At 42.6% G+C, this 237,508-nt stretch overlaps 14 protein-coding genes and 3 long non-coding RNA genes across 28 annotated transcripts; 9 read left to right on the top strand and 8 right to left on the bottom strand.

Annotated features, from left to right (window-relative positions):
- Positions 1-12,351: 12,351 nt before the first annotated feature.
- On the bottom strand, positions 12,352-18,227 carry ubac2 (UBA domain containing 2). Of its 2 annotated transcripts, none has more exons than XM_077613221.1 (10): positions 17,958-18,227; positions 16,113-16,237; positions 15,859-15,978; positions 15,645-15,751; positions 15,437-15,560; positions 15,301-15,348; positions 15,024-15,132; positions 14,797-14,939; positions 14,325-14,456; positions 12,352-13,905 (listed from the first exon to the last, which is right to left on the bottom strand). In XM_077613221.1, the coding sequence occupies exons 2-10, from the start codon at positions 16,182-16,184 to the stop codon at positions 13,798-13,800; spliced, it is 963 nt and encodes a 320-aa protein (XP_077469347.1). In that variant the 5' UTR covers positions 16,185-16,237; positions 17,958-18,227; the 3' UTR covers positions 12,352-13,797. The 2 variants fall into 2 exon arrangements, with proteins under 2 accessions (XP_077469347.1, XP_077469346.1); XM_077613220.1 differs by lacking the exon at positions 17,958-18,227 and adding an exon at positions 16,999-17,223.
- An 809-nt stretch (positions 18,228-19,036) lies between these two features.
- Positions 19,037-56,580, bottom strand: dachc (dachshund c). The gene is made up of 14 exons (XM_077613592.1): positions 56,545-56,580; positions 56,346-56,384; positions 45,513-46,419; positions 35,109-35,218; positions 31,795-31,902; positions 27,932-28,116; positions 27,064-27,175; positions 26,870-26,980; positions 25,610-25,810; positions 22,993-23,168; positions 21,630-21,780; positions 21,057-21,188; positions 20,720-20,791; positions 19,037-19,426 (listed from the first exon to the last, which is right to left on the bottom strand). The coding sequence occupies exons 3-14, from the start codon at positions 46,130-46,132 to the stop codon at positions 19,389-19,391; spliced, it is 2,016 nt and encodes a 671-aa protein (XP_077469718.1). The 5' UTR covers positions 46,133-46,419; positions 56,346-56,384; positions 56,545-56,580; the 3' UTR covers positions 19,037-19,388.
- Positions 56,581-57,368: 788 nt separating this feature from the next.
- Positions 57,369-59,030, bottom strand: mzt1 (mitotic spindle organizing protein 1). The gene is made up of 3 exons (XM_077613447.1): positions 58,671-59,030; positions 58,434-58,579; positions 57,369-58,287 (listed from the first exon to the last, which is right to left on the bottom strand). Exons 1-3 carry the CDS (start codon positions 58,720-58,722, stop codon positions 58,264-58,266), a joined length of 222 nt encoding a protein of 73 aa, XP_077469573.1. The 5' UTR covers positions 58,723-59,030; the 3' UTR covers positions 57,369-58,263.
- A 23-nt stretch (positions 59,031-59,053) lies between these two features.
- bora (bora aurora kinase A activator) lies at positions 59,054-63,068 on the top strand. 4 transcript variants are annotated; one of them, XM_077613445.1, is made up of 12 exons: positions 59,054-59,246; positions 59,413-59,556; positions 59,638-59,744; positions 59,818-59,863; positions 60,048-60,126; positions 60,206-60,256; positions 60,325-60,381; positions 60,451-60,710; positions 60,863-61,016; positions 61,091-61,548; positions 61,748-61,870; positions 62,167-63,068. In XM_077613445.1, the coding sequence occupies exons 2-12, from the start codon at positions 59,413-59,415 to the stop codon at positions 62,185-62,187; spliced, it is 1,500 nt and encodes a 499-aa protein (XP_077469571.1). In that variant the 5' UTR covers positions 59,054-59,246; the 3' UTR covers positions 62,188-63,068. The 4 variants fall into 4 exon arrangements, with proteins under 4 accessions (XP_077469571.1, XP_077469570.1, XP_077469572.1 ...); XM_077613444.1 differs by having other exon boundaries at positions 59,062-59,246; positions 61,085-61,548; positions 61,748-61,864; XM_077613446.1 differs by having other exon boundaries at positions 59,063-59,246; positions 60,215-60,256; positions 61,085-61,548.
- Positions 63,069-63,179: 111 nt separating this feature from the next.
- dis3 (DIS3 exosome endoribonuclease and 3'-5' exoribonuclease) lies at positions 63,180-69,216 on the bottom strand. The gene is made up of 21 exons (XM_077613442.1): positions 68,410-69,216; positions 67,961-68,118; positions 67,697-67,881; positions 67,551-67,624; positions 67,295-67,462; positions 66,945-67,121; positions 66,748-66,861; positions 66,540-66,677; positions 66,320-66,466; positions 66,103-66,219; positions 65,941-66,042; positions 65,692-65,756; positions 65,526-65,610; positions 65,234-65,361; positions 65,059-65,145; positions 64,830-64,986; positions 64,515-64,729; positions 64,284-64,452; positions 63,678-63,836; positions 63,490-63,612; positions 63,180-63,321 (listed from the first exon to the last, which is right to left on the bottom strand). The coding sequence occupies exons 1-21, from the start codon at positions 68,626-68,628 to the stop codon at positions 63,253-63,255; spliced, it is 2,856 nt and encodes a 951-aa protein (XP_077469568.1). The 5' UTR covers positions 68,629-69,216; the 3' UTR covers positions 63,180-63,252.
- Positions 69,217-69,414: 198 nt separating this feature from the next.
- pibf1 (progesterone immunomodulatory binding factor 1) lies at positions 69,415-88,733 on the top strand. 4 transcript variants are annotated; one of them, XM_077613095.1, is made up of 18 exons: positions 69,416-69,890; positions 70,249-70,349; positions 70,438-70,636; positions 70,707-70,826; positions 71,777-71,910; positions 72,021-72,129; positions 72,250-72,369; positions 72,448-72,509; positions 72,579-72,704; positions 72,792-72,890; positions 78,012-78,177; positions 79,146-79,296; positions 79,506-79,596; positions 81,268-81,370; positions 83,904-84,034; positions 85,648-85,732; positions 87,564-87,653; positions 88,324-88,733. In XM_077613095.1, exons 1-18 carry the CDS (start codon positions 69,672-69,674, stop codon positions 88,375-88,377), a joined length of 2,160 nt encoding a protein of 719 aa, XP_077469221.1. In that variant the 5' UTR covers positions 69,416-69,671; the 3' UTR covers positions 88,378-88,733. The 4 variants fall into 4 exon arrangements, with proteins under 4 accessions (XP_077469219.1, XP_077469221.1, XP_077469222.1 ...); XM_077613094.1 differs by having other exon boundaries at positions 69,417-69,890; positions 87,492-87,653; XM_077613093.1 differs by having other exon boundaries at positions 69,415-69,890; positions 72,579-72,890; positions 87,492-87,653.
- A 1,910-nt stretch (positions 88,734-90,643) lies between these two features.
- klf5a (Kruppel like factor 5a) lies at positions 90,644-100,802 on the top strand. Of its 2 annotated transcripts, XM_077613099.1 has the most exons (5): positions 90,644-91,079; positions 91,676-92,200; positions 92,291-92,603; positions 94,487-94,546; positions 97,577-100,802. In XM_077613099.1, the coding sequence occupies exons 1-5, from the start codon at positions 90,912-90,914 to the stop codon at positions 97,753-97,755; spliced, it is 1,245 nt and encodes a 414-aa protein (XP_077469225.1). In that variant the 5' UTR covers positions 90,644-90,911; the 3' UTR covers positions 97,756-100,802. The 2 variants fall into 2 exon arrangements, with proteins under 2 accessions (XP_077469225.1, XP_077469224.1); XM_077613098.1 differs by having other exon boundaries at positions 91,676-92,603.
- An 8,471-nt stretch (positions 100,803-109,273) lies between these two features.
- LOC144084380 (uncharacterized) lies at positions 109,274-110,029 on the top strand. Its single transcript, XR_013303787.1, has 3 exons — positions 109,274-109,406; positions 109,546-109,573; positions 109,898-110,029. It is a non-coding gene; the product is annotated as an uncharacterized LOC144084380 (long non-coding RNA).
- A 1,157-nt stretch (positions 110,030-111,186) lies between these two features.
- pgbd5 (piggyBac transposable element derived 5) lies at positions 111,187-119,816 on the bottom strand. The gene is made up of 7 exons (XM_077612884.1): positions 119,323-119,816; positions 117,085-117,515; positions 115,186-115,320; positions 114,504-114,684; positions 113,909-114,106; positions 113,644-113,749; positions 111,187-113,447 (listed from the first exon to the last, which is right to left on the bottom strand). The coding sequence occupies exons 1-7, from the start codon at positions 119,759-119,761 to the stop codon at positions 113,249-113,251; spliced, it is 1,689 nt and encodes a 562-aa protein (XP_077469010.1). The 5' UTR covers positions 119,762-119,816; the 3' UTR covers positions 111,187-113,248.
- On the top strand, positions 115,712-118,733 carry LOC144084450 (uncharacterized). Its single transcript, XR_013303815.1, has 2 exons — positions 115,712-115,812; positions 117,099-118,733. It is a non-coding gene; the product is annotated as an uncharacterized LOC144084450 (long non-coding RNA).
- A 343-nt stretch (positions 119,817-120,159) lies between the features above and the next one.
- cog2 (component of oligomeric golgi complex 2) lies at positions 120,160-125,396 on the top strand. 2 transcript variants are annotated; one of them, XM_077612883.1, is made up of 19 exons: positions 120,160-120,313; positions 120,493-120,654; positions 120,883-120,948; positions 121,017-121,097; positions 121,161-121,264; positions 121,422-121,530; positions 121,605-121,784; positions 121,985-122,109; positions 122,196-122,322; positions 122,391-122,530; positions 122,874-122,935; positions 123,007-123,158; positions 123,249-123,434; positions 123,738-123,810; positions 123,891-124,033; positions 124,111-124,250; positions 124,487-124,673; positions 124,751-124,889; positions 125,133-125,396. In XM_077612883.1, exons 1-18 carry the CDS (start codon positions 120,257-120,259, stop codon positions 124,850-124,852), a joined length of 2,196 nt encoding a protein of 731 aa, XP_077469009.1. In that variant the 5' UTR covers positions 120,160-120,256; the 3' UTR covers positions 124,853-124,889; positions 125,133-125,396. The 2 variants fall into 2 exon arrangements, with proteins under 2 accessions (XP_077469009.1, XP_077469008.1); XM_077612882.1 differs by having other exon boundaries at positions 123,246-123,434.
- On the bottom strand, positions 124,935-129,710 carry agt (angiotensinogen). Its single transcript, XM_077612885.1, has 7 exons — positions 129,556-129,710; positions 128,262-128,706; positions 127,590-127,944; positions 127,379-127,503; positions 127,114-127,262; positions 126,866-127,022; positions 124,935-125,306 (listed from the first exon to the last, which is right to left on the bottom strand). Exons 2-7 carry the CDS (start codon positions 128,676-128,678, stop codon positions 125,127-125,129), a joined length of 1,383 nt encoding a protein of 460 aa, XP_077469011.1. The 5' UTR covers positions 128,679-128,706; positions 129,556-129,710; the 3' UTR covers positions 124,935-125,126.
- Positions 129,711-131,931: 2,221 nt separating this feature from the next.
- Positions 131,932-137,871, bottom strand: ikzf5 (IKAROS family zinc finger 5). Of its 2 annotated transcripts, none has more exons than XM_077613264.1 (4): positions 137,689-137,871; positions 134,188-134,349; positions 133,940-134,113; positions 131,932-133,425 (listed from the first exon to the last, which is right to left on the bottom strand). In XM_077613264.1, the coding sequence occupies exons 2-4, from the start codon at positions 134,318-134,320 to the stop codon at positions 132,608-132,610; spliced, it is 1,125 nt and encodes a 374-aa protein (XP_077469390.1). In that variant the 5' UTR covers positions 134,321-134,349; positions 137,689-137,871; the 3' UTR covers positions 131,932-132,607. The 2 variants fall into 2 exon arrangements, with proteins under 2 accessions (XP_077469390.1, XP_077469389.1); XM_077613263.1 differs by lacking the exon at positions 137,689-137,871 and adding an exon at positions 134,640-134,961.
- An 11,208-nt stretch (positions 137,872-149,079) lies between these two features.
- On the top strand, positions 149,080-151,680 carry hmx3a (H6 family homeobox 3a). Its single transcript, XM_077613309.1, has 2 exons — positions 149,080-149,690; positions 150,417-151,680. Exons 1-2 carry the CDS (start codon positions 149,321-149,323, stop codon positions 151,103-151,105), a joined length of 1,059 nt encoding a protein of 352 aa, XP_077469435.1. The 5' UTR covers positions 149,080-149,320; the 3' UTR covers positions 151,106-151,680.
- A 4,563-nt stretch (positions 151,681-156,243) lies between these two features.
- Positions 156,244-160,633, top strand: hmx2 (H6 family homeobox 2). Its single transcript, XM_077613470.1, has 2 exons — positions 156,244-156,824; positions 158,927-160,633. Exons 1-2 carry the CDS (start codon positions 156,485-156,487, stop codon positions 159,466-159,468), a joined length of 882 nt encoding a protein of 293 aa, XP_077469596.1. The 5' UTR covers positions 156,244-156,484; the 3' UTR covers positions 159,469-160,633.
- Positions 160,634-174,504: 13,871 nt separating this feature from the next.
- Positions 174,505-233,217, bottom strand: LOC144084619 (uncharacterized). The gene is made up of 8 exons (XR_013303859.1): positions 232,977-233,217; positions 232,829-232,895; positions 226,890-227,025; positions 222,341-222,505; positions 196,505-196,637; positions 187,338-187,475; positions 176,942-177,056; positions 174,505-174,646 (listed from the first exon to the last, which is right to left on the bottom strand). It is a non-coding gene; the product is annotated as an uncharacterized LOC144084619 (long non-coding RNA).
- On the top strand, positions 231,020-236,058 carry LOC144084618 (G-protein coupled receptor 26-like). Of its 2 annotated transcripts, XM_077613216.1 has the most exons (4): positions 231,020-231,380; positions 231,471-231,982; positions 233,678-233,791; positions 234,971-236,058. In XM_077613216.1, the coding sequence occupies exons 1-4, from the start codon at positions 231,306-231,308 to the stop codon at positions 235,260-235,262; spliced, it is 993 nt and encodes a 330-aa protein (XP_077469342.1). In that variant the 5' UTR covers positions 231,020-231,305; the 3' UTR covers positions 235,263-236,058. The 2 variants fall into 2 exon arrangements, with proteins under 2 accessions (XP_077469342.1, XP_077469340.1); XM_077613214.1 differs by having other exon boundaries at positions 231,020-231,982.
- The last annotated feature ends 1,450 nt before the right edge of the window (positions 236,059-237,508 follow it).

Below are 237,508 nucleotides of genomic sequence, written 5' to 3'. Positions count from 1 at the left end.
CGTCTTTTGGTCGCCCGGACCACAACAATGGGTGACCAAAAGACCGGAGACAAAACAAGGTAAAACAACATGGTCTACGCATCAATAAAAGCCAACAATGGCCATAAGCAGTTTCACTGAGCGGACGTGTGAATGTATAAGAGTTTGTATGTACATGAGTTGTCCCCTTAGGAAGGTTTGTCAGTCAGGGTCTTAACAAGTTCTCTAACAAAAAAACAAGAAGAGTCCGGGAAATTTGGAGCTTTTCTTTAGTCTAATAATTAATAGGGCATTAAGTATGACTAAATAGTAATTCGCAGTTTGTATTTAGGGAATTTGAGCAACAATTTAAATGGTAATTATCAATAACCTTCCGGGCGACCAAAAGACCGGCGACCAATCGACCGTGTACCAAGTACCCCCCGTCGCACCTCTCATCCACTTCTCACTCTGACGTTCTACCAGGCCGAGTTCTCACGACATTTTTCCCTCTAGAATCCATCAAGCAAGGGCAGGAATAACCCACCCACGCGCGTATGCGTTTGTTTAGAGAGTCTCTTCGATGAGGGGGAAGCCCACACGTGCCCACCTCCAAGCATCCCATTTACAGCATTACGTAAGTCATCCCATGGATGTTTATTCTGACACCATCCAGACCCAATGATGACTCTTTGGCCGCCATTAACGTGCAACCGAGTCCATCAGAGCGTCTGCTTCATGAAAAATGTAATATTTCTCTTCTGACCAACAAGTTCAAGCAACCCACATTTCCCTTCCTCACCGTGCTCTTTTAAAAACAGCCCTCCGCCCCCCTCGGTTGGTTCACCCTCGACATCTTTCGCTCCAAAGAAAACCTAGTTGCCATAGTTACAATCGTGAACACATCTGGCGTAGTTATGATGTGGCGTACGCGCGTGCGCACACGCTGACCTGACGACAAACAGAAGCAAACTGGTGGGATAAAAGGAATCATCAATATGCATGATTTTCAGAGCCGTTCCGCGCTTTGTGGCGGCAGAGTGGCGCCTGCGTGGAGGAGATAACGGACCACGCCGCTGCTGAGGAACAAGATACGTCTATGGGGAACTTTGATTCCTGTTGCCGCGCTAAAACTATCTACGGAGAGATGAAGCCGATGCCGGAAAATAAGGCGCTCAATTATTTGAAGAAAAAGGCTTTTTTTCGCCCTCAGATTGAATTGGATGGAAAAATTGCCAGCGCCAGCATTTTGGTTGAATGTAATAAATCTATTTCAATTATTTATAACGATCTAGGGCAAGGGTGTCAGACTCGGGTTGGTTCGCGGGCCACGTTAACGTCAACTCGATTTCATGTGGGCTGGACCATTTTAGAAATAATATTTAGATTTTTTTTTTAATAAATGGATTAAAAGAACTGGATTAAAAGCCCTGAATATTCAGTTTTTTATAGATCTAAAACAATGTTTGTTTTAGCTTTTTTTAAAATATATTTTTAGATTTTACAAAATGATTTTTGAACTAAAAACACAGAAAAAAATGATTAAAAAATGACAATTATTGATTTAAAAGTGGGAAAATCAGGAAATGTAATATCCATCTATACTCTTCATTTTAATTTGATCCTAAAACAGAAAGTCGGCACTCATGATTTACTTTCCCGGGCCACACAAAATGATGCGGCGAGCCATATTTGGTCCCCGGGCCGCCACTTTGACACATGTGATCTAGGGTATATTACAGTTGGCGAAATATATCACATGTGGGCATTTGAAGGACGATGTCAATGTCAGCGTCAATACGGCTGCACTTTGATTTACGAGTGACCCGACAGACGATATTTTTTAGATATGAGGCGATCTTTGTTTTTCTTTGACTTGTGAAAAAGTCGCCCTGAAGTAGAAGCCGCATTTTTGGGAGATTAATTTTGTATTTTATCAGAAACCTAGAACGAACAAGAATAAAATGGAGAACGGCAGCCTATATAAGCACTGCACAGTTTTTCAGATGACCCTAGCCTAAAAAAAACATAACAGGCTGTCCGTGGTCAGAGAGAACAAAAAACATAAGTCTCACATGAGCATCAGTCAAATCCCACCCCACAAATTACGTAAAAAGTGCAAATTATAGTCCACAAAATACAGTAATAACATTTCCCTTCATTTCAATGGGGAATGTTGATCCGAGAAGTTATTCTAATGAGGGCGATCATTAAAGAAATTAGTCTCATATCTCAACGAGCACTCTATATCTTGTGTATTTAACCTTAAGAAAAGGCGTTGCCATTCACAAGGTTTATTCTCATGTGAGAGGTGACACATACGTGCGCCTACAAATGTAATTGAAGCCCAAAGAAAAGAATGTTCCGCTTCTCAACAACACAGCCATTTCCACCTTGTTAACATGTATGGCGTCAATCTTGTATAATAGCACGCTCCGTTCTGGTCTTGCCTTCTTGTCTAATAAATCCCACATCTCAAGGGCCAACCCCAAATAAAGCTTTAAGCCGCCCGTGTCCCTTCTCGGACGGAAAAGCAGCCCTGGCGTGTTTTTACGGCCACAAGAAAGGAGACACAAGTGTTCCTTTTGCTTTTGTATATACTGAGAGAAGACACCTTGGGTTTGTTTTCATTAAAAAAACAAAAAGGGTTAGAAATACGAGTGCAGGCTGCCTTCGACATTCCATTTCATGAGTCAAAACTAGTTTTTAAACGCCTTGATGACAAGTCAGGACCCAAACAAAACATTACATAAGCACATACACAGCTGTGGAGGAGTTTGACAGTACAACAGATGCCTGTTTACTAGTCACCACACCCCCCCATAGTGCCCCCCCCCTCTACTTTGCATAGCTCCGCTCCTGTAACCAATCACCCGGGGCGATCCGAAAAGCAGACCGACCAGTTACAGTTTACAGATTAGCGACATCACCTGCCTGCCTGGTGCTTGAAAACCTTGCATTCATTGATTTGTTTTCACTTGGGATTTAAAGCAAAACAAACTCACCTTTTTGCCTTTCTTTTTGCGATGACTCCCTTTCGCTGCTCCTCCTCCGGCCACTGCCTTTTCCTTGGTCTCCTCACTCATGTTGAGAGTCACTTCTTGTTCTTCTTCTCCCTTCCTTTTGGTTTGGTTCCTCCTTTAATCCAGCATGTGGGAGCTCATCGGCGGAGCGCCACGACCAAAGTGATGGCGAAGCGGCTGTTCCATAAAGCCGATGCTCTCCTCCTCCTCTTTCTCCACAGAGGTCCACTCCCACAATTAGTGGCGCTGTCTCGCAAAAGGGTGGGGTAGACACCAAGTGAGTGAGACAGCTTTGATTAAAAGGAAGGGTGTCTATACCTGGGGTACCTGAGGGTCTCCAAATGGCTGGAGGATCCAAAAGTTGCAAAGAGAAAGTGGCGGGGAGAAAGAAAAAAAAAACACAGATCCACTCCTCGCCGCCTTTTGAGCGTGCGCTTCCCTCGCAGGCGTGACTCAAAATGAGGCTTTCCACATCTCTGACAGGCGACTGTGTGCTCAAGGTGGGGGGGGGGGGTCCTTCTAGAAAAGGAACTCCTCTTTGCCGACGCGCAGATCAGCTTACTGGGAAGTGAGGGAGTGAGAGAGAAGGATTGAGACACAGACAGGGGGCAAAGGTTGGAAGGGTGAAAGACAACATCTACTCGGGACACGACACCTTGCAAGCTACACCATCAGTGAAGCTAATACTCTTGGTACGGAGTACCTCTATTTAAGAACGTTTCTACATACAAAATATTCAGGTTATGAAATGGCTATGTGGTCAAATTTAGTCTCAAGATAAGAAAGAAATTGAACAACAATAAAAAAAATGAAACTCATTTCAAATGAATAGCAATAGCATCAAATGAGTTCATAGCAGGCCTGAGAAGAATATAGATGAATAGAATATTAACAAAATTGTGCATTTTTTAAATTGTCAGCTGCAAATAATAAAATTAAAATTTAAAACATTTTTTTTTCCCCCAAAGGCTTGCATTTTTTTAAATTGTCAGCTGGAAATAATAAAATTAAAATTTAAAACTGATTTTTTTCCCCCAAGGCCAAACCTTGCCGCCCTGAGTTTGTTATCAAAAGTGTGGTTATATGCTGGAATTAAGACGTTACCATATGTTAAACCATTTACAAATATCATATCCAATTTATCAAAAATAAGTGAATCGGTAAGGTACTTTAAGTGCAAGATGTAACTGATTGATAACTCTATCATACTGAATTGCCATTTAAATCAACGACGCTATGTATCACAGGTACGGAATCACCTTTCACATCAGATAGAAACTGCTTTAAAAGGTGATTGATGTGCAATAATGATTGGCCAACCTTGAGAGGGTTCATCCCAGTGAAAGGCTAACTGGCCAGATGTAGCCACACAAGTCACATGACACCCCGGTCAATGTTGTCATCTCCTTCCATCATCGCCTTCACGCCACACCCTTGTCCATCAATTCATGTTCAGTTCATGGGCACGCTCGCCAGAGATGTGGGAGGTGCAGTTGCTGATGTCCGGCACCACAAGTTATTGATCAGGGACCTGGTGGCAGCTCCATCAGCAAACTGTATAATACACAATAAGCGGGACGTCACAAAATTATGTCGTAAAGGAGAATTATTTAAGACTCAGCTCTATATTCAAGGTAGTCGTAAACAGACCAACTATAAAGGCAGTATTAGAAATACAACAGCAACTGTGCATTCCGAATTCTTCGTTTGCGTCTACATGACAGTGCGAGACTGCCCCCAGTGGTGGCAGCAGAGCGCACACTGGAAGGAGCAGTGCGATGAATTGAAAGGAAGCATTAGTTTATGACATGCATGCCATTTTTGTGTTTTTTATACATTGTTTCACTTCTAAAAATGACTCCATGTATTGCTTTTGTTCACAATTATGGAATGCACTTTTTTAGTAGTTTAAAAATACATCGATATGATCAATATATTGATTGTCTCAGCAATGTTCTATTCGAATCAACGGAAACACAAACTGCCACTTGTTTTAAGAGAATAGTTTTCAGTCAAATGTGTGAAACGTTTCGGTGACAAAATTGCTTTATGTTTGCTATTAATTCAGGTGATTCTGAACTGGTAGTGTTCAACGTAATATATTGATTTGTTCCGTCATCTTCCACACGGCTTACGTGTCCTTCGCACGGAGACCAGACAAGACCACGAGCTCAGACGAGGCTCTCGCCTGAGCTTCCAATTAACGTGACTTTGATCATGCAGACACGGGCGTGGTATCGTGGACGGAAACCTAATTTTGTTCTTGAGGCTTTCTCCAAATTCAACATATAAAAAGATGAAGGAGGATGAATGATGGTTATACTGCGTGGCCTTGAAAAGACCTGAATCTTAAACTACAATCTCTGATATTTAATTTGTCATGGAAATAGTATTATATTCCATAAAACTACCAAACAGCTGGGTAACTCCATTTTGTCATTTGCAAATTGAAGTGCACAAATCATAAGAGAATGTGACAATTTTCCAGATTGATGTTGGCAAGGTTGGGTGTCAGTTTTGAAGGGTGCATTTTTTTTTTATTACTCTTGGCACTTTTTCCAATTGAAGGGTGGAACACTGGACTACCTCCCATTTCAAAATAAAGTTTAATCTAGTAATCTAATCTAAAATTGGCCATGTCAATGACACCCAGCTTCCCATCCCACCAAAACAAAAGTGCGGTTCCAATATTAAGTGAGTCGATCTTTATATTAAGTGCTAGTGCATCTCACATGACAGTTATTGTATTTATAGTTTGTTATTTCTGTATCTATATTCCAACCTAATATCAAGAGATTTGACCTAATTTCACTGTCATGGACGGCGATAAACGCCAAATCCAATTTTGGTAAAAATACATGACAAAAACTCTGTGGGTGAAAATATGACATGACGGATCGAAGGTAAAATCACACCGGGAAAAAAGATGATTTAGAAAGACGTTGCTCCAAATTCAGATAGCAACCGACAGGAATCCTTTTTTTTTTTTTAAATAAATAATCAAGATCCTAGTTTGGGCTCTGTCGTCATATTTGATCAATTTCAACGAGGCTATGACGAAAGCCACCAGCCTCCAAGTGTCTTCTCACATCCATCACGGGGTGGATCGAACCACCGCGGTCAATACTGCGTGCCGAGGCCCGAGAGCGCTGAACGGAAAACTCGCCAAGTGTCGGTTGTTGTCTGCCTTCTCTTCCGAGTTGGTACGAATCAAGTCAATCATCACACACGATGAACATTGCACCTCCACGTGAATCATAGTCGACAACACATCCCACAAAGTATAAAAAATAAAAAACAGCTCAGATCCTTCTATTGACTAATGTTTGCGAGGAATCAATAGCAAGTGAGGTTATCATTGCCACAATAAACTTTTGTGTGAGCAATTTGCAAAGTTCTACAAGGCAAAATCTAAGCCAGGGGATCAAATGACTTCAGGAAAATACATTAAAATAAAATAGTAAAGGATATATTTACCATTATTGTGAAGAGGTGCGTGGATAGTTCAAGTTTTGCCACCGAAAGGATGGAAGACGACAAACAAAGCAGCCAACTAGTCTTCCCCTCCTTCTTTTTCCTCCATTCAGACATGCGGTGCATTTCAAGACAGCCTGAAAAACACAAAATCGCAACATGAAGCATACACGCAGTATAACTCGTTACATTACTGTCCTTATATTTGTGTTACATGAACGGGAAGTTGTTCGACTTTGACTGTCGGCGACGTAAGGTTTGCGTGCTCACAAAACTGCTCTTTTGCACACTTGGATCTGAACGCTGCATATCTTTTTACCTAATGTGAGTCGCTATTTTTTCTCCTTTCTCTGTACTTTTTACGTTTACTTGTTAAGCTTCGTTTCCATGGTAATTTCTGTTGAAGAAGCTTTCTTCTTTAGGGTTGTATCATGGAAAAAGGAAAGTGGAAAACAGCAAAGATACTTCCAAGAGACAAGTACTCTACACGAGACGATGGTCCCCGGGGATTTAATGTCAGACGAGGAACGGGCCTCATAAAGTCGAAACATCGTAGGTGGAGGACATCGTAACCCGAAAACTATGTGAAAATATGGTGCTAGTAGATCAAACTTTATAGACTCTGCATTTCAGTCTGTTTCTTCTTAAGGCTAGGAACAAGGTGTTCTCTGTAGATTGCCGAAAAGCCCTCCAGCAAGGTGCCTAGACAACTCCAAACCGCCTAGGGCTCTTTTTTTTAACCCCTTCTATAGTAATCCAAGTATTTGAAGTGAATGTCACAGTGGGGATGTGTTAGTGCATGCACGCGGGGTGTGGGAACTGAATTCAAACTGTGTTTGTCAAGTATGTAGTGGAAGGAAGGAACAGTGTCAAAGGAATTGCCACATGCACAATGAACACGTACTCCAAAAATACTTACTGAATTTGTGTTTCAAATCTACATGCATTTGGACTTTTGTTATTCCAGAAGAAATGGTACTCGGATGATACGCCGACGGACGTTTCGCCGACGGACGTTTCGCCGACGGACGTTTGACAGACGGACAGGTCGCCGAATGGACGTTTCCGCCGAACGTTCATTCGGCCGAATGGCCGAATGAACGTTCGGCGGAAACGTACATTCGGCGACCTGTCCGTCTGTCAAACGTCCGTCGGCGAAACGTCTTTAAGCGAATCATCCGGTCACGAGAAGGAATATATAATAGGATGTGGACAGTAGGATGAAATGATAATCATAATTTCATGCTCTTCCATTTTTTTCTGGCTAAATGATTGAACAATAATAGAATGGAGTGGATGATTGCATAAAACTCCTACACTGCATCTACACTCCAGTCACCTTATAGAGACCTAACGCCCATGCCGTAAACTATTTCTTGTCAAATGGGGACTAAAGACCCTTTCGTCTTGAACACAACTGTGCTGGTCATGCTCTATGGGTTGCCATGTCCTTTTAATTTCAAGACTTTGAGTGGCTTTCACTCAGGCACTTCTACTTTGTGCTCCAACCAGGTCAATCCCGACAGGTACCCCCTAACTGATAAAGAGCTACGGGGACCAAGTGCCTTCCATTTTTACCTCAGCCCTGATATCCAAGGGCCTTTTTACATTACTAGCACACCCATGTGCCCTATTTTCAACAGGCGAGCCCTATACTCCAACTATGTACTGTAAAACTAATTCAGGAGCATTTTAGAGCCTTAGTCCATGAGTGTAAATAATGCGTAATGACTTTAATTTCCCCAAATCGCTATTTTACAGTGAGGGGAAACTCCCTAAACAAATTAATAAAAGTGGTAAAGCAAGCAGAAACGCCCATTTGATGTCAACAAGCTCCAACGTGAGTTCAAGATTTAACAATGCGATGATCTTAAGTCAAAAATAATCTGGACAAGCGTTACCACGGACAACCGAATGACGGCCATCTTCCTCTCTCTTTTCTCTTTGTTACGTGGCATCGGACACACGTGCGCGCACGGATGACACACGGGACCGAGCGCTTTTCTCCCAGCAACATCATCACTGGCTTTTCCCACCCTCGTCTCCATGGAGACGGGCTTCCAGAACTAGCAGGTTCCTGACCGTTGTGAATCAGCATACACTCCAGAGTAGGAAAAAAAAGGCTGTCTTATCATTTTCTTCACCTTCGAAGCCAGAAGCAAAATAAGCTATGATGCATGTTTATTTTCAACATTAATAGCCAGCAATGTACTTTGTGTCTGAGAACTAAACATTTGGCAGGCAAGAATGTTTGATTTAACCTCCCTTAAGTTCAATTAAGTACAGCTAAAGTGATTGACTATTTGAAGAAGTCATTTAGGGTGCATTAAAGTCACAGTTGCTTTATCAAGTACGTTTTTTAGGCGAGTGGTTCTAACACTTAAGATTAAGCATTATGCGCTCATGACTTGAGTAAAATTCGCAATATAAATGATGTCAAATAAAATGTATTGTATATTTCAAGAGTCCAAGCAATTCTTGAATGTAAAACTGATCGAGAACCAGTGAAATACTTTTAAAGACATATACTGCATCATTTAGATTATATGCCACACCCACCAGATTTGACAAGAAAACGCCATGTTCATATACCACATTGTATTATTCGATACTTAAACTAAAATACATGCAGCTCATTGTCCTATAAGAATCCACAAATAGGCCAGACTGTTTGTGTTTGGAAAATTACATTGAAAATTACAATTACTCTTTTTGTCCTACCAGTGCTAGTGTGAAATGATGACTTAATGTCACACTTTTTCACCATAAAAGCTATCATCTGGCCAATTTTCTTCTCTCGAGATAAAGGTTTGGATACAAATGTGTCAGAATGGAAATTTCGCAGCCTTCAGCCACTGACAATTAGCATTGATTTCCTTGTAGGAGAACAACAATCTCCGTCCTGGTGCTGTTTTGGGAACAGGCTGCCAAAGATTAATTGCATTTCCATTGACATCAATGTAGAATATGATTTGATATATGCAAAGTCTTGCAACTGGATGTACCAATCTACATTTAATCTGAGTTTCGTATCTAGGATATGGAATTAAATGCTCAAATGGCTTAGCCTCGACTATAAAGGGATGTAATGGATCTGTGCGTAAAAAACTCATCGGTTACTCATCTGTTACCTAAATTCATCAGATGAATACACGGAGCGTGTGCGTATAAATAACCACGTCCGGCGCACGTAAAGTTATGGGGCTCGACGTGTGTACAGTTACAACGGAAACGGACCTCCGCAAAAAGGTCAGACGTCACTGGGAGATTCTTGAGAGGGTGCTACAAGGGTTCGTGCGGAGGTTGAATGGAAGAAAGAGGATTGTGGCTTGGGAAGGAGATTGCTGCGTCTGCTTCCGTTCTTCAGCTCTTTTTGATTTTGAACTAAAGCGTCAGTATGCAAAAGACATTGATTTCATGCACATCCTTTTGTGGGTGGGTCATTATTAAGAAGTGCAAAAATTTGCAAAATACTTCTTACACTTTTGGGTTCCACTGTAGTACAAAAGTGGCCTATTTTCAAGGCTAAAAAGTTGCTATTTTGTACTCAAGTCATAACTTTGCAAAGCGTCTAATTGTTTGCTTGATGGTTACTATCACTATTTGCCTTGTACCTGAACCACAGATGTGAGCTTTTTAATAATTGTTTTTCAGCTTCTCTGCGGTTTTGGTTGCCGTAACATGTCAGGACATAGACTCAGGACATAGACCTGCTAACAGTTCTCAAAAAAAAGAAAAAACAATTAGCACATCAAGATTTCACGGAGGACGGAAAAACAAGTTGAGCATGAAATAAAGCCGCAATTCCTCAAGCGAACCCATTACACAAAACCGCCAGCATTTGCCTGCCATGAAGGCATGCGGCACGCTAAAACATTAATGGCCACATTCCTATATGTTCTTAGGAACGTGTAGCCACCAGTTATGAACATTAGCATACCAGTGGGAGGCATTTAACATTCTCGCCTGACATAACTTCAGCTAACAGACGTGACATTGTTCCCCGTTCCTCTCATATTTTGACAAATCCAGTCACCCAGGGTGGGGATCACTGGGCTATTGCTCCGAGACATACGAAACCATCTCGCAAAACCGGCGCCGAGAACCCAAACGGGAGGCTCTTGCATGCAGAGTTGCCATGGCGCACGCTCACCATGGCAACAGAGCTGGCGGCGAGGGAATAGAGTGGCGGTGTTGTCGTCTGGGTCTCTTTGGCTTCTCAGACCGTGACGTAGGTACAGAAATTTGCCTCGCTGGTCACGTGGCGTCATGCATGTGTGTTAAAAATGCCACGCCGTAGTGACAAATAAGGCATATAGTAGCAAACTGAGACTTACTTTCAAAATAGTGCAAGAATTGATTAAAAATGTCTGCCTGCGCTTCCTAAAAATACATACTGGCTTTTGTTTACATTGACGTTCACGTATGAAAAACAAAAATTCGGAAATTCTATTTTTTTACTTGGATTTTAGCATGCTGCATGTTTTGTGTTATGAGACAATTTTAACTAAACACGAAAAAAAAAGTGCGACAAAATGTAGCCTAGATTTTAGCTTCTTGTGCGGGCCATATTGAATAATATTTCCTAATTCGCTGTGAGCCACTAAAAACAGGCCACAGTTGGCTCTTAATTTTTAATAAAATGAGAGTATATTATAGTGGATGACTTTTATTAAACTGTAAAACGATAGACGTGCAGTAGTGGTGGGCTATATGGGCATATAAAGAGAGCTTGAAAACACTCAAGCATGTTTGTGTTACCAGTCATTTCCAACTACTAAGTGCATTGTAATTACTCCCAAATAGCCTATCAAGTTAGCCTAATTAGACTTGAAAAGTAGGAGCATATTTGTCCATTTCTCCTATTTTAAAAGTGTTCAAAATCTCCAAGTAAAAAGATGCAAGAGGCTTAAAAAAATGGGTTGAGTAATCATGAATCAGCATGATTTTTTGCTTTGGTTATCATTGAAAATTCCGATGAAACAGTGCATCATTACGCATTTCATTTTAGAGAAAAGGTTGGCCTTCAGTGGATTTGTTTTCTTTCATCATCCTTTAATTAAAAACCGGCTAAGGCGCAAAGACGGCGATTATTATCGCTAAGCTTCTTTTTTTTTAATTAGAATTAAAAGTGACACTAATTTAACTGGCTTTGGAAGCGGGTGTTCTCAAAGGAAGCTCGCACAGACTGATTGTCGGCCGTCTACAAGTTTGAATCAAACTAACCAACATGGCAGGGGCTTTTAGAGTCAATACCAGCTTAGTTTTTACATGGATCATATATATATATTGTTATTTTTTATGTCAATGGAGCCATTAAGTGATGTTCCATTTCAAAATGGCTGCAGTGAAAAGGTTCACTGATGGGGAAAAAAAAGAAGGAAAGTACATTTCACATGTATAACAATGGTATTTTCCAACAATATATTATATTGTCGAACCTCCATGCAGTCATTGAGCAGATAGACAAGTCTGCTTATTATCTTTCTAGAAGGTGGGCGTGGCACATGGTAACCTGGCAACGATAACTGACTCAATGGCTCTATCTATTGGCCAAGCACCAAAAGGACAGAGACGTTATGAGATCAAAAATGTTAATTTACCAAAATTATTGAGGGATTGGTATAAGGCATTTCCCTTTATTGTAGCTGTCAATCACTCATTTACTTGATGTGGGCTGAATCTTGACTTCATACAATTTGTACATATGTAATTAATTTAATGAAAGCATAATGGGATTGCTTTTTGTTTGAATGGAGCCTTGCAAACATGCTTCACTTGAAGTCTTTAGTAGGAGTTATGTCATATTTTAATAACGTAGCTAACCTGTTTTAGGAATTGGCCAGCTGGGTAAATACAGAATTGGTGGGTGAATGTCTTCAGCGAATGTTCAGTATTTCAGTCAGAAAGTTGATTTATTCATAAATAAATCTAGAATTTGTTACATTATTATTCCATGCAACAACTCCACAGCAATTTGTCACTCTGACAACAAATCACGAAGCTCAGTGTGGTCACACATGAACAATAAAATGTATATTTTTTGCACTGAAGTACATAGCTGCTTCCCTTAACTGACAAGAAACATGTAACTGATGTCTTGAACTTTTATACAGTATAAACACTGTGAAGTATTTGTTATAGCCTCAGTTGTATATACTGCGTAATAAATAAACATTCGGGATTTTTTTTTCAGATTAGGATACGAACACAAAAATAAATACATCAAGTGCATTTTCACTCAGGACAGAAATTTAGGTACACCTGCAAGTTTATTCAGGACAAAAGCCACTCTATTAAGAGAAACTTTATAAAACACTAACTTAAAAAAAATTTAATATATAGATTGTAGCTAGGATTTTTTTAATAGCAGAGCATCATGAGTTATTATTGTTATTTGATGAATTATAAGATGATGCTTTTCTCCAAACACTTTCAACCCATAACAAAACCACTATACAGGTGTACCTAATGTTGTGTCCTTGAGACATTTTTAGAAACATTTTGTGATTAAACACGTGGTCTCACCTGAGTTAACATGTAAGACGGAATGAACACGTGTCCTCGCAAAGATGTGCTGCCTTCAGTCACTTTCTGACTTGTCAAAAGAAGAGAAACCTTTTAGACAAAACATATAGATAAGTGGCTACGAAAATAAAACGCTCAATTTTTCAACTGTAAAATGAAATGCGTTAGTGTTAAGAGTAAGACTGTGTGACCTTGCTGAGTTAATAATAATTCTTTTTTTTATCCAGTGTGAAATGAAAACTGTATAAAAAAAATATATATATATATCTGCCTCAAGGATATGTTCAAGGATATTTTGCATACGATCACCACAGTTTACGAGGGTCACTGGTTACATCAGAGTACACGCGGGTCCTTGGTTTGTGACTGACTTCCGACAGTGGAGATGTCAAATGTGAATTTGTCCTCGGGCGTCATCCATTGCAATTTATGGAGGGCGTCAATAACTTGCATATTTGTTTTAATCGCACCAGAGTTCTGTAGTTCTCTAAAAAGGAGTCAACTGTCATAAACCGATGACTTTTCGTACAATCCAGGCTAGTTGATTCTTTTTTTTAAGGTTTAACGTGAGCCATTTGTACAACTGTCCTGTGCAATGTCCCACTTTGTGCGTCAAACCTCCTCGGTCGGTTCAAAAATATTCCGTAAGCGGCGATACCGGCCTTACGCAGCCTTGGCGGAGCCTTCAAATTACCTGCACTAGCAAAATATTTGCCTTCCGTAATCTTTTTTCCCTCCCATCTGTTCTCCACTTTCTTTTCTTCAGCTGCGCCGCCTCGGTTTGTTTCTCATCCCAATCTGGTGATCGGAGATCTCAGTGCTGAAGGAGGAAGTTAGTTGCCATGTTGATGTCATTGTTGGAAGCTCGGAGGGCTTCCAGAGCGTCTAGGCGGGAAAAACCCATTTCCACCAACCTGGCAACCTTCAAGCGAAGTAAGAAAAAATAAATGAAGTAGCTTGTAAGCACACAAACATTCAAATTTGACTATCGACATACAGTGCAGAAGCCCCAAGCAGTTTTATGATCGTGATCGAAGAGATAATTTCCTGCTAATTGATCAAACGAGGTGAAAATATACCCCAACTCTAATTTGGTAGGTCGCAAATTGTCCCCAAAATAGCAAAGAGTGTGTAAAACTCTAAACAGAAAATGACCCAATTGACGGGCAAACGAAAATTAGCATTGCAAAACAACATTCACTCAGAATTGTACAGAACTTCATGTTTCATGCACTTTTGCACCACCTTGTGCCCTAGCAGGGTAAAGGAAAACGGCTTTGCTATTGATTGTTTCTATTAAGAAGCATTACAATTACAAAGCACATGTAAACACGGTTGTACCTGGTCCTCGGCGACAGAGTTGTCCAAAGGTGGCGGGGGTGCCGAAGGCTGTGCCTGAGCCTGCGGCTGGGGCTGGGCTGCTCTCCTGCGCCTCAGTGATGGGAACAACCTGCTCCACTGTAGCAACCCAGCCTGTTAAGAAAAAAAAAGAAAAAAGACTTATTTAGACTACCGTGTTTTCATCCCTGGTTTAGAGAAAGAAAACTTGCATGATTTGGACACAGTCAGAGGAGATCATAAATATTTGGAAAAGAGGGTGTTGAGGATGGAGGAGCTACCATGCAAGAAGAAGTTTAGGAAAAGAAGGTGGGTGGATGCGGTAATGGAAGACACGAGGGCAGTCGGCGTTAGAGAGGAGGATGCAGGAAATAGCCTGGCACGAATGGCACGCTACGGCGACCCTTTTACGGGCCAAACAAAAGTAAAAGAAGATTCAGCATATAAAAAAAGAGGAGAGGGGGGCAGCAATTACTTGTGCTTGATGTCTGGCGTTTGTGCGGGCCTCATTGAACTGGGCCAACAGTATCTGCTGATCCAGTTGGTCCATCCGCTGTTGTCTCTGGATGTCCAGCGTCGCTCCCATTCCCAGCGGCGCCTCATTGGTTGGCTGGGAACCTTTTGCGGGTAAAACAAACACGCGTGACTCGGTTTGTACGGTGCCGCTGTGTAAACTGTGATGCTCCTGTGTGAACCACCCACTGGAGAAGAGGGGCTCCAGGAGGTAGCGTGCCACGCTACACAGCCAGGCGGGCACAAAGACCAGCTTTTGGAGACAGAACACATTGGAGTGGTACAAAGCGCCCGAAATCTGGAAGACATCAATATATTGTTTTGATAAGAGATACCGGCAGCACATTTGCACTTTGTCTATCTTTCCAAAATGGTTTGCTGTTACATTGTGTCTCGATACCGGTGACAAAGAGCACTGAATTTATCCGGGCCGTCTGATAGGCTATTGCACAAACATGTGACTCACCAGTCCGCTGAGCGCCAAGAGCCACATAAAGGGACTAGATGTCAAGAGCTATGGAGACCCAGGAAAAAGCAGAAAGATTTGCAATTAATCACACAGGAAAAAAATGGGTAAAAGTAGAGAAGTCAAGAAATCCTACCTGCAACCCGACGATGTAGACCAAAGTCTTGTTGGTGATGTTGATGCGGCCGAGCACGCGGGTAACCGACACCCTGGGGATGGACGAGTAGAAAGGCACAAATAGGGCGAAGATTGGAGCCAGCCTGTCAAAGTTAAGAGTCGACAATCAAAACTTTTGCCATGAGCTTACAATGCCAAGTCTGAGGACATTATGTCATGTGACTCACAGCCCCGCAGGCAACTCTTCCACCTCGAATTTGAAGAAAAAGGAAAAAGCTTGAGCCAACAGGAAGTCCACCAGTGCGGAGAAACACCAGGTAGCCAACATAAAGGACTTAACAAGGAGACAGACAGACAGACAGAATGCATTTTAACAAGAGGGAAAACATACTCATGTACTATACATTGGTAAACAAGTTACGCTTGAACGTGCATACTCACAGCATACTTCCTGGAGCCGAACCTTCTCTCAAAAATTCGGAAATTGTAAATAAGCAGCCCGCTGCAAAAGGAGTCTTTCACATCCAAGCACACCAACCGGCCACACAGAAACCGCCATACCTAAGACATCACATTAAATCAGTTTCTCTAAAATCACCAAGCAACAAATTTGCAGGATAACCACATCCAAGCTACTTTTTTTTTTTTTTAATTATAAATAATTCCAATGATAAACTGGTAAATCTGTCTCTCACCTGTTGCTGCTGGCTGGCAGCCTGCAGGTTGTACTCAAACATGTGCTGGTACTGTGGCAAGAGGCTGAGCATCACCGTCAGCCCACTCAGCACAAGCAAGAGCCCTTTGGACAGAGGGGCCTTGTCTGAAAATCAGAAACCACATCATGTTTCTCAAAATAAGGTTTGTCAGAATCAGGTTACTCGATTCGTACACCAAAATATGCAATCGGGACACCTCTACTATACAGTCTTGTTTATAAACTGTCAACAAGGCAGACCCACCACTGCTATGTCAAATCCACTGTGCTTAGGTTAGGTCACTTGTTTGTCATTTCAATGATGGGAACTTTTCATACTGATGACAGATTACAGGATTTTTTATTATTTGTTATTGGTAGGTAGACTATGAAAATGCTCTGATGATAATGCATGCGTTACCGTGTAAGAAAACAAACATTTGTCAAAAAGATGACTTCAGAATGTTCTGTCCAAGTGCTTTACTTAGTTTCAAATGTCAATCAAATCATTGGGGATCAGTTAAAATATACACAAGTTGATGGTGTTGTTTTAAGTGTTCTGAAGTTAATAATTCTTAAAATAGAAAATGCATCCTCGTGTTCTTGATTTACTCTGCATTACAATTAAAAGCAATTGAAACACGTGTGAATTGTTTGACTGGTTTGTACACTCACAAATGAACCTAAAATGCAACAGATAACCCCGATTGATTTGAGTTACAATGATTTCTTTGCTTTCGGGTGATTACTTTCAAATATGTGTCTCATCGGGACAGTTAGTTTAACCGATCCAACTAAAAACCAGCAAAATGAATGACAGCTGGATGGTAACCATATTAGCACAGCTAGCATTGAAGCCATCTAATGTCAAATGCGAAAATACTCACACAGCCCCCTAGAACCAGTAGATGTAAACATGGCGTCCGGGATAGCACAGGATAAAACACGATGGGCTATTAAATTAAAAACGATGGGCAAAACAACTAGCAGGAGTTTAAAAAGCGATCCATGCTTGGTGGGATGAGAAGTGGAGGTGAGGAAGAGGAAGCTGAGCTCATCGCCAGCAAGCCTACAGAAAGCCCAATAGACCAAAAATACTATCGCATCCTCGCCCAATTTGTTCTAGCCTGGGACGCTAGAGGGCGGTGTTGGTTATTTTATTATACCATGCAATCTGCCACTGACTGATTCAGGGCCCACAAATTGGCTGCGATAGGCTCCAACACCCCCGTGAGGGCCGTGACCCTTGTCAGGATAAGCGACACAGAAAATGAATGAATTAATATTAAATTGAGCTATGTTATTGGAAGTTTTCTTCTTTTTTTTTGCGAGATCTGTCGTCAAAAAATAGTTTTAAGCGTTATTATAGAGTATATTTAAATTATTTCATTTCTGAACCGCTTTTCATCCTCACTACGGTAGCGGATATTTAAATTATATTAATTATAATTACTTATTATTCATTACAAGATATATATTTTTGATTTCTTGTCGTTAACGCATCCACAGCCATTGACAGTTATAGACATAAAAAAACAGATCAACTAGGAAGGCTCGTATTGTGTGATCATCTTTCACAGCCATTGACGTCAATGGCAGCCAAAGAATCAACATTTAAAAATGTATTTGAAAAACCGATTAACCTCTGTTCAACAAGTGAAAGTGGAAATACGGTAAACGTGTGGTTAGATTGAGAAATATCAGCATACGTGGGAATAAAAGTTCAACTCCAATGACTGACTATGTCAACAAATTTGTCAGCCAGGTGATTTCCCCAAATACAACTCAGTCGTCTCACCGAGCATTCCAAATAAAGTATCATCATCCACGTCTCATATTGTTGCACCTGTACGCAAGATGACGAACAGCCATCTGCTTGCTTTGGTCTCCAAGCACCCACAGGCTGTCACACTTTGTCACCGTTCAGATTCCTCGTGATCTCTCCCCGCTGCTTTGCGTCAGCCCGCATCCAACATGGCGGACGAGGCCTCCGTCTTACGTCCAAGTACAACAGCTGTCTAATAGTATCGCGTGCACGTTACCCATTGCTTAGTTCCTGTCCATTAGCTGTATTTGCTTGCCGGTGGTCAGACGTTGAGTGCGAGGAACAGCTTGCTAATTGCGTTTCAGACCTTCTCTGTCACCGGCGTAGGAGCCCCGTCTAAAAAGGTTGCCTTGCCCCTGTTCTCAATCAAAGATAATCAGATTAAACGGCGCAAAGATGGGGACGTGTGAGCGTTGTTTCAACGAGTGTGTGTGCGTGCAAGTGTGTGTGTGCCCATAAAGAGAAAGCAGATTTGGAGACAGTCTTGACTCCTGCTGTTTGCTTTGTTCATTAAGAGATGAGCAGATGGTTTGCTGCTCTGTTGTGCACTGCACACACACACATACACACACACACACACACACGAACACACACACACACACACACACACAGCAGAACACTCACATTCAGGCCTGTCACCTTTGCTTCATCCTCCATTTATCTTTTCCATTACACATCTCTCGGCAGGACAATGTTATAGTGTGTGTGTGTGTGTGTGTGTGTGTGTGTGTGTGTGTGTGTGTGTGTAAGTGAATGACAAGGGAGTGTGAAACAGTAGAACTGTAGCCAACGAAGACACAAAAGCTTTTCCTTACCCGGCACGACTCTGGGGTGGTCATCCAGAAAAGGGGATGACTCATTCGTTAAATGCGTTTGTGAGTCCCATTGCGTATTTTAAAGAGGACAAAAAAGTACAGTAGAACGATGACGCGTCTTCCAAGAAATGACACCAAGTATAGATGAGGAGATACAGTGTAGTGGGAAGTAAGCAAGTGCAAATACTTTGGTAGGTTTTCATTTATTATCCTGTTCCAACCTATATCAATTTCTAGAGTGTGTCAGAGTCACAAAAAAATGGACAATTAAAAAAAAAACGAAGCAGAGATAACTTATCATATTAAAAAGTATTTTTATTGCCATGTCAAACTGACCTACTGCATAACATCCACCATACATGTACTGACTATACAACATGCTTTTCTTCTGGAGTATAATAACGGAAAAAGCAATGACTATTTTATGTACAAAGCTGGCTTCCAAGTTCTAGTGATCACTTGCGCCCGGACAAAAGACAACTATGCTCCTCGTTAATTGGGACCTCGGTCGAAAGAAATGCGAACACGCCATAAAACAAAGGAGTTGTGGCTACGATTGCCAGGAATTGGGTGATAAATGCAATAAATTAAAAGGTAGAGAAGAGTGGAAAAGTTCAAAAATATTAGCCTGCTTTCTTCAATACATCCCAGCCGTCTGCAGGAATACTCGGCCTTCTGAAAAACACACAAACAAGATTAATTTTAGCGTTATTATGGTCAATATTTACATTTTTTTGTCAAATGTGATGCCCTATTCCACCTATAACAGAAGACTTTAGTGGGCGTAACTGTCTGTTTGTTTCGTAATAGACAAAACCACCTAATTTTGTATAGAATTTTTTTTTAATTTATTTATCACTTAATGCACCAATAAAAAGAGTGAATAAGTTTCCCTCATAGTTGAAGCTTTTATGTTCCTTTTAGCCATTTACTACCCGTTTCTGCGCGATTACGCTCCTTGGCACAAAGGAAGCACATCCTGCCCCTGCAGTCTGACAGACAATTCCCCTTTAAATGATTTATTACAGTGTGTTAATTATGCAAATGATGTCCAAACAAACTCATCACGAGAACAATTAAGACAGCCGTTAATTAGTGGCCAGTTCTCTTCTTGCTTCACTGGCATTCAATTAAAAAAAGCGCCTTGGAACAAGCTCACTGTCTGCTGTGGTGGACCTGGGGTCCGCTCCATTGGGTGGTCAGGATGGCTGTGTGTGTGTGTGTGTGTGTGTGTGTGTGTGTGTGTCTGTGTGTGTGTATGTGGGTGGCGGGTAACAAGAGCTGGGCTACAGCCATAAAAATCAGGATTTTTTTTCTCCACTTTCTGTGTCTGTGTCTATCTCTGTGTTTAATCCAATGGCCGTTGAGACAATAACGTGGGCCAAATAATAAATATATTAAATGTCGGGGTGCATTAAAAGACAAGGCGCAGCCAAGCGTGCCGTTCTCAGTGGTGTTTCTCAGAAGTGCTCCGTCTCCCCGCGAGGGAAACATCTCCTAACAGTTCTTTCGGCAGTCTGATCAGTGAGGCGTAGAGTGAGTAAAAATGAGCAATTACTACCTCTGGTCGCTGAACTGGGCTTGTTTACAAGTTTTCGTCATTTGGTCAGGAGTTTCCAGTCTGCCCCTGATCCTAAATTTTATTTTTCTTAGTCTATTGTGGTTTTAGAAAGAAACTATGTGGAACTTTCCCCCTAATAAAGATGACCGAATTGCGATTTTCTGACTTTAAGGATGTTCTTCTGAATCCGAATCTCTGAATTCTGACATTAAAATCAAATCGACTGACCTAATTTGCGATGAATTTCACTCTGAGAATAAATCTTTCCCGCGACCGTTCAATGCTGACCGACCTCTCCTTTTCGTGTCAAATGTTATTTTGCGTACGTGTCGTACCACAATTGAATTGGAGCTCGCTAACAAGGACGCAAGCTGTTGCGAGTCACAAGATGGCTTTTTGATGGCTACCTTGCACCGTTGTCTGCGCGTCCGGCCTGTCGTCCTCCAGCTTGACGACGTCCGCGTCCTGGGTCACAGCCTCTGTCGGGAGAGAGGCGGCCGATGATTGATGTGTTGCGCTTTCTTCATTAACGAATAAAGGAAGTCAATTAAAAGGCTAATGAACAGCCCAGGCTTTCGCCAGGAAACGCTTGTTGACATTTAGGTTTAAAATAAATAAATAAATAAATGAAGCTTTGCCTGCGATTGGCTAGCCACCAATTCAAGGTGTCCCGCGCTTGGTGCCTGTAGGTAGCTGGGATAGGCTCCAGCACCCCCCCCTGAATGGCGCTTTGCATTTTAGTACCCGACAGTGGGCCAGCGGTGTGCTGCAGGAAACCGTGTTCGGCCTGATCCCGAAGTTTGACCTCCTCCTCCAAGGCTTCCTGAAGTCTCCTCTTACTCCTCTTTTCCTTCTTCAATCGCTTCTGGATGAGAACTGAAAAAAAAGGAGGTGAAGAACGTGATGCCGTCTATTAGTTTTGGCTTTTCTGCACACCGACATCATATTTGAAGAGTCAGCTGAGCTCAGTTTTTGTTGCAATCGAACTTCCAAACAGGAACTCAGCTTCAAAAATTAACTAGTGTAAAAATAAAGGTTACAAATTAGTGATGCCAAAAAGTGGCAGGAATAATAACTGCATGCTTGCGCATATTTAAATAAACTGTTTGGACTTTCAGATGTAGTCTAAATTCCCAAACTCCCATCAATAGAGGTTTACTGTAACTGTAAATAAATGGATAATAACGTGCCAAAGAACCAAATGATCCTGTTAAAGAGCCATGAAGTTTGTTAATGCGTACGTCACAGAAAAGTACAAAGCCCAAAATAGCAGGAGATAGATATGAGGAGGCTTTGGCATGCTTGGTGGTGCTCTACCTCTGTTTTTTTGCTCCACGCACAGTTGCCTCTCCAGCGTCTCTCGCAGCTCTCGCTCCCGCACCAGCTCCATCTTCAGCTCGGTCCTCTCCAGGTGGTCCTGCTTCTCCTGCGCTCGGGCATTCTCGATGGCAACCCTCAGCAGACCCTGCTTGGAGACACACACACGGGCGCACATCAACAACAGGTTACACGCTGAAGACCACCAGTCAGAAGCCGCGGCAAACAATTGACAGACGACACTCACGGGATGATTAAAAAAAATTGCATCTGGACTGAGTTGAAAAGAATACTTCAAACCAATCTACATTACGTTGAGTTCATTAGTAATATTTTTTTTTGTTTTATGAAAAAGCTCTTCCCACATTCATTAAAAAATGTACACAAAAAATCATTTAAAAAATGGATGCCATTGACAGTGATAGGACGGAGAGCTAGCAGCGATCATCCCATTGCATTTTTTTTATTTATTTAGTTTTCTCTAGCTATCACAGTATTTTACAAGATTTTTACAAATGTATTCAGTCACTTCTGTTATTTAGGTTTTTTTTCTACATATTTTAAATGTACCAGCTGTATCGTATTCCACTATCTATAGCAGGGGTGTCAGACTTGGGTTGGTTCGCGGGCCGCTTTAACGTCAACTTGATTTCACGTGGGCCGGACCATCTATGATATATTTAGATTTTTTTGTAATAAATGGATTAAAAGAACTGGATTAAAAGCCCTGAATATTCATTTTTTATAGATCTAAAACAATGTTTATTCTAGCTTTTTAAATATATTTTTAGATTTTACAAAATGATTTTTGAACTAAAAACAGAAAAAAATGATTAAAATATTACAATTATTGATTTAAAAGGGGGAAAAAAATCAGGAAATTTAATATACATCCATAATCTTCATTTTAATTTGATCCTAAAACAGAAAGTCGGCACGCATGATTTACTTTCCCAGGCCACACAAAATGATGCGGCGGGCCAGATTTGGCCCCCAGGCCGCCACTTTGACACAAATGATCTATATTGGCATTACATTTACTTTTATTTTACACACGTAAATATGTGGCTTTGCTGAGCTAGGATCAGATCGGATAAAAAAAAATGTTTCTCTTTTGAAAAGCAAACTAATAGGTGACTCTTCCCTAACAAAGAAATGCAACATGTGAGAAGCAGGTCGCTGCACGCCCATGGCAGGTTAAGCGTATCCTAAATGTCTGCCTACTATGTTATCTAGCATTTAGGAAACCTCTGAAAAGAGCATCTCGTCATCGCCCTTCTATTCATCTTTTGGAGTATAATAGCGAGCGACGACGACGAAGACGACGACGATAATGGCAAGAAAGCCCCCGGCAGAGCCTCACCTGGATGTTGGTGAGCAGGGTCTCTATGGAGGACAGGCCTTCCGGGAAGATGAAGGGAGCGTGGTGAAGACCCGCTGAGAGCTTCTGTCCCGCGGGGTACGCCGCCTTCTCGCAGCCGTCCCGGCTCGGCAGGGGGTGCTGGTACACTTGTCTATCACCGGCCAGCGGGTTGGAATCTGCCACACAATTAGGCGTACATTTCTCAACACCAAATATGGAGACTTTTACCTCCAGAACAAATCAACAAACGGGAAAAAAAAGACCTGATCTCCCCACATGGAGCCAAAAACTACAAAAGTGCGGGTTGCTTCTCCTTTGTTGAAGCCAAAATTATGCCCGAAATTAAATTCAATAAACGCTCGCCGACCTGAACGGCAAAAAGAGAGAAAGGCCCTCCGACATAAATCACGATGACATTTTCTCATGCTGGCCATAAAGCAATTTTAGTGCGACATAGCGCGTTTTGGCAGCTACCGCGTAAAGTACTTTTGAATTAAAGTCTTGTTCTTGTGACCAAAGAGCAGACGGCGCTCGCCACACTGTTGAACAAATTCATCCAGATGCTATTTTGGTTCTCTGCGACACATTTGAATAATTTACAGCTTTGTAATTTGTTGAGTGAATTTCTTGTAAACACGGAAGGCCGTATATCAAATGCGTGTTCACACTCATGTTTGCCCCCCCGTTCGAGATTTCGTTTTTTTATGACGTGGCACTGCGCCGATTGATAATGCATCACGACCTGACGTGGCCAATAAAAAAGCAGTACAAAAAATAAAAAGAAGCTGCATTATGGATGACCATCTGTGTGTACACATGATATGCACACGCGTGTGCAAGGCTGTGATTGGAAGTAACAAAGTACAAATCCTTTCACTCATTCGCTGCCATGTTTTAGGGCATTTTGAATCATCGTTCCAGACCCGTAGAATATGGTTTTATGCGACTGTAAACCAACTTTTTCCATTGGATCGTACGCCCTCTGCCAAAATCCTAACCTTTGATGACGCCATAAGTTTCACCTATGCAGAGGCGAACCATTACAAAAAAGATTTGTATTCTCATAGTCCTGTGCGAGTTTTGATCATTTGTATTTTAAAACTCTTTGTCAAGATTCTATCATTTAGATAGTGTTTAAAACTTGTGATCGTGGTACTTTAAATATTTTAAGGACCTGCTTGTGCGAAAGCATCCAAGTTTTTACCCTGGATTGGTCACTGGCCATTGCAGGGAACACAAATACAAGATAGAAATAAAGATGTGCCACTTTGAAATCCCCGTCGTACTTTTTTTTTTACTCAAGGGGAGTCCGTGGAGGGTTAGTGTAGCTTAAATGTGCACTTTGATACAGTATCCCTGACACTTTTTCCTCTCTCTTTTCCATCTATGACAAATGATAGTGTTTTCTCCACTTAGCTGACCGCAGCATTTCAACCCCCCTCCAAAAAAATACCTCCGCCTCGGCCTCACATCTTGGCAACTGTCACATTCAAGGTGTTTCACAGATGAGAGGCAATGCCCCCCCCCCCCCCCCCCAACACCCCCCCACCACACACACACGGCCGCTTTCGTCTATTACTTTCTAGCTAAGAGCATTGCTCTGCAGAGAAAGGTAATTAGCAGGTGCTGGCGAGCTCAGCGGAGGGCATCCAACGACACTCTTGTGGCTCACGTACCCCCCCCCCCCCCCACACACACACACACAACCACACACCCATATACTTCTATACACACACACACACACACGCTGATAGCCCGCTGAAGTGCGCAGTCAGCAACGTGGGCTCCCCAGGCTCCTTGGATGTGACTGATCCTTTATTGAGTTACTGTTTTACGCCTACTTTACCTCACGCTTTCACGCATGAACACACACACACACACACACACACACACACACACACACACACACACACACACACACACACGTCAGTCATAAACACACGCACACACATCAGCTGGCCCGTTTGATCATTTACCCATCTTCCTAACCAAGGTCACTGTCTGCCCCCCCCTTCCCTTAAACTTCCTCGCTCTTTTTCCTCCGCTCTTATTTCTCTCCCGGCCGTCCCCGGGGGGCATCGAGCATCGCCACGTGAAGACTGCCAGTCAGCGGAAGAGAGAGGGAGGGATGCAGGAGTGGTGTGTGGAAGGGGGGGGCAAGGGAGGGGGGGACAGAAACAGAATAAAATTCTGCTGATGTTTGGTTAATGGGAGTGAGGTGTCAGGGATGGCCTCTGATCTTTTGCTGCATGGATACGTTGTTCAAAGCGTGCGCGAAACAGCACACACAGCCAAATTTGATTCTCACACGCGGGCGTACACAAACGTACGCAGATTTAAGCACGGCGGATTGACAGGATGACAGGGCCGATGCGCCCTTTGAAAACTTTACCCCCCCCACTACACCCCACCACGATCCGCGGTGGAAGCATGTAATCCGGCAAATGTACGCCGGCTTCATTTGCATGGAGGAAAATCAATTCAAAGTCAATTGCATAAATGCGGCGTGCACCCGAAAGAGGCCCTCGCGCGCCCGACGTCGTCGCCTTTGTCAATACGTTCGCGGCGACCTGACAGCCGCCCCCGCTGGGCCCCGCTTTTCAAAAAAAAAACTTACCTGAGGACGCCTTTGCGTTTTGGGAGATTTGATTTATGGAATAATGCGATTGGGCATTAGAATACATTTGCACGGGCGCTCCCCTCTTTATTTTTCTGCTGACTGTTTGTCCTTGAGCAGTCCTCATTAAGCTAATGCAAAGCTCCCGGACAGAGAGAAGCAAACAAACTGACGTTGCAGCGCGGCGCCGACGCCGAGGCCCTAACGACAGGGAGGCGGCTCGTTATGTAGATGAGGAGCGGGAGCGCCGCCCGGCTCGTTAGGACACCCCTGGAAAATGGCTGGCTAATGCCACGCCGTTGGACGAAATTACTGGCCGGGTTGGGGGGCGAACAACAGATATCTTTCATTTCTTTGTGGGAAAACAAACTGAAAGCGAATGCGTACTGGTGTTGTTGGTGTCAAATTTTAAAATTCTCAAAAGAATGATTCAAGGGTTGAAATTATCATTTTGAATTTTAAAAAAGAGAGCAATTCTTTGAAATTTGGGTCGGTTGGAACTTGAAGGAATTTTCCCCTTTTTTTAAGCATGAATTCCAGTGCAGGGAATTATAAAATATCCCAATAAATAACCTATTTTTTTGGATATTTTTTTTAGGTTGTCCATTTTGAGTGTAATTGATATTTAGCAACAAATGCTGATTTGAAAAAAAAATATCATTGTACTCCATTGGGGCAAAACAATGACTTTTTATTGATTCATTGTCTGCCAATGATGGCCATAGACGACCAATGTATTTGAAATTCGGTTAAAGTTGTCAAGGGATCATTGCCTATATTCCTTTGTGCAACATCATTTTGTGTTGAAATATCTGAAAATCAAACTAAATCTAAAAATGAAACTAAAAGTCAAATGCAAGCATGCTTTAAATCCAATTAGTTTTTGAACATCTTGCAAAGGACACTGTATTTATTTGCATGGATATGCAAACATCCTATTGGCAGGCTTTGTTGTCCGCCTATCGATTTGTCTGTGGAATAATCCTTACTGATTAACAATCTCCCAATGATTAATCGCTGTGACAAGAAGATCTTAGAAAAAAAAAGTCTTTGACCCAAAGTGAATGTCCTAAAACATCTAGAAAGTTTTTTTTTTCTTAGGTTGAGAGATCTGTTATCTTGCATCTTGACATTCTTTATGATTCTTATTTGACTTTTGGAGCATATTGTATTCATCTACTATAATTGGATGCTACAAGCAAGCGAGCTAACCTAGAAACTTTATTTGTATGAAATGTATGGACACTGACTAAATCTTACCTTTTTCAACACGCCCCCTTTTGCTTTCTTTGACGTATTCCAGCGAGTCCAACTCCCTGATCTCCGACTGCGCCGCGCAGTGATTTAAGGTGACGCCATCGTGGTGCTGATCTGAAATCAAAACATTGAAGTCAGTTCAGGCGCGTGTCAGTCGCGATCGTATCTGGTGAAGAAAACACATCTAAAGGACATACGTGTGTTTTCCGTGTGAGACGGCGAACTGGACACGCTGCTGCTGTGATTGGACGATATCTGGGCTTCCTCCAGCGAGGGGGAAGGGGAGGGGCTGTCGTCGTGCATGCGTTCCTATTGGGAAACGGCGGAAAGGTTATTCCAGAAATTGAGCACGCTAACATGAGTCGAAGGTATATCGGATGAATCGGCCGTTGAAGGCCGGTCACCCAAATAAAGGCGTATAAACTTTTGCCCTCATTTTTTTCCAGTACAGAAATATTGAGATTATTGCTGTTAGTTTTGGAAACTGCGAACCGTTCATAAAAACAAAAGTTGCTTTTTTTATTTTTAAAGAGATCCTAGTTTTAGCAAACATAAGATGCCATACAGTTTAACTGTGACATTTCAGGGACAATCTGGCCAATAAGGTCTGTTCTCACAATACTTTTGTATAAAAAGGAAACATGACTGAGTTTAGCTTACTTTAAAAAGTCTGGTTTTATGAATCTTCAGGGAAGGGATTGTTTTCACATGAAACAGCAGAGAAATACATATTTCTCTCATGGAAAAATATAACCTTTTGAGAACACTATGTCAGATCCTGTATCTATTTGGAGCCTCACAAAAATAGGGCGGTTCAAATACAGTGGAGTTTTTTTCTTCTTCCTTATACACTGAGGGAATAAAACTATAATGGCGGCCTATTACCTTGTTAAAAACACAATAGTACATTTCTACGAATAGTTCTCATGTTGTTGTTTGGAGAAAATACATTTGAGGGGAACAGATTGATATGATGGCAGTCAATTTTTGGACTAAAATGTCAGTTTCCATAAGCAATATGAGCGTGACATGATTTTAGGTGGACAAGCTGGCGTGCGCATTCACCTTAATGACGGAGGCGGGGGGCCGGGGGGCAGGGTTGGCGTGGTGGTGGAGCTGCGCCATGTTGGCGATGCTGGCCAGCGTGCTCAGGCGGTTCATCTGGCCCATCGCCATGGAAACGGAGGCCGGTGCCAGACTGGCCGGGATCAGGGGATGTGACATCATCATGAAGGGCAACTGCTCCAAAACTTGAGGGGGAGAGAAAAAGATGAGCAGGGTCATTATTTTTTGCACATTGCTTCTCTTTTTTTGGACTTCTTAGGGTCAGGAAGTATGGGGAGGACCAGGAAAGTCCACTCTAGACCACCAGCCAGATTGCCTTTTTTATCGTTTAAAATGAAATTGTTTAGGAAGATGGGTAAAATAAAAAATGAAGTCATACTTAATCATTTAAAACATTGTTTTTTGCACATTGGCTTTCTTTTTTTGACTTCTTAGGGTCCGAAAGTCTGGAGCGGACCAGGAAAGTCCACTCTAGACCACCAGCCAGATTTCGTTTTTTATCATTTAAAATGAAATTGCTTAGAAAGATGGGTAAAATTGAAAATGAAGTCATATTTAATCATTTAAAACATTATTTTTTGCACATTGGCTTTCTTTTTCGGACTTCTCAGGATCAAGAAGTCTGGAGAGGACCAGGAAAGTCCACTCAAGACCACCAGCCAGATTTCCTTTTTTATCATTTAAAATGAAATTGCTTAGGAAGATGAGTAAAATCATATTTAATCATTTTAAACACTCTTAGCTAGGTGCTTTTGTGAACACTTTAAGAACCTCTTGAGCCTCAAATGTCATTATTCCTTCTTCCCACTTTTCCTAAATTGCGTTTAGGCGGCCTATTTGAAGACACAAATGATGTTCCCAACACTCACTAGCGACAAACCTCCTCCCTTTTGATATTCTGATGCTCTTTCACCTCTTCCAAACTCACTTTTCATCTCATCTCGCCCAATCCATTGTTCAAAAATCTCTCTTTAAGTCATGAATGGACTTCACTTTTAAGGGAAATCCCTTCTCCCGATCGTACCCCTGTGGCTTATTGACGTCCCTTTGGTCAGGACACAAACAATTCCATTTGGAGGGGGAGGGTGTGGGCTTTGACATAAATATTTATCATTTAATAAAGGCACAAGCAAAAACAAAAGACACACACGGGGAGGAAGTGGAACAAAAGAAGCTGATGGCAGTGCTGGTGCTTGGCCAGCAGTGCATGATGGGTAGTTATGCACACAAAGGCAGGGAGAGGGGAAAAAAAACAATGTTGTGCACAATTGTCATAAATAATATGAAAGGGAGTTAGGGAGGCTTGAAATGTTGGAATGAAGGAAGGATAGCTAAGGAGAGAAAAGAATAAAAAGAGGCAAGGGAGGAAGCGGTGGATAACCTAAAGAAAAGGATAAAGGATGAAAGATGAAGGTAAATGAACTGTCGAAACAAAGGCAAAAAGGGCAGAGAAGATGGGAAGGATGAAGGACAAAAAATCAAAAGATTCAAAGAAAGGACAGGCAGAAAATGGAGAAAAGAAACCAAGAAATGATGTAAATGAGGACAAAAGCTGGAAAAAAGGGAGGAAATTAATGCTACAAGCCACTTTAATCCTTGATATTCCGTTTAATGAAATTCCAATGTGTTTATATCCCTGTTTTATAGTTTTTTCTGCGTTATTTTGAAGAGGCCTGAATGCAAAAATGGCCTTTCAAGTCATAAGGAACGGAGTGAAAAAAAAGAAAGAATGGATGAGTTTTCGCATTTCACTATGATGTCAAGTGCCTCTTTACTCGTCTCAACTTCAAACTATCCACGACCAAACGCTGCAGCGGATGAAAAAAGGAAATTAGAACAGCAGAAAAAGGAAGATGAAAGTGAGTGAGTGAGCCAACATATGTTTCGTTTTGGGCGCACTGGATGCTCTCAAACAAAAGAACCGGAGAATGATGTCAACAATACAGCCAGCGAGCCGCTGCCACAATCAAGAAGCCGCCTCTGCCCGCATTTTACTTCTGCTCCGTCACCCCCGCCACCCTGCTATCATTTCATTCTCACCCCACCTTCCGCACCCCCCCCCCCCCCCCACTGCTCTCTCTTATGTTTCATTAAAAAACATCAAAAGTCAAAGTGGTTCTCTCATGTTTATCCAAACAAACCATTACTGTAAACAAACAGTCGCTGTAAATTTCCCAGAAGATCTTGTTAAACGCACAAATGGCTGCTCGCTCGCACTCGGAAAGGTGTCACGCTCAGCGTTTGCATTCATGTGTGTGGATGTGTGTGTGTGTGTGTGTGTGTGAGGTGCCTCTTTGTGGCGGTTCGACTTCTAGTAGGGGCTGTCCGCTTCCCGTAAGGCAGTGGGGGGCGCTATGGAAAAAAAAAAACCTGTGCTGTGTGCCTGTGTATTTGTTTCCACTTGACTCTACCATCAAGAGTGATTAAGCTTTACAATTTCCAATCCGCCATCACATTCGTTCAAAGTAGCGCCTTCGATGGCAACCTTGAAATGCCCCAAAACCAACAGCAAGTAACCCGTAAAAACCCAAAAATCAGTAGGAATCGGCAAACGAACATGAATTCTCCCGCAAAACCCTTCAAAATCAATAGGAAATGATCCAAAATTGACCTTTAAAGAGGAAAAAACAAAGGAGTGCTGCAAAATGAACTCAAATGTCCAATTCACTTAAATTGGCTGCAGATGCTCACCTTTCAGAGCCATTGACGGCGCTAGGCGTCCAATCCACTTTGCCTGGGAGGGGTGAATGCATTCATTTTGCATTACTTTTTTATACTTCCATTTAAGGGTGCTTACAGGTCACTTATGGTAAATTTTTGATCATTTTGTTTAATTTCTGACCCCCTACCGAGCCACTCCCAACCCGCGAGCTTCATGTTTGACACTAACGCATGTGTATGTGTTTCCACTTGACTCTACCATCAAAGCGATTTTACAGGATTCTAACAGGCGGCGGTTACCATGCGACCGAAATCCACACAGACGCTATCGGTGGTGGTCAACAAAGCTTACGAGCGGACGTACAATCGAAACTAAAAATAGCACATAGAAGAAGACACAATTTAAACTATGCGTGTGTGCGTGCCTCAGATTGATAGTGTATTCCGAACGGTCTTCCGCGTAAGCCCTGTCGTCTGTCTAAACACACTGATGTCGCTTTAACCTGTCGATAACGGCTGGAGGACGGTTGTGTGTGTGTGTGTGCGCCATCGATTGTCCGCCTGTTTGTCGTTTGCATTCAAGGTAGTGAATTAGAGAGAAGGCTATTGATTGGCCTATGCCCTCTCATTTTAGTCAGCGCACTATTTAGCTATTTCTCCATCGAATAAATACTAGGAATGTCTCGATCGCATATTTTTTCGCTGATTTTATGGATTTGCCAATACCGAATCACGAGGCGATATTTCGGAACTGTACTTTTTCCAATTTGAAAAAAAAAAAAAATCAACATTAAAGCCATTAAACCCATTTCAATTGTAAAAACTAGGATTGAATGATCATGTTTGACTGCGATTGGCAGCGATAGCCGCCCAAACTAGTTTGTGTGCCCTCTCAGTCCAAATGGATTGGACATTAGAATTTTTCCTCTTTGTAAATTTGAAAATGTTCTCTTCTGATTGATGAACTGTAGCTACAAACCCGGTGGTGATATGAAATAAATGAGTTTTCTCTGGTGGTCGTGGCTTTTGTGTCTGAGATGGGAGCAAGCTGGCTACCGGGCTGATGCCACATCCTGCGTTCAATCAGCCACGCGTAAACACAGCTGCACGATTCGTATTGACAGATGCGAAAGGACGTCACAATTGTGCGGCGCGGCGTGGCAAATTGTGTGCGTTTGCGGATCAAAACAGACAATACGCACCCAATCCCGGACTGTGGTCGCCGTTCTCTCCGTTGTGGCAGCCGTGTTGCTGGTTGCTGTGGTAACCACTCATCTCCAGTTTGATCTTCTTGGCCAGAGCAGACAGATCTATAAGAACAAATAAAGCTAAACAAATGAAAATGACCCCGCCGGTGAAGAAAACTTTGCTTTGGAGCCGTGCCTTACCACTTCTAGCAATTCTGAAAAGAGTTTATTAACTACGTTTGTTTTAGTAAGTCTTTCATACTCAATCAAAAGTCGATTTTGTGAAATGGTTCTGCTTTGCTGTGTTCCTGACTTTGTACTCCTCGCCCGGCTTTGTTTAATACAGAATTAAGGCTCTTGGTCTATGCTCAAACCGTTGAAAAATACTTTTAAGCCTCTTGGAAGAAATGTGTGCACGTGTGCAAAAAGTAAATTCATTGAATTCTGTATTGTTATTTTAGATTTGCGTGTTGTGTTCCTTTAACAAAGTGTGTGAGCTGAAAGACTTAGCATTTATTGACTAATATTAATCAAAATTAATCCAAACATGGGCTCATTTGATCATGTCTTAATACCTTTTATACTCATATATGGTGACAGCCCCAATGTGCAGTTACAAACCCACATTATTGTTGGAAACCTTTCTTTTTTTGATCGAAACTCAATTAAATGATGTATTCAAATGAATACTGTGTTGACAATGATGTAAAAGGCTTTCAAATGCGGGTCTGCCTCTACTTCGACCCTAGAAAGGATGAATGACACAGAAAATGGTACATTGATTCTTGTTTTTTGTTTTTTTTGCTGGTAAGTATACATTTTATATCCAATGCAGATTTTTTTTAAATGTCGGAAAGGGAGTTAATACCTTTTATACTCATATATGGTGACAGCCCCAATGGGTACGGTTACAAAACCACATTATTGTTAGAAACCTTTCTTTTTTTGATTGAAACTCAATTAAATGATGTATTCAATTGAGTACTGTGTTGACAACGACATAAAAGGCTTTTAAATACAGGTCTGCCTCTACTTCGACCCTAGAAAGGATGAATGACACGGAAAATGGTACATTGATTCTTGTTTTTTTTTTGCTGGTAAGTATACATTTTATATCCAATGCAGATTTTTTTTTTAAATGTCAGAAAGGGAGTTGCCCACCACACACAATGGAAGCCACACTGATGTAACTAAACATAAGCTCCTTAAGCAGGGGGTTGAGACAGAGCAAAAGGAAAGAGGATCAATAGCAGTTAGATCAATGGCCCCGCTGGAAGATTAAGCTGTGCGGATGTGCAGGAGGTTGTCACTGGAAGACATTTATTCCAGCCGCGCCACTGCACCGGTCATTTAGTTTGGCAGGGAATCAAGACAGACATTCATCTCTCCCCCGTGGAGCGCTCGGGTCAACACGCACCAGTTTAACCACGTCCTATTTAGTGGGAAAAGATCATTTTTTTAATCGAGGTCGTGCGCCAGAATGAGGCAAATGGCGGCCCGCGCTTGCATTTCTCCGGTGAACCTCTGACCGGCGAGGGCGACCATTCAAATTCCTCCTAGTAGAAACGTCTCGCCCTAATGCGGACAAACACGGCGAATTATTAAATCGGCGCAACTGTGCAAACAGCAGTGAGGAAATACAAACAAGGCCGTAAGTCTTAATTTCCTGATCTGGGCTACATCCCAACGTTAGCTGTGTTGTCTTTTCTCTCCTTCTTTCGAGAGAGAGACATTCTGTCCTCGGCCAAAGCGTGGACCACCGCGACAAATGGTCCTTTTTTTTCTTCTCATCTTCTTCGCTGCCCTTTTTCCTCGCCTTACTTTTACCTTTACAAAATGTCAGCGTCTCAGCGGGACGTGGTGTGTTGGCGTGCGCGCCAGAGTAGACACTAAGGAGGAATGGCATCAAAAGATTGCTGCCGCCTTTTTTACGCTCAAATGTCCTCGCCGGTGTGCCCGGCTCAGTCTCTTTTTCCTCTTCCCTCTCATGTAGGCCTGCCTCTAATCAGGAGCGTTGACATTGCTGCCGTGCCCTCTCCTTGAGGTGGAAAAGAGAACTCTCTATTTTTTTTTCCTCCACAGAGAGATGCTCTCGCGCAACAACAACACACACACACACACACCATAATGCAGCTTTGGAAGCAGTGGTTAATAGAAAATCTTTTGAGGAGCCGAATGAAAAGATGGGCTCGCACAGACAAAAAGACAAGGGCAACTTTGAGATCGGTCAGGTGTCAACAATGGCTTTTCTGCCTCTCTTTTGACACACACATTCGGATACACACACACACACAGAAAAAATAACATGGCTCAGAAACAAGCTCAATAATACAGTGTTGCGCTATGACCTTTTACAGGCATTTGACTAATTATGGAGCAATTTTTCATCCGCACACGCGCTTTATATTGGGTTCTTGGTTGAGTTGGAGGTTTTGCTAGATGACTTTTGGGAGGAGGCAGAGGAGCCTCATCATACAATAGTATTAAATATAAAATAAAAGGCTCAGGAGAATGCTTGTCTCACAATATGGCGATACATTTGTTCGGAAATCCTTCTAAAATATTCGATAAGTACTAAGAACGACCAACTAATAACCAGAAAAAAGCACTTTTTAACCTTCTGCTGTAAATTGAAATGAGTTTACAAGTAGCAGATGTCCAATCCATTTGAAGCATTTTTAATATTAGCTTTTCACGTCCAGTTTTTATGATTTCACCGTTCATGCCCTTAAACGTATTCCCTGCCGGTAACATAAATATGACTTTACATGAAGTCTCAAAAAAATCAAATTATGCTTAAACTCTGGAGGAGATAATGAATAGCTCTGGAAAGGAGGTTTAAAGATTACAAAGGAATTTTTTGAACTTTGTAGTTTCACTACAAAAAAAAAATGTCAAGCAATTCTTTATCTGAGGTGTCAGCACTGGGTGTTCAGCTTGTTAATCAGTCACCTTGTTTAGGTCCGCTTTTCCCTCCTACCACTACAAACTTTTCCAGGTTACTTCCTGTTAGTTTTGGGGCATTTCAAGGTTCTACCAACTTATCGACTGCCATTGAAGGCGCGGTTTTGACGAAAGCATCTAATTATGTACGTACAGTATGAATTAGCTACGCGGGCCGGATCGGTCCCCACCTAGCGGTCCACTTCCGGCCCGCGGGCCTTACCTTTAACACCACCGACTAGAGCCGATCTCGGCTGACAAACAAAACTCAAAAGCTCTTAAACGTGAGACACAATGTCTCCGTGCCGCGTGGGGAAGTGACATTTTATAGTCTGTGTCTGCAAGTGAAGGCATATTTTGTGTACATGGTGGTGCTGGGTGGTCACCTGCGGGGGGCATGATCCCGGCGTGCATCAGACCGCCGTGGGACAGCATGTGGTGAGCGGCGCCCTCAGTCACCGTCTGCAGCCTCTTGGGCGGTCGGCCTGGCCGTGAACTGCGAAGTACAACATCGGTTATGAGCCACTTTACTGCTTTTTGCTCTCTTTTCAGTCACGCTGAGACGTCAGATGGGTGGCCCACCTGCACAAAAACTGCCCTTTTACCGCCATAAAACCCCAAAAAAGGATGCAGGGAGTGAAAATCAAGTGGAGTGTTTTCCTGGAAGGCTGAAGCACGGCAAATCTTCCCTCACACCCCCGTAAATACAAGCAAAGTAAACAAAAAATGGAGCTTCCCCCGATGGCCTCGATAAAGCGCCTCATTCCAGTTCAGCTTACTCGTTCATATTATTAAATGTATACGCCTTCTAGTCTGGCTTTGGCTATTTGTTGCTTTTTCACCCTGCCGGTTTTGCCGTACCTCAAGCAGACTCGCACTGGGCCAATTGTCTTGTAGACCAGTGAAGCACGGTCTTCCCAGTACATCCATTGTCCCCCACTGACCCGCAATCAAGCGTTCTCAAAGCACGTTTACGCTTGTCATCACTTTGTGATGAAGGTGATGACGGCGTGACTATTTTCCCGACGGTGTTTCTTATAAATTGTTCTGCCGTGTATCGAGAAGTGCGTTAGCTGGAAAAGGGCAAATAAACTTTTTGGGGAGAAATCTCATGTAGACCTTCAATGGACTACAAGGTTAGCGTAATAGACTTTCTCGGAACTTTCAATTGTTTGACGGCACAACAGGTGATGGATCCGGGATCATCCACTTCTGCGCTCTTCTGGAAATTGTAATATGCTACTGTCGCTCAATGTAGGTCATGCATATGGAACTTGGAGTGCAAAGTCTATTTTTAGCTGGTCCTGGTTAGTAGAGGACGATACGATAATATTAAGGACTTTCTCATAAAGCCCAAGTTATCGTATATAGCAGGGAATGTACGGCTCACAAGCCATATCTGGTTGTTTTGATGAGCGCATCTGCTCTCGGCCAACTTTGATTTGGTGTTTAGTTTCAATGTAACAAAATGATCACGCATTGCTGTTGATTGGCTTTTTATGGATGGCACATTTTGATCAAAATGGTTGTATTTAAATTAAAACGGTTCCAAAAGTGGGATTCATTTATTTTCTTTCAGAATTTTCCCCATTTTAAACATTAGGAAAATGGTCAGTAATTCGCAAATGCGCCTACAAGAAAATCAATTTAAAAAAAACAGAATCATGATTGCGATTTAATCCATCATTTCGCCATATCGCCCACCCCTAGCCTTGTCTTATAAAAAGCGACCGGACACACGTTACAAAGCGTCCACGCCGTTCCGACAATGCCGACATGTCATATGCCACGCATTGTTGAGTACGGTCTGGCTCGCCCGTTAGTGGAGCGCACTCTTCTGTGCTCTGATTGGGCCGGACATGCTCAATCAATCCTATTTGTGGGTTTGGGGGTGCGCACGAAGGGGTGTCGAGTCGCTGAAAAGCTGTCAGACATCACTTGGGCTCTGACTAAACGGTGTGAATGTCCTGACAGGGGGAATGACACGGGCCACATCAGGCTTAATGACAAGCAGCGCCGCTCATCTCCTCCCATGCTACACACTTCATAACGTCAGCCTGTGGGCGCATGTATGCCCGCCAGGAGGAATATTAACAGACGGAAAGGAAGGAGGAGAAAGAAAGTGTGCAGAGGAGGACGAAAGGTGGAGGGACGGACGGATGGATGGAGGGATGGATGGAGGGATATGTTAAAGGAGGGTCCGAGAGATTAAAAAAAAGAAGAGGGCGATAGACGAGCGGCTTCCTAGCGTGGGGTGTCTTTGAGCAGATTTTAATTAGAATCTAATCCAGCCGTCATTAAGGCCCCATAAACGAAGCTGTCAGTCAGGAGATTAATGGCGCCTCATTTGCATATTGCATATAATTCATCAATTACCCAGCAGAAAGGACCAATCCCCTGTTGACACACCCACTGGCTGCGAGTGGGGGGAGTGTGCATATGTGTGTGTATGTGTGGAAAATCCAAAGATTATGTAGCCACAGAGAGAAAAACAGGTAACTGCAATAGGTGTGTGCGCGCGTTGGCGTGCGCCGGCGTGCGTGTGCGTGCGTGCGTACGTGGGTTTGAGTGAGTGAGCTCAAAGCAATATGTGTGTATATGAAGTGTTCAAAGGTTAATTTGATGAGCCGATGAGCTCCACAGTTCCTGCCCTCGGTTTTAATGAGTTGTTATTATTGTCTCTTATTATGGGCCCAGACCGACTGGGATGTGACAGCTGACATCAGATATCACACACGCACTCCTACACACACATGCACACACACACACACACACACATAGGCACAGACACACGTTTAGGTTTCCACACAGGAGCATTAGGGATTTGGAGAATGTGAGTATTAAGTCTTTTTAGGGGGCAGATGCGTACCGACATGCCGGTTAACTTCCAAGTTGTTCTAGTTTTGAAAAAGTTATTCTGAGAGAAATGATCTGAATTGATTTTTATCTGTCACAGGCTCCCACTCTAACTAGTTGGTGTTGAGATCAATTTACTTGCTTCATATGAAAACGTAAGGAGAACTAAGATATTGCTCAATAATATGTAGCAACCTCTTAATTTGTTAAAACCAGGCATTTCTCACAAACAAAGGGTGGGACTCTGTATTAGTCCCAGATGTCAACTAGTACACAGTTCAGCATGGTTGGTACTCGTACACAAAAATGTCACCCAGAGGCCGAAAAAAAAGGTTATTTGTGAGAGAATATCAATCTTAGCAATGAGTTCAAATGGTGTCCTCTTCCATGGACCTTAAGTCAAACATCAAGGCTATTAAATGAACTTCCGACGGCTTTCCGTGATCTAAACGCATTTGAGCCGAAGCTTCATCAGATCAGGTGACACGACAAAACTTTGAACTTTGAAATCCGAGGCGCGTTTCCCTACGAATGAAAACGTCCAATCATTGTGGCATTCGGCAATTTTTTTCAATCAAGTGACATACTGTGCAGCACAAAAGCAGGATACATATTTTTAGGGGGCTACTTGGAAGCTAAAGCACCTTCAATTGATAACACACACTTCAAATGAAAGGCCAAAAACACCAATGGAGGGAAATAAGAACTCAGCAGTGTGTTTTTTTCTTTTTTACTGCAGCCGCTTCCCTTTCCCTCACAACTGTTTATTTGCACACACTAATTAATGGCCTGCGCACGCCGACGGCTCGGCGCACCTTTACGCCTTCACAAGTGGGACCGAATGGACGAGACGACCCCCTCAGAAAAAAGAAAAAAAAGAAAAGAATCGGAACCTAATTTCGTGTTTAGTCTTCGAGTGTGTTGATACATCAAAGTGACCCGCAGAGGGAGGTCTACGTGTGTGCCGTCGCTGGTGCGAATGTGTGCGATGTGTACGTGTGCGAGGTTGAAGAGCGCCGGGTTCCCTGAGGTAGGATTAATGAAAAAGCCTTTCATGGAAAAGTCATCAAGCTGAGGGGATGGAATGAGAGGGGGGAGGAGGGGGGGCCGAGGGGAGGAGAAAACAGTGCATTGTGTGTATATGCGTGTGTGTTTAAGGTGTGCACAGAGGAGGGGTGTATGGCTTATGACCTCTTTGTCTCAAACTTTAATTAAAATCTCACCCAGACGTCCTCCCTCATGCCAGCGCCGGCCACATGCACACACACACGTGCGCACATTTTTGTTGGGAAAGGCATTACAGTACATTGAGTTTTGCCTTCGAGTGTGTTTGTGTGTGTGTTATACCTGCGTGTTACGTGAAACGCCAAAAATGGCAGCTGGGGCTAAACGCAGGTGGAAGCGAAACGAAACATAACAAAGATGACAGATCAGGCCAAAAACACAGAGGGAGAAATGTCATGAAAGAAAAGGAAGTGTGAGAGTCAAAACAGTGAAACGGCTACAGGCTGACGGGAGGTGCTGATAGCCAACAGCTGCATGTCCAAATACGTGTGTGTGTGTGTGTGTGTGTGTGTGTGTGTGTGTGTGTGTGTTTACACCATTTCCTCTTATAGTGGCCGGAAGGGCTTCTTTAATCAAGTGCAGAAGGGCCAGGTAACGCCTTCCTTTCACATAGAAACTTGGAATCTGGTCGAAAAGACGGAACTAGCACCAACGAGATTTTGTTTAGAATACATTAGCCGAACGTTTACGGCTCCCGTGACCCCCATCTTTTCAATCTGTGTTCATCACGCCGCGTTTGTATTCGCCATCACGGCCGGCTTTGATAAATCATAACTATCGCCATCATCGTAGCCGCCGCCGTGTGACGGGGGAGCGAGTGAGATTCATCGTCGTGGTCGGGCTCTTAAAACAAAGACGGATCGAGAACTGCAAAAAAAATGGTAGATGCACGCTTGTTATTAGGGAGGCCTGAAGAATGATGTCATGAGAAGAGCAGGAAGGACAACACACACACACACACACACACACAGAGACGCAGGACGTTTGATCAGGGCAAAGAATCCGATTTCTGAGACTGATACCGACCGCCTTGCATTCCTCTCCTGCATTCCAGGGTCAAGTCGATGTCAAAGCTTTGTGTGCGAGTGCGAGGGTAGCGCGGATGTCACACTCGGTTTGCTTTGCGGACCACATTAATGTCAACTCCTGTTTATTTTTGTCCCAAAAGTTAACTTACTTGCGGCCATTGACAGCGCTAGATGTCCAATCTATTGTGACTAGGAGGGACGAATGAATGTCACTGAAAGATGAGCCAGCTTAAATCAATAGCACATCATTTTCAATAGCAGGCAATGAGTTTTGCCTCACTTCGTATTTTCATTTTAGGGTACTTGACCACACAACTCACAAACATCTGGATTGCGGTGAAAAAAATGATTTCCAATTTAAACACTCACACAGAGTATGAATGAGCTACAAAGTGCCCGTCAGGCAGAACAACCCCGCGGGCTGGATCAGAACCCGTTGCGGGCCATTTCCGGCCCGCGGGCCGCACATTTACCACCAATTCCATACATACTCATTCCATTACGGCCTGTCGGAGAAGAAGACGTGCAGGTCCCTCATGTCACCCTTTTCATCTCGATACAACATCAAAAGCACACGAGGGTTAAAGTTGAACTAAACACAGCACCCAAAAACACACACACAGACGCAAAGTTCCCAAAGCCCATCCCCACACCCCTTTCCGAGACCCCTCACTCTAATGGAGCACATTTTGACAGTGAGTTATGATATAGCAATGGGGCTCGGCTTTGAAGAGTCCACCTTCAGACATTCGCGTGCACACACACACACACAGACTCACACACAGATACACACAAGTCTAATGGGGTGAAAGGAGCTCATCCTAGCATTTTTCCCCATTTGGATCAGCCAAAATGTCCCCCACAAAGACAAATGTCCCCACAATAAAAGGCTGGATGTCAAGGGTTGAGTCAAACAAAGCCCGAACGACAAGTGTACACACTCACATGGAAACACACGCACATCGGCTTGGCTGGCTTCCCGCACACAGGCACACAAAGAGCGTTTTTTGTTGCACTCTGCAGGCCGCCTCATCTCATTTATCATTTATCATCATAACAGATTCTTCGGTCTCATGTTTATTCTCCACCTGCTTCACATTTGGCTCTCTTATAAATGACCCGCTTCAAAGACACACACACACACACACACGCACACACTGGAAACATGGTTACAAAGTGCTGATTCTGTTTCAGCACCAGTCCATCTGCGGTCAGCCGCTTAAAGGGCCAGTTGCCTAAAAAATTGACAAACTTTCTCACACCACGTCCGTGAACTTACTGAAAGTTGAGCCAGTTCGAATCTACTCAGTAACACCCTCACTTTTTACACCATCTACTTCAGGAAAGAAAGTCTCCAAGTACCGCCATGGTGAGCAACATAAAACCAATAGATTTTATTCCTGGAAAGAATCTTAACTATTTTTGGAAGTATGAATAGTAACCGTGTGGACCGTGAGTAGAATAGTAACTGTGTGCTTATTGAGTAAGAAATAAAAACGACTGTTCTCCACAAACCCTCTATTTTTGGAATAAACAACACAAGTTTAAACTCTCACACTAAAATCCCATGTGGCACATTAACCCATACGACATGATAATGATTTTTCAATATTGGCGACTTAACGGGACTACCAACGACATGTGGTTTGGATGTTTAAATGTCTTGTAGAAATTGAAGATTAAAACTGTATCCGCATGAAAAGACACTCATGCTCATCATTTTCGATGTCTAAGCAACTAAGCAGGACAGTTTTTTAAGGAAAGAATTCAACATTTCCGACTCTTCTATAAGCTGAAATTGGCTGTAAACAACTATGATAGCCTCGACTTAACCGACTACCCCAAAGAGAACAACTCAATATTAACACACCAATGGATATTTGGGCCAAAAACAACACCACAACACAAGGCTATTTTTCATAGGGGTGTGTTCACTTTCCACCGACCGTCTCCATGGGACAGAGGTGACATGAAGGAGAAGAAAAGTTGTGCAATTTGCCCCAACTGGTCCTCCGCTTTAAGTTTCAAGTCATTGTGCGTCTAAAAGTCGAAACCGTGCGTTGTCTATGACACACATGCTCTTTTTTTAATAGTAACAAGAGCTCCAGTTTGTCACATTACACTTCTTTTATGTCCCAGCGTACATAGACAACACACACACACACATACACACACACACAGCTTGACCTAATGTGTGCTTCTAATAGAGAATGAAACTGTTCCTTTGTGCCGGAGAAAGAAAAGGACAGAGGATCGGGTTGCCTCCTACACCGCCATGTTCCCTCGGTGGAACTAATGTCATTTAGCGAGCGAGGCCAAGCAAACACGCATCCGTGACTGTGTGTGTGCGTGCGTGTGTGTTTGTGTCTGTTGTTTCACCTTTACATGAATTATAACTAGGCTTCGGCAGTGTTAAAAGTTGGGTCTTTTTCATGGTTGAGCTACTATTTGTGCTTGTGTGCGCGCGTGTGTGTGTGTATGTGTGTGTACATGCACAGCAGGGGTGAAAGCGAGGGACAAAGATGGATAAACAGGACACTTCCGTGACCGCTCCTTTAAATGCTTTCATTTGAAAGTCTAAAATCAATGTTTACTTGCTCTGTCATTAGTGCTTAAAGAAAGCAGAGCAAGCTGTTGTTTGTCCCAGCATTTTCTGCAAGCACGCCGATTGGACACATAATAAGTGACAGCGTGTCTTAATCAGTAACCCGTAGTGAATGAGAGCTTCTTGGAATGCTTTTTTTTTCTTCTTTTTTTTGGGGCCTTGTTGTTTTTCCTCGCAGATTCACACCACCGCAGCAGGAAGTTGACACAAGAGCACAAATAAGGCTTCACAAAGTCGTTTGAAGACTCGGAACAAGTGATCTCCTCAGATCTCATTAACTTAAGACTGTTAGGGTGTTGTGTGGATAATTGAGACGCGGTGGAGGCTGTGCACTTTTCTGCCGTGCGTAGAACAGCGTTCCCATTAACACCTGACATGGAAGAAATCCCCCAAAGACGCTCTAAGACTGATCTGGATTTTGTCTTGTCTTTTTTTTCTTTTTTTATTTTAGCTGCAGGGTCTCAAGTGTGGGTGGCGAAACCTGAAATGGGAGTTTAAAGTAATTGCTTTGCCTTTAATGCGTATTCCAGTTTGTACTCAACTTACCGAGTCACATTAAATAATGAAATGGGCCGTAACATTAGGTACACTTGCAGACTAATGCGGTTAAAAAGGTTAAAAATTCTCACTGCGTCAAAAGTTCATAAAAGTGCTGATTTCAATATTGATTTAACTACAAGAGGGTCATTGTCTCTGGTAATATGATGTAATGCAGTAAAAAACATTGTAGACTACTTTGTGAAAAACAATCTTAGCACTAATAGATGATCACAATTTGGATTTTGTTACTGTCACGTGAGCAAATAAAAACATTTTCAGCCATTGGTGTAAAAGCCCTCAAATGTAAATACCTTCAAAGACACCCAAGTTCATCTCATCAAACTGTCTCAAAGACCCGATGTCAATCACTAAGCCACACCCCTTATCGAGTTGAGGTGTCTTTGTGGTTATGCCTTAATAAGTTTTCTTCTTTTTTCTGTTTATCCTTTATATTTTCGATTTCTAATCTATATATCATTTATATAATATACATTACATTTAATACAATAATAGAAAATCTTTCCCAGTCACATTGAAAGTGTTAACGACATCAATAATGGACGCAGGTTGGTTACAACTATTCCATGGGACAGAATGTGACATGACGATATTGATATTTTGCCCCGCCCTTAATCAGTAAACGCTTACATCTAATATTTCTGATTGCATTTCAATTAGTTATAAACTAATTGACTGTTGATTTACAGTTGGGCTGATAAAGGTTTTGCAATCCCCCTCCGTGTTGACACGTCCTCATCTGCATTTAGCGGCAGGTGTCAATTGGATCATTCACGTGCTGGGAAGCGAGGATTAACTGCCAAACAATACCAATTCCCCAAACCGGGGGGTTTAATCCACAAACTTCTGCTGGCAAATTTGCGCCGTTATGAGCATGCGGTCGGCGCCGGGAAGCCACAAATCCCGACCAATTTAGCCCCCTTGATCCCGACATCTCTGCGGAATATTGGATGGAGGACCCACAAGTGTTGGTCACCGCTAGAGCGGCGCATAAAAACGCCGCTCATTTGCATAATCTGGTCATTAATACGTAGAATTCATTTAATCATCTTCTCTGTTCCGAGGCTCTGGGCTAAAGAGTGTTGATGTGATAAGACAGTGAGTTATTAAGGGAGGAAGAGACGGAGAGTGAAGGGATCACAGAGTGAGCTTGTCCTGATTTGAGCTGCCGCTTGGGGCCAAATGAAAATTAATTAATTTCTGTGAAGAATCAATTTCTAAGAATGACAGTGTCAGATTTGGCGAGCGTACGCCCGCTTGTGTATATACGTCAAACGCTGCGTGTGTGTCAGAGAGAGCGACAGATCAGAGCCTATGATAGTGCCACAAAGTTTGCTTATGTTTTTTTTTTCTCGGTGAGGATTACTCGAGTCCATTATCTCCGCCATCAGCGCTCTTATCATGCGTTAAAATTATGATTAGCAACAGAGCAAGAAATTAAAAGTGGCAAGTCAAAAAAGCAAAAGTTAACTGGTTCCCCCCGCTTGCAGATGACATATGCTGGGCTATTAGGAGATCAATTTGGCATCAGAAGTAACACTCAATTTGGAATGGACTGTGCTGGGGAAGACGGTGATGATTATGGCACCTATGATTTCATAACCACAGACTAGACTTGACTGACATCCAGGAATCGACATGAGGTTTTCTCTAATGAAATCAGTGATTATTCAAGTGAGACATCATCAGGTTCGCTGCGGCAAATCTTTGAATTAAAATGTTTCCTATCGATGACAACGGCGTACCACAATGGAAGAGAAACCGTCAAATTGCTCTTCCACTAGATGGTGTACAACTAACCTGTTGCTATGAATACCACAGAATAATAGCTTGTGTTCGTCTAGATTGGCCCAGATTTGGCACTCAGGAAATAAATTGCCAGGGGATTGAGAGGAGGATGCGAGAGTACTATATGTCAGTTTACTCTATAGCTCTATGAAAAATGAGCAGAAATGTTGAGATGATCTGGTTTTGCTGTTTAAAAGGCATATTTAAGAAAAATCTATTTTTCCCCGATACTGCAAGTGCAGAATTACTGTATGGGCTTTGCTTCACCACCAATTCACACACCCATAAAAGTGTTGATATGGATATTAGTCTTGGAAACCATAAATACACTAGAAAGTGTTACCTCCAAACATTTGGAAAGACCCAAGTTGTCGCAGTACAAGTATATTTCAAATGCTGAGAAGTTCCCTAAACAAATGTGAATCGGTGAATTTGCAAATGCCAAACTGTGAACATGCAGGGACACATGGTTGTATCATTTACAACATTCATTTGCATAAAATGAAAAATGGTCAATCTGCCCAATTGGTCAACATTGTTATTCTTGGTGTCTTGATTTGTTGGAGGATTGCACAGTATACACTATGTGTTTTGTTTCTATTCGGTGATGTGGTAGTTTAGCAATGGAAACTGAGATCATTGTAAAAAGAAAATAAATTTTCAGAAAATAAGGTTGTTTATCAACATTGCGAATGGGCGGGGGAATGCTGTATTGCAGTAAAGTATGGTGAAAACAGTGATGCATTTACGGTACCTAGGATTTTCCGTAACTGTCTTGACCTGCGGTCATCAGGACAAACAAACAAATATTTATTTCATCCTAAATCCCCCTTCATGGGGTCTCAATAAGGATCACGCCCGCCCCGAACCCCCCCTCGCACCCGGCTTACCTCGCGTTGGTACAGTCGCTGTAGAGCGTTTCGAAGTCCTGCCTGGAGATGAGCTTGCATCGGTTGACGCCGGGCTGAATGGCCCCGAGTCCCCGGAGCACGCGGACCTGCTCCACGTTACACACCACCGGCGTGATGTCCAGTCGCTTCAGTTTGGTGTAGACGGTGTGGAGTCCACCGACCAGGTGCTTGAGGAACACGTCAAAGGCCTGCGGAAGGCAAATCAGCTCCGTGTCTTTGACGGTGAACGACGCCAGCTTGGCTCCCTTCACCTCGACCAGTCGGCACTCGTTGTTCTGCGGGGTGCTCTCCACCGGGGACGGGGTGGCGTACACCGGCTTGTTGGCTCCGCCGGACACGGGGATCAAACCCACTGCGCTCTTCAACTGCGTGCCCCCGTTCGCGAGCAAGAGATCCGCCCGGAAATGGTGGAGGAGCGCCGGCCGCGCCGCCGGAGGAGCAGGGGAGGAGGAGGAAGTCGCCGAAGTGGCCGCAGGTGGCGGCGAGTGAGCTGCCGGGGACGCGGAACTCGCCGCCGGGTGCTGATGATGATGGAGGTGGTGGTGATGGTGGCCGAGCGGAGCCACGGGGAGAAGAGCCGGAGCGACGGGTGTTGCCATGCTGGTGGCTCGGGCGACTTAGAGAACCGGTGGAAGCCAAAGCAAAGCAAAGTGCAAAAGAAAAAAAAGTAAACTTTGAAGTCAACCAAAGTAACTTTGGACGCTTGAATCATTCACGGGAGGCGATGGAGCGAATGTTGAGAGGAAGGGATCGTAAAAAGAGAGCCGATTGGAGGGTGAAAAGAGATCACATACTTGATTGGGAATGGAGGCAGGCTTGTCTCACAAGGAGATGCTCCTGTCACATTATCATAAAGAGGAGGAGTCTGGACATATTCTCTCACACACTGAGGGAGAGAGAGAGGAGGGGAGGAGATGGGGGAGAGAGGGGACAAGGGGGGAGAGTTGGGAGATTAGCCTACAGAAACTTCACATAAGCCTATTTATGAAAGCCTAATACAAATAATTCGGGATGACGAGTCGAACTGTAGCAAGCAAAGCCTTTCTTATTACTGCACAGATTAATACCTTTGAGGCAGCGTCACTCTCATCTCCCTCTAACATTTGGCAAACTTTGCTTTATACTTTAAAAATAGAAGCAAATAGTTATTTTTGAACGCCCACATTCCTTAGGAGACCTTATCTTTAGTGAAAAATACACACAACTTCTTTGTTACAGACGATTAGGAACGCCTGCACGCTGCCCCCAAAAAATTAATTCAATTTCATTTAATTAGATTCAGTTCCCACACTGGGAAATCACAATGTCCAATCACTGGTGAACATCTTTTATGTTACAAAACATCTTGCTCTACCATAACAAATAAAAATGGACCTTCTGGCATTTTGTTGTTCTGCCTGTTACTATGTAGTATGACTGCCATAAATAAAAGAACAGAAAATTCCTTATTTGTAGTCGCTTATTGTTTTTTGTCCCCCACTGAAAATCTCTCACAATACACACCCATGTTGAAATGTGGTTATGGTTTGCATGTACAGCGCTTGTTATACTCACTTTTTCTTATTTTGCACACAAAATGTATACTTTCTATACCAGGGGTGTCAGACTCGGGTTGGTTCGCGGACCGCGTTAACGTCAACCTGATTTCATGTGGGCCGGACCATTTTAGATATAATATTTAGATATTTTTTTTATAAATGGATTAAAAGAACTGGATTAAAATCCCTGAATATTCAGTTTTTTATAGATTTAAAACAATGTTTATTTTAGTTTTTTTTATATATTTTTTTAGATTTTACTAAATGATTTTTGAACTAAAAACACAGAAAAATGGATTAAAAATTACAATTATCGATTTAAAAGGGGGAAAATCAGGAAATTTAATATACATCTATACTCTTCATTTTAATTTGATCTTAAAACAGAAAGTCGGCACTCATGATTTACTTTCCCGGGCCACACAAAATGATGCGGCAGGCTAGATTTGGCCCCCGGGCCGCCACTTTGACACATCTGTTCTATACTAACCCTTTCTTCTCTAAATTGCAAATAGTAATTTACCAACTTCTCAATACTATTTTAGCCACCAAAGTTTGGGATACATCCAACTTTACCAATGAGACAAGTTGCTTTTCCTGTTGAAACATTAAAAATAAAAAAAACATACAACTGAATTCAACTATTCATTAATTATTGCTAAAAACCCACCCTAAAAACCAAAAATGGACTCCCAATGCCCATGTTGAGCAACTCAAAATCCCACTATGGCAGACATGAATGAATTTCAACCCTATTTCCCATTTGAGCTCAAAAGCAATAAAAAGGTGGCAAATAAAGGGGAGTTCAAAGACATCCAAAGCTCGTAATCAGTCAGCAATAACCTTGTCATGACAAATTGACCCTTTTACCTGTTCCTCCGCTCACGCACGCACTTGCACGCACACACATTGGCTGTCATTTACATACGGCGCTGGCAGTCCTTTCAAAGTGGCTTTCACGGAACATTGTGCTGATAATGATCTCGCACATCTCCAGAGACCATCCCGCCATACGACAACTGGGGGGGAGAAGAGGATAAAACTCCTACTGTACTCCCAACGCAAAAGGACTCCAACGTTCTTATTTTTTTTACCTCCCCCCAGCCCTCCCTCCGACGACCCCCTCGCCCCACCCCTCTCCAATAAGCCTTCTTGTGTTTTTTAATTGGCAGAAATTAATCTTTAGGATGTAGATGGTAGATTTACATTCATTAAAAGTCAAGAGAGGAAGCCAGGCTTGATGCTAATCAAATCTGCTTAATTATGCTTAACATGAGTATCTCCAGGGGGAAGTGGGGTGCGTGCGCAGATAGCGAACTCCCAACTTTTTACTTTTTGCCTTTGATAACTCCTGCTGAGTCTGGCCTTTTCTTTGCCAAATAGAAATGTCACGACTCTCGCTCTCCATCTGTAGGAGATGCGCGCCCAGCCATCAGCGCTGATTAGTACATTCCCACCTTAAACGTGACGTTTAACCTCCCGTCGCACCAGCCGACGATCTCATCTATAGGTCAATTGTCGATCGCGCCCGTCGAGCTATCGCGGGTTCACCTTTTATTGCGATTTTTTTTTCCCGTGCCAGCCGTCGGGACGCCCCCGGTGGGGAAATGGCTGCGTCTCACAACAGGAAGGTCACGGGTTTAATTTGCGCAGCAGCTATTGTCGTTAAGATCCCCTCGAATCAAACAATGCGCTGATTAGCGCGCAAATATCGTACGATTTTGAGATTAGCTCGTGTTTTGCTCATTCCCAAATCGCGCAGTGCAGCGTAGTGCTTGTCAAACTGTTCACACAAACTATTTTTTTATTTTTTTAGATTAGATTAGAACTTTATTTAATCCCGTATTCGGGATTTTTTTTGGTTGCAGTAGCAAGACAGACATAAGACACATAAGACATTGTAGACCTAGGTAAAAAAAACTGGAGCCACACACAGGAAGTCCACAAGGTGGGGACCTTCTGCAGACAAATTATGGCTCTCCTGACTGTGGTATGACCAACATCAATCAAAAACATGAGCTGTTATTCCCAAAAAGTATGTTTATAACTGTTAGATTTGAAGTCGGGTTTATTAGATTTAAAAAAGAATGCCCAGGAGGTCCATGGAGTTGGAGAATTGAGAATAAAGTCAGAATTTGGTGGAAAAAATCCAAATGAATAAATATAGACATCAAAAACATATAATAATATAAAGTCAGAATCAGTCAGTAGTTTGTCTTGTGAGACCATATTTGACTCAGTTGTGAATTACAAATCGTATGTTTACATTTTCACCTTCAGTTTATGTCGGCGCAAGTTTTATTTCCAGTTCCACTTAATGACAAAAGTGAACCAAGAGTAAATTGTAATGCCCATTAAAAGAGTTGTTATTCCATATGAGCTTTGTGTTTGACTAGCAACAAGTAGCGGCTTCATTCCAAAAGGTCCCCAAAGACACCTGTGATCGACTCCAGTGCACGCATGACCCTTAATGAGAAGGTGCATTCAAGAAATTGCATGCTGTAATCAGTATTTCGCAAACAGCGTGCTGAAAAGGTCGCATTGTCTTGGAGTGAACTCTACATTACTCCTTCTCATTTTCTAACTATTTATCACTCCTGGGCTAAAAGTTGCCTTGCCAAAATCACATACCCAAATGAAAGAAAATAATAAAAAAAGGTCAAAAGCATAAAACATACACATTTCAAGACAGTAAATTTTCTGTTATTGTGTCCAAAATTACAAAGGTTTTTTAACGTATCACTGAATTCCATTATTGTGCCCCTCCCACTGCCAGTCACCATGGATTGGACGCCTAGTATCGTCAATGGCACACAGCAAGTGAACTTATATGAAGAATAAACTCAACCGGCGGTCGAGTTGTTAGTGCTTGGGCCTCGCAGTTCTGGGGTCGTGGGTTCAATCCCAGGTCAGTCCTTAATGTGAGCATTTTGCATGTTCAGGCTTGTGTGGCTTTTCTCAGGAAAATCCCCAAAACATGAACAGTTGAACACTCTAAATTGCCCCAGGTATGAATGAGAACGCTTGTTCTTTGTCTCTTTGTGCCTCGCGATTGGCCGCCTAGTGCCCGTAGTTAGCGGGAATAGGCTCTAGCACCCCCACGACCCTTTTGGTAATAACCCTTTGAGAAAATGAATGAACAAATAAACTGGTCAGGCTCCCATGAGAAGTAATTTTCAGGAACGCAAAGCGAATTGCCTCGCGCCGCTATTTCAAGCAAACTCCCGTTCCTCTCCAAATTTCTCTTTTGAGCAGAAACGCGAGGATGAAGAACGTGTAGGTGGCTAGAACAGCCCATGAAGTGTAAATACCACTCAATCTGTTCTCATTAGATGGGTAAAACCATACGAACTGCTTCGCCTCTATTAAAAAAGCCCCAGGGTCTTGAATAAGTGCATGTCTGTGTGTGTGTGTGTGCGTTAGTGTGTGTGTGTGTGTGTATGGTATTATCCAAGAGTGAAGGAGGGATAGACAGAATGATGCTTTGGCATTTGTGTCTGCAGAGGGGATGTGAAATGCCAGCACCATCAACGCCGTCTAATTCTCCGATACACACTTTTAATCCTTCCCGGCAGCCACTGTTATGATTCAAATCAACTTGGAGGGAAGGCCGCGTCAGTGCGTGAGTGCGTGCGTGCGCGTTGGCGTTGGCGTGTGCACGCTCTTGAATGAGAGACCATGTCATTGTGTTTTGATATGTGATTAGATGCCTCCATGCTCGTGCGTGTGCGACTTAGGTATGGCGCACACCCATTGCACGCCACCCTATGATAATGCGGATTGATTATGGATATGATAATGAGAGGCCGGCACAGCGTCGCGACCTTCACAAGGTCTAATTGAAACAAGCGTCGGTCCTCCGAAGCACTTATCAAGTCACACGGCACATCATTAATCACCAAGAATACAAGCTGTCACTGTAACACTGACACTCACACACGGCGCGGCGAGCGTTTCCTCTCTTTTTCTCTTTGGCGAACACGCACCTTCTTCGCCTCTCGTCAACACGCGCAAACGAACGCACAATATGAGCTGTCACGGCAATGTGGCTGCTCTCGTCTTCTTGAAAGTGGAGTGGACAGCTCGTCCACCCCCCTGTCTTTATTTCATGGCGGAAAACTTGATGAAAAGCAGTTTGCGCTGGCATTTTAAAAACAAAATGTAGGTTTGGTCAACTATTTGAACAATGAAAGATTTGTTTTCCTCCTTTTTGATTTGGCGTGCCACAGATGTGTCCGTGGGACGCAAAAAAGAAGAGACTTGGACGGATAAAAGAGCTACAGGTATCCATAGATATTTGGATTGATCAGGGGTGTCAGACTCGGGTTGGTTCGCGGGCCGCTTTAATGTCAACTTGATTTCACGTGGGCCGGATTTTAGATATAATATTTAGATTTTTTATATAAATGGATTAGAAGAACTCGATTAAAAACCCTGAATATTCAGTTTTTTTATAGATCTAAAACAATGTTTATTTTAGCTTTTTTATATATTTTTAGATTTTACAAAATGATTTTTGAACTAAAAGCAGAAAAAAATGATTAAAAATTACAATTACTGATTTAAAAGGGGGAAAATCAGGAAATTTAATATACAACTATACTCTTCATTTCAATTTGATCCTAAAACAGAAAGTCAGCACTCATGATTTACTTTCCCGGGCCACACAAAAGGATGCAGCGGGCCAGATTTGGCCCCTGGGCCGCCACTTTGACATAGGTGAGCTAAATGCTTTGATTGGTTATGACACGTCACTTTTTTCCCCGAGCAGCCAAGAGTCAAATCACAAAAAGCTGACCAGCGGCAGCCTGTCATCAGCTCTGGGGTCCTGGGTTCGAATCCAGGTCGGTCCACCTGTGTGGAGTTTGCATGTTCTCCCAGGGCCTATGTGGGTTTTCTCCGGGTACTCCGGTTTCCTCCCACATTCCAAAAACATGCATGCTGGGCTGATTGGACACTCTAAATTGCCCTTAGCTATGATTGGTCATCCGTTTCCTCGTGCCCTGCGATCGGCTGGCCACTGATTCAGGGTGTTCCCCACCTCTGGCACGGAGTCAGCTGGGATAGGCTCCAGCACCCTCCGCAACCTTAATGAGGATAAAGCCATCAATGCCATAATACCAACTATTCCTGCACTTTCTCACCAGCAGTTCCCATAGGTTAGCAGAGAGCCATATGCACCCATCCAAAGAGCCATATGTGGCTCCCGAGCCGTAGATTCCCCACCCCTGGTCTACGCCGTCATTCGCTTTGACGGTCAGATTAAAAAAATCCGACCTACTCGTGAATGGCAGTCAAAGCGTTAAAACTTTGTCATTGTCCATCGGCGGCGCCTTTGCGAGAATGTTCAACAATCCAACAAACGGGCAGCTGTTCACTTTAAACCCAAAGTGAAATTGAATTAGGCCGTGTTGTTTTACTAGGCGCTTTTATAGGAAGACAATTTTACTAGCAAATGTGATTCCGGCAGCTGATTACGGCGGCATATGGTGCCTACCTGTTTAACACAATGCGCTCGCTCAATGCCATCTGAACGCCTCAGTGATCCCCTCCTCAATCAACTAACAAGCCCAATATCATACTCGTCATTACATAGTCCAACACTCCAAATCGTAATCAGATATAAAAAAGAAAAAAAGAAAAGAAAAGCTGCTTTCATTAGCATTGCTGAGGAAACACAAAGCGGGGGTTGCACAGCCAAGGTTGCTAATTGTTATTCAATTAAGTGATTGTGTTAATGAAACCAATTAATAGTTTATAACAAGCAAGCAAATCTATGATTACTCCGCGTCGGAGCCCGAGAAAGCTAATTACAACTGTAAATCAATCAATCTGAGCTTAATCAGCTTGGAAAAGATCCAAAAACAACAAAGTCACGAAAAGACTTTGGAAGTTGTTTTATTTTATTTATTTTTTTGCAGCAGATTTTGATTGCCACGCCATTATCCCATCTAATGGCCGCTAACGATGCCTAAAAGAGTTTATGATCCAATTTCCTCACCGTGAATTTAATTGGGAGCTAAATAGTTTAATATTAAACGTTTAGAACTGTGTCCCGTATTTAATCAAGGGTGGTATATCAGCGCGAGTGGGAACAAGGTCACCCAACTCCTCTGAGGGCAAACACCAGGCACGGAGATTAAGCGGAGCGGGTTTCACACACCGTATGCGAATAAATCCATTACTCACGCCCGTTCGGACTCCGGGGTGTGTTGCGATAGTCTTCTGCTACGTGGAGATATACAGTACACTACACAATTAGAATAAACTAAATAAACATGATATGTTAATTGTATTTTTTGGTATGAGTTATTTTTTTCAATCACATTGTGTACTTTAGGTTGAATGAATAAGCAGAAGTTGAAGTTCAGGAGGTCACGTGTGTAAAAGGTAAGTAATAGGGATATTCCTGATGGGATTATGTGATGGTAAATTGGGCCTAATGATGTCATTTTTCGACGATCGGAATTGGGTAAAAAAAAAAATCGGGTTTTTAAACATTGTTTAAGATGCCATTGATAGTGAAAGACATTAAATCCATTTTGACTGGGAGGTTGGCAGCGATGAGACACCCAGAAAAAATGATTTGAATATACTTTTTCCAGCTCTAAAATGCATTTCCAAAGTGGCGAGATTCTCAGACTCAGGTGACTCTGACTCACATGCGAAAATATGTCATCAGAACACCCCTAGGAAGTAAGTCTTAGCTAGTCTACAGTACTTAGTCAGGTTGAATACTAAATTTCAATTCAAGGCACTTAAGCACACCAGAACAGTGTCCCGTAAATTCCCATTGTTTTTTGTTTTTTTGTTTCCTGTGAGAGATGCATATTGGTCAAGCTATCTGTGTGTATGTAAAAGCCAAGGGCAAAATTTATGAGCTGGCTGACAGGCTGGACCTTTTAGCCTAATATTACCATTTAACGATTATATGATTGACCTTCACATAAAAACATGATGCAGTTAGCAAGCTTGACTGCGCGCTGTTGAACGACATATTTCAAGATCTTACTATCGGTTATAATTTCATTATGACAGCGGACGTTTTACACTCAGCAACATTCAACACAAATAATGTGGGGAGGGGGGTCCATTTTTCAAATATTGCACAAGAAATGCATGGGAAGGCAAATAGTTGCTTTATAAATCTAATCCAAAGCCCCCCAAAAAATCTATTTTAAGAGATTGCCATTGTTCAGTTGCATTTTCTCCTAATTTTGGGGTGAAGGATCCTTCCAAAAAGAGTTCATTTTTGTATTGCCAATTTAAAAGTGAAAGCCAAAAAAAATAACACCTAATTTAGCCTGTATTTCCACATTCTCACATTAAAGAGTACAAATGCAAATCCGCAAAGGTGCATCAAACATGAAGCGAGAGTTGCTCTTTAATTAACATCTAATCAAGACTCCAACTGGACTCAAGTCTCATCAAAACAACATCATACAAGGGCTACATTATTAGTATTATTACGGTATAAATTGGTCAGCCGACTGCTTTCTTCTTCTATTTCTCACTCAGAAGTTGCACGTAAACAGCAGTTGTTTTTTTCCCCACCTTGACGCAACTGTCCATAATTTGCCTTTTCGCATATGAGGAGCCACTAATCAGTCTAATTATTTCTTGTTCCATCCATTTCCCACGTCAGGACCATTACAGCACCGCGAGGGTCCTGCGCTTTTTAAATGAGAATGCCCTCGTTTATTACCAAAAAAAAATAACACAAACAGGCTTCAGGTAATTATCAGACATGCAAACATAAACACCTTTAGAAGTTTTGGCTGACTTGAAGTTGCTGCAGTCATGTGACCTGACCGCTGCCCTAGTTGAAAAAGCTCCCCCTTCAGATATTTATGCATATATGGCCGCTAATCTAGCCAGGCAGGACTGTGGGATTTGGGAATATTTTTGTTTTACGGCTGATCAAAGTGTCAGGCGGGGATCAGGAGGAACACATCAAACACGCACGCACGAACGCACGCATACACGCAAGACTCCCACGCCCACACTCGCCAATCAGGCAACTCGTTTGCTTTGTGCAAAGCAAGAACATGGATTTGCACTGTGGACCTTTTTTTCCAGTTTAAAGCAACCAGCCCACATTTCTTAGGTGAAGGTCAACTTCAGGTTCATCACATCTGTATCTTCTATACTCAATTGATTTAGTGGAATAGGTAGACAGAGAAGTAAACTGCAACAAGTTACGTATGTTGTTACAGAAATTGGTCAGCGGTACCTTGATTTAAAAGCACCACAATTTACGAAAAGAAAAAAAAATCCAGTTTCTTACTTTTACAAAATGGAAAGCCAGCAAATATACTCTAAGAAATATATTTATTTTATTTACGTTCATGTTTTTCTACATTTAAAAAGACTTATTTCATACCTGTCAACCTCTGCCGATAACTGCCCTTATAAATGATTATGATTCCCCTTACAAACCCCCCAAAAACCTTACAAACACCGTACGACTCGTACGGTGTTTGTAAGGTTTTTGGGGGGTTTGTAAGGGGAATCATAATCATTTATAAGGACAGTTATCGGCAGAGGTTGACAGGTATGTTATTTATTCACTTTTTTACATTTACTGCTTTTTTAAACTAAAAAAACTATTTTTTTTTCATTAAAAATGTGTATTTATTTATTTTAATGAGGAAAAAGACTAAATATTCTCTATTTCTCTTTTCCCATCTATAATCTTCATTTGAACTATATCATAAAACATGCAATCAACACCAGAAGAAATTAAACTACGTTATCATGAGCTAAAATCATTTATCTTCCCGATCACTCATCCTCACAAGGATCGCAGGGGGTGCTGGAGCCTAAGTCTGGCAGCTAGCTAAAATCATTGACCCCTTTTTACTTTTGTGCCTAAGTACATGTCACTTTCTGTGTTTTTCCCCTTATTTTTGCCAGGTAAATGCATGTCCCTCATATGAATAAAACTTGACGACCCAATTGAAGAAACACAGAAGTTAACAGGAAAAAAAAGGACCAGCCCAGTAAGTTCGAACTGCCGGCCTGTCAGTCAGGGCAAAAAAAAAACGCTGACGCCGACACCCTTGCGCTCACGCTGACTTCCTCTGAGGGGTGTTATTGTCAGATGGCTTAAGGGTGGGAAAGTCGGGGAGAGGCTGAGGGGGCTCCTTCATTTGGAGACATCTTAAAGCAGCAGTAGCAAATAACCCTGCCTGCGTGGAAGTGGACCCCTACCCCCACCACACACACACACACGCACACACACTCACAAACCAAATGAGGTAGTAATACAAGCCTTTTCAGATGAGCACTTGCATGAAGCCTGGATATTGGCCTGTAGAGGAAAGTTGCATGATTTCAGCACTTTTTTTTGTTATTTTGCAGAGAGTAAAGAAAAGAAGACAATGAATGCACTGTGATGTTGCTGATAGGTTGATCACTCTCACTATATAAAGATTAATTTAGTTGTTTGTACACAAACAATGCACACGTACCGTGATGGCGTAGAATGGGTTCAGCTGCATGGGGCAATAGTTCAGCCACTTTCACAACTGCAGTAAAAAAAGGCAAGAAAGGCCCAATTATCAAAAAAATCCTGATTATTTCAAAGGATTATCTTTTGGTTTGTGTTGTGACTTTTCCAGTCCAGATGTGGTATGTTAGATTCATGAGGGGGGAAACATTGTTTTATATTATGCTTATCATTCGTGGAGTGCTCTATTCTTCACTACACATAGGTATCTACATAAAAAAATAATATTGAAAAAACAACTTACGACAGCGCACACTTAAGAATAATCACTCAAGAGATCTCCCTAATCAGGTTTTTGCTGACTTTGATTAGAAAGGGTGAAAGTCCTCAAATTAAACACAGTTATCAGTAGTATAAATAAATACCTGACGAGTCCTTTTTTTCATTTTAGACAGCGTACACCATGGGAACCTAATTCAGCCATTTTGTTGTTAATAATATGTAGTAATATGTTTTTTCCGCTATGCATTTTAGTATGGAATTCCTAATAAAAATTCAACAGGCCCCTTGGGTAAACAAGGATACTTAAAGCTACAAATAAGTCGTCAAAGGGGGAGTGTGTATATTTTAAGCTAGAAGAAATTCCCTGTTTTGACCACCGATTATACATTAAAAACAACAAAAAAGTACAAATCACATTTTACTGCTGTTTGTAAGAATGCTAGTCTTTGATAATATGATAGAAATGTTTCCAATGTAATGGTAAATCTATTAGTCAATTGTAGTTATGATGTAGAATTAATCACATTTCTTAGTCAGATGGAAAATACCACAAGACTATTTCCATTGCATCCATGTTTTCATTTTATTTCTTTTTTAATACTTTTGGCATGTGAGGCTGCAAACTCAAGACAAGACCTTCTTCCATATGTAATCCAGGAAATATTTCTAAACAACTGTCTTAATTTTCATAATTTAAAAATTAGGACGTCTTTCCCCAAAATCAGATTAAACTCTTCACGTAAAGGTCGTATGGGCGGCCCGGCGGCTGAGTGGTTAGTGGGTCGGCCTCACCGTCAGAGACCTGGGTTCATATCATACCTGTGTCGAGTTTGCATGTTCTCCTGCGTGGGTTTTCTCCGGATACTCCGGTTTGCTCCCATATTCCAAAGACATGCATGGTAGGCTGATTGGACACTTTAAATTGCCCCTGTTTGTCTCCTTGTGCCCTGGGATTGGCTGGCAACCAGTTCAGGGTGTCCCCCGCCTCTGGCCCGAAGTCAGCTGGGATAGGCTCCAGCACCCCCTGCGACCCTAGTAAGGATAAAGCTGTTCAGAAAATGAGATGAGAGACGTAAAGGTCGTTTTACATGTTGAACCTGAACTGGAACTCATGAAGGTTGGAAGACGCGTGTTACAGCACCACCTAGTGGTCATTGATTGTGCCGATATGAAAAATTCATTCATGTTATGAACATTTACATTTTATACGTATAAAAATAAATGACAAATTTAACAGTCAGGATTATACACCATGAAAACAGTATTATTCTAGATGACAAGGTTTTTGTATACAGCTATAGTACTGTTTTTAAGGGAAAACATTCAAATTGATTGACATGTGCATTCAAGGACAAGTCAAAAATGGGACAACAGAACGTTTGGAGCTTCCAACAGGTAGAGGAAACAGGAGCATTCACTGATGATGCCTTCACTTCCCTGGGAAGTGAAGGCAACATCTTTAATTTGTGCAGTTTTCAGGAGCCTGAAATATAAAAAGACAACGTTGGAGTGACGCGTTCTCCTATTGACATTCAATGCGATCACACATTAGCACGTAGGGTGCCCTCTTCTCACTTTACATAACATAAATATTTTAACAGAGCACTTTAACATATCAAGTGTGTCTACCTTGAGGGTTTCGGAGGCTTTTCTCAGCTCTTTAATGACTGAAGAAAGAGCTTCTGGGTTGATGCCCTGCTCACATAGTCTCACACAGATGGACAGAGATTCCATGTCTAAACCAGTGTTGAGCAGCCTGGAGATCTCCAGCAGAACTGGTGGAATGATAGCAAGGAAACGGGTGTGTTAGTACTGGTAAACACGTGCGCGTCGATTACTGTAAATTTAATAAAATTGCACTATTACCGTCCATGGTCTCTCGAACTGCATTCAGGTTAGCACTGGTTGCACTTGCCATGATTCACAAATGGATAGTTAGCCTCCTTGCTAGCAGTAGAAAGATGCAAAGAAAGATGCAGGTCCAACGCTCGAATTTCAATAATTGAACCACATCTGTATAAATCTTCTAAGATTTGATGTGAACTTTATAAACAGAATTATAAGTATTAAATAGCGAAAACCACGATAGATCGTTGCGTATGCGGCTATATAAACGACGAACGTTGACGACGAGGACTTCTGACGCAAGATGGCCACTGGTTCTTACACCCCCTACCCCCTTTACATCTCGCCTCATGCAATACTTAGATGTGATACCTAGGTTTCAAACTCAGACCATTGCGTCAGTTTGAAGGAGGAAACAGAAGTGACGTAAAAAAAATCACAGATTGGTTGAAACGAACTTCCTGGAACGATTCAATTGGACAGCGGTTAGCGAGGGCAAAATTCAAATAAGCCTGCAAAAGCTTCATTGAAAACGCTGTCTTCATTCTGCCGTGACTGTTATTTCCCCCTCCTGATCTTACAGGGTTATTTAATATTGTAAGTATCACATAAATTGCATCTATCATATCATTTTGGATCTAATTAAAACGAAGGGAAACTTCTCGAATGAACCAGAAAAATAAATGCAGTGTTTGGGGATCGCCTTTCTGAGGCTCTTTAATGCAATATTTCGTTTTGATTGTTTGTATTAACTATGTGAAAGATGGGGGACCACCCGGAGCCGCACATTACTCCAGAAACACCAGGAAAACCTTCTATCAGGAACCCGTTCGAGAGTCCCAACGACTACCGTCACCTCCGCGAGCCACTGGTTCCCAGTCCATTCGTGTACAGGTTATCACAAACCGTAAGTAGTCGCCCACATTTCATATAAAATGCTACAGCATCATCATATAGTTTATATAAGTGTCGATCCGTTTCTGCACAGTCCCCCTCCGAATTCAACTGGTCAATTGACGACATGGCCATTATTCATCCAGTGCACATAGACCAAGAAGAGATCCAGCGACAGTCATTTTACCTCAGCCAGACAAGGTATATTTTAAAAATATACTGCGATAAAAGTGTAGAAAATAGTGGTCTTGAAGCATTTTTTTCCAATCGCTAGGATGGACCTCGACGTTGAAGAAAAGTGTCAGAATGCTATCGAACAGGTATGTTTAAAATGATATTGGCTCACAGAGCACGTCAATAATATACGAATAGAAGTGAAGGCTCATTCATCAAGAATTTCCTCCAATTCTGCAATGATGCACAATTATAGGCACTAATGTGCTACTACAGGCTGAAAGCTGTGACCTGCATGCCCTTTAATGTGGTTTCTATGTCCTTATCCAGTTTTTTACCAAAGGGGCAATTGTGCCCTCTCCATGGGCTTTGTCAGATAACCACAAGAATACGCACAAGTCTAAGACATGTAAGTTTCTTCTCTATATTCCTTTTTCCCCCCCATCTGCATTTAAAAGTTTTAGCCTGTCTCATCACTTATTGTTCAGCATTCTTAGGGTCTCTATCACCGATGATGGAGGAGACGGAAAATAAATCAGGTGATTTTATTTTTATTTTCCAAACTTGTCTTTTCCTTTTGTCGTTAATTAACCTGTTTGCATTCCAGTTGCTTGTCAGACGATCCTCTCGTTACCGCTGGGTTTGGATTTGAGGAAACTTCTCGGTAAGCCGCGAGAAATGGGGGTTGGTTTCACAGTTGATCTGTCATCGTCACGTTGCTGTTGTCTCCAAGGGGAGTATTACCAGAATGAAGAATCTGCGAGCGATTCTTCTCAGGAGAGCTTGAGCTCTTCCCACTTGAGGCGCAAGCTCTTTCTGGACGGCCAAGGCAGCTTCAGCAGCTCGGATAGCTCCTGTCCAGCGAGCCCAGAGAAGTGTCATTCCCAAAGAAAAGACAGCCCGCCATCGACTCAAGGAAAGGTTTTGGTGGGACTGACTTCCAACTTTTCATCTCCATTGTCCTGCGGTGTATCTGCTTCAACTCCCTCAACGGTGAGTTAAAAAAAAGTCTAACTGGTGGTGTCCAAACGATGGCATGTAGGGAATTTGGAGAATATTATTCGATACCGCCCGCAGAAATACGTTATACAAAATTTAATGGAAATCAATGAAAATGTTCCCCTTTTTTTTGCGCTGCTCTTTAGGGTCAGTTCTCATCCAGTCCCATCCTGACCGGCTGCTTCCGGGACTGCAGCAGCGTCAGCCCTCTCTTCCCCGATCGGTCATCCCACGCTGGTGCGGCCTCGCCCACCTTTTCACCCATCATTGCGGATACAGCGTGCACACCAACCGACTCAGGTATTGAACATTCTTTGCCCGTTCAAAGTGTGCTATCTTAAAAAGTCTTAAATATTACTTGATGAAAGCGGCAGGAGGAACCCTGCCCCTCAGCGTCCCCTTGGAGATGGATGTCCCCACCTTTACCTTGAGCCCGGACGTGGACGGCTGCTCCCCTATCCGTAGCTGTTCCCCACAACGGCAGCGTCCCAGAGCCAAACCCAGGCTTCGATTCCGTTCTTGCGTGACCCCGCCCCCCATCTGCCCCTTCCTCGACCCCAGGGTCTCTTACACAGAAGAGGCCGAGGATCCGCCCTCTCCCCTCCCATCCGGGGACACTAACTCCCCCGACGCCGAGAGACTGTGCTTGGTGGACTCTGTGAAGATGGAAAAGAACCAGGAAACCAGGAAGGAAGAGGAGGAAGGCAGCAAAGGCCTTTCTGGACGGATGACCAGTTCGCGAATGGGCAACATTTCCGCTATGGAGAGCTCGCAAATGTTTGCCTCTCTTCTCGCGGAGCGCAGCAGTATTCGCTACGATTCTAGCATGCAGGTTTGTATTTTTTTTCTTTCTTTTAACCTTTCAGGTCTTTGTGAGGGTGCACTATTTTTGACTGCTATTGCATAATACCTAAATGTTTTGAGACCTAAAAAATCATTTGAAACGATACACTGGCTGTTTTGGATTATTGAGCGCTCCTCAAAATAAATGAGGCTTCCGAGGTTGGCCTAACCGAATCCGTTTTGCGCAGGTGGACAGCGGATACCAAACGACCTCAACGATCGACGGGCTGGCCTCGGAGTCCCACGTCAAAGAGTCCTTCGGCACCCACTTGGTGGAGGACGTCCCTCACCAAAAGCCCCCAAAAGTAAAGGTACCACCAGAACTCGGGGTTGTTACTGTATAGCAGTGGTCTCCAAACTATTACATAAAGGGCCACAGTGGGTACTGCGTGTGTTAGTTTCATTTACTTTAGGGATGATAATAAAGGAACTTTTGTTAGGTCTATGTTGAATTTTTTTTTTTAATGGCAGTTTTACAACCAAAGTTAATGTACAAAAATAAGACTTTCTACTGTACAATTGTCTCTTAATGCATCACATGCCCACTCATGGCAAGTGAGTCTGAAACTTTAAAACTCTAACAATCCTTTTTTTTGTCCTCTTCCAGGTGTGGTATCCTCATCACTGACCAGTTTCACACTTTGTTGGAAAGCTACTTCTTAAAGCCTGGATTTTTTTCTTTTAGTTTGAGGCATAAAGAGTCCTTACAAGTGTTTAACGCACATCTAAGGACACCAACACGCGAGTGTTTATCTGTTTTTAAAGGTTAATTTTATCAAAATAGTTTCTATATTTATATTTCCTTTTTTTCCTAAACTTGAAAATGACTTGAAAATTCTGTTCAGTATGCCACGAATGAGAAATGGATTATAGAATCTGCACGATGACTATCTTACGTGACCGGACATTTCGCCGACGGACAATTCGTCGCGGGCTAGGGGATAGTGGTTAGAATTAGGGTTAGGGGATAGTGGTTAAGGTTAGGGTGATTATAATTTTGAGAGAGAGAGATTACCTGGTTGATCGCTTTCAAAAAATTATTCATGCAACAAAACAATCGTTAGCGAGGAAGCAACCGTTTGACAAAAACGCTCTTCAACTAAATATCCATTCGACATATCGTCCGGCGACATTACTGTTTTCGACGAAGTGTCTGGCAACGAAATGTCCAGCTACCCTATCTTAGTGTCTTTAACGTTTTGTGATTCTAAATTGTTATTGCTTCATGTCTTAGTTTAAAAACAAAAAAATCATGGCTAAAGAACAATTTGTCACTTTAAGGCCAACATGACAATCGTCTGGATGGTGGTGCTTCGCAGTTCATCCCACGAATGTGAGCGACATTATTTTTACAAGGAATTAATTATTCACTCAAGACGTATAAGACATGTTGGTTGTTGATTTGCTGTTTTATATGATGCGGCCATTGTGTGGTGCTGTTTTTCTAGGTAATTCCAAATAAAATCAGTGTTCACCAAATCGTGTATTTGGCAACACGGATCAATTGAAGTGGTTTTTGCTTGATTGAAAAATGCTGTTATTTACTCATGTCAGATGATCTGGTGTTTAACCTTTTGATGCACAACATAGTTGCACTCAATGAATGTTTTTCCAAACGGATCATTTTTACACGGCAGCTTTATTCCATAGTCCAAAAATACCTCTAGTCCAGTTCTTGATGAAAAGTGATGACTCAGCGATCCAGTTTGGCCTTCTTATTTTGGGTTTCCAATTCTGGGGCTGAAACGCTCACACCTGGGATCTGAAGGGAAAACGGTGAATGTCATCTTGGGATTTTTGAAATGATTTCATCGCCGCTAACCCAGCAGGATCCAATCTATTAACATTCTTCAGTCTTTTACTACAGCCTAATTGCAAATTGACCCGGCCATCTGGCGTGCGCTAACGGGCGGAACACGTCTATTCTTACCACTGGCTCCATCAAGGCCATGCGTATCTTCTGGTGCTGAATATTGGAGTCGTCCAAACTGATGGTAACCTTCACCCGGTCAAATATATGGAAGGTGTGTTGCCCCACGGTCAGAAACGGACCCTGAATACAGAACGCCGTGGTGCTTTAATAGCAGAAGCTCATAACATGGAAGTTGCGTTTATTACCTCCTCATCAAATACGAGTTGAGGACCCCCCTTGTCCTTGTCGTCGAAGAAGACTGCTCCCTCCAGGCCGAACTTGGTAATGAGGACGATGATGGCATTCTTCCTCACATAAAGGACGAATCCTTCCTCGCTCAGGATGCCACGAGTCTTGAAAAACAACTAGGAAAGAAAGGGGTGAAGAGCCATAAAGTATAGTTCAGTTTTATGATATGAACCTGAAATACACTTATTATTACTTGACCAACTTAAGTTGACGTACTGTATTTTCCGCACTATAAGTCGCACCGATTTATACAAAACCTTCAATCAATGGCATATATTAAAATTAGCTTCATATATAAAACACATCACATTATAAAATGAGTAGTAGTAATATTGTGTTGTGTTATACATCCTCTTGATGAAGCTATAGTAGTAGTAGTGGTTAGGCGAAGTGTTATGCATAAACTATTGATCCATATATACAGTGCATCGAATGCACTGCCAGATTTTGAGAAAATTTAACATAATTTAGCACCTTATAATGGGAAAAATACGGTATATATACACATTAATGTTCGAGAACAGGACCTCTAACCCAGTGGAAGCTGGTTTCTTTTCACTGACCTGTGTATGGAAAGCCACAGATGCCCTTTGCGCATACTGGGACATTTTGTGTCTGTAGTTGAGATTGTTGCATAGCGCCGACTGCTTTTGTTTGTCCGTCAAATCCGGGTAGGTGCTGTCCGCTCCGATGGCCACGGCCAGAAGTCGATGCACGATGATGTCGGCGTACCTGTGCGGCGGGGGGACACGCCTCGTGACATTTTCTCGGACAGCAAAAGGCAGGAGTCGTACCTTCGTATGGGAGACGTGAAATGCGTGTAAATGGGTGAGGCCAGGCCGTAGTGGTGGAAATCGCTGTCCATTCCCGAGCAGAAATAGACGGCCTGCATCATGCAGCGAGTGGCCAGGATACGCAGGAGCGTGTTGAAGTAAGCGAAGCCTTCCACTTTGGCCCCTTCCAAAGAGTCGGCTAGCCCCTTGGCCGAATCGGTGCGGAGAATCACGTCCTAAATTCATAAAATCTTGTTACAATTGACCCAGACATTTAAGAAAAAACACCTATTAAATTCAGTTTAACGTGCATCTCATTAACAGGGTGCCACCCACTTTGGACTTTGCCGCCTTCAGAAGGATGTCGTAGTTGGAAGGAGGTGGCGCCGGATGTTTCCTCAGGAGGGCGCATTCGGAAAACTCGTCGTAGATCTTCTGGGCGACTGAAATGTTGGCCAGCAACATGAACTCCTCCACCATGGAGTTGGACTCCCTGACAACCCAAAGATGACATTGGATCACGCCACAAAATAGATTCAATTAATCCTAAATCTGGACTACTCACATGAGCTCTTTGGTCTGAAGCTCAATGGGGTCGTGGGTTTCACTGTCCATGTGGAAGCGGACCTCCAAAGAAGACAGCGTCAATGCCCTGAAGGTATAAAGATATTGTAAATATGAATTGGAACATGTATTCAATGCCAAAAAGACAGGTCATCCTCGCTTTAGCCAGACCGCACCCTTTATTGATCCTTCCTCTTTTGAGGATCTTGGCCAGCCTGTTGAGGATACGCAGGCTTTTGGTAATGTTGTCGCTTTTGCCGGTGTCATCGATTCTCAACTGGGCCTCCGCGTAGGTAAGAGATGCCTGGATTGAAACAGGAGACAATCCGAGTAAATTAAAGTTTAGTTCTTCAAAACCATAACCACTTTTCTGTCCTCAGTGTTATTGTTTTTTTATGAATTACAGAAATCATTATGGATATACATATCAGCTGGCATGCTCTAGTGAAGGTTATCGTAACTGCATACCTTGGAGTTGATGACACTTTTCGTAAAACGTGTTTTTAGAACTTCGGCCTCTTGATTCATCTCCCAGATGGTCGAGAAGGCCAATCTTCAAACAACAAATCAAAGAAAAAAAAGTTAGTAATAAACATTTGTAGTTACAGTGGTACTGTATGTCAACGCTTCTCACCTATCCACGCCGGAGCGTAGCGAGCAAAGATTGGAGCTGAGTAGTTCGGGAACCATGTCGATCCTCTGTGAGACAAAACAGCCACATGTAAAAAGTCCAATCAGTGGGCCCCGAGTATTGGATTAGGACTTCAGTACTTCAAGTACGTGTGCTGTATATTGACATGAACTCAAACGTCCTTAATTCAAACCCAATTGTGTAAGCATTTTTTAACATTTTTTTTAATCCTTCCACAGTGACTATCCTCACCTTCCCACAGAGGTAAACCGTTGTGCCGCGGTTGGCGGCCTCATTGTCCAGAGCGTTGCCGGGTCTGATGAAGTGACTGACATCTGCGATGTGGACTCCCACCTTCGACATACAAACACATTTTAGTGTACAGAAAACGCATTTTGGGTACTCGTCTACTACCTCCAAGTTCCCGTTGCCGAGCTCTCTGCAGTGGAGCGCATCGTCAATGTCTGTACATCCGGGAGGATCCACACTGCACACTGTCAGATCCCTGAGGTCTTCCCTGCCCGCCATGTCCTGCATTGCAAAAACAGACACAGGTGGACAAAGTTCGGTAAAATATGGAAAATAACAAAAGTATGTTTTGCAGCATACTCATAATTGAGTCATGAATTACCTCAAGTTTGATGCTCCATGGCATTTTGGGAAGAAAACTGAGCACAGCCTGAGAGAAGGTATGATGGGGAACGTCATGCTCTAAAAGGAGGACTTCCTCTTCGGTTGCCTTCTCGCCTGCTGCACCCAAACTGCGGACAAAGTGACCCTAGTGAAGAGAAAATGGCAGAGTAAGTTGTTGTGTGAGTTAAGTGAAGTAAATCACCCTGGCTCGTACTCACATTTGGATATCTGGAGTCTTTGGGCCAGCCATCAATGGCCACCATAATCTTCTGTCCCACTAAGGTGGATGCCTGGCGGGTTTCCACACGGACTCGTGGGATGCAGCGGTCCGCTGGTGTGAAAAGGTGGCGCGTTGACTGTCGCCAGAGAAAGAAAAAAATAATTTACATTTGGCCTTCCCCATATTTGAGTGTTTTCTGTCATTACCTCTTTGATTTGTGACATATTGAGCATCCCACAGAAGGGCCTCCAGTTCCTTTTAATGATGCCCACAATTTTGCCTGTAGGTTTCCTGTTCACTTCCCCTCCAGAACTTCTCAGCTATTCACAAAGAAAAAAAGCGCACTGCATAATCAAGCATGGGCGGAGCCTCCGATCCAGAACGCTGCGTGAGGCCGACTCACTGCGTCCTCTATCTTCTCCTCCTCATCTTCTTCTTCGTTGGTGTCATCTTTGGCCGAGCCCACGTCCTGCAGGATGATGGAAGAGGGCGCCGCCCACTCACCGCGTGGCAACAGCTGCACGGCAACCACATCTTGATGGACGGCTCGGTTGAGGTTATGAAGACCCTGGATGAGGACCTGGCCAGATAGAGAAGGTGAGTTTTTAAGAGCGGTCCCAGATCCAAATCACGTGATCGGACTCGGGTAAAAAAAATATTGGGTGTTTAAAATGTATTCAATTATTTTTAAATAGTAACTCATTGGCTGCCATTGACGGCGATAGACATCTAAGTTCTTATCTGGCATATTACCTCTGTGGCTTCATCCTCATTTTTTTGGATAAACACTTTGGCCTCCAAGTAGTTGTCTCTGCTGGCCTTAAAAGATCCCTGGAGGAAGGCACCACTTTTGATCCCTGCCTGGATTCTGGATAGTGGAAGGTGCTCTGGGAATAACACTTTACTGCTGCTGACGTCGTTCTAATGGGATTCAGAGGCCAAATACAAGACATTAAGCAGCCCCTGCGACTATTCACCCGAATTCCACCCAAGCATTCAATTAGCTTACCTTATCATCATTTGACAACGCCAGGCGATCTACAAGCTCCGGGTTTGCGATCAGACCCTTGATGTACTCCTCGACTAGCACGCGGACAAATGAGGCTTTAGCGGGAAGTTGTTAGTCCGCAAAATGAGTTTGATCAAAAAACTTACATTTGTACACCAGGAGACCGCTCTCTTCTGATTTTTGCTTGTTACCGATGTCATTGGTCAGAAGCACCACCTTAGGGTTGTCGGGGTTTGCCAGATGCTCGCTGTACCACTTGGCGGCCACGCGGATGGCTCGGTCGTTCCTGTCGTTGGCGCTCTCTCCTGGTTCCCGTTCGATGAATGTTTCTCTGTGGGGAAATCAAGTGAAATTACCATCCAATCCAAATGGCAAAGCCAAAAGAGAGAAGTGAAAATGCATCTCCATACCTGTGGTGCTCATTGGTAAAGCTGTAAAAATGTTTTTCACTCGCATGGAGGAGGTCTTTGAGGCGTTTATAGAGCGGTGCACTGCGGTGGCGCACTTCCTGGAGAACCGTCTGGAGGATCACCACGTTACAAATAACAGGGTCCTCCAAAACGTCGATCTGCGGACACAAAAACAGGAGTTGAAGAAGCACCTTTTGAGTAGAAGCACATCCTGAAGATTACATTAATTCCAAAATTTGGACTTTTATTGTCATTGAAGATGTGCACTGCAGCTATTTATTACTAAGTTATAACCAGTCAATGATATTAAACCCACTTTCAGGAATAAAAATATTTTGTTTTGGTCATGATGGTGAGGGTTTTTACCATGTTGCATCCCGTTTGGTTTATATTCTCTATTCAAAGCGTATAGCAAGATGGAAATGGGTTCCAATTTGTTGTTTTCTTACCTGATGTAGCACCACATTGGTGTCGGGGATCAGGTAATGTGAAAATGGACACAGACTGCTCTCTATACAGGCGTCTTTCAGTAAAACGGTGGACTCCTGCTTGCATTGGTCGCATGCCTCACTTCCACACCAAATGTCGTCTCGCAAATAATGCTCGCGCACTATTTTCATCACCCGACCGGAACGAGTCTTTTTAACGAAGGTTTTCGATTTCAACATGATGACTACAAATGTATAAATATTTTTTTAAAGTACAAAACGTTTTCAACTACCATTTGTTAATGGTTAAAATGCGAACATCCCATGTGAGGAGGAAGTTTACCTTGTAGGCCAACTAAAACATTCCCAGTGTTTTCAGTTTTTTTCCTCTGACTGGATAATTGCATTTACAGTGGCGTTGTTCGGGTCAATAAGTAGAGTTTTTAAATGATGATTTAAAAAATAATCTAATTTTGATTTAATAATAGAGCAAAATATTGCCCGTCGTGAGAACGAATTAATATAGATAGGAATTTGTTTTGGTCGGCCATCTACATTTCGATGAGTTCTAGCAACAAAGAAGAAGAAGAAGAAGAAGAAGAAGAAGAGAAAATAAGGCTGGTACGTAGCGCTATTAGCGTTTGGACGTAGTACTGCATTTGTCGTACCTATACATACAAGTATACATTTTTTTGTATTCCTTATGGGTAACACTGATTGGTTCGAAATGGTGCTGCGTTTTGATATTTAATAGGCTGGTGATAATAGTACACACATGAAACAACAGGGAGCGTTTTAAAATATATTTTAGGTCTGGTTCGACATGGCGAGTACTACGGAAGCCTATGGCATTCACCTTTAAAATTAAAAAAAACGCCCTGACAGTCTCTTAAAATAATTTATTTTTTCATGAATTATTTTTGAAAATTCATTCTTTCAAATTAATTCACATCTCATTTTTTTATTTAAAAAAATGCAACGGCCTCGAATTTCGCCTTGATGTTTTTACGTCTGGCGCACATAGAGGGCGCTGACATTAACAAACAAGACGTAACTAGCCTATGTCTGTTGTGTTTGGAAGCGGGACCCTTGAATAGAACCAAGTGTGTTTCTGACAGCCGTCTTTATGTCGTCTCGTTTGATGCTTGCAAATTCCACGGAACGTATGTAAATTCATTTAACATGGACCTCCTTCCGAAATTGTTCAAGCGAGTGAGATAACGCATTACTCGTTGAAGTTGATCTATTTAGCATTGGCTAACCGGGGTGGAACAACAACAACAATGCTCCCCAAGAAGCCAAAGTCGACCGCCGTCAACATCTCCAGCTCCTTGGACTTGGAATCGGAGGATGTCAGCCTGGAGACCACCGCACACTCGTCGGACGAGATGCGACAGCTAATCGAGAGGAAAGAGTTGCTGCAGACTATCCAACTGCAGAAAATTGAACTTTCCCAAAAGGATCTCACCATTGAGAACATGAAGGCCGACTACATGTCCAAGGTGAGCCAATCAGGTGGGTGGGGGTGGGGGGCGTGGTCTTTCCATCTGCCACTGTTTATCTAAAAACTCTGCACACCCATTCGCATACCTGTCAACCTCTGCCGATAACTGCCCTTATAAATGATTATGATTTCCCCTTACAAACCCCCCAAAAAACTTACGAACACCGTACGACTCGTACGAGTCGTACGGTGTTTGTAAGGTTTTTGGGGGGTTTGTAAGGGGAAATCATAATCATTTATAAGGGCAGTTATCAGCAGAGGTTGACAGGTATGCATTCGTGCACTATGGCCTGAACTAAAACGAGCCGATGATCCCCAAAATGATGGTACACATGTTAATACTTCATGTACATTAGGTGGAGGAGCTTGAAGACAGGCTGAATGATGCTCTCCATCAGAAGCAAGTGTTGTCGTTAAGGTTGGACAACGAGCTAAAGCTCGCTCAGGAGGACAACAGGTGATATACGAGTCCCCTGACCATGACAATCTGCCGATACCGACTCAGGATCTGATATGCGTTCTGTTACGAACCACGTTTTTTTTAGGAAGCAGCAGGCTCTGCGCAAGAAAGAAGTGGACAACATCCTCCTCCGGCAACAGCAGCTGGAGGAGACCAACATGCAGATGCGAGAGAAGGCCGGAGAGCTCCGGCGGTCACTTCGGAACTTGGACCTGTCGCACGAGCGCTACCAGGAGCTTCGCGATCTTCCCGAGGAGAGCATGTCCATCCAGGAATTTGTTTCTGTGAGTTGCTCACTGCTGCTTTTGTGAAATTTGACGCATGAGTTGTGAACCTTTTCCACCATGTTTGCAGGTGCGCTTTTACGAAGCCGTGACTCCGTTGAGGGCTCAGGTGTCCGAAATGAGTGTTAAGAAAGATGCTTTAAGCGAAGACATGGAGATGCAGAGGACACAAGTGAAAACTATGATGGAGGTACTTAGCATTGTCTACATTATATAGTTGAAAAAAAAAACAGGCAGGGTTCAAATAACTTATTTCAGTAATTTATTTTTCTAAATTGACTACGACTCATTAATGTTTAATTTGTTGTTGTCGAAATAGCATTCACATGTAAAATACTATAATTTTTATGTCACACTGTCTTAATGATAGAGAAGCACAAAAACATCGTATAAAAATTCTCCTTTAAGTGAGCGGTGCATTATTGTTAAGGAATGTGGCCCAATATGCGGCTTTCTTTAACGTGAGTGTCAAAAGTAGAAAGACGACATGCCACCCGTTTCTATTCTAGACAGCTTTAGCTCTGATGAGTCTCCCCTGACCTGCTGGTTTCACAGAAAACTTCCTGATTCATAGAATCATAAACCCAATTGTTTTTTGGCACTTTGACAGAAACTCTGAAACTGATGCAACATGCCGGCAGGGCTGTAGAAACGAGACTGTAACACCCTCTCATTAGCGATGTAAATTTTTGTGTGTCATGTCATTTGGAAGCTTTTGCTCTACATCTATATGTTTGAAAATAATAAATTCATAAGATCGTTAAAAGTGACGGGCCTTTTTCCATGTATAGATTTAAAAGAATGCTTTAATTGACCTTTAGTGAGTATTTCAGTAAATTCAATACTTTTAACCTTTATTTACCTATGGGTCGGTAGTACAATAAAGATGGAAACTTTATTTTTCAAGTAAGAACTGGCCACCATTTAAAAGGATTTTAGTTTTTTTTAGATTTGTATTGAGTATTTTGTATGAATATGACTTTAAGGAGCATATTGGACCTCATGCAATTTTATTCTTATAGTGGCACTTTGAAGGAAACATGTTTTTTTTCAGCAGGCAGTATTAAAAAACCGCATCAATTTATTAGCCTATTATTTGTTTTTACTGGTAGATTTCAATGTCATTGTACGTTTGTGTAGCGCTATGAGGAAGAACGCCGTGTTCGTACCGAGATGGAGCTGAGGAGCCAAAGATTGACGATAGAGTTGGCTGACACCAAACAACATATTCAAGATGGCGACTACCGTCGGGAAAACTACCCCAACATCAAACGGTAACAGCTTTTAAATATACACTGAATCCAAATATTCTGCTTTCTGGAGCTTATCCACCAAGAAGAACGGATGGTCAACATACAATAAAATGATGATAACTGTTTGATAGTGAGCGAGACGTCTTGGAAACCGAGTTGAAGGAGATGAAGCGAAAATTGGACACGCTCACCTTGGCTCACGAGGCTCTTGGCAGAGAACGAGAAAAGCTTGGCAAAGAGGTGCTTCACGTAAACTGAACAATACACCTACTTTTATCCATCAGTTCTCAAATTGAGGGGTCCATTGACCCAAAAGCTGTTAGAACTCCTGTTTTAAGCTGTAATGTTGTCGCCCTACAGATGGCGATGTTGCAGCAGTCAACAACGCTGCTACAGAAAGATAAGGAGTACCTGCACAGACAGAACATGGAACTGAGTATTCGCTGTGCACACGAGGAAGACCGCCTGGAGCGCTTACAGGTTTTTACAGTGTCTCACGATAGTAGGTATGTTACGTAATCGCACATCCACATCTAACTGCTGGAACACCTGCTCCAGGTGCAACTCGAGGACACCAAAAAGGCCAGGGAAGAGGTTTACGAGAAATACGTGGCATCCAGGTTTGCTTATTCTAGCCAAAATTCAACCAAGAAAATCTAGCAAGTTCCGCTTTTTGCTTTCTATTGCAGCGATCATCATAAGTCCGAGTATGAGAGAAAGTTGAGAGATGAACTGGAGAACATCCGACTGAAGACCGGTCAGGAAATCGATACCCTGCAGAGAACATCCAGGGAGATGTATGAGAGAGAGAATAGGTGCTTTTTCATTAACATATTTTCTTCGTTCTCGGTGTGCGTATTAAGTCCAAGTGTCATAATTCATACTGTATTGTTGTCGGGTAGAAATCTACGTGAGGCCAGAGACAACGCGGTTCTGGAAAAGGACCGGGCTTGTGTGAGTGAGAGGGACTCCCAGTCGCGATATGACCAGCTTCTGGAACAGTATGTGTGACAACCTTATATCCTCTAATGGTTTCTTCGATTAATGCTTATGGACTTGTCATGCCACACAAGAAGGCATGTTCACTCACCGCTGTTTTCATTTAGCAGATGTGCCAAAACCGGTCCTCGTTGGCCGCAGTGGGTGCAAGTTTTCATTCCAACCAATCAAGCGAACACATTTTCATTAATCTGTTTTTTTAACGTATAATTAGTAGTTGATTACGGTCAGGTGCTGTTTGTTTCCGCAAAAAAAAAGCTATTTGGTAAAATGCCCGTTCTGGTTCAGTTGGAAGCACAAACATGCACCCCCTATGGCTCTTTTGTTAGTTTTTTTTTTGGGACACCAGTTTGGTAAACACTGCTATGTCAAGATTTAATATTATAGGTTCTATTTACAATTTTGCAAAAAGTTTCTTGAGTACATAATAATAATAATAATAATAATAATAATAATAATAATAATAATGCATTGGATTTAAATAGCGCTTTTCAGCATACTCAAAGCTGCTGTACATTGGATTATTTTTTCAATATATACTTGGTGGTAAGCTACTATTATAACTGGGGCAGTCTGACAGAAGTGAAGCAGCTAATTTGTGCGTCAGCCCTCTGACCACAATTGATCACTCGTTAAAGCATCTACCTCAAGGATACAAAAATAAAGGAGTCAAGGGTCAGCTGGTTTCACACAAACTTAACTCCCTCAACTACCCTAAAGGTCCATGTCCCAATTTATACCACACAGCTTCGTGTGAATTGATAAAGCAATCATTTTTGTTCAGTTAAAAAAAAGTGTGAAGGTGTTCAAGTAATTAGAAAGTCCTTCCCCATTTTTAAGGTGCCAAATTTAATTGGCCTGGCCAGGTGTTTGCGTGTGAATGCTGATTGAACTGGTTCCTTCATATTTACTTGCGATGCGAATGCTGTCAAAAGCAGGAAGATGACTTTCAATTTAGCTTTATTTGTATTGCACATTTTTATAGACAAAAACTCAATGTGTTTTACAGAAAATGAAAAACAACACTAAAACCAATCTATAATTCAAGAAGGCTACACACATGAACTGCAGGTCAAATGCATTGCATACCATGAAAAGCATGAGAAAAAAACGCACCATTCTGAAAAATAGTTTTCAAAAATGTAATAATTTTCCACCAATCTCAGGTCTATTGGCATTTTTTTCAACAGAACAGCAACATAGTGGCTAAACCCACCTTCACTTTATTTGTATTTTGCGTTTTTTTTACACATTTAAAAGGCCCCTGTCAGGAGATCCAAATAATCCGATTGGGTGGTATTATTATCTGAAAATTTCAGAAATATAGCAGGATTCCATACATTCAGTGATTTATAGACAAGAATCACTTTAAAATCTCTGTGTTAGATGGGAAAGGAGTGATTTGTAATATTATTTAACGTGATTTATAGACAAGAATCACTTTAAAATCTCTGTGTTAGATGGGAAAGGAGCGATTTGTAATATTATTTAAAATAAATATTAAAAATGAAGATCTATTAGTGCCACATAAGCAATAATCATTTCAGGCAAGACTTGTCTCTAAAACTATGAGTTTGACACCTGCACGTATTATATTGCGACTCGTGCGTGGATTTTGCAAACTTCATCAAGCTAACGATGTTAAAATACCAGATTGAAGCTATCAGGTTTTAGCTCAAATATCAGAAAGCTTTGCGACTATTTGCCCGAGGAGGATGTTTAAACTGTCAACAACAAAATCACTCAAAGCCAACCAGTGGAATTTTGTTATCACAAGCTGCACTCTATCTATACTGCTTTTTAAGAACGATTATTATCTTCGGTAATTAGCAGCATTCTTCAATTCCTAAATGCAAATGAGCAGCAAAATACCAGCAAATCCTGTGATGAAGAAAGCGATCTTTAGTGGGTGTTGGCGCTTTGATTTTCAGTGTTTTGAAAAACACGTATCTCAATTTGGTCGGGGCGTGGGTCTTTTTGACGGCAAGCCAGTTGCCCTTAGTCCCTCTTCCAGTTAATGCACTCAATGCAAATAAAGTGGATGGAACGACTGGCAGTGAATGGTCACGTTTCCGCGCCAGTGACGGCGAAAAGTGGCCAATTCACTCAACTAATCCGCCTACTAGTGTACCCCCAAACGGTTTAGTTTATTTTGAGAATTTTCTTGGGAACATTTCATCATCCGCTTCCCTTCAATCTTCACCCCATTGTGTCAGTCAGTCAACATCTCTGGGTTTGAATCCCAGTTCGGTCCTTTCATTGTCAAACGAGGATGTTTTCCTCACGCTTCTATGGTACTCTGCACTCTGCAAGAAAAACAAATGTGACCCAGATTTAATTTAACACTAAATTTGACGTATGCCCAATTTTTTTTTCCATACTTGTAGTCAAAGAAGCTATAAATGACACACACAGCGGCAACGGTAGTGTCCCCGTCCGTCTCCGAGGTACTACTGCATGCTTGTCATTTCTCCAGATCCAAAGCACCAGCTGTTGGTCTTACTTTTCCACACACACAAACACAAAAGCCACATCCACATCCACACACTCCCTCTCGCAAGCACTCTCGCTTTGGCACGATCGCATTCCCGCCACGCATCGCAAGCCAGCAACGACAGATGCTAGCCACAAGCCCTTAACCCCTAACCCCACGCATGCCCCTATTTTTGGGGCAAAGAATGAGGCGGACGAGCTTGAAATGGCGTCAGACGACGGTAGCGTGGGCGGGACCTCCAGCCGGTTACAGTCGCCGGCTGGTTCGGATTCAAAAATGCCGTTTTGAAGCGGGCATGCCGATGGAAAAATCTGACCCGGGCTGCCAAAATCCTATTCAAAGGGATGAAGAAATAACCTGACACAGGCAAGATGGTTGACATGAAGTCATTCCTCGCATCTCGAGTGCAGGCCGCCATCAATAAAGGAGGACATAAATCGTCCACCATGTGCACTTGTCCGTCACGTCGTGAGCGCTGCATGGATGATGAAATCCTATCAGGCCAGCTGTAATCGAGAGTTATTAATATTGTCCAAAGCAACCTCTGTGGCCCCAGGAAACCAATACATATCTCCAGTCTGCCTTCCACACTAAAAACGGCTTTGTTTCTGTTGGCCATCGCCATCGATGACCATAGACCAGGGGTGTCAGACTCGGGTTGGTTCGGGGGCCGCTTTAACGTCAACTTTATTTCACATGGGCCGGACCATTTTAGATATAATATTTAGATTTTTTAAAAATATAAATTGATTAAAAAAACTGGATTAAAATCCCTGAATATTCAGTTTTTATAGATCTAAAACAATGTTTATTTTAGCTTTTTAAAAAAAATATTTTTAGATTTAAAAAAAAGATTTTTGAACTAAAAACACAGAAAAAAATGATTAAAAATGACAATTATTGATTTAAAAGTGGGAAAATCAGGAAATTTAATATTCATCTATACTCTTTATTTTAATTTGATCCTAAAACAGAAAGTCGGCACTCATGATTTACTTTCCTGGGCCACACAAAATGATGCGGCAGGCCAAATTTGGCCCCCGGGCCGCCACTTTGACACATGTGCCATAGAAGGACAATCCGTTCATTATTATTCGAATATATCGAATGAAAAGCTTTTCAGTAGAAATTTATTTGAAACTTTTGTACAAGTTGCTGTTCTTTGAACCTGAATGGGAAAATTAATTGCCAAATGCTATTTGAGCTTGACATTTTCTGGTTCGGTTCAATTAAAATTGGTATTTAAGACAGGATTGTACTAAGCGTGGGAATCGACAATTTCACGAGAAATAGTTACCATATTAATTTTTTGGGGGATAATAATGTGCTAATTTCCACTATTACAAAATCTTCCAGGATGTTATGTACGTAAAAAAGTATACACCGTTTTACTGCTCATAACATGACATGACTTGAACTGTATTTTCATCATTTTTTAATATATTTCCTCTCCTCAAATTTTAGTCTTTCAATGGGTTAAAAAATAACATTTGACATATTTATTGAGCTGAAGCTGTCAAGAAATTTAATATTCTCAAGCCAATGCACAATTTTCAGGGTTTTGCGTGCAAACTCGCAGGTTCACTGGCTGTAAATTATGCGACACTGAATTGTATGTTTTCATTCTCATTAAGTTTCTCGTGCCTACTGCCAAAGCCAATCGCAGAACTTCAAACGGCACCTAGCTTGGCCGCAGGCGCTTCTCTTCATTTTGACATTTTAAGACTCGGCTGTCCTGTTGGGCAACACTATACTTGCCAAGTCTTGAGTTTAGAAGAGCATCCCAGACGTTTTTCATGGTAAAAATGTTATCTTGTGAATCACTGTGTCTTATTATGTCTGTGAGATCACTAGATAAATGGTACCTGAAGTATTGGACTGTTTCAGCCACTAGTGTAAAATGTACTGTATATCGAATATAGAAGAAATAATGCAATGTGTTAAATTGAGTCCTTTTAATTTTCATTTTATTTTTTTTATTTTACATTGGCACTGGGTATTTTCTCTTTGTTCTGCAAAGTTTGTTTCACTAGTGTGAATATGAAAATATAATAGAGTAGTACTGTATGTATTTTTTGCAATATATATACCTCATGATTATTGTTGTTGTTTGTAGCCTTTAACTCTTTCAATGCTGTTGACAGTCTACAAATCAATGTCAATTGCATACCTGTCAACCTCTGCCGATAACTGCCCTTATAAATGATTATGATTCCCCTTACAAACCCCCAAAAAACCTTACAAACACCGTACGACTCGTACGAGTCGTACGGTGTTTGTAAGGTTTTTGGGGGGTTTGTAAGGGGAATCATAATCATTTATAAGGGCAGTTATCGGCAGAGGTTGACAGGTATGCAATTGTAAAGGCTGGCATGGAGTGATCATGTTTCACAGCCATAGATGGCGATATACCGCCAATCCAGTTTGACTGGGAGGGTTGGCATACGATCGTATATCGCCGCCAATGGCGGAGAGTGAGTTAATACTTAAAAAAAACGATTCGTATCCTGCAAAAATGTCGTGATGGGATCTGAAACATCTGCAAAGCGTACATGAAAGTGCAGCCGTGCTTGAAAGCGGATGGCCAAAAGCCATTCCAGTTCCATCATCGTCTCCTTCCACTCGGCAGGTTTCGCCAGCTGCAGCTCGGCACCGACAGCCGGGTCGCGGAATTGTCCAACCAGGCCAAGCTGCACTCCTTCGAAGCCGAGCGCGCTCAGATGATGAAGGAGGAGACGGACAAGGCTCTGGCTCAGTGCCAGGTGGAGTGTGAGAAACAGCGCAAGAAACTGGAGGTACGCCGCTAAAAGTTGAAGCGGACCCCCAGGGCCCAGAATCATTTGCTCCAATTCAGAAATCCAGTACGTGGTGGCCATCATTTAACATTACACAGATGAGCAAGCTTCATATTTTGCTCTGAAATGGATTCTTTCTCATACACGTTTGCTGTGTTTTTCTGCCAGCCTGTCAGCAGTTCTTCGTCATCAGGCCAAATTCTTTCAACACGAAAAATAATTTTGCCTGTGTAGTCAGGAGACGGCTCTCCCGATAACCTCATTTGTTCTATTGACTCACGCAGGTGCCTCCGCGGAGTTAGCACAAAATGCTAATTGAAAGGAAAGAAAAAAAAAAATCTCAAAATGAAATCCAAGGTTCAGGTTTTATATTCAATTGCCGTATTTGCCGGACTATAAATCGCACTTTTTTTCGTAATTTGGCTTGGCATACGACTTGTACTCAAGTGTAACATTTTTGTCTTTGACCACCAACAGTTTGTTGCGTGGTGTGAAAATGTTCAACTGTTAATATGTTACAATAACAGCAGGAAACCTATTTTCTGTTGTTTCCTTTTTTAACATTATTTTAACGTATAAAGTTTGTTCTTCTGTATTCTCCAGAGCTGATTTCTACATATTTTTTTCCCTTTCACTGCAACTTATAGTCCGAAAAATACGCTACTGCTTTTTGGCAATAGTGGATTTATTTATTTCTAAATAAAAATGTAGTAAATTAATAGTTTATAGTTTCATAAAAATACGTAGATTTCCATGGTTACTTGAAAGCTTTTAATTGCACTGTGAGCAACTTAGAACAAATCAGCATTACAAATAATAACTATTTGTGTCAAGCATTCGTGCAACTTCCCGCTTTGTTGTGTTTTTTCCCCTTTACAACCTACATCCATACTTGTAAAAACTCAATTAATATATATAATGGCGATATCTTGTTTTTTTTCCCCACCTTTCTTTCACTTCTGTGATAGGTCCTCACCCAAGAGTTTTACAGGCTACAGACGTCCTCGGAGAAACGGACCGCAGAGCTTCACGCTCAGAATGCCGAGCAGGCGTCCCGACTGGAGACTTACGAAAAACTGGAGAAGGAGCTGGACCAGGTCACCATGCAGGCTGCCGAAAGTGAGACCCCTTATGATTACAAATGGCATTTATGTACAGATGATTGACAAATATTAAGAGGCTGGCATAGGAAAATGAATGTTTTTATTATTTTTTTTGCATCCCAAGAACCTGGCATTGGATTGTAGTTATTTAAACTTTTTCAAAAGTTCGCCACACGCTAAAGAAACCTCACTGACTCGCTCATATTTGCTTTGGTGTCTGTCCAGTCGAGAACGAGGAGGAAGCAGAGAGGGTCCTCTTCTCGTACGGTTACGGAGCCAACGTTCCCACCACGGCTCGGAGGAGACTTCAGCAGAGGTAGTGACCCTGAGGCGAGCCACACACTGCTGGGAATGTCTACAAAGAAAACGTTAATGCGCACAGTAACACATTGTGCATTGTTATTTCAGTCAAACTTCTCCTCCTCCTTGTTGAGACTTGTTTTTTTTTTACTGCGGGATAAAATGAGCATGTATTTTCAGTCTGATAGGACTTTCTAAGTAAGGCCTTCGCATGACTTTAGAAATTTGTAGCTTTAAAGTCATTTCCCAATATTTGACACAGCTTTGTGTAAGAAAAGGGGCCAAACAACAAAATTCATTCATTCATTTTCTGAACCGCTTTATCCTCATTAGGGCCGCGGGGGGTGCTGGAGGCAATCCCAGCTGACTTCAAGCCAGAGGCGGGGGACACCCTGAATCGGTGGCCAGCCAATCGCAGGGCACAAGGAGACAAACCACCATTCACGCTCACACTCCTAGGGGCAATTTAGAGTGTCCAATCAGCCTACCATGCATGTTTTTTGGAATATGGGTGGAAACTGGAGTACCCGGAGAAAACCCACACAGAGAACATGCAAACGCCACACAGGTGGACCGGCCTGGATTTGAACCCAGGACCCCATAGCTGTGAGGCCGCCGTGCTAACCACTTGCTCCACCGTGCCGCCAACTACAAAATTATTGGACAATTTTGTTCGGGTTTTTTCGGGAGTGCGGCTTCTAAAGGCTTCCCCTTCGGCGACAATGCCATACATTTGCGGTAGGTTATATAAGGTGAAATAAGATATTATTGGGCCTTTAAATAAGTGTAAGCAATTCACTGCGGATATATTATTTATAATTCTAGAGTTTAGATCTCAAAGCACCCTCTTTATTTTCCTTGTGAAAAAAGATGTTACATTCTTTTTGTTCTTGGGCAAGGTTGCAACGTTTCAATTCATTTTGGGAAAAGATGATTTGAGATACTCCTTGAGGTAATGCAGATAGCTTAAAAGCAGCAGAGGTTCATCCATAAAACATGGGAATCCAAGTCTGCAAAGATTATTCAAAATCCCTCGAGTTGCAAGGCTTCCCTTTTGTTATGCAAAACTCAATAACATTGCAGTCAGTTCAAATCAAATCTGCTGCCTTGTGTCATCGAAACAACCCGTGCCAGCTTGCGTCACCCTGCAAAACGGCTACACACATACTGTATCCACGTGTGTATTATTTGACCGCCATTTCTCACTGACTAGCTCACTTTAATAAAGAGAGTGAGTTGCTTCTTTGTGTGCGAGGTGACAAAGTGCTTCCTCCACTAGCTGTGTTTGCAGTGGCATTAAACCTGCCCTAGTGGATGACAGCGTTCATACCAGCACAAATTCCTCCTGCTTTTTCTCTTCTCATTGCCAAATGTCGACATTTCCCCCGTGATATACTGCCATCATCTGCACACCGACCCTCCCACCAGTCAACTGCAACTCGCTGTGTTGTGAATTGTACTGCATGTGTGTGTGTGTGTGTGTGTGTATGTGTACCCTGTGTGTGTTATCACAGTCCCCGTTCACCTTTTTGATCGTCGACTCAAGCGGCTAAAAAGCTCATATTGATCTCATCTGTCACGGTTGCGTAACCTGTGAGGAAAATATTGAAGTAGCACTAGTGGTAACTTGCCGTGTTTTGGAATTTTCTCCTCACTCTTTTGTGCTGGTGTGTATGTGTGTATGCAGCGTTCACCTGGCCCGGAGGGTGCTGCAGTTGGAGAGGGAGAACACATCAGTGAGGAGAGACTTGGAGAAGCACCAATCACAAACGGGCCAGATATCCGAGGAGGTAAACACGAGGCCGGGGGGCCACCGCGTTCACCCTTAAGGGATGCACGTTTACAACTTTTGGGCCTTCGTGCCCGCACCTGCCAGACGCAATATTATTTTACGATTGTTGCGATTGTTTCGATGGCATAACAGTTATCCCTCATCGTTTTGTGGCGTAATCCGCTCGATGGGCCGTGGTGCAAATGCCAAGTTCTCGTTGGGGAAAACCGTGTGCGGTCTTTTGGTCGCCGGTCTTTTGGTCACGGTCTTTTGGTCGCCCCGACCGCGGCAACGGGCGACCAAAAGACCGGCGACCAGAGTTTGTATGTACATGCGTTGTCCCTTTAAGGGTCCGTCAGGGTCTTAACAAGTTCTCCAACAAAACACAATAAAAGTCCGGGAAATTTGGAGCTTTTCTTTATCTCAATAATTAATAGGGCATTAAGTATGACTAAATAATAATTCCCAGTTTGTATTTAGGGAATTTGAGCAATGATTTAAATGGTAATTATCAATAACCTTCCAGGGCGACTAAAAGACCGGCGACCAAACGAGTACCGTTCACTCTTAACTTAAGGGATGCGCGTTTGCAACTTTTGAGCCTTCGTGCCCACACCTGCCAGACGCAATATTATTTTACGATTGTTGTGATTGTTTCGGTGGCATAACAGTTATCCCTCATCGTTTTGTGGCGTAATCCGCTCGATGGGCCGTGGTGCAAATGCCAAGTTCTCGTTGGGGAAAACAGCAGCTCAGGCGACAAAGTGTGAGAAGCCCAAGTCGTCGTGTCTGTTGTCTGTGACACTTGTTGACTCAGTGGGAAAGCAGTGTCACACACCGTGACGGCCGTGGTCTTATCCTCTCTCAGCACCTCGACGCACCAATCACAGAGGCTTATGTTGCGTTGTGTGTAAACACGCAGAGTTCAATTCGGGGTGTGTGCGAGATCACACGTTTACCTCCCATGCGCCAATTTCAAAGTCATCGTAAGGCTGAAAAAATGTCCGATTGGACTGCGCAGGTGTTCGATTGGCTTCGCTTTTTTCGCTTTATTCTTTTTTTTTTTTCTCCGCCTTTTTATTTTCTTGAAAGCTTCTCGAGTCGCACGAGAGTTATGGTCAGAACGTAGAGGCGGTGCCCCACTTGAGGCTAAATAAACCAGCCATTCACCTGTCAGTAAAGACTGACTGGCATTCATCAGAAATACCTTATGATTCACTGAGTATGAAAGGAGTGAAAAATGAGTTTCTTTTCGCAGAAAAGCCGAGGGTGTTAAACACTTCACCACCCACGTAGACGCCTTGACTGACTTGACTATTGTCCTCAACCTCCCACTCACTTCAACTTGCCTTCTTACCCGCTTTAGCTTGCCCTCTCGTGGGCTGTAAAAGTGGTTTAATGTGTAACAATATATCGGTTCCCCCTCAGATTTTTACACCAGATAGCAACTGAACATAAGCAAGAGCACCGTAGCAATGCTTTAGCCAGAACCTCGACACTTTACCTTCACGAAAATATATTTATGGATAAAGATTGATAAAAACACCCTTTTTTTTCACCTAAATATTCCTGTTTAGTTGCTTGGACAAAGAGAATGGGATTCTGAGTGTCCTTGTAAACTAAACAGTTTTTAACGTGCCACATGGGAGTTTGATCGTGATTGTGGTGGTTCACAGGGGTGGGTTTAGAAAATAAATTTATGGAGTGGCGATAGGACATTGTGAGGCTGGGAAATAGTTCATGAAATGGTAGGCTATAATACATTATTGAATCTTTGTAACAATAGACGATGATTCAAGTGCCATTTATTGATTTAATGCAAAATTATGAAGACAATCAGCTCAGTTTACGCTAAAGCGATAAAAGAAATACAAATTCATTTTGATATTTTTGGCACTTTTGGTCATGAAACATAAAGTTTTTAAAAAAATAGCATATCGAAATTTTGATTAATTTGCATTTTGATCGGTTTTGACCAAAAAAAATCAATATATTGATCCACTTTGATCGATGATTACAACCCTGATATCAACATTTGGCAGATGTCAGATATTGGAATGGAGAAAAAAGACAGACAATAGAAAACAAAAACAAAATAAACAGAAAAATACATATTTAGACACACGATGAAGGTAGAAGTACTATCGTCCTATATTTAAGAGTGGACTAAAAGTAATTTCCCCAAAATAACACATCACGGAGTAATTCAGCCCAGAGCTTTTTACTCACCGGCTCCATTCAGTTAATTCCCCTCAAAATAATCTGTCCCACGGGCAATTTAGGTAGTGAGGGGGGATTCCTAACCGCTAGGCCGTAACCTAAAATTATACAGAATTTGGCAGACGGTGAAGCAAAACACGGACATCCACGCCAGAATCTTCACCTTATCAATCACTTTAAAGAGCCTCGTGTAATAATTGAGAGCTCTTGAATCATAGCGGCGTCCACACTTGACGCTTTATTTCCACATCCACGGGGCGAGTTCACCGAGGCAGAGGTTGCGAGAGAAACCTTTTTTGATTGTTGATACTCTATTTCTGTGCACCGTACAGTTGTCAGCTGCCAACCAGTTGCTGGAGCAGACGCAGCAGCCCTACCGTTACCTGGTCGAGACGGTGAGACACAAGGACGGACAGATCAGCGGCCTGAAGCAGCGCGTCGCATCACTCGAGGACGATGTCACGTATGCACGCCTTATCGAACGCCAACGCTCGCAAACCGGTACACGGTCGATTGGTCGCCGGTCTTTTGGTTGCCGGTCTTTTGGTTGCCGGTCTTTTGGTTGCCGGTCTTTTGGTCACCCGGAAGGTTATTGATAATTACCATTTAAATCGTTGCTCAAATTCCCTAAATACAAACTGCGAATTACTATTTAGTCATACTTAATGCCCTAGTAATTATTAGGCTAAAGAAATGCTCCAAATTTCCCGGATTTTTATTGTTTTTTGTTGGAGAACTTGTTAAGACCCTGACTGACGTACCTTCCTAAGGGGACAACTCATGTACATACAAACTCTTATACACTCACACGTCAGCTCAGTGAAACTGGTCATGGCCATTGTTGGCTTTTATTGATGCGTAGACCGTGTTGTTTTACCTTGTTTTGCCGCCGGTCTTTTGGTCGTCGGTCGTTTGGTCGCCGGTTGTTGCGGTCCTGGCGACCAAAAGACCGCGACCAAAAGACCGGGGACCAAAAGACGGCGACCAATTGACCGTACACGCGCAAACCGGCACTCCCTCCGACTAATATTGAGACAACACCTTTCATTTAAGGCCATTAGCCTAATTGAATTGGTTCTAATGAAAATGACTGTGATTGGCAGTCATCCATATCTCAATTATTTTCATGTGGCTTTTGTTTCTCTTGGGGATTTGGCACCTTTAGCAATTCGGCGTTTTTACGTGGGCGGTTAAAACGGTGAGAATCGGAACAATATATAATTACAACGTTTAAAAAAAAAGTTTGAACACACGCAATGGATGTTTTTGATTCATCAATCTCACGTAGGGCAGAACAATGGCTTGGCGGTTGCCATGTCTTCCTCCGTCCTTTTAAAAAACATGAACTCTAAATTGCCCTTACGTGTGAATGGAAGTGTTAATTGTTGTTTGTGTCCCCTGCAATTGCCCAGCAACCAATTCAGGCCCATTTCTTGCCTAATCAACACACAACAAGGATGTTAACATATAACATACCAGTTTTAACACACTAAGTGAGAAAGTATGAAGTGGTCAATGGCTTACAAGTCATGAGATGAGGCCAGTAGAAAGTCACTATTATAGCACACGGGGTGGCTATTCATTGGGCGCCGTGGAATGTCACGTAGCTCTGTTACCTCGCCATCATTTGTTTTTAATGCTCTACTTTTATTTAGCCTTCGCTTTTGGCCGCTCGCAGCAACGCCGGTTTACCAACTCTCAGTTACTCCGTTTCATCCTGAGATTAACACACATGCTCAACAGTTGTCGGCGAGGCCCGCCAGCGACGATTGTCATCTTTGATATTTATGACGGGTCATAGTCCATCCAGGTTTTGCCTTTCTTAAATGGTAGCTACCCATGTAGGATTATGATGGTGACGCATCCTGCTAAGTTCATTACTACACTTTTTGTCTACTTATCATGATGTCTCCACCCTGACATAAAAGAAACGCAATCCAATCAAATAAGTGTCGCGCCAATGTAGTAGTTTGCGTTGAGTCATCTCTTCTTAGTCATCCGTCCAACCCGTTTCCGGATTTGAGATATTGTAATCTTTTCTTTTGACGTTCCATTTCTTGAACTTTTTGTCTGCAGTTCTCTGAGGAAAGAGCGGACAGCTTTGCAGCAAGTGAAGAACAACATGGCCGCCGACCTAGAGCGCCTCTTAAGCCATCGTGAGGTACAAGAGATGTGAATTATAGTAACTAGCAAAGATTGACAGGAATAGCAGCATTCTGTAAATGTTAGACTAAATGTCATTAGTGAAAAAATATATAATCTTTGAAAAAAAATCAAAAATCATCATCCAACTTATATTAATATTTACAACCCAAATACAGTACAACCTTATTAAATTTTTACTCTTTGTCAGGTTAACCATTAGACATTCCCAAATTCACTTCATTTCCGGTAAATGTATAACAACATAAAAACCAGGAAACCCCTAAAATCAACGTCTTGAAAATTATTGGCTTTATCCTATTTAATTAATTTCTTTAATTTCCCTTGACAGCATACCTGAAATTTGGGGAAAAACAGTTTAACACTGTTGCTTAGTTTATCACGAATTACCGGTTTTATTCCCACGGAGGAAAAAAAACGAGATTTGTTACATAATGCAACATTTCGTTCCTCAATACATTTGTCTGCGAGACGTCTCGGGATCTACTCACGCAGCCAAAAAACCTTTACATATCCCCCCACCCCCCCAACCCCACCACAAAACCAACACCGCACTGATTAATCCAGTCGTGCCTGTTTGCTTCTATTCAATCTGCAGGAGTCGCTTTTAAAACAAAGGCTCACGCTTTTCACGCCACACGACTTTTCTCACTGTGTTGTTACAAACCCTTTAAGATTATGTGCTCGCGCACGTGAAAACAAGTCCCCCCGCCGCCCGTCATTTCTTGCCGTTTGCTGTATGAAGTATGTGCCCTGTCACAGACAGCTGTTGCTTCGCCCGCCTGTTTCAGATGCCACCGTTGCGCTGGTGTGTGTGCATGTGCACGCGCCGCTGCGTGTGTATGACATGCCAGGGCTCATGTCCTCAAGGGTGATAAATAGAACAGCGAAATGGCTCAGAGTCCTCCGCGCTGACCCTCTAGCCTGAAACCCCCCCTCCCACCTACCCCGGAAAAACCTTGAGTTCATTGAGCCTTGGGGTCGCCGTGAAAGTCCCACTCTCATGTCAGGAGGCACTTTAGTGAATTTCAGAAAATGAATTTCACTGAGCTACCACCTGTAGTCTTTTTCTTAAAAAAAAAACAATCAAATCCAAAAAACAAAGATTAAAAGACAGTTATAATTTCATTTCATTTACCGGAAGTGACGTAAGTGAAGGCAGGATTTTTCATCTGGTGTTTTTAATTTTTTTTATAGGAAATTCAATCCAATCATAAAAATGGTTAAAGCGCGTTGTGTAGGAAATTGCTCCAAAACAAACAAACCCAAGTTTTTTTTCCCCCCTCCGACCAAATTGAGTGGATTGAGTACAAAGAAGGAAGTTAAGTTTTCTGTTGTTTGGATCATGGAAAACATTTTTACTGAAGATTGCTTTGATCAACTGACAAATGACGTCTGACCAATGAAAAGTCTGTTACAAAAGTTATTTTATTGTGCAATTTTTGTAGTTTTTGGATCTGCGAGTGGATAATTTTTTTGTTAAATACGCCTTGGCACAAATCGATCATTCAATTAGTGTGTCAAGCCGCCTACTGTGTGTCAATACTGTTTAGTGACAGACAGATCAATGACCTGATTTTGCAAAAGGTACAATTAATGGGCGTGTTGGCAATAACACGACAGGAAAATAGCTTTGTCTTCAACTAAACGGGACCGAATTGTACACTTTTTTTTAGTCTTTCCAGTCTGGTTTAATCAAGACATTTATGATGCGGAAATAAATCAAGTCATGACTCCTCCCCCATGTGATCCAACAGGAACTCGCTATGATGAAGCAGATCCTGATCAGCATGCGATCCCAACACGAAAACGCTTTGAACCCCTTAGAGGTTAAAAAAGACGACACAAAGACGACCTCCAAATGGGACAGCGCCCCCGCCGGGGACGAGTCGCCCAGCAAACCCAAACCCACCGTCTTCGTAAGTGTCAGACGGGGCCAACGCCCATGACTTGAAACACACCCCTTTAACAGAAAAAAAAAAGTAAACTTGGCAGTGAAAAAAAACGTTTTTTTTCGTCAGTTGAGTAACAATGGAAAAAAGTATTGAATAAAATAAAATACCACTTATCTTACTGTATTCGTGATGTGTAAGACATGTACAAAGGTGCAGCTCAATAAATTGTTCTATCGATAAATTCATATATATTATGTTGGATTATATTTTTTTAGTTTTACTTTTCTTTTAGAAGACGGAAATAAATTAAATGTCATGCACTACTCTTACACACCTGTCTATGACTCTCAAATGAAGGAAGTAATTACATAATTTGAACATTCACTCTTTTAGCCTTTTCTGTCCCTGTCAGGTCATAATAGAGAATGTTAAGAAAGGGTTTTATCAAATCCAATGAAAGAAAATTTGCATAAAGTATAATAAACAGAGGTAAGACCAGCTGAATATAATCTAATCTAATTTAAATGATATATTTTAAAAATATTTCAAATTTTAAAAGTCGTTCTGACAATGTAACAGGAGTGTTTGAGTTTGCCGGTAATACTTCAATTCATCTTCCTAGAAAAAGAAAATTACTTCATCATATATACGTCGTCACATTGTTAATCAAATGTTCCCTTTGTTTTATTTACAGACCAAAAAAGAAGCTCCTGATTGGTACCAACGACTCAAGCAGAAGCCCAAATGACTGGTGCCTTTTTGTTTGTCATTGTTTGAAATCACTGTATAAAGGTTATACCTCATTTTTATCAGGTTTTTTAACCTCCCAATCACAATTGAAATAGCTGTGACTCATTCGATTCGTCAGGTAACAACAAATGCCTCACAAAGGTTCCCATGTATTCCTTTTTGCTGGCACGCGTGGGTGGTGTTGTGCCCATCTATCATCTTGTCGTGCCATGGTGCTCTACTCTTCTTGAATGGGAGACATATTTTACAAGATGTTGCAATGTACAAAGGAAATCCACCTGCTACAGTAGTTACTGAGTTCTGTGAGCAATAATTACATTGTACAAAATACATTGGAATTCCATTTTTAGATTACCAGTGGGTACCGTCATTTTTTTTTAAAAAACATTTTGGGATTAGGTTCTATTCACAGATTTCGCATGAATGCTGACAGCATGTGTTCTAGAGTAGAGAAATGTTTTAAGAGTGTGTCATCACCACTCCATTTCAAAACGCAAATTGTGCTCAAACCAGTACACAAAAAGTGGCGCTCATCAGGTAACGTCTGAATTCTCTTTTGTCACAGTATGATCATCTGCAAGAGATTAAAAACACTTAATTTACTCTACAAAACAAGATATTTAATGTTCAAACTTTGTTTTTTAACAAATATTTTCCTTTTGAATCTTAATGCCTGCAACATATTTAAAAAAATGGCAGGGAAAAAAAACGGGGCAAGTTGATGACCCCCAAAAAAACTTTGAAAGAGGGTAACCAGATTAATTGGAAACATGATTAGGTATAAAAAGAGCATCCCCAAAATGCTCACCACTTTTTAAAAGAAGGAATAGGACAAAGTTAAGCAGTTTGAACATTCAATTAAAGTGTATTTGGGGTGTCTTCAGTTGAAAATACATTAAGAAACCATTACCTTGTATGTACGTAATAGGTATTGATCAATGTCTGAAATTTAGAAAAAATATTGTAAATATTAATGTGTGATCTTAATGAGCTCAACAGTGCCAACAAGTCAGTGTACGACTACAACTTCACGTATTACAAAGTGTCCCACTCAATTACTGAAGAGGCTCCCATGAGGCTCCTCTTTAGTGAAGACACAAAGAATAGAAACACTTGAAAATGGACACCTGGCCAATACACTTTCTCATGATTAGCTTCACCTCTGAATGTAAGTCAAAGGTCACCAAGCTTACCAAATTTCCGTTCCAATAGCTACTACTTGAAGTATTCCAATCATTAAACAGGGCTGCCCAAAATTATGCACCTCATTCCGCAATTAATATATTTTTTTCCACATGACGCTATGTCTGCTATATTATAAACCCGACTAAAACTGCTGATCCATACAACCTAGGAAATTGATGAAAATTGTCAGGGGTGCCCCAATTTTTTCATACAGCAGAATATATTCAATCATATTATTGGATCAATGTTAATCTAGTAGTCATTCATTCCTGTTCCATACTTTTTATCCTCACAATGGTCACTGAGGGTGCTGGAGCTTATCCCAGCCAACTGTGGACAGTGGGCGGGGACACCCTGAATTGGTGGCCAGCCAATCTCAGGTTCACATTCTCTGAATAAACACCACAATATAAACAACTGCAATGGAAGTATAGCAAACTCCCACATGGCACATTAAAACTGTCTCAGCCTATAAAGGCAAGACCATTATCCTTGTCAAATGAGCCTCAAAAGCTAAAAGAAATACCCAAAGTTGCCCTTTTTTAACACGCTTTTGCCATATGACACAGATCACTCCCTGAATGCAAAAATGCCATACACATATTATTCAAATAAGAGTCAAATGTCCATTTATTTGACTAAAAAAATGTTTGCCAAGCACATTTGTCAGTGTTCAGCGTCCCTTTTGTTGAATTTCCTTAAATTCTAAGGACAAAAAGTTTGATCCATGATAGGATTTTATAGGTGGTTCGACAGAGATCCACCAAAATTCGAGACGGTGCTGAAAACTATCCGATCTGGTGGCCAAATCCGATACTACACCATCCTCCCTCTCTCTTCTTTCCATTCTTATGCCTTCAATTCTTTTTGAGAGAGATCATTTCTGCTTCTATTCTAATGGTTTCACTTCAAATGAACTGTCAAGATTCGTTCAACCTTGACTTACCCTTGTGGTAGTCGCTTATGTATTTCGATGGAGAGAGTTCAGGGCGGTGGCCGCGCTTGAATGAATGATGGGGAGCCTTTTAAAGCTTTAGTGGGCGGTGCGTGTGTTTGCGCGTGTACGTGTCGATCTGTGTGTGTGTGTGCTCTTTTTTTTTTACACCCCCAGGCCGCCCGCTCCGCCCTGCACGCTCAACATAGAAAACTGATGGTGGGCCGCCGGAGGAGGCGAGACAAGTGCAAACGGAGATGTAAGCAAGATCGTCCTCCCCCGGCTCGACTGTAGCATCCTCGGCGCTTTCCCTCCTCATTTCGGCGTGACTAAAAAAACGGGGCTCGGTGAAAGTCTCTCTCTCTCAACCCCCGTCCTGCTCCCCCCTCCTCCTCCTCCTTTTTGGGTGCTCCATGGCTGCGACACTGGCGATGAGCGGAGGCGGCGGCGGCGGCGGGCACGAGGAGCCCTTCTACCCGCTGCACAAGGCGTCCTTGTCCGTCGGATTCCACTTGGAAGACTTCGGCTTGGAGTGTAAGATGAGCGACGCGGACCGAAGCGGACACGGCGTCTTCTCGCAGGTACCACAAAAAAAGAAGCCCCCCTCCTACCCCCTACCAAAAAGCTCGGATCGTGATCGATTGTGTTCGGGATTCAATGGGCGTGGCGGCTGTTTTTCCCTAACCGGGCCGGCGCACCGCATGCGCTCCTCTTTGTTGTTGTTTTTGAAAAATACATCGAGCAACATAGGCTCTTTTTTTCCCGTGTTGCGCGAGCCGCCAGTTGGCGAGCAGTTGTCGTTTGGCAACAACTGACCCCGCTCCGAAAGGTCTAGCCAACTCTTCCCCCGCAAGAGGGGACCGTAGACCACCCGGCCCATCACCGCACGGAAGGAGCCACTTACCCCACCCTCCCCCCTTCCTTATCCCCATCATGCAAAAATAAAGCCTTCTGCAATTTTGACAGCAAATGTGCAAAGTCATAGGATTGAAGAGCGCAGGTTTCCGAGTTCAGTTTTGCAGGCGCAGTGGGAATGTAGCAGCCGCCTATTGATGCCCACTTGATAAATGTCTGAGCGCTGACTCGCCAATCAAATGGGGTCGCACCTTGTCAGGAGTGCAGTCAAATGCTTATGTTTGTTTATTGATTTATTTGCTTTCCGCCTTCCTCTCGGCAGGCCAAGTGCGAGATGGACCGCTACCTCTCCCCGCAGCCGCTTCAGGGCGCGCACAAGTCCCAAAGAGATGGCGCCGTGGGGATAGATCCCTTCTTCGAGGAGGAGCACGGCGGGGCGCCGTACACCCTAAACATGAATGTCTTCCTCCCCGACGTGGCCTACGCCCGGTCCGGCCTGGCCCATCCGCAGCGGGCCAACGGGGACCTGATCCAGGTCAAGACGGAATCGGCGGCGCCGTGCTTCTCGCAGAACCCCCACGTGTCGGCGGGCGGCTGCGGCGCCATGGAAACCTCGGCCGTCAACATGGCGGGGTTACCCGACTTCACCAGCGCCTTCAACCAAGCCGGCGGCCAGGCCCTGCCGGAGGTGTTCATCAAACAGGAGATGGCCTCGCCTTTCGACGAGCAGCTCCACCCGCACGACGGTGGCGGCGGCGGCGCCTCGCTCTTCCAGCTCTTGATCTCGGGCTTGGAGCATCACCACGGCGACGGCGTGGCGGCTCAGCAGCAGAACGTCGGCGTCCAGGCGCCCTTCCGCGGCCCCCAACAAAATCAGACTGATAAGTCTTCCTTCTGCGGCAGGGCCGCTTACCCGCACGCCCACTTCTTCCCGCAGCAGCAGCAGCGGCAGGCGCCCTACCTGCCGCCCTCGCCGCCAAACTCCGAGCCGGGCAGCCCCGACCGGCAGAAGGAGCTCCTCCACACCATGTCGCCGCCGCCCTCGTACGCCGCCACCATCGCCTCCAAGTTGGCGTGCGGCCCGCCCGGGCTGATGCCCGAGGCGCTGGCGTCGGGCGTCGCCATCCCGGGTCAAGCGGCAGCGCCGCCCCACACGCCCGCGGCCACGCAGGCCCTGACCACCGCCCGCTACAACCGCAGGAACAACCCGGACTTGGAGAAGCGACGGATCCACCACTGTGATTATCCAGGTTGGAACAAATTCACACACTTTTTTCTTCTTTTTTTTTGCTTCGACGGCGATAGACGTCCAATCTGTTTTAACTGGGAGGGCAGGCTAGCACTAAATAGCCACCAGATAAAATGTCTATCACCATCAAAGGTCATGAAAAAGCCAAGTATGTACCAATATATTGGCTGTCATCACTCATAGGACAGTTACATGTTATTAGTCAGTCCAAGTTAGGCACTAGTTGACATATTGTGTATCCTACTATTAGTAACTAGATTGGAAAATTCCACTAGTTAGAACAGTTTTACCTCACTATACAAGTTTTCTTGCACTACCAAACCACTTTGTAAGGGGTGTGGCACGGCCCCATTACACTTTGACATTTCAGTTCTTTTAGTAACAATTCATAAGTTATTTATTTTTGGGAAAAAATACTAATGGTCATTCCAGACTTAATAATTAATTTTTGTATTCCCAGATGACTGCACAAACACGAAAATGTTTTTTGAAGATTGTAAAAGATAATTCTTAGTCCTAAAACTCATGTTCCGTGAACAATATGCAGGAATATCTATGTACTCTGTTAAAGTCTAGTTGTTTTTAATTGAGGTGAACTCATGCTGTTATTTCATGTTTCTCAAAGATTAACCAAAGCAATTATCGTTTAGTGTAGAGTGTGTTAAGAGTAAACTGAATTTAGCATTCAAATCATAAATGCGAAATCTGTAAAGACACAGAATGTTAGCCAATTAAATCAGCCATATGAGTCATTCTGTAAAAAAATCAGCAATGGTAAACTTGGAGTTTCTGCAATTCCTTGGGTTGTAATCAGCAGGGTGGAGGTGTGCCATTTGGTTGCTTGGCGCCGTCACTTTGTCGTCAACTTTCGGGCCGTTGAACGTTTACGACCAGTCGCGGCGCTTTCTATTGTTTCTTTTTGAAAACCCGACTTTCTTCTCATTGTGTTCCGTCGCACGATTTATGCCCAGGCATCCCTCAGCAGTGAGTTCTCACACATGCTTGCGGCAGCTTTAAAGACATTGCTGGTATGACGATGGAATGAACCTGTGGGCGTATTTGCGTTAATTAAGCAGGCCTGTTGTGTCAACGCCAAGGCCCGCGTGGGATAAGTGGCCACCTTTATTCACCGGGATCTTTTTTGATTCCGTCAAAATCATGGCGCTCTCTCATGGGAACTCCTTACATGTGCAGCGACTGGCGGGCCGAGCGGCGCGTCAAAAGGGAGGCTTGAAAGCGGAGCTTTCCCTTCGGCGTGTTCGCGCACGTCCAACCGAGGACTTCGAATTCAAATGACGCCGAGCGCTCTCACGCGTCAAGGAGAGATTCTCTCCGAGCGAGCGAGACTGACGCGGAGAGACACGTTTCAAAGTGACCCGACTCGCTGAGAGACCTCATTAGGAATGTGGACGTGAATGTTAATTGTCTGCGTTTAGACGCCGTACTAGCAAGTGGAGTTTAACCTGTTCATCTGCCGTTTTGAAAATGTGGCGTGTTCACTTTTTTTTTTTTTTTTGCATCTCCTTTTTTAGACACTTTTAATTACTTTCAGGATGTTCATCTGCCATGAGAGATTTTTGGGTGTGCCGTGGGACGTTTGGCATAGCTGTCAATGGCACGGAAAGATTTAATTGGGCGTCTATGGTCGTCAATGGCAGGCCATGAGTTCATTTTGCGTCACTTCCGTGTTATTTGAAGGTACTTCCAGGTCAAATCCTGTAAAGTTTGTTCATTGGTCGCTTTCAACTTCACCGTACATACATATGACATCCCAATCATTTTCAGAAGAGTGACTACTTTCTGATCCGGCTCAATTATTGGCTCACATTGCAGTTTTTTCCAGCGACATGTCCCGTTAAACCACTTTGCTTTGTGTCCCAACAGGCTGCAAGAAGGTCTACACCAAATCGTCCCATCTGAAAGCCCACCTCAGGACCCACACGGGTAAGAAAAGATTCTTCTTCTCTTCCCGGCAATGAGAAAATGGGCCCGAATGAGCCCCTGGTCCTGAGTTGCCAGGCAGGCTTTTGCCTTCCTGGCATGCGTTTGTGTATGTGTAAATGTAGCCCGCCCGGCGCACCATTCCACAACGTCTGCCCAATATACGATTCCATCAAAACAGGTGGAAGCAACACACTTCTAGCATGTGACGGGGTACAATGTCAGATCACGTACCGCCAAACAAACTCAAATATATTTGCTCACCAAGCACTCATTCGTCGAATACTTTTATGGCGGTATTATGCAAATATTTCTCTTTTCTTCCAATCAAACTTGCGTTATTGTTCCCTTATGGTACAAGCAAGGTTAATAACATTTGAATTTTTTTTCACATATTAAACCACATGTCAAAGTGGCGGCCCGGGGGCCAAATCTGGCCCGCCGCATCAGTTTGTGTGGCCCGGGAAAGTAAATCATGAGTGCCAACTTTTTGTTTTAGGATCAAATTAAAATGAAAAGTATAGATGTGTATTAAATTTCCTGATTTTCTCCCTTTTAAATCAATAATTGTAATTTTTGTATCATTTCTTTCTGTGTTTTTAGTTCAAATATCGTTTTGTAAATCTAAAAATATATTTAAAAAAGCTAAAATAAACATTGTTTTAGATCTATAAAAAAACTGAATATTCAGGGCTTTTAATCCAGTTCTTTTAATCCATTTATTAAAAAAAAAAATCTAAATATTGTATCTAAAATGGTCCGGCCCACGTGAAATCAAGTTGACGTCAAAGCACCCTTGTATTAAACAATTTAGGATAAAAATACAGCAAGGTTGAGAATTCCACAAGATCCCAGTTTCCATCCATTTGTTTAGGATGTCACTTCACCAATCCATTAATCATTCCAGATCGACATATGTTACACTCCTAAGAGTGTTTCCCCTTTTTTTCCTTGGCATGACAATGCTATGGCCAGCTTTCAAGTCAAAATCAACATTTTTTTTCCTCCCAACCTTGGCACAAAAGTCACGACGTTACTCGGAGCATCTCAATGACCAAATGAGGCATAAATGTCCAAACGGGATGTTCTGCTGATCCCAATTGAGATTGACTTGGCCCCGCCAGCGGTCTTTCTCTCATCGGAGCGCTCTCCCGGCTCCTCTCTGCTCCGAGATGTTAGTTTGGACGAGCAGAAGCAACAAACAAGGCCCGGGAGGTTGTTTCTTGAGCCCCACCTCGGTGCAGCTAACTAAACAAAGCTTCTGTTGATATCTACACATTCCACGTCTTACGCACACACGTTCTCGCCGGGCAACAACGCACACCTTGAGCGAGTCGGGGGTCTTGCTTGTGGGAAGGGGCTTCTCCAATACCACAATTAAACATGACTTGGACACACAAAGACACACACACACAAGTCATTTCCTTATTGTCTGGTCCGTTGTAGCTTTCCTCTCCATCTCGCCCTCTTTTTTTCTTCTACCTTCAAACCCCCCCAGGACCCCCGCGGCCAACCCTCCCCCCTCCCTGGACGCCTTTCCTTTTGTTACGCGGCGCACAGACGCTCGACTGCACACCAACACGCACGCACATACATACACCTGTCACTAATCTGTATGAGATGATTCCTAATGCGTTTGGGTGCCCACGGGAGTTCCTCCTCTAATCTCCATCAACATCCATTATCCTGATTGTTTGTCTGCGCGTGTGTTGTGTGTGCGTGTGTGTGGATGTGTGTGTTTTTGAGAGTGTTGTTGCGAGATATGAACTCCCCGCTGGCTTCACTTCTTTCCTCTACATTTTGGAAAGTAGAAATACGGAGCGCACGGCGCATTTTTATCGGGATGGAGATAAGGATGGAGAACGGGGGTGGGGGTTAAATTGTGGACCCTTTGCTGGTTAAGGAAGCCTATTGGGTACGTGAACTGAAGTGGAAATGGATGAGTCACGGTGAGGCAGCTGGAACGTGAGATTTCTCACAGCCACTTAGTGATAAAAGGTCAGAATAATTCGGAAAACTATCAAAAAATCATCACAATTTCATTAGCTTAGCCCGTTAGCTTTCGTTGATTGCTTGCATCACTTCCGGTAAGTGAGCGGCTTCCCTGACAATTCCGAAACGGGAATAAAATTGTGTTTTGCCCAATTTCTGCTGCATTTTACAAAGAAATGGACTCAGTTTTTGGGCTCAGTGAAGTCTAATCAATGTAATTCAGTAAAGTACCTTCTCAGATGGTGATGGTAGAACTTTAAGGAGGACGACAGGGGCAAAAGAAAATCAAATTCTTTAGCGTTTGCTTTGAGAGTCGACAAATGAGCTATTATTGAGGTTGACAGAGTGTCACAAAGGTGGTTACGCAAGAAGATGGACGCCGGACGCCGTAGGCCGTCTTGCCCACGGGGTTAAAGGCACACGGTGACCGACCTGTTTTTCCGGTTCCTCTTATCCAACGGCGTGAATCACTACGACTCGACGTTAGTTAGTCATCTGTTTGTTATTCGAAAGTACAATGGATTTGTTATTTTATTATTTTTTATAGATATATGCCTTTTAATCGAGTATCGAGTATCATTTCATCAGGTTTTCAAGACAATTGGTTTTGAAAATGAGCGTAATCTCCTTTGTTGACTTATCTGAGTTGAGCTTTTTTCCTCAGCTTCTCAAAAAAATCGACCTGAGGGGGTTCAAACAACTACCCGTGGGCCAAATGTGGTCCACTACTCAATATTTATCGGCCAGCAGCGAATTAGGAACATATCTTATCAAAATGGCCTGCACAAAAATAGAAGAATATGTATATGGCATTACCTCTACTTACAAATGCTATTACTACATACGAAATATTCACGTTACAAAAAGCCAATATTTAAAAAACACATTTTGAATACATAATACTTTGAATTTTTCTAAAAGCGACACTGATTGGCATCTGATGAAAGTGTCTGTTCATGGACGTTGACATTTTTTATATTGCACGCCATCTGAAATATATCCGATTTAACTGACGTTGAATCTCCCTGTCGCCCCCTACAGGTGAGAAGCCTTACAGGTGCACGTGGGACGGCTGCGATTGGCGTTTTGCCCGCTCCGATGAGCTGACCCGCCATTACCGCAAACACACGGGCGCCAAACCCTTCCAGTGCGCCGTGTGCTCTCGTTCCTTCTCCCGTTCGGACCACCTGGCCCTGCACATGAAGAGGCACCAGAACTAACGACCAGAACTCCACCACGCGTAATGCACACGCCATTACGGTTTGTTCGTTTTTTTGAAAAAGAAAAAAAAATCCCAGGGAGGGAAGTGTTGCTTCTCTTACTGACGGAGCAACAACAACTGGACTCAATACAGACTGGGAATAAGGTTTGCAGTTCTTTTAAGACTGGAACGATAGCACTTAATTCGGTGCGTGGAGCTAGTTGGCACGTTTCCGATGTACGGCCTGCGAATCTGTGTTCTCCCCATGCCGTTTTTTTCCCCCTCTGGATTTGTCCCACATTCCAAAAACATGCACACTATATGTACATCGAAGACTAAATTACCCGCGTTTTGTCGCCAAATGTGCTTGCGTTCAGACCGACCTTCACATAGCCAAAAAGTTGAAGTCTGTTCTTTTTGTAAGATTACAATTTGAATAACATAACGATGCGACTTATCTTTCGTAGAAACACAAGGGATGACTTCATTCTCGTAATTTTGCGACTAATATTTTGGCTAGGCTATTTTCGTATTAGTTCTATGTTTTTTTCTTTTTCTTTTGGGTTCTTTTTGTTGTTGCGACAATGGAAGTCACGTGAATGAGAAAACATATTTGATTGGCCGCTTCCTATCTGTCGCGGAAAGATCAACAAAAGTCCGCAATCCAAAATGTAACGCACGACATTGCTTAAACTGGCACCCCCCAAAAAACGAAAAAAACGGGCGGTCTGAACGCAGCACAATACTATATAATAGAATGGCTGTTTTTTCTTCACGACTCACAACGGGTGAAATTTCTGGCCACGTTTACACGACAACCACCTTAGGCCAAAATGCAAAACCATCGTTGGTTCTTCCAGGTCTTGTCCACACTTGTCTTTCTCCCAGCTGCGTCTTCGGCGCACTAAAATTTTCACGGATACGCCAAATTTTTCTCCTCCGCTTTAACTCTCTGTCAATAACCAACTCGAATCATGTGTAGCGTCGACCGTAGTTAGGCCATGTTGACGTTTCTACGTGAAATCGTCCTCCAAGAACACTGACCTCGTCCGTATCTTCGCTGGCAAATGTATACTGTAGCATCATCGCCACCTACTGTTCCGGAGTGCGGACGTCAGACGTCAACCGAAACTGTCTCTTGCCGTTTAGATGACGTTGTCCAGATTGCCTTTTCTGGAAGGACTTTTCACGTTTTTACACCCCCCAAAAAATGCTCAGGCTCTCTGGAAACGTCATGTTTTCACCCCCGTTCTCGTTGCCGCGGAAACGCCTCTCAAATGCACTATCGTCTCGTAGCGTATGTATAATAAATTGGCCCCGCTTCTCTGAGAAAGTCAGTCAGGATTGGCTGCAGCTCAACTGTAACAAATATCAACGGATAAATATGCGAAACCAGCCGGGCAAAAATGTATTTCATGACTTCCTGAAACCAGAATATCCAGATCGCCTTTTTTGTTCCCTTGTTGTTTTAACCAAATCTTTCGGTTTGCACTATGAATCGGTAACATAGAAAAAGGAGTGAGCCAAAAACAAATTATAATAATAAAAACGACATTGTCGGGCGATCAATGCGTGCGAGGAAGGGGATAAATGGAAGGATTTATTTTTGTTTTTTTTATATATATATATATATATATATATTTCAGCTAGTAGGATGTTGCTAAAGAGCAGCAATTAGCTGATCAATTATTCATTTTGTCTTTTAGCGAAGCAGACACAAACACGAGCAGCTTGAAAAATACTCTCATCTTGTCCTTGTTGCCGCGTCTTTTCTCGGCTCATTTGGTAGCTTTTCAACCAAAGCTTGTCTTCATCTCCGCCTTTATTAAAAGTGCCTCTATATCAGGGGTGTCCAAACTACGGCCCGCTGCCCACTTTGAAAAGTCTCATTGGAAATGGCCCGCACAAGAGGCTCCAATTCAGCCTACATTCTGTGGCACTTGTCAGTCTCATTTTGTTTAGTAATTTTAACAGTGCCTCACCGTTAGCTCAGGGAAACCTGCGACATGTTGAAATCAATGTAGAAAATGTCATTATTTTTCTTATACATTAGTACATTTATATATAATAGCTTTCAGGCGGCACGGTGTCCAAGTGGATAGCACGTCTGCCTCACAGTTTCCTGCATGGTAGGCTGATTGATCACTCTAAATGGAATTAATCAATGAATAAATAATCCTAATAATAATAATCCAATGTGATAAATGGAGCTATATTATTGGTGATTTTCTTGACTTTTTTGGCTGGACATTTTCTGTTTTAAAAACGTGTTTCATACCAAGATATATTTTGTAGCTTTTCGCTGTTTACTCACTCATAATCATCAAAACCATTTCAACTGGAAAGCCTAATATTTCGTGATCATGTTTCACTCCCATTGACGCCAATAGAATGAAATGTCAATGGCAGCCAAAAAGTCAATATTTCAAAAATACATCTTAAAATAACCCTTTTGATTTTTTAACAATCAAAAATGGAAGGATTTGGTGTTTTACTTTGCATCCTTTGATTTTTCTGAAGCGGCCCCTCCTACAAAAAAAAGTTTGGTCACCCCTGTTCTATATAGTCTGGTGTGTGTTGAATAAATGGTAGCAGAGATGTGATGCACTGAGACTTTAAACCAATCACGGTGCTGTATTTCTGTTTGTTTGTTTTTTTAAATCACAATTCCAAAAAAAAAACAATCCCAAATGTTGTTCATCATGTGTACATTGACCCACAGCAGGTAGCATCCAGAGAATAGCACTGGAACGGTAAATATCACGCTAGATCTGACTATTTATTTGTGTACAAGTGGGCTTAGTGTCACGTCGCCGTCTTCTTAGGCCCCAGCAAATATGCCTTAATGTAAATATATTTGATGCACTGTATATACATTTTTTTAGCTTTGTTTTTTTGTAAACAAAAGGGCGGAAAAAAGACAGCCCAGCGTTCAGAAATTGTCAATTTTTGTCATGTTTTTTTTCTTCTGGCCTTTCCTCTCTTGTTCGTTTAACGTTCCAAAGACAAAAGTTGTTTTTACTTCAACTGAGTGAACCTAATAAAAAAAAGAAGAAAAAAACGGAAGATTTTACACATGCTTTGCAATCTTTTGTCACGATATTTGACCTAAAACCGCATTCTTGCTGAAATCTCCAAGCTATGATAAGTGGTCAATTATTGTCAGCTGTCTCATTAATCACACAAATCTTGATGAGGACAAAATATTTGAGGCGATTAGTCATTTTCACTCTTTTTGTCAATAAGTTCCACTCAAGGACATTTTATTCCACAGACAGTTCATCCAGACATTAAAGTTTTTCAGTGTTATACAAGCGATTAAAATAATAAAAATAGCATTGCTCATTTTTCCCTGTTATTATTGAACCATTTCAGGGATTGGTCATTACAGTAGACATCTATTTAAAAGTTATCATTAGCTTAACTTGATAAAGGTCATTAGCAAAAGAAGGAAATTCATAGTGAAACCCCCCAGTGACGGCAATAGACGTCCAATCCAGACAAAGCAAGATAGATAAATAAAAATTCCAGAACAAAATACAAAAATGTATAAAAATGGATGTCTTTATTCTTTTTTCTTTTCAATCTGTTAGTTTGTTTTAATTTTTTGGGTAGTTATCAATTCAAAACACCAATGTGCTCTTAATTCTTGATCTTTTTTCATGTATAGATTGTCATATCTCGATCATGATAACCCACAAATGTTAAACCCGTTTGTTATACATCTCGAAAAAGATTCATTAAATGACTCTTAAAGAATACTAAAATCAACTGATCCATTTTTGCGGTTCAACTCGGTGAGGCACACAAGAACCAAAATAATAGTTGTGCAATTCTTTGACATAAAAACATCCAAGAAAGTCCGTTTCCAATTATTTTTGCTACATTTACGCCACAAAAGCGGCAGGGAACTTGAACTGACCTTTGAACAATAAACACTCTCCTTTGAAAAACACTGCGAGGAGACAGTAAAAAAGTGACTATCAAATCCATCTCATGTGTAATCAACAGGATTCCTTCACTCAAGTGCAAACACCCGCATCTGCTTTACTTCCGAAAAGTGTTTTATCGTCTAAAAAACAATGGAGAGCTTTCGTCAACAATTGGTGGGAAATTGAGACGTACGCTGCACTCCTGACGATAAAAAAAAAAAAAATAAAAAATAAAAAAAAAAGAATGATTATGCATTTTTAATCATTTCAAAAAGAACAAAATAGCATTTCGTTGCAAATTGAAACAAATTAACTTAACAGAGGAACCATGCTAATCCAAATAGCATCAATGCTAGCAAATTGTGCCGGGATGGACACACCCACACCATCCCAGCACGAACAGGCCAAGCCCTTTTACTTCTTTTCCACGTCCTCGTGCCATCGACAGTGATAGCCGTCCACTCCATTGATTGCCTTCAATTGCACTAAAATGTGGTCATTCACCGCCAGGCCTTTTTTTTTTAATTTAAATAAACCAGAGCAGTTCAAATCTAAATTCGGGAGTCAAAAGGGGAGGAGGGGGAGGATCAATGGTGTCGCTCGGGACCGAGCAGTAACCTGCAGGAGCACCCTGGCTGCTCTGCAAACAATAAGCCTTTTATATCACAGCATGAGACAATGGACAAGAAAATAAAAGTCCAGCAGCACTCTGGGAACAGCGCGGGGGGAATCCCACCGCATCCCGTTCAACGTGCACACACACACACACACTTTCACAGAGAGAGAGCGCATATGTTCTTGGTTTAAGTCCTAGATGTGACTCAGGGCTCTCTGCTGTAATGTGCCTCAGATGTCTTCAAAAAAAAAGAGCAAAAGCGATTGAGCGAGGAACAATCTAAACAAAAGGATCTCAAGGGGGAGCCAATCAACCTCTTCCGTCTTTTACCTCCTCCGCTCTTCTGATTTCATTTTTCTCCACCTCCTCACTGGCTCTGTCTTTGTCTTTCATCCACATGGTCCTCCCCCCCTTCCTCCAGGGGTGATGGGCTGGCTGTAGGTCAGAGTGGACGCTTTTCCCACATCTTCTCACCTTCTCCTTCACGTGCTTGGTGCGTAGAAACTTCACAGGTGGACCTCCTCTGTGACTAAAGTAGTCACTCTGTTCTGACACTCCAGTCGAGTTTTATTTCATTGACTTTCAAATGATAACAGACCATATTTTGGACACAAATGTGAGCCAAAAATGACAGAAATGGCTGAGTCATAAAATTAGATCTAAATTATTTTAACTTTAAAGACCTGCAGATTTTTACACTCTGGTGGCCACGTGACCGTTCTGTCATTCTCTCAACTAGCTAGCATAGCATCAGAAAGCTAGGCATACGGGATGAATAAAGTTATCCAATCCAATCCAATGATCATCAATTCTGGTTGTGACATCACAACCAGAATAGCTGGGAAAACAGTGGGCATTCCCTTAAAGCCTAGATGTGGATGAAATAACTAAATACATAACTAGATTTCTAATAGATTTTGTAACAGACATTCCCTCTCCTTTAAGGAATAAGGATGTTTTTTTTTTAGTCACAAAAGTTGTCATAGCATCTTTAAATTTGCTTATATATATTCAAAAACAACATTCAAGTATTTATACAGTAACTGAAGAATGAAGTGCAGTAACAAGCTTCAACAAAACTTTTTTAAACTTTATTACATCTAAACAGTTCTTCACTTTGTTACTCTCTGTTGCACAAACACACACACACACACACATACACACACACACACACACACACACACACACACACACACACACACACACACACACTATTTAGTGATGAGTGAGTGGGAGCTACCGGTTCATGTTTTTGCATGGAGCAAATTAACGTCACACATCTGGAAGATGGCTCCCGCCTGCTTCGCCTGCTGTTCTCTTGCGTTGGTGTGATTCCCAGTTTGATAGTGTGTGTCTGTGTGTGTATGTGTGTGTGTACAGTGATCCCGTTGGTTCCTGCTGATATTAACACGGTCCCCAGATGTCCTAGACTGGTTTTTAAGTGTGTCTGCTCAAATTGAATTGAATTGAATGCCTTTATTGGCATTAAAAAGCTATAAGGAAATTTAAAGCTTCATAACAACAATGGGAAGAATAAATAATCAATCAATACTAACAATAAATAAATAAGTTGTCAACAACCAAAATAAATAGGGAAGTGCACAAACAAAAATTACAAACTAACAAACAGATAAATCATCAATAAATAGTAAAATAAACATTTGGGGTTTTTTTTGGAATTTGGTTTCTGGTGTTGCAATTAGCTGAGATTGAAGATGAAATCCCCTAAACCAATCCGCCTGCCTTATTTGAACATATTAATTGTTAAATGTCGTAATAGCGCACAAATAGAAGTCTGAATGTTGTCACGCAATAATTCATCCCATGACCTTTTTGAATCAACCTGACAAACAAGACTTTGGTGTCCCGACGATAATTACTTTCAAGCAACTGGGGAAAGTTAAAATCCTGTCAACAGAAACCAATTAACTCCAGAACAATACGCCGCGACACTAATTACAATTATTTTGACGCACTTGAAAATAGCAAGGACAAAATGTACACTAAGAAAGAAAAGGAAATAAAAGACTTGGAGTTGACCCACTAACCGCAGCCAATCAGAATGAAACAATCAAGTAAAAATAGCTGCACAAGGAAAATTCAGATTCAAAAATGAGTCAGAAAGATGCGAGTCCTGCTTTTGTAGTCAAAAGACTTCACCAAAACAATAAAAACAATGGGATTTAATGTTATAAAACTAATTTCGTAAGCCCAAACTGCCTCTTTGTGTATTCTCTTTTTAATGTAAGGTGCATTTCTCAGCATTCAGTTAATTAAAAAAAATAACGTGCCTTTCAAGGAACTCAAATGACGCTTAACGGTATTTAATGTTGTTTTACACAGTGGTGGGCCGTCAGGGCCTTCAAGGCCTTCTCTGCTGGCCTAAGAAATATATGAATCATATATTATATTTTGTCCATCAATACTTATTAAATAATTCCAAATTGTCTGTTAGCTTCCTTTCATTGCTTTTCCTCCTGGTTGCACTGTTTCCAGATGTGTGTTTTCATATTGAAGCATTTAACCAATCACATTTCAGCCATTATTTGTTGCCAGGGTCAGAAATCTGCCTCAAAGCCTTCACAATCAGTTCTGCGGGCTCTGCCGATATAAACAAGGGGAAATGATAATCCGGGCCCGGTTCTGATGTCTAAAAAGCTCCAGTATTTGTATTTAATCAATAAATGCTGTTTTCGGCTGGATTTTACCCCATTTTCGGGCAATGTTTGCCCGTACGCCATTGACGTTCATCGCTGTCTTTTCACCACCCGGCCCGGTAGTAATGTCTGAAAATCTCCAGTATTTGTATTTAATCATTAAATGCTGCTAGGAAGTGGATTTTACCCGTTGAAGGCGCCACGAGAAAATCCACGGACCGCCACTGGTTTTACATATGAAAATCCAACTATTTTTGTTTTGGAAAAAAATACTGTTACGCACAATACAGTAACTCCTTCATGCCATTAATGATGTGAACTGGTTTTCAGCCCTCCCAGTTCAAACGGATTGGACTTCTACCTCCGTCAACAATAACCAATGCGTTAAATGTTTTTTATTTTTTATGAGACAGCTTTATATTTCCAAAAGGTCACCTGTTGACAAAGTTGGGTGGATACTCACCTCCCAGTTCAAAAGGACAAAAGCATTAACGCTCATTAAGTAACGCACATTCAGAAATGACTACCACAAAAGAAGCTTTTCACCCAGGGCACGTTTTTACCGTGACGTCTTATCGTCGCACATGGTTAAAAAAAATGCTAATCATATATTTCATACATACAGAAAGAGTCACAGAGTACAAACACTTCATCGCTGGCTGTTGACTTCCACACGTTTTCGTGGACGTCCTCCCTAGGCAAACAGTTGTGATTAAATATTGTTTATGGTTTTGCAGATCGGAAAAAGATAAGGCTAATGGGCTTGTAATTCATTCCATGGCGGTGGTTCTTAAATCGCAACATCTTTCTTTTTCCGTTAATATTGCGAGAAGCGCCAATGGTTTGTTCTCTTTAAAGCTTTTAATGCGTTTTGTTGCAGAAAATGTTATGAAATTTCACATTCCTTGACTTTCTGCGTTGGAGCGGTCCTGTAGCTGTTTGTCATTCGGATAGCCGTGTTTAAGGAATCAATTAGTTTAATAGGAGATCTCTCACAGGAGCAACTTTAGGTCTTGCAATAACAAAAGCCCACAGATAAGGAACAATCATGTCATTGTTGTGTTTCTCTGGTCCTCGTTCACTGCTCTTTTTTGGAAGACAAACCAGATTCCGAGTTTTAGGGTCCCTTCGAGACGCGGCGGTGTCGAAACCATCCGACGTGTATAATTTGATTCCGCGCTGTTAAAAGTATCTGGTTCCAGCTGGACTCTTTTCCTTTTTTATTATTATCGTTATCAGGAATTATTCGCCATCGTTCACTACCGAGACACTGCTGGGAAAAGCGAGGAAGCGGTTATGGGAGAATTGAAAGGCGGGGAAAAACGACGACCACGACGACTTGCCGTATTTCATCCGCAAGAATGTCAACAGCGCTTATCAAAGAAAAGCACTTCGACTTCAACCTGCGTCGCCGCGCTTTTTTACGATCGACCTGAAGCGCATCTGGTCGCCAGCCAGGTGCGGAGACGCCATAGACGTGTCGGGCCTCTCCACTCCCTGCGAGCGCGGGTCAAAACATGAAATTTGTACGGATTAGACATTTAATTGCGCTCGGGCGTGCGTGCGTGCGTACGTGGATGCGGAGTTCCGAAGTAAAATAGTTGTGCTCTTGATAGGCGGTCGAACGGAGGGCCGGCGGCCAAACCAAACGGCTGCGCGCAACAATGTCCGTGGCCTCGTACCAAAGGATTGACTTTATTTATTGGGAACGTGGCGGCTGGCGGAGGAGGGAGACAGAAAAATGAAGTGGAATCATGCCTCATATGTTTACTTTCAAGACAAGAAATTGTAATTGCAATGTCAAAAGAAACCTTGTATTTTGGGCCGGGCCAAATAAAGCCAAATATGGACTTTCCTGTTGAGACGACGTCTGAAGTCATTCGGATTCGGTCCAAAGACCGCCAGCATCGCCAGCGAGGACAAGTTTCCACACTTGCATTTACGCCAATTTAGGGTCAAAGGTCAACCTGGTCTGGACATGGCTGAACTGGGAAATATTACCAAAATAAAAGCAAAGTACAGTGTTCCCTCGATTATCGTGACTTCACTTATCGCGAATTCACTTTGCGATTTTTTCTGCTATTATTTTTTTAAAATCATTTATTATTTTTTTTTAATTCATAAAAATTTGGAAATCCACGCAGAAACTTGTCAGCGGAAGCCACTCTTGCTATTCGGACTGAATGAAAAAAAATTGTAATAGGGGGGTTTTCAATTATCGTGGCCGTGTTTGGTCTACATTAACTGCAATATTCGAGGGATTACTGCTGCCAAAAATAAACAATTTGGCAAGAGAAAGAGTGAAAGTGCAGTGTGTGTGGGCGCACAGATGGAATATCTTCTCTCCCACTCACATCCCATCCCGACCAACTTGAGGACCGAGGGTCCGAAGCGTAGCCATTAGCCTATTAGCATGATGATGTTAGAGGGACTCGGGGGTGGAACAAGCAGCATACGTCCAATTGCATGCAGCTGCCAAGGAAGGAGAGAGGAGGTGGGGGTCATCGTAAACCCCCGCGTCCCTTCACGTACATGTGTGCGTACGTGTGTAGTATGTTAGCCATATGTGGAGCGAGTGTGTAGGTGTGAAAAGATCAGGCGTCCTGGGGATTCAGCCATGACATCGTCGTATAATAGAATAATGTTTTTGGTCATCGGAAGGAAGAGGGCGGATTTTGTGGGGGATGATTATTTTCATAAAACACACACACACATGCATGACGGAAAAATGTTGAGTGTTTGTTTGAAATATGACAATAAGCGAGTTTTAAATGATAGCAGACGCAAACCCACAAAAAAGTAACAGAAAAAGTTTAATCATGAAATTAGACTCAAGTTAGTCATCCTTGGCCCCGCCCTTAAAAAAAATCTCCAAAAAGAAGATCATGTCACCCACAGAATGAGTTGCAGATATTTTTTTGTGTCCATAGGTGTGCTAGTATTCTCGATGCCTTTTGCCAAATTGTCAACATTTACTAGCTAGCGTGGCGCTAGTTCCGTTGGTGATGTCACAACCAGAATTGCCCTATCTGTGGGCAATACTACTGTTTAAATTGTGAGAGCAAAGCGCATAAAATTACATTGATCTTGATGGGACATCTGGATCACGGAGTCAATGCCCAAGTGGCCATTTTTGCCCCGCACATATGATGTGCATCAAACGTGTGGAAACAGATGAGGACGAGCAGGAAGGGAATTACACGCTTCTCCATTACCCCGACAAGAGCGTGCATGTCCGGCCGCGTACGTGTGCGTGCTTGCCGCGCCATCATCATATTCTCGATGCCTCCTCCAATCGGCGGGGAATCGTCAGCACATTTTCACCATACCTACGGCATACCTGTCAACCTCTGCCGATAACTGCCCTTATAAATGATTATGATTCCCCTTACAAACCCCCCAAAAAACCTTACAAACACCGTACGACTCGTACGAGTCGTACGGTGTTTGTAAGGTTTTTGGGGGGTTTGTAAGGGGAATCATAATCATTTATAAGGGCAGTTATCGGCAGAGGTTGACAGGTATGCTACGGCCAATTTAGGGTGTCCAATCAGCCTACCATTTATTTTTATTAAATCACATTTTTTGGGGGTGGCTTGGTGTCCAATCAGAAAAGTCACACACCCACATGCCTTAAAACGTGCAGTTGAAAGAGTTTCTATTTGAGGCCTAATGAGCCTCTTTGTCGGTGTCAAAGGTCCAAACGAGTCTTATCGCCAAAGTAAAAAAAACAAAAAGAATAAAAAAAATCTTATCGCGTGTCATATTTCATGTCAAAACAGGGGTCCGGCATTTTTAAAAGCGGCCACGTGCGGCCGTGTTGCAAGAGGGAGGGTAAACACCGAGACGTCCGTCAGGGTTAATCATTGAGCATCATCAACAATCGACGGCTTTCTTGGACCAACGATATCTGATTTCATATTTGCCCTCTGGCTTTTTTTTACAAGCAAGTTGGGGGGGAAAGCGTATCTCCTACAGCAAGGGTGGCCAACTCTAGACCTCTATAGTGCTTATTCAGTTTGTTTTCCACATCTCCCTCCTCTACCACACCTGAATCGAATGATCAACTCATCAGCAAGCTGTCCAGAAGCTTGGTACCGATCTAGATGATTTGATTCAGCTGTGTTGGTGGAGGAAGATAGGGTAAACAGACCGGAGTTGGCCACCCCTGTTAATCTTGTTGAGCAGAAACACATAATGAAAAAAAAAACAATAACAAAATACGTATAATTTGATAGCTGTCCAAATTAGCAACAACAGCATATGTCAAAAAATGCCTGTTTTGATCTGGAATGCCACAAATTCTTGACCATAGGGATCAATTTGTGGCATTCCAGATCAAAACAGGCATTTTTTAATTTGGACAGCTATCAAATTATATGTATTTTGTTATTGTTTTTTTTCATTATGTGTTATTGATCAACTTGAGTGGATTTAGAAAAAAAACTGGGTGAAAGATTAAGGGGTAAGAAAATCATTATGAATGTCCATTTCTGCAAACAAGCTGTTTAACAGATGCTGTTGTTGCTAATTTGGACAGCTTTCAATTTAGATGTTTTTTTTTTCATTTTGTGTTTTTGATCAACTTTCTTGAGTGGATTTAGAGAAAAAAACTGGGTGAAAGATTAAGGGGTAAGAAAATCATTATGAATGTCCATTTCTGCAAACAAGCTGTTAATACTTACAAAATGTAAATGGCCCACATTGTAGTTTGCAAGCCTCTGTGGTTAGCGAACAGAAAACAGGCGAGAGTATTTACATTTTCTTTGCGTTATTGTTGTCTTCAAGTGATTTGTGAAAGAATGAATGGCTAAATAGAGTTGTATGTATTGATTTCTTGCAATATACCTGCATTCCATCTTTTAGAATTGTATGCTTAAAACATGACATTGGCTGATAAAATACGCATCGAAATGACGTAAGTCACCAAGTAACCCCCATACTTAACCCTTTCAGTGGTCCCTGGAGGAGAGGAGTACCTGGAGTAAACCCACGCCAGTACGGGGAGAACATGCAAACTCCACATAGGACGCTCAGAACCCACCGGGATTGAACCCTCGATCTCAAAACTGCGAGGCACCATAGAGTGAGTAAACATTTTATTTTGTATAAAGTCACCACAGTGTCCCCAAACGTTGCCTATCAGCAAATATCGAATGAATTGACCAATGAAGTAAGCGTGAGGCCTCCGGTCGTAACCTTGTCCTAACCTTGCACATCGCGTTGGGTGGAGAACGCCAGACTTTGTGGAGACGACGGTTGGTTGTAAAGTTGGGAAAGTCGTGAAAACACCAGGGCCCTTTTCATTCAACTTCATGACTAATCTTTTATGACATCCTTTGAAAAAAAAAAAGTACCGAAATCAAAGGAGGGCAACGCCCGATTTTTTTTGTGCGAGCAGCTATTTTAGGTGATTTGGCAGGTGGGCTTCTCCAATGTCTAATGTCTTTCCCGTCGCTTTTTTGGTGGTCAGCAGATAGTAGCACCTAACACTAGTTCATTTCATTTGACTTTTCTAACACAAAAAACGCCTCTGGTGAATACCATGCTTTCTAATTAGCTGCCATTGACGGTTATAGACGTCAAATCTATTTGAACCGGGTCAGGGTGGTCGCAAGCAGACCCCCCAGTACAAACAAATTCCACGTCTTACACTGTTAGTTGGAGTGAAATGTTTTTTAAGAATCATTTCAGGACCCAGATGGTTACTTCTTAGCTGTCTAATGTCACATTTTTAGAAACAACATCAATAGCATATAAAACATTTAATGCACATTTAAATATATAAACTAGTGAGCTTAATGGTTATCTTCACCAAAGCAATGTGCTTTGCTCTAAACAGGTATTGTGCTGTCAACTGCTGGTCATATTATGTATTACATATCCTGTGATTGAGTCATTTTCATACATTGTTTTTCTGAAAATTGGGTATGGAAAAAAAACCACCCAATATTTAATACTAAATATTTAGGAACTGACCCGAGTGATTTTTTTTCATGTGATTGTTCTTTTTCTTGAACTACCCCAAAATTTGATAATTGATTGATCAGCCTTCTCAAAATCCTTATGTTTGCTGCAAACAGCAAATATCTATAAATATCTGTCTATCCTTGCATTTTTCATCTTATATGAAATTTGCAAACATCTGCTTTTCAAAACAAAGATCAATGTTTCTATGTAATGTACTTTTAAGTATTTCCTAAACAGAAGTCACTCAAGAACGTCATACAAGTCATCATCACACACATTTCTGAAATTTATTTGGTCCAGTTATTGTACACATTTCAATCCAGAGTTCACAATACATGCACGCACACACACACTCTCGCACACACACACACTCACACGTACATCTTTCTGACTCATAAATGGCATGAAGAGAAAACATTTTTTTCCCCCCAAAACCATCTTTTACCAGTTTTTCACCTTCTCTTCGATATTAGAACATTTAAGTCTATTTTCTATTAATAGCACCCAGTTATGAGATAAGTCCAATGCATATACGTGTGTTAGTCAACTATCAACTCATTCACTGCCATTAACGGGAATAGACGTCCAAGCCCTTTTTGCAAGACAAATAATTACTATTTGAATGCTGGCAACTCTTCCATGATGGGATCAACACATTATCAATTCTTTGAACAATTACATGATATTCCATGAATGGGTTATTTCACACAATCACCTTTTGCGCGTCTATGACCATTTTGGTCATGAAACATCAGATTTTCATTTCAGATCTTTAGAAATGACAATCCTTTAGCCTTTTGATCCACTTCAATTATGCTTAAAGAATATCGATGAATTGTTACAAGCATACGAGCCCTCAAAGTTCAACCGGATTGGACGTCTACGGCCCTCAACGTCAGGCAACGAATTCCCAGCGTGATTTAGGAGTGCGGTTAGTTAGCCGTGGCGCCCTGAGCTCCTTCTTATTCATCCATCATCAGAGCTGATTATTACACAATGAACATTGAGGATAGATGAAGCACAGCACAGAAAACCTTACAATACAAAATGACCCCCACACACACACACATTTCAGATACTGTACGACGAGGGAAAGTTATTTGTTATTGGTTTGGTGACTCCTTAAGGAGATCCACTGGAAGTGTTAGCACATTTCCTCTAAAACATTCATTTTGTTTGCACGGGGAGTGAGTGAATTAATTAGGAGGCACTAATGGGGAAATGTGTGGGATTGTGGGACGGAAAACGTTCTCTGGGAATGATTACAGAATGTTTAGTAATTCACTCACACGTCACACACACACACAATTTGTGACATCGCTTTGGATTAATGATAAAAAAATGACAATCTTGAGTCTGTGTGAACGTACGTACACGCTGATTTGTAAATAAAATAGAAAGACTAAAACTATGACAACTGGATTACACCTAAGTGACTGGCTTCATTAAATACATCTTGTCTATGTACAGATACTCACATTATCATTTATATTATCGCTCTTTTAGTTTACTGTTAGTTAAGTCGCAAACCATATTTAAAAGGGGAAAATATGATATATATTTGATTAGATGCAATTGATTTTGTCCTGGCAATTCTATTTCACCCATTAAATGTCAAATTAAAAAATTAAATCAAGTCATCTTGATGACAAATCATATATTGGAGGGGTCGTTATTTATCAAATTTTTCAAAATGATAACATTTTGTGTGAAACTATTCATATGTCAGGGAATTGTTTGAAGTTTGGTTTGAATTGTTTAAGAAATTTGGGCAAAAAAGCCAAATCTGTAAAATATCTTTAACAATTTTACTGTGAGGAAAAGGTAAATTTTACTTAAAAGGTGTGGGAAAAAAATATAATGCCCCAGATGAGTTATTAAAGAAATGTAGGTGCAATGTGAATTATTGGCAAATTAAATAACTCCAAATTGGTTTGAATTAGCAATGGAAAAATTTATAACTTTTAAATGTGTTATTGTGAGTGAAGTCCCGAAAAAATGTCTTGTTTTCTTTAAATTTTGCAACTTTTTTTTTCATCATCTTATAAATAAATTAGGCAAAGTATTGCGTTCAGTAGCCAAGCTTATGTTGAGGGCCCTGAATACACACACACAATCTAAATTTTGGACAAATCTTCACTGTACTCATTCCTATTCATCATGATGTTACATATTATCTACAGTAAACCCGATAACAAGTTGGCACTGCTTCAGCACGGTGACGCACAGTCTGTACAGCCAAAAGGAAGTGTGTGAATGCGAACGAGGGCGTGAGGCATGGAGAAGAGGCCGGGGGTCCAGGGTCCGGGGGCCGGGCCCGAGGGTTCCCTCGCCTCCTCACGCCGTGGGCGAGCAGTCGTCCTCCACGTCCAGCAGCTCCTTCACCAGTCTCTCTCCGAACTGCGCCCGACTGTAGCGCTTGGAGGCGTAGGCATCGGACATCTTGTAGAGGACGTAAGCGTTGTTGATAGCAATGCTGATACTCAGCCAGAACACCTGCTGCCACGTCTTGTTGGGCTTGTGGAAGATAAAGTACCTAAGGACACAAAAACTAAGTTAGGGCGCCATTCCCAGCAAAGTACAAAACTTTCAAAACAAACTTTCAACGTCACTCTTATTTGCAAAGTAACCGAAAAGGCTTTTTTTCTAATTGGATTACTTGATTGAATCATTGCGGCACTAATCCTATTTAACCCGCGTTAAAAGTAAATGTTGCGTTCAGGGAGACGTACTTGCTGAATTTGTCATCGTATTTGCAAATATAGCTGAGGTGCGCCGCGAAAGCCTCCACCGCCAGAGGACACGGAACCTCGCCACTTTTTCTCTTGATGATCAAACCTGGCAACAAAGGGATCAAAAAATGCATCATTTTCAGAGCCGGAAAATGAAGCGGAATGAAACAGGTATATATTTTTTGTTTAACGGGCATGGATGAATGACGTTCAGAAGAAAATGAATGGAGACCGACAAATTTACGGTCAGAAAAGTTAATTGTACCCTGTTTGTTGGGCGAATACGCGTTGGTGAGAAACCTGAAGTGTCCCTTGTTGTACCAGCTGATGAGCGACATGCTGCCTTGCATCATCACCCGCCACTGGCCACGTTGCGCCGGCGTGGAGCTGCACACCAGCATACTTTGAGGCAAACCTGTACAGTCGCTCTTTCTAGTACTCAGGAGACCGCAGCAGTAGATGTCTGCAGGGGGGAACCAAAACAATGACATTTTCTTTGCTTGATTTTTGCATTCTCATCTGATTTAGAGGGCTTTGTCTGCTCTCATTAGGTTGACAAAATATTGATCCCGTCTCCAGACTTGAGCCAAATTGTATTTAAAATGATGATTTTCCTGCCTGATGACTTGATTCCAATCCTGTTTGAGCAGGTCTGGTGTCGCATACCAAAATACAATTTCCGATGGTTAATGTCACTCTTTAATGGGGTCAAATATACAGTATGTTAAAAGCAATCTGGTAATTTTACGGAAGGTTATTTTCATTTATAGGGTCATCATTTGGCAAATAATCCATAATATTTCCATCAGATACATTATTTGACACTGTAATGAAATCAGAGCGCGCTTGGAAGAGCTCACCTTGCTTGCTGAACTCTTTGAAAAGGCCGAGGCTGGTGATGGACGGCCCCGTGAAGACAATGGCGTTCTTGCCGGAGATGTTCTGGCACAACTGCTTGGCCACCAGACTGTGCAGCTGAGGTTTGTTCTTCAAGGCGGCCAGGCCGTCCACACCTTGGCCCTCCTTCAAATGCACCCAGACCTGCGCAGACAAAGAGCAGAGGCGCTCATCCGATTCCCTTCTTTCCAGAACGGAGGACGGATTAGTCCCATTGGCCAATGTGGAGCTTGCCAGTAGTACTATAGTGGCTATTCCGCTAAGTGGCCTGTGTGCTGGTTAATGGAACCTCATTGATTCGCTCCATTAACTCGACCTTACTTCTCTTCGTCTCGACGTCAACACAAGTCAGAGCGGACGTGGGTTGATTGCTAATCGACGGGGAGAATTTTGATGCCTTTGCTGGGATTTTTTGGCAGGAATGAAGATTTTTGTTTGAGTCATGCAATGCTGTGCTTGAGAATTACAAAAATCAAAATCCTAGTTAACGGTCAAAGTTGAAATAAGCTAAAAATCATCATCTGTTCATCAAAACTGTCATAGATAAACGTTCCTGACATATGTGATTGATGCTTGATTTTTTTTTTTTTAAATCTTCTATCCCAACTCAATCTCTTATTGTTAGGCTCTTCAAACGGTCTGTACCTGACAGATGAATCCAGTGGAGGTGCACTGTCGAACCCAAAGACTGAACTTCCTCTTCTTCCTTTTCCTCTGCTCGCGTTCCGTGCAGGTGCTGATGAAAACCGGGTCTTCGTCTATCAAGGGTTCGTGAAGGACCTGCAAACATGTTGGATTTGAAGTCAGGCTTATTTACCCTTAACTTGGCTAGAATCAACATGGAGGATATGGATATAGCTTATATAAATAAATTAAAAAACACCAAAATCCTGCTCCCGCTATTTGAACAACCTAATATTTACTGTGAATATTATAAATGTGCACATTATCAAATGCCAAGAGTATTAAAAACCAAAAAAATTGTATTCATCCCAAAAGCTTGGCTTCACAACACAGGTTTGTAGACATTTCAAATTCACTGTTTATGTTCTTTTCATTTTAGCCGATGCTAAACTGTCCTCTAATTCCTTCATTATTCATTTGGAAGCCCTCTGCAATTTTTAATGTTGTTGAAATTATATAATTCCTCTCCTGTGTGTCCAATTTCTTTGGAGAACGTTCCCTGTTTGTTTTTGTCTTCCAGAGTGATCAACGTTTTGGACTGCCAGTGAGTTGGAGTAAAAAAAAGATGGATTTTAAAGCCAAAACCTGGTACGTTATGTAATTCCTCCTTGCCCCATGTTTGTCTTGACAATGTACTGGAATGACTGTCACCATGGCAACCTGGCAGGTCGCTGGCCTCGTTTGGTCCGGACGAAAATGACTGCTTTGCTTAACATGCATGTGGTCAGTCCTTCTGGTGGTTTTTATGCTACCTTCTTTTCCTCCCGCATTATTATTTCCCGTCAAATATTGAACTAAGGCGTCCCCCGTTAAGCCGGGCCAGTTAAGAATAACACTTAGTCCTGCGCAATGACACTCGCCAGACACAAGATTAGGTGGAGCAAACTATAATGAGATTTCTCTCAGTGCGATGCAGTGCCGTGCTCTAATTAAACACTGCACAAATGAACATATCGTTAAGTCCATACCTTTCTGGCAGTCAATCAAATCCGAGCATTATTTAATTGTCAACTTAATGGGCGACTTCAGCTTTCTGGGTCAAATTGAGTGAAATCAAGAAACGTTATTGGACGGCCGTGACACCTGGGTGTCTGATAGATTAAAAAAATCGGCCTAGATACACAAATCCTTTCTCGTGACACATGGGCAAATTTAGGAATGCAAAGTGCAGACTGTGCTCGGATTGGCGTTCCTTCCGGGACTCGCGGTTCTTATCACGGCTAACATTCGCTGCTATTTAATTTACTCGGCCATGGTGCGTTCAATGGGAAACGTGGGGTAAGTAAATGTAGCTCAAAATTAATCTCGGCTTCAATGAAGTTGCCTTTACTTTGGTGTTGCGCATGCCGTTTGCTTCTCAGTGTTTAATTACACTTGCAACTGTATATTTCTGTCGTGTTGGGGAAAAAACCGACAGCTTTTAGAATGAGAGGATTTGCTATCAAAATCCCATGTGGTCTCAATCGATACTTTACTGAATTTGATCGATTCACTGAGCCACAACTTATAATCCTTTTGTAAAATAAACCAAAAGCACTATGCCTTTGATGAGGACATCAGTTTCAACTATGCAGAGGCAAACCATCACAAAAATTATTTATATGGCACAAATTTTAATAGATATGGAGCTGTCTGAGTTATGATCATTGATTTTTGAAAACTCTTTGACAAGAGTCAATCATTTAATGAGTGCAAAAAATTGGGACAGTCAACTTAACACTTCAAATTTGAAATTGTAAACTCAAATTTGTTCACTAGAAAGTTTGGTCAACTCTATAATTGCCAGTATTTTTTTGTTTAGTGCAGATTTTGGCCCAATGCATACAATGATTTGCTGGAATGATACTCTTGTGCGCCCACCTGTGTCTGCGAAGGCCTGAACGTGTAGCTGAAAGCCTGCTGCAGCGAGTCCAGGAAGGGCTGGATCTTGTAGAGACCCTGGTTGCTCCCCTGCGACGGCCTGAAGGCCACGATGTGAAAGTACTTGAGGATCTTCTCGAAGCGCGCTTGGCTCATCTTGAGCGCGATGCTGCGGTTGCTGAAGAAGCCCGAGCTCCAGATGCTGAGCACCGACTCGCAGTGATGCACGCTGGTGGACGTGACGAAGCCCAGGAAGGCCTTCATCTCCTGGGCCGTCACCGGACGCCAGCCCTCGTCCGAGCCGAAGCGCTCCTGGAACTTCTTGGCGTACATGTTGGTCTGCGTCACCATGTTTTGGATGCAGTTGTCCGGGACGAAGAGCTGGAAGAAGTCCAAAGCGCTGGCGGTGGCCGGCATCTTCTGGGCGGGGCCTGGAAACAAACGATGTGCTTTCAGACGGCCCCTCTCATCCATGACAAGTACCATTTGCAAAGATGGGATATGCATTTTTAATACTATGCATTTCCATCATATTGCATGAGACAACCGTCAAAACCTATAATAAGGAGGCCAGCCGTAATCTCTTAAATCACCATTTTAAATCCCCTCCAACAGCACCGATGAAGCATCACTTTATAATCTTACTCCTTCTCCATCCCCCTCGCAGCAGATATAAAAAGACAAAAAATGACCCGGAGTTATTCTCAAACCAAAAAATAGGAAGACCAAAAAACTTGGACTGCTTTCAAGCTGCTTTTTCTGAGCCAAACGAGAACCAGATGGAATCTCAAAGCGAGGCCCGCTGGATTTGCGGCTTTTTGACAGCAGCCGGTGATTTATGTACATGGCGCACGGCCTCCTGTGGCGAGCGCTGTCACTTAAACGTCCGTCAGCCGACAAAAGGCAACGCCGGATGCACTTCCGTAACAGTGAAGACTTCATTCCGTCTCGGTACGACTGCAGAAAAAATACTCGGCATTAACCCCTAAAAGCTAAAACCACACACCCTGTCCATTTGAGATTTGATGAACAAGTCCAACTAACCACTGTGCAAATACGCAAAAAGCGCCGCACAAACACGACACACCTGCTGCGTCTTTACTTTATCAGGCAAACAGGATGCAAAACATTCTGGAAAATGTGGAATCCTCAACCATTTATTTTCCATAACAATCTAGGCTGAAGCAATTTTGAAAATGAAAATTGATTAGTTATCGATCAACGTCAATGTCAACTAAGGCTAATACATTTTGAAAAAAAGCTGCCATTTTGATAGAAATGAAAGCATGTCACGCTGCTAGATTGTCTAAAAGGAATAAGTGGGGGAGGTGGTTTAGTCAATTTTTTCAAACACTAGAATTGCAGATATAAAGTAGTGCTGTCACATAAAACGTAGAAATCCATTTATGACCCGTGTTCCGCTACCAAAAAGGATCAGCGCGCCATTGTCTCTCAGGAAGACACAATTGCTGGGTTTTTATTTCTCTCAAGTGCTCCACACTGAGAACAATGGCGTACACAATATGTCAACAAGTAGTCATTGCTACCAACGGGAACGTCTTGAACTGCAGTGTGCCGCACTGAACTTCACTCCCAGAATCCGTGTCATCCACTGCACTATGACTAATAAAATCATGAGGCACAACACATTTTCTATTGGGCTTCATCCCTGGACCGGTCAAATCGAGGAACCCAACACTTGACAGAACAACATAACTCACACAAGGCCAGAGCTTGGGGATTCAAACCCGAACCTCAGATGCGTGAAGCCCAATGTGCTGACGTGCATCGTTTATGAAAGAAATAAAACCCATTCATTTTCCATCCCACTATAGGCCAAACCTTATTCCATCTGACGTTAAACAAAATGCCAACAAAAACACACCGGGGATTGGTCGCCAGTCAATCACGGGGCCAACAGAGACACGCAACCCATCGGAATTTGAATTGCCACCATCACCGTCAGCGATTCCTTTATATTTACTATGGAATATTGGAATATTCATACTATATGCCACAATAACCGTGCGTGTGTGCATGCGGGATGAAAAACGAGTATATTACGGCGTCAAAGATACAGCAGTTAATGATGCAGCGTCATCCCGCCCCACACACACACACACACATTCCCAACAAGTCAAATGAACTACAGTTGCCATCGTGTTAGTGATAAAACGTGTATGTGTGCGTGTGTGTGTGTGTGTGAGTGTGTGAGTGACCTTCTTCCTCCTGCCTTACCGTAAGAGCCTTTATACGGCGGTACGGTGACATCTTGCAGTGTCTCCGTCCATCCCTCCTCCTCGGCTTGGCTCCGGGACAGAGCACCGGGAGGACCGGGGCTGCCTCCCCTGACCCCCCCGCCATGCGAGCTATCTCGGTCGGCCCGTCTCTGGTGATGGTGGAGGTGGTGGTGGTGGTGGTAGTGGTGAGGATGAGGATGATGATGATGATGGAGGTGCTGCTGCTGCCGCTGCTGCTGATGCTGCTGGCGGGGCTCCTCCTCGCCCACCTCGGCGATGTAGTTGTCTGAGTCCGAGTCTCCGGAGGTGCTGTAGAACGGGTTGTCGCTGCTGTCGTCGCCCGACTCGCCGAACACGTCGTCGGATATCTGCAGGCTCTCGTAGCGGGAGCGGGCCGCCTCCAGGAGGGACAGCGCCTTCCGGCCGCACTCCGCCATCTCTCTCCCTCTGCGGTCGGTGGTGGTACTGATCGGATAGCTTCTACTGCCTCCTCCCTTCCATCACTAACCTCCCTCCCTCCCTACCTCACTCAGTCCCTCCCTCCCTGTCTCGCTCGCCCCTACGCGGAAGTGGTCGCGATCACGACCTCTCCTCCTATCTTTTGGGAATGACTACATCCATTTTGCACATGTAAACCTATATTTTTTTCAACAAAAAAAAACATGAATCCTGGGTAATGCTTGCGGAAAAATACACATAAAGGTTACACGGTTGTCTTTTGACATTTAAATATTCCTTTCTCGTAACACAGGCATATATCCTTGAGAATCTAGCAATGCCGATGCAGTGCACGCTGCAGTTACACCTAGCGTCCGCCAGGTAGCAATGTGGTCCAACAAACCCGGATATTTCTTCTTCTATTTAAAGCGGAAGTAATTGCCGACACGTAGCAGCTGTCTCGTTTGCACCGTGGCTGCGTTTTGAACTTCACGATGAATCTACCAAAAGGTCCCGACTCGCTATGCTTCGACAAGGACGTTTTTATGAAGGTAAATTGTTTTGTCTTTACGAAGAAAATTCATCGCAGTTGACCGAGCGTTTACCACCATTGCAATTAGACCGTCACCTGCTGTAGAGGTGGACGGTCTGATAAATGAACATGGCGATCGCTTCATCTCCAGCAACTGCTTCACGCCGAGAGACTAGTGGTCGGTTTTGTTTTCCCCAGGATGACTTCGACGTGGACCAGTTCGTGGCCGACTGTCGAAAACAGGTGCAGCTGGAGGAGATGCGGCAGGACCTGGAACTTTACTACAAACTGCTCAAAACGGCCATGGTGGAGTTGATCAACAAGGATTACGCTGATTTTGTCAACCTCTCCACCAATTTGGTCAGTGCCTTTTTCGTATGACACAAAATTCCCTAAAATGTCCCCGTTGCTCTCAAATTAGCTTAAAGCAGAGATGTCCAAGTTGTCCTTGATTTCGCGTCTGACACCAGGCTGTCTCGTTCGCTCGTATCTCATTTGTCTCGTATCTCAAGGCAAATATTTGCTCGGATTTGTACTCATTGCTTGTATGTCAAGGTATTAATGGATTCTACTTTTATCTTGTTTTAGGTGGGGATGGACAAAGCTCTCAATCAGCTAACTGTGCCACTTGGACAGCTAAGGGAGGAGGTCTTGGTATGCATTTTGATTTCAAAGCGCAGTCAAGAGTGTCTTTTAATGGCTCCTCTTAATTGGCCATGCAGAGCCTTCGGTCGTGCGTGAGTGTGGTGATACAAGCCATTGATTCCCAGCTGTCCAAACAGGAAGACCTGCAGAAGAAAAAGGTGAAGCTTGTCCATGTAAGACCAATCATTAAAGTTATGGACTTGAAACATTCTATTTGTCAGGTTTGCGTCATGAGGCTGATCCAGGTGGTGCGCTCGGTGGAGAAGATTGAGAAAATTCTTCATTCGCAAAACCCCAAAGAGTCCAGCTCGTTGGAAAACAGCAGGTATCCATTTTTTTTCTAGAGGGCTATCAGCCCTCCCATTTAAAATGGATTGGATGTCTCACCCAGTCAATGGCAGCAAATGCAAACTTAAAAAAAATAAAAAATCCATATTCCCTAGTTTGGAATCTCCAGTCTTTATCTTAGCGTCTGTTTTTAGGCCCTTGTTAGCTGGTCAAATCTTGGAGAGGATCGGCACCGAGTTCAACCAGCTTCAGTTTCACGCTATGCAGAGCAAAGGAATGCCCCTGCTGGACAAAGTCCGACCGGTGAGGGTCGCCGTGCCTCCGTCGCCGCTTTGACCTTCGAGACGCTCTGTAAAAATTAACGTCCCCGCCCCCAGCGCATCGCGGGCATCACTTCCATGCTGCAGCAGTCCCTGGAGGGTCTGCTCATCGAGGGCCTGCAGACGTCCAACGTGGAGATGGTGCGTCACTGCCTGAGAACGTACGCCACCATCGACAAGACGCGCGACGCCGAGGCGTTGGTGGGACAAGTGCTGGTCAAACCGTTCTTAGATCAGGTGAATGCATCCACGCATCCGATCACGTGAACGCAACTTCAGGGGGTATCGGATCCCCACCCGCTATTGGTAGACTCACAGAATGAGTTGCTTCGATTTGCATGCAAAAAGAAATGTCTAGTCTCGTCTCTCCTTGCTTAATTTGTTCCGTGAACATTTTTTTTCTCCAAAACTCATCTCTTCTCTCTGTTCGCTTAAAGGTGATTGTGGAGGAGGCAATCAAGTCGAGTCCAAATGGTCTACAGTCGATGTATTCCAGGCTGCTGGAGTTTGTTCCCCATCACTGCAGACTCTTGAGAGAAGTGACCGGAGGAGCCATGTCCAGGTATAGACGGGATGGCGTGTGGAACCTATCAAATGTCCCGTCCCATAAATATTCTTGGCCAATAAGCCTTTTCCCTTTGTCCCCAGCGACAAAGCCGAGGTGGTTCCCGGCTACGACTTCCCGGTCAACTCGGTGTGGCCCGAGATGGCCAAGGGCATCGAGGAGAGGCTGCCTTACCTCTTCAACCCGGGGAACCCAGACATCTTCTACGAGGTGCTGAGCAATGACGACTGCTAGGTTTGGCCTCCTCTCACCTCTGGCCGGTGCTTTTGTTTTTGTAGCGTTACAGCGCCACCATGGACTTTGTGCGGCGGTTCGAGCGGCAGTGCAGCTCGCAGGCCAGTGTCAAGCGGCTCCGAGCGCATCCGGCCTATGTCGGCTTCCACAATAAATGGAACCTTCCTGTGTATTTTCAACTCAGGTAAATGACACATTCTGGTGTTGCAGAGAAGTATAGGTCAGAGTTGTTCAGGACATGTATGACAGATGTGGAGTAAATATTTCATCATCTGGGTCGAGGTTATTGGCCCATCGTGAGCGCGTCACCCCAAAGACAGTATCTTGTGATGGTTAACACTGACCTACTTAGCGCACAAAGTACACTTTTGGAGTACTGTACACATTCACCGCTGCACGTCCCGCGGCAGCCGTTGCGCAACGACACGCTGTAAACAGCATTGGGGAAAAAGTCCGTTCTTTCCAATAAGTGGTGGCGTGTTTACGCCACATCGATGGCGCTCAATTTTTTTTCTTTTTTCCCCCAGGTACAAGGAAATAGCCGGAAGCCTGGAAAACGCCATCGCAGATGGTTTGGATGCAACGCCAGGTGCGTTTCTCTGATTTAAAATTGTTTTTTTGCTAGAAAGAAAGCAATTTGAAAAGCTTTCTGGTATGTAGCGGGCAGCGCATACCATCTTCAGGCGTCGCTTTCGCTGCATTCCTGTGTGGAGCGCTGCTGGTCTGACAAAGTCTACCTGCCGCCGCTCGCGCATCGCTTCTGGAAGCTTGCCCTGCAGCTCTACTCGCGATATGGAACTTTCCTGAAGGAGGTGCACTTTATTTTTCACTCAAGTTTTACAGCTTTGGGCGCAACGGGACTGATTTATTTTCTATTTTTTTTCCACTTGCTGGGCCAGCAGGCGCTGAGCAAGACGGCTTGGGCAGAGGCGAGCAAGGAGCCCGCCAGGCCCCTCCCCAGCTCGGCGTCATCCACGTCCAGCAGGACATCGGTGGAGGAGACGGGCAGTGAGAGCGGCGTTCCGGTCTCACTCTCCACCAAAAAGCTCATACACATCGCCGCTGATGTCCAAAAACTGCAACATCAAGTGAGTGATCCTATCATAATTTACACGCTAAAATACACTAGAATTAAAAAAACAAGTAATTCTAAAAACCATGCCAAAAATTAATTTGTAAAACAAGGAAGAAAACTAATTAATTAAACAGGTTTCAAAAAACGACCCCCCAAAAAATTAATTTAAAAACAGACAAGGCCTTTTTTTTTAAAAAGTGATTGTAATAAGTTTCCTTAAAAATAATTGGTTAGGTTATAATTAAGATTTATGATGAACTTTTTTGGCAATTCTACCACTTTTTCCTCACCTTTACAAATACTCTTTGTCTTCTAGTTACCAGAGGTTTACCAAATGGTCAGACAGCACATGGAAGCCATCGGCTTCACAAACTTTACCATCGTGGAAGGTAAGGATGAATAATTTTAATTGAACTTATTTTTATTTTTTTGATTGAGGGATTAAAACACATTTTGCGTTGTCGCCCAGAGGCATTAGCCGAGTCCAAAGCTGGCTTGTCCAGCAGCATTCCCGCTCTGGATGCACGCATGACCCAAGACCTGAGCGAACGCAGTTGCCGCTTCCTGAAAAGCGCCTCGGAGGTGCCGCGCCTCTACCGCAGGACCAATAAGGTGAGTCGACGGGCAGTGGGGGCCTGGAAGGTAGCCCGTGCCGGCCAGCCTAACTTTTCTTTGTCTTTGGCATACAGGAAGCACCTGCGCGGGCATCGGCGTACATGGACAACGCCTTGCGGCCGCTGCATCAGCTGCAGAGCGATTCGGCGGGCCTGCTGGACGAGGAGACGGTGCGCAATTGGCTGAAGGCCACGCTTTCGGAATGCACGCAGAGGTGAGGGCGATGTAGCAACTTCCCGTATCATTGAGAAATTCATTCCCAATGAGCTACAAAATAAGTAAAGATACTACAATTTTGTTCTTTGGTGACATAAGTTAAGCAAAATACGTTTTTATTCGTCAATGAAATGAAAGGTCTATCGTTGGAGCATCTGGTTAAAAAGGGGAATTTTATTAATCAGTGGTGTGATTTAAGACATTTTATCATGAAACTTTGTGTGTGCATGCCAGGTACTATGAGACTATTTCAGAGGTCCTGAGTTCTGTGAGGAAAATGGAGGAGAGTCTGAAGCGACTGAAGCAAGCCAGGAAAGGAGCCGGGACCAGTGCCGTCGCGGCTGGGACCAATGCTGCCCCGTCGGACGATGCTAAGATCCGACTCCAGCTAGCTCTGGATGTGGAGTGCCTGGGGGAACAGGTGGGTGGCCAGCTTGTATTATATGAAACATTTTAGAAAATGCACTACATTTTATGCGTGCATGTGCTGTCCCTCAGATTGAGAAAATGGGCCTGAATCCGGAAGACATCCCTAAGTTTTCTGATCTTCTAGAGCTGGTGAAAGAGGCCCGAGAGCTTGCGGAGCACAACAACCCGTGAAAATCCTTTTCTGAATGGTGGGATCCAAATGTGCAAAGTAAGTAAACTCATCTCGTTGCGTATCGTAGAATTAAGGACTAAATTTGAGGAACAAATGTTTAATTGTGATGGACAAAAATAAACTCTTTACTTAGAATATACAAAACTCATCCAGTAAGGTAAGTCAACAGGAAAATACTATACAAAAATTTCTTATCAAACAGAAAAAATGTTCAAATTAAAAGTGATACACAGTAACCTATTCTCATAAATACTGACAAGCACTTTATTTTTTTTACAGCGTTGGGTTAGTAATTTTTCCTAACATAAGGATGGCGTTGGACTCATTCTCCACCACGAAGAACAAGAAGGGTCGGTTGATGGAGAGCTTGAGGGGAACTCCTGTGGGCTCCATCTTATCCTGCTCAGAGGTCGTGCTGTCTTCCGACATTTCCAAAGACACCTTATTGATGGCCTGCCGACACAAATGGAATGCTTTTGGACAGTGTAATAGAGGTCACCTGTGTCTTAAGGTTGCATTAAAGTGAAGTGTTTGAACTTGCAATTTTGTTGATACATGACTATCAAGTGAAGTACATGATCGGAGCAATGGGTAGGTTTTACATACATACATACATACATACATACATACATACATACATACATACATACATACATACATACATACATACATACATACATACATACATACATACATACATACATACATACATACATACATACATACATACATACATACATACATACATACATACATACATACATACATACATACATACATACATACATACATACATACATACATACATACATACATACATACATACATACATACATACATACATACATACATACATACATACATACATACATACATACATACATACATACATACATACATACATACATACATACATACATACATACATACATACATACATACATACATACATACATACATACATACATACATACATACATACATACATACATACATACATACATACATACATACATACATACATACATACATACATACATACATACATACATACATACATACATACATACATACATACATACATACATACATACATACATACATACATACATACATACATACATACATACATACATACATACATACATACATACATACATACATACATACATACATACATACATACATACATACATACATACATACATACATACATACATACATACATACATACATACATACATACATACATACATACATACATACATACATACATACATACATACATACATACATACATACATACATACATACATACATACATACATACATACATACATACATACATACATACATACATACATACATACATACATACATACTACCGTGCCTATCCAATGCAAGCATTTACCTACGAGATAAAAATATATAATCTAAGTATGTACATAAACGAGATAAAAATATATAATCTAAGTATACGAGATAAAAATATATAATCTAAGTATGTACATAAACGAGATAAAAATATATAATCTAAGTATGTACATAAACGAGATAAAAATATATAATCTAAGTATGTACATAAACGAGATAAAAATATATAATCTAAGTATGTACATAAACGAGATAAAAATATATAATCTAAGTATGTACATAAACGAGATAAAAATATATAATCTAAGTATGTACATAAACGAGATAAAAATATATAATCTAAGTATGTACATAAACGAGATAAAAATATATAATCTATGTACATAGATTATATATTTTTATCTCGTTTATGTATGTACATAAATTATATATTTGTGCTAGATATACACGCACGAAAACAAGACAAAAATATATAATCTAAATATGCATATACACTATGTACATAGTGTATATTTAGATTATATCTTGCTTTCGTGTAAATGCTTGCATTGGAAAGGCACTATAAAATAGATCCTTTCATAATATTACTCACCGGCAGCAACGAGGTGGGAGTTAATAAAAAGGACTTCTTGGCTTACCTTAGCGATGGTAAACTGGTCGGCGTTTCCAAGTCGGCTGAATTGTGCCTCCGCACCCAACAGTTTGGCCTCCACTTCTGCGTCCATGTTGCTCAGAAGCTCTCTCAGGTCGTTGGCGGAAGACAAGGAGAACTTTGGGAGCGAGAGCTCCAGCAACCTGCCGAGGGAGAAATAACGTTTTAAAAATAAAAACATTTTGCACGGAAAATGGCTCCTATATTGACGTAGGGAGAACTCGATAAACTGACCCCTCCTGAAGGCTGTGGGCCCACGAGTTAACGACGTCCGTGCGTAGTTTAACTTCGATGTCGTGCACGTTGGCGCCCTCGTGTGGCAGCACCACCAACATGTAGGAGCGCTTGCTTAACGCCAGTTTTATCACCGTGCACCTCCTCACCTACAAGCAACAATAATGGGGATCATGGTTTGGTTCCACCCAAAAAACAAGAACAAACTGGCTTTCAGGGTGATAAATATTTGCCCAAGAGAAAAGCTTTTGACGCATTTACATACCTTATCGTTAAAATGTTGGTAGATCGCCGTGTGGGTCATTAGAGGAGCCATCACAGTGGTGCTTTCATCCACATGAAACTCTTGCAAGGACGTCTTGTCTGGTTGGAAGGCCGTCTTCCAGTTGCCTAGATGGGCCAATCCATTCAGCAGTTAAACCCGTGTTTTTTTTCTCTACATGATTTGCAATATTTATTACAAGAAAGTGACCAACCTTGGAAGTTGAATAAAGTAACAAAGAGAAGGTTGGAGTCCACATCCAGATCTTTGAAGGCGTCCTTAACTTTCCCATTGGACGTCTTTTCCACGAAATCGTTGACCAGCTCGGATTGCGAAAAGTCCACGCCGCGGATGAAGGACGAGTCGGAGAAGTCGCGGGTGCCCTGCACCACGTCGGCCGACAGGTGAACGTGCGGGGGGGTGAACAACCACACTTGAGTGCTGATCTCGTTTTTGGGGCCGTCGTCCACCAGGGAATTGATATTGTGAAGGGTCTTCAGGACCTTGTGTCCGTCCACTAGCGACACGCAGTCTTCTCGATCGGTGCCGCTGCTCAGACCAAGGAGGGGCTGTGAGGAAGCAATACAAAAGATGGCAAATACACAATAAATTCATGAGCCCCGATAAAAATAAAAAAAAACGGGATCCAAGGATCAATAGACGCCGACCTGAGCTACATAACCACCGATTTTCAAGATGATCGCTTGACAACTAACGGTAAAGTACGACCGCAAAGTTAGTTAGCACAAGAAGAATAACAATGCTAAGTAACTCTTGGGACCCCCTCACAAAAGGGAGGACTTGCTCGACTTTTTTAACATGTGATAAAGACTAGCCAAGACTGCATTTGGTCGTACCGTTACGCAAAAGACCACCCTGAACATACCTGAAAATAGCTAGCCGTCTTCTTGGAGGCCCCCAGGTAGAAGGTGACCAGGGATCCGTAGGTGTTGACGGGCGACAGGAGCGCGTTGGCCCCCGGCCGCTTGGCGCCCAGCGCCTGGAAAATCCTCAAACCCAGCGAGTTCATCAGCTCGGCCAGCACGGCCGTCCTCTGCGTGACGTTCTGCCTGGGAGCGTCCAGCTCGGGGGGATCCCTGGCGTCCGGGCTCAGGACCGTCACGTCCAAGGGCGCCACGGGAACCGTCTGCGGGGGCTTGGCCGCCTGGCTCTGCAGGGTCTCGCAGCTGACGTTGTCGGCGGCGAAGAGGTGGAAGGGGTGCACGTAGACGCGGTTGGCTCGCCCTCCTGGGAGGCAGCAGCAGAGAAGCAGGACCACCAGGGTTGAGTACCGACTTTGCATTTTGTCTCTGCTCGGGGGATCAATTCTCCTAGAGGGACACACAAAGAAAAATGAATTTAGTATCGTCGAAGAAAGGAGAAGACCATCCCTATACTATTTCGCTGATTTATGATGTATAGCTCGAATGTGTTCAGATACATATGACTTCAACGTAGTTCCAAATAAGGGCTTTTTAAGATTCAAAAGAGATATTTGCACTTTCTTTCAACTACGAGACATCTGGTTGGATCTGGTTTTTGGCACCACAAACTGGCAGGAAGTGGTGAGACAAAGCGACTTGGCAGTGACGGATGGATGTTTCTTTGTGCCATTGCTGAGTGAATGAACACATTTTTTTTTGGCCCATGGAAACAAGGGTCACTTTGACAATGGTTTGTTTTTGGACGAATCTTTTACAGGGAAATTCTTGTCATTGACGTTTTAACGAAATAAACGGCTGATCGTCAAATCGTTTTCCTTTAAAATGATAAATGTCATCGGAATTATTTTGCATTATTTTCTCAAACTGTCCATCATTGAGATTGTGGTATATTGTATGCCACGGGAAACTTGTCCAATTTTAAATGCTGTTTCAAAGAAAGTAAATGCAGGCAAACGTTTAGTACGTGCGCGAGAAGGACTTTACCCTTCCAAGTGTGTGAGATGAGCAAACTGTGTTTATGTGGACGGAGCCAGTGCAGGACATGGACTTGGTCTCCAATCAATCCACTTTGACGCCCACTCTTCAAGCCCATGACTTCATGACATCACATTTTACACTTTGAAACGGCACCAGGATAAGTCTCCACAAAAACCGTTATCTACTTCTATCAAACCCCCCCAAACCTCCAAATAGGGTCCCATTGCAAAAGTGTAGAGAAAGCAAAATGACTCTTACCGTGTAGCAGGCTTCTGGCGAATGTGTCTCCAGCTGCTCCGGCCCCCCAGACTTTAAAGCGGACCACCGTGCTGGTTACTCATTAACACCCGTGACGGAGTCCAGAAAGTGATCAATAACAGTTCTGACAGAGGCCGCCCCCCTAACGTCCCCCTGCCCCCAGACTTGTTGACTTTAGGAGGATGATGTAAGCGCATCCTGAAAAGGCCCCTGAAAGCAACGTCCACAATAGAGAGGCTAATTCCGGCGGTGTCAAAAGTGCGGCCCACAAGCTTATCCTGCCTCACTCAGCGTACGTGCAGAATCAAGCGCTTTCATTTTTTTCCCACCGCAAAAGTTGGGCGATCAGGCGCGTGCACTTTGCTCAATTTCCTAGCCGGAATCCCATTTGTCCGTTTGCCCCCTGCCGTCTAAACGGCGGCTTCAATGGCAGCTAATGAGTGTATAAGGGGGCGTGACATGCCTAAAAATCAACCCAAAGTAACCTGGAAAATGCCCAAAGGAACTATCAAAAACATCCGGAAAATCAGTGAGTTTGACACCCCTTCAGCCAAATGTGACGTAGCCTCGCGTTCCCAAACACACGCGACCTGAAAACAAACACGAAACGCTGAGGTGGAAAGAAATGGAAAACTACTGCCACCCCCGCCCAAAAAAAAAAACACTCGTTCGCTGTTCTTTTGAGTGTCGATAGAAGAGAACGTAAAAGGGCACGTAGTAATGCTAAAGAAGACTAAAAATGGTTTAAAATGAAGTGGGAATGATTGCAAATAAATGTGGCCTCTCATCCGTTGTCCTGGGAAAAGAGCAAACAGTTGTTAGCAAATGGTACAAGGTTTTAGAGCAAAGTATAAAAAGGCCGACATCTGAGGACGGCGGGTCAAATCCTCGACACACCCGCACATTATATTTTCTCATCATAAACGGAATATGAATTTGATTGTGCACGGAGATAGTGGGAAAACACAGCTTGATTAGATTTTAGCTACAAAGGTGCAATAAAAAAAATATATTTTCTCTTTGTAAAAGCTGCCAAAACTCGTTTTGTATGTTTTATTGTAAAATTAGGACAAATGTTAAATGTTTATAAATATTTTTTAAAGAAATAGCGGATATAAAACGTCAAAGATAAATGCTTAAAACTTGTTCCACCATTAACGTGACCTATGACCTACCTATAACTCGCTTAAAAAACACGTTTGGAGATTGACATTAAGCAACTAAAATATTGTGCTTGTACAAGTGCAAACAGTTCAGGATGAACTTCTCACGTTCAACAGTATTTGACAAATGACTCATCTGCCAACTCTTAAAGGGCCATTCCTTAAATCCCAAACATGCATTTCAGTGAATAAGTGCAAAACCATACCCGACTCTGATTAAATGAGACAGGAAAAAAAGTGTTTTTTCTCCAACTTTTATCTCAGTTTAAAATATAACAATTTGACTAATATTTTAGCTCAACAAATGAGCAAATGAAAGCGCTTTTGACATACATTTGACCCCTGAAGGAACAATTCAGTGACGACATAAAACATCATTCATTAGTTTTGGTGCTTGGCACACTGGCAAGTGACAATTGGACACGCGTTGCTTGGCAACAGACAACAATACCTAAGGCTTGGACAAACTAATGTGCGAGACTTCAGTGAAGTGCCCACACACACACACACAAAACAAAAATGAGGTCAAAACCCAACAATTACTGAACTATTGAATGTCTCTTAAATTAAAACAACAACAAAACCAGTGTGTAACCCACCTGAATCACTAAATTCATTTTTTTACATTTAACAGCAAATCAACTACTTAACATTAATGCAATATGTAATAAATATTTAAGACAAAAAGCACCCAGATCAGAGGGATACACTTGGGGAATCTATTATCACCACGCTTTTATATAAGGCTACGAAGATACCATTCTTAAAGTGACTTGAGACAACAGTAAAAAATACAGTGTGTTTGGTTACTAAAGGCAAGATTAGTCCTAGTGGCCCCTGTTCACTATGTAAAAAGTTTAAATAAATAAATCCATATCAGACCTCAGACTGGACATTAAAAATACTACCGCTGTCTTGAATATTTACTGGTACGGGAGGAATTTATTACAACTGGTCATAGCAGCATTAACGCAAGAGAATTTTTGGCAAAATAAATGTGATACTTTACAATGTTGGCTATTTCACTCAAAAGTTTTTAAAAAATTAGGCACTGCAAAGAAATAGTGGCATTATGGTAATATATATATATATATATATATATATATATATATATATATATATATATATATATATATATATATATATATATATATATATATATATATATATATATATATATATATATATTAACCAAATGTGTTAGTGAGGCAGACGTGTGTGTGTATGTTTTCATTTTTCGGATAGTACGGGACATACCGTATTTTCTCGCATATTAGCCGCCTCTACGTATAAGCTGCCCATTAAAATCGTTGAATTTTACAATTTCTCTCGGATAAGACGCTCCCTGATTCACAATTTTCACCTCCATATTCGTTTTAATAGGTTAATAGGGAGGACAAATGTGTTATTTTGAAGGGGGAAATCTTTAAAATGATTGCACGTGGTATTTCTGAGATACTGTCTGTATAAATCGTTTGTTGGATTGCACATTCCGAAAGGGTGTTGCCTGCACGTAGACAAATTCAAAAAGGAAGTCACATGAGCAGTACAACCAGGAAGTGTGTCCGTAGTGGTCTAGTTTTTTCACATTTTATGCAAGATACGGTTTATTTTTTTCTTCTTGAATTTCATTCAGACGTCGAAATAAATTTGTCTTGCGTGATGGCATTTCGTCCTTGTCACCTTGTAGTTTCGTGCATGTCAAGTCTAATTTGTGCGCATATAAGCCGTAGCCTTTTCTGAGAGACAAATACGGCATTTTTGCGAGAAAATACGGTATTTAAAAAAAAAACTATAGATCCTGGACCAGGGAATGCTGATATTTTCCTAAATGCTACATCAAAGGCCAGGGGAGAAAAAGATAAGTCCAATAAAATTGGGAAAACCTGTCATTTGTGCTGGCCGCGAGCAAAATGGCAGGCAAAGTCGTACTTGTTCCTGCATTTGTGGCCGCAGATGTTGCACTGGAAGGGGTTTTGGTAGCCGTGGCAACCCATGTGGATGGTGTACAGGATGTTGTCGGTGAAATAGACGTCGCAGTGCTGGCAGCGATGCGGCGGCCGCTCGGCGTCCTGCAGGAGCGCCAGCTGGCCTTGAGCCGGCGTGCCAGGCTGGCTGTTGGACGCGCTCGGGGTGCTGCTGCGCCCGCCGCAAGCCTCTCCCGCCGGGCTGCAGTTCCCCAGTTGAGGGGGTTCTGGAGTTAGTGGGGAGGAGGAGGCGAGCGGACGCCGGATCGGGAAGGGCTTCTCGTCCGCCCCCGATTCGTCACCCGGAGAAGGGACGCTGGCACGCTGGCCCGCCAGCGCCGAGAGTCGTCCGAGGGGGTCGTCCGCCGTCGGACCGAGGGATTGAGGCTCCGCCCGGTCGTCGTGATAGACCTCCCGCGGCAGATCGTCCTCGCCGTGGCCGGGCGTTGCCGTGGAAGATGGGTGGGGGGTGATGAGATTGGCGCCGTAGCTGAGCGAGGCGGCTTTTCTTTGCAGCGCGCTCAGCATCTTCTTGTGGGACAGCGAGCGAGCGTCCTTCTTGGGGACCACCTTGTGGCGTCGGCGCCGGTGGTGCGATAGGTTGCTGCGGTCGCTGCAGCGGAAAGGGCACAGCTCGCACTTGTAGGGCTTTTCGCCCGTGTGGGAACGCATGTGGGCCTCCAGGTGGCGTTCGTAGGCCGAGGCGAAAGGGCACAGGTGGCAGCGGTGGGGTTTCTCTCCTATTGGCAATATAAAGCGGTGGGTGGAAACGCCTCACACTTCTTCCGCTGCATTGACAAAATCTACTTTTTGTAAGCCTAAGTGCACACCTTAGCTAACATTCCATTGTTGGCAACCCAAATTCTTAGCAAAGTCGAAAGAACTCTTCTTGGGTTAGGGACCAAGTCCAAAAATGCCTGCACTAATGTAATTTTACAAGTAGAAAACCAATTTGTTTTTACCATTTATATACATTGCTTTGGTTGTGACATCACAACCAGAATAGTGCTCCTAAGGCTAGCATGCTAGCATATTGCAAAGCTCTGCAGCAAATTCTGGTTGTGACATCATTTTTCGTTTGGAGATTTTTTAGGGGGCGGGGCCAAGGCCTCTTAGAAAGAGAGACAAATTTATCTCATTTTATGGATGGCGTTTATTCCGAAATGTAGTCCGCTATTATTTTAAAGTCACTTGCTGTATTATTCCATCGCACTTTAAAGTTTCGTAAATAAGGAAAGAACTCGGGATGCGTACCTGTGTGCATTCGAATGTGCTCGACGAGTCTGGCCGTTCCTCGGGTGGCGTAGTTGCAGTACAGGCACTTGAGTTTGCCGTCAAAAGTTCTCTCGAAGCCGTCCGCCAACATGCCCGAGTTGTCCTCCAAGGACACATCTGCGGCGGGGTGATCCAGCCCGTTCTGACCGCAGTCTGTGGATGGAGGCATGCGTTATCAGCCAATGGGCAAATCATCCCGCTGGGAATCAAAGAAACGTCAAGGTTACCGTCCGGTAGATCATCGGCTTCCTTAACGCCGCTGACGGAGCCTGAGATCATGTTGACATGCTGGGTCTGCTGGCTCAGATACTCCTGGAAATCCTTCACGAAGTCCAGCGTGTCTTGTTTTTCCTCGCCCATTGAAAGCAAGGAGCGGCAAACAGCCAGCACTGTAACAACAATGCGGATTTTATTTTGAAAGAGCAGAAACATCATTTAACTGTTTCCCCAATGACCCTCTCAGTCAAATCACATAAGTATCTATTTATCCCATCTTTTATAAATGTTTTCTAAATTACTATATCAATCAAATGACATCCATCTATCTATCTGATCGTTTTAAAATGAAAATAAGTCACATCAAGCATTGATGGAATCATCTGAATGACTTTACCTGCATCTGCAGGAGAAATTCAATCAATTAAACTATGCAAAATCTTAAATGCGTTTGCACACTTACAGCCGTTTTATTTGCTTGTTTGAAAAAGCCAAGCCAGGATTTAAAAGTCCAATCGGTGTGGGCTTAAACATCCTTTTTGATCGCCATCGCCATGTCGACAACGCAGGTGATTACACGACGCCGATGGTTAACGTGAACATCTTGCAAAAACTAGCATATTTTTGTCCGTTTCTTCTTGATGGCAACATTTTCACCCTTTTCTCCCGGACCCGGATTCATTCTCCTAAAAATCCCCGCACGTCCAGACGGATTTACGCCGGGATCGTCGCACAATTTCCCGCATTGGGCGTGCAAACAATTCGAGTGGTTGGACAGGGTGAAAGTTCAGCAAATTGTGCATCACTGAAAATTGCCCGACTGCCACACAAATGGTTTACAAAGAAAGGTTCCTACCATAAAACGTTAACATTGACAAATGACGACGTAAAGTTGCTATACATAAAATAAGAAAAATAAAATAAAATGAATTAATAATTTAATTTATTTAATTCCCTAAAGTCACCACTATATTTTTCTATGTATAATAAAACACACAATTCCAAGTAATTTCAAAGCTTCAATTATATATATATATATATATATATATATATATATATATATATATATATATATGTATATATAATTTTAGGTTTAAAATAATATATTTTACATAGGCACTATTTTTGGGGGGAAGAAATGACACCCAAGTTGGCTGAAAATGCCATAAAGTGTGGCCACACCTATTTAATATCAAAAACGGGGTACAAATGTACTAATGGTAATGATTGACATTGATTTGACATCCACCTTGACACAAGACACTTTCCGCCTGTACCGTATGTAATTGGCCGCAAGTGGCAAACGAGGCACAGCACTTTCAAGAAGCTATCGACTCATTCATGTTTTATTTCCGTCAATTATTTAAGGCTAGGGAGGACGAACCAAAAGAAGATCGCATTGCTCTATGAATGTCAAAGGTGAAGGACAAGCCATTGAGGAGAACATGACAAGTGGGCACAAGTGGAGTTGGAACACTGGATCCCTTTACTGCATTAAAACAGGCCAAGTGTATTGCAGCAGTACATTACAGTCATGTAAACGTGGATAATCCAATAATCCAATATACTATAGAATATTAAGATATTTGTGTAAAGACTTCTTAAGGTGCGGTTACAACAAGTGGGCACAAGATGGTGCACCTGTCTTCCCCAGAAAACATCACTTTCAATGCCACCTGACTCCAAATGACATAATCAATATTGATCAATGATAAGACACCCATCCCCAGCATGCACCTTCACATTCTTTGAAGCCAATTAAGATCCGCTCCCAACAGCCCGTCCGCACTTTTCTTATTTTATTGCAATTTAATTATGCACAGGTTTCCAGCAGGCGCGAAATCCTGTTGAATAATTCACACGCGGACCAAATGATTTGTTCGCGAGAAGAGACGGAACTTGCTTTAATAGTAAATTACAGGACTTGTTCATAGGGTCGGTACGCAGTACAGTTAGAACCTCCCTCCACAGTACCGCTAAGCAGACAGAAACAACTCATGGTAACTTGTCTCTTTAAAGACAGGAGACATTCAATCTATTGCCCGGAGAAATGGACTGGACGTCTACCAACGTCAATGGCTGCCGATCACTATCACATCTAACCCTCCCTCAAATTGGATTGGATTGGATAACTTTATTCATCCCGTATTCGGGAAATTTCATTGTGGCAGTAGCAAGAGGGTGATTAGCCAGAACAACAAAGCATTGAGAATCACCAAATCAAATCATTAAGACTGCTAAAAGTATCCTCTTTCTTGTACTTATATTTTTATAAGATTTTTTTTATTACTCTATCTTTTTGTGTCTGAGGATTAGATGTTCGGAAAATGAATGAATGAATTATATCTTTTTTTGCACAAGTCCGAGCCACCTGAATCCGCCAATGTGAGAAAATGTATAACAATTGGGGGAAAAGAAAGTCTGAATGTATTTTATCTATTTTTTTAAAAACAATCATTTTTTTTTACCCGATATGAAACGACGCCATCGGGCCCGATTTCCCATCACACAATTGAATCGGAGAGTAGTACAAAGTTTGTTATTTGTGGCGTCGACTGTCGAACGAGTTCCATTGAGATGTACTAAATCAAACACGCTCTTCTTGGCAAGTGGCCGTGACCACGTTGGACAATTACTCCTAAACTTGACATTTTACAAAGGCCCGCCTCTAAATCAAGCCGAGGGCTCGCCGGCGACACCTGTCTTCAAGGAGGCTGCGCTGTTATCCGCCGTCCTCAAATCCCCTTTACATGAGCGCAAAGAAAAGGTTCCAAGGCCTCTCTCTTAACCCGCTGGATTCCCCGGCCGTCGGCGTGGGTCGGGCCCCTCATTTGCGTCGCAAATTGGAATTAGATTTGAAGAAGAGGCCTCCTCGTCATCTTTGTGGGCCTTATCGGAAGATGATCTGCGTCTAAAAGCTTTTTAATCCCACCCGAGTGGGAAGGACGGACAGAAAAGGTGAAGGGGGATTAAACGGGGGACTGTTTCTTTCTCGGGAGTGACCATGTGGAGCGTTTGAAAAAGAGCCGAGAGCGAGCGTAGCCCTAGCTTTTATTTCCTGGCACCACTTAATTTCCTCGCGGGCTCGCCTCGCCGCTTTGTCCTGAATGTAATTGCCGCCTGGGATGAGCATACTATTATCTGGATCACACTTTACATGGGCAAACAAGACTGCCCCCTTCGTCCACCTCCCATTTAAGTCCGCAAAGACGGCCCCTCCTTTCTTTCCAGCCCTCGTCTTTTACAATTATGCAGGGAACAAGTGGCTTTTCATGAAGCCAGCGTGTCTCCCTTGATTGGCGGGGCTCACAGCCTGCCACACGTGAACAAAGGGACAGATTAGATGTGATATAGACGCGGCAAAAAAACCCAATTTCCTTGATTAATTTCCTGAGTGTCTGGCAGAAGAGGGTCCTCTTGCGGAGAGGGAAACTTTTATCTTGGGTGGACGTGGCGACTCAATGGACGGAGGGACGTTTTATTGACCGCGGGTTGACCTGATCGGAACGTACCTTAAAGCCACCAAGAGAGAATTGTTCCACTTGAGTGAGATGGGCCTGTTTATGAGCGGTATTTGTCCTCACGCTGTCACTCATCTGATCTGGTTGGTGATGTTTGCATTTCCTAAAAAACATAAAAATGTTTACATTATTTTTACAATAAACACAAACTTCACGTAACGGTCTGCGTCCTAAAGAAAAGATAAATATTGGGGGAAAAAATTCAAATGGTTGAAGTTGCCTGCTTAGTTGAGAAGCTTTTAAAAAAAAATATTTTACATAATTTTTTTTTTACAATAAACACAAACTTCACATTATGGTCTGCGTCCTAAAGAAAATATAAATATTGGGAAAAAAATTCAAATGATTGAAGTAGCCTGCTTAGTTGAGAAGCTTTAAAAAAAATCATTTTACATAAAAAAAATTACATTATTTTTACAATAAACACAAACTTCACGTAATGGTCTGCGTCCTGAAGAAAAGATAAATATTGGGAAAAAAATTCAAATGGTTGAAGTTGCCTGCTTAGTTGAGAAGCTTTTAAAAAAAATATTTTACATAATTTTTTTTACATTATTTTTACAATAAACACAAACTTCACGTAATGGTCTGCGTCCTAAAGAAAAGATAAATTTTGGGAAAAAAATTCAAATGGTTGAAGTTGCCTGCTTAGTTGAAGAAGCTTTTTTAAAAATCATTTTACAGATTTAAAAATGTATGCAGTTGGGCAAATTTGGTCAAAGGCACAACAAGGACGATCAAAAATGGATTTTTTTTATGTGCTGATCCGAATGTCTGGTGTCAGCTCGCATTTTCCAGAGAAAAAGGATGAGCGTCGTCCTTTTGGAAATGACGCTGACTGACTGCCTAACACACAGACATAAAAGTGCTAAACAGCCTTTTGATAATGGCTGCAATGAATAGATATGATGGGACTTTATGAGGCGTTGCACGATAAAGCCGCTGTCACCCAGGAACTGTTCCTCTGACTGCCTTATTGCACTTTTCAAGCACCACTTGACAAATAAACACACACAAGCAGGAGCCATTACTTCCTATACTGGATCAAAAATACCGGCAACAGTCGCAAATTATACTATTAGTCGTCATAAATGCTCAAAAATAGATTTACAGAAATTTCTTAGCACTTTTTTTGTGGTTCAAACATACTTAGTTTAACTAGTAAATACGGTTTCCGAGTTTCTAGGTCAAAGCCAATGTTTATTCTTTTTTTAAATTGCATTTTAAAGTCCTGCTTTCGCAAGTTTCTGACATTAAGGATAGAATCCTGTATTCAAAATTAACTCATATGGATCCATAACAATTAAAATTGCGCAATAAAAATAATTGATGTAACGGTTTGCCTCTGCATAGATGAAACCGATGACAAAATGGAAGGTGACCATGGAATTTTTGGGTTTATTTCACAAAGAAAAAGATCAATCTCATACCCAATTCAGTACGGTACCAACGATATGGTACAAATTTGAATGAAAATAGTGTGAAGAGATTTAATACCAATCAAGCTAATCAAAATGTAACTGTGTGTACCAGCTTTCTTATTTTAACTCCCCGGGAATAGCTTCCTCACCAGCCATAAACATTCTAGAGAGTAGATGGATGGATATATTCAACTTATAATCACACCAGACTAGATGAATGCCCCTGGCCCCCACCCGTGAAAGCTTTACGCCCCCACAAACAAGTTGCCATCCAGGGCCGGTCACTGCACGGCAAAAAAAGGTAAATTAAAACATGGCCAATATTTTTTAGCCAGGTGGCATTTTGGGAGTATTTATTTGCCGCGCCGGCAACCGAAAGCGGCGGCCACAAATAAAGAAGATGGCATCGTCGCTATTGACCGCTCGGCGGCTGGAAATGAAGTGTCCGGCGGTGAGTTATCGCGGTCACACGTCATTTGTACGGCCGCAAAAGTGCCGTGGTTTCTGGCCAAAGCGGCCCCGCCCCCACCTAGCGCTTGTCACGCCGTGACCGTAGCTCATTGTCCTGACGGATGCGTCTGAACGCACGCTTGCTCTGATACTAGCGTTTAACACGCACCTCAACGCGACCGTAATGGATGAATCCATCGACCTGATGATATTAAAGGGCGTTGGTCTCAAATGTAAAGTCCTCGGGCCAGAAGCGGCCGGCTATGGCGTCCGGTTCGGCCCGTGGGATTGTTATCCACAAATGTTACACTCGAGTATATTTTTAAGGCACTGTTGCAATTGGTTTGCACCAGCACTTTTTTTTCAATACCGCATCAGATCTGGTATTAATTCATAAAAAAAATTAATTGGTCCGGCCACGCGCACTAAATTGAATTGAACATTCATCATTCAGTGGAGTTTATTTTCTTTTCCAATCAAAAAGATGATCACATTTGACATTTGAGCTAACAAAGAGCATTCGAATGAAATTCCAACATTCCCTTGCTTCGTTCTTATCATAAGAGATGAATGCTCCTAATTAGCACGCAAAGATTTTGAGCGTATTGAACAAAAATCCACAGTGGCGCGTATGCGAGATAAAGTTTGAGATTAATGAGGCCTTGGTGCTCCCGAGATTATCGATCAAAGGCAATCTAAGCGGGAATGATTTCCCAGGCCCCCCCAGCCCCCCACAGTAATATTACCAATGCATCAACATCATGAAACAAAAATGGCCCCGTGTCCTTGAAGCACCCACGGCGCTCGGCTCGGGAATGGCCGCCGCTCGCCGTATGGATCGCGTCAAGCACATATAGAGTCGGCGATATTAAAACTGACAGGACAAAAGCCCTCGTTTAACTCGTTGGCCGCCATTGGCGGCGATAGATGCCCAAACTCTTTGAAATGTAGTGGCATTTAATTTTAATTGTACTTTTTTTTAACGATCATTGTTGACTTCTATTTCTTTAAGTGCCAATTGTATTCATAATGGAAAAAGTACGCTGTTTCTTAATTAAAGACGGAAAATGAGCCGCAATTCCAGGCTGCGAGCTGAGCCTTCCTGCAGGCATCGTTAGCCAGATGATGATGATGATGATGATGATGGGAGCCACTTGGGCCATAACGGGAGGCTTGACTGACTGACCATTGACCTCTGAGCATGGAGCCGCCGGCCGTGTCCAGCTGGGCCACGACAAACCCAGTCAACTGGAGAAGTGTTAAAAAGTGGCCGTCCAAACCGCTACACACTCATTAATTACATCATTTACCTGTGACAGTGACAAACCTGCCTGGCCAACCCGCACTTTATTAGCCTCTTTGTACAAGTCCTCAACAAAACTGTCTTATATATATACTATATGTATATATATATATATATATATATATATATATATATATATATATATATATATATATATATATATATATATATATATATACATACATATATATGTACATATTGTATATATATATATATATATATATATATATATATATATAAAGCACTGCTACCCCATTCTGATTAGAAAATACAAATAAACAGCAGCCTTTCTACATGTCTTTTCATTCATTCATCTTCCATACCGCCCATCCTCGAAAGGGTTGCTAGAACCTAACCCAGCTGTCTTTAAGCAAAAGGCAGACTACACCCTAGACTGGTCACCAGTCAGTCATAAGGCACACAGAGACCCAAACGACCATCCGCACTTCCAATATCCAATAATACCGGCACCAGCAGGAATTGAGCCCACTCCTGCCCACACCAAAGCCAGGCGAGTGAACCCCTAAACCACATGACGGCTCCCTTTCTACATTTTCAGATGCCCAAATTGAATTTCGATTCAGCAGTTCTGACCTGATCTATATGCTTCCAATCCTGTTTTTTGCACATTATCTTCAGTACATCACTATAAGATATAGACCTATAAGATAGGTCGCAAGTCCATCAGATCTACACACCAATTTTCTGACTCATTCTTAGCCAGACTTTTTCCAAGTCCTCATCCTACGGGCGTCTTCATCATCCTGAAAACCCTTTTACAAGTCTTTCCACACACCTCTTCCAGGGCAATAAAGGCCACGGCGTGGCATTCCCGATACTACCGCTATTCAATCTTGGCTCAATTGCAAAGGCCGAGGCGTGGACACCGAGAATACATCTTTAGCGGCCAAATAGACCTACAGCGGGTCAGGCGGAAAAAAAAAACGAAATAAGCAGCTAGTGTAAGTATGTGGGAAATAGTTTTTCATAAATAACCCCCCGACAGTAGGCTTTCTAATGGCGCCAGGGGGCACGCCGAGGCCCGTGTTGCCCGTTTCTCCCCTAACAAAAGTAAAATTGAAAAGCCAAATATGTACGACGGAGCTGACGGAAGACTTCCCTCGGCCGGTCGGTCGCTTGACTACTGATTGAGTTGGATATTAGTTGGACGCTAAAGGCGCGTGGTGATTTCTAGCTTAACGTTGGAGGTCTTTACGCCGCGGGAAGAAGAATGTCCCTTCTTCACATCCAGTCAATTGGTCAATAAGCGCTCACATTTCTCGCGCACGTCGGGGTAGCTAGCCTCGTTCCATCGAACGGCGCCGTTGATTTGATTTGCACTTATGTTTTTACAAATAATCAATGTTGCTTTGGGACTAATACGAGGCGATTTCAAATGCAAAATGAGAGGCATTGATGGGAAAGAAAAGATCAACGCTAGAGACGCAATGTTTTGCTGTTGTTTGTAGTGCGAATAGATGCAAAATGTGGAAAGCATTGTTGCCCGCTCATAAAACATTTGATCGGGACCCCCTGGAGTTACATCGGCTATTTGATGCTATTATTTATATGTGTGGCTGTGATGAGCACGCTAGACTGATGTCAAGTCCCCTTGAGTCAGGCTATGTTATTTATTGCTATTGAATGGTTAATTTTACCGCGTGCCCTCGGGCTTTTAGCGCCATAAGATGTGAGGATGATAGAATTGTCACCACTCGGCAAGCCGTGCTTGATTTATTAAGAAAGCAGTTTGGAGAGATCTCTTCAAATTTTGTGCCAAGATTGCCCTTAAGAAGATTCTTTTTTTTGTGACATTTTTAGCTTGATAATGAGCAGTTTTGCGGGCTTGTCGTTGATTTTTTAAAGTCGCACTGGGTATTTTATTCAATTCGATAGATTGGAGTTTTTGTTGGGTTTTTTTATTCCCGAAGAATTTTAATCATTTTATCGGAAAATGATTAATAGGTGTGGTGTGGGAAATTGGAAGAAAACAAACACGCCGATATAAAGCCTAATTTTTTCCATCCGAGCAAGCGGTAAACTCACTCAGTGGATCGAGCACATAGAACACGTGTCAAAGTGGCGGCCCAGGGGCCAAATCTGGCCCGCCGCATCATTTTGTGTGGCCCGGGAAAGTAAATCGTGAGTGCCGACTTTCTGTTTGAGGATCACATTAAAATGAAGAGTATAGATGTATATTAAATTTCCTGATTTCCCCCCTTTTAAATCAATAATTGTCATTTTTAATCCATTTTTTCAGTGTTTTTAGTTCAAAAATCATTTTGTAAAATCTAAAAATATATAAAAAAAGCTACAATAAACATTGTTTTAGATCTATAAAAAAACGGAATATTCAGGGCTTTTAATCCAGTTCTTTTAATCCATTTATAGAAAAAAGCTGGTAAGTATTCGGGTTGTTTTGACCCAAAGATTGCTGACCAAGTGACAAATACTCAGACTTACAAAAGGTCATAGACTGACTCAAGTTTCATGTATAACCAAGACAAAAAATGTTTTTATTTAGTCCACGAATGTTTCTCCCAAAAAGAATCATTTCCAATGGTTTGTTGATTATTCCATTTTCAATCAATGGTGTGTTTCGAGCGATATTAAACAAACACGTTCCTTTTTTTAGGTGTCTTTTTCGCCTAACTGGGCTTTCCGGTTGAATGTCTGGGCTCGGCCACATTTTGATATTGTTAAGTGGCTTTCAATAGCTCCCTTGATTTGGCACTTTCCAAATGACCCGCGATAATCAGGTCATTAAAACGAAGCCATTCTCGCTGCACATGTGACACACTTCCAGCACTTCTCATCTGAATCACAAATCAGCTCTTCAGCGTGTTCTCAAAGCGAAAGACATCTATTAAAAAAAAATAGAGAGAGAGAGAGAAAAACCTAGCCAACTGGTTCATTTTTTTTTATTTTTTTAAATTAGCCTCATCGTTGAACAAAGCAGAAAAGATAGTAACTGTGAAAAGCTCCTGTCAAAAGTGCCATTACTTGCGTGAGAGTACTCGATTTTCTTAATTCATCCCTTAGGAGCGGATAAGTCTATCAATCTGTTAAATTGGAAAGCCATTAGGTGCCCTGGTTTATGTGTTTCAAGCTGTTAACTAGAAGCTGATTGATTGTTGTTCCTCTGATGGGATATGCTGATCTAATCTCACCGTGTGCACGTTTGCAATAAATTACACAATTCATTTCCCTCGTTTAGGGAGGGGGGGGGGGGCGGTTCATTGCACCCCCAGGCATGCCGACGCTCTGCAGGCAAAAGAGCACGCGGGCTGTTTTATGGTGCCATTTTGCCAGCCAGCCATCAGCCCCTCCCAAAAATCGAAGCATAATCAAGGTGTATGTTTAGAAAATTTATTGTTATAATTTCCCCCCATAATCTCTTTCATTTTCCCGCCGCCGCCGCGACATAGATCATCATCTAAAAAGAGAGAACGGCTCGCAGTTTAAAATTTATCGGTCTTTGATTCTCAATTATACGTGTTTATGGCTTCATCTGTCTTCGCCGACTCCAACCTTTTCCATTACGGCGGAATATTATTTGTACAGAATCCATTAAATTCACAAGGCGCGCCTCTAATGGCGGGGCAGCCACCATTTGCAGTGGGAAAAGTTTGGGGAAGGTTGGCACGGGGAACCGTGGCGGTGTTATGACATCGCAAATTGCTTTATTGATGGCGCGCTATGACGCCGGACCGTTTGTTACGTGTCCAGATCTCGCTCTCGTCCGGGTTACGACTTTTCTAACGTCGCCAGGAGTCGGGATGCGTCGAAACGTGGGAAAGTTAAGAACTGCCGTGGCTAAACACACACAAATTATGTGTAGGATATTAATAATATGTTGTGGTGGCTGGTAAAACAAAGTGTACGGTGTTTGCGAAAAAGGATAACGGCGTTCTTAGGAACTCTGAATCCAATTGAAATATTGTAATTTTCGGACTACCTGAGTATAAGCCGCCCCAGTTGGAGATTACGCAAAAGAAATGGGATTTCTTTTTAAGTCGCACTGGAGTGTAAGTCTCATTTTTAGGGAGAGCATTTAAAAAAAAAATATCGGTATAAGTCAATTTACTAATGCGACTTATAGTCTGGAAATACGGTAAATTACCGACCTTCGAATTAAGCCACTTGATTATTTATATCTGTGAATAAAGTCGTGACCGGACGTTTGGTCGCTGGCCGTTTGGTCGCCAGACGTTTGGTCGCCCGGACGTTTGGTCGCCGGACGTTTGGTCGCCCGGGTGATTATAATTTTGAGAGCTGGTTTCAACAGTAGATATTTAGATATTAAACTCTCTCTCTCATGAATATAATTTTGAGGGCTGGTTTCAACAGTACACTCTCTGTCATGTTGTCAAACGTCCGGCGACCAAACGTCCGAGTATCGAATAAAGGATGAGATTTGAGTCTTTTTTCTTCATTTGGTGGCAGATAATGAGATAATGATCAACTCATCAATTCTGTGGGGTAAAAAAAAATGAGCCATTATGCAATTGTCTATGAAAGATATTTCCAAACGGTCCTTCCGTACACATTTGCCTCTTCAATCCACGTTTTTGGTCTCGCCAGGAAGCGAGCCGATTTCCCGCAATCGAACAGAAGCTCTCCCGGCCCTACGAGAGATTGAACTCCTTCGACCGGTCGGCGCGAGGTGCCGAGGTAAAAGCTAATCGGGCCGTAATTCAAGATCCGCTCGGCCACTCGGCGATCGATAGCCGCAAAATCCCAATTAAAGCGCGGCGGGTCAGCGGAGGGCCACCAATTCCTTTACAAGTTAAATGCAATACTTAAATCGAAGCAATCTCTGCTTGGCCTTGGCGGGTTTAATGGCTCGTCCCGACAGCAGAGGCCCAGTTAAAAGTGCAAGAAGGACAAAGGGGCGCCTCGCCTTCTCCGATCGATATCGCGACCACTGTGCAAGTGGCCATTTTTGTCAACTTTACTCAAAGACAAAGCGTGCCGTTTGTCTCTCAAGTGATGAACTTGTGAAAATAACAGATCGATATTAGATGTTGTGAAAAGAACAATTCATTGGCCACTTTTATTGGGAATTTTTTTCTTCCAGTAGTTTTGGGGATTCGGAAATATAGAGAAATGTTCTGCTCTTTATTTAACTGTTTTTAAAAACTATACCTATGTACCTTATAATGTTTTGATTTTTTTAATGCCAAGTAAGGTAAGTAATATGATGCATTATCTGTTATTGATTTAATTTTGAAATATAAAGTATTTTAGCATTGCTAGTGAAGAGTTGAAATAGATAAATTTGCTTTAAAATGAATGGATAGAAATAATGGTAATTGGAAAAAAACACCAATAACTTTCACAACTCAACTTGCAATTTTATACAAAAAATGGACTTTTCGATTAAGTTCTACCATTTTTCACCTTATCAAACAGGGAGGAGTCAATACACTTTTTGCATCTACCTTCCATAATTTCATAATTATTTTTTAAATACTTTCTGCTCTAGACTGAAATTCCCGACTCTTTTATATCCACCATCTGAACATCATACTCCCTATTTTTCTCCTTCCCAAGCTTTCCCCTCATTTTTCCCCATCACCCACCAAAGGAATTCTCACAAGATATCAAAACAAAAATCTATATTTAATATGGGGGCAATTACAGCGCAAAGTTGGCTGCACGCGGCCGTTGTCAGCCAAGCGCGTGTTTTTCATCAAACAGGTCATTAGAGCGTGATGGATGTAAACCTATAAAGTATCTAAACTGGAGCTTTTAACCAAGCGCCGGCAACACTATCATTTCTCTAATAGAACCTGCTGACCGTGTCATTCTCCGCTGCCATTTGTCATTTTTTTCCCCCCACCTCTCCCCGAAATAATCAATATCTGGCCGCTTTGAAAAGAATAAAATAAAAAGTCACGCCAACCTACCCGAGGAGACACCAAAATAGACTTATGGAGTTCAAGCCGGGGGCCCGCCTGCTCCCATATCAATGCGCCTTGCGCCTTTCTAATCAATGCATTTGTAATTATTGAAGCCCATTCCCACACTTCACCTGACTTTCACTTTTGCTGCTATTTGGAGTCCAACCCACAGTTTCTGCCTCCAAAATCACACAAACGCTGAGTTTAAAGCATCACTGTGCAAATTCGGTCACGCCGTCGTGTATAGTTGTTAATGTGCATTGTCTGCCATTAGATAGATATCCAACCCATTTGAATTAGTTCCAGATTTAAGCCTATTAATCTCATTTTTAAAAGATTTGGAAGTAAAACGTGCTATTGACATGGCATTTTAGAACAAACAGCCTTTCTTTACATGGATGTACTCACAATTCTACTTTTCTACCCGCAGAGGGCGCTGTCTCCTTGCTCTTTCCTATCGACCTTGTCCACTTTTTTTTTGAACAAGTCAATTAATATCAATGAGCGAATATTCATAGCACACTACAACAAGGAGCCCCAATTCGACGGAATTAAGCACACATCGATTGGAGAGGAATAAATGACCGTGTAACCTTGGAAGTGGTCCTCACTTTATAGAGGCTGGGTGGGAAAAAAAAAATCAATGAATGAGAAATATGAATCTAATCGGCGTGTAGTGTAACTTTTGGAAGGGTGGCTGTACATACCATTTATTTTTATATATACTCGATCCTAAAGTATTTTCAGGTACAAAAATGCTCTGCAGACTTTTAGCTTGTGAAATTGCATGTTGCCAATTCCATTTAGCACATCTAATCCCACCTATTTAATTGTCATTAATTTTATTATTGTCATTTAGTTAGAATTATGATTAAAAATATTGCATTTTAGTGGTTGGGAGTAAGGGAAGTCCTTTTTGGTATCAACAAGAAACACTTGGATCAGGTGAGCCATGTTTCTTATTTATAAAGTGCTTCCCTGACATTACAAATAAATATGAATACATTTCTATTTTTTTTGTCAGGGGCCCAAATTTGTGAAACTGCCTCATGCTCTGCAAATATCAAAAATGATCATAATTACTTTAATTATGTAGCTTATGCCTTCAGTTCACCTGCATTTTGCAAAGTGCATCCAATTCTGTATTCCAATGATGGAAATTCTGTTTTAAAATGATTGATCCATATTACAAAAATGATGAATCAATGCCAGCTTTAATGTTTGAAATGGATTTGATCTCTATCAAGGTCAATGACAGTGAAAGTGTTAAAGGCTACAAACAACAAATTAGTCCTGGGGTATATTGCATAAAAATACATATAACGTAATCTACAATATATTTACATATTTAAGTGACATTTTTTTGCAGAACAAAGAGACTCAATTAACTCATTTTTTCTCATTGGAGTGTTTAAATGTAATTTGTTTACAGTCCTATTTTGTGCAGCATAACTGACTTGCAAAAAAAATGTTTGCACGGATACACTATTTCATGGCTTAAATAATGGAAAGCATTGTTTAAATTTGGCCAAAAAGACAATTGGATGTGCAATGTTTCCTTTCCTAACACAATTCCGAGATATTAGCTGATCCACTTTACGATAAAATCAATGTACGATTTTAAAAAATGTTTCAAAATGCTATTATAGTAACATGGGAAAATCAGACCATCATTGGATTCCGAATTGAATTTCAACTTTCTTTATATAAAGTGCTTGGATTTAAAAAAAAAACATTTTTGTTGATTGTTTTTAGTTGCGAGCAAAATTCTGATCTACGAGTGCTCTTTAGATATTCCACTAGAAGATGAAACAACAAGCATCCCAACAAATGACCACCATCAAATCCCATTGCCATCCAGTCCAGCCCAATTCAAACTGAATAGACTTCTACCACCGTCAATGGCAGTGAAACATGATCACTCAATATCCCAGTAACTGAAATGAATTTGATGTTTATCACTGTGAGTGAAAGAGTTAAAAAAAATCATTTCTGCGTGTGTTTGTGTGTGTGTGTGTGTGTGTGTGTGTTCGGGGTGCCAACCTTCTTGGTTTTTGGCGTTAACAGCCTGCTGCTCATTTGCTGCCTAACGGAACTTTATGAGAGCAATAACAGGGGGGTACGCGCGCGCACACGCCCTAAGAAAGGAGGGTGTCCCCAGCACCTCCACCCCTACCTCCCTCCCTCCCTCTCTCTCGCCCCCTCTCTCTCTCTCTCGCTCTCTCGCTCTCTCGCTCTCTCTCCCCCAGCTCTCGTCCCTCCTCAAAGTCTCTGCCTTAATCCCATTTGCCATTGTGCGAGTCCAATCTCCTGTACTTTCCGCATTTAACTTGGATGACATTTGTATTCCGTCATTAGCATCACGAGCCTGCACAGCGGTTCGGCGTTCGATTCCCGGGATGCTCCACCTGGCTCGCTTCGTCTTTACGGTGCTTTAGCTTTCATTCCGGCGGCAGTGAGATTCAGGCCTCGCAAACAACAACAACAACAACAACAACAACATCAACAAGAAACAAACCAAGAATAACTAGAAAGGCAAAACAATGCCCGAGACCACGCAGGAAGCCCCGGCCAAGGACTCGCCCTTCTTCATCAAGAACCTGCTCAACTGCGACAGCAAGGCGCCCAACAAGCCCAAGCCTCCGCCTCCTCCGCCGCCGGGGCCGGGGGCGGCACTGGCTGCCCATCGGGCGGCCTTGGAGGCGGCTGCGGCGGCTGCGGCTGCGGCGGCGGCGGCAGCGGCAGCGGCAACCGGCGGAGGCTTTTCCCTGTCGCAAGTGGCCGACTTCGGCTTCCCTCGCTTCGAGCTTCCTGCGCAACGCTTCACCTTGCCAGCCCACTACCTCGAGCGAACTTCGGCCTGGTGGTACCCCTACGCCCTCAACTCGTCCGCGCACATCCACAGAAGTGAAGGTAAGTCACACCGCTTCGTAGACCGAGAACTCAAATGGCAAGTGTGAACACACACACACACGCACACGCACACACACACATTCACACACACTCACACACACTCACATCGTGCAATCCTTCCAGCATTCGACTATTTCCCGAGTTGAAGTGTCCATATATTTTATTTTCCTATGGCAAAAAAATACAAATGCACTACGTAAAGGTTCGATATATATTCAAATATATCACCAGGGTAATTGTGATCATTTATAAGAAACCAGTACAGGGCGTTAAGGGAATTAACCACATGAAAACCTCATACTGGTGTGAATGATTTGTTACAGTATTTCATAATTAATATACTACTATTAAAAGCAACTATAATAGCATTTGATAGTTCCCCTTCCGATTTTTTTGTCATTGAGTACGACCCATGCAGTCCAATTTTATTAGTGTTTGTTTAGTATTTAAAAGTGTATTCGCGTTAATGGTATTCAATATTTTCATTGAAAGACAATTTAAATCACGGCTAATATTATGAGGTGAAAATAGCAGTATTAACAGTACAGTCATCGCTTTGTGCCAGTTCGTTTTGGCCTCCGTTTTTTTGCAAGTGACACGGTATAACAACCCCCAAAAGACCACTAATGAAACGTATTACGAATAAATTTTTTTTTAAAAGGACACCGCCCACGCAATGACGTTTGATCGCTAGCTCCTAACTCGTTTTTTCCCTCCCGCACGCAGCCTCGGACAAGCTGCCGGGCCGAGGTGACTCGTCACCGGCGTCGGGAACCGAGCGAGACTCCCCGGAGCTGCTGCTCAAATCGGAAGCGGAAGGCAAAGACGACGAAGAAGACGAGGAGCGCGCGGGGAGCAAAAGCGGCGACGAGATCGTCCTAGACGAGAGCGATTCGGAGGGGGCGAAGAAGGACGAGGAAGCGGTCGACTGGAAGAAGCGAGACGGCGGCGAAGGAGGCGACGACGGCCGGGGAGGCGGAGGAGGAATCGGCGGCGACGACAGCGACAAGAAGCCGTGCCGCAAGAAAAAGACTCGCACCGTGTTCTCTCGCAGCCAAGTCTTCCAGCTGGAGTCTACGTTCGACATGAAGCGCTACCTGAGCAGCTCGGAACGCGCCGGCCTGGCCGCCTCGCTGCACCTGACCGAGACCCAGGTGAAGATCTGGTTCCAGAACCGGCGGAACAAGTGGAAGCGGCAGCTGGCCGCCGAGCTAGAGGCGGCCAACTTGAGCCACGCCGCCGCGCAGAGGATAGTCCGGGTGCCCATCCTCTACCACGAGAACTCGGCGTCGGAGGGAGCCGGCTCGGCCCCCACTAGCGTGCCGGCCAGTCAACCCTTGCTCACCTTCCCGCACCCGGGCGTCTACTACTCCCACCCCATCGTCACCTCCGTGCCGCTGCTCAGACCCGTGTGAAAGCAGACAAAATCACCAAAAACTTCATATTTTTATACTCCATGATGAAAAAAAGGCCTACATGGACCTCTTGTTCTATAGGGTTTACACGTGATTTGACAATTCATTGTTGTTATTATTATTATTTTAATTATAATTATTATTAATATTATCACCACCTCAGGAGTCTACCTGCTTACACTGCCTAAAGAGTGTCTATTTTTTTATTTCGACTATTTTTAGTTCTACTTTATTTTTTACACTGTGACCTAAAACCACCTTGTTTACAGCCCAAATACGTCCCATCGGCTTGTGCATATTCTTTTTTTTAATGAAAAAAAAAACACATTGTGTGCAATACATTATTCCGACTAATAATAATTTGTACTTTTGTTGTGACAAAGAGCTTGTGACAGGTGACAATCAAGACACTCTCAACTGTACATGACGTAATTGTTAATACGTGTGTCAATTATAGTTTTAGTTTGGATTTCAACTCCAGGATGTATAAAGTTATATAAATGTATATATTTAATTAACGAGGAGTCATGAGATTGTTTTTGTTTCTTTGTACAGAAAAAAATAAACACACACACACGCACACTATTCTTTTTGCTACTGTAATGATGAACCACGTGGTGAAATAAATGGAGAATATTTCCTCTCTATATTGGATTAGTTCACATTTCTGCATGGATCATTTTAAATTTTGGTCAATTGAAAAGAAATTTGTCATAAAAAATGCTCTCCTAAATTATACGCGGTTCTACACAGTATGCATTTCAAACAAGTTCACCTTGTTTTTGACTCCAATTGAAAATAGATTCCTATTTCAATTTTTTTTCCTCACATGATAGAGTTGTAAAACTATTTTGATGCTCATTAAATTGAACAATAGAATCCTGGAGATAACATTAGAGCTGAATTATTGAGGTGGCACTTTGTAACACACACGATGCTACAAGTGTCACCTGACACGAAACAGCCAACGACAGCCATTGATGAAATTCGAGCATCCAAATTCAGCCATGCTTGCAAATGAACTCTTTTAACACCATTGACGGCGATAGATGTCCGATGGTGCGTCTTTTTTTCATCTGGCTGCTGTCAATTTCAAGAGTTTATTCATAGCGATATATGTCCACTCCATTTGAAGTAGCAACCTCCCACTTCAAATGGATCGGACGCCTGTCGCTGTCGATGGCAGTTCATTCAATTCACGCAATCTTTAAATTGGATGACATTTTTATTGAACCATGCAGGATATTTATGTGATATTTGTTTGAGCATGGTATAATTCTCGATGATTAAAACACAAAATTGGAGTTGAAATGGCTACTATTTGTTTTGAGAATGCATTTGTTTTTATTTCTTTGCAAAATTGAATATTACATCTGTTCTAATATGCCAATTCCGATTCTAGTTTGTAATCTTTTGAGGGCCCCTTGAAGAAGACCCTCATTCGAAGCCATACTTCCACTCAAGTATTGTCAATTTGCGTAAAGACTCCATACTCCTAATAACGACGCGGAGCAAAACGATGATGATGACCTCACAACGACGCAATATGCTACTGCCGCATGGTTGTCGTTATCGACGGCGCACGCGCGGTGCATCCTCGCCACTCCATTACCGCAAATGAATAGATTAGTGGCCCCACATTATTCCGCTTCCTCCGGCGCAAGCGCGGCACTGAGTATCGACCCGGCCGCGTCCGCAGGCATGCACGGGTGCAAATCTGCGGACGATGACCTTGACGAGCGCATAAATTGTGGAGAAAATGACATCTCGATCGTTTGCAAACAAAAACACGCAAGTACCACGGTTAGGCCGTGCTATCTTTCAGAGCCATTGACGCTCGATGGACGTCCGATCCATTTGGGCTGCGAGCCAGTGGCGGAACTAATGCGAACAAGGCCCGGGTCAACAGGCCCCTCGTCAAATTAAGCTCCAAATTCATTGCTATGTTTATAAGGACTGAGCGAGATTGTTCAAATAATAACCACAAACCATGAACTACCATTTTTTACTCCGACGTTGTTGTTGCTATTGAGTAATATTTTGAGTGTGTATTTTATAGTGCCTTTTTTAACTCTTACCAATACAAACAATTACATATGCATGAAAACATGGGAATGGAATATTAACGACAATAACGGCTGCACTCGACTAGGTTCCTGTCAACAATGGGACACTTCCTTATTTTAACACTGAAAACGGAATAAATGAAAAACTAAAATATTGCACTAGACCAGGGGTCGGGAACTTTTTTGACGAAGAGGGATATAAACAATTCATATTTTCGAATGCTATTTCTTCATTTAAAAGTCAAAATACATGTAAATAGGTGCCTTTGTTTTTAGTAAATTCACCACTTTTAAAGTAGAAAAAACGGAACACCTTTGACAACATTCTTATGTAGTTGCTAGAAATGAGAGTATGCATTTCAGAAGTCTAATGCAAAAAAATGAAGATTAAAGCATCTCCGTCACCAGCGATTTCCATATTTTAGCTCACAGGTTAGCGGAGAGCCAGATTCCCCCATCAAAAGAGCCATAGGTTCCCTACCCCTTGATTACATTTTGTTTTATAATTTCTCCGCACCCTTTACACCCTAAAACCGGGCCCCCCGAAAACCCCCCTAATTTTCCGCCCCTGCTGGGCAATGATCGCTACCAACCCTTCCAGTGAAAAAGAATTGGTCTATATCTCCAACGTGCGGGACGAGCAACGAGTCAAAAGCGCACGTAATCGTGCGTGTCGAGCGGATTTACGACAGGAGGAAATGCGGGTGTGACTCGTACGAGCACACGTGTAGCGAAGCCTTGTTTGCAAAGAACTCGCAACGTCGTGATGGAAAGCAAGCATCCGATTTTCATCAAGGCTCCATTAAGTGAAACATAGGTTGCGAGGCCGCGTCTGATTGGAACAGTTTAAATTTTAATCGTGTTTTTAATTTGACATATAGTTGCGGTGAAGAATGACGCCCACGCGCCCGCGGGGAGGGATTCTCGGGAGGGGAAGGAAGGAAGGGCGCTCGGCGCTCGATTTTCTTAATTTCTCCCCGAGGAATTGATGAGTCTATCAGGGCAGTAGATTGGAAAGCCATTAAAAGTCAATGGTTAGCTTGTTAATTGGAACTTGATGGATAGGAGCCCTCGGATAGGCGGCGCTGATCCAATCTTCCTGACTTGGTGTTTTCCAATAAATTACCCAGTTCATTTTCACACTCGCATGACATAAATGCTGCACCTCGGGGCTCCGCTCGCATTTACAACTCTCTCCCTTTTTCTCCCTCTCCCCCTTTCGGTCTTGAATGAAAATCGAAACGTAATCAACGTTTGTGCTTAGAGAATTTATCGATATCATTTTCTCCGGTAATTTCCTTATTGTACGGCGGTCGTGCCATAGATCATCGTCCACGCCGGTTGTTGGATATTTGTCTGCAGGCTTGATTTGCACATCAAAGCGTGACATAACTTCATCGGTCTCCCCCTTTCCTCCCAACCAGGATGCTCTTGTTAGCTTGTAAGTAAAACGGGGGCCTCACATCATCGTGATGGAGAGCCAATACGAGGTTGGGTCTCAATTCATGAGAAACATTGAAAGCACTCTTTGCTACAAGTGACTCTAGATTGGAAATTGTCTATGTACTTCCAAACAGATCAATATATTCAGATATCATTTTTTGCTCATACTATCTATAAACAGATGGATAATTTCTGCATTGAGAAACAAAGCAAACATTAAATTTTCTCTGCTTTGACTTGCGAGCACAAATTTGAAGTGCATATCAAAAATGTACACACCCCTATTGCAATGAGATGACACTAAGCTAATGTGGTTGCACAAGTTTGCACACCACTAAAACCAGAGGCGGTTCTAGATAATTTTGTCTGAAGGCTAACAGCACAGGTAACCCAAAATCGGTAGGAGATTTTGCTACGTGTTTTGGGTCACACCCCCTTTGCCCTACAGCCAATGGCTGTTATCCAATCAAAAAAAGTTATCCAATCCAATCCAATCCGATCACCACAAAGATGTGAAGAGGCGGGCTGATGCAAAAATACATGTTATGTTTTTGTGGAGGATAAAGAATATATGACAGTGAGGTTTCTTATTTCTGTCTATGTGTGTTGCTGTTCTGTTTGTCTTCAACCAGAAGCTACTACTCTGCCTGTTATTTATTTATTTTCAAATACTTGATTATTATCTGCTACTTTCTAGGAAGTCCTCTTTAGATTGTAATTAAAAACTTTGCTTCAAAAGAAAAAGTCCCTGTTCTTAAATCTTGGAAATGTGCAAATTTCTGTTTTGGGCCATTTTTTTTGCACAGGTCATGCCACTTGTTACTCTCAGGCTACACCAGGGGTCCCCAAACTATTCCACAAAGGGCAGCAGCAATGCAACATTTCATTCCAAGGAAACAAGATGAAACATTTTTTTTTCAATCAGTGCTGCTTTTTTGGCCAGATTGGTTTAACTGTCTATAATGGATTGTTGGAACAAAATCAGGACCAACACCAGCCCTAGAGGACCAGTTTGGGGACCCCTGGGCTGCACTGACAGTTTTGTTTTATTTTTTTATTTTTTTAACTTTGTCCTCTTTTGGGCATTTTAGGGGGGCATTTTTTTAAGGAAAAGTTGCAGCCATTATATAATATATATATTACATTTCAACCTTTCCCTTTCTTATTAGTCATAGTAACTCGTTTATTGCTAAGGCAGAGTAGTGGGATATTTTATACAGTACAGGCAGTAGAATTTTGTGATAATATTCGATTCAAATCGCAATATTATGAGCTAAAGACAACAAGAACAAAGCTGATATTGCTATATTGAGTGTAAATCATGATGTCCCGAGGGAAAAAGTACTATAACGAAATTAAAGTCGTTGTATGACGCAGGTGTGCAACTTCAGGTAATGTTTAGACCGAAAAGTCGTTGTATAGAGACGGGAGAGCGAGGTTTTCAAGCGAGACAGTTGAACTTTGATGGGGAAATAAAAAGTGGATGCGGGCCAGTCAAGTCATCCCAAAATGGTCCCGGGAGGTTCTACCCTACCCTCCATGCAAATTGGCTCGGCGCCTCCGAGGAGGAGGAGGAGGATGAGGAGGAGGAGAAGGAGAAGGAGGAGGAGGAGGAGGACGAGCCGTCAATGCACTGCCTGACGACGGACAAAAACACAACTAAGTCCACTTCAATGTAAAAAGCCTATAAGCGGTCCCCCCAAAAAAAGACGTCGCGCGTGCTGTTTGGGGGCAGCGGTGGGGTTTTCTTTCTTCATTACTTTGTATTTTTTCTTCTTTTTTTCTATTTTTTTCTATTTTGTTGTGACGGTCGTCATTTCCAGGGAATAAGTGCGACGCGACCGGAGAGCTCGCAGTCGCTCAGGCGACCATGAATGGCTCAGAGGACAGCGGGAGCAAAGGCTCCACGGGGCCGCTTTCCAGCTTCACCATTCGCTCCATCCTGGGCACGGCGTCCGGGGGCAGCCCGACCCCGCGGGTGCTGCCACCGCCACCGTTACCACTACCGCCGCCTCCGCCGCCCCTTCCGCCGCACTCGGGGGCCAAGGAGCCGGCCGGGGCGCGGAGGAGGACGCTGTCCGTGTCCTCCGAGGAGGAATGCAGCGGCGGCGACGGGGACGGGGAGGACTCGGCCGACTGCTTCTGCTCCGAGCCGCCTCGCGGACACGCGTGTGCCCGTAACCGCACGCAGAACGCCTTCTCCTGCTTAGGTGAGCGTGTGCCGTGTTGCGACCTGGTGTGGCCAAAGCTTTCTAACAAATAGACTCCTACTCTGATAAAGTTTGAATTATAACGCTCAATTCAGATATTTTAATGCCTTCCAATTTTGATTGGGAGGTTACACCTGCACTGTGTATGCAATGAAATGCAATCGATACAAAGTGTGCACGTACAAACCTAATGCTCATTTTAGATTCGTTTACTAATTCGGTTCACGACTATGGATTATTATTTTTGCTATTTTGCTCATTTTATTGAGGTGTACCCACATTTAAGGAGCCTCGTACAACCCATTATTAAAAAATGGCTGCAGCAAAATGTGCATTGTGAACGTATTCAAGCTCAAATTTAAGTATAACAAATCCCAGTATTTTGATCAATACCCTGACGTATTAAAATGTATTATTACTCTCGTCAAAAAATATCTATTATGTCATTTGCAATTGTAAAATCTAAAGAAGAGGTGCTACCACATGAAAAATATGAGCTCAATTTTGAATGATGGATTCAAATCAGCTAATAGTTTATGTGATGTGCAAGAATAAAAGGTATACAAAAATAATTTAAACCCTTTAAAATGATATCTTTACTTTTTTATTAGCTGAGATTTCAGTTATCATGAGGTGCATTTCATTTGTGTGTGATGACTTCAAATAGGCCACTCGTTTTACTTTCCCACACACAAATCTAAAATTAAACAAGCAAAAGATGTCAGCCGTTTAACTGCATTGGGCTCTAATTGATTTTTTTTACGTGACACTCGTGCAGCCCTTGTTTCATCGCGGTCACCGTGGCTCTGCTGCACAAAATAATGACTTGCGCTTATTTCAAATGTAATTGAGGCGACTAATTGATGGGACGTGTTTGCAGCATGCGTCGTCAATTGGGCGTTAAATGACGTGAGTGGGGTGCGTGTGTGCGTGGGCTCCAATTCATACAGACGGCTTGAGATTTGTTGATTTAAAAACGGGGGATAAAAAGTCCAATTGGATTTAGTGCAAGAGTGCCCCTACTCCAGCCACTCCCAGCAAGTTAAGCAATTATGCATAAAGTCGTTTAAAATAACACCAATGCACTTGTTGAGGATTATGGATTTAAAGGTAGAAGTTAAAATACTACTAGTAGTTGGATTGTTGTGTTAATATGAGTCTGATTTTCTTCCCCTTTTATTCTTGCACATCACAAACTATTAAAAAATATTTTGTTTCCACTTCATGCAGACAAGTTTGGATTGATTTGATTACTAATTCTACGGCTCTGGGAAGTTAAGACTTCAAAATGGAGAACAGACGGTCATGCAAATCCTTTACGATGTGCTTGAGACAAATTCGGAAAAGTGTGTGCAAAAAAAATACAATTATTTTTGTAAAATAAATGTAAACAATTTCCGCAAAATAGCAAAAGATGCATTCATTTTAAACTAATCCAGCCGAACGCTGAAGGGTGTAACAAGTAATAATATTTTCATAGTTAAATGTAAAATGTCTAACAGAGTCAGCATGGAAAAATATGGAACATGCACAGATGCATTATATAGTTATGTTCTGAATAACATCACTTCTAAGGTGAAATGGTTTGAGTATATGTCAAAAAATATGGAAGCTGGATGTAAATGTAAAATATTTGTGGTACAAAAACGGGATGGAAATTATTGAATTGGAATTTTTGGGATCAGGTTGAGAAATGTGGAAGGACGGAGGGAAATGTTAGCAATGTGTCTGCAGTTGGAAATTTGGGGAATGAGAATAGTTTGGATATCTACATGGAGGAGCAGATCAGGTGATCTTTTAAACTGCATTTTCTTTCATTCGGAACACGATAGCCAAACTCAGTCAAGAAAAGCACGGAACTTTTAGTTTTTGAAGAAAAAAATATGTTTTGCTCATATTCACGACGACTTTGTAATCTTATGTCAGAATAATTCCCAGGCCAGTCATGAAAGATAAATTTCAAATATGACCGACTAAGTCATCATCTTTGATGGAGGAACTGCCAAAACGCTACGTAGACACAGTTTTAAATGTACTTTAAGGATGCATGAACGTTGCCGAAACCTAGCGACGACTGACAACGCTATCCGCGTTCCCTTCAGGTCCCGCCAAGGGGCTCCTATCCACCAACGACGGCCTGTCGAGACGGCCGCCCCTGCTACGAGACTACGGCAAGGAGGAGGAGCGCGAGCGAGCCCTGCTGTCTCCCCTGTCCGAGGAGAGGCAGTCGGACCCGGGCGACAAGCACCCCGGGGGTTCGTCGGCCAAGAAGAAGACGCGGACCGTCTTCTCGCGCAGCCAGGTGTACCAACTAGAGTCCACCTTCGACATGAAGCGCTACCTGAGCAGCTCGGAGCGCGCCTGCCTGGCGTCCAGCCTGCAGCTGACCGAGACGCAGGTCAAGACGTGGTTTCAGAACCGCAGGAACAAATGGAAGCGGCAGCTCTCGGCCGAGCTGGAGGCGGCCAACATGGCGCACGCCTCGGCGCAGACTCTAGTGGGCATGCCGCTGGTTTTCCGGGAGAACTCCTTGCTACGCGTCCCGGTGCCGCGCTCCATCGCCTTCCCGACGCCCCTCTACTACCCTGGTAGCAATTTGCCGCCACTGCCTTTGTACAACCTGTACAATAAGGTCGACTACTGATGTGGAAGCGTACCTTCTTGATCCTCCCACCGCGCAGGGGTGTCCAAACATTGTCCCCCAAAGGAACAGTTTGAGATTCTTTTTGTGATTTTTTTAAAGCCATTCCTCTCTATGCCTTTCCTTTGTTTAAGATGAAATCATATCTCGACATTATTTTCAAGTGTACGTGTACGCCGGACTGGATGCAAATGTCACCGGGGACGTAGTTTGGACACCCCTTTTTATAGTCTGTATAATAAATGTATGAGGGGGCGTTCATATGCAGCAAGTCTCACAAGAAGGCAACAAAGCTTCCCTGTACTGTATTAAATACACCATGTGTATTAATAATGCTAATAATTTTATACGTTTCATTTTTTTTCTTCATATTACATACAAATGTTCATTTTATTCATTCACCACGACTTTTAACAGTTAAGAACTAGTGTTGCACCGATACTAGAATCGCGTTATGGCAAAATGCAGACATGGGGATCGGCTAATACTAGAAAATAACAATTCTGAGGAAAAATGTATTCTTTGAGAATTAGTGTCCAACCACTGGTCGCTCTTTTTCGAGAAGGCCGCCAGTTATAAATGCTGGTGAATCAGAAGGAGAAACAGTACCAGAGGAGGAAGAGGAAAACAATTTCTAGCCTAGAAGAGCGATTATTGTGGTAAGTGTTGTGGAATTTGCTCAATTTGCAGTCATATATTCGATGTATGGGCCTATACTTTCAAAATGTTGGATAATTGTGTCGTATGAGCCAGGATTTGAAGTTTTATGAATGCTGATATTGCTATAAGTTAGTGTAACCATTAGCTTTGGAAGAAGGAAAGCAATCTGCAAAAGGCAGGCTAGAAAACTGCTCGTGATTACCACATAAGCTAAGCTCATTTATTTATTTGGGAAAATGGCACCTACTGTGAACTTAATACAATCATCAGGCTTCATGCCAAATTTATCGAAAAAAAATTGACCATTCAGAGCATTTCAGGTCCCAAGTTCATTCATTGTCATACAAATTAGATGTAAATGTTGTTAAGATGTGTCTGACCAAGTTATGAAAGCAATTACTTTAATTGAGTATGCAGTATTTAAGAATTAAATGGAAGAAAAGTATATTTTGTATGTTTTCCAAAAATGTGGCATTCATTGAGTATTGATATCGGCCGATAACACACGGGTAGCGGAATCGGTATTGTGAACCAAAAAATGGTATCTGTGCAACACTATTAAAAAAACAATTCTTCCGGTTTTAAAGAACACAAATGTCATAGTTTTTTTTCTGTCACTTAGCACTCCAGGAAATAACCTCTGTCAATAAATTTTCTATTGAAGTCAAAATGGGTAAGATTGGTTTCTATGCATGGCAGTTTCTGCAACGTCTAAAATTATAATGACATCTAACAAAAGGCACTTTAGAAATTAATTACAAGAGGGAAATTAATTTCCAGGATATTGCACTCATGTTATCTAATAGCGGTTTCAATTGTAGTCACATCTAATTTCCTTCAAAGGAGTTTTGAAGCATGCATTTTTTTTTAACAAACCCTGAAGACAAAATCTAGTTCCAATCAATTTGGGCCAAGATTTAAAATGTAAACCAAACAGATTCTAATGGTCTGCAAACCAGCCCTAAATGGAACTGACCTTTGATCCTGTTATAAAAACCAGGACCAGGAACACTGAACACTACTAAACGCAAAGCCGTATAACGAGTCTGCGTTTCAAATTGTTCAGAGAAAAAGAACTACACGCAAAGTTGAAAGTGTACTATTTGCGTTCTAGGAAGACTTCCAAGAAGACATTAGTGGGTGACCACTCCAAACTAAGCAAGCCGATACTAAAACCCATAACCTCTCCTTTTGCTTAAACTGCAATATGTCACCAAGCTACTGCAAATCTTTAATACTTCACATTAAACATGGTGTGTTGATTTACACCCTTTTTTAAGGCTCCGCATCTTCCGCCAACCTAAAGTGGTTTCGGCACACATGCACTCTCAAACGTGTTGTGGTTGATGGGAAGTGATAAAAGTTGCTCATTTGCCCATGTACGGTGTCTGACCCAATTGGTGAGGTGCCTGGAGTTGAAGGTAAAACGCTGACAGAGCTCAAGCGATTTAAGATGAACGGCTGAGAAGATGAGGAGAGATGAATTTGTGACAGATGGCGGGGAGGACGAGGAAGGGCGCTTATGAAAGGAGCGGCCTAGGTTTGCTTGAATGAAGCTGTTTATGAGCTTCCCAAGCGATCGTTATGTCAGCAACTGTGACGGGCCGGATGTCGGCGGAGAAATCTGCATGAGCCGACCGACGCCACCGGCTTGATGGATGGCCCCGGCGCGCTTGTGTGGAGATGCGATGACAGAATGCAAAGCCGCCCAAAAGATGAATAGGTGGAGGTGCCCCATTTTAATAGCGGGGACCATGAAAATGATTTGGAGTGGTTTAAAGTGCAAAGAGACAGCCGGACGTGGCGCGCCCACGAAGATTTGTCGAGACGACGCCTCGTGCCTTTTTACATTCGTGCGGAACTCACGATGGCGTGTAATTTATGATGGGGGTAATGGCAAGTGCGGGAGGAAGACAGAGAGCACATACCCCGGTCAAAATATTAGGTACAACTATATATATATATATTTTCTATTTGCCGTTAGTTTTCATTAGGGCTAACGTTCATCCCAGCTGACGTCGGCTAATAGAGGGACGGACTGGATTGCCAGCCAATCCCAAAGCACGTGCTGCTGCGTAAACAAACAGCAATTCACATTTATGTTAACAATGAAAGGCCTGAAGAAGAAACCATCATTCATTACTTACACTAGGGGTGGAACAGTACACTCATATTTAATTTCGGTTCAGTGTTTCAAGTGCTCGGTTAATCTTCAAATGTATATTATATGTACATATGTGTATAAATGTATGTATATATGTGTATATATGTACATGTGTATAAATATATGTATATATATGTGTATATATGTACATATGTGCATAAATATATGTATATATATATGTGTATATATGTATGTATATATGTATATATATGTGTGTGTATATGTATATATGTGTATATGTGTATATTTATGTATATATGTGTATATTTATGTATATATATGTATATATGTGTATATATATATGTATATGTGTATATTTATGTATATATGTATGTATGTATATATATATATATATGTATGTGTGTATATATATACACACACACACATATATATATATATATATATATACATATATATATATACATATATATATATATACATATATATATATATACATATATATATATATATACATATATATATATATATATATATATATATATATATATATATATATATATATATATATATATATATATATATATATGTGTGTGTGTGTGTGTGTGTGTGCACATATGTGTTTGTGTGCATGAATTGTTTATCTATGTGTGCCCCAATAAGTGAATGTCGTATATAGTGTATATACCGGGTAAGCATGCAGTCAGTAAAATATAAGAGCAGAGCCGAGCCAATCATTTAAAGTAGCCGAGAAAGCAAATTTAAGCGTTCTAATGCTCAGGGCCCTGAAACCTAATTTAACAATTTGCAGGAAGACAAGATGGCAGGAAACCAGGCAATTTGCCACGTGTGCAGCGTGCGCCCGAGCCTCCTGAGAAGTCATTATCCCCCAGGAAAAAAAAAGAAAAAAAGAACGGCGCGCTGTATTAAGACGTGGCTGCTGCATCAGGATGGAGGGAGACAGCCTCATTAGGAGTAATTAGAAAGATCATTTAACTAAACGAGCAAATAATGTCCAGGATATTGAAGAAGCCGCGTGCACTTCTGCCGACCGCTGCCAGAGCCATTACAAAAATTGTAGCTCTTTAATAGAATAATGACATGCTTTATCTTGCGAGAGGGTCTTGGAAAGGCGCGCAAAAACAACTGTTGCCGGGGCTCTCCGTCCTCAGCGTGGTCTCGCTCTCGAGTGCGGCGGCAGAAGGCCTTCCAGATAATCCCCCTATTATCCTTACAAATACAAAATGGAGAGCTGAAAATTGTATTTGGCATCCATTATTGTGTCAAAGGTAATGCTAATGGACTTATTTGGCCAGTAATAGCCCTCGCTTCTCTTCAGGTAGCGTCGCCTCTAAATAGTCGGATGCGCAGTGGACAGGCGAGGGCCACTTTAAAAAAAAAGGGGCCGTTCAAGAAATGCTCACTGCTTTAACACAATGCCTGCGTTTTGCCCATTAAGCCTCGGATGCGGGATTTTTGCTTCAATGTTGTTCTCGGAGGGTTTAACGAGGTGACGGGAACGCTTTACCCGTGAGTGGCGACTGAGGGGAATTCTCCAAACTTGTTTAGATGTTTTTTTGTCAGGAGAGGACATTTTTCAAGCAAATTCAAAAGTTTGACAGTTTCTTCACTGTCCTTGAAGGCAGTAGATGTCCAATCCACTCAAACCGGGAAGATATGCCATGTAATGTAAAGGAAAAAATAATAATCCATTCATTTTCCATGCTGCTTATCCTCTCAAGGTTCACGGGGGTGCAGGAGTCTACTCCAGCTACGGCAAGCAGTATCTCCAGCACACGCTAAGTCAATTGCATTCAATTTAAATAGCTTAAAAATTGGATTTTGAAAAAAAAGATGCTTTGAAAGTGCTATTTCTCCCCCCAAAAAGAGGGCTAAATCTGCCTTTCCTATCACCAATTCTTATTTAGACTTTGGTTTCATTTTGAAACACTTTTTTTTTTTTTTTGAAAGAACACACCAACCACTAAAAGGTATGAATTGTTGAATAGTGAATCACGGATACGCCTGCAGCAATCACATAACCGCATTTGTCCCCATGCGTGTGCCTGCTAGCCCCCATTCATGTTCTAGAGACGCAAACACAATTTCCATTCAGGTCCTTAATTCCTAGTTGATAGAAAACAGCATGGTGAAGAATCTACTTTTTAAACAATAATCCATAAATGGAGGACCTGGGATGGCCAAAAAAAATCTTGTTAGCCCCCCACTCGCTGCAAATTCATTTAGAGAGCAAACAGGTCTTGAGAGTTGGCTGGCTTAATGCGTAGCAATCACCTTTTCAGGGTCTATGTTTTGGACCAGAACATTGATTCAAATCTATGAGTATTGAATGAGTTAGAAACGGGAAATAAACATCCAGATCTACATTATGGGCTCTACAGTTCGCAACTGAAATATATATTTTTAAGATAAAATCCCCCTGCTACCATCATTTATTGTTAGTCTTAATAGTAGTACTTGGAAGGTTACGTTTTTTTATAGGTTTTTGTAAAGAGTTTGTCGACTGCTGCTTGCGTTTTACTAAAATGGGACTTGTTATTTTTTGTCACATTATTGTCATCACTTGGGTTGCCAGGTTTTCATGACAATTCAGATTTTTACAGTGTTCAGTGCCCCTCATATTAGTGGACGTGAATTAAGATCAAAGAAGGCAAGCACTTGCATAAAAATGCACAAAAAGCTAAATTTCAAAACCTAGTTTGCAGAACAATTTAACTTGCAAATGCGTTGAAACCAAATACTGAACGACACAGATAACTTGCCCTTCAACTAGGGCATGAAACAGTTCAAAATACTGGAAAATGACTTCAAATATCGGTTGACTTTTTCTCCTCGTTCTAGTTTGACATAACACGCCTTCGCTTTTTGACTGACAGACAGCAAACATTGGTTTAGAGCCAGGATTTATTCCTGGGTGTATTTTCCAAGGTAATGCCTCGTGTTTGTCTGTCTGTTCTCCGACCGCAGCCGTGACAGACTTAGCGAAGGGAGTGTTTAATTTCTAAGTGCTGATGTGTCGCAGACAGTTTGGCTCTACAAGGGCCTCTTACACGCAGATTAAAGAGAGGGAAGGAGTGCTCCCGTGGGGCAGTCTTGTACATTTACCCTGACCGCAAAAAGTCTAACGTTTTCACCCCCGGTGCTGACGTGACCTTCATACAAGGTCCATTTGCTGTAACATCGTCAAACTGGCACTGCACGGAATAACCATTTTTTTATTTCAATGACTAGAGCAGCATAGAGGCAATATTTTCATTATTACAAATAGCCTGCCCAATTGAAGGTGACCGGTGACCTAGAGCCTATAATCTCAGTTGAACCTAGTCGATAGCAAATTGAAAGGACAATGACCCACAGTTTAGCCATGATACATTCCACACTATCCACCTAAAACCAACCACCCATCAAGACAACAGCAGCCAGGAACAAAACAACCAACTATCAAATTGACCAACCACACACCCATCCGCCATTCAACCAACATACCAATCAACTTTCCAGCAACCGAGCAACCCCACCGACAGGCCCAATGAAATGTCCAACCCGCCAACGGACTGACCAATAAACTGACCAACAGTATGTCTTTTAATAGGATTATGTCGTGAGGTCCCTTTTAATAAAAATGAAATGTGGTCTCTTTTTAAGGACCAAGTGGTCCCATTCAACTGTATAGCTCAACATAATCTGTCACTTCAGGCCGGGAGCCTGCTGACTGCTGACCACATGGCCCGCAGTGCAGAACAATGAGGTCGGCCCACTATCGCCTGACAGCTAATCAGGGATCACTCCGCTTAAAGGGAATACACCGCCTTTTGAGAGGTCGCAGAAAATCCCTGTGAAGTGTCCATCAAAAGCTGAAGCCACCTGCATCTTTCAAAAGGCACTTTTCTGACATTGATCACCGCTGCTCAGTTTGGGTCACAATTCGGCTGTCAATGTAGCCTGTGATTATTTCACAAAAAATATCGTCGGACAGACACCACATACGCACTTTACAATAGAGTACAATAACGCTAACCTCTTTCGGTATTCCAAAAATTCAGCTATTGCCGGTAGGGCTCGTCCCTCAGCGTCATTAAAGTGGCTTTAAATGAAATGAAATTTGATAACTGATAGGGGTTGCCCTACAGTAATTCCCAAATGTAACCTGCCCATTTAAGGTTTAAAGCTAATTGAATCTGTTCCTATTTTAGCAACTACACTAACAGACCACCAATGTGACCATGCGGCTCCAGTTATACGTGGGTTCATGCGGGAGAATTCTGCAAACACATTTGTAACCATTAGTTGGGTGTTGAGTTTCAGGTGCAGACGCAGTCGCTCTGAGGCTCTGCAAAAGCCTCTTTCGGCGGATGGAGAAGCGACGGGACGGGGGTCCTCTGGAGCCCGGGTGTCCTACCGACAATGCGTCACGACAGGGGCGGAGGTAACCCGAGCCCTTCCTCCGGCCAGCCCGGATGCTTTTGAAGAGATTTGGCCGGCGCGAAGGCGCTTCTTCAAAAAGAATCGTAGTCACGTTAGAAAGTCATTAGCCACCCCCGAGGCCAAGGATTCCCCGACCGTACTAATGCGAAGCCTCCTCGCAATCCGTCTTGGCGTGAGGCGGATGGCCGAGCACGCGCTCTCAGCATAAGGGAGGGCATTTGTTTTTTTTACGGAGGAGGGGGATTCCTCTAGAGGTGCAGGTGGACGGACCTGAAGGGGTCATCGGGAAAGGTTATGGAGTAATCCATCTGAGTAATGGTCTGCAGGTGGATTTAGATATCATACAGTCACAGGCCCCGGGAAAGTGGCAAAGGTTAGCAAATACAGCAAATTATTTAGTGGAACTGAGGGCGAAAAAAGGAAGCATGCACCAGATTGTCCACTTTCATGATGGCTTCCCATGGAAAGTCAATGTAATGTTACGTGGAAGGGCGACAAGTGGCCTGGCGGTGGGGGCCACGCATCAGGCGTGATGCGATTCTGCCAGTTTGGCAAGAAGAGAAAGAGATGACTGATTTGATCTTTCCACGAGACGAGGAAAGGGCCGATCAAATATGTTTTCTCGTTCACGTGACTTTAGCTGCCGGAGTCGGTACTTTCCTTAACAAAAGTCTAATGACAGAAAGAAAGATAAATGGGACTAAGATAGTAGTCAAATACTAGGAGAAAAAAAGTCGCAACATTATAAAAATGAAGTCATACATTGTAATATTATGAGATAAAACTCGTAATATTACCAGAATGAATTGATAGACTGAAGGTAACAGTTTTCCCTTTAAAATAGGAAAAAGAAACTTGATGGAAGACAACATGGCAGAGTTGAGACTCACTTGGCGCTAATGCGTTGGGACGGCGAAAGGAAAACATACACTCGTTAAAGCAGAAAAAGAGGCGGCCAATTGGCCAATTAGGAAATGGCCCATCATGTCAAACTCATTTGCAGAGCTACGGACGCTTTGACCCCCGAGGGCGGGAAGGTCCGGATCAAAGGGTGTCCCCCGTGGGATAGCGCGTCGGGAGGGGCTCGTAAAGAAACGCCAATCCCTTCGGCTTTTGTCAAGGAATCTTCTAATGACAAAAAAATCTTCACTGCGAGCTAAATACACGATACAGTGGCTATACGATAGCCCCCTCGCCCAAGGCCCCGTGGCCGCCCCCGTTTGAGTCTTCCACAGAAGACTGATCACGGTAAATGGCTGCCATCGCGCTAGTTGCCGTGCAGGTCAGAACCTCAGAGAGGGATCAGAGTCTGACCAGCACCCATGGGCCCGTGTAGCCTCTGGTCTGGCTAGAACTGGCTGCCTCTTTGACCTTGCCCCCACCACCAAAAGTCTTCTAGATTAGTATCACTGTCAGCATTAGCGCTGGACCGAACCCTCCCATTCTTGCTGCTCTTTTCTTTCTCCGTCTTGGTCCTGATTGGTTCACTTTCAAAGGAAGATTAGAAGCTAACCAAATTGTTTGGGTTTTCTAGTTATCGGATTTGTTGAATTTTACTATACCTTCAAATTGATGCTACCACCATCGGGTTTTGCAAAAAAGCAGCACAGAGCTTCGGTCTTTCGTTTTACGATCCCGAGCATAAGATCCTTTGGATCCTTTAGACTAATTTTGCTTGTTGGTATGCCACTTAAGACTTAGGAGATCCTCGGATCTTCATCCCACATTACACTCACTCTGTCATGAATGGAAGTCATGAACCAAACATCATCCTGCACAAGACATGGTGCAAAGTACCCAGCAATGACTATTTTAAGAAGGCCATAAAATATACACAAGCATAGGTTGGCATTGACGGCGGCGCTATTGTAACGTGAAGCCCGTCACTTAAAACAAGGTCACCGCTGGGAGTTCTGACTCCCGGCCAACAATGAGGAGAATTTGCGGCTCCATTTGTTTCCCAAAATACAGTATCAGTGGCACATGACCCCCGCCCGAACGGCCCCTGATGTTTTGAAGCCCTGCATACTTTTTGTCACGGCCGTTCAAAAGGAATTACCAATAACACAGCTCGTGATAAAAGCCTTGTAATTGATACACGCCAAGCAGGGAGGGCGCCGTGGCTCAGGTTGTCATCTTGCTACAGTTTAATCTGGCCCGGAGCTACTGGGACAAGTAAGGCGACACTCAGAGATTCGCTGCATTAGTTCTGCTTAGCTAACCATGAATGCTAATTGCAGGAAGAACAAACTCCTTTTTCCTCCCCCTACTCCGCCTTTTCTGTCTTTTAGTCAGTGGTGGAGGAGGGATGAGGGGGGATAAGGGGGCGCAAACATGGGTTTGAAGAGACGGTGAATATGAAGCAATAGGTAGACCGGCCTCAAATCAAATCTGCTCTTTTAAAGACGGTCCGCCATGAGAACGACTTTTTAACAGCTTGTACACCAATTCTTGGTCCCAGGGAGTGCCGGCCCACCCACCATGAAAGAAAAAAATTGATGCTCCTCATAGATATGGCTTGAGCTATATGACTGCCAACAATGAAATTGAGTTACAAGACAGTGGCCAGGATCGTATGTATTTTATCGTGTTTTAACAGGACAGGTTTACTGCAAAATAATGGTGGCCACCTTTAAATTTTTGTCACAGTTTTGTGGCCAACAGTTTAGACATTTCTGTGTCCAGTTATTTGGAGGAGACACTTTTACTAAATTGCCACGGTGCAAATACTTTCCCTCCTGGTCTTGTTTCCAAGCTAATCACGGGCAGTTCTCTCAAGTGTCGAGTCTTATCAGTTACTAACAGGTACAAGTGGCCCAAGTGCTCCCGATTGATCCGCTAAAGACTGTCCCCGGTTAGTCCCCCCTACCCCCGGGTGTTGGCTCCAGCGCTCTCCAGTGTCGAGGCCACAGTCTGGCCCCACAGAAGTTGCAGGAGATGCTGCTCTGCAGATCAATAAGCCTTCTAGTGACACGTTTACTGCAAAGCGACTGCCGTCTCGGCCCATTTGCGAGAGTCAATTAATAATGTGGATACTTGATAGCAAACTATTTCAGTCGCAGATAATGAACCAGTTGTCCCGCCACGTTCGTGCGCTGGAGGCAAGGTACATCTGCCCAATTCGGCGAGATGGAATACACTATAGCTCTACCGTGGTTTTTTATGGGTTGGAATTCAACACTTCATCAGTAGCTCATATAAAATATAAATTCATTATATATTGTAGCATTATTCTCAAGTCATCTCTAGGTAAACGATAGGGCTCTCTGCAAAAGTTTTTTGCAATTTTCCCCCCATTCCATTGTCGCGTAAAGGGCCCTTTACCGTAATTCCTGTCTAAGAAAAATAAACTTGTCTCAAGATCCTGCTGTATTTAAACGGTATGAGAAAACATTTGCGACATGGTGCAAATCGGAGTTTTCCGCGCATCCCCTCTCATCTCCCTGTTTGCGTCACCCCATCTCCTCGTTGAACCACAGCTACTTCACGTCCAATCTGAATCAACAAGATTGCTCTATAATAAAGGACCCGCCATCCATACCTAGATGAATATTGAGATCCGAAGAACTCGACACGGGAGAAAAGAGTGGCGGGTAGCAGAGGCAGCCAGAAGGAGAGTTTTCTCCATGATTGCGGAGGGGGTTTAAGGTTACCAACTAATTTCGCGCTTGTTACCTGCCGAGAGTACCACATCCGGTTCCTCCTCCTCCTCCCCCTCCTCCGCCCTCTCTCTCACTGTTTTCCAACAGGGAACAGTACAAGCTGTTATACTGTAGTGATCATCAGCTCTTCCCGACGAGTGATTACCAGTAATTACCCGTTTTTCCCCCTCGCGGTGCCTCACCCCCTTTCTCCCGCCAGCTATTAGCCTAACTGGCTGTTGTGGAGCCAAGAGGAGGTGTGCTGAGAACAAGGAAGGCTTTTATGGACTCCCCACCAACGCCACTCCATTTTGAAATGATCAGGTCCCCTCCTCCCTTTGGGTTTTGAAGTCTGCGTAAGCGCACCCTCCTATTTCTGACATGCACCGTGTACTTACAGGGTCACAGAACGGATAGAGAGGTCACGAAGATTCTAACTGACGTTAGGTGCGGCTAAAATTTGTCGCTCGACCAAAATCGGGCATTTATTGATTATAATGCAAAATTCCATTTGCTTACTTAAGGCAACATTTTTGGAGTAGCTTTTGCAGCAAGACGTGTCGTCGGGTTCATCTCTTTTTGTTCATTTGTCAACAATGGCTAATACGTAAATTTTCTCGACAAACATTTGATGACTGCTTATGTTTTTATGTGCTGTTTAAAGGTCAAGAAGTATGTCAAGAACGTTGCTCTTGACCAGCGACTGGCTCGAAATGTGTTACCTGGACATAGAGTGAGCATTAACATTTATTGCGTATTTAAGTAAATACAGCATTTAATTCTGCCACTTTGGCCCTGAAAAGCACAGATTCCCATCCCAACATTCCAAATTCCATATCTTTTTATATTTGTGCTACATGAGACCATAAAAAAAACTGAAATCGGTGACATTAAAACCATGCAGTCTAACTTCATTCTTACTGAGCTTTAAAGTTGGAATGTCTAAAAATGATGCAGTCAAATAGTTGTCTCATTGGCCAACTGCCTGTTCAATGTGTCAAAAACAAAAAAAATGAAGCAGTATAAAAAACACCATCATATTATTTCTTAATATTATTATTAATGGTCATAGCCTTCGGTGCGGCACGCACACACGATTGCAATGCTCAGTGTGTACGAGTTTTAAAAATATATATATTTTATCGATTGCGTCACTCGCCGATAATGTGAGATACGTCACAGCCGACGAAATTGCAAAAAGAGATGCTATGTGAGCCTCGTGAAAGTGTTTAGTGGCGAGATGGATGTTGTTTTCTCCTACATTAACCTTGCAAATGGCCGCCAGCCACACACGTGCAGCCGACGCCGTGTTTGACATTAAGGTGAAAATCCCTCAAAGCATTAAAAATACTCACATGGAGAAGCTTGAATATGAAAAATGAAAGGCAAAAATGGAATGATAATCTTCTTAGCGTCACAACGGCGCTTGTGGCAAAACACGAGGTCGTTTAAAAAAGTGTCCGCCGCGGCCGCCCGCCGGTGCCGATGACGGATGAGAGTGGGAACAGGTGAGGGATGGAAGGGGGGCTTCTCTTGACGGAGTTAAACCCCCTCAAAATGAGTAATCTTACATAATAATATCCTCATGTGTCTTGATAAGAGCAAAGCCGAAACAAGCAGGCAACCTCTGAACGCTAGAATGGATATTGAAAGGCCTCCTGCTCAAAATATGCCTGCTGAATCTCTAATTCCAAAGATACTTCTTCTTTAACGACACCACCAAAAAAAAAAGCGGTAAGCGCATCTTTCCGACAGTGGACAAGTCAAATCTAAGATCTGGTCTCAGTCAAAGACATCAAATCCATTTCAATTTTAACAGCTACTCATGTTTCTCTTCCATTGACAGCGATAGATGAAATCGAAGCACCAGTGCCATGATAAATACATAAAAAAACCATTTAAAAAAAACTGATCTTTTTTTTCACGCTATACTGATCTTCTCAATCCGATGTGATGCATCTGGGCCGAGTAAAAATTGTTAAAAAGGCAAACCATCAATGGCGTACGGCGATAGATTCGCTCGCTAGTGACCCGACGGATAGAAAACGGACGGTTGTTAAGATCACAATTCAGCGCGCCGAGCATAAAAGACTTTATCATCCTTCTCCCTATTGTTTTAACGGAGAGGTAACTCAAGCTTTGACTCCACGTCACACAGACGGATAAAGAGCCTTGGCTGGCGAGCTTATTTACGGGTCCCCGGAGTCGTGGCTTTTGGCGAGAGGGGGCGTGACGGCGGCCATCAATCCCGAGTCAATGACCTGACGGAGCTCGCGCTCAATTATTAAAAAGACAAAAGAGCTTTGGCGTCGTCTGCCTCGACGCGAGCCGTGTTAAGGGATCCTTAAGCGCGTTTCAATGAGACTTTTTTCTGTGCCCCTTTTGGCCGAGCTTAATCAAAAGGCAGAGATAAATGTTTGAGTGGAGAGGTCTGGCCCCCCTAGCCCGACACCTGAAAGGGAGCTACAAAAGGCGGCCGAGAAGTGAGCCCGAGCCCACGTAAAAGAAAAGAAAGAGAGGAGAGAAAAGGAAACGCCGCCTCTTCTCCGGGCCTGGCCGCTAATGCATCTGCGAGCTAGAGAGAGAAAACGAGAAGGTGGGGCGGAAAAGGGAAAGCGAGAGAAAAGGAACTGGTGCTAGAGAGGACAAAGAGCTCCAAGGTGTGCACTCGGCATTCGGTAATTGGCAAAAGAAGCTTCATTTCTTGTCGTGATTTCCTGTCTTTTTACCGTCCCCGACAATCCCCCCGCGCTTTTAATAGGCCGGCGAGGGAGAGGCTATTCTTCGCGGCCCCCGCCGACACCAACCTGTCTGGCGACGCTGGCCCCTCCCGGCTCCTTGCCAAATGGGGGAAAAGCATTAAGCATGTTCCCTTCTGTCATTCTCTCTCTCCTTGAATACCTCAAAGCCCTTTAGCTTTAATCATTTCAGGATCAGACTCAGTCTAAATAAGCCAAGCCATTTTCTGCACTCAATTACTCCCTTAACAGCATCAAAAAGAGAAAGGATTCAGGTATAGAGAGGGTGAGAGGGAGAACATTGTGAAGCGTCTTCATCCATCCACACACGAGCCCCCCGCCCCCCCAACTCCACCAAATGCTTTGAATGCTTCCAAAAGGATTCTTTTTCTAATGAAAAACCAGTAATAAGAGATGCTTCCGACTATAACAAAATGTTTACGGCCTGCTCTCCGCTTCCCGCCGCATAAATCGTCGCAGGGGCGAAGAAAGAAGACGGGAAAGAAAGGAAAATGATTCCACCCAATTTTGCTTTCATCACCTAAGAAAAATATATCAGAAGGTGCTTCACTCCAAAAGGTATTTTAATAATATATTACTTTTCTCATAACTACTCTTAACCTTTACGTACGCGTAAAGCTGCCGTTACTCGGCGCTGAGATAATTATTTACTGCTGCCTGCTTGTCAAAAATGGGATTTCGCACTGCAATAATCAGTCATAAAGTATACCTTAATACCCCCCCCATCCAAAAAAGCTGTTTTTTTCCACATATTTGAGTTCTTTTTGAGTGACGTTATGACCTGATTATGAAATGCTCATTTTTTCCGTCTGTCCAGTACAATGTGATTAAATTGACAATAATAATGACATTGCCCACATTACTTTTAAGGTGTCCCATCAGCGCCAACGTCAAATATCCCGCGGTGGGCTAAAATGAGGGCAGCGCTCAATGCCCAAGCGCCTGAGGCCACATCATAAAACATATGCAGGAAGCGCCTCTAAACAGGGTATGCTATTCCCCCCCCCTAAATAGCTCTCAATCCATAAGCGTGAGCTCCGGGCTTGATAAAAAGCTGCCCTGTTTTTCCAAATTGCCCGCATTGTTCTAAACGGCCGCCAGTGGATACAAATCAAGTATAAAATGTGCGAACACCAACAGAGGTCAATAAAGCACATCCACTGTAATATAATGTGATTGATTTCTCTCCGTCCGCGTCGGACCGCGTGCTGGAGATTACACAAAGACTGCTGATGGTTAATCATAATGGCTTAGGGCGAGCACTTTATTCGGGCGTGCTAACCCCCAATGGCGCTCGGTCAGCCGGGTCAATGTGACACGGGCATGATGAAAGGCACAAGGGCGTAGTTTCACTTGTATGACAAGGTTTGTCCGATTATCCCCAACATGGAAGAAAAACGTTGAAGCTTACCTGTAAGTAGGTTGGTGTAGATGACAACTTGTGGTTGAATACGTGCTCATTTTTTGGGGATACTCTTGAATTTTGGTGGAGTCAAACTGGTAGATGTCATGACATTATATTGTAAAGATGACCATTTTTGGTGAAGTATTTTCTGCAGAAAATAAAAGTTTTTTTTAGACAGGTGTTGTGCTCAATAGATGCTATAGGTATAAGTCTTTTATTTTTTTAAATTTTAAATTTGCTCAGATGACTTGGTGAAAGGCCGATATGATTAATTTGACTATATTTGGACAGTCAAGTTTTCTACCCAAAACTGATGGCATTTTAATTCAACAAATGCATGCATCCTACCTTGCCTTTCCCATTAATGTCATTCCAAAACCAATTTTCTAAGTCCATTTACTTGTATTTGAAATCAACTTATTCCCTATAATGATTTTAAATGGCATTCATCTTTTCCAGCCCCCACATTTTTTGCACAGGGTGTACTCTATAAGAAAAAAAAATGAAATAGTGCATTTAATGCTTTAACCATTAAAGTGTGACATCATCCGCCATAGTCGGGGTTAGACGGTTTATCTGCGTTTGAGTGTCTGAACTAGCAGAAAAGGAAAAATGCATACATACTAAAATAAAAAAATAATAAAAAAGAACTGACGCATTAACTAAAAAAAAAAGGCAGAAAAGCCAAGATGTACAAAGCCAGACTGTATAGTTCCAAAGTGGACTGAAAGAAGTTGTGCATTTGCAGCTTTGAAAAGAATAATCATTCAAAAGAGGCGGCGGGCGGGCGCATGGGGTCTGCAAAGCACCTCTTTAACAGGCAAGTCAAAGTGATAGCCTGGTCTTTTGCTAAAAATGATCATTTTGCAGTGCGCGAACAAAGCCGCCAGCTATCCGGGGTGTTAATTAAATCTACAAGCCTTTATTTAATACATTTAAACACCCACTTGATGTATTCGGCGTTTTAGCACATATATTCCTCCATTCCCTTGTGATGCCTTTGAAAGACGAAAAAACACGGGCCAAATGAGTGTTTGTTAAAAAGAACGGGAGCGTTGACTCTTAATGGGCAACCTCGCTAATGGACGACGCTAATTAGCCAAAGGCTCGCTAGGCGGTACAAAAGGAGCCGATCAATACGCCACGCAAGTGTGTCGCCGTTCGTGCAAAAGACGTTTTTGCTCGGAACGCGCCGCCGTGGCACGGCATTGCGGGAGTGGGAAAAGAAGGGATAGCGGTTATGGGGGGACCGGGACTGTTTTAAAGTGTAATGTATAGACTTTACCCTTATAAAAATTCAGAAAGGGCCTTTGAAAATACTGTAAAGCAATTTTCATGATTTATTTCTAAATACATCAAAAATATTTGAAGATCCAAGTGCTTAAAACGTGAAAAATAATTTCATGCCTGACATTTCATCTTCTTACTACCGTGGTACTCGGATGATTCGCCTAAAGACGTTTCGCCGACGGACGTTTGACAGACGGACAGGTCGCCGAATGGACGTTCCACCGAACGGTCATTCGGCCGAACCTCCGTTCGGCCGAATGACCGTTCGGTGGAACGTCCATTCGGCGACCTGTCCGTCTGTCAAACGTCCGTCGGCGAAACGTCTTTAGGCGAATCATCCGGCCACGTACTACCGTAGCTTTGCATGTCTTTTATAAAAAAGTTATGTTTTACACATTAATTGATAGAACAGTGTCAAAAACTATGCAAAAACAAATGACCAAGACTCACACAAATCCATAACTTTTCAAATTGTGCAATAAAAACAATTTTTCTGATGGTTCCCCTCTGCATAGTTGAAACCAATGTCATGTTTGGCAGAGGCCATGCCTAGAAACTTGCGGGAAAACTCACATATCCGCCTGTGAGTTATGGAAAACTATAGTTTTAAACTGTGATAAATGGGATTATTGCTGTACTTGTCCTAGAACTAGCTGAAGAAGCTATTGCATACTTTAGCGCCAGTGGCCGCCAACAGTGTACTTTCTATTGTTGCCAAGCTAACTGATAAGGACAGAGACACTTGTTGTACGAGTTGATTTGATTGCAATCTGAGTTGGGAAAGTGGAATCCTTGTAAGGTGTGGTAAGATAACTCCCGCTCAAATAGACAAGTGGACATTGAAGCTCAAACATTTGAACAGGTAACAAGACCCCCTGTGACATTTTTGGTGTGTGTATGTGTGTATGGGGGGTAATTTGGAAATAGTGTGGCACACTTTTTTTGGCCAATATCCTGCTTCTCCTCCTCCTTCCTTCCTTCCTTCTCCCCAGAGAGAGCCATTGATCTGCCGTCTACTAAACACTGTCTCCAGTGTCAGGATAATTCCTCCCGGGATTGGTTTTCCCTCGTTACCTTGTATTTGGGGAGCTCTGTTCCTGCCCCCTTGCCTAATTCTCCCTCCCTTGACTTCCCAGTGGCATTGGGCACCAACCTGCTGACAAGGCATCCATTGTCTTCCCAGTGGGAGGCCGGAAGTATGAGCGAGGATGCTGGAGATGAAGCTGCAAGTCACTTGTCCACCTCTCCATCGTTTTTTTTTTTTGCACCTGCAGAGATTAACGCAAAATTGAACCTGTTAAGTCTTATCGGATCATCAAGCATGCCATTGGGTTGTTTTATAAACGATTGCAATGAGAACTTCAACTTAAAAGCTATTTTCCATCATGAGAGAGTGATAAATATATCTCAAAAGAATTTGGAGTATTTGGAGCACAAGTTGTATATTATGAATTCCTTGAAAGATTAGCTCACATAAACCCTCTCTACACTAAATATGAGTGATTGGATGACTCAAAATCATTTTATGTCCCACCCTTTATTTCTTCTTGAGTTATCTTGGAAACAAAAACATGAGTCTTAATACAGAACCTTGTCTTCCTAGTTTTCGCCTTTAATTGGTGGCTCTTATAAGTTTGGGACAAATTGCTTAAAAACATATGCATTTTGAAATATTGATTATTATTCATGGACAAACTACAACATATTTATGATTCACTGGACATAACATCATCACTTTTCCAAAATAATGGCCGAAGCAAATGTATTACCTCTGTTCTATTTTTAATATATATGTATTAAAATTTGAATATATTCTTTAAAGTTGTTAGCCCTGATTGAATGTGTCTTATGCAACCCCGTTATGCATATGATCAGAATAGGACAAATTTTCCCATTTGCTGATTTACATAATTGAGACTTCTTGCTTTGCTGCAATGACCAGATGAACATCTAGCTACAAAAAAGATTACATTAGTAAATATTTGCAACACTATTGCTGTTATTAAACCAAGTATTAGAAAAACAAAACAAAATCATGCTATATTCGTCAAAGTTTTAATAGTTTACTAGCTAATATTAATAAATATGTCCCAGAAAATCACAAAAGTTAAGAATTTCAAGAATTTGGGAGGCCAAATTTTGGCCTAGAAACTGGTTTGCAAATGAGGCCTGAAAGCAGAGATGTCAAAGATGCGGCCCGTGGGCAAGAAGTGGTCCGCTAGGGGGTCCGACCCATCCCACGGGGCTGTTCTAGTTAACATTAGATCTATTGTGGCCCACGAACCAAACTGAGTTTGACATTCCTGCATTAAAGTCATCTATCAGCATAAAAAGTAAAGTATGAAACACATCCAGGGAAGAGTTAATTTCTTTTCCATCTCAGCATAATTTGGTTGCGCACCTCCAAATTCCGTTTTGTATGCAACGTACACAAGCACAAATGTAGTAGGCCTCCTCTGAAAAAAGTCCATCAAATAGGAATTGTGGCTATCAATGACACGCTACATCTCGTTCCTGTCTTCCCAGGCCTAGCATGGCGTCAAAAGAGCCGCCCGCCTCGACAAAAGTTGCCTTCCTGCGAGCGCCCAGGCGATTCTTATTTCCCTCCATTGTCCTTGCCGGACAACACAAACAAGCGAAAAAGCCCACGGAGCGCATCATTTCATTTCCATATAGATGAAAAGTGTGAGATGACATAAACAAGTGTCCATTTGTACACAAGACACAATGCTTTTCATGCGGACGCGCGGCCATTGTTAGGTGTGCTCCTGCGAATTACCCGAACAAAACCTTAGATAGGATGATTGTGTTTCTAAAAGCCCACTAATATATTTTGCCCAGTTCGCGGCACTTGAGACATAAAAGGGGTTAAAGCAAGGGGCGAGCACGGATGATAGCGGCCCTCTTCAGTCTTATTCACCCCTGATGTCCTTTATCTTCACACGCATGGGTTTTCTTGAGTCTCAGACTGGAAGTCCACCTAAAGCCTTCTGTGGAAATAGCCAGATGCTGTGGAAGGTATTTTTGACTTCTTGGAACATGTGATAGAACCTCCATGCTTTGTTGAACTTCTCAAGTTGAGCACAAAGTCACCAAAGTTGGACATCTGAACCAGCTGCTAGATGTCCAATCAGTTGGGATAGATTATTATGATTATTCAATGCTAGAACATTCAGTGACCGGATGTTTCGTCGAAATACGTTTGGTCCTCGGACGTTTGGTCCCTGGACGTTTGGTCGACCGGACGTTTGGTAGAACGGACGTTTGGTAGAACGGACGTTTGGTAGAACGGACGTTTGGTAGAACGGACGTTTGGTAGAACGGACGTTTGGTCGCCGGGTTCGCTTGCTGTCAAATTATGACAGAGAGTTTACTGTAGATATTTTGATATTAGATATTTAGATATTAAACTCACTCTCTCTCATGATTATAATTTTGAGAGCTGGTTTCAACAGTAACAACCCGGCGACCAAACGTCCGGTCGACCAAACGTCCTGGGACCAAACGTCTTTCGACGAAACGTCCGAGTACCAGACCATTCAGCCCAAAAGGATTGGCTGTTTCTTTTCTAACAGTAGGCAAATGCTCACTTCCTTGATGCCTTTCTTTGTCCTTACTAAAAAAACAAACAAAAAAAAGCCGTCTTTTCCCGCTTGACAACCCTTCAAAATGATGACGTATTCAAAGGCCGCGTGCTGTGCGTCATCTGGAAACGTGGTAAATGCAGACCGGTAATGAATCCAAGAACCCGCTTGCAATTTCGAAAAGGAGCCCCGCGCTGAAAAGCCTCTTGAATGTGAACGGAGGAGACTCATCCCGAGTTCTTACAGAAGTGATGATCAAGGTTTGTATTCTTTTGATGTTTCTCGAGACCAGTTTTTGGGTTTCCCTACACTTACACAAGCTTCTCTCATCCTGTGATGAAAAAGCATGTGTGCTGTATACACACTGCTAAGCAATATTCCACTCCCTGGTTCCAGGTCCCATTTGAAGAGATCGCATCAGAACATGAAAGCATTCTTTTTTTTTTCTCTTCTTTCCTCTTCCTCGTGTGTTCGACCCACTCGTGTGTGTGTGTGTTTATATTTGTGTGTGTTTGTGTGCCTCAAGCATTGATCCTGTGATGGTGGTAAATGAATTAGAGACAATCCAAGGCTTGGCCAAATGGAATAGTGAGCTGTTAATGCTGCTCGAGTGCTGGTAACAAAGCACTGAAGAGGCATCAAATGCTGATTTTTTTTTTTTTTTACTACACCGTGTCTTAGACATGTTTGGAGATAAGCACAACACATTAGGAAGATGTTAACAAGAAACCAAAAGCAATGTCCATTACGCTTGAGAGCAAAATGTGCTTGTTGCATTGACCTATTGACACGACGATGTCTAATTAAAGTGTTGTTAATGGAGCCGCCCAGCAACTTTTCTCCTCGCCAGTGAGGATGGTTATGACGTTAATGTTGGTCGATTAGCACGGACGGTAGAAGCGCCGCGGCATTCGCGGGTTCCGCCGTTAATGAACCCGCCGCTCTAATTGGGAATTAAGCAATGCTTTAAAAGGCGGCTCCAAAACAAGAGACAATTAATCAGCATCAATTTTGGTGGAGAAAGTTAGAATGAACATAATTCCTACTCCACGGTGAAGGAGATTGTTGATTTGGACAATTAATTACCCACGCGACACTTAAATGCTTGGTGGAAAGTTAGTGGGAGAAGAGTAAATGAAATAATTACAATTAGATCCAAGCAGGGCGAAAGTGGAAAAAAGCGTGTGATTCACAGTGCTGAGATTCCATGTTGGAATCTCAATTTGAGCCTTACGGCACTGAACGCCATAAGTGGAGAACAGTGAAACCTAATTGTAGCCATGGCTGAGGTCTGAACTGTTCTTCTCATGGTTCTCAAAGTTCTGCTGTGCCTATTTGGAATACGAATACATTGATCACATCTGCGAGGCGTGTTAGGAATACCCACAAGTCCTCCATCCCCACGTCCCCCAAAGAACTGAACGAAGGGCAGCTACATACTTTTGGGTCATCTGTGCTCCTGACCCTGACTGAGACCTTGTGACCTGGGTCTGGGCCTCTACGCAAACTTGTGGCCTTCACCTTTAGCCCTGGACAAGCTGTTGGGTCCAAAGACATCTATTCAGAAGGGCTACTCGTTTTCTAGACGAATCAATACCAAGAAGTGACCTTTTGCCATGCGAAAAATAAGGTCAGCTGCAAACACAGGTAGGATGTCACATTGGGCTTTACTACCTTTCTTAGTACTACAGGATACGGGAGCATATAGCTCCACAACCCCCCCCAAAAAAAATTCAGTTTACAAAATTTGATCATGTTACAACTCAACTATCAACTGATGGTGAAAATGATAACATTAAAACTTCAAAACTATCACGTCAGGACCTAAAAACGATCATGTCAAAATGTGACCATTGCAATGTAAAAACATGAGGTATTGGACTTTACGCAATACGATTCCATTACAGGGACAGTAGAAAAATATTGAATATTATATTGTGCCACCATATCCTAAAAAAAGCCGTTTTAATTTTATTTTTCCAATGCAGAGGGTCAGAAGCACTGCAGAGTGGGAATTTGAGCCACTACCCTCTGAACCACTAATTAAAACAGACAACTACCACATAACTGCATTAAAAAAGCCATTTAACATGACATATTCCCCGAGCACCTCGCGGCCAACGTAATTGAGCGAGCGTGTTAATGTTTGCCGCTAACGTGAATGCCGCCTGTTTTTTTGTTTTAACAGTTTGGGCCATTTTGTTACAATTCTTTTCTACATATCTTTGCTGTAGCTTCCCAAAAATCTTTTTTTTTCTTTTCTTTGTTGAATGACTTCACCTGCCTTCCTCCTAGCGCCATGTTTGTCCGCGTTGACAAAAGCTTCATTAGAGCGTCCCCGCCATCACTGTAATTGGGCTCCATTTATTTCAAAGCTACATTTAATGGTCATTTCTTTGTCGGCGGCGTGTGGCGGGCCCAAGTAGATCACAATGCCTCTTTTCTTTGCACCTCTATTTTCCTCCTTTTTCCCCTGAGGCGCTCAATTATTAAATTATATTTCTTTCATCCGCTGTGTTTAATAAATTGCACGGAGCTCTTTAGTTAATGGCGGCGGTGGGTGTCCTTGCCGGACGAGATCCTGTGTACAAATGGTGGACGGTACAGCTCGGTGTAAAAGTTTTGTTGCTTTAAATACCTTTTTCACAGCAGAATTTGACATGTTAGGGGGTTCATTTTGTGGAATTTTACAAAAAATACGGGAGTTACGTTTAAGACACGCTCATTTGACAAGACTAAATAGATTTTTTTTGTATTAAACTTGAGTAGCGAGTGATGTTGAATCAATAAGATGGTTTCTTTAACCATTCAGAATCAGTTTTTGGGCCAAAATAATGTCAGCAGTTTCACTCAGATTATTTAGTTAGAATAAAAGCATTCAAAAATTAGATTATGCAATTAGATTTGCACTAGTAAATTCAACTATTGCCTTTTTTTAAGCAATAGTAGGCAATTTGTAGTTTTTTTGGGGGGGTTGGCAGAAATCTTACGACCCTTTATTATGAAATATCTTTAGCCAATCAGCACTATTCTTGAAGTGAGTCTAGTTAATTGACCTCATATGCAAATATTTGCATCTCAAGTGTGTGCTTGCAAGTGAAAGCCTAAAAACGAAAGTACCGTTTTCATCTAAAAAAAAGTGTAATTGAAATTCTATCTCAAGACAGTTGTCTTCTCACACTTTTTTTTTGGGTGGTCAGGTTATAGATCAAACCATAAAACTTAACTGCAACAGATAATGTAGAGGAAACCGTTACCTTTGTGAGTCCATCATAAATTTTGTTAGAAAAAGAGGAATCGTGGCATTGTGCGCTCACTTGGCGAAGAGACTTTAGCTTTGTGTTGGGTTTACTGTTGAAATTGAGTGTGTGTTTGCAGGGAGAGGGTGACGGGGGTCAGACTATCCAGCCCTGAATCCTTTTATTTCACACCCTGAAACATCAGAAGCCAACAAGGTGGAGAGAAATGAATGCGTGTGATTTGGCTGCTTCAGACGACGCCGACTCTCCTCTCTTTTATGTGCGTAATTGACGGTGATTATTTCAACTGGGAAAGGGGGAGCCAGTAATAGAGGCTGATTAAATCCCACGGACAGCGGCCGCAGACGGGCCCTCAAGACACAGCGGCGTAATAACAACCCCCGGAAAAAAACAACAACAACAACAACAAACGAGCGTCACCCTCAGCGAGGCTCGGCCACTCAACTTATTTTGCCTGACACGAGGCCAGATGCAATTTAATGCATTTATTGTGGTGTTGGTCCTTTTATTGACAGCTGTAAACATTTGTGATTAAATTGAAGCCGCGGTGCTCGCTCTTGAAGCTTGTGTTACAAAAAGACGCAACGGGGGGATGTTATTCTATCATTTCAAGTCCACAGTAGGGATTAGTCTCTGTGCGGGAAAATATATTCATAATACTAGGAAAAAAAAGTCGGAAAATGACTGCCACTCGCTTATTTTTGACAGCTTAAACTTGTGTTACAGAGTAAAAAAGGCTCGTGGGAAAGAGTCACATGTTCTCAACATGACGATGTTTGCGTATCAAGCGCTTGTTTGGCGTTTCCGAAGGTAAATTTTCAGTTACGCGTCTAAGCAAATGTAGCGGCATTCCTCAACAGGTTTTTAGTACGCTTATCTTTAATAAAAGGGATGTTTGATAAAGAGATTCATTTCAAGTATAAAGAAGGAATATGGCAAGACTTTACAAAAAAAGCAAAGCTTTTCTGTTCTTAGTTGTGAGAAGGTTTTAACTGATTTGTGAGTGTGTCATCCAATCCTGTCAAACAGAATATTAGGAGTATAAAGTCCGACTTTTCAACTCTTAGTAATTATGTTGAATAAATCTTACAGTCACTTCTGTTTCTTTCATAAAAAAATGCATGTCATTCTTTAAAAAAAAAAAAAAAAAAGCAAGTCTCGGATAAGAAACTTTAACTTTTCTGACTGGAATTTTACTAACACTATTGTAAGTGTTGTTGTAAATGTTAAACACATATCAATCTAACTTCATGATTTTAAATTCTTCAAACATTATTCTAACAAACATTATTTTTTCTCCCCAAGTATTCCGACTGTATTCACAAACTGTATTTAAAAATATTTTGACGCCCTTATTCCATTTAAGAATGGATTAAACAACTTTAAATTTTTTCAATACTGCCATTAAACAAAAAAATCCTTAACAATTCAATAGAAACCACCAAACGGAAGTCCATTATCATTCCGAAAATATCCATACAAAACACCACACAAGTTTGACTGTTAAAACTTGGATTCCAATTTTCAACCGGCCATTTCTTTTGCTCTTGCTTTCCGGATCAATACAAACTTCAGCGCAATTACCACAACTACATTTTCACTCAGTAAAAAAACTGTAGGAGAGTTATTCCATGCCATTTATTTAGGGGGCCCAATGAGCATCTGGCGAATTTGGAGTGAATTCTAAATGCGATCTGTATTGATGAGCGGCCCGGCTCCAACAGGCCACGAACGCCAAGAGCGCCAATAGTCGCGGCCGTCAGCACTCTGCCGTATAGCTCATATCCATCACTCGATTAATACACCACACCTATATGGAACTTTGAAGGGAGGCTGCAACAGGAACATCCCCTACAGGGAAGCAGTGGTGCCGAGTGGGAAGTAAACAAGTCAAGCCCCCCCCCCCCCCCCTCCAATACTACCCAGAGGGCAGCACCTACAATAGCCCATCCATTACAAAGAAAAGAGGGTGGGAAAGGAGAAGGAGGGGGGACGAAAAAGAAACAACAAACATTTATTTACTGCCGCCGTTGTCACTTTTTTTTGCCCGGCTATTTTTTTCATGATTTACGGTTGGCTTGGAGAAGCTTGAATTGAATTGATTGGCTTCTTGGCTGAATTTAAGAGAGCGCCATCGGTCCTCAGACAAACCTGGATTACTTTTTCACCCAGCTGGGGGAATTTAACCGAGGGAAACTTTGAATCATTCTTTCAGTGAACTTGCCACGGCAATATTTAGAGATTTTGAGACTTGTATAGATATTTTTTTTACTGCCGTTGACTGCGATAGACGCCCAATCCATTCCATTCCGCCCAGTCAAAATGGAAGCAAATGAATTAGAAATTAATACATTGTAATTTAGCAACTGGTATGATTGTTGGTCAACAAAAATGGAATTTACTTAAACTCTTGTTTATGTTTTTGCTTTGATTAGAGAGGGAACATTTTAGAATCAATATTTCATCACGTTGCATTCACAGAATTTCCGTTTTGGGGGGGAAAGGACCCTTTATCGGAATGCTCAAAGTAAACAGAGCGGTGGACGGCGGGGGAGGAGAAATTGAAAGAAGAGGTACGCTTCGTTATTATTGGGAAGACAAAGACCTCACTGTCTGCGCGCTGACAGTTGCCTCTACATCAGGTGGCCCCCTTCCCTGCCTCCATCCATCCCCATAGGTCGCCATCCAATTCCAGCCAGACGAGGGAATTTTCTCCTAACGCCACTCACCAATCACCCATTTATCTTGCTATTCACCCTCCCTCAAAAAATGGCAATGATAACACGCAACAACACAGCAAACTGTTTTTTTGCCCCCCAAATTCCCAGAATGTCACAATACTTTGAGGTAAACCGTCCAATTCTGGTAAAGCCGAGCCATCCGGTCTGAGTGATCTACGAAAAGACGGTTTCCAATGACTTCAGTTTATTCGGCTAACGGTCACTCGTCTACTCGCAGTAGTGTTTTGCTAGGATATCGTATCTTAATATTGTGTATTAAGCAATTGTGCAGTTACGTGAAGTTGTAAGTTAAATGAAACATTTCCGCAAATGGGAATGTTGAGGTTCGAGTCCCTTTAAGGCAACGCCTGCCAACGCATTTTGCTGCATACAGTTTCAAGGCAGAAGGACAAGAGTGCTTTCATTTGAAAAAAAATATCATGTGATGTGTCAAGTACAATGTACACTCTAAAAATTGATATTGCGCATTAGTTAATTTAACTTTTTTTTCACACTCAGAGATATTTAGTTAATTTTAATGCCCTGAAATTGCTTAAAAGACAGCATGAAAAATGAAAAAGTCCAAGTAACATTTTTGAGTACTTTTGAGTTCCGAGTTTAAGAATGCAGTGACTTACTTAAATAAAATAAATGTAACTAAATATACTATCTGAACCATACACAGGAGTAGAAACTCAACAAATGCATCTATGCATTTTACAGAACTTTGCCAGCCCTCCCAGTCAAAATGGATTGAACACCTCTCGCCATTACATTTCAAAAACCTATCCTTTTTTTAACCCAATACGATCCTCTGAAAATGACATCATTGCGTCTGATTTCCAATTACGTGACGTCCTTTTGGGCCAATTTTGAATTGGGTTTCAGTCCTGGCAATAGGTTTAAAGTCTTAAACAGACCCCTTTAGCATTAAATCCTGGCCAAAGTCCACGCACAGGTAAAAAGAAGTGTTAAGCCCCCTCTCACCGAAAAAAAAAAAACGGCCATGGATAGGTTTTCCTGCCAAAAAGATGAATACCCCAGGGGCGCAGACACCGAACAAAAGAGCTTGAGCTCACACTTGCGACCCAGCGAGCTATTCGCCCTTCAGCGAGCGAACACAAAGGGAACAGCATAGGTGACTCTACGCATGCTTCGCGGTTTGCTTTTTCAACACTTGTATTCTCTGTTTCTGCCGCCCTTTCGCTGCGCCGTGACATCAACCTTTGGCCCGCTGACAACCGAGGAGCGGTTTCAATTTACGCAGCGGCTCAAAAGGCTTTTGCCTTCACTTTGAAAAGACACTTTCATAATCACTGTCTCCGCTCAAATAAAGAGCTTGCAATTAATGAGGACGCTTTTATATTTCAGGGGGTTTTAGACAGGCGGTGTCACTTTCTCCTCTCAATGTAGTCTGAGAAAATAGCGCCGTCCCAGAAGACTTGCCCATAAGTTCGACACCTGAAACGGAATCCTCAATGGTGTACAAAGCAAGGTCCACACAGAACCTAAACCGAGCTGGTTTTTAGCTTAACACACCCTTTTCTGATCAGTTGACTAAATTCTGATGAACATTTTTGGGGATTTGTGCACCTAACTCATTCTTAAGGACGGAGTTATTTGAACGCCCCCAAGACAATAATGACGGAACCACTTACGCACGAGGGTAAAAGACAGCGCCTGTGAGTAATGACGTTCACTTTGTGTACCGTGTCATCGCCTCGCACGTTTGCTTGCCCCTTTTCCTTGTTAATTTACACAATGGCCGAACATGAGCGTGTGGGGGTCTACGGTTTTACCTGAAGCCACCAAGTGCAGAGTTACAAGGGTGACCAAGTGTAGCAGCAATTCATGACAACATACAACTTTCCCAAATAAAAGACCTTCACTTACCTGTTTTTTGACATTTTGTCCTTTGTTTGCACTTTGTTATTGTTCTGATTTAGCAGTTTTTGCCAGAAAAAAAATATTTCTGAGTTTCGCACCTTCATTCCTGCATTGCCTCTTCGTTATTCTGCACTTGGATCCGCTGTGCCTCACTCCTCCGAATGGTGATATGTTTTTCCAGAAAACACCTTGAATTGGGCCTCTTCCATCATTCCCAGAAGGAACAGTGGACATTTCTGTGACAAAAGGACACAATCATACAATAAATTTCATAAATCTACAGCCAACGAAGGATATTTTACCAGAAACTTGCACATCTTTGGTAAGTGACTGGGTTTTATAGACATAATTGCAAATGGACTTGTTCCTTTGTTGAACCCAAAAACCTCAAACACCTGCTCTAGCCCCAACTCAATTTGGCTACGTTCGGCAAAAGCCCTCCGCCAGCATCTGTTAGCGGCTCCGGCCCCATTAGACGTGTCACATGCTGTTTGCCGACATGCGGCCTTTCTATTGAATCACCACATTTGCAAAGTTCTGACCTCCGTGGCCGCATCCAACTTTAAAATAGCTCCGCCTTTGGCTGGACTTGGACTAACAGGAAACCATTAAAGCAGCGGCAATTACCATTATTCCCATCCAGCCGTGCCGTGCTCCTATTTTATTGTAATCTGTTTAAGTGCATTTTTTACGCAAGGTTAAAATATGAATCCCTGGAAGCCCCGCCACTCCAGCCCAAGGATGGCTTCTGTGGCTTAGTTGAGGGCGCAATTTACAGCTGATTTAATTTAGCCTTCGCAAACATTTGTAATGACATTAGGCCCAGTGCATATACTGACTGCCTCTCTCTCTTATTCCATTAGCTCCTAAATCAGGTTTAAAGAGCGTACTGATGCTGGATGCTATTATGGGTGATTATCAAAACAACAGACAATGGGGCAAAGTGTTTACTAACTGGTTTAGCCGTAATTCCGCGTAACCAGAACAGATGGGAACACCACCAATTACAAATCAATCTTTTTCAATGATGAAGGACCTCACAGAGAGACCGGTCACGTCTCCGTATTATCGCAGGAAGCAAACGCTGTCGTCTATTTTTAACCGTAGATGCACGCACGACAATATATTTTGGTCAGATTTCATGCAGACTATGGCAAAATGACCATTTCCACATGCCCACGATCGGGGCAAATTGGCGCAATTTTCTTGCATTACACTCAAATCCAGCAAAGCCCTGACATTTGGACGCCTCTGAAATATTTCTCTGCGAGTTCTGTTTTTTTTTTTGTTAGCTTTTTCAGTTCAGTTTGTTTGGTTCTTGAACACCTCAACATGGTTTGCATACGTGGTTGTCAAGAAAAGCGAACAGTTCCCGCTTGATTAGCGAGATGACGACAAGGGCTGAAGTGCTCTCACGCCTATTTAGGCGCCGTGACAAGGACTAACGACGGCCGTCCATCTGCATGCGTGCTTACAGCTGTCTCGCGTCCTCATCCAGGTAATGATTGTGTTATCAACCCTCAACCCCTTTTTCAAATTGTTATTAACTGCACCGGGAGAGGCTGCCTCCGCTCACCTGTCAGTGACACAGCGCCGAGGAGAGATTTGACCCGGTGGGCTATCAGTCATTGTCAAAGGCAAGGTAGTGCCATTTTCAGAATAAGGAGGGGGCAGGTGGGGGGGCACTGATGTGTAAAGACAAAAGCCTGATGAATTGTTATTATTCTACTATTCTGAATCAGGAAGGCAACAAGAGTGAAAATAATATTTATTCGATCTTTACACTTTCAAAATAAAGTTTGGTAGCATTTGGCAATTCAAATTTCTTAATCTTATCTTTTTGTTTTTGAAATTAAACAAATCGAGGAGCCTAAGTTGGAGAAACGGCGCAATAAAACTTGGCTGCTGTCATTAGTCAAGTTCACAAATTGATTAAAACTGTCATCTATGGAAGAGTTTTTATCACAGGAGCCCTTTGGGAAAACATTTTACTCCCTATTTTTGCACCAAAAATCAAACACACCACATTTAATAAGGCACCGTGGCAGCAAATTCACAAATGCAGTCACTAAACATAACACAAAGTTTCATTTTTTAACATTTTCTTAACATTTTCTTACTCATCCAAAAACTTGATTTACTGTGAATAAAAACGGTGTTTTTGTGTCTGTTCCCAGAGGCAAATCTTGTTTTGACATGAGCACAAAGTAAATAAGCCATTCATTTAGTTACAATAACACGTGGGCTTGGTTGGGTAGGGAGGGGGGAATCAATGCTCGCGTCTACGGGGTTAGATAAAGGTGAGATGAACCACTGCAGGTTGGACAGCGGGACCCCGAGGCCTCTTTGCGTGCCCTGATAGATATGCTAATACTATCCTATTCACTCCACTTTACTCCCTTTATTTCCCCCAATTAAAGCAAACGCCAGTGAAACTGTAATTAAGCCGTGTCCAGGCGAAAGACTGCCTGCTGTTTTTAATGAAGCGCCATCGATTCTCCCTTTATTTGCCATCGCTCTCTCTACAACATCCACTGGCCTGAAATGAAAGCAAGTTAAGAGCGCGAGACCCCGTTCGGGTTGCTCGTTGTATTGGACCGTTTCATTAAAACGCATTGTTTTTGGTGTTTTTCAACAAGAGTTCATTAGGGTTGGTGTTTTGTTTGCATCTATTTATAAACAGGCGCTCCCGCATGAATTTATTCGTACACGTGTGGCCGTATAGGGCAGCTGGTGTGAAGCCAAATGAGTCCAACTCTCTCGCTCTCTCTACAAGGACTAATAAGAGCTCTACAAGTTTCCAAACAAAAGCCAAAATGCACTCAGGCCTATTTGTGAGACAGGGATGACCTCGCCCGATCAATACCGCGCAATTAAATAAATGCCGAAAGCAATTAGCCAAATTGAACGGCTGCCAAAGGCCAAATTGGCCTGATAGGGAAGTTCAATGTGAGCGCAATTAAAGATAAAAGGTTCAGCCAGGCAGAAGGCCACAGTCAAACTGTGACTGCTGGGCTTAATCGGAGCAGGGGATCATCACTGGTGCAAACCCTTGTCTTCTTTAATGGCCTTCATTTAGCTTCATTGCAACGTGTGCAATTGCCGACTTACAACAGATGATTCTGGTAAAACACGTATAAAGCAGTGAGATTCTCAAATAGTGGACACAAGTGCGATACTGGAAACCACATGTCCCTTCTAAACTATGTACAAGGTGTATGCAGTATATTAGTATATCAGTTCTTGGAACATAAACCACATCTTCAATACCCAGATCCTGATAAAGTATTTCTTCCCATGAAGCCTTTAAAAGCTTTCTCAAACCTTGTTTCTTTTTTCTTTTTTTGCCTCCTTTCAGCGTATCCTATAATGGATCTTCCGATAAATTAACTGCTTTTTAGTTTGCAGCTGCCCCCCATTAATCCATATGGGAAAAAGTGCGGTCAAGTTACACTGGAGAGGAGCGAAGCGGCCACGTTTTAGCGACGCAATTAGGGCCCATTAGCCTCGGCTTTAATTAGAAGGACGCGGCGTTGATATTTCAAGTGCTTGCTTTGCGCCGGTGTTGTGTTTCTCAGCAGCCACGCTCGTCTCCGTCCTGGAGATGTCCGTTTGGTTTACAGAGCTGGGAGATCTGTTTGTCCGATTCGTGCTTAAAATGCCGCGAGTATTCTGGAAAAGTGGACATATTTGACGGATAGGGTTGAATGCTTGAAATAGAGTGGACGGCGTTGAAGGAAGCGAGAGGCTGCCATTCAAATTGATCTGCTTGAGGTGCCATCTTTAATTGTTAGCCAACAGATAGACATGACATCTTAGCTCCTCCGGTCCATCCCTTGGCCGCATTAGCTGACCGCACTGCTTCATGTTCACCCGCTGGAGGCAGACAGTCTGGAAGGGCTTGTGGTGTGTGTATACGTGTGTATACGTTTGTGTGTGTGTGTGTGTGTGTGTTGGGGGCATTGGGGCAACACCATCGTCATCCCTCCCTCCATCCAGCCAACCCTCCTCCTTCCTGACTCATCAGTGCGGCCTCACACTAACTGACCACAGGAGGGGCAACGTGGAAGGTCACAGCTGTCTGCCCTCTTCTGGACACATTCAGTCAGAATAGGTGCGAATTAAACTATTAAAATTGAAGAAAAAAAACGAAAAAAGCGTGCATTCTGTCTCCAGTGTAGCCGCTATATCACCGCTCTCCTCAATGTAATTTCATATGAGCTTTAAGCCTGCGCCTTTAGCTATTAAATATAATTTGGAACACATTTTGAATAATCGGTTGGGAAATGATTTTGCATTCAGAAGCGATACAACGGCACGTAATGAAATAATAAAAATTGTCTGAGGTCAAGGTGTTTTAAGTATTCGCTTTGCATGCCACCTCGGTTTTGACGTCAACAATCGCACTTTATCTTGGGTTTTCAAGTTGACTGTATTGCTAGTGATGGATGAATAAAACTTGTGTGGTTGCATCTTCCACTTTTCTATCAAGATTACTATGTTGGGTCACTGGTAGCAAAGCTGAGAGCAGAGCCCCCTTCATGTCGCTGTCTGTTTACAGGGCAAGCAAATCAAAGATGCATCTCATTTCAGAGGCTGTAAAAGTGCGCCTGGGGAAGGATCGGGTGTCTCTGATGCACCCAATCCTCCCCGAGCAGCCTCTACTTACAATCCATGTATGCTCCTGAGCAACACTTCAAACATGTCTCAAAGCGACTGTTTGTCTATTATTTCTATGTTCTATGGCATTAAATCAGATATACAGTATATCTGAACGACATTTTTCCAATCATAGCATGTTTAACGTGGATGGTGGTCATCGTATTTTTGTGTGAATCTTGCTAGATTTCTGCCTTTACCAACTGTGACATCTTAAACTTTCCCCTGAAACAAACAAGGCATATCTGTATATCATATGAAGCAGTATTAATGCATGTCTTGCATCCATAAGGAGGAGGGTGATGGTGGAAGAAATCAATGTAGCTTTTCACTTGTAATATTTTGTTTCTTGTGGTGTATTTGTTTCCTGAGCGGTCAGGAATAAAGCCTGTCTAATCGAAACATCAATTTGTTATCTGAAAGTGCTTGTGCTGGAAAATAAAGAGGACATTTTTTTACTGGAAATTTCACAGCCTTACATCCGCTGTAGCATTGCGCCAATCCGCAAAAATCTCAATAGATATTTTAGCTTATTAACTTTGACATCCTGACGTCCTCGGGAAGTGGGACGAGCAGCTGTCAATCACCAATGGGGATGAAGGTACATTGGCGGTAGCTCCGTCCACTCTTGCTCGTTTTGTGTTTTTTTGCTGTTTTTCTGTCTTAATGATTTGATTTGGTGATTCTCAATGATCCCATTTACTTTGATTTGCTTTGTACTTTGTGCTTTTGCTTTGTTGTTCTGTCAAATCACCCTCTTGCTACTGCCACAATGAAATTTCCCAAATACGGGATGAATAAAGTTATCCAATCCAATCGGATCGTAATTTTGACGGTCTCTGCTTGCATCGACACATTTGCTACTGAATGGACGGGTAAATGGGAGTCACTGTTTATTTTTGGAGAAACACGTGTAGGTGAAGCATGCTACTAACGTCTGCACTCTCAGGGGCAAATTAAAAATCGGGGAGACGCACAAGTCACTCTAGAAGTTACATTATTAGTATATATTAATCACCTGAAAGGCCAGATTGGCAGTCGGTTATTATGTCACACTACGCAAAGAACTGTGCAGCTTAGATGATAACAGCCATACGCCTCTCGACATTTAACCCTCCGTGGTCCCATATCCATTCCTGAAAATGACATTTTAGGCTCGTAGGGTATAGAGCCGACATGAAGCGCCTCATGTCGTTGCCCTTTAACGAACAGCCTGTCGGCTTCCATTTACAAATCTTTTTTTTGGTAAATACAATATCATCTTCTTAACACAGCAGGTCCCCTGGGCCATGCAAAGAGCCCAGTGAGAGTATGGCCGCATGTCACTCACGCCGGGCCGCTATCGAACCGTCGGCATCTGGAGGTGGGGACCGAGAGGGTATGTGGACGCCGCCCTGAGGGATCCCACCTTCTGCTGCTCCCACAAAATAAAGACACGCACAAAGTATCTAGCACGTACTGGATGGAGTCTTCCTCCGTCCCGTTGGTCACGGTGGTCTGGCGCACTCTCTTCCCCAGCCCCCTCCAGTCATCCTGATTAGCTCATAATGGACGACTGATGTCCCCAAGACTCCCGGGACCTCCCTAGGGAGCCTTCAACTCTGACCCCTATCTCCACCCTGCCCCGCACCTTGCTGAAACCACACTAAATAATCTTTCAGTTGACAGCAGCTTGAATTAAATTCAGTTTAGAGCCGCATCATTCGCCACGGACAATAAATATTGATAAATGGGATCATTGTCTGGCTTGATACTTTTCTTTATCACACTTTGTATCTGAATATTACGTCCAACATCACACTACTTTGGTAAAAAAAGCCTGACAAACGTGTCCAATTGGAAGCCATTTCTGGCAAACTCATCTGAGCCAATGAATCACCTTCTAGTTAAAACAAACAAAACAATGTCAGCCAAGCACAGACCTTTTAAATGACCAGAATGTCTGCATTAAAACAGAACATTTACATGTAATTATCAACTTACATAGTTAAGTGTATTCAGTTAACAATTGCTAACGAGCCACAATGGCGGCCAACCAGCGAGCGAGTGGCAGGCACCTCAGAAAAAGCGGAATGAGTGAATAATTAGAGCTCAGCATGGCTGTGTTAATGGAAGTGATGTTAAAAAAATCCCCAAAGAGGGAAGAAAGAGAGAGAGAAGGAGCAGCTAAATAAAAAAAGAGGCACAAAAGGGGGTGTTGATGTCATATGGTATAAATGGAAGTTACGGGTGGATAAAGGCGAGGGTCCTTGAGTGAGGTGTGGGTTTAATGACTACAAATTTAAACAGGAGACAATTTAAGATCACTCGAAGAAACAGTTTGATAAATCCTAACTTGTAACGTGTGCTATCGACCACTCCAGACTGCAAAAACACACTGAACCCTAAAATAGCTAATTCACAAATCTCGTTGCTTGATAGACTGACTCAATAGACCGCCTGCAAAAATTAGATCGAAGATGTTCAGATTTTTTTTTCTAGATGTACACTTTTAGGCTCAAATGGTTCAAGCTTTTTTTTCATGTCAGTAGAAAGTCACGACTGTGTAATTCCAGAGTTCTATTTGTTCAGGGAGTCCTCGATGAACGATCAGCGGATAAAATGCGTCACACTTACGCCACTAAACACTCGGATGAAGGCGGAATACGCAACAGGTAAGAAAAAAAATGACCTAGAAAAAATAATTGTCAGTGAAAAATGAACAAAAACAGTCCAAGAACGACTACATAATGTTCCTTCAGCTTCTGTAAGAGTCTAACAGATAGACAAAATCCAAATCTCATTCTGACTGAAGAAGGTTGATCAGACATTGGAGAAAATTCCATTTTTACATTCCATTTAAAAAAAGAAAAGTGCATCCATGTTTGACTTGTATTACTGACACGGCCAACACTTCTCTTTGATTCGGCACCCCATGAGCTCATCCAGCCCCAGGCCACGGGGAGGCAACTTTGTCACACTCAACTTGCACTATCGCTTACTGAGCCGTCAGGGAGACTAATGTGCACATTTCTTCAATTGTATTCATTATCGTGACAGAAGATGTCACATTTGGGGATGATTTCTACAACAATGAGCACATTGTCCAGCCCATCCCCCTCCCCAAAAAGAAAAAAGGAGTCGCCAAAACGGCCTCTGACCTAAAGCGCAAATCTGTCGAGTCTGCCACAACTACACCGCAATACCTGACTCCAAAATCATCAGGTCAAATCACGTTTTGCTAGCCTAGAATCAGTAGACAGAACAGCCAGTGCCGGAACAAACGCGAACAGGGCCTGGGTGCAATGCGTGTTGACGGGCCCCCTGAATTATCACGAGCAGGCCCCTTTATTTTACAGACAACGGGCTAAGTAGAGAAGGGGGGGATCGTGAGATATTTCAACACTAAAACCCTCTCTGCACATCATCTTATGTTTGTTTTACATTCTCCGCTCATCCAACCACGCCCATTTTACTTCCTCAAACTAGGCCCCACCCCCAACACCCTCAATTATCCGCCCCTGCCTACAGCGCACGTGGTCCAATGAGGCACCCCTGGAGAATAGTGATCCAAATTATCAATATGTACTAACTGCCTTCATTATTTGGTTCTGCTGTTTTGGTTAGAAATGGAAATTCATGCAATGTTGATGTCCACAGCATATGTTAATAATGGTAAAAGTGTTTATCTGTTTCGTGCAGATGACACACCCTGCAACTAATCGGGGTGTGGCATCTACTTGAAGGAACTGCGGTAAGCTCTAAACTATGCTGCAAAGTGAGTAACCAATATCGGGTCCCTTTGTCCCGGACGCTTTCTGTGAAGTTCAATAAACACTTACCCCATCCAAAGCTCACGTGGGAACAATGGCTGCCTTCAGAACATGACACCAACCCTTTAACAATACAAATATTCCCTCTCTACCAACGACTAATTGATGTCATTTGCCTGTTAGTACGTCAGAGTTAGGCAGATGGAATGGTAAAGCATATACACGCAGCTTTCCATGGTAACATGAGCAACCGTGGCACAAAGAAAGCGAATCAAAAGAACAACAACAACAAAAAGATCTGTTTTTTAGAGAGGGCCATCCACAAAGATGATCATTTGTGCATTCTGGCAAACCAGAATGAGGACGCGGAGTTTGGTAAAAAAGGAATGGCCGAGGATTGAGACGTGTTGCCCGCTGGCTTGTGAACATATTGGTTATTGATATTCTCTCATACTGCATCTAAGAAAAAAAAAAGCCCTGGAGAGCCACACTAAAACAAATATGTTTGCTCTTTGGCAGAAGGTAAAATTGATGGCTGGCCTGTGACAACTTGGGTGCAGTGCCATCTACTGGCTACTGAATTCTGCAGTCTAACATGTCACCCACAGTCCTGAAAAACCTGAGAAACCTTTACACCCAATGGACTTTCCATCAGGTATGTTGACTTTGCTTCAAGATCTAATTATAGGATTTGTAAGGCAATTTTAATCCACAACTACTAATCATTTTTCTTTTAAAAATGGGTATATTACTTTAACGGCATTGTTCACGTTCCCTTTCTTTTTGTGAATTCCACCAGTTTTTGAAAGCGATATCAGGAACAACAAAACTTTGGGGAGACAGAAGGAGCTTGCCTGTGGGATGGGGGCGTTCTCCGATGTATTCCCGGGTATCTAGCCACGTTCTGCTCATGATCTCTGGGATGGCACTCCTTGTATCTTCTGGTGTGGAAGCCTGTCTTTCCTCAGCTGAGCAGCTCTTACAATTCTGTGTAAGGAAACGAGCAGTGATTTTTATTATTAGTTTATTGTATGTGCAGCACTTTGTGTTGCATTTATGGGTATGAATGTTGCTATATATAAATGAAGGTTCATTGGATTTAATCATGGAGAAACATAAAGTCTCGGCATATCATTTGCTTTCCCAGAGCTGGCCCCCGAGCCTCGAGTTTGACACCTGTGCTCTAAAGGCACCTGAATTTTTGAGAGGTAGATTGCAACTGGAATGGTTACTTAATGTATGATATGCTAAGGTTCACCCCGCCACACATAGTTTGTATTTGCCAAGTCCTTTACAAAAGATTCACAGCCCACTGTGTTCATCTTGAGGCGCTTCATATGCCATTCATAATCATGTGACAAGCTGGAATCTAGGCGGAAGAGTTTCTTTGCACACAAAGACCTGCACTACATCACCGCGACGCACAATGAAATGGGACGTTAAGGCCGTCAAGTGACATCATGCAGTAAGCCCGGGGGACAAATATAGATCATGTTTATCCTTAACAGATGATTCATTTGTGACATGGTAAAGAGATCTCCGCTGACTGCCTTCCGTCCAGATCATCTCTGGTGGGTCTGTGTGTGTGTGTGTGTGTGTGTGTGTGTGCACGTGTGTGTATGTGTGTGGTGGAGGGTGTCTGATGAGTGCACCGTTTAACTGCGTTGTTTTTCCTAGTGAACTATCTCACAAAGACCTTCGCTGGTTGTCGTGCCCAAATAGAGCATTGATTAGCGATTAAACAAATGATCTGAGAGAAAGAGGTTATTCTTAAAGTAGAAAATATAGACAAGGGCCAAAAAACAAAAAAGGGTAAGGCAATCTTTATTTTTTGTGGCCACCCTCCCCCCTTTGGGGAGCCGGCACTCCAAGGTCTTTTCATTTGAGCACATTGCATTATGCCCCTGTATCTGTGCTCATTTTTCATCCACGTTGCATTAAGTATTGATATTGATTTCTTGTAAATGGCGGCAAAATGGATGGCTCACACTTTTTGGGTGTGTTATTGTTCTGAGGCACTTGTAGGTAATTTATTATAGGCCGAGGGTCCAGCAATGCCTGGTGTCTCTACCTCTGAAGCCACAACAACAATGTGTTACCTCTCAGAATGTAGTCAAAAAGTGTCTTAAAAGCACGCAATAATTTAAAATGGCATTTTTGGGTGCATTTTCACTGACAGAATCTGTAAAAAAAAATTCAGGACCATATTTCGGTCCGTAAATAGAGCATCTTCTAAAAAGCAACATAATACTAAGACAATGTTCTCATAAAAAAGGAGTTTTTTCATCTTATTGTTCTTAAACAATGACATCATTAAGCTAAGTGTGTCAATTTATTTGATTTGATCTTATCGATTTTTACTGTAAAAGTAACAGTCCTTGATTTGACCATATCGATAATGGGAAATATTGCATTACACCACCACATTTTCACAGCACAGCAAACCTGTTTTCCGTGGTTTCCCAAATTTTCTTTTCAAAAAGTAGCATTTATTTGAAAATGAATCTCAGAATTTACCACGTCTCAATCTTATTACTAGAGTTGAGCAGCAGCCAGGCATATTTTGGGGCAGAATATTATTCTGTTTAGCGGTGTAGCAGCACTTGTACTAAAATCCAATGGCAGTTTTGTGACAAAGCGCAGCCTTCTTGACAAACTGGAGTGGTTTACTTGCATTGTCATCCCGGCCAATTTCTTCTTCCCCGGCTGCCGCCGGCCCCGGCATCCCATTTGCATTTCAATGGCCTGCCGCTGTGCCTCTATATTGCCTGATATTATGTCCGCCTTGTATGAGTTGCATCTGCCGTTCCACTTCCAAAGAGGTGAAACATGAAATAAGGCTCGCCGGGCGGACGCCATTGATGGCATGCAATGATGTAAACTGACTCCAATGACATTACGTGAGCTCCTATATGGCCCTCGCTCCATAAAAAAAAAATTACAAGCACATTGGGCGTTTTCATAAATGCTGCACATAGAACAAGATGATTGTATGATTATTAGCCTTGAGCTAGCAAATTCCAATACTCATTGCCTGTCTAATTTATTTAAGTGTTGGTGAAAGTCCACCCCGGAAGACCCAAGCAGAGATACCACCCCGGTACTTCACCACAATTCCCATTTTTTCCGATGAGGCTATTTCCTACAAAGGAAATCTGCTTGACATTTTCAAACGATCTATGTACATCAACGAAGAAGAAGAAGAAAGGCCCCGAAGAGAAACTGATCCATCTGGTTTACTGTCTGTGTCACCGCAACACCCGTGCGGGACCGCAAGCGCTGCCTGGTGCCGTGCTGTCGGACGGCATGAGTCACATGACCCCACATCGGCATCCCACAGCGATCCCACTGGCGTCCCAGAATGCCCTACGCGAGAGCTCTCGCCCTTTTCTCACAGGAAGGGATATACGGCGGGTCACAGGGGGCCACGGGCAGTTACGACGAGGATTTACAGGAAGTTCTGAGTTTTAAAAGATATAAAGCAGGAAATGTCTGATTAATTTCTTTTCATAGGATACTAGAGGGAAGGCGGTAAAGCATGGCTGGGCGACCTTTTCTGCTTAAAGCGGATTCGATTTTTTTTAAAATGGACATAGCAGATTAAGAAAAAAAAAAACAAGTAACCACGATTACTTTTAATATTAAATTCATGTCATTTATATTGAAATGGATACTCAAATTGAATAACAAGATTTAGATTTTAAGTATGTATCAAACTGCATTGATAATTTGTCATAAATGAAAAGTTGCAACTCTGAGTACTGTTAAATAACTATTTAACTAGTTAACACATTCAAAGCGTTGTAATGGTTTCCCTTGTTTAACTGATTTTCCGCCACTGACGAACAATCCATTCGAATTAGAAGGTTTGGCAGAGATCAAGCTATAGTCACAATACAGCATTAAAATCCCAAACTTTAGCTATCAAGTGAGTCCTTGTTCAACATAAAAATGATACAAAATCACCAAAAGCTATGTCACATCCATCTAAAAGCATCTTAGCATTTACAAAGTGACTTTACTACCATTTCTAATATCCTAATCAAGACAAAAGTGAGATGAGTTGAAGGGACAAACAAAAAAAACCTAATTTATCAAGCCATATCCATCTAAAAATCACAGAAGTAATATTAGACATAGAAATCCTTAGCGAGCCCTGCTAAGAAACAGAGCAGATTGCGTATCTTGCCTTCTTTTTTTGCATGTTTAGAAAAAGAACAAGTGCAAATAGTAAATGGAAGAACCTTGTGCAGCCCTCATGCCAAAAATATCCCCTTCCAAACCTCCCTCCCTTCCCTCGTCCCTCCCCATTCATTTTAACCTCTGCCAAACGCAGCCTCTGTTGGAAAACAATTAATAGCGAGCCGTGTTGCAGCGCGCAGGCCGTCTAACAGCTGTGTTTGGGCCACTTGTTGTGCCTCCAGCACAGATAATTACGGCAATCCAAAAGCAGAGCAGTCACTCGGGGAGTTTAATAATGCACAAGTAGTCGCTATCTCTTTATAGATCACGTTACTCCAGCACTCACTGACGTGTAATTTAGATCAATCCAAAAATATGGCGGGGCTATGAAACGGCTGCCTTTGATAATAGTTGGCAGGTAGTCGTCACCCCCCGTTGTCCGAGCGCCGGATATAAAAGGCTCCATTCCGCCATCCGTCGAGGGGGCCCGCTGTGCTCGGATGCGTATCCCGGGCAACAGATCCATGAGGCATTATGGGACTTGATTTAATTTGTCTAAATGGGAGCTGGAGTATCTTGGTTCTCAGTTCGAATGTCCCTGTTAACCACCACTACAATGTAATGGGCCCCTCAACTTGGAGCCGCCGATTGTGCGCCCATGCCATTTTCCCACGTACGTATGCGCTCGCGTGTGCAAGCATGCCGCCAACGTGCGCGCGAGTGCACGGGTGCGCACGGCGTTGGGAAGGCGGAGCAGACGGAACGCCAGGTTGATGCTACTTGGGTCTGGCTGCTCCTTACAATTGTTTTAAAATATTTGAGCAATCTCTGAATTCATTTTAAATGGTACAGATGTGGGGAGAAAAAAATACAAACAGTGCACTATTCCAAATTGACAGTAAGGAAAATTCCCCAGCAAAGTAATACTATTTGAATGGTTTGGTCTTTCATCAAATGTTGATCAGTCTTTCTGGGAAGATAGTGGATTTTGCAAAAGTTTAACTGGACAAGAAGAAAATTTAAGAAAGATTATCAGTCTTCTTCTAGCGAGAGGCAGAGAAATTTGAAAATATTGTGTGAAATCAGCAGATTTCGACAATTTTCTTAGACAACATTGATTAAGGGACCGTTGACACCTAGTATAAATGAGCTAGATGTAAAAAGACAGTTTCTTAGTGTTTAATCAAGTATACAAATTGTGATTTTTCTTACTGGAGATAAAACTAAGCAATGGTTGGGCATCATCAATTAGTTATTAGGACAATCATGTGAGTAAAGAAATATATGGTTGAGGATTGAAAACATCAGCTAAAACAAGAGTCGCACCTCAAATGATCCCTTCACGTCCTTTGTCTCCTAAACTTTCTCACCTTTAGCTTTCGGGGTCATGAAACGAACAGCAAGGAACGCCATCATTTACCTTCCGCGTTCAGAACTACGGGGTCAGGCTTTGTTCCGAGGCCTCCTTGATTTGCGGCATTGTGTCTCTTTGACGCCATGAGCTCGACCCATTTGAAGGCTGGCCCTGTGATCGGGTGTCAATTTGGGCCTATGCGGGGGACTCTCCTTGCCTCTGGCTCGTTTCAAAGCACCCGAACAATTCAAAGAGCAGCTTCCTCACCTTGTCCTACTTCTACCCTCCCTCTACCTCCCTCTACCTCCCTCTCCGTCACTCTCTCTCTCTCTCTCAGCTTTCCAGCCACGGATCTTTGTTTTAAATGGCAATTCATCCCATTCGCCCGCTCAACCGCGTTAAACATCCATTTCCTCACTGAGCACACATTACGACCCGATAGAAGAAATAAAATCTCGGCCGTTTATTGCGCGGCTGCCTCCTTCCTCCCGGGCCGAGAAGCCATCCGCCGTCGGCTCGCATTCGGCCTGCCGACTCCACGCCGCCGCCGCCATTTGACTTCCTCTTAAGTACTTTTATACTTGCCGCAAATCCGCACCGATTTCAAGGGTCTTTGAATTCCTCCAAGAGAGCCGTGCGGCTTGATCAAACATGCATGAGGAGTTCCGTAAACAATGCCCAATGGTCTTTTTCTGTTTCGATCAAACTATTTCCATGAGACATAAGACAGACTTTAATATTGCCTTAAATATTAAAAGAGCGAACTGAGCCTCATCAATTTTTCATTTATTGGGCCGGCGTGCTCGGAGTCATCCATCTCCAAAGAAATTACTGACATTTTCATTTCAAATAAAAAAGGGTACACTTTATCCAGCGGTAATAGGGATTGCCACTCTTACACTGGGGGCATTTAATGGCTTCTGGAGTGCTGAAAATTACATTTTTTTTCATAGGAGGGCTTAAAAAAGACTCGGGTTATAACCTTGTGAAGGAAGTCGCTGGATAAAAACGCGCCTTGATGCCGTTATGGGCTGTCACATTTTCAACATTACTACGAATGCTTCCCAATGAGTACCAAAACAGTTGTCGGCGCCATTGTTATTCTTTGACGTGCCGCTGTTTTGATACATGACCGTAAACGTCCACATCATTACCGCACCTCTCCTCGCCCTTTTTCCCTGCCAGGCATCCAGCTTTGTAATTACTTCACAATAAACAAATGGTTTGGGTAATGCGGAAGGAGGGGCTCCGAGACCCCCGGGCGCCGGGAGAGGATTACGGGCCGAGCGTCGTACCCCGCTTTTCAATTCCCCCTAAAAACCCGTCAAGGCCTTCACCACGAGGACCCGTCTCGCTGCGACGCCCCCTGCAGAATCACCCCCGGTTGAGTTATTAATCACGTGTCGGCGTGTACACAGCGTGGAGGGGGGGCGGGAAAATAAGGGGTACGTTGGGTAGGTCGAGATTTACGACGAAAGCTTGACACGGTGGCGTCCCGATGGCTGAAAAATTGTGTGACGCCGATAAGAGTTTGGTAACGGATAACCATTTGTTTTTAATATCTGTACACAAGTCAGCCACTCACGCCGCTGTCTGCTTTGCGTACGTATGTTGAGACGCCGCTAGCCTAATGGCCCCGTGATGGAGTACTCTGATGAATAGAGCTCTCTCCCTGCCGCGACACCTTTGTAAATGTTTGATTAGTTTTGAATGGATTACCGTTAGATTATCGGGTTCGGCGCCCCGGACCGACACGAGGCTTCGCCGTTCGGAGACGGTCCCTCACGGGGGTCCCGTGACGGAAGGGCGGCCGCGTGCTAGGTTTGTTTGCGCAGATGTGTCAAAATGTTTGACAATGCCGTTCTCTAATGTCGCCACCATCGTGTAGGGCAGGGGTTTTGGAAAATATTTTTTCGCGTGGAGTTTTATTCGGAGGGTCGTAATGTCTGCCACAATTAATTGACAGCTTTTCGGATAGTCAATAGAGCATATATAGACAGTCAAATTTTTTCCAAATCCTCTTTTTTAGCCTCTCAATCGCATATTTATTCTCTTTATTGTTTTAACTTTGTTCCTTTTTCAATTATTTTTATTGGGCGGTATTTTCCAGGCTAAAACCACACATTTTTCCTAGTCTGACTGGGCATGAAAGATACATATAAATGTTTTTTTTTCACACTGCCAGGCAATTGCCTCTTCTGACAGAGGAGAAAAGACAATATTTTATTTTTATAATGTGCAATAGGGAGCAAAAGGTAGAAAAAAGGTCAACATTTCCAGGAAAATATTCGCCAGACAGTTTTAAAATACATGTACTATTTTAGTTAATCAAATGCCAGTATTTCAGATTGTCCCGCCTACAAATCGGCCTGCATATTTTTAAAAAAAGCTTCACTTTTGCTAAAATGGTCTTAGAAATAAGACACCACCTGTTGCTTTGACATGGCTATGACCGCCTTGAATGCATTTTTACGCGGATCGACGTTTCATTTCAAATGGCGCTGATACGAACTAAAAAATTTGGAAGAAATAGTAAATAAAAAGAAAGCAACGTTCTTAAAAAACACAATGTTGCAATATAACAAATTTTACTGAATGGTTCTCTATATTTCTCCAACTGCTCCCCATTTCAGGGATACTTAACGGCTTGGTCGTCTCGTGGCTATAAATTTCCAAGAAGGTGTAGGATGCTCTTCTATTGCTAGCACGGCAATCAGTCTGGTCATTATATGGGTAATGAAACATGCGCCTCCAATCTGTGTCGGCCCCTTCCATTTGCCTCCTTGCTCTTTTCTCCCTTAACTTTCTCTCCGCGTTCGCCACCGCTGACGGATGTGGCGGAACCAGACGTGCGCATTAACCCATTACGTACAGTCGGATGCTGACGAGGCCACGCGCCCAGTCGTGACACCTCCATCGCGAGTAAACGCTTGAATTTTTAAAAAAAAAAGGAGGGCAAAAAAAGCCAGCCAACTCCAATTTGTTATCCCCTGCAAATCCTTCCTCCTGTCTTGGCATGGCGCTCTGCCGCTCCCTCAATCTGTTTAGCTTCCTGTTGTGACCTTTCATACAGTCAAATATATTAGCGGAGGGGGGCGCGCACTCATTAAAGCAGTGCATTAAGTAAAAGACTTGTCGGCGGGTAAATGACAGGCGAAGGAGCTGAAAGCTAATAGCTGTGGGCAGTTGGGGAAACTTAAGTCATGAATCAGGATGCTAATGCTGGGAGCAGCGTAGACGGCGGCGCAATCACCATTGCGAGCGAGCACTCTACTTTGCCTCTCTCGCCATCACCATTCCCTCAGCTTTTCCACCCCCCCTTCTCCCCATAACTGCTACTTATCACCCATATTCCCCAGCACGGCGGCGTTGGTCTCTCTGGCTCCCGTCTGACACATTTCCCCTTCACTCCAACGCTCCATCTGCCCGTCCACCTCGCCGGTGCCATCATTTCTTCTTCCTTCCCTCCCCGTCGGTCTCCGAAAGGCTCATTGTTTTCAAGAGGGCAAAATAAAAGAGAATGAAAAAGCTTTAGACGCACGAACCGACCGGGGAGGGAGGGAGACGAATACGAGGGAGGACTAAAAGCTCATTACTTTCCCCGCTGATGGGAGAAAATGAGTGAGGAGGCAATAATAAAGCTTGAATTTTTCAATACCGTTAAAAATGGGGCTCTGACAGCACAGCGCCAGCACGGGGGACGGGCGGCGACAACGCATGGTGAGCCACCGAATTAGCAATACCATACATCATAAAATCTAATTAAATCAAGGGGCAGAATCAAATTAGCGTGGCGCGACTGAAATCGCCCGACTCTATTAAATGAACCGCAGAGGCAGAATTAAATAATTCACAGTGAGGGATTCTGCATTTACACAAAAATTGTGCACTTAATTGTCCGTGCTATATTACAGATTTGGCCTTATGTTAACAATGAGCCCAAAGCACACTTAGTCGCGCCGGCGGGGCGCGTTGAGGCCTACGTGGTCGACGAGGCTTCAAGCCGCGGCTTTATTAGCCCGGCGGTAGAGGTCGAAAGGTCCTGATGAGCTGAATTATGCAAAGGTGAGAGCATGAAAAAGAGCTTAACTCTTCAAAAGGCAAGCCAATATTTTTCAGAATTTAAAAAAAGAATGAAAAACATAACCCTATAAAGGCCCATATATATCGACGACATCAATTTTGCACCGTGTACGTTGGAATATTGACATTTGATACATAAGTATGGCCACCTGACCCGAGAAGTGATCTCTACATACGTGAATGTTACAGATGAATTTTTCAAACTTGTAGGACAAGCCAAAAAATACAAAAAAATATGGCACACCTGTGCAGTTTGCATGTTCTCTACAATCCTGCGTGGGTTTTCTCCGGGTACTCCGGTTTCTTCCCACCTTCCAAAAACATGCATGGTAGGCTGGTTAAACACTCTTAAATTGTCCCTAAATTTGAGTGGTTGGTTGTTTGTCTCATTACGGCCTTGTGATTAGATGTTAACAAATTTAGGGTGTTCCCGCTTACCAGCCGGGTTGACTGGCATATGTTCCAGCACTCTGTGAACCTTGTGAGGATCAGCGGAAGGGAAAATGAATGAATTCATTGATGAGCGGATATTCATTTATTAATGAATGAAGAATGAATTATATAACTTATTGATAAATGAATTAAAGCTGAAATATAGTGTGGCTTGGCCCCCAATAACACTCTGAACTGGACATCCAATCAGGCAAATGAGCACTCGTGGTTGAAGCCACAATTTTGGGTTGCCAGATATGGCCTTTGACACGTGGACAAGTAGCCCATTGCGGGCAGCTGCGCGTTGCCATGAGATGAAATTCTGTCATGAAAATGGAGCACTTTTGTTACTGCGCCTGTCTCGCCGTCCCGCCTATTCTCTTCATCGCCTTCCTGGCATCAAACCAGCACGACTTTATTATAGTCGCTGTCAATACGGTAATAATAAAAGCAGGCGGAGGGGTGAGACTACTACATTACACTTTTAACGAGAATAGAGCAGATGCACATTGAGCGAATATTGAGTTTTAAAACTTGTCGCCTCGTGATTTGTGGCCTTGTCACGGCAAATATTTTTCAATGTCAACGCCGTACGCCGAGGCTGTCACTTGAGCGGTCGGACGCGATGGGGGGAGGCAACGTGCAATGATCTGGCCCTTAATGGAGAACCGCTGGGACTGGCACGGAGGTGATGGAGCACTGTTTAGTTTGCGGCTGCCATATTTCTGCTCGGGGACGCTATTAGAAAACACAGTGTTATTTTGTCAGATTTCAATCATGAGCCGGGCAATTTGTCACTCACTCTGACATTGTCTGGCGAGCCGGGCTGATGGTAAAATATGAGCGAGACTGACCCCGCCCCGCAGATGAAAAACCCACTGTTCTTTTGTTTAAGAGGTAAAGATTAAGAAATAAAACTAGATCCAGAAGTTGAAAGATCACGGTTCAGTGCCAGTCAGGGCCAGAGACATCTAGTTCGGAGGCGGAGCTTAGGGGTGCGTCTCAAGGGGGGCGTGGTCAGGCGAGAAAAGCCGCCCCAGCGTCTGTCTATAGAAGCCCAAGGTGGAATTTAGAAGGGGCCCATGAGAGATGATTTAAGGGGTATGTTACACTCATCGCACCTAGGCCCTGTTCACATTTGTTCCGCCACTGGGCCTCCCACTTCAAACTGATTGGACGTCTAGGGCCGCTATTGAGAGCCAATGAGTAGAGGGATGTAATCTTGTAATTGTACTTACAGGTCTTGTTGCATCTTTGTTTGACAGGAGTGATAATGTCAAGTATTCAAATGGGAAAAAGCCCCGATGATCCCTGATTTAATTCCTCCGCAATAAAAACATGGTATCAAGGCACAAGGCTTATTGGGAGCCATTACATGCCGAATTAAGGACCCCATGTTGATCATAAGAAATACTGAATGATCAGATAGAGGTCAAACTCCGTGATCTCTTCCCTTGGAATCCACTGTTTCTCTTTGGTGGTTAATCTGACTTTAGGGGAGGTATTCATTTCATTTTATTGTGCCTTTCAAAATTGAGCCAGTTACTTTAATGGCTATTACGCCCTTTCCCAGTATCTTCTGACAAATTCTATGTAGAATGTCATTTGAATTTTCATTTTCACTGGTTCCAGTCCATCTGCTATGAGTGGAAAGAGCAGAAAACCCAGAAGCTGACATCTAGATTTGCTTGTTGACATTGAAAGCTGCTTTTCACTTAACGCCGACACATAGCTCAGACACACGTCAGCGGTCGCATTTCCAAATCAAATTTAGCTTTATTTCCCTGTTGCCCTTGCCTGTGAACGTCATGGCCTCTTCCCAAATATAGAAATGGCATAATCCGCTCACTGTGATTGACTCGTAAAGCAAGAAAGCGCGGCGGAGCCTCTAAAACCGGCGTGTCAAACTCATATTTGTCACGGGCAACATCACCGATGTGCTTTTCCACCAACTCCTAATATCGTATCTGTCTCCTACAGCCACAATGATTAATTGACAAATAAACAACAAATTGAGGATCATCAATGCAGTCTTTTTGAGACTCTCAATAATTAAACAACAATTTTCCAATTTGTGTTGCAATTATCCATTCATTCATCTTCCGCACCACTTATCTACACAAAGGGTGCTGGAGCCTATCCCAGCCATTCAACCAAGGGCAGCAGGTGGGGGACACCCCTAATTGGTTCCCAGCCAATCGCAGGGCACAATGAAATGGACAACCACTCAAGTGGAATAACAATACATACATATGTTCTATTTAATTTTCTCTTTATTTATCTGACTTAAATAAATAAATAACCCAATGACTCAACAACTGGGAGGTCTGACAGTTAATAATCAAGTTGGTACTAGGAGTCCAATACATTCTATCTCGGGAGGCTGGCAGAAGCGGCCAAAGATGATTGGTTAACGGACTTGGGGCTTTCACAATCTTTATTAATTGGTCTAGTGTTTTATAGCGTGTTACTTGGCAACGAAGAAGCCACCCCAACCATTAGCTTTGGCTGACCCAATCGCCATCAGCCCATGGTTTCTAGCGCCAAGGTGGCGTTCCAAACGAAGAATCATTTCCATAATGTGTGTTTTCCCCAAACGCCGCACGCAAGCGGCACTCTGTGCAGGATTCCTGCCGGCAAATGTTTCAAACTGACCTTGGGAAACGGTCCATGGGCAAAACGCTTCGCAGTTACATCCATAATGGGCCTTTTACTTGTTTTCGTGTATACGCGCTTCTACAATTGTGCGGGATGTCCATTTGAGTCGGCGCGTCTGCACGATGGCGGCCAGACGGCTTTTATACCTATTAATATTAATACGCGACTGAGCGGGAGCCCGTGTCCGAGGGCGACCATTATCATCCTTTTCTGACTGCGTGTGAACCCGGCAGAGAAATAAGATGAGCGCGGCGACCACAACCCCGAGGTCAAACAGCCCGGCTAATGCGCAGTAGCGCCAACTACCGAAAGCATCAAACGATAGCCATCTATTTGCATGAAATGTACAGCATATCTCTTTATACGCGGGCGCGTGGCCTACATATTACAAACACAGATGCTCGCGCCGTCATAAAAAAGTTGGATCGGAATTAAAAAAAAGAAGGCCCTTTATGCTGGTGTTATCTGGAATCAATGTCAACCACTCCTCTTTCTCTTTGCTCCCCGAGGGCGGTATTGATGGTCATGTTAACCATGTCCCATAAAGCTAATCAATCAATGGCATATTAAATGCAGAAGTCTGGGATGTTGTCAGTGGAGCGCTCAAGGGATGAATCGCAAGCGTGTCTTTTATTGGCCTTTATAGCAATTCATTGTTTCCATGGAAATGCACGGCTACGGTATATATCAAGAAGGCTGAAGACAAGCGGGCGTTGTTTTCTTTCACGTGGCGGACAGAAAACGAGGCCAAATACACAGAAAAATAGATGAATTTCACCGCAACAAAGCCAGCATTGTAATTAAATGCGAGATAAGGCCATTGAAGATGGCCGCCAGAGTGCCGGGCAAATATCCTGATCGGTTTAAAATCAACCAAGTGCGACAGAATAACAAAAATCCAAATTGGCTGGTCTAGATCAGTGCGATAGCGCTTTCAATATGTCACACAACAATGGTGGAAATGAATGGGAAACAAATTAGAGCCGCCGCGATAGCGCGGGGAAGCGCATAGGGGAATTCAAGCACAATCGCTTTCCGATGCGGCTCCCAATATTGCGGCCAATCCTCGCGCGATTCATATCCGATCACAAATAATGTTTATCACCCTCATATCTCTCTGCCTAATGGAAAAGGCCTAGTGTTGGGGTTTAAGGAGCACATTCATTTTTAATGAGGTCTGGGCACTGGCCAGAATGAGATGAACAGGAACAGAGTTTTGGGCTCCTGCAGTAAAAGGTCCATCCATTCATTCTAATGTGACCAGGTTATGTGCGACTATAACTTGCTGCGTTGTTTATTGCTAGCCAGGCACTTTTTTACGATATTGTTACTGTTTGAAAAAGAGCTAAAGATGTTTTCTTCTTTGGGGAAGTTTTTAAAAGACTGCACCATCGGGATACAAAAGACAGAAAAACAATCAAGTGGGCTTTTTAAATTAGTAACCTTGAATTTTTACGGGTTTAACTCTTTGGTGGCCAAGGTTGGAGTCAGCAAATGATCACCGCCAGGTTCCCGGTGCAAATGGATTGGCTGTCTGTCGCTATAATTGGCAGTTAGCAGCATTTTTTTAATTTTTAGTAGAAGCAATGCAAGTAGAAAACTGACCAATAAATGCATATGGGAATTAGAGATCTCCGTTTTCTGAGAAGACGACTCAAAGCAAAGAATAACTTCAACTAATCTCCATTCAACTCATCTCCAATCCCCCCTCACTTCAATAATTATGTTCAATTTTGTAAATTATATCAAAAGGGTCCTTTCAAAGGCTTTCCATACCTTTCTGCAAAATGATCCAGTTTGTACAAGCAATCACGCTTTACTGGTATTTTCCTACTAAGTTCTTCAGTCCTGCGCCCTGATTGGTTAAGAATTGAAAAGAACTACCCCAGAAAATCCTCACTGACCATCAAGCTCCTATCCATAAAAAAAGCATGTCCATATATTTGCCATCTAATTCTGGAAGGAAAAATGTGTTTCCTGCTACCCCGATTAGACGCGTGATTGGTGTGCACGTCACAGTGAGATGTGGGGATAAAATGTCGCTTATGATAATGTGATTGCCCTTAAGGTACAAGCAGGTGAATGATATTCCCTGATTTATTATGTGAAAATTAAAGACGCAGTCATTTTGTGATTGAATTCCACCTTGGATGGAACAATGTTCACTCTCCTCCAAATTGGCAAATAACCTTACTAATTCAGATGCAGAGGTAATTTCTATTCGCGGGGACTGCGGCACGCCGTGACCAACGAGTCCCGGATGGATCGTTGCCACTCCTATCTCGCCGTCTCGACAATTCCCCAGCAGTTGTGATAATAACCTGGGCAATAAAAGACGGGAGAAGCGGTCACAAGCTTGCTCCACTCTTCTTATCCAAAGTCATCTGATACTTCATCTAATAGTACTTCTGTCCTTTCCTCTCTCTCTCCTGGTTTGAAGACACATGACAGAAAAAAAAATAGTGCGCACGTAGCCAAGTATTCGTAGCATAATAAAGAACGTGGCTCTGGATGATTCGCATAATCACCGTTTTTTGTGTGATGAGAAAAAAGTCACGGCCATAAATCTGCTGTTAAATTGAATGCAGGGTAAATGTCAAGGTAATTATAAGGCGCTGAGGGTTAAAAGCAACGTTAAATCCTCTCGTTGAGTGCTGACATTCAACCGAAAGGAGGAAACGATAGTAAGGTAGGGATGGACCCCGATTTGTAAACGTAGCGGCCAACCTAACAACTGCTTGCTTATTTACGACCACTTAAGATAGGGCCCCGTCTCGACGGACTCTTCACGGACGCGAATGGCAACGTTAAAAGATAAAAAACTAAACATCACATAACACAAACATCTCCATGCTGTATTACGCATCGCTACAGTGTCTGAAGTCGATAATGCTTGACCAGCAATTTAGCCGTTGATGGAGAATAAGTCCCTTCTGATTTAAATGGATTGACTATTTACATTTTTTCCTTGTCATAAGCAAAACACATTTCCTATAATATAAACATTCGTTCACTTTCTGAACCGCTTTATCCTCACTAGGGTCGCGGGGGTGCTGGAGCCTATCCCAGCTGACTTTGTGCCAGAGGCGGGGGACACCCTGAATCGGTGTCCAGCCAATCGGAGGGCACGAGGAGACAAAGGACAACCAATCATACCTAGGGGCAATTTAGAGTGTCCAATCAGCCTACCATACATGTTTTTGAAATGTGGGAGGAAACCGTAGTGCCTGGAGAAAACCCACGCAGGCCCAGGGAGAACATGCAAACTCCACACAAGTGGCCCGACCTGGATTTGAACCCAGGACCCAGAGCTGTGAGGCCGACGCACTAACCACTCATCCACAATTTAGCAAAACATATACATATATATACACATATATACATATACATATATATACATATATATACACATATATATACATATATATACACACATATATATATATACACACACACACACACATACATATACATACATACATACATACATACATACATACATATATATATATATATATATATATATATATATATATATATATATATATATATATATTTATTGCTTTAATTAGTCAGTTAAACATGGCAGCTCTAATTGGCAGAAATAATCTCCCCGCCCCAAAGCAACCCATAACTGGCACGCGACAAAGATGACTATACGCACCCCACATGTAACTTTTTGACTGGCAAATGTCTAAACAATTTCATAATCCCTCCAAATAGCATGGACTTAATCTGCCACGGGGAAAGTCGTTTGGCGCAAATCATTACAGTGAAGATTTGAGCAGCAGCCTGGCAAAGCCAAAATACATCTAGCTCGTCAACACCAGTGATGTGGGAGGTCAGGTCATCGACTCACTGTTAAGCCCTCGCTCAAGAAACAAAGGTTGGGGTAGTCAGGTCACCAAGTGGAACTCGAGGGCATCGTGTCGTGTGCCTCCTCTTCACATCCCATAATGATCTCCCGAGCACAACGACCCCGAGAGGACTGGGATGGAGGGAAGGCCTCTAAAGCCGAGACTGAAGGCCTCTTCTAACTCACTCCCACTTCACGTTAGAAATAATGTGAAAGAGATTTCTTTTCTTGCCAGTTTTTTTTGTTCTCCCCTATTCTTGGAGACCGCGCCCGCCAGGCTCAACCGCGGCACAAGCCGAGGCTCCGTGACAAAAAAGCCAATAGAGTTAGCCGCCGAGGCTCGGCGCGGTGAGAGGGATAACCGGCGCAGAAGGTTAAAGCAACAATGTGGCCGGCCCCATTGAGCGGCTCCTTCTGTGTTGACGCTGAATGAGCGCGTGCGTCTTCAGAATCGCTGTGTGTATAAGGTGTCGAGGGCTGGATCGCCTAGGATGCATCTAAAAGAACACCTGTTCACTTTTGTATCCTCCAGCTCGGGGCGACATTCGATTTCAATCAAACCTTCGTTACGGCCGCGTAGGCATTGTGTCAAACAATAGAGTGGCCAATGTAAAGCGCGGCGGCTGTACGGCGAGGAAAAGCTAATTATTGGCTTCCTTGCTTTTCAAACACGGAAGGGGAAGGGGGGAAAAGCAAATATGGGGATCCTCGCCTGCGACAATTTGGCGGCGAGTGCTTTTTTCCCGCAGAAGGACGCAGGCAGGCACAATGCCATATCGTCTCTGGGCGAAGCGTAATGGCGCCTTGTTTGAAAATGACAGGTGTACGAATGAGGCCCTCTGGTTTCTCCAAGTACGGCAAACGGCGCTCATTCGCTGTGCTTTGTTTTTACCCTAATAGTCCCATTTACAAAATGTCAGTGAAATTAATGTGGGACAAACGCGGCGGTAACCGAGCCAACTAATTTTTGCTCATTCCACCTGAATTATTAATAGGTGAGAAATATACCATATGCCTGCCCGGGAACGGCACGCATTCATTTGCTACGGAATCGCCGCTGTTTTGGTGAAAAGTATAAGTAGCTTAACTGCTCTTTTCAAATGGGGTGACTTATATGGAGGCCTTAATGATGTATAAATCAGTGGGGGTAATTACGCTTCCAGCTGCTGCCTTGGGCCCTGGTTGAAACGATCGGCCGCTGCCGTCTTCATCGCCTGAATCCCTCTTCATCAACCTCCGCACTTTCCTCTCCTCTCCTCGCATTATTATGACTTATTGAAAGTGAGGAAGAAGTGGCAAGAGCCTCGCACTTGTGTGAATCAAAACATCTGTTTTTTTCTCCTTACACTGGTAAGCAAATGCAAGCTGAAAAATATATTTCTACAGATGAAAAAAAAACGAGGCGCACAATTATTGTTCTTTTTAAGTCCTTGGTATTGATTATGCTTGGAAGCAAAAATATAGGAGTGATTGCAGCTAGGTAAAGAGGTGGTTGGGCTTGTTGAAGAGATGGGGCACCATCTAGTGGTTTCTCCACCTGTTTTTAAAACCGCTTGACACAAAAGGTTTAGAAAATGTATATCAGCTATGAGATTTACATTTTATTTCAGCCTTCCCCCACCCTGATGCAGCAACACACTGTACTGTGGGTGGCTGAGTGGGTGTTAAACACCTGCATTAGCCTGTGAACCCAACTACAGGGTACGCCTTGCTACCGTCACCCCCCAAAATATCCATATAGAAGTTCTTCATTGTGTCGCTTTCACCATGAATTAAAAGATGAATGAGCAGTAAAATGTCAGGATTTGTTTAGAGGTTTTATACCCCCTCAAAAGCTGGTTTATGATTGACTGCCTGGTCAGGGGAAGGCCAACTATATTTACATGGTCGATTACATGCCTGTTTTATGACATATACGTACATCAGGCGTTATCGTGAACATGTTCCTCATGCAAAATAGTTAAGGAGAACAATGCCATAATGTCGAGAGGAAAGAAAAACTAAACAAGCCTTTAAAGAAAAGGCTGTTGTGTTTTGAATATGTTGAAACATCAAGATTTTAAGTAGGACAACAGAAGAAAGTGTGTTATTTCGGCCTGCAAATAAAGGAAGATTTCATCTAAATTAAATCATGGGCCTAGCAGAAAGGTAAAAATATATATAAAATTGGTGTGAATCCTGTCCTTATTACAGCATGCCTGTTGTGGAGTTTGCCAAGTTTACTGTCATATTCATAATTCATTTCTGGAAAGATATCCGCACCAAAAAGGAGTACGCTGAACTTTGTAGAAAGCAACCTTTCACCCTCACAATCATACCGATGGAGAATTTACAGTGTCGAGTTCGCCTTTAATGCAGGCTTTTTAGATGTGGGAGGAAGTCGGAGTACCCACGCAGACTGACACAAGAAGACAAGAGCCTGGGATTGAACCCTTGATCTCAGGATTGTGAGGCAGACATGTTAACCACGGACTACCAAAAAAAACAGTGTAACTTAACACTTCAACAGAACATATTCACGCCTCATGCATGTTTACCTGAGATAATTGATTAGTAATAGAAGAGAAACTGCTATGTCACTTGGACTGAGTCTGTCAAGATAGACACCTAATTATAAACAAACTGCCTTCTTCATAGAACCATTAGCAAAATAACACTTGGATGAATGACTGACTATCCCAATGTTAATTGTCACGTAAAAAACAAACAGGTCCTAATTGCCAAAGGTTGGCACTGGCAAATGAGAGAGCTAAAAGTGGGCTTTTTTGGGGGGGACTGCATTCATCAGGGGGGGGTCAAGACCCTCGTGTTAAAAAGGCCACATTGGACCTCGTCTTGAAACACACACCTGCTTCTTGCAATCAATGAAGAGCAACTTGAATGTCACATGACTGTCGTTTGCAATTCACAATGCCTGTGCGTGCATTGTTTTAGCGTTTGGACGCATGATACAATCAAGTATGAGAGTAAATGAATGTGTAAAATTGAGTGGCTGTCACGGAGAGAATGGGGAAACTATACGGATGCTGCTTAAATGGCACATAGCCATTCATAGTCAGCCCAACGCACGGCGATATGCTGCTCCATCTTGAAATGCTAATCTATGATTAGCGTCATTATGCAGCGGTGTAATTTCACAAAAGCTTTCCCACAGTGCCGCACAAAAGACTCATTCAGCGCCGGCGCTCGTCTGTGTGGCGAAGAATTATGGAACGCAGATGAATTCATTCAGATGGGAGGGGATTTATCCGCTAATTATGGGCCTTCAAAGTTTTAATGCCGCTTAATGAGGCGCTTGCGTAGTGTGATTCCTACTGGCGCTGACGAATGGAGGCTCTTCTTTTTACTCACTTGTTTTTGTTTAACTCCGTACAACATCTGTTTGGCTCTTTTCCTTTGGACATTTAGAGGCGCTGCTTTCAGGGACCGATTGCGCCAGATTGTCAGCAAGTCCAAATGTGCCATTTTCGAATGTTTTCCATTGGTTAAATATAACACACGAATGAATACAAACACTCATCCCAATTGACATCTGTCAGGAATGACTGCTAAGGACAACCAACGCCAATGGACAATCGCCAACAAATTACGTTGGTTGATGTACACCTGCACACATACAACTTTATAGAAGACCTGCGACCCCTAATATCATTATATGGAAAGACATATTTTTATGCCACAATGTTTAAAAAACAACAACAACAACGTCAACTCTATTTTCAGTGCAGCTTTCATCATATTGCAAGATTGGCAAAAATGCTAACTTCCATTCGCGACCATTAGACGACCAATCCCGTCTGTCTGTGACTGATTACAGCCAACCCTTCCTGTTAAAATGGATTGGACATCTCCTGTATATCTGGCAATGGTTGCAAATACCGTAGCGTGAAATGTACAGTAAAATCCTACAAAATACAAAATACATATTTCATCTCTCATTGCTTTTTTTCCATTCAACTCCGCAGCCCTAATGCCTCATCGTCCTGTTGTTGTGGAGAGGTAATTAAGTTGCCAAAGTTTAATTGCTAAATCATCGTCACCACCCCTTTTGGGCTCCCCCCTGTCAGACTTTGAACACACTATATTCATAATGGCTAACAATTACGGCAAGGGCCCTTTAGCTGGGGTAGCAGTAGTAAAAAGCGGCCGTCGCAAATGAAAAGCTATAATCACTCCACCCACAGCAGTTATTAGTTACAAATTATAGGTCAGTTGAGGGGCTGCCTGTTATATGCATTAAGATAAATAACGTGGCGGCTTGCGGCAAGTGCAGCAGCTGAAAGGGGAGCATATGTCTAATTCTCTAGATTCTGGACATTTGCATACTGCGTTTCCATTTTTACCCTCTCCTGCAATTAGACGCCATTTGCATCGTCCTCACAATAAATAAAAGGCCACACCTCAACGAGATGGCCATAACAAGTGCTTTAGCGATGCGGTGGAGCTACTAAGCTCATTGTCTGCCATTGATGGCGATGAACATTCAATCCATTCAACTCGAAGGCAAACGTGTCATGTGATCTGGTCAACAAGGAGCCGGAAAAAAAAGTAATATTGGTACCTATATATAATTACAAATGGTTAATAGGATGCAACTTCTGTTTTTTATTCATTATTAAAAGATTAGGCATGATAGAACATTAACATTGACTTATTTAGTAGTAGCTAAACCTAGATTTGATTGTATTTTTGTCTGTTTATCAAGGGTTCAGATAGATCGAATTAATCAGCCCAACTCAATTTAATTTTACAAGGCTGTACTCAGGTAATCTGCTATTCTAGCAAGTTAATCAATATCCCAAACTTCTGTCTCCCGCCTAGTGGGACAAATGGCTCCAGCACCCCCACGACCCTTGTGAAAAATAGCAGTATGGAAAACGTATGAATGAAGTTTTGAATGACTTCTTTCATCCTAATCAGTTACTCTCTGACGTTGAGTATTAATAAAAATAATGTCAAATTTTGGCACAGAGGAAGCAATCTTGAGTAAAAAATAGAGCAAGCCAGAAAATTGCCTGAAAATACAAAGGTGCACTTATAAGAAGACAGGCTTGCTTCCTGTTTGCTAATTGTATTGTCCATTAGACTACTTTGGACATCAATGAAGCAGCAAAACTATGCTTTGACCAAAAAAAAAAAGATTTTAATGGCAGTATTACTATAAAAAGAGAAGAGTGAATCCCTTTCTTTTTAGCCCATCGTCTTTTTCATGTCTTTCTGTGCGGTTGCCCCGCCAGGCCCAAAGGAATGCTACGCCTCTTTGATCAAGTCTTCATTATCAGTGACTCGGCGTCACTTGGCCGGTATGCCGGCCTCCGCGTGGAAAGAAGAAGCCTCTTCATACAAGACCAAACAATCAGCAGGCATCCCGCACCGCCATAATAAGAAGCGTCCGCATCCAACCGTGGTCCCCGGGGCAGCCTCCGGCGAGCGGAATGCCGCCCCCCCCCCCTCTCCCAATTGTCAGACACGCTGCTCACTGCTGGGGCTGGGGGGGCTATTAGCGATTCATTAAATGACTGGCTCGCTGTGTCAATTAGGGGATGGTTGATATGTCTGTTATTGTCAAGGCTCCGTTTGAGATGGCGTGGCTTTTCATCCCGCGCCTGCTTCGACACGTGCTGGCGGGCCCAGATCGCGATTGTTATGCGTGTGGTCTTGGCACGGTGGCGACCACAGAAAACAGTTTCCAATTGTTATACTCAAAAAGGGGCGACACAATAGCAAAACTGTTACTATTTCCTGAAATACAGCAAATTTGTATGAATTCATTCATTTTCCAAGACGCTACTGATTTACATCATTCTGTAGAAACGAATGCAAAAAAACTCCTCACCTTCGTAAAATATATATTCAACTACACAAATAGTGAGTGCACATAGAGCGTGTAAAACAACCCTGACAAATCCAATATTTCTATTCTAATACATATTCTTCACCATATCTTCTCCATCCTCCAACTACCTTTCATGTCTCCCATCATCATATCCATCCACCTTCCTTTCATCAAACCACAATGTAAAGAGGCCAAAAAAAAGGAAATTGTTGCCCTCTGAAGATAAAATGTAGCCTTGTCCAATTCTAATCACTTCCTCTTTAAAGACAATGGCAGCCATTGTGATTTGAAGTGAACAGTCCTGGTAAATCATTGCGTTAGGTACAGTTCTATTGAAATAGCAGTACTCAAAGAGCAACTATAACCAAATCCACGGCACTTGCTGTTAATATTTTGACAAGGTACAATAAAGCCAACATGGAATTTGTTTAACTGCCAACACCTTTGAGGTTGTCCTGACTAATGTATAAAAATGTTGACTGTTGTTTCCATTGTGCAAAGCAAAGGGCAGGAAAATTATCCCCTGAGGTTAAGATGATTCCTGTCTCTTGTTTTTAATATAGTTTCTTTGCACATGTATTATTTGTACGTGTGTGATATACCCACACGAACAAATTCAAAAATCCTTTCATACTATTAATAATGATTAATACGAATTAAATTCAAAGGAACTGGGATGACTGGAAGTTAATCATCATGTTTTCATGCCATCAAAATGGTTTCAACGTCTATGTATGGTGTCAATGGCAGCCAATAAGTTATTAATTCATGAAATAATATCAAAGCCATTACAACAGTAGGTTATTGATCTCTGTGGGTGGTCAGTGAAAAACACCTATTTTATAAAGCAACTTCTGTTCATCTATCACTGTCAATCAAAGCCAATGATCAAACCAACCACCAATTACTGAGTGTTCCTTAAAAAAGGTGTACAGCGTCGACGTACAGACGAGCCAACAAAGGACGTCCTTTGAGATCACCGAACGCTCCCCAACTCTGTTCTGAGGGGCACTTTGCGCCGAATAAAAGCCCCAATAGTAATTGTTGTAATAATTGCATCAATTATCATATCACAAGGCACAGCATTTTTATTCAAGTTACCATAACCTGCTAAATAGCTGAACAATTTCCCCCCTTTTCTGCTGTGAAATGGCTTGCCGGCCATTAGCACCGCAGTGCAGCGCCAATGATTGACTTGCCGTCTACTTAGTAGTGACCGTGGTTTTTTTTTTTTGTGTGTGTTCGCCTATGTGTGCACGCGTGTGAGAGGAAAGGGTCAGCAGATTGGTTAGAGAAAAGGGGGGCGGCAGAGGGGATTGATTGGGGTCTGCGTTGTTGCCAAACGGCATGCGAGGGTGTATTGGCGGGGAGACAATGGGCCCCGGCGAGTGGTGAAAGGCCTTTTCTGTGGATCCCTGTTAGCTGTCTATTATCCACTGTCTCCAGGGGGCTGCTAAATAGAGGGCATGTGTTAGGCAGACATTTATCATGTAATTACAGCACTAGGATCCGTTTCTGATGGTGTGTGATGATTACTAATAATTACTGTGCATTTCACGCCTCCAAAGGGCCCAGATGGGGTCCCAGGACATCAATACAAAGAAAGGCGGGGGCAGCTAAAATATAGATGGGAAAAAAAGAGAAAATGCAAAGAAATGGGAAGACTGATGAAAAGGTAGGCTGCCTTGCCTGAACCGTATTGAAGTGCTCATTAGGTAAATGAATTGAACCATATGTGTCCAATGTAAGAGAGTGAAAGAGAGGAAGGGGCTTATTTTTGCTATGTGTCGACTATAGTAAACATCAGTTTTGTAATACCCAGAATTTCCCTTTACCAATTCAGGATTTTAAATATGTTTGTAAATGTTATACCAAAAGAAAATATCGAAGCCATTTACAACAATGTTTTTTAAACTCAATTTTGTTAGGACTGTAACAATGTTTTTTTTAATTTTTTTATAGGGGGATCCCAATATTTGTTTTTTCTAGTACAAGGGCCACATCCTAGTTTGAGTGGGACAGATCAGTATATACTGTGGATAGCATAATTAATAACTAAGAAGTGATGTTTTCTCCTTTCTAAATCCAAAACATCATCTCTATATGTTAGGTGAAGTAGCCTATGAAAAAGCACCATGTATTTTTTCTTAAAAAATGAGCCATTTTGTCTCTTCATTATACTTAAAGGCCTCTTAAACGACTCATATCGGCACTAATTTGGCAAATTCTGGCAGACAAACTCGAGGCGAACCCACTGAGTGGCAGCACAAAGGTCCGCTGGAGCAATGTGGGCGCAGAGACGGGAGGTCAGTCTGAGAAGATGAGGACGGTCCTCTTTAAAAGAAACAAATTGCTCTCCACTTCCCGGTGACACAGATAGCGGCCCATTTGTGCCGGCTGGCTTTTGTGTGGAACAACTGAAAGGAAATGTACTCATCCCGGCCGGGGATAAAGTTCGGGGCTTTTTGTTACACGTCAGTTACCCTAGCCTCGGTGGCCACCCCCCTTGAACACGCACAGCAGTTAAGTAGTTCAGGTGCCTGCTACATTCTGTTAGATTAAAGGTCCCTGCTCCTGGCCCGAGTTGAATTGCCTCAGCTAGAGACGACGGAGGGAGGCGGTAGAAGGAGCGCTACGGTCGTAGGGCCGTGAGCCATGAATGCTCACCTTGTGCGTGCTCACGGAGGCAAAACGTTTTGGGACTGCCGGAGAGACGCTATAGTGGCGGTGAAGGGGGGCGTCGGGTTGAGGGGAAATGAAAGGGAAACGGGAGGGAGGAGTGGCCTTGGCCCTACTTAGCCTCACTATCTCTTCAACCACATTTCCACCTGCAAAGTGGAAATCTAAACGCTTGTTTGCTACAGGGGCTTGGGGCAGGTGGGTAGTGGGCACCATCTCTAAAGATCCAGAAACACAAACACCGTTAGCCCCAGTGGAGCATGGACCATAAGAGTAAGGATGAAAAAAAAGCCCACAGGAGATGAGATGGGTTTGAGGGATGGGAGGGGGGTGTAATGTAACTTTGCGCCAACGCGCACCTGTGCTGCCCACCCGTTTACACAGCAGCAGTTGTTGAGGAGAATGAGCACAGTGGAAAACACAACATCATTGTCATCGGATTTGATAAACAGACTGAAGTTGGGGCCAGTAATTAAAAAATAAAAATAAACTGCTGTTCTACAGAAATGACGTAAAATATTTGTGTTCAATGCCTTTAAGAAGTGTATTAGTGAGTGGTGTTAAGTGCTGGAATCGGGTTGGAAGATAGTTGGTTCATTGCATTACAGAAATCGAATTGCATCTTTTTCTCATTTAACTCAAGTGGGGGCATATTCAAAAGCTAATATTTTGCCTGTATGGGCCTAAATAGTGTGTCCGCGTGAAAGACCAAAGTATGCGGTTTTGGTATTTATCTTGTTTTCTTAGTTGTTGTTTTTTTATATTACGGGCAAGTACGAGTGAGAACATGCAAGATGTCAAAATACTTCCATCCACCAGCATCAAAGATACATTCTGCACATGTTTAAATTCCCCAAAATGTATCTTGCACTTTGGAACACATTGGAACTATGAGTTTCAGAGTATAAAGGTTTTCATATGAACTTTCAAGTTTATGGACACTAAGCAACACATTTATATACACACACACACACTTCGAAGAAAATTCCACAACAAGGATAGAAACTCACCGTACTTGAAGTTTACCATTTGATTCTTTTGCATACATGGGCTTAACAGGTTTCCCAATCAAATATTTAACACGAGTGAATTTGCTACTTTGTTAATATAGGAATGATAATAGAAAATTATGATGTGTCCTTCCCCAGACCCAACATTTTTTGTTTTTGTTTTTAAACATAGCATAATAACCAAAGCCCATCGTTAAGCGACAACCACTTCTGACACAGTCGGTATTTTAGCTCAGGCTCAGTTTGAAAGCGGTCAAGCGTAGATGCACAACAGAGTCTGAACATGTTTCGACCTCTGCAAAGTCCAGTGAAGGAGGTCAAGTACAAGAGTCAGAGGTGATGTCTGGCCCACAGCGGTGGATTCCAGCTAAAGAGGAAGCACCCCGTCCACCCGCCAAATCATCCTACACTCCAAATCAAATAATATCAAGTGGCGGGCTGGCAAGGCTTTTGTCCTATTTGCAACACTTATCAAAAAAAGTGGGGTCTGTTTGACACAAGGTAAAAGTTGGCTAATCTGCATCTTAAATCTTGCGCCGTGCTCGGCACAGCTTAAGAAAATGATACTCCTGTGACTACTTTAGCGGATGATTGTGTTACCTTTACAATTCGGCTTCTCCTCCTTCCTGTTTTGTACCCGTGGAATGCCAGATAAAAGTATCCCCGACACCGGCCTTCCACCTGCAGAGGCGAGGACAAGGCCTCGGTCCTCGGGTCAGAGGAGAAATGCGGTCCCCTGGGAATCGGAACCAAAAGGTTCTGAGGCTAAAGGAAAGCAACAAAAAAAATGTCAATGTAAAGATCTCACTTTAAAGGGTCAGACAGCAAAACCGCAAAAACATTGACTTGTTACTTGCTACCGTGTTTAGCATATGTTCCATTCTAGTTGTGGACAATAGTGGGCATTCTTTTGCAAAAAAAGCTGGTGCTGCTATGTATGTCAGCACACTGCTACATATTTCTTTTCTTTCTTTAAATTGTGTTTGGGTCCATCCAGGAGGGGCGGCAATTTATCTGTCATGGCCTCCAAAAAAAGGCCCCCCTGCCCACCTTTTAGTGTATTATACTGACAGCAGCGTTATTAGCCACCAGGGAAAGCGGCCGGCGCATGAATTTGGCCACTGTTCACCTTCGGGGCTTAGCCAAAGCTCTTTTTTATAATGGCGCCGATGATACTGAGATTTTTCTTTCAGTTATTAATTTGATAAATATATTAATTATGACCCAGGGATGACAGTCCAATCAGATTGTCAGGCCCCCCCTGTCACGGGCCTCCAACCCCCACTTTGGTGATAAGTTCTCAGGTTTCCAGAGCTGTCATCCAGCGGGCTTTGACTTTCTTATCAATGGCGGGGTCCATTCCCAGGATAATTTCCTGTGTGTCATAATTAAATGGTCGCTATAAGACGGTGAATGTCTCCCAGTTAAAATCTAGAATCCCTTGACGTCTGTCTTTGTGGAAATATTTCAGACGGGGGCGCTTTTAATCACTGGTTTAAATGAAGAGGTTATGATGTGATATTGGTCTTTGGTCATGTGATACTTTATTATAGTATAATCCATTTTCTATAGTTTATCCTTTTAAGGTTTGTGAATTGAAGTTTGCCTGGGCCACAGGTCTAATTATCAGAAAAATATTAATTGACGCTTATTTCTGCATATTTTTTGTTTTAGCTACTTAAAAAAAAAATCTGTTGGGGTTATTTTGGGTACTATTATAAATGTATTATAATCTATTAATACACCTATCAAATTCATTTGAAAAAATGCACACTTTTCATACATCTAACTGACCTGAAAATGAACACTTTTTTATTTTCCAAAGTTTGACGTTTTCCTAGCTGTTTGCTTGTACTGTACATATTGCAAGGTCAGAATTTTGTCCAACAAGTGATGCAAACACTAACGAGAGAATTTCACGTCGACTGTTGACAGCAGCTTCTATCTGCCAATCTCCCGGTGGATATCGTTGAGGTACTGGCGGATAGACAGCCAGATTTTCCGGACTGACAGACCACCTCTGTCATCAGCTTATCATTTCCAATTAAACCCCTTTCATCTAAACGTACAGTCAAGTCCTTGGCAACCCCCCCAAAAATGACCTGAACAACCTGTTATTAGTCTTTTTCAACAAGTCCCCATCTTTTCAACCTCTGCCCCATAACGGGAGGCCGGCCATAATCGTTTCGGGTCTTAAGGTTCTTCTTCAACTACCTTGATCCGAACCAGTCGGAATGTCAGTCGTCGACGGTGGCCGCGTTCTGTTTAGAGATAAACTTTCAAAATTGCTTTGGTGTCCACTTGGACACGTGTTCCTGCACAAGGCCCTTTTTGTCCACGCTGCGTTCTGTCCGGACATGTGCTGAATGGTGCTTCTCTTATGCTCTCACTGATGCTCTCCATGTATGAGACACCAAGGAATGTATGCAGAGCTGAGTGGCCTCACAAAGTCTCATTTCCTCTAATAAGGTGGCCCCTGAGGCATCCGGATGGACCAACAGATTAACCTTAGCATCATCAAGTCACCACTGTGGACCGACGATCCCTGCAAGTGCAAGCGTGCCTGCATTTTACCCATGCAACAGCAGCAACTAAATGTGATAGGTTCAAGAGACTTCAAATAAAACTTCCGGCCAAAAGCAAAAATTGGGAAACAAAGGTTGAAAACTGGAAAGACAGAAACCAAGTGAAAGGAAAAACATAACAATAACTAGTTGTGTTTGATTTTTTTTAAAACTATACTTTATCATGTTACACCATTTGGGCACAGCTTCCAAAAAATACCATTGTAGCCAGATGAGGTAAAAGCAAAAAAAAATCTGGATCACGACGATGACAGCAGCGTGTTTTTTGTCAGTAAAGCAAATCAATGCCAACAACTAATTTCTGATATAAAGTAACTTAAGCCGGTTGGAGAGGAACCGGATGAGTTGGCTCGGGCATCTGATCAGGATCCCCCCCAGACGCCTCCATCAGGTGGTGTTCTGGGCATGCCCCACGGGGAGGAGACCACGGGGCCGACCTCGGGAACGCTGGGGAGACTAGGTCTCCCGGCTGGCCCGGGAAGGTCATGGGATCGTGACCGGACGTTTGGTCGCCGGACGTTTGGTCGCCCGGACGTTTGGTCGCCCGGACGTTTGGTCGCCCGGACGTTTGGTCGCCCGGACGTTTGGTCGCCCGGACGTTTGGTCGCCCGGACGTTTGGTCGCCCGGACGTTTGGTCGCCCGGACGTTTGGTCGCCCGGACGTTTGGTCGCCCGGACGTTTGGTCGCCCGGACGTTTGGTCGCCCGGACGTTTGGTCGCCCGGACGTTTGGTCGCCCGGACGTTTGGTCACCCGGACGTTTGGTCACCCGGACGTCTGGTCGCCCGGACGTCTGGTCGCCCGGACGTCTGGTCGCCCGGACATTTGGTCGCCCGGACGTTTGGTCGCCCGGGTATATATAATTTTGAGAGCTGGTTTCAACAGTAGATATTTAGATATTAAACTCTCTCTCTCTCATGAATACAATTTTGAGAGCTGGTTTCAACAGTAGATATTTAGATATTAAACTCTCTCTCTCTCATGAATACAATTTTGAGAGCTGGTTTCAAGAGTAAACTCCGTCATGTTGTCAAACGTCCGGCGACCAAACGTCCGGGCGACCAAACGTCCGGGCGACCAAACGTCCGGGCGACCAAACGTCCGGGCGACCAAACGTCCGGGCGACCAAACGTCCGGGCGACCAAACGTCCGGGCGACCAAACGTCCGGGCGACCAAACGTCCGGGCGACCAAACGTCCGGGCGACCAAACGTCCGGGCGACCAAACGTCCGGGCGACCAAACGTCCGGGCGACCAAACGTCCGGGCGACCCAACGTCCGGGCGACCCAACGTCCGGCGACCAAACGTCCGGCAACCAAACGTCCGATTACCTCATGGGATACTCCTGCTGCCCCCGCGACCCAACCCAATGAGATAAAGTAACTTAAGCAAAATTAGTCATTCAAGAGTGTGTGACAAATATTTAGCAAAAGCTAGTTCAATTATCAGATCGGGTTACTTTCAGTCCACTATGGAACTCATAAATCTTCCATGTATGCGAAATATTTTTGTTTGGAAATTTAAAATGGGTAAAATTCCTGACACACCTTGTCTAAGTGAATGGGGCAGAAATGGGAAATTTGTCTCTTGCTTCTGGTAGATTGAAATCAAAATGATTGGAAACCAATTGCAAGTATCGTGGTGCCCTCTGTAGGTAGCAACATGGAACACAAGCACACAGCTGGCATGCCTGTGAGTCTCAAGCGTTACAAAGGTTTTAAGTTAGATTTAATTCGCAATTTCCGCTAGACCATCTCGCGAAATGCATCCATTCTAACTTCCTGCTTTAAGATCACCAAATCCCAATTTCACATGGCTGCCTTTTCATCTGTTTAATCTGATTTTAATCGTGACATAATATACTTGATTTCTCCTGGGCGGTGGGGGTGCAACTGACTGCTTTTATACGACACAGAGCTTGCACTTTTAAAATGTGAGGGGTGTTACAGGACCACCTGTACGGGCGGGAAAGGAACACCTTCAGAAAGACGAGGATAATCCTGTGGGTTTGAATGGTCGCGGAATTCCATGACAGATTAGACGGGAGTGCATTTGATTAACGGAGAAAAGAAGTCAATTGGCCGTGGAGCGTAAAGTGACACAAAGCTTCTTTTCTATTCGCGTGTGGCTGCTTTTGTCTGGGTTGACTTAAGGAGTTAGCAGTCAGATTTGTTTCTTAAAAATATTCCATGTTTTAGTCTACAAATAGATCAAGTGACAGAGGATTTGATACTTTTTACTCAAATGTTTCACTTAAAACAGCTCACAAAATGCTGAATCCTGTCTCTAGTCCTGATCTGGGCCGCTTTGACCAGCTTGCCCTCCACTTGACTCCCTTCCAACACACCCCAGCTAAAGTGGGTTTTGCGCTGACCCGGACTCACTCAGTGTTGTTTATATAGGAACAAATCCCCGAAACAGCTTAATGGGGACCAAACAAAGTCAGTCTTCAACGCGCACCGGGTTAAAAGTGCGCCTTCGAAACCGAGTCAAGATTTAAGCCTAAAAAGGCCACACTTTTAGAGAGAAAATTCCAAATTTAAAGGAGATGTTTTAGGACTTTACCTTTATCTGATGATGTGATCTTCTAGTTCAGGTTGCCTTTGCCACAATTTTAGTCCCCACGAAGTAGACATTTTTAGATCATCAAAGGTTGCCTTGCCTTGCCCTTGGGAATGCACTTGTGTTGTAATTTGATTACCTGGAAAACAAAATAAACACAGTGACTTTTTTGGGTTTGTTTGGGACTCTTGACCTCAACCCTTTGAACAAAAGTCAGTTCACAACACAGTGGTTAGAGCTGCATTCATGTTTTGACCTTGATAAACTCACTTATCATCATGGAATCACATACCTAATTCTTGCTTACCTTAATATTAGGCTGGGGTTTGGGAGCATGCTACAGTGCAATACTATATTGATATGCCTTTTGCATATGTATTATGAATGAGTCAATATAGCAGACTCCACAATGGGCGCTAATCCCCCCGTCTATAGCCAGAGGCCGCACAAAGCAGCATAAGCTCCCCTGATGTTCCTGCTATCACCTGCCTATTTTATGCCATGTCCCTTTAGCGCTTTCTTTCACTTGACTAATCCTCTTTAAGGACATTACCCGCTAATATGCCCATTCAGGAGGTATAAAAGGGACAGCTATCTTTTTACCTCTGTCGGCAGTGCGCTAAACATCCCATTAAAGGTGGAAAGCAAACGAGGGAGGATATCACGTGGTTTTGACCCCATACATGGTGTCGATGAAGGGCTGATTGAGAGGGGGAAGCCTTTGGGGTGGCAATCTGAGAAATGCTTATTTGGGATTTTTTAAAAGAACACTGAATGGTTCAAACTGTAGTAAGCTATAGTTAATCTAATTAAACATATTTAATGTAATTTGACTAAATTCATAGTATGAAAACAACAAAATAGAGTTGTGAGAAAAATGTTGATATTAAAAAGAAAAGAAAAATCCTCATCTGTCAAGAAAGGGAATTACAAGTGCAGCTCACATGATAACAGCTAAAGCAGAGGTTGTAATTTAAGCTACAAAGTCATGTTGTAGGAATCAAATGTTAATATTACGAGAAAGCTATTTTTCAAGGAAATTATCATTTGTAATTTTAGAAGATCCACAACCAGTTCAAAAGTGATCCATCAGAGGCAGTGGGAATATTTCTAGAAAGTTGTAATTGTGACAAAAGAAAAAAATATGTATGTATGTATATATATATATATATAATATAAATTATATATCTATATATATATATATATATATATAATTTATATTATTAGAACAAACAAGCCATAATTACAAAAGAATGGAGTCCAATTAAGAAAGGTACAATTACAACCTTGAGGACGTGACTTTTGCTAAATAATTCCCCAAAAGACAAAGTTAGATTTAACGGCTTGCAAGCAACAAAGCTGACATCTTGTTATGGGCCAATGGTTCATTTCACTGAGCTGACTTGAAAGGCAAATCAGCACCAATACGTGCTGACAGCTCCCACAACACAACACTCACTACCACAACTGCTTTCAACTTGTCCTCTCCCTGCAAGTGCAAACACAAAAAGAGCAGAGAGCAACCTCTTGTGGCTCAATTAAAACAGAAAACCTACTGAGTTGTTTCAGGCCTGTCCACTAGAGAGAAGCACAGGATCAAAAATATTCAGCAGCTGACTTGAAGTTCATTCAGTTGCTCCTCAGCTCAGACTTCATTGCTTGATCTTTGCCTGCATGCTTTAAAGTGATCTTGCAATCCAAGTCAACATTCCCAAAAAATATTTGATTTGGCCACAGAAAAGAGTGTTTCACAAGAATGCCGAATTTGAAGGTGGTCAAAGCACTAAAAAGCTACATGACTACAACTTGAAAATTGGGAAAATAAGGGTGACCCTTCAGCTCTCAGACACTGTAAGGCATGTCTGTTGACTGTACTCAAACCACAATCCACTCAAATGCCAACTCTTTGTCACTAAAATACATCCATCTCTGTCCACTTGGAGCTTGTTTCTTATTTCTATACCAGGGGCGGAGCTAACAAGGTGCTGGGGTTGGGGCTGGGGCCCAACTCGGGCCCCAATCTCTCATAACGTAAACATAAAATGAGCTATTAGCTAGTGTTCCAGTGTCCGAATATCTTGCTCGGGCGGTCATCTGCGGGGCAAGGGAGGAATCCTTGCTAAAACAAACAAATTAATCACGTTACATAAATTCACTCTCTGCTGGTGTTTGACCTTCACGGGCTATGTATGTACAACAATTCCCTCCAGAGGAAACAAAAAATGTAGTCGATTATGTCACCACACGGGCCGACATTTGAACTCATGAATCATGACATGGACAACACGACGACAATGTATGCTTCTGTATAAAAGTACACGTAAAACTTGGCCTACAGATGCAAGACGGCCTCGCAAACATTAGCAAGGGAAAAAAATGATAATAAGAGACGACAGCCAGTTGGCTCTGCAGCCAGGCGTGTTTTCATTGCGCCATGGGCGTGAGTCATCCACGGTCGCTCGCTCTCTTGCTAATGCGTTTGTTTTGGGAGCGCACATGAAGATGTTTCGCTGACTAACATGTCCTTTTCCTTCCTAGAGGAGAATCTTCATTTCTGTCTTTTCAGAAGGAGAAATTGTAATAGAGATGATGAAGCGCATACTAATTAGCATCGTTGGAAACGTGAAAGTGCCTTGCAGATAAATCCTCAATGAATCATCCACTTTCACTACGAAAACTACTGCCGAATCAAATTAAAATATTTAAATTATCTCTCAGTACTTTGAAATATAAACATCCATTTTGTGACACCCAAATAAAAACTGTTACCACAATAGTTTTACTTAAAACTGCGGTTGGCTGGCAACCAATTCAAGGTGTATCTTGCCTACTGGCCCAATTATAAAATAGATAAAATTTCTAATTTGGGCTTTGTTTTCAATCGCCTTTTCAGCAATTGTAAGACTGCGTGAGCATTTAATCGTAGGCGCCGTGTGAGTCCTTTGTAGGATGAAAAGCTCACAAGCAAGTTGGTCGCCATGGCCACATGTGCTCGCTCGGGTGTTGCTGGCAAACATCCACACAAGCTATCACAATGATTTTTCCTCACGATCTGATGAAAACACACCAAGCCCCCCTTCTTCCCAGCTCACACACGCCCCTCAACTATTATACGCGTACTGTACTGCCAATGCCAAAGGCTGCGCCACCAACGCGGAAAAGCGTGTGACGGATAAAAAGTGACATATGAGAGCACAGTAATGGGGTCTGTCGCACTGAGATGGAGCTGTGTTTTCAGCTCAAGTGTTGGCAAATTTTTAAGGGAACGACAACGGGGTTGATCCAGTTCATCCCAGCAAAAAAAGAAAGGTCGTGTAACTTTTTGAAGAAAAAAAAAACGACTACATTTTAGTAAATGTAATAGTTGAGAAAAATTCAAATAAAAGTATGTGATGTGACTTTTACCAAGGGTGAAGGATATAGTCCAGGCTTCCTTTCACTCTCCGAAGAAAAAAAATAACATTAAATTGTGTTTTTTTTCAGTTTCTGTGGATTTTTTGATAGAAAAGAAAAGTTTCAGCAAATTTAATGCATTGTGCCCCAAAAATGTAAACATGGTAAATGTCATCATGCCCATAAAGTTGACTATTTAAGACATGCCCAATGTAGGGTTCAAACCCACAACCCTGAGATTAAGAGTCTTATGGTCTACCAACTATGCTAACCAGGCCAGGTCCAAGGATACCTTTTGGAATAGAGGAATAAAAAATAAACCGCAACTTTTGCATATTGTGCCACAGGTCAATACTAATAAGTAGTGACAAAGGGAAACTAAAATTATGTATACATAACAGCCTAAAGAGAGCAATATACGTATAATAGACAGGCAAATTCAGGCAGTGATTGATCATGTTTCAGTACCACATCCTCTCCATTTGTCTTTCGCTATCAGTGGCAGCCTTGAGTTTAAAGAAAGACAGCGAAGAATGGAGAGAGAGGTAAGGAAAGGAGATAAAAAGTACTATAATAAAAAAAGGCACTGTGAAGAATGTCAAAAGTATATCTCATTTGATCCCTATCGGATTGGCGATGGGGTGACGTTGTAAGTGACATCAGCGCGCAGCCACGCAATCATGCGTCTGCTGCTAAATTTTCCCAGGCAAATGGGTCTATTTTTAAATACGAGGGGATGCTCCGTTCTGTGATGCACTCGTATGGGCAAAGAAGAAGAGTCTGGTGACACACGCTCACGCACTCGCTGGCAGATTCAGCTTGGAGGACTTCTTCTTCGCCTTTTGCGTCGATGCGTATTTGCGCACCAGCCAGCGGGATCCGGTCGAATCCTGGATAGTCAGAGCCGGCTCCTTCTTGGGAGTTCACCATGCGAGAAGTGAATCGATGGGAACCCCGGAGCGCGGCGCAGCGGATTATGGCTGCGTTTGAGTAAAGCGTGGCCGTCTGAGGAGAGGCGGCGGCATCATGCACGTGGCGGATGTGGCGTGCGTCGTCTTGCTGCTGGCCATCATCGCCGTGTCGCTGCTGTCCAACCTTCTGGTGCTGATCTGCTTCGTCAACAACCCGGAGATCCGCAAACACGCCCCCGCGCTCTTCATCCTCAACTTGACTTTTTGCAACCTGTTGCAGAGCGTCTCCAACATGCCGCTCACCCTGGCGGGGCTGCTGGCCACGGACAGGCAGCAGCACCGCGCCGGGGTTCTGTGCCAGACGGTGGGCTTCCTGGACACCTTCCTGACCACCAACTCCATGCTGACCATGGCGGCACTCAGCATCGACCGGTGGGTGGCAGTGGTCTTCCCCCTGAGCTACCACTCCAGGGTGCGGCATCGGGACGCGGTGGCGGCGCTGGGGTACACCTGGGCGCACTCGCTCTGCTTCTCGGCCGCCGCCTCCTGCCGCTCCTGGGTGGGCTACCACCACCTGTACGCGTCGTGCACCCTGCGCGGCGCCAAAGCCAAGGGGGGCGGGCTGCACTACACGGTCTTCACGGTGGCCCTGCACGCTCTTAGCTTCCTGCTGGCTCTGGTGGCCATGTGCGTGACCTACTTGAAAGTGCTACGAGTGGCCAGGCTCCATTGTAAGCGCATCGACGTGATCACCATGCAGACGCTGCTGCTGCTGGTGGACATTCACCCCAGGTAAAGAGCGCGCAAATCGGACAATGTGACCCATTAAATATGAATACAAAATAAAGGAGCTGAGTGCATTTTCAAACCCGACACAATTATGTTCAAATATAAACTTACAGCCATTTATGGGCCTTATTTTCACCATGTACTGTACAATACAGGCCAAACAATGTGTCAATCACAAAAATACACACATATATACACATATACACACACATATACACATATATACACACATTCACATATATACATATACACACACACATACATATATAAACACATACGTATACACGTACACATACACACATACATATATAAACACATATACACATACACACGTATACATATATACACATACATATGTACATATACATATATACACACATATATACATATACATATATACACACATATATACATATACATGTATACACACATATATACATATACATGTATACACACATATATACATATACATATATACACATACATATATAATATACATATATATATATATTTGAAAAAAATATTAATATTTTATTTTACACTAAAGTAGGGTTTGTTGAATGCGCATATGAACCTGGTGGCGTTCGGTATCTCCAACAAGGTTAAGAACCACTCTTTTAGAATGCATACATACAGTAAATCGTACATCAACGGTATGTGATCGAATCGCGATTATCCACTCGCGACCAGCACTAGTCTGGTGCTAACTGCTACTTAGCATTATATTTACAAAAGATCGATCGTATAACCACTCGATCGTATTATTGCAGGATCTGCAACAACATCGAACACTTCTGCAACTCCATGCATTCTCAAACAAGACATAGTTTAGCAAATTAACGTACTTACCGAAGCTGTGCACAAGTCGAATCGACGACCACAACTCGCAACATCAACATAAACGTACGTCTTGCTCCTAAATAAGACACAACTGTTAGACATGGATATGAAATTGAATAACGATTCTTCTATATGATTGTTGCATTGTATTTCGTACCTTGCTCATCCACGATGCTCACATGGGGAGTCTCAATGTTTGCACGCTCAAATTTTCAGCCTCAGGCAAAGTGCTCCACTTAATCATGCAATAAGTGATCATAAAATTCGAGATCAGGAAGAAAATCCGAGCAAAAATGCCATAAATTGCTGTAATTAAAACTAGCAGCAACAATAGCGGCAATCCGATAAGCACGTTGTTATTGTTTAAAGTTTTCCTTGATAATTGGCCACCAGGTGCAACAAACAAGATGGGGGGAAAAGCTTAAATAAATAAATAAATAAAGATCTGCTTTGCCAAAGCTAAAATGTCAACATCAGAAGAAAAAACTCATAACATTTATATTGTGAGTGCAGTATTTTTTGATGTTACTTAAAAATATGTTTGGAAGGAATACAAATTAAACAGCATCTTATGCATATTGCACCACAATAAAATACTAAGAAGTATTGGCAAATGGAAACTAAAATTATGTTTATATAACAGCCTAAAGAGAGCAATATACATATAATATACATTAATAAGAATGTTGGGGTAAAAATGTTTGCGGAAAAACAAATTAGGATGTTGTGATGAGTGAATTAAACTAATTAAAAATTAAAAATAACATACAGTGCTTCAAAAAGGCGTTTTCCTATTGAGCATCTCAGCAGTTTTCATTGAGAAAATGATATTTCCTGATTTTGTTTTTATCCCTGCAGCGTTCGTCAGAAATGTCTGGACGAGCAGAAACAAAGGAGGCAACGGTCCATCAACAAGATCAGCACGTTCATCGGCACGTTTGTCATTTGCTTCACGCCGTACGTCGTCACCAGGTGAGGGCGATTCTTATCTCCATGACAATATCTCATCATCATTTTCCTAAAAATTTCATTAATCAGAGACACGGATGAATTACACAAGCGTCTTCACATGACCTTTGACTCAAATGGTTCCGATATTTGAATATTTATTTTGCTGTTGTTTTCATTGGCCTAATAATTAGTGTTATTTTGACCCAACCCATTGTAAACATGTATTGGCACAACATAAAACCAACCAACATGACCAGTTGACAAAATCCTTAAAACTTAAAACAGATCAATATTTTTATAAGCTCTTTCAGGTATCCCAATATACATGTATCATTAGTTTCTGTACATTTTACATAATATAAATTGTTGATAAATGAGGACAATATACAAAATAAATGAAGCAATGACACATTTAAAAAGTCTTTTTTTCCAAATTATATAGTAAGATCAGTAAGATAATATATATAGATGTGTACATTTTGTCAAAAATCCTTAATAAACTTTAATATGTAAAAAAGAAAAAGAAATTGATGAATTACTCCGACGTGTGACTGTTTTGAGAATTCTTAACGATCAATTGATTATGACAAGGCACGTGATTATGACAATGCCTATTTACGGCCATTAGAATTGAGTTTACACGTGTTCTTGAATTGAATTTGTGGGCCTCTCCTTCTTATTGTGCTGATACTCCATCGCAAATCTCACGACAATAAGATTTCACCGTCCCCGTCCATCGATCGCGTCGGCACTCTTAATCCTCGCCGTGGAGATGGCAGTCCGACACCCTCTCCGCAATCGGCGGCTCTCATTAGAGTTTGGCTTCACGCATTAGTGCTGACAAACTGTCACAAGCTGTTAGCTTGGGCGGGATGGAAATAGCTGTTTGGCAGAATGGAGGAGATGCGTGTAATTGAGAGGCCAGATTAGCCGGCAAACAATACGTTTGCTTGTTCCTCTCCCTTGAACGCAATCTGCTGCATGACAACAGTAGCGTGTTGACATTTCAATATATTGTTGTGACATTTCAATAAAATGTTCACCGCGGGGATGCTCATTTCAATCTTGCACTCTAATTACACCTGTCCTGTTTATCAAAGTATACCAATAATTTATGACTGATATTCTGTTGATTTTTTTTATTCAGCATATCTGTACTCCTCATTACATTTGACTTTTCTCTCCCTCGATTCGAGGTAGAATGGTAGAGTTGTTCTCCCCGGACCACATCAATGCTCACTGGGGGATGCTGTCCAAATGTTTGGTGTACAGCAAAGCGGCCAGCGATCCGTTTGTCTACTCGCTCCTACGCCACCAGTACAGAAAAACCTGCGGCCTGCTGGCTCGCAAGATCTTCGTCAGGAGCCGGCGGGACTCCTTCTCCCCCGCGTTGAAGGCCAACGCTAGGAGGAAGCCGAACAGCCAGAATACTAACAACGCTACTAATGAGCACGTCCAAGGGCTCGGCGGCAAGCCATCTCTTGGCCACTGAAGCAGAGATTGTGTATTCTCCCTACCCGGAAACGTCTTGGTTTTTTTTCAAGGAAAATGTGGTGACATTTCTGACGGTGTGGCCGCTTAGTAAACGTTCACACCAATGTTCCCTCTATTTTTTTGTTTGTCTGGGCGGAAAGACAACCACCCTGAGCACACTGAGTACCGGTGTGAGCAACATCATCATTGCTCGCTATGGGCACACACCAGGTGTATCACACCTGCCATAAGCAGGTGTATGTCTACTACACATAAATGATTTAGTAAAAATAAAATGTAATGATTAATATCTATGAATGGGCGGCCCGGCAGATGAGGTTCGCGGGTCGGCCTCACAGCTAAAAAAATTGGGATTTTATTTTGTGCGCTCCATATGATTTGCTGTGCGCAGAGAAGACGAGAGTAGTGCGCAATTGCGCACGCGCGCAGCTTAGAGGTAACATTGCTTCACATTCATAATCATACTAGAAGAAAATAGGGTAAAATTCCAGAAGCTATTTTTTAGATGTAAACATTCATGTCTAACCTAAGATAAAAAACACTCAGGAGAGGCATTGTCTTTTTGGAAAGGTGCAATTCAAATTTTTTATTGGGCCATATGATAAAGTAGGAACATCAAATGACATACTATAAGCCAAAAGCATCCGAGTTCAGTCAGCCAAAATGGCAGCTTATGTACTAGGTAACTCAACATTAGAATGCGACAAAGCATCAATCAGTTAATTTGTTCAAAACATGAACTCTGACAATATTTATTGAAGATGTTCAGTGAATAATGCCAAATATTGTATATAGTTATTCGCTGCAACATCCGTACATGAGGCAGACCGAAAGAAAACTCTCCTTACTTTCTGACTACGTTGAGGATTACATTATCTACCAAGTTAGTCACAGCTTTCCAACGAGGTGCCGTGATTAAAATTGAATCATAACATCAATGGAAATCCCTTTGGCCGGATTAGCCGTACTATGTATTCAGGGGATAATGTAAAAGCCGATAATATAGCACATGTACACATGGCAGCAAATGACGCAGGTCCATTTATCATGATGGGGCTGTCTGGCATGACATGGAAAGTGCCTTTCAGACATTGAACTCTCTCAATTAATCAAAAAGTCTTTTGTAACGTTTGGGTATTTGTGTGATATCGCCACACGTTTGTAAGCGCGTGGTGGTGAATCGTTTTAATGTGACGTTGCATCGGGTAAAACAGGGTTACGTGTAGCAACGATTCATCTGACATTCTACCTCGTGACTCGTGAGGAATTTATGACGCTATGATCAATTGGGATGTTGACCAATAGGAGTTTCAGTGGCATCCATTTATTTATTTTTTTATCAACATGTGTAATGTTTGGAAATGGTGTCTTTATGTGTTAATAAAGTCTGTGCAATGCAAACTCAATTTGTGTGGAATGTGTACTCTAAAATTCTCCATCGCTTGGGGGAATTTCATAACTACTTTAAATTGTATGCGTTCTAAATGCTTAAAAAATGTAAGATATTTCTTTAACTGACAAGTATTCTCTCTAAATCCTGGACACACAATGAAGGTTTACACATTTAGTTTTAGCCTGGACACAAATGTTCACATTGGCAAATTTTGCAAGTAACACCATAGTCTCCTACACTGATTACGAAAGAAAGGGAATAAATAAAAGTGGTTTCCACCCACTGTCTCAGCTCCTGCTGCTGATGTGCCAGTGGAACAAAGACCTTTAATAAAAAAGACTCTGTTGAGCTCAAGTGTTCTTGATTGCGCTATGTGAAAAGAGAGAAATAAACAATCCAAGGCTTCAACACCTTCCCACTCATCATCATTCTATGAGGTTCTTTCTTTCTTGGAGATAAAGTCGCTGTGATATTTTCACATTTAAATGCACTGGGCATAACACGAGTTTGTGTTACAGTCTTAGTCTTGTTCTCCAAGTTATCTGGTTTCCACTTACATTGGGTTTGTTTATTATTCTAAATTGTCAATAAATTCTTGACATGACGGCTAAACTGAGTCAAATATTGGACATTCTACGAGCTTTCCAAAAAATGCTTGGAATTCGGTCAAAATGTGCAAAGTCCTGACATTTTGATCCTAAAAAATTGAGAAAATTCAGATTTTGGAGAAAAAAAGGTCTGAAGATATATTTTTTTGCAATAATCGTAAATTCAAAGTGATTTCTGATCCTAATTTGAAGGAAAAATAAGTGCACCACACGTTTTGGCATTTAGCCTAGCCATGGTGGAAA

Source organism: Stigmatopora argus, chromosome 11 (genome assembly GCF_051989625.1).
Source record: "Stigmatopora argus isolate UIUO_Sarg chromosome 11, RoL_Sarg_1.0, whole genome shotgun sequence".
Lineage (NCBI taxonomy): Eukaryota > Metazoa > Chordata > Actinopteri > Syngnathiformes > Syngnathidae > Stigmatopora > Stigmatopora argus.
This window is presented reverse-complemented; position numbering and strand designations above follow the sequence as displayed.

Bases quoted from the DNA above. Each gene is read 5' to 3' on its own strand.
- ubac2 (XM_077613220.1), bottom strand. From the start codon at position 17,029: ATGTTTACATCTACTGGTTCTAGGGGGCTGT. The intron at 15,561-15,644 runs GTGAGTCACATG...TAACTTTGACAG, and splicing joins GAAGAGTTGCCTGCGGGGCT to GCTGGCTCCAATCTTCGCCC. The intron at 15,349-15,436 runs GTAGGATTTCTT...GGGTCTCCATAG, and splicing joins TCTACATCGTCGGGTTGCAG to CTCTTGACATCTAGTCCCTT.
- dachc (XM_077613592.1), bottom strand. From the start codon at position 46,132: ATGGCAACACCCGTCGCTCCGGCTCTTCTCCCCGTGGCTCCGCTCGGC. The intron at 20,792-21,056 runs GTACTAAAATGC...CTCTCCCGACAG, and splicing joins CACCGCTGGCCCACTGTCGG to AGGCTGTGACCCAGGACGCG. The intron at 19,427-20,719 runs GTAGCCATCAAA...TGTGTTTTTCAG, and splicing joins CGCGCAGACAACGGTGCAAG to AAGGCCGAGTATTCCTGCAG.
- mzt1 (XM_077613447.1), bottom strand. From the start codon at position 58,722: ATGGCAAGTGCAACCAGTGCTAACCTGAATGCAGTTCGAGAGACCATG. The intron at 58,580-58,670 runs GTAATAGTGCAA...TCATTCCACCAG, and splicing joins AGTTCGAGAGACCATGGACG to TTCTGCTGGAGATCTCCAGG. The intron at 58,288-58,433 runs GTAGACACACTT...TTTATATTTCAG, and splicing joins AAGCCTCCGAAACCCTCAAG to GCTCCTGAAAACTGCACAAA.
- bora (XM_077613443.1), top strand. From the start codon at position 59,413: ATGGGGGACCACCCGGAGCCGCACATTACTCCAGAAACACCAGGAAAA. The intron at 60,127-60,205 runs GTAAGTTTCTTC...CTTATTGTTCAG, and splicing joins TACGCACAAGTCTAAGACAT to CATTCTTAGGGTCTCTATCA. The intron at 60,382-60,450 runs GTAAGCCGCGAG...GTTGTCTCCAAG, and splicing joins GGATTTGAGGAAACTTCTCG to GGGAGTATTACCAGAATGAA.
- dis3 (XM_077613442.1), bottom strand. From the start codon at position 68,628: ATGTTGAAATCGAAAACCTTCGTTAAAAAGACTCGTTCCGGTCGGGTG. The intron at 65,757-65,940 runs GTGAGGATAGTC...TTTGTCTCACAG, and splicing joins CGGTTTACCTCTGTGGGAAG to AGGATCGACATGGTTCCCGA. The intron at 65,611-65,691 runs GTGAGAAGCGTT...TGTTGTTTGAAG, and splicing joins CTACGCTCCGGCGTGGATAG to ATTGGCCTTCTCGACCATCT.
- pibf1 (XM_077613093.1), top strand. From the start codon at position 69,672: ATGCTCCCCAAGAAGCCAAAGTCGACCGCCGTCAACATCTCCAGCTCC. The intron at 84,035-85,647 runs GTATGCACGCCT...TTTTGTCTGCAG, and splicing joins TCACTCGAGGACGATGTCAC to TTCTCTGAGGAAAGAGCGGA. The intron at 85,733-87,491 runs GTACAAGAGATG...GTGATCCAACAG, and splicing joins GCCTCTTAAGCCATCGTGAG to GAACTCGCTATGATGAAGCA.
- klf5a (XM_077613098.1), top strand. From the start codon at position 90,912: ATGGCTGCGACACTGGCGATGAGCGGAGGCGGCGGCGGCGGCGGGCAC. The intron at 91,080-91,675 runs GTACCACAAAAA...TCCTCTCGGCAG, and splicing joins GACACGGCGTCTTCTCGCAG to GCCAAGTGCGAGATGGACCG. The intron at 92,604-94,486 runs GTTGGAACAAAT...GTGTCCCAACAG, and splicing joins CCACCACTGTGATTATCCAG to GCTGCAAGAAGGTCTACACC.
- pgbd5 (XM_077612884.1), bottom strand. From the start codon at position 119,761: ATGGCGGAGTGCGGCCGGAAGGCGCTGTCCCTCCTGGAGGCGGCCCGC. The intron at 115,321-117,084 runs GTGGGCGCACAA...ACATGTTTGCAG, and splicing joins TCAGGCCTTCGCAGACACAG to GTCCTTCACGAACCCTTGAT. The intron at 113,448-113,643 runs GTACGTCTCCCT...TTGTGTCCTTAG, and splicing joins TACGATGACAAATTCAGCAA to GTACTTTATCTTCCACAAGC.
- cog2 (XM_077612882.1), top strand. From the start codon at position 120,257: ATGAATCTACCAAAAGGTCCCGACTCGCTATGCTTCGACAAGGACGTT. The intron at 121,531-121,604 runs GTGAGGGTCGCC...CCCCGCCCCCAG, and splicing joins TGCTGGACAAAGTCCGACCG to CGCATCGCGGGCATCACTTC. The intron at 123,159-123,245 runs GTGCACTTTATT...TTGCTGGGCCAG, and splicing joins ATGGAACTTTCCTGAAGGAG to CAGGCGCTGAGCAAGACGGC.
- agt (XM_077612885.1), bottom strand. From the start codon at position 128,678: ATGCAAAGTCGGTACTCAACCCTGGTGGTCCTGCTTCTCTGCTGCTGC. The intron at 127,023-127,113 runs GTCAGTTTATCG...CTCCCTCGGCAG, and splicing joins GCCCACAGCCTTCAGGAGGG to GTTGCTGGAGCTCTCGCTCC. The intron at 125,307-126,865 runs GTAAGCCAAGAA...TTGTGTCGGCAG, and splicing joins ACCAGTTTACCATCGCTAAG to GCCATCAATAAGGTGTCTTT.
- ikzf5 (XM_077613264.1), bottom strand. From the start codon at position 134,320: ATGGGCGAGGAAAAACAAGACACGCTGGACTTCGTGAAGGATTTCCAG. The intron at 134,114-134,187 runs GTAACCTTGACG...CTCCATCCACAG, and splicing joins AGCCGATGATCTACCGGACG to ACTGCGGTCAGAACGGGCTG. The intron at 133,426-133,939 runs GTACGCATCCCG...TATTGCCAATAG, and splicing joins GCACATTCGAATGCACACAG to GAGAGAAACCCCACCGCTGC.
- hmx3a (XM_077613309.1), top strand. From the start codon at position 149,321: ATGCCCGAGACCACGCAGGAAGCCCCGGCCAAGGACTCGCCCTTCTTC. The intron at 149,691-150,416 runs GTAAGTCACACC...TCCCGCACGCAG, and splicing joins GCACATCCACAGAAGTGAAG to CCTCGGACAAGCTGCCGGGC.
- hmx2 (XM_077613470.1), top strand. From the start codon at position 156,485: ATGAATGGCTCAGAGGACAGCGGGAGCAAAGGCTCCACGGGGCCGCTT. The intron at 156,825-158,926 runs GTGAGCGTGTGC...CGTTCCCTTCAG, and splicing joins GAACGCCTTCTCCTGCTTAG to GTCCCGCCAAGGGGCTCCTA.
- LOC144084618 (XM_077613214.1), top strand. From the start codon at position 231,306: ATGCACGTGGCGGATGTGGCGTGCGTCGTCTTGCTGCTGGCCATCATC. The intron at 231,983-233,677 runs GTAAAGAGCGCG...TTATCCCTGCAG, and splicing joins CTGGTGGACATTCACCCCAG to CGTTCGTCAGAAATGTCTGG. The intron at 233,792-234,970 runs GTGAGGGCGATT...GATTCGAGGTAG, and splicing joins ACGCCGTACGTCGTCACCAG to AATGGTAGAGTTGTTCTCCC.